We start from the raw sequence: 288,358 nt of genomic DNA, 5'->3' as shown, positions 1-288,358 counted from the left end.
GGAAAATAAATTTGAACAGCCAATCACACACAAACCACTTTCGCAAGACCTAAGGAAAAGGAAACCAGGAGAAAAAATTTACAAAAAAAGTAAGACACACTAAAGAATGCAGGAAGTAGGAGTTGCTGTGTCACTGCCCTCTGCCCAGACAGCACAGCGGTTACCCCTGGTACAGAGGGAGAGAATTCAACTCATACCTTCCACTTGAAGTCTAGAACAAGGCCTGCCACTGTTAAACTCAATCCAGCAGGCGCCAAAGCCTGTGCCTCTAGGCTGCATGGAAATCGCGTGTTTGCACCTTGTTCTGTCAAGTGGCCAAGGAATTGCACTTACCACTTTTCCTACATCAATAGCAGCAATCAATTAACTCTCCAGCTGCTGGGAATAGGATGAAAAGGTGGTTATAGGACTTTTTCTTGAAGTTTAGTGATGGACCCATCACAGTCCCAAGACTCGTTTGTGTCTCCGGTCAAAGCCTGCAGAGGTTCCTTCTGAACACAGTAACTGTTGATTGATAGCAAACTTGGACCGGGGGCACTCTCTCGTGCTCAAACAGTAAAAACACATGACTAGGACTCCGGACAGACATTGTCTAGGGGCATCACCTAGTGCTAAAACAGCAAAAATGCCCATAGGCAAACAACAACAACAGACCACTTAGAGTTTCAAAGACCAATAGGTACCAAAAATGCCGAATGAAGACCAGAAAATTTTCTGGATCGTTCAATGCACAAATCACAATATCAGACATTTAACCATCACGAATTTGAAGGGAACGTTACTAATCAGTAAAACTTAAATGTAATAACCCAATAAGAGAGCTAAAGATAAATGTGAATTCTTGGATGCAACCTTTGAAAGAAACATTTTCGGGAACCCCAGTGAGACTCTGGGAGACAAAGAGAAACAATTCATTACTCTAACAGAGAGACTTAGCAGGTAGATGGAAGTAACTTAAAAGATGAAACAGAAATCTTACTGAAATGTTCTTAACACAAATTTAAGATATAATAGGCATCAATACCAGAATATATAAAACATAAGAATCCTTGATCTTGAAGATAGATTGTTTAAGAATTTACCACCCGAGGCCAGGCACCAAGGCATAGCAAGTTAAGCCGCCTCCTGTGCAAATGGCATCCCACTTTGGTGCCAGGTGGTGTCCCGACTGCTCCACTTCTGATCCAGCTCCCTGCTTATGGTGAAGGCTGGCCCAAGTCCTTGGGCACCTGATCACACGTGGGAGACCCGGAAGAAGCTCCTGTATCCTGGCTTTGGATCGGCTCGGTTCCAGTAGTAGTTAAGGGATTTGGGTGTAAAAGAGTGGTTGGAACATCTGTCTCTCTGTCTTTGCTTTTCTCTGTGTAACTCTGCCTACACTGCCTTTCAAACAAACAAAAAAGTCTTACAAAAATAGACTACACAATAGAGAAAAAAATAAAAATTAGGGAAGAAGAATCAAGAAAGATATGTGAACTTTGGGGCAATCTTAAAGTAAATTATGTGAAATTACTGGGACTGAATAGAGACTTGAAAGACCAAAGGGTTGAAAGAATTTTCAGAGATAACTACATAAAAATTTCCCAACACAGAGTGAGAGACAACTATTCAGACATAGGAAAGGCAGAGTTCACCATCAGAATCAGCTCAACTATGTCTACCCCAAAACAGATTTAGTGAAACCTTCACAGATTAAGAAGACAGAATTCTCAAAATGAGAAGAAAATAAGTGAGTAACAAAAAGGGGGCCCCAATTCTTTAGACTACAAAAGTTAGCAAGAACCTTTAGAATGTTTGCGTGAGACTTGCATGGTATACAAAAAGAAAACAATGATAATAACTGCCCAGCCAGGACACTGTACCTAGCAGTTGTGTTTTAGATATAAAAGGAGAGGGGCATAAAGCTATGAATCTGCTAAAAGAAAGTCTGGTAGAAACACTCAAGGACATTAAAATGCATAGGACTTTAAAATAAGAACTGAAGAGCACAAAAATAAAAGCAAAACTAGATATATGGGATTCTATCCAATAAACGTGCCTGAACAACAAAGGAAACAATAAAAAAGTTAGAAATGCAATCTAGAGAATGCTAGAAAATACTTGCAGATGATACATCTGGCAAATGGCTAAATTAAACTAATCCAATGGCACAAGAACGAACAACTCAATTATAAAATGGGCAAGGAACAAGAATACACATTTCTCAAAGTGAGACACACAAATGACAGATACGTGAAAATAATAAATGGTCAGCATTGCCAAACATGAGGGAAAAATGACCATAAAAACTTTAAGATACCACCTCATTCCAAATGTAATGGCTATTACTCCAAGACAGTAAAGTAACAGGAACCAGCAAGGATGTGAAGAAAAGGGAACCCCAGCTGCCATTATAGTACAATAGATTAACCCAACAGGTGCAGTGTCATATATCATAACCGTTTCAAGTTCCTCCTGCCATTCTTCCTATCAACTATGTGCCAATTCCCTGCTGACAGTCAGGGCAAAGCAGCAGAATGTGGTCCAAGCCATTGGGTTCCTGCCAACCACATGGGAGTCTAGCGAATGAAGTTCCTGCATCCTGGCTTCTGCCCAGGACACTGCTTTCCATCTGAGCATGTGGGAGTGAGTCAGTAGATAGAAAAACCTCTCTGTCTCTTTTGCCTCTTTAACTATTTTTTAAAAGGAAAAAAAAGTAAAGGGAAGCTTTGCATTCTCTTGCAATGAGTGTAAATTAATACAGTCAGAGCTAAGAATGGCTTGTAGATTGTTTTTCAAATTAAAAATGGGGCTACCATATCATCCAGAAGTTCTAATGGGGTATTTCCCCAAGGGGATTCCAAACAATCTTTGGAAGGAATTCTGTATTTCCACATTTTATGCAGTACTATTTACAATATCGAAAAAGTGAAAACAATCTAAGTGTGTCCTTACTGATGAATGGATAAAGGACATAGAAAACATATACATAACAAAATGCTTCTCAGTCATAACACAAAATGAATGCCTGTTGTTTGAAGCAAGATGGGTTATTATATTAGGTGAAACCAGCCAAGCCAAGAAAAACAAATACTTCATAATCTCATTCATACGTGGACTCTGAAAATATTGATATCATGGAAGGCAGGAATAGAATGGTGGTTACCATGGACTTGGGAGAGCAGAGGAGGAAAGTGCGGAAAGAATTGATTCATAGGTACTTAGTTACAGTGAGAAAGAAGAAGGAATTTCAAGCGTTATGTTGCACAACGGGGTGACAGTAGATAATACAGACAGATGTACATGAATAGAAACCTAGAATAAATTACTCTGGGCATTTTCACCAAAGAATGTAACTGATTAAGGATATACTTATATCTACCCTACATTAAACTTATTGCAATGGATGTATGTATCAAGAGATCACATAACACTAGCAAATATGCACAACTTTTGTACTGGTGAAAGAAAATGTGAAAAGTCAAGACACGGTTTATAAAAGTAAATATAGAATTTTTACAACAAAATTAAAAACAGAATTTTTACAAAAAATACAAAAAGTTTTGTTCTATGAAAAACCTTGTGAGGAAAACAATATAAAGAAACGCTACGGGTGGGAGAAATTCTTTTCAAAAGATATAATTCACAAAGGTCTTGTAGGCCAACTCTGTAAAAATCTCTGAAATTAACTAGTAAAGACAGAAACAATTAAGAAATGGACAAAAGGCATGAAAGGGCTACTCAGCTAACAAATACCATTCGTAATCAAGGAAACACAAAGGAAAATCACAAGATGCTATCATGCAACTATCGGGACAGCTAAAATCAAAGAACAAAATGTCAACCTTAGTGCTAGCTGGGACATGTAAAAACAAATACCCTACACATCACCACTCAGAATGAAGAGTGGTACAGCCGCTCTGGAGAAAAAGAAAAAACCTGTGGTAGTTTCTAGTGAATTTAAACATGCAAATACCGTATCACTCAAGATATGTATCCTAGAGAAATAGAAATATATTTTCACACAAAAATCTGTATACAGTTTGTATCTTCATTATAAGTAAAGTCCCCCAATCTGAAAACAACCCAGGTGTCCTACAATAGTGAATAATTAGAAAAGTGGTAATATAACCATATCAAAGAGTATCACACTGAAATAATAATAACAATGACAAACCTTGGTGTGCTTTTAAAGGAATCAGATTGAAATGGAAAAAGCTAATAGAAAAAAATGTCATTTATAAGATGGTTCCACTTCATAACATTTTCAAAATTTCAAAATTATAGAGACGGAGAGCGGTTTCATGGACACCAGGTTTGAAGGGCGTTTCAGGGTTTGTAGCTGAAGGCAGTCTAGTCAATGCAGTGACACTGCTCTTCTTTCTAATCCCATACATTCCTTAACATTACACTCATATTTACGCCACATGTATGGGGATATTTCCCCACACACAAACTGAGTATCTGGGCACTGAACTCAATTCTGATGTTATCTAGGATTACACAAGTTCACGGGTCAGTCCCTTAAAATGGATTTCCAATACAGATGCCAATCCCAACCTGTGACTTCTGTTTCTAACTGACTGGCTAAAAACTGGGATTTAAGTAATTCGTTAGGGGCAGCAGACGAAACTCAGGGCAGTAGGCTACGCACAATTTTTTCATATATTGTGAAATGTGTTGGGAATGGCTCGATGGCCCAGGGGCTAAATCCTCGCCTTGCAAACACGGGATCCCATGTAGGTGCCAGTTCGTCATTCGTGTCCAGGCTGCCCCTCTTCCCATCCAGCTCCCTGCTTGTGGCCTGGGAAAGCAGTCGAGGATGGCCCAAAGCCTTGGGACCCTGCACCTGCGTGGGAGACCAAGATGAGGCTCCTGGCTTCAGATCAGATCAGCTCCAGCCATTACAGCCATTTAGAGAGCAAACCAGCAGATGGAAGCTAGTTCTGTCTCTCCTCTCTGTAAATCTGCCTTTCCAATAAAAATAAGTTAATTTTTTAAAATGTCTAAAAATATAGATAAAACAGCCGGGTAAAAGGGATGCATAGGGAAATGTGTGTGGGAAGGCCTCTCTGAGCGCCCCATCCTCCAGGTCTCTTTGGGTGTTCAGTAATTCACAAGCTCTCCAGACGGCGGCTCTATGAAGCCTGCAGGATGCAGGCATGATTTACCATATCACTGATCAATGGTGAAAAAAATCAACTTTCCGCAAGCAACCTCAACTTTTTCCATCCTCAAAGTTTGAAGATGAGATTAAAATTTCTTATGGGAGATTGCTCTGGCAACTAACTCAATCTTGAAACTATTTGAAAACTCTCAAGGAGTTGCCTGATTAGAACAAAACATGCTCTTCTTATCCAGAAAATTTCCAGGAGTTTATAAGCTTTTTATTAGATGTTTCAATCTTTGAGGCTTAGGCTCTCTGAAAGAACTGGAGTCAAAGAAAATGTATTAGGGAAAAACGGATTCTCCTAGCACCACTATGTGCAAGGATTTTAGGGGATCTGTTTCAGGAACAGGGGGAGAGACCAAGTACATATTTCACAACATCATATTTGTGGTACTACAACAGGTTTTATATTGTGTCTTCATGGTAGTTTCATGAGCCTACGCATGCAAAAAACACACACAAACACATGATTGCATGAATACTAATGAAATCTGATTAAGCTTCATCAATTATACCAACATCTGTAAATATATTAAGTTAAAGGATGAATAGAAACTCCTTGTATAAATTTTTCAAGCTTTCTGTGACTGTAAAATTATTTTGAAATAAAATATTTGAAAAAATAAGCCTGTTCCAAACAAAATTTTTCAATTCAATACAATTTGGGGAATCTTTTTTCAATGGGAATCTTTTTTCAATCTTTTTTCAAATGATTTTTTTCTGATTAAGAAAGACAGAAGCAATTGTAGCTAAACATACAGACATTTCAACATACACATTCTGGTAACTTCTTGGCTGCATTTTGACAACCCTTATTCTTCCCTCTTCCTAACCGTGCTCATTGTGCCTAAAGAAAGCACTGAGCAGAGGGGCAACGGGAAAAGTGGCAGGGGAAGCCCCCACGCCTATAGAACTATGTCATGAAAAACAAAAATAAAAGACAAAGAAAACGGAATAACAAGGAAATCTACCATGCCCCAGATCTGCAAGTGGCTCTCCTGTCTATGTGTAAATCAATAAGAATTTTCTATCACTCTGGATTCAGCGATTGGTTCAAACATTTCTGCGTGATTTACCATAACCCAGCAGAGGGAAGTTCTAAGTTAATTGGTTATCTATACACATTATTTTTTGTTCTGTATATGACTTTACTTCTTTGTTCTGTTTCAGCTTCTTGGTGGAAGTTGCCACCCCCATGAAGAACGTCATTCAGCACACAGTGGCCCTCGCAGGAGAGTTGCAGAACAAAGCAGCCCTGACCCCAAGGAACACCAAGCTGGTACAGACTTCAAAATCTTAGATAATAGAAACAGGAACATTTTCTTACTTTCTTCAGTTCAGATGAAATTCACATAGTCTATATTTAATCATCACATTGTACAATTCACTAATGTTCAGGATGTTCATAATATTGTAGGACATAATAGTTTCAAAAAGTTTTCAACATCATATTTGTTGGTTAATCTTAATGTTTCAGTTTGATTATACCACAATCCCTAGGTTTTTGGTCAAAAATCATTCTGGATAGTTTTGGGTGCTTTGGATGATATTAACATTAAATTTAGTAAAGCAGACTGTCCTTCACAATGTAGATAGATCTAAACCAATCTGCTGACATTCCAAATGGAACAAAACCTGATCTACCCAAACAAGGTCTTCCTGACCACAGAGCGTCTTTGGACTTGAGCAGGATGTTCAGATTTCACTGAATCTCAAGTCTGTTGATTCACCCTGCAGAATTTATTTTCTGGATATCACAATTGCATGAGCCAACGCCTTTAAAATAAATGTCCTTTTTCTGTGGATACACTCCTGATTTGTTCTGCTTCTGTGGGAAATACACCCCATAATAACACCCTAAACTCTTCAGGGAATCAATTTCTCTTCCAACCACTACTCCACACCCTGGCAAAAACTAATTTGTTCTCCAGCTCTGTAGATACCTCCTCTTTACAACCGATATAAAGGATTCATACAATAGGTGACTTTTTCCATTTGGATTCTTTTTTTTTTTTTTTTCAGTGCAATTTCTGAGATTCTTAAAAGGACACCAATGTAGACTTTCCAGCCCTGGGGACTGCAAGAAATACATTTCTGTTTTTTATATACCGAAGTTACTACCAAATAGATTAAGACAGCTTTGTTGATTAAATGTACCCTTCATTATTTTAGTTTTCCTATGTTTTTATAAGTGAAGTTGCTTCTTAACTCCCTTTTAGGTTTTTCTTCCTTCCAGATAAATAGAAACGCAAGATTTGTGTGTATGTGTTTACCCCTTGCAACTTTGCTGAATTCTTTTATTAGGTTTCATAGGTTTTCTCATGGCTGCTTTGGGATAGCATAGCTTCTATTAACAGCAATTATTTTACTTCTTGTTATCCAGTTTAGATGCCATTAATTTCCTTTTCTTTCTTATTGCACTACCCAGGGCTTCCAAGACACTGCTAAATAAAGTGGCAGGTGTGCACAACCCTATTCAGCTCTTAACCTAAGAGTGAGACCTTCTGGGTTTTCAGCATCAAATATAATACATTATCAGATTTTTCCAAAAAATGCCATTTTTCATGTACAGGAATTTACATTTTATTTCTTATTTTATTTTATTTTGGGGTCAAAAAAGATGCTGGATTTATCAAATGTTGCTCCTGTATCAGTGAGAAGGATTCTGTTACTACAATTTGTAAGTACTTTTATCTTTTATTTTCAGCCCTGTTTTTGTCAATTCATGTTACTTGTCAATTCATGTTACTTGTCTCAACAAGTAGCAAGTTTATTCCAATGAGTACTAAATTACAGTTAAGAAGTCATAAGAAATTACCTTATTAGATAACTCTGATTTTATTAGCTTTACTGTCATTACTGTGCAAGTCTTGATTTACAAAAAGTAGTGGAGCATTATGGCCTGAAACTATGAGAAAAAGTTTTGTCTTAACATTCAAGAATCACAATGATTAGAACTGAACTGACAAAAGGTATGCTTTTATCCTACTGTAATGTACTCCTTTGTTTTACAGTATTCTTTCAAGACATAATCCAGTTTGAGGTGAACTGTTTGAAAATGCCCCATTGTTTTCAAGTAAATTTTGTTCAAAGTCTGAGTCCTTCCAGTTCTATAATAATTTCCTGCAGTAATTTATTTTTCTGGAGGAAGATCTATTAGCCAGAAAGATTAAATGTCTAATGCAGTATAAATTAATGATAACAATGCGTATAAACACTGAGACCAGAGAAATAGTGACTTTTATTCCGCCCTCACATTTGGATTCGCTAAAACCATTCATTTCTTAGATATTTTGAGCCAAGGTTTAGAAGTTAGAGGGGGTGAGTGTGCATGCATGGCTCATAAATACTCCGTTCTGTCTAGTCAGTGTTTCCACGGTCTCCACGGCTCCTTCCGTCTTCTAATGTACTTACAGGCTCCTCAGACATTTTTAGAAAGGAAATGATTTCCAGAGAAACAGTTTGATATTTTTAGTGATGGATAAATTTTCCATAAATTTTGTTCTATTTCCCTTAAGTTTTCTTGTTTTCAATCTCTTCCCATTTCTCTTATTGAAAAGCATTTGTTTTATTCTGAATGTTCTCAGTAAAGGAGAAAAAGCATGACACAAGGAACTAAGTAAGGTTATTCCAAGTATCATTGGAAGTAAAAGGGATTTGCAAATGAGGATCACTTGCAGAGAGTCAAAGTGAAAAGAGATGAAATGCACCAAGGAACTAGGAAGTCTGCACACAGACTCTCAAGATTTCTTTCAGGGATATTTTGAGGACAAATCGAAAGTATTATCCTGCCCTCCACATCATAAACTATTTTATAATTATATATTCATCAAATTGGTAATTCTGTTAGGTTTGCAAGGTTCTTATGAACAAGAGAGTTATGATGATGGTTTGTTTAATTGATTCATCGAGACTCCTCCATTTATTTGGGAGTAGAGATGTTCACTGCAATGTACCATCACTTCTCGGTATGCTAATCTCCATCATGTACCCCATCTATGATAATTTATGTATATACGTGTTTAGCCATGTATCTTTTTATTTTGTATTTTGCATGAATGTTGCCTTTTATCAGAGAGAACATGATATTTGTCCTCTTGGCATTGGCTTATTACAGTGAGCATAATGGTCTCTAATTGGGATCATTTTGTTGCAAATGGTAGAATTTCAATCTTTTTAATGGCAAGTAGTATTCCGTGTGGTGGATATGCTACAGTTTCTTTTTTTTAAATTGCTTTTTGATGTAGTTTAATTGGCGCTGGGGTCTCCCTTCTCCCTCCCACAAGTTCCCTCCTCTCTTCTCTGTTCTCACCTCCAGGTTCGCCATGTGTGATTTTCGTAAATTTTTCCCAAGTCTGTCATGCTGCTGTTGGAGTGTCTCCCAGTGATGTGGATTGTACTGCAATGAACATTGAGGTGCATGTTGCTTTCCCATGTAGAACGTCTTTTGGATATATTCCTAGGAATGGTATTGCTAGGTTATATGGTATGTGGATTTTTAAATGCCTAAGTGTTCTCCATACTAACTTTCATGGTGTCTTTTTTTTTAAGATTCATTTATTTTTATTACAAAGTCAGATATACAGAGAGGAGGAGAGACAGAGAGGAAGATCTTCCTTCTGATGATTCACTCCCCAAGAGACAGCAACGGCCAGAGCTCCGCCAATCCAAAGCCAGGAGCCAGGAACTTCTTCCAGGTCTCCCACACAGGTGCAGGGTCCAAGGCTTTGGGCTGTCCTGGACTGCTTTCCAAGGCGAAAAGCAGGGAGCTAAATGTGAAGCAGGGTTGCCAGGATTAGAACCAGCACCCATATGGGATCTTGGCGCATTCAGGGAAAGGATTTTAGCCGTTAGGCCACCGCGCCAGGCCCTTCCATAATGTCTATCCATTCCTCTTTCAATTGTCATCTGGGTTGTTTCTGTGTCTTTGCTATTGTGGATTGTGCTGCTGTAAATAGAGGGTTGCAGGACACTTTTTCATATGCAGATTTCACTTCCTTTGGGTATATTCCTGGGAGTGGAATAGCTTGATCAGTCATGGGTATAGAACAATTTTTAATTGCCTCAGCACTCCCCCTACTTACTCTCATAGTGCTGCACTGGTCTACACTCCCATACAATTCAAAAAACAAATTCAGCAGCATAAACATCATATGTATGCTAATGTCTCATGTGGTTCTGGATCTTAGGGGCAGAGCCTCGCTAATTTCTGTGAGCCTCCGTCTTCACACAGCAGACCGTGCCTTCTGTAGCTGTTTTCAGTCCATCACCTGCATCCTCCCCTTAGAGGATTGCTCTGCCTGTGGACTCCCAATGTGAGCTGGGCCCATCATAGTCTCCATTTTCCTCTCTCAGGATTTTGATGTTTGGAAAAATGGTACCCCAAAATAGGGCACTGTTAGAGCTGAGTCCTTAGAAATAGTTCCTGTCCACATAAGGCCTTAGGCCCAAACACTGGAGTCTGAAGTAATGGCCTTCTTTATCTACATATTATTATTTCAGTTCCAGGAGATAGCATAAAATTATTTTTCTGAATCCCTTTACTTTTTAATTTTAGCTTGTGAAAACCTTTATTCTGTTTGTTTTTGCAGCCGCTGCCTCAGAATGAGTTTCATAATTACAATACCATTGTAAATTTGGGTGGAATTATATCTGAGATTCTGGACGACTTGGATAGGCAGAGTGTGTTCTCTCGATCATTAGTACTAACATGCCATAGTCACAAGTCTGATTTCAATCTTATCTCTGTCAGACATATGAATGCATGTATAAAAGGAACTTCACAGATGGTGCAAACCTCTGAGTCTTACACAATCTATATGTCAATTGTGATCACCTGGAGGGAAAAAACTGGATTCAAAATAAAACTTAATAAAATAATGTAAATGCTTCTTTACAACATGAAGAATATTTGTGCTGACAGCCACCTTGGCTGTTGAGCACTTGAAATATGGCTAATTCAAGTTGTTCTTCATACAAACTACACATAAAATTTGAAAGGTTTGTTAAGATACAACAAAAGTCAAAAATATTTTCACATTACTTTCATGCTGTAATCATACTTTGGATATGATGTTAAATAAAATATATTATTAAAATTAATTTCTCTATTTCCATTAGCTTTCTTAATGTAGCAACTAGAAAGTTTTAAACAGCACATGAAGCCTCCTTTCACTCAGTTGGGACAGGGCTGCCTGTAGTCTCTGTAGACTAACCCCACTACTTAAAGGGAACATGACAGTTTTTAGCGAGCCCCAGAAGGCTTGCCTGGCATGGTTATTAATCACAATTGTAAAAGGTTTTAAAGTCTAAACAAGCTAACCTCGCATACTAAATGCAAAACTCTGTCTAGTTTTCCTTCATTCTGAAGTAACCAATTCAGGAACAATCATGTCTCCAGTCCCAGGACTTCAGCCTCCTATTTATTACCTTATAATTTTACTCTGAAATTTTATAGCTCCTGGAAATAAAAGTTGGTAACATATCCCAAATAGTAATTTAGGTACTGTCAGAAACTTCATTTGACTGCTATTCCTGGATACAAAAAAAAAAAAAGTATACCTTTTCAAGTTTGGATTTTTGTTGCACCATAAGCAATCTTAAAAGCTGCATCAGAGCCTCTGGAAGAAGAGGGGGAAGCTGTTCCAGATCACATAACAGAACATTTCTATCTATTGGCTCAATCCCCAAGTGATGCAATAGCACTGACCAGGCCAAGGCTGATGCCAACAATGGGATTTCTCTCGGGGTCTTGATTTGCCAAAACTACTGTCAGCCAATTCCCCTGGGGACGCAGTATGCCTATGACCTCTCATACAGGCTAAGCAGGCAGAGATCCAGGGGCAAGCCACAGGTTTCAATCCAGGTCTTTCACTTTGGTGGCAAGAACTCAATCACTTCCACTATCAGCACTGTGTCCCAGGATCTTCATAGCCAGGTGAAGTCAGAAACTGGCACCGGGAATTGCACCCTGGGTGCAATTTCTAGACTTATCACCTGCTCCCCATATTATAATGTTGTTCTAGACTGAATACCAAATTCATTTTGAAATTACTGAAAAGATTGGTGCAGTGTTCAAGCTGCGACAAGGGACAAAGGAACCCCCTATGAGAGTGCTTGGGTTTAAGTTCCAATTCTACATCCAGCTGCAGCTTCTGTTAATGTACCCTCTGGGAGGGAGCAGTTGATGGCTTGAATTGTTGAGTTCCTGCTCTCCATCTAGTTAACCTGAACTTCAGATCTGGCCTCCTGCACTGGCCCTGGTCCAGAGCTGACCACTGTAGTCATTTAGAGAGTGAACCAGTCAATGGAAGATATCTCTCTCCTAACTCTTTCTTTCTTTTTCCTTTCAAACACCTAGAACAGATATATTTATTTCTTTTAACTCCTAAGAGCACATCAAGAACTAGAGCTTTCAAAAGTCTATGTTGGAGGACCTGTTCTTGAACACATGAAAATGAACTATTGAGGGCCTTTGGTTCCTTATTGGATAACTGGAAGTTATACTGCTGCAAGAATTTCTTAATTTAGTGATGTAGTGGACTATTTTTACATCCCTCTCAAATGCACCTGCTGAAAATCCAAGCCCCAATACAGCGGTGTCATCTGGTGTGAGGGCTTGAGGGATGTAATGGAGTCTCAGTAGGGAGGAAAACGAGGGCTCTAGGATGGGCTCAATATCCACATAAAAGGAAAAAGAGATGAGAGCTAGACACAGCTAGAAGAGGGGCTTCATAGAGAGCTCAGTCATGCCACCATTCTGCCAGAATCCCAGCCCTCCAAACTGCAAGAAATTAATGACTAACAAATAAATGTCACCCAGTCAATGGTAGCCTGTTACAGCAGCCTGAACTAAGAAGTGGCTATAAAAATCACAATTTGTTCATATCAATTAATCGCCATTAATAAAAAAGTATAAAGGTGGTATTAAAATGCTACTTGAAACATATGTCTAAATGCAAAGCAGTCCTTTCCTTTTGCATTGTAATGCTTGAAAACAGAAATGTGCCTAGCTCTTTTAACTTGCATGGAATGAACTGCCAAACTTCCTTTTATTTGTCAGCTAATGAACAAAACTTCTTAGATTTAGAAGCCTCCAGGTTATACTATGGTAGACTCAGGAAAAGAAGCCATAGTTAACAAATGCCTGAAGACAAGAGTAAGGTGGTAACTAACGCCAGGACATCTCTGGCACTGTCCCCATGCTCCTCATGTATCATCCTTGCATCCCTGAAAAGGCAGGGTGATGTTGACATATTAGCCTCATGATCGATACAAAGAGACTCAAAATTGCAAGTGATCTCGGACAACTTCACATCAAAAAGCTTGTTCCAGTTCTCTTGACAGTTATTTGGAGGAATAGAATTGGTCTGCTTTGGTTTGATTTGGTTTGGTTTTGAAGAGTGAATCACCGGGGACTGGTGCTCTGGCTCAACAAGCTAATCCCCAACTTGCATGCACCTTCATGCATTATGGGTACTGGTTCATGTCCCAGCTGCTCCGCTTCCCATCCAGTTCCTTGCTTATTGCCTGGGACAGCAGCAGAAAATGGCCCAGCTCCTCGGAATGCAGCATCCACATGGGAGACACAAAGAAAGCTTCTGGCTCTTGGCTTTCCTCAAATCAGTACCTGCCATTGCAGCCATTTGGAGAATGAAACAGCAGATGAAGACCTTTCTCTCTGTGACTCTGCCTTTCTAATAAAAATAAACAAATCTTTTTAAAAATGAGCCCCTGCTTGGTTGTCACCTAGTACCAACTTTCAGAGTCTGTCTTTGTATGTGCCCGAGTGACGCAGGGCTTCTCAGACTCCTGGTTTTACTCTTGCTTCTCTAGCTGCCTCTTCTAGTTTTCTTTATGGATTCTTGCTCCTCAGGACATCATGTTTTCCCATCTAACTTCAGATTATTCTCCCTCCAGGTCCTAGGTATATTCTCAAATGAGAAATCTTATCAACAGACTCCTCTCTGTTATGAACACCATCACCACCACTAGACTTAGCTCAGTAGCTTCCTAATAAGCTTCTGTAACTTCAGTTTCTTTGCAACCCACTTTCTGCACAACAGCAGAGGTAGTATTTAAAATATAGTCCTGTCAGTCAAACCAGTTAAGAGTTCCCCACTTCCTCAAGGATAAAATAATAACTCTTCATTTCTCAACTTTATGATTAAGCACTTGCTTAACTCCCAAGTTCCCAATCTCAACCAACCCAACTGCTGCCTATGTCTTCTACAATCAGCCAACTTTCTCTGTCCTGCTCTATTTATCCTTAGCTGGAAAATCCAATTAGTCCCTAGTAGCATTTTATGCATTTGATTGCTCAATAAGTTATTGGTAAGTAAATATGATGATGTATTTTACAAGAAAAGCTATTGTAAAACATTCCCCACTTAAGCTTAAATATCAAAGCTCTCAAGGAACATTAACATGATCATTCCACTGCTGTGTTTTAAACAGGCTTAAAAGATTATTTAAAAGCAGCTTTCAGATTGAATCTATTATTAGAAGAACATATAATTTACTTCCTATAAAACAAATTAGGTTTCAGATTAGCTTCTTGGTCCATTGTGTGTTGCTGTAATAGCATATCTCAGGCTCCTGCATCATGTACAAAGGAGAGAGGTTTATTTGACTAATGATTTTGGTGCTGGAAAGTCAGGTGTCAGGGCCCGACAAGAACCTTGCTCTGTCTACAACATGGCAGAAAGCATCAAATGTGAGCCACAGGGTGTGACAAGAGCGGAGAAGTTGCAGCAGGACCAGGATGGTCCTTCTTCTACTTCTGGTTCTCCTTTGCCTCTCTGCCTCCACTTTCTTTTCCTTCTGCTTTTCCTATTCTTCTTCTACTACTTCATTCTGAAAATAATAAGCTTCGAGAATTTTACTGAGAAAGTGTGCCTTGTGCAGTAACAACCTCAGCTTAAGGGCACTTGTATTCTGTGAAATCCAACACATGCTGGAGACCAACAGTGACCCCATTGCAAGACAGCCATGAACAATCTAGGCCCCTCTCAATAATATATCATTAGGGATCAATATTTCAAGTGAGTTTTGTTGGAGACAAGACATATTTAAGCCATAAGAATATCCAAAATATAACATATGTGGCAAAGATACTTATACAACTACACACTTGAGAGAATTCCTGGAAGCATAGCAAGAGAAAAAGGAGACACTGTATTATTTAAATCTACCTGCCTAGTCCTGAAACAAATTGTGTTCTCATGTCACAGTGTTATAGCATCCTAAAAGAAATTTGCAGATGAAGATAAAAGTTTTTTCTTTTTTTTTCTAGTCACAGTATCATTACAGAGCACTTAATAATCAGGCACAAGGATAATGAATTCTTGAGGAGCACAAACTAGTCTCACAATCACACAAGTGTCCTGTCCAAATTGTTAATAACAGTTCAATGGGAAATACTCAACCACCTCCTGCTTGCCTAACCAAGGATAACAATTTCAACTGCGTATTTAAATCCACAACATTTTCAGCACTAAGTCTATTACTGCAGAATTTTTTAATTCACATGTAAAATTCTTTCACTGCTACAGTATATGGTTAAGCAAATAAAATTTTATATGTGTATCCTGGTAAAAGGGTTTCCTTTCTTTCAAATACAATGAGCATAAAGACCATCTGATGAATGTATTCATGTAAATAAATATATCCTAAGGAAAAATTAAACACATGCTAAAATGAAACTGCAAGAATTTTTCATTGTGTATGGTTTATCAGAACAATTAGACATTTTGTATTCATTAATAATATACTAAATAAATAATTATGGCAAATGCAAAGTAGCCATTCAAAGGGTTACACAGTTCTATCCAGGCTGATATGGCACAATACCTGAAATGTATCATTTGTTATGAAAATAGACTATAAAGAGCATACATTTATAATGTGGTTATTATAAATGTCACTTAGAATTTAAAAATTATATCTGAGGGCCCGGCGCGATGGCCTAACGGCTAAAGTTCTTGCCTTGAACACGCTGGGATCCCATATGGGTGCTGGTTCTAATCCCAGCAGCTCCACTTCCCATTCAGCTCCCTGCTTGTGGCCTGGGAAAGCAGTCGAGGACAGCCCAAAGCTTTGGGACCCTGCACCCACATGGGAGACCTGGAAGAGGTTCCTGGTTCCCGGCTTTGGATCAGCGCAGCACCGGCCGTTGCAGCTCACTTGGGGAGTGAATCATTGGACGGAAGATCTTCCTGTCTCTCCTCCTCTCTGTATATCTGACTTTGTAGTAAAAATAAATAAATCTTAAAAAAAATTATATTTGAAACAAATGTAAATCCTGAAATGTGATTTGCTAAATAGTGTAGTCTTCATCACATTTCTTTGACAAAAATCTATTTTTGCATTTTTGATTGAGCCCAATTGCATCTGTAATTGAGTACATATCTGTGTTTGAATATATATTATAAACATTTTAAACTTCCATTATTTGTATTCTCTTTCTAGTGGAAATTCTGAAAAAATATGTTAAAGTGACCTTTACATGATTGATTAAGCAATGCTGACATTTTCATTCCGTTTTTAATATCAGCGGTATTTGGCCAGGCATTGTGACAACATAAGTGATGGTCACAATGGAATCATGGCGTAGGACATGACAATAAGCACAGAGCCACACAGCTTGCTTTCAACTATTCTTTCAACTATACCTACCAAAAATACTTTCTGTTTTCCAGTCCTACAAATCATTTTTCGCTCTTCTGATACTTTCTCAACTCTCCCAAACACAATTTTTCATGAAGTATTGGTTGATGCTATTGGCTGAAGACAACACCATTTCATGTAACATTAAGAAAAACAACAAAAAATTGACATCTAATTTGACACAATGATTTATCACTGGCAATGGTTATGCAAAGTGTTCTTTAGACTTAGCATAAACTTGTACATATTCTCAAAGTATAATAGAAAGCCCAGCAAGGTAGCCTAGCAGCTAAAGTTCTCTCTTTGCAAGCGCTGGGATCCCATATGGGTATTGGTTCTAATTCCGGAAGCCCCACTTCCCATCCAGCTTCCTGTTTATCACCTGGGAAAGTAGTCAAGGATGGCCCAAAGCCTGGGACCCCACACCAACTTGGGAGACCCAGAAGAGGCTCCAGGCTCCTGGCTTCGGATCAGTTCAGTTGTGGCTTTTGTGGCCACTTGAGGAGTGAATCAACGAACAGAAGATCTACCTCTCTGTCTCTCCTCCTCTCTGTATATATCTCTTTCCAATAAATATATCTTTATTTATAAAGACAAATCTTTAAAAATTGACTAACATTATTTTTCGATTATCTTCATAACTGACCTATCTCTTCTGAATCACTTTTCAACTCAGCATTGCAAACCTGCCTGCTTGCACACCGCAGACTCTCTCTGCGCCTTCAAAACCACAGGCATTGCCACACTTCACGAACGAAAGCTCTCAAGCTCCTCAAGAACTTCTGTTTCCTCAAAGTCTCTAGCACCCAGTTTGCAAGTTTGGACACTGGTGTTTCATTCAGATGAAAAGCTTTAGACAACAGCAGTGGTGCCTGTTTCCTCTTGAAATGGCTCTTCAGTTACTGATTAGATCAGTGACATGCTAGAATTGTCTCACCCTGATAGCAGAAGCTACATTTGTGCCCAGCTTTTTGTGTCACAAAATCTTCCTGATTTGATACAGTAAAGAGATGCCATGAATGGCAAGACACATTTCCATTAAACATTAAAATGCAGACAAACGGATTCCTTGGAATCAACAAAATGTGCTATTGCTAATATTTTATAGATAGGAACTTACGGCACATAAATGTCTTATCACCCATGAAATCACATGGCCACTAAGCGATCAGACCTGGGATCAAGTTTAGCTTTCATAAAATATCGTATTTCAGACTCCACATCTAGAAAACATAACTTTGGGATTAACCCTTTTCCTCCTTTTTTTAATTGGAAAGTCAGATATACAGAGAAGAGAGACGGAGAGGAAGATCTTCCATCTGATGATTCACTCCCCAAGTGGCTGCAACAGCCAGAGATGAGCCAATCCGAAGCCAGGAGCCAGGAGCTCTTCTGGGTCTCCCACACAGGTGCAGGGTCCAAGGCTTTGGGCCATCCTTGACTGATTTCCCAGGCCACAAGCACGGAGCTGGATGGGAAGTGGTGCCACTGGGATTATAACTGGCTCCCATATGGGCTCCTGGTGCGTGCAAAGCGAGGACTTTAGCCACTAGGCTACTGCACCAAATCCAGGATTAACCTTTTTAATCTTAAAAACTTTACCAATTCTGTGTGAATTATTGTGTTCTACTCCCTCTCCAATCAAACTAAGAGGTTATCTCTACTTTTTCCCCCAAAGAGATTCCTCTTTAGCATTTTTATTTCATGCATTCTACATCTTTCTGCTAGCTGGGTAAAATGTACACAATCATGTTTACAAGAGAGCAGCACTTTTAACTAGGTCAATACACGGGTTTCAACCTTTGGATGTGCTAGGATCCCATCTGGATGCCAGTTCATGTCCCAGCTGCTCCACTTCCCATCCAGTACTCTACCCGCAAAAGAAGTCGAGGATGGCCCAAAGCCTTGGGACCCTGCACCCATGTGGGATGCCCAGAAGAAGCTCCTGGCTCCTGGCTTTGGATCAGCTCAGCCAGGCCATTGCAGCAGATAGAAGATCTTTCTCTGTGTCTTTCCTTCTCCCTGTAAAATGTCTAATAAAAATTAATAAATTATAAAAGAGAGGTTTTCTTTAATTTTCATTTTTAGCTATTTTCCAGATGTCTTCAGATGCCAGATGTTCATTCTTTATATAGCTATACTAGCTTATGACTACGTTATTTTCTTTTATTTCTTACATACATTTAGGGTCCTACAATTTTTATACTCTCCCAGGTAGACCTTGAAAACAAATGATCATGGCCAAAGATTCAAACGAAATGTTTTAAATTCCTGTCTCAAAGGCAAAAGCACATTGCATGAAGTGGCAAGTACTGCTCTTTCGCTCTTTGATCCATAAAAGGAGATGAAACATGGGTGGTCTGGGTTTTCCCTTACGAGGATTTCTTTTAGGTCTGTGTTGGCCAGGAACTATGGCAAACTGTAGAATTTACCTTCACACTTTTTTTTTTACATATTTTAGTATGTGCTATTAAAATTTTCATCATTTGAACCATTCAGGATTTACTGGAAATAATCACTATTGCTATTTTGAGATATGTACCTTTTTAGTAATTTAATCAGCAAAGAACAGAAAAATTTCCCATAATCTATGACCCTAAACAAAATAGAATTACTGGCATCCAATTTCTTTCATAATTATTTATGTAACCAAAATGGATTATCACATATTACAGTTACAGTACTTTTGAATTGCCTGATTCTCAGTTTATTATATATTTTTTTCTCTTGATACATATATAGACAAATACATGTATATGTCACATACACACAGGGATGTCCTAAGCTATTAGAAAGTGAAGTACTCCTTTTTCCTTTGCCCTGGAGTTGCTTGTCATAGGATAGGATAAGATAAAGCTTGTCGTAACAGACTGTTACAGAAAGGTATTTATGATTCTCTCATACTGGAAAGGAACATTGTGAAGCAAAGATGGGGAAGACAGTTGCTCCACATTCAGGGTTGCCCAGATCTGTCTTACATGACAGAATCTTTTATATCCTATCCATTTAGTTCTGATGAAATGTTCCCAACTTTAGTCATTTTTCACACACTTCACTTACTCAGATACTTCCTCATTCTTCAACTATCTGTTGGTTGCTTCTGTTTTCCTGTTATTTTTTTCACTCTGAGTGCATAGCTCGATTACTGGTATGTGATCAAAGTTCTGTCCTTCCTTTCAGAAAGAAATGCTGGTGAGTTGAAACCTGTGCCTACTGCTAAGTTTCAGACTCTTATGTTTTGACAGAAGCCCGAGCGCATTATAATTTATGGATGGTGGCTCCTCTTACATACATGGATCTGACATGCTTGCTTGGACAATTAGCAGATTGGGCTTCCTGTTTCACAGTAAAACTGAAAACTCCAAGTCACTCTTTGAGAGATTCCTCTTCTCTGGAGAAAGCACAGGACAGCCTGCAAAGTCATTCAGCAAGCACAGTGTGGCTTCTTGGTCCTGGCACCGGGAGGAACACCTCCTCTTTACTTTCTGGGCATGTGTGTGTGTGCTCACCAACAGCTGCATACGGAATTAAAGAACAGCTTTTTCTGTGTGAGGATAGAAGTGGGATTAGCCTACTGCAACCTGGGGCGAGGGAAACTTACTCAGATATTGGGTTTTTTGTTTTAATTAGTATTTAAAGCATTGTTATCTTGAAATTCCTTGTGGCCATCTTGTTATGGGTTATTTTAACAAAACCCTTTCTTAGCTAACTCAGTCTCATAAATCTGGAAAATGAGGATTTTTTTTTTCAGGAATCTTTTAAACCTGCAGTGTGATAACATTATAAATTCATGATCTTCATCCCCCAGAGAAACTTCAAAATTGCAGGTATCTTGCATTAATAGACCATCGCTTGTCAGTTTTTCTACGGTACCTCTGACGTTTAGCGTATCCAGTATTCAGCCCACACCCCCAATGAAGTTGTCCTCATTCAGATGGCCATCAGATTTACACAACCGATTTGCTAAGTATAGATCAATTCTTACCTTTTCATTGTATGACATTGCTTTCTTTGTGTTCCCCCCATCTGCCTAACAACTGTTTACCGCTGACTACGCAGAGCACATCTTATCTGTCCCGTTTCTAACACTGTCCTCACAGGGCTCCTTCACTGTCTTCTTGCTAGGGTCTCTCTTCATAGTCCTTGTTTTTAACTATGGTTTCAACTACCTCCGAAATTATCTGTATCACCAGGTTTTTATATGAGTAGTGTTAACCAAGCAAACAGAATCTTTTCTTCCATCACAAATTCTCTTTCTACTTCCAAATCCATACTCCACACCTCCCACAAACACCGCTACTGGGTCTATCACTAGTGTTTGCAACTTGAGATGTTGAGCTTGAGCTTGTCATCATCACCATCAATCTTATCTGCTTCTGGATTCCATTTTTAGAATACAGTTCATAGTTTATCCAGCTGTCCAAGTGAAAACTCGTCTTCCTTCTTCCCTGATCCCTCTAGCAACTTGTCATTAAATTCTACCATCCCTCCTTCCTAACACATCTCTCCAACCTGCTCTCCGCCTTCCATTCACGTTCCATGTGTGAGGTCATCCTTGTCAGTTATTTTCTCTTCATTGAGAGTTCACTTTTCTGCCAAAGTGACACTCAAACTACGATAGGAAAACATCATTCCACTGTTTAAAATATTTTATGGCTATCATGGCTATCTTTCAACTTCAGGAGGGAAAAATGCATTGCACAAAATCTTTCAAAAATGTGATCTTATCTTTTGGCATTATTATCACTCTACACACTTCCAGTGCAACCTGTACCTCACTTACTCATGATCCTGTGGCATGCTCTTTGCTCAATCCACAGCTACTGGAGGGTCTTTCTTGCATAAATAGTATTCACGCATTTTTCATGGTCTACTTCTGAGCAGCTATTTTGCTACAATTATAAACTAGATGTATCTATAGTAGAGGATTTATTACATGTTTTCAAAATTTTTTTTCTCCCCTAACTCTCAAATTATCCAAAGTAAGAAATGTATTTTATTTCTGTGCCCTTCTACTTTACTTTTTAACATGTAATAAGAACTCAACAAATCTTGACTGCGTGTGTATCTCATTATAACCACTCGTAAGGTCATAAAAAAAATTTAGTCTGTCAATATATTCAGTAACTTTTTATCTGAAAATGTGCCTTAAAGAAACTTAGCTTTTGTTACCAATTCAAATGAGTTCAGAAGTTGGATAATAACAACTTAAGAGTAACAAAAAGGTTAAAGGAAAAATACAGAGAAATATCTACTGTTGTAATCCACCAGAATTGCAAGTTGAGAACATTTTTATTTACTCTGTAGAAAGATACTTTGAGTTATATTTGATTGGCCTCAGTTTTGTGGTACAGCAAGTTAAGCTGTCATGATATCAGAGTTCTGATTCTGTTCAGCTAACCAGCTTCTGGTCAGAAACTGGCCCAAGTATCAGTGTTCCTGGCAACCATGTGTCACACGGGGTGGCTCTCTCAGTGCCCGACTTCATCCTGGTCCAGACCTGCTTTGAAAAATTTGGAGACAGTAGATAAAAGATTTCTCTCTGTCTGTCTCCCACCCCCATGCTCACTGCCATCACTCTGCCTTTCAAACAAATAAATCAATGACTCTTTAGATGTATATGTATTATAAATATGCATATGATTGATGTATACTACTATCTCCTGTTGTAGAAGAATTCAAAATATTAAATATCTAAGATATGGTATGCTCAGAGCAACAGTAGGAAAAAAATGTAAAACTTTTCCATCCAGCTACTACTTCATGGTTTTTTCATTACAAAGGCTAGCATGGATTTTCAAAGCAAATCTCTAACCATCCAGAAACAGAAAGAAATAGAATGTATCTGAATTTCAGCATTTGTAATTTATAGTTCATCATCTACAAGTATCAACGAATAAAAAGGCCTGCAATTGTAACTATCTGTGATCTCCATACAACATCTCAGCAGTACTTAGAGCAACAATGAGAAATAACCAGTTTTTTTTTAAATACACATGGAAATTCACTCTCATATTTATTATGAAGATCACTTCAGGCAGGCGTTTGGCCCACTTTCCATGTAGGAATGTCAAGTTTCAGTCCTTGCTGCATTCTTGATTGTGGTACTCTACCAGTGTACACCCTAGGAGGCAACAGGCAACAGTGCAATTGAGTTCTGTCTCCCATGTGGGAGACCAGGATCGAGCTCCTTGGTGTGAGCTCCAGCACTTGGCCCTGAGCTGCTACAAGGATTTGGAGAGTGAACCAATGGATGCGAACCTTGTCTCTCTGCTTCACAAATAAACATGTAATATCTTTTAAAAAGATACATTTTTTAGGGTTTGTGCTAAGAATTGCGTAAATATGACAGTGATTCGAGAACAATTCCAGTTGAAGATGCTGTATGAGAAAAGTCAAGGAATGAGGATTCTATTGCTCCATTTTCTCATCAATTACCTTGCGTACCATTTTAATGTTTCAAATGAGATACAAATAGCCAAAACAAGCCCAATTTGTAATTATGAGCAAACTTCTGTGATAAATGGCTATTGACATATATTCTTTCAAATACAGAATAGCTCAAAGCTATTTCCATAGAGACAGAGATCATTAGAGTTCTAAGAATTAACATGCATAATTTCTTCCTTTTCAAGTGTGTATAGATAGCTAAAATAATTTTAATCAAATTATTCCTTATAGAGTGGAAAATGTAAAATGTCAAGCATTCTAAAGTGAAAAAATATGTAAGATGCAATAAATGATTATCAGAGAAGAGTCAAGAACCAAAAAAAAGATAATACAAAGCCAGAGAAATGATTGAAGCTTCATGAGAGTGACACAGAGTACAATAAATGAATTTATGATTTAAATAAAGCATCAGATCAGTAAACAGTTACTTTTCAACTGAATGAAACAAAGAACAGAATAATAAAAGCTGTTATTAGAAATCGTGAATATTTTTCTGAAGAAAAACTGATTTCAGTATATTGTCCTAAATTCTACATACTTTGAATACCAAAATCCACATCTAGGATTTCATGCTAGTTAAATTTTGTTTAAAATATGAAAATATGTTCTATTATAGTGATTAAATCTGAAATTAAGTTCCTGTACGATGGCTCAGTGGCTAAATCCTCACCTTGCAAGCAATGGGATCCCATGTGTTACCATTTCGTGTCCTGGCTGCTGTCCCTCCATTTCAGTCCCCTGCGTGTAGTCTGGGCAAATGTTCAAGGGTGGCCCAAAGCCTGGGGCCCATGCACCCACATGGGAGATGTGGAGGAAGCTCCTGGCTGCTGGCTCAGATTGGCTCTGCTCTAGCAATTGCATCCACTTGGAAAGTGAACCATCAGTTGGAGGATCTTTCTCTGTCATCTTTCTCTTTGTAAATTTGCCTTTCCAATAAAAATAGATAAGTGTAAATAAAAATAAATAAATCTAAAATCATTCTCAGTACCAACAATGGATTTACCACTGCACAACAACATATTATACTACATTTTACTACAACAGCATTTTATACTAAAATCAAAATATATTTGATATGTACATATGTTCTATATCGTATTTCACAATCTCATTCATTCATTCCTTGATGATCAAGGGAAAAAAGACATACTTCCGGGTGGAAATGTAGGTTAAAAATCAGTCTGTTTATTCTTACCACTTTTTCCCCATTTATATTTAGATACAGATAGTTATTTTGACAGCAATTCATACATACTATATATGTATAGGTGTATAATGCAAAAGATGGAAATATACTAACTTGCTAATGAGAGGTTTCAATTTTTAATTTTTTATTATTTTTTAATGATTTATTTATTTCGTTGGAAAGGCAGATTTACAGCGAGAAGCAGCTTCCTTCTGATGGTTCACTCCCCAAGTGGCTGCAATGGCTAAAGCTGAGCTGATCTGAGGCAGGAGCCAAGAGCATCTTCTTGGTCTCCCATGCAGGTGCAGGATCCCGAGGCTTTGGGCCGTCCTCTACTGCTTTCCCAGGCCACTAGCAAGGAGCGGATGGGAAGTGGAGCAGCCAGGACACAAACCAGTGGCAATGTGAGATTCCGGTGAGGGAGATTGCCTGTGGATCTCTGCCTGACACCTGGTGGGAATGATTCACCATCTCCCTGCCCATGACCTGAGGCACAGATTCCAGCCATGCATGCAACTCATGAATTACAACTTGGCTGGGGGATCCAGAGAGATAGACCTGCCTTCTAGCCAGTTATAGCGTCATTGTTTGGTGGTTGTACTTTAAGGAACCACCATTCTGCCTTCCCTTTTCTTAGTCTATAGAAGTTGTGCCCACGTTACAATAAACGAACTTGCTCCATCAGCCTATACCTGGTGATTCTTGCGGCTGAAGAACGCTGTCACCTCATCCATTCTGGGGGCCTGCTGGCAGGAAAAACCCCCAAGAATCTGGCATGTGAAAGGAGAGGGTTTAACTGAGCCGCTGTGCTCTTTAATTTTTTTTAATATTTTTTTTAAAGATTTATTTTTATTTTTTTTATTACAAAGTCAGATATACTGAGAGGAGGAGAGATAGAGAGGAAGTGGAGCTGCTGGGATTAGAACCAGCGGCCATATGGGATCAAGGCGAGGACCTTAGCCACTAGGCCACGCTGCCGAGCCCTTTTTTAATATTTTTTAAAACCACACCACTTATCTTTACTTTTCTTACCAGCATTACTTTTTGCTTATGATGAAACAATCAACATTTGAAAATTTAATAAATAGGAAATAGTCTATAGCTAAATTGAACTAGCTAAGGTGGCAGAAGCATGTGAAGTGAAAGGGAACAAAGAGATTTAGAATTGAATAACAGTGTATAATTGAAGGACATAAGGATTACGGGTTCTGTTGTTGTAGTAATCGGCAGCTGCAACAGTAAATAATTATCCATATTGAATCAGTGTTTCAACTATCTTAATGTCCTAAAGGTATTAAATCTAACATTCATGACAAACTCCCGGACAGGAACCACTGTTGCTACATTTCAAAGATAAAAGCACTAAGGCATGGAGAGTCTAAATGCACTCACAAAACCCATGAGATACTAAGGCAAGCTAGAAACACAACCTGACGCTGCAGACTGTGTGCCATGCTACTAGGCATCCTGGTTATCTGTAAACAAATATCGAATTTGGTAAGAAAAGCACAAGAGTAAAAAAACCATACAACTAGTCAAGAGTGGAGAGCAGGAACGAAAACAAGCTGTTGCATTGACATATATGAAGAAAACTTGGAAATTAACACAGTGCCATGTTTCAGAAGTTGAAAGGAGCTTTTGGACTTTATCAAAGCATAGACTCTAAGAATAATACAGATCATAAACACTTGGATGAGTTTCTGAAAATCAGTTTAAAAAAATGTTTTATTTTTTAAGAAGCAGTAGTGGATCAGCACATTGCACTTCTTCGTCCAGCACTGGCATCCTGGGAGAGCCTCAGTTTGGTGCACACCACAGAAGGCAGCAGTGTGGGCCTCAAGTGCTCCTGCAGCCGCACGGAGACTTGGACAGAATTCCAGGATCCTGGCTTCTGCTTGGCCCGATTCTGGCCATTGGGTTCATTTGGGGGAGTAAACCAATGGAAAAAAAGACCTCTCTCTCTCTCCTTTATATTCTCTCTGTAACCTCTCCTTTCAAATAAAAAAACAAATCTTTCAGCTATATATATATATTTTATTTTGTATTTTAATTTATTTACATCTACTTAAAAAGGCAGAGCCTGAAAGAGAAAAAGAGAGAGAAAGACTTATAGAAAGATCCTTCATCTGCTAGTTCACTCCAAATGCCCACAACAACTGCAACCGAGTCAGGTCAAAACCAGGAGCTAAGAACTCCATCTGGGTTTTCTGCATTGGTAGTAGGAACTCAAGCACTTGAGCCACGGTCTGTTGCCTACTGAATGTATACAGGAAGCTGTAATAGAGTCAGAGAACTTAGAATTCCAAGCATCACTATCATTTGCAATTGGAAAGTCCCTACTGGCAATTTAGCCCACTGCACCACAACATCTGTACACACACACACACACACACACGCACACACACAATTTGCAATGCATGGAATTCTTTCTTTGGCGTATTTTCCTACAGCTAGCCTGTTCTCTTGCATGTCTCCAATGATAAAATCAGTTCCACTTTACTGACTTTTCCATATCCAACTGTTCAGCTTCATCTCTCAGATGTTCTTCATTTTTCCATGTAACCGCTGCACGTTAAGCTGAGATGTGTCCAAAACAGAAACACATATTCTGCAGAATGTTTCCCATAGAATGATACAGAAATATTTGAGAACTATCCTTGACTTTCTTTTTAGTATAGTATTCACGCAAGAGTTTTTCATAAACATGAAGTTAAGCTAAAAAATCTGTTCTGTGCTACAGGTGCTAAAGAAAGAAATGCAGTAGGTTATTGCTTCTCCATAACCTGTATTCTGGAATAAAACAACATTTCACAGTAGATTGCTTTAGAACTATTCCTTAATGCTAGGCTGCATTGGAAAAAATGCTGAGTAAATATAATAACCAAGAGAACTTGGCCAAGAGCGTTTTTTAATAATGAAAACTGGGGGGAGGCAAGGATGTACTGTTTACATATGACTTACAATAGCTTCAGGTCAGAGGAGTGAGATAACACAAAGCAGGGTAGCTTTTGAGACAGAACGACAGTTCACAAGGAAAAGTGCTTGCTCCTTCTGTCTCTGTTAGGGTTATTGATCTAGAAGTTATATGTATGGGCAGGAAGTATGACTTGGGCTAGTGAGGGTCTTTAAACCAAGATTTCAGCACACACAGAGGAATGTGGAACCATCTTTTGCTTCAGTCCATAACTATGAACTTAGCAACTTTTCATCTCCAGCCTCCAACCTTTGTAATTAAAATGTAGGACATGTCAAAAGCTTACTCTCGTCTCCTGTAATGAAAATTTATTCTCTTTAGAGTGTCTCCTTATCAACCACCCTTGTTAGTAACAGTAACAATGAAGTATAAAATAAGGTCTTGCATCACATGCCTTGCTTAGCACACATGAGGCATAGGCTGGTTACTCTGCCTGTCTGGATCAGCTCACTAGGGTCTTCCTGCCTTGTGTGTTAAGACTCCATTACATTCTGATTTCTGGTTTAGCTCAGTGAATCAAGACATCAGTAGAAGGCAGGAATACAGGAGTCACAGAAGTCAAGGTTTCTATTTTCTAAGATCTGACTTTGAATGCACCATTTGGAAGACATTCTCCCTTCCCTAAGGCACCGCTGTTGCCTGGCCCCCGTACCGGGGGATGCAGCTTTCATCGGATTCCTGTAGTCGCTGTCTTTCCTTGTGCAAGAACTGCAATGGCTTTCCTTTCCTGGTGCTGTCCCTCTTTTTTTTTTCTTTGCCTGAATCTCCCAGTCAATTCTCTTTGGAAACAAAAACTATGCTTTGGGATATAGTCTCAAACCTGTGAAATGCATTGCCTCTTTTGGGATTCCACATCTGTTCCTTTAGTAAGCCATACAAATGTTAGTGCGGTATATTCAGTGTTAAATTTAACCGAAAACTCCAAATGCTTTATAACAACCTAATACGCAAATAAGCTTTAACATTTTCGTAACAAGTAGCTGAGTTTCGGTCAATCCCAAAAGGCCAATAGATCCACTAAGTTGAAATAAGACATATGGAAGCCATAACCCTTTAGGCTACCTCTATGCCTCACTCTGGCCATTCTATATGTCAAATCCTTCCCCGTAGTTATAAATATAATCTGTACATATAATGGGCAGCAGAATTGGGCTTTGGGAACTGAATGGCATTCACACTCATTTTCTGTTTCTGACTGCTGCCAGATCCTAGCATCATCAAAAAAATTGCATAACGAACTACAAGAATAAATGTGTTGCATTTTGCCCTTGAATAAATAACACATTAGAAAAAATAAAAATCTTTCAAGCGTCTAGGGTGATAATCCAAAAGCTCAGACCATTGTGCTTGTTGAATAATTTCAAACATTTCCTTCCTAGCACTTAGGATTTACATCAAAGAAATTTCTAGAAAGGTTTGAGAATGAATAAGAGCTTGAAGTTACCAAATGAATGGAAAGAAGCAAGAATTACTGTGGATCTTTTCTTTAGGAAGTATGAAGTAAAGTACTCCTTTCAATGGCAAGTTATACTTAGATGGTGGAAATTATTCTGTTTTGCTCAGGGAAGTTAAAACAGGGTATATTTAATCTTTCCTTTATAGTTGGAATAAAACTATTAGGATTAATCAAGGTTGGGCCTGTGCTATGACCTAGTAGCTAAAAGTCCTTGCCTTGAAAGCGCCGGGATTCCATACGGGCACCGGTTCTAATCCCGGCAGCCCAACTTCCCATCCAGCTCCCTGATAGTGGCCTGGGAAAGCAGTCAAGGACAGTCCAAAGCCTTAGGACCCTGCACCTGCATGGGAGACCTGGAAGAAGTTCCTGGCTTCTCGCTTTGGATCAGCGCAGCACTGGCCATTGTGGGCACTAGAGGAATGAATCATCGGATAGAAGATCTTCCTCTCTGTCTCTCCTCCTCTTTGTATATCTGACTTTCTAATAAAATAAAAATAAAAATAAAAGATTAATCAAGTGTTTTAGGAATGACAAAATCTACTGTAAAATCTCTATATTTACATCCTTTGGTGAGCATGCCACTTTCCCAGCCACATTTAATTCCCTCTTCCTGTTCAACCTATACTTCCTTTATCTAAGCTCAACATAAATGACTTGTAGTTGACAATGCTATTTTTGTTTTTTTTCCAAAACTATCCTTACAGAAAGAAATAACCCCTTAAAAGGCATTGTATTTTTTTTAACTAATTTATTGGAAAGATGAGTTAGAGAGAGGATCTTCCACTTGCTGATTCACTCTCCATATGACCACAGACGTCAGGAGCTTCCTCTGAATTTGCTGTGTGGGTTCAGGGGTCCAAGGCTTGGGCTTCTTTTCCAAGCCCTGAATTGGGAGCTGAATCAGAATTAAAGCACTGTACCCATAGAGGATGGTGGCAGTGCACACAGTGCCTTCACTCCACGCCACAAGGCCAGCCACTAAAAACATTGTCTTGATAATCATTAAGCATTGAAAGTTTTGTATCCATGGCTTATGAGTATATAAATATGTGTGTGTATATATATATGTATGTATTTACTTTTATTGAAAGCAGATTCATAGAGAGAGAAACAGAGAAAGATCTTCCACCTGCTGGCCGCAATGGCCAAAGCTGAGACAGTCCGAAACCCGGAGCTCTTCTGGGTGTCTCACACAGTTGCAGGGTTTCAAAGCTTTGGGCCATCCTCTACTGCCCTCAGAGACCACAAGCAGCGACCTGTATGGCAGGTACAGCAGCTGGGACACTAACCAGCATCCATATGGGATCCCTGTGCATGGAAGGCAAGGATTTACCCACTAGGCAATTGCTCTGGGCCCAAGAAATACTCATTTTTTTAAGAGAAAATTTGGGTGAGTGCACCAGAGACATGGTCTGATGCGGTAAAAAGCAGGGTGCGTAGTAGGCAATGTGACGCTCCCTGCGGAGAAAGCTTTCATCAAGCGCATTTTCTGGGTCAGAAGTAGAGCATTTTCATCTGGAAGTCCCCAAATTGGACTTAGTGCTTTAGAAACAGACAGATGCATTTGCCAGCATAATAGTCACTGCGATGATTTCTGAGGAAGCTTTCAGGTTGAGGACTCCATTATCCAGGTTTTATTCAGTCCTCAGGGGATACTGTGGTGAGGGACAGCAATGTGGAGGCCGAAACAGGAGAGGATTGGAGCTCACTCTGATTAAAGTCAGACCGACTGCCGAGATTTCAACCAATGGGCTAAGTGAACTTCCAGAGAGGTTAACTTATAAAAACTAAAGCAAAAAGATATGCGATTATACAAATGTGAACTTTTTTCATTGCCAACTCCCTAAATAGGCAACTTTATGGAAATATTTATATTCTCTTCAAAGATAGCTTCAGGAATACTTTAAACCAGAATTCATAGTGAAAACTAGGAATCAGTAACATTTTTCAGGTCCGGCACAGTGGCGTAAATGTTACTTATCTGCCTATGGAGTCAGGTTCCCATATAGGTACCTACCATTGCCAATCTTGCTTCCGCTTCCTATTCAACTCCTTAGTTATAGCCCAGGAAAACAGTAGAGGATGATTCAAGTCCTTAGCAACCTGCACCCACGCGGGAGAGCCAGAAGGTGCTCCTGACTCCTGGCTTGGATCTGCTCAGCTCCTGTCATTAAGGCCATTTGGGGAGTGAATCAACAGATGGAATCAATCTCTCACTCTCTCTCTCTCTCTCTCTCTCTCTCTCTCTCTCTCTCTCTCTCTCGGTTTCCTTCTGTATGTAAATCTACATTTAAAACTAAAAGTAAACAAATCTTTTTTAAAATTATGTTTCCATTACATCTCCACAGCCTCACAGCCTCCAAAATTACTGAATATGAGTTATTCCATGACATCAGCTGTTGGAGACACACAGAAAAAGAATGAGAAGCTAAGAAGAAAAATCGTTTACAAACATGTTATAATTAATACTGTTGAAATCACCATATAAGCATATGTGTATGTCTCCCTCTCTTTTTCTTCTCTGCAGTAAGCTGTCCTTCAAATGGTTGCCATGTGAACTCTGAGATGCACAGAAGTGTTGTCCTTGACATCCACAATGCTGTTGAGTTAACAATATGCTACACTCATTCAAACTGCAGCTGCCAACAGTCCTTGGAGCTGCTCTCCTTGAAGCCACTTGCTGTTGAAGCCTGCAAAAGCAAACCTGAAAAACTAATAGAATGAGACCATATGTCTGTAACTGTGATATAATGGTTAGAATATTTTTTTCAAAATTTGGCAGAATCATGATAAATCTATGACAGAATATTTAGTACAGATAATCAAAATAGGTTTGTGTGTATGTGTATATGCAAGTGTGTGTACATGTATATGTATATATGAGACACATTACAATATTTGGAATAAAGACAAAGAGTTATAGTGGTATATCACCAAGACATTGACATAATTTATCTTGACATGTAGATATTTGAGACTAATTTTACTCATTTGCTTAAGTTCCAGTTGTGAATTTTAATCAGTATCCTACTAAAGTCATTTACCAAAACATCTGTTTCTGAAGTAGAATCTACTATGTTTTCTCCTTTATTTTGATTAGATGGCTGCTGTGCAAGTTGTGTTTTCAAGAAATGAACAAGTGAAAAGTAATTTTGATTCTGGAAATGCCCTGTTGAAGAGATATAACACAGTGCCTTGTTCACCCAAGTCACACAAAGATTTATGAGTAAGTACAATGAATATACATGGATCATTTAATTAAAGTGTAGAAAGATCATCTATAATTAAAGATATCTAGAAACCTTTTAAGTGTATTTAACGTTATATGTAATTTTATAAGAAACATGAATAATAGAAATTTATTATGTGGCAAAGAAAGCATTTGGACTACTGTGATAATGAATCTCTTCAGAATAAAATTCTAGTCCTGGAGAACCTTAGTTCTTTGTTCAACTTTTCCAGTTTTTAGGTGAAGGCTGGCAAAAATGGTTTTAGGAACAAATGAAAGCTAGCAAATGACACAATCACGGACACCAGCACCATGCACTTGATTACGGCAAAGGTAATCTTTTCCTCTTCCATATGACATTTTTATTCTTCTGGAATGTAAACATTTATTCTGCAGGCATGCTTTTCCCCTGACTACACGGCAGGCACTGAGCAGGCTACGACTCAGCGATCACTACAGCAGGGCTCCTTGCCTTCAGAAACCAGTCGGTGGTGATGAACATACATGCAGGTGTTTTAGGGGTTCCTGCATAGTGATGTGTCAGAAAGAGAACCATAAGCCTAGAAGTGAGGAAGCAATGGTACATTGAGATGTTTATCACTGAGCAAATTGGAGAAAACATGAATTCTGAGATGACCCCCAGAGAAATCTTATCCAAGTCTCCAACATTTTCTGCATATAAATATTCAATAGTTGATGTGGTGCAGATAGGACTCTGAATATAAATTCATGCCCTTCATTTGCTTTGTGCTGTGGTAGTGCTCAGATGCTCTCAGCCGCTGCAAGCCCCTGGTCCCACTGCAGCAGCAGAGCCAGCTCTTCAGAAAGCCATGGCCCACCGAGAGATTCTGAAAAACTTAATGCTTCTTTCAGAGCCATGGCAACCACAACTGAAACAGAACATTCCATTTCTGAATTTTTTATAATTTCACAAAATAGTGTTCTGCACTGGTACATAAAAAAACGTTTAAAAATCCATTATGTTAAATGAATATACAACTTTATACTTTACATATAAGATACTGTGATTCTGAAGTGCCCTCTGTCAGAGACCCCAGAGTAATAGCTTGCATATGATATTTGCATATTTGTCATCTTAGAAGTATTTTCAAGGCTTTGCAAAAGAAAATATATCAATAGTACAGAGATTAAGTAATGCCAGTATTTTTTTCTATATTTTATCCTATACTTAAAGATGAGCTATGAATAAGATATATCATTGCGTTAAGGAATAGATTTTTATTTCACTAGAAAAAAACATTTAAACCTTTAAATTGATGATTTTTAAGAAACTCTTGCTCTTATAGATTATGGCTAAAGGTCTCATAATAACTTCCTAAACTGTTAAGTTTATACTTTCATGATTAATAATAATCAAAAAGATGGACTTCATTTTCCACAACTTTTTCTAGGTTTTAATATCATTATATTTATTAAATCATCGACCATCTTGTCATATTTATTCACATGTGAAAGAGAATCAGAGTAATTCTTAAACAGAATAAAAGCATGGGAAGAATCCATGTATCATTTTAACAAAAGCAACAGCATCTTACATGTTTGCTTGCACAAAGCTTCTTATCAACAGTCAAGTTAACTTCATAGTGGAACTGTGTATGTTTGGAGCACTAGATGCAAAGATTTTATTGCTACTTAAGATTTTGAAATCACAAACTCATTTTTACTACTGGAGAATCAACTGCTTAACGTAAGTTGAGAAAATGGAAATGTGCCTGGGGCTGCATCTAAACAAAATCTCTAACTGCCAGTGAAGCACGCATCATGACTTTTGAGTCAGTTTTATTTGGTCTTTTCTCCCACACACTAGGAAGATCAAATCCAGAAATAAGTAGAAGTTCTGCTTAGTACTATCAGACAGAAAAAAAATGGTAGAAAAAATCATGTTAAGTTACAACAAGGCAAGTATGCATGGTACAGAGTCTAGGATAATATATTAACTAAAAGGAAAAGCATATGTAACTGATAAGTTAATAGAAGGGATAATGGCATAAGAAAATATATTTGATTAATTTTTAAATGTAAAGAAAAAAAATTAAAATGGAACACTGAGTAAATTAAGTCAAGAAAAAACAGACAAGATTATAGATACAATTCTCCTAAATAATCAAAATCCACTAAACGTATATGGACAAAAGAAGACCAACTTTCACAGTGAGAAGCTCAGCCCTGAAACTGTGTAAAACATAATGTGTTAAGGTGATCTGCTGCTATCCAACTGCCTGAAGGAAAACATCTAAACTCCTTGGTTGAAGACAGTATCACTGAGCACTTCAAGTTGTTTTCCTTTTATTTAGTGGCTTTAATTAGTAAAAAGTAATCAAATATGCATATATTTTTGCTATATGGTCATATCTTTTGTTGTATGTGTATGACAAAATTTATATAATATGACATATGATATATGATATATGATATATGATATATGATATAAATACAGACTTAAATTCTTATCTTAAAAAAAATAAGTATAGGGCCTGGCATGGTAGCTTAGTGGCTAAATCCTCACCTTGAACATGCCAGGATCCCATGAAGGCACCGGTTCTAATCCCAGCAGTTCCACTTCCCATCCAGCTCCCTGCTTGTGGCCTGGGAAAGTAGTCGAGGATGACCCAAAGCCTTGGGACCCTGCACCCACATGGGGGACCTGGAAGAAGCCCCGGGCTGCTCACTTAAGATCAGCTCAACTCCGGCCATTGTGGTCACTTGGGGAGTGGGCCGACGAATGGAGGATCATTCTCTCTGTCTCTCCTTCTCCCTGTAAATCTTACTTTCCAATGAAAATAAATAAATTTTCAAAAAATAGCTAAATGTAGAAATATTGAGCTTCAGTCACAGTGAAAATTGGTCTCCTTTTTTTAACACTATTCATTTAAGGTCAAAATTGAAAATTTTATGTATTACTAGGATTCCTCTTTATACATTCTAAATCTACTTCTGTTTTTAATTATTCCAGATGTATACACTCATGGTGTGAAGTGTAATAACATTTTATATATATATACATATATTCAATGAGTGATGATCAAACCAGGATGCTTGCTATTTCTGTCTCCTTGAGCATTAGTTTAAATTTTTATTAGCACTCAATAATTGCATGTGACTACGGGTTACCACATGATACTGTAACAATGCACCCAGTGTACACCAAAGCAATCACTATTCCCCTCTGTCTTCTCACTGTGCTTGGATTATTCCAGATTCTCTCCTCTAACTGTTCGTAAAATACATAATGGGTATATCCAAATTATAATGACTCTATTATGCTATAGAACAGAAGAATAGTTCTTTAAAACCTATTTTGGTACCTATTTTTCAACCTTATTCTATCTCCCTTTCCCTTTCTACCAACTCAAATTCTAATAGTGATTATCCTGTATTGAGATTAACTGGTTTCTTACTTTTTACGTATGAGAGAGAACATGTGACATTCGTCTCTCAGAATCTAATTTACAACACTAATTATGGTATTCTTTAGTTCCATCCATCTTGTTGCAAATGAAAATATTATGTGCTTATTGTGACTGAATAATAGATAGTAAAAATAATAGAACATAAATATTTATACACATTATTTATTTACCTATTTATCTGCTGGTAGACAATTAGGTAAGTTGCATATCTGACAATGAAATACGGGAGAACCAATATTACTTTGACATGCTGATTTCATTTCCTTTAGATAGATCCCAGATGTGGAATTTTTTGATCAGACAGTGGATTCATCCATGTTTTTTGAGAAATCTTCATACTCTCCCCCACGATAGCTGTATTAGTTTACATCCACAGCAGAAGTTATGTGAGAATTCCCTGCTCTGCCCACCCACTTCAGCATTCAGTGACTATGTAGTTAACAGCAAACAACAGACGCTCTCAAGCTTTTCAATCCTGTGGTCTCTGATTCTTGATCAATTTAACTTTCTAACATCCACTTACGGTTTGAAAATACTTGAAGACAAAAGCATCATTTAGCATTTTGCTCATCTATCTGTGTGTGGGGAGGTATGTTTTCATTCTAGGATCCTAACCACTCAATCTCCAGTCTTCTTGGTAGCTCCCTGATGTCTTCAAATAAAGTTCTATGTCTGAGCCCATTTTTCTTTTCGTGACTTTTGGTGAAAAGTTTGATTTGACAAACAACCTTGCTACTGTCAGAACAGTAAGTATGTAATAAATAACTATTGACTATGAGAGGAAAGAGCAAAACGAGCCAAATGCTTAGGAGGATATTTCTGTGGCAGCTGAAATTTCTTCTTCTGTTAGAAAAGCAAAAAATAGTGCATGTTCTTAAACATGGTGTGTAATTATAAATTGACCTTAAAAAAGGAAGAATAAAAAGAGATATAAAGATGTAATGAAAAGTCAAAAGAAACCACACTGAGGTTAAAGGAAAATTCAAACATATTACAAATCATAATGAAAAGAAAATAAAATCATCTTTTAAGAATAAGAAACTACTAAGTCAACAAAGAAAACAGACTCTGTATCATGAGGGTAAACTAAAATATCTGGAAATGTGTTTTGCCAGTGTGGCAGGGAACCAGAGGTCCCCCTCCCCTCAAAGCAGGACAAAATTGGCCAAAGGGAAAAAACTACAGAGGCTTTTAAGTAGCGGTCTTTGGAAAGAGACAGGGGAGGGGTCCCTAAGAAACAGCACAAGTGCAACTCACTGATTTGAAGTCAAAGTCCCAGGCCAACTGTAGCAGCTAGGGTGAACACAGATTGGCAGTTGCATGGGCAGTGGCAATGCATCAAAATATTCGATCAAAGGATGTATAACTGGATACATCTATAAAACTTAAATATGCACTGGAGTATGTAAGGCAACCCCCGCTCAAACTGGTACCAGAATTTGGAGAAAGAAGTCTCCTCTGGGTCTGCAGGTATATAAGAATAAAGCCATTTTTCCTGTTAAGAGCCTTCGTGTGTCCAAGCTTTCTGTACTGCTACACCAAACACAGGTAGACTTGTGAGTAAAATTTTAATTATTTAAAAGATTTTAATGGATGATTGAACTTACAATTAAGAACTTCAAATCCACAGATGACAGAAATCAATTGAGAGCTGAACAACATTAAACATGAATTCTAACTGCTGCTCTTATGATGTTAACACTTTATTAGTCCTATAAACTAGGGGCTGAGTTTCAATGTCCACCTGAGACAAACAAGGACTCCGATCCTTTGCAAAACAGGAAATTGGAACTGAGAATTCCCCTACGAAGCATGAGCTACTCAGTAAAAGCACAGACTCTATAAAAATCCACTCCCTAGAGCAGAGAAAATGCAACAAAATTCATTTATTTCTTTTGGGTTTCCAAACAGGAAAACAAAAGTATCTTCGGAAATCGATGTCCTGATTTCGCTTGTTATGTGGTTTCAAAAACAGACTGGCATTACACTGACGTTCAGAGAGCATTAGGCCAAACAACTGGCATGATAGTTACCCCAGCTGCAGCTTGGGAACTCCCAAAAGAAACACTGCAAAATCAATCATGACAAATCTTTTCACATCAAAACGACAATGGACAACCAAAAGTAATCCTTTTAAAAATGAGCTACCATTGAAACCTTAAAAACACAGCAGAAAAACAATCTATCATGAGGGAGAATGAACAAATAAAGCAAGCAGTAGAGCTAAAGTCAAGGATTTCCTATAATATTTTTGAAGCTGGAAATGGCTGAAAAGTTGTCTACTTTGAGAGATTAAATATTTGTGTTAAAGGAAGAAACTGAAATGTTAAGAATAGTACCATCTTTGTGAAATAAAGAACAGATAAAAAAACTAAGCAAAATCTGTAATTAAAAAATATAACCTTGAAATAAATAATAACATCTGTTCACTACGATCAAATTGTTTGAAACAAAATAACAAATAAGGTGAACGCTGGAACTGTGCAAGGGAGAAAAGGGAGCTCCTTTAGACACAGAGAAATTGACTAGCAGTGTCAAGAGAGGAACTAAGCGAACCACAAACTGTAATCTTGGCTTCATGTCTACAAGGAATCCCCCTTTCATAGGGGGACCCCAGAAAGACTCCATCATAAGGAACATTAGATCTTGACAGCCTTAGCTATAGAAAGGCTCCGTAGTCATCATAGGCTTGGGTTCCAGCAAAACGTACTTTCATTTAGAGATAGAATTCACCTTCAGCATTGGGATGCCATCTTAAGAGCCATTGAGGGAGGTGCTCCTGGGCAGTGACCTAGAAGAGGCTAAAGTCCTCACCTTGAATGTGCCAGGATCCCATATGGGTGCCCGTTCTAATCCTGGCAGCCCCAATTTCCATCCAGCTCCCTGCTTGTGGCCTAGGAAGGCAATAGAGGATAGCCCAGAGCCTTGGGATCCTGCACCTGGAGCAGGTTCCTGACTCCTGGCTTTGGATCAGCGCAGCACTAGGCATTGTGGGATTCACTTGGGGAGCGAATCATCAGATGAAGCATCTTCCTCTCTGTCTCTCCTTCTCTCTGTATATCTGACTTTGCAATAAAAATAAAATAAATCTTTTTAAAAAATAAGAATCATTGGGCCCGGCGGCGTGGCCTAGCGGCTAAAGTCCTCGCCTTGAAAGCCTCGGGATCCCATATGGGCGCCGGTTCTAATCCTGGCAGCTCCACTTCACATCCAGCTCCCTGCTTGTGGCCTGGGAAAGCAGGAGAGGACAGCCCAAGGCTTTGGGACCCTGCACCCGCGTGGGAGACCCGGAAGAGGTTCCTGGTTCCTGGCATCGGATTGGCGTGTACCGGCCCGTTGCGGCTCACTTGGGGAGTGAAACATCGGATGGAAGATCTTCCTCTCTGTCTCTCCTTCTCTCTGTATATCCGGCTTTCCAATAATAATAAAATCTTTAAAAAAAAAAAAAAAAGAATCATTGAGGAAACCCAGACTTACCTAGGGGACATAGACACCTGCATGCCCCCATTCTTGGAACTCAACAGATATACCACCATAGTAGCAAAACACAGACTTGGCATCAGGTATTCAACTAAGCCAGCGGCAGTGACTCTCACCTTTGCACAAGCATTGGCCTGCATTACAGGAGGGAGGTAGCTCAGCATAGTTGAGAAAGGGAAAGAGCTGCTCCCTTGTCTCTGAAGATCTGCTGCACAACCACTCTCCAATCAGACCACTACATAGCCATTCTAGACTAGGTGTGCCCCTGTAACTTCCTTCCTGAGCTTGCTCTGGACTTGGTTATTGTGCTGAAACCCAGCCGTATGACCTCTCCCTTCCCAAACCCATCCTCATTTGGTGAACACTGGGAGCTGTGCATGCATAATCTTTCTGTGACCCTGGCCACCATCATGACCATTCAAATGCTGCTGATGGGACTGAGATGGGCTCCTTGTAGATCCACTTCTATTGTGACTGTTAGGAGTGGAACAAGAGATAGAGAAACTAAACAGTGTCTATTGGGAAATTACCAAAGTGGACTACTAGACACTCAAAAAGGAAAAAGCCTTTAATCTGTGAAAGCTGACATACAAAAATTACAGACAATTTGTCCACCAGAAGCACAAGTAACAATATAGGAATATGAGAAGCATGAAAAAACAAGGCAATATAACCTACAAGAAGAAACAACAGAGTATTGTAATATGCCCCTAAAGAAAGATCGACGATGCTCAATAAATAATTCAAAAGAATGGTCATAGCTCTTGAGAAAGAACAAAACAGAAATCACAGTAATAGAGAAATCAAGCCAAATAAAAATGCCATCAAAAGCCTACATTGTGAGGAAAGACGTCAGTAACAACATGTTGCACTTGTGACTGTTCATGAAGGACATCCATTGTAAAACTAGAGGGGATATCAATGGTGTGGGAGGACTTTGGGGGAAGCGAACAGGTAACTCCAGAGCCTATGGAACTCTATCATAAAACAAAATAAAATATTTTAAATATAAAAAAACCTTACCAACAGACTAGATCAAACATAAGAATATCTGAAAATGAACAATCTCTTTTAAAACAATCCAGTAGACAAATCAAAATGAATTAAAAAGAAAAAAGACAGTTGCAAAAGACTTTGAGATACTATTAAGCTAATATCCAAATTGCTGGAATTCCCGAGGGAGAGGAAAACAGATATAGAAAACCTACTCAATAAAACAATAATGAAAACTCAAGTCCATGCGACCCTGCTACCACATAGGAGACCCAGATGAGGCTCCCATCTCCCAACCTCGGATCCACTCAACTCCAGCTACTGTGTCCATTTAGGGAGTGAACTAGCAAGTGTAAGCTCTCTGCCTTTCAAATAAAAATAACTAAATCTTTTTTTTTTTTTTCAAAAAAAGAAATCTTAAAAATATAAGGCCAAAAAATATCCTTACCATGAGACAGAGTAAAATTCTCAGCAACACTGCACAAAGAGTATTTAAGCGTCTCAGAGAAATATGTCAAGTCATTCTTAATAGAAAACACATTAGAGTAACAACAGATTTTTCAACATAAACCTTAGAAGGCAGCAGGGAGTGGAGGTGGCACTTTTCCTACTCTTTGGATGAGTTCTAATGTCATCAACAGCATTTGAAATAAAAAAGTAAAGAAAGAAGGCCAATGTAGAATGTATTTTCAAAAAAAGTGCTTAGAATATTTCTGTTTCTGTATTATCAACTGTCAAGGGCTATATAATTTACAATATCAAATAATTAGAAGTCTTAGCTTTTGCAAGTCTTATTTTTAAGTGCCTATTGCGTCCCTGATTTTAAAAATCTATTGCATATCCCTATAAAACCTGAAAAGCCAAAATTGTCAGTGTGTGTGCAGCAACTTGTAATATTCTCTACCTGCTTCAAGGCTAGATCAAATAAAGGCTAAACACTTGACTAACAGAGGGGAAACAAAGAAAAACAGAAAAGGAGAGAAAGGGACGGGGGAGGAGAAGGAGTGAAAGAGAATACAGGAAACAACGGGAAGATCACGGAGAAGTGGCAGCGTAGAAGAAAGGAAAGAAAGAAATCCTTCATGGAATTGGTGGATACAAAAAGACTCCTATTTAAAGGAAGTTTTTTGGCACAACAATATTTCAAGGCTTCTCCCAAGCAGACAGATTTGCATATCCCTGCCAACAGCCACTCCAGTCTGAGACGAGAGCCAAGCAATTTGTAGCGCTTCACACTCCAATTCCTCAACAACAGAAACATGCCCACGCCTCAAAGATTTATTATTATCACTGCCAAAGTAAGGGACTCTGGTTGTTTCATTGCAATATATACACACCAGAAAAACAGGGTTTCAATTATTAATAGAAAATAACATCTGGAAAACACACAACTACAAAATAATAATGTGAACACTATTTTAAAATAATGGCTACTCAAATCTCTGGTATCCAAAACAATACACACAACATAATCCATGGGTAGATGTTAAAAATATGATTACCGTTCATTTATTTATTTGATGTCTTGAAAGCAAAATATCTTGCTTTATTAGTAGACAACAGGCCTGGCACTGCTAAGCTGCATACAGATGACTCAGTTAGCACTCAAGGCATTGATATCCTAGAGGAGAACTCAACAACAGCAAGGTCATAACCCTCTTCTGTGGGTGCAATGCACAGCAATTTATATGCACCTACATGTCTGCAGGTTTGGATTACAGTAAATGCCTTCAAAATGAATATTTGATACAAAATAAAGTGGATTAAAAGTAACAGTAATGGATCAGGCGCCATGGCCTAGCAGCAGCTAAAGTCCTCACCTTGAATGCTCAGGATCCCATATGGGCACCAGTTCTAATCCCGGTGGCCCCACTTCCCATCCAGCTCCCTGCTTGTGGCCTGGGAAAGCAGTAGAGGATGGCCAAAAGCCTTGGGACCCTGCACCCATGGAAGAGTTCCTGACTCTTGGCTTCGGATCAGTGCAGCACTGGCTGTTGCGGTCACTTGGGGAGTGAATCAGTGGATGGAAGATCTTCCTCCCTGTCTCTCCTCCTCTCTGTATAGCTGACTTTGCAATAAAGATAAATAAATCTTTATTTAAACAAGTAACAGTAATGACATAAACACAGGAAACAAGAAAAGAGCAGAGGTGACACTTTTCACATTCCTAGGATGAGTTCTAATGTCATTAACAACATTTGAAGTAAAAAAAGGAAATTGATTTATCAGCTATGACAAGAAGTAGGTCAATCCACAATGTATTTTCAAATACACTTTAGAGTATTTCCACTTCAGTATTATCAAATGTCAAAGAGTATACAATTTACAATACAAAACAATTAGAAGTCTTGGTTTTTGTCTTATTTTTAAGAGCCTATTGCATTCCCTTATAAAAAATCCACTGCATTTCCTCATGAAACCTGAAAATTTCTTACGAAATTATCCTTTGTCTTTGTTTGGAAGAGCTCAATTTGATATTCAAATGAAATCCCCTGGGAAATTTTGCAGTTCTCAGCAAGGTAACTAAAAATCCAAAAAAGAAGACAAAAAGCTGAGATTCACTGTGAAAATCTTTTAAGTGTTTCAAAAATGGAGCGCATGATCTGGGAACTCAACCAAAACTAACCTTTGGAACCCTCGACGACAGAAGAGCCAATTCAGTGCATCAGAGGAACACAGGCTGATGTCCCAAAACATGGACACACACCAAACAACCAGGAGAAACACTCAGAGCTCCCATTAAAATTTCTGAAGACGTCCATCTGTGTGACCAGATTTTCCCAAATGTGCAGGAATTGCTGATGTTTCTGTGTTTTCTTTCTGTGATGGAAGAGTGAAAACCTCTCTCATCTTGCTCGGGGAACGCATCCATAGTACAAAGGTCAGGTCAGCTTGACTTTGCTTTACTTAAATTTTAGTTTAAAACAAGCAACACAGTTTAGTGATCAACACATACATCCAACTCTGAAACTGACTCATGACATTGTAAGACAACAAACTATTAAGCTATCTTAGAGACACAAAATAGGCTTTTTCTCATACATGATGCATTTGGAAAAATGCTGTAAGTCTAATTAATGACCTACCTATATGCAGGTCATTTAATAAGTGAATATCCTTGCCTGTAGGTTCTGGTTGAATACCTTAGCCAATGGTAAAACACATTTTTCACTTCTGACACAGTTTCCTGTTAGTGATCTGGGAAAACATTCAAGGATGGGCCATGTGCTTGTGTCCCTGCACCCACCAGAGAAACCTGGAGGAAATTCCTGGCTGCTGTCGTCTGCCTGATGTAGCCCTGAGTGTTGAGGTCATTTGGAGATTGAAGCAGCACAAGGAAGAAGCTTCCATGTCACTGAAGCTTCACCAATTACCAGGTGAGAAGGGTATTTCTTGTCAGATAATGGGGAAACAATCAAAAAGCTGTAAGTACAGCTGGGTTAAGCTTAAAAAAGTATTCAAGAATTAAAAGACATTATTAAAAGGCCAAATATAAGAGCTATGGGAGTTGCAGAAGGCACAGAAAGAGAAACTGAGTTTTTAAAGTATTGAATAATGAAATAATGAAGGAAAATTTCAAAAAGTTTGGAGAAAGAGTTGGCAAACAGCATCCAGAAGGGGCACAGAACTCCCCCCCCAGGGTTGACCAAAAGTGATCTATACCACGACACATGATAAACAGGTTCTTTTCAGTCGAACATAAGGAAGAGATCCTTAAATGTGCTTGTGAAAAAAACCAATAGACATATAAAGGAACTGCAATTAGATTCAGAGCTGATCTCTCACAGGAAACTCAGAAGGCCAGAAGAGAATGGAACAACATAGTTCACATTCTAAAAGCAAAATTTGTTGGCCCAGAATAATGTACCCATTAAAGCTTTCCTTTGTCTTTGAAAATAAAATAAAAGTCTTCCACAGTAAAGAAAAGCTCAAAGAATATGGCTCTTCCAGACCTGCCCTATAAATGATACTTGAAGATGTTCTCTTGACAGAGAAAAGGAATAGCACCTACCAAAACGAAAGGCAAATGTGAAGAACATGCCAGTGAAATACCAAAAACTAAATCAATGGATAACTCATTGCTAAAAGTACAGGACCGAATTACCACTCATTCATATCAACCCTGAATGTAAATGGCTTAAGCTCATCAATCAAACGTCGAGTTCAATGTCATAGCATAGGCTGTATCAAATATACCAAAGGAGAAAGAGTATGAATATTTTAGAAGAAGGGTCTCTATGGGTAAGGTACAAGACAACTCATTTTGCTTGAACTCAGTCATGTGACCACATCAAACTGCAAGATACATTAGGACTGTGGAAAAATTAGTAGCCAAAAGGAAGACATAATTTAGTAACTAGCTAGCAAGTCTCTAATACAGTTCATTTTTCAAAATCTATTATTATTTAATTCTAGCAGCAACACATCTCACCCTTGGCATGGTTGGAGGTAATGTGTGTTTGTGTGTGAGTGTGTGTGTGTGTGTTTCCTCAGATGTCAGCTGAGATGGTGCTGCAAATAGGCATTCATAAATTCCCAGACCTTAGCAAAGATCCTTTTAACCTTTGAGTTCCTAATAAAAGTTGCCAAAATCCTCAACTTCTGGTCCATCAGAAGCATCTTCTCTAAAGCCAACTCCCATTTTAATGTATGCTGTTTTTTGATTTGGTAGTGAAGTGCGTATCTTTCACTGGTTTCTACCAATGTACTCTTAAATACTACATTTTTCTGAATAGGTGGTTTACTGCAGAGTTGAGACTAGAGGGAGTGCACATGATAACAGCAGAGGCAATTCCACAGCCTTAACTAGAAGCCTTCTGTGCTTTAGCACTAACTTCTGGAAAATTCCTCAAGTTCTTACCTTCATCTGGTTGCTTTTTCGCATCATAACATTGCCCCCTTTCTCCCTAAACTCTCGTCACTTGAGAAAAAAAAAAACAAAACCAAGCAGATCCTCCTAATTTTGTCACACATAACAATGTAACTACTTTTAGTTAGCTATTTCTTACTCCGTACTGTCACTTAGTATGATAAAGCAAGTCTTACAATTTATTTTCAAGATGTTTATATGAATCCTGAAAGAAATCTGCATGCTAGCTGTTAAGATAACATTTTCTCGTCATTTTACCTAGACAAAAGAACCTGAATTCTCACTGCAGAGTATATTGGCTGAGTTCTATCAGATCAGGTTTCCAAAAGTCTGTTCTGTTGTGTACATTGTTACGAGAGAATGTACAGATGTACCCCACAAAAAGTAAGTAAAGCTTTGAGACTGTGAATGCTATAGTCCCTCTGTAGAATGTAATGACGTGTATTAAGCACATTGAAAGTTGTTGGGAGTTCTATACCAAGAAATCTATTTCTTTATGATTGTAGCTAACTTACCTGATTGGATGCAGTTTGTAAAACGCTGAGCTAGACAATTCCCATCTCGCTGTGTTGTTCTGAAATGCTCTAACCCTTAAGTACTTAGTGACAGTGAGACAATCAGTCCCTGGCGTGGACAGGAGTTGTTGCTGTAACGGTCGTCTCAGACGACCACTGCTGAATTTCAATCAGTGTAGCTATTCTGTAAGGATGAAGCAGAGCCCTTGGGAACGCTCCACTTAAGCCACAATGAATGGCAGAAAGAGAAGTCAGGTTTCCTAGTCGGTACTGAAAACTCCATAAACCTGCAATTTCACCCTCGCGAACAATAGTGAGGCAGAAGTTTCCTATCGGCTTGACAGATGCCCCTGCCACCATTCCTGTTTGTGTTCATCCATTCTGAGATTGCTGTATTCTTTCAACATGAGCTGCTTCTACTACTCCCTTGTCATTCCCCAAACCCCCACGGCATTCAACTTTCCACGGATCCTCGTCAGCATGCCTTCTACTTCTGGTCAAATGTACACTTGGTCCTAACGAAACTTGGCAATAAATCAACAGTCTAGGCCATAGAAGACCTCTATCACCACTTTCAGCACTACGAAATAGTCTGTTCTTTGCTCTAGCATTGTAACAATTTGACTAGTGAATTTAATGGGAGAAAGGTTTTCAATGATAAATACTCTTGCACAGTACAGCGTATTTTTGAAAAATGTCATCACACTCTAGGTCTCTGCTATCATTCTCAAAGTGTCCCGAAAAACACAAGATACAATATAAATATGGCAAATAACTAAAATTTTCTGTCATTTTCCATAAGGAATTGTTCCTGTGATCTATTCGGGGATTTTGCATATTGGAATAAAGCTTGCTCAAGTCCAATTTCCTTCCCCATTGAGATAAATTCTCTTGCTACAACTTATTTTTTTTAAGAAAATGCAAGCTGTAGCATTTTGATTTGTGATTACTCCGTTTTACAAATTCCAATGTGATTTCCCAATCAACGCATGATAGAAAATAAGTCCCTCTTTATTGTAAGGTGCAGGGATCTCTTGGATTATGTGATAAAAGCGAACTCTCTCTGCACAGAGGAAAATTGCAATATGTCACCAAAGGCAGAATTTATTATAAAACCAGAAAACCAGACAAGTGACCAGAGCAAAGTGGGAGATACTTTTTTTCCTCACAGAGCTCAACAGTCCAGGGTAGATAAGAGTTTCACTTTGTTAACAGACCCGCCATTCTTGCCCTCTTCTGTTCCATCATCCGTAGTAAGATGGATGATTCCACACCTGAGTCTGTTTCAGACAGGAAATGGGGAGAATCAAGTGCCACGAGATTTGTCATTTGAATCAACACTTCACCCAGCGACTCTAGCGACATTCTACTGGCCAAAACCCATCATGTGGCGATTCCTGGCCTGCACAGGAGGCTCAGCAATGTGGATTCCAGCTGGAAACAATGTCTTACTCAAACATGATTCAATAATTTCCTCCACATAACCGTACACAAGATATGGAGCTCTTCTTCCAACTGCTGAATCAAAATCTCAGGAGATAGGCTCGTGAGACTCTATCTGCATGAGTGGTTCTAACACACATTAAAGTTAGAGAACTGTCAGTGTAAGTGCGAATGCCTGTGGAGACTCAGCAATATCATGAGTGTGTGCATACCCAGAACACACAGGACACAGCAGGGAATGAGGGACCTGCAGGACATACGCCCCAACCAGTGAACATAACATCGCCTATCGCTCTGCTTATGGTCATGACATGACTGGAAAAATGACTGCAAACCCTGAGCTTGAACAATTAATTCAAAATGAAAGATCAACCTCAGCATAAAACACAAAACTATAAGATTAAAAGAACGTAAGTTAAAACTGAATTGACTGTGCTGACATAGTGATGTGCCTGCAACACTGGCCTGCTGTCTGAGCACCTGTGTGAGTTCCAAGGGAGATGACATGCGAGCTCAGGCCCCTGCTTCCCATATGGGAGACCCTGAAGAGACTCCTGGCCCTGGCTTTAACCTTACAACCTGACTCAGCACCAACCTTAGCCATCGGGGAAGTGAACTGGCAAATGGAAAAGGAAGACATCACTTTCTGTCTCTCCCTCACTTCTTGTAGCTCTAACTTTCAAATAAACAAATCTTTAACAAAGATATGTAAGTGGGCAGAGAACAAAGCAGAAAATGTAAGCAACAGAATAGGCCCTGGAAGTTCTGAGTTCAGCATTGTTAAGGAGAAACAGCATTGGGAAATGAAGTTTTCAAGAGCAGGGGGTACTTACAGGGCTACATTAGGCCCATTCAAGTCCTGAATGTATGACTGCCAAGCCGCATTTAATCTCTGCAATATACAGACATCCCAGTGAAGTAATTACCCGAACTATAGAAAGTCTAACAATTTGGTTAACTGTCGTTTGCCACAGGAACAACTGGTCATTTTTTTCACACATTTGTCAGTACTATTGCTTGAAAAATTCCTTTCCCACTAAAATTCTTTAGTTTTTGTTGAAAAACAAATCTACCAACTTTAAATGGTAAGTAATACCCAATCTCTACCTGTTACATTGGCCTGTTTTTTCCATTTTATAAATGCAAATCATGTTAATTTCTGCTGCCTTATAGTATGTCAAGCTCTGTCAGTCTCCAATGTTGTATTTTCAAGATATTTTTGACTATCGTAGATTCCTGTATCTTAAAATGGATTTTACAATCATTTTGTCAATAATTACCAAAAAGCAAAAGCCTACTGCTATTTTAAATAGCTTTGTATTGAATGCCAAGTATTGAGAATCTACATTCTAAAGTATTAGGTGCTTCTAATTATTAATTTCTATTTCCTATAATTTATTGTGAAAATATCTTTCCACTACACTGTATAAATTTGTGCACACTTTTAATTTTATTTATACTATTCTATATGATCATAAAGCATGCTTTTTTATAATTTTTAGTTTTCAAATGTTTATGATTGATAGACACAGAAGCACTAGGGTTTGTACTGCTAATGCAAATTAATTTTTTATGTTTACCACATGAACAAAATCATTTCTAAAGATAACAACCAAAGTACAAAACATAATAAAATTCAATACACATAAACTGATTTTTCAGAATTTGTTTTCTATTATTGTTTGATTCTTCTTTTACCATGAATCTATTTAAGGTAATGAATAATCGAGACTAGAAATTAAAACTTTCAGGAATTTATTCAAATTTAGTGGAATTTGGGTTTGCTCTAGAAAGGCACCTAACTGATTAGCAAATCTGGTGTCTAGGATATAATAATTCTATACCAAATCTCAATAGCTTTCTTAATCTCTTTCAAATTCTATAACTATCTTTAGTGCCTTCTCAAGTAGCTGAAGTGGTGTTCCCGTGTGAATATACTTCAAAAAGTTCATGGAAATGGAATTAAAAGATAATTTTAATATTACAGAAATTTGAAACCTGTGCTTATATATTCATAATATATATTCTCTGTAAACTTCTAAAGACCACTTGTATTTACTCCTTTCCTCATAATATCTGTATATTCCTGAGTCTGTCTTCACAAACTTGTTTTTTATTTCTATTTTAAAAATAACTAGACTGGGTCTGTCGCTATGATGCAGCAAGTGAACCTATTGCCAACAGTGCCAGTAACCCATAGGAGCACCAATTCAAGTGCCACGTTGCCCGTCAGATCCAGCTCGCTGCTAATTTGCCTTGGGAAGCTACGGAGGATGGCTGAAGTCCTTGGGTCTCTGCATCCAGGTTAGAGACCCAGAAGGACTTCCTGGATCTTTGCTTTAACTATACGCATCTGAGGAGTTCATTAGCAAACTAGAGATTCTTTTTTTCTTCACTCTCTTTCCCTTCCCCCTCTTTCTTTCTCTCCCTAACTTTACCTGTGAAGTAAATGGATACTTTTTAAAATAAATTACCTAGACTTTATTTTCTAGAATAAGTCTTCCTTGGGGCACCTCCTCTAGATTCCACCTATTTCTGTTGGCTGTACTCTGTTGCAGGGACTAGAGATCCCAATTATCTTTAGTTCTTGTATGATTGGATGGATCTAGGAACCAAATTAATACAGTAACTGATTTGCAAGACAAAAGGCTACATGTCTTATTCATTTCATGTACCTGAGAATCTAAAGAAGTCTGAAGAAAAGAATCGAAGTGAAATATTGCTCTGTGTTTTAGACAAAGAATGGTAAGTCTTGGAGCAGTGACAAGATGGAGGAGGCCAGCTAAAGGCCAGCAAACCGGAATGGAATCCCGTGGCACCAGGTCTGTGTGCAGCTCCCTCTGAGGCTGGGCTCTGGGCTGATAAAGCTGTCTGCAGAAATGGAAAATTTACAGCCTGCTGTTCGGGAGCCAGATGAAAAGGACAGAAAGTCCTTCCGCATGCTAACTGCCCAATAATCCTCAGTACTGAAGGAAGACGTATTACCGTTTCCGTTAGCATCTTCATCATGATGTCAGTACTCACGTGGAATATATATATCTGAACAATCATTTTAACTGAATATGAATAGATAAGTTTGGCTTCTATTTTCCTAACGTACCCTAGACTCTGGAATGAACATTTCCAAAGCCAAACTCACTCACTGTTTTTGCATCTTAACTCCTTTTAATTTTGTTTTTCTGCCTGTGACTCTTGGCTCCTTGACATCTTCTATTGCTTAATCTCATTCTTTCAGCCTTGTCCAATTTCTCCCCTTTCCTTTACTCTCTTCATAATGATGTGCTAATGCCACTGATTCTTTATGAATTTATCCAATTGCCAGGTGAAAATTGCTCTCAGATACCAGATTGCTGGTAGTTCATACAACACCTCTATAAATGCAAAAAGAAAAGAAGAAAAGTGAATTAATAAATGAACTCATCCAGTACATACACAGATTGTGATCAGAAACTACCTTTGTGCAAATCTTGGTTTTACTCCAGTGCACAAACCCTGCTAAGAAGTCCAAGGAATGGCTCGTAGCTCCACTCCGAGCCAGGAGGCTAGTCCTTGATCTCCTGTAAATGGTTCCTGCAGACACCTAAGATCAGGTGAAATTATACCTAGCAAAATTCAAAATGTTGTCCCCCTATCCAAAATGTTCTGTTGTTTCAAATGCCAAGAGAGCATAATTTGTCAATGACCATACATTTCTAATGGATACTTAGCTTTGTAGCATTTCCATTCTCTCTCTTTTTTAAAGACCACCACATTAAGGCCAGTTCTACCATCAACAACTTCACTATTTCAGTGATCTTATATTGGCAATGCTTATCTCTTCAGTATCTCTTCAGTCCCTTTTCCTGGCTTTGTCTTGTTCTAGGAATAAAATCCCCCAAAATTCATAGGACTGTGTGACCTGGCTCCAACTCCCTTCCCTAAACTTTGAATCCTCTTTAAATTTTATAAATATGTACTTTCCCCTTCACAATCTCTCACCATTGTCATTAAACTATTTGCTCAAACAATGCATTTTTTTTATTTACCACCACCAGAATCACATTAAGTTATGAAACCAAGGTTTATATCATCTTATTGTCTCTCTAGGCTTAGAGATTAACACAGGGGTGAGAAATAACAGCTAATGCATATTTGTAAATAAATGCAAATACTACCAAATATTATTTTTTAAATAAAAAGATGTTTAAATATAGCCTTTATCAAAAAGACATAAATACTACAGTGCAAATTCTGGCATGAAAACAGAAGATGAAGTAAGCATTAATTATTCCCACAATGTGACAGAGGTCTGGTTTTCTTCTGCAATATCATCAATCATGGCTGTTGCTACAGACTTTTTATGTCAGGATCTCACAAGGAGAACACTCCCTAATAGCTACCATTTGACACTAACATTCTAACTTCTCACTTTATTATTGAGACACAAAACAGCTGGAGGGAGGGAGGAATAAGCTATTTAAAACAAATGATTTTTATTCAGATTTTTAACATTTTTACAGAAGATGTGGAAGCTAAGGGAAACACAAGTCTAAAACATTTGCAAATTTGACTATGTATGCCAATAGAAAGAAGTAAATTGGTGTTGGTTTATTTATGTATTGCTAAGTATAAGAAACAAAAACATTAGAGCTATAACTCCTATATCCCAGTGCTAATCAGACAGACCTCCACCATGTCCTTTCTTCTTCTTCTTTTAGTTAACAGAACCTAAAAGGTCAACTTCCTGAGTAAACACATGTATCTGTGCAATAGTTTCTTCATCACTAAAAGTGGAATAACATTAATACTGTACTTGCTGAACAGAATGATAACATGGCTTGGAAATGTTTATTCTGATAAAGAGGACACAGAATCAATCACAGACAACTGGTTACGCCATTCTCTAGGAATAGAAACTTGATCAACTCCCATATCATCAAGCTCAAGTACCAATAACCAATGCTATCCTAAGTTCTTTCTCTGGTTAAACCAGTTCTTATCTGCTACTACACGATACTGTCCCTTTGTTAAAATTCTTATTTGGTGAGTTACCCAAATACCTGGTCATTAACACTAATCTAAAATTTTAAGTTTGGTTTCATTGGATGGCTAATTTCAAGCCTTCCATATTCACAAAACTGATGTCTGCTAATCATCACTCAAAATTAAATAAAAACTCGATACATGTGGCTAAACAAGAAATTATCCTGTTCACTTATTTTGCTAACGATGCAAGTAATCAAGTTTCCAAGTAACTATTGGCTGTAAACTCCGTGCCAGCTGTTCTTGATCACAACACTCCCACCCCTGCTTCTTGAAGCATAGAAATAATAGGACCTTCAGCGTATACACTAGCACAGCTAGAAGCTAGTTCCAAAGAAATTACCCGAGATAGCATGAGACATGCCTTTCCTTCTGATGCATGCACATAACTTATTCAAACTGAAGGAGGAATTCTTCATCTCAGATCCTTGAGGATGCAATGTTAACTCCAAGTGCCCATTTCCATCACAATCGTCTACATGCCTCACGCCACACAACCTGGCATTCCAAAAGATGCAGCTATCAGTGAAGACAATGATCCTTAGACACACCAAGGACTTCTCCAGGACACAGTGTATTGGCACTGATAGAGGACAACAGTCTCCCAGAACTCACTTACTGTTAGCCAGAACAACATCTGTGGTTGATCAACTCAAATGGAAGTTCAGGGGAGCAGGAAGGTGTCCTTTCTAACAGGAGGCCAACCCCAAAGCCTGACAGCAACAATATGTAAAAATCCAGGTACATTTTTCCAGAATTTGGCCTGACTCTCTTTTGCTCTTATATTTTTGACTCCCAACCTTAGAAGACCTTGCATTAAAGTTCCATTTCAGACAATCTTCTGGCTGATTCCTCTGAAATCTTCAATTATGACCTAGTTTTTGTCTACACGTTTGAAATACTGCTGGTGGCAAGAATTGTTTGTGCCTTCTCATATTCTGGAAGTCACCTTAGCCTAAAATATCCTCCTAAACCAGAGGAATCAGATAGCATGCAAGCAGCCTCATTATGAGACTTGATTTTTATGACAAGGTGAACAGCCATGGAAATGAAATAACATTGGCATCCGCACAAGAATTAATCACGAAATGTCCATGTTACTGCTCTCAATAGCTAGACAGATATATAGACAGATAGAATTTTTTGTTTATAGCCTTTGGTTATACCCCTATACCCCTGTGGAACCTTTAAAGGAATAGAAGTGGGTTTGAGGGAGGGAGGGAGGCAAATATTATTATCTTCTTAGAACTGTACCCAGGGAAAACATGGAAACTTAATTTTCAAAACACTAAAAAGAAAGAACAAGCTGAAATAAGCAGCAAAAAAAAAAAAAAAGAAACAAAGTATGCTATAAAGGTAATAATAAAGGTTGGTGGAGGGGAACTGGTGAACGTGCAGCCTAGTGGTTAGAACACTGTTTTTTCATGATCAAGTTCCAAAGGCTCGGGGATTTCCCCTTCCAGCCGCCCATTCCTGCCCTGTCAACTGTTGTCCCCTGTATTATTACAATAGTTTAGTTCCTCAACAGCAGTCACAAGTCCATCATTCTTCTATTTAAGTGTGCCATGACATGGCCACACAGTAGAGTGCCAGGCCTCTGGGCCTAACTCCTGCTAATGAAGACACAGGAGGTCATGTTGACAGCTGAGTGAATGCCTGCTACCCATATGGAAGGTCTTAGGAGAGTTCCAGTGCCAGACTTGCTCACAGCTGAGGACCACTGTGGGCATTTGAGGAGGGAACCAAAGCATAGGGGTTCTTTCTGCCTATATAATTTTTCTCTTTCTCTGTCTCTCTAACTTGTCAACTAAATAACTTTAAATATTTTTAACACTCGAGGATAAAAATTAAAATTTTGTTTCTCCTTGAACCTTTTGAATTCCTCTTGTATTTTCTTACCTTGCTGAAATATGTGTTTCCACAGCTTTCCTAAGGCATTCTCAAGGAGTTGTATCGGAAACGTGGAGCCGGGATGAACCTGACACACTGACTTAAAATGTGAGAGTTTTAGCAGCAATGTAATCCATTGCACCACAGTGGATCAGTAGCAGCGTTAGACAAGGACGGTCACATGTGATTTCCCACAGTAAATGCATGGATGAGCCATTTTTTCTACCTCTATGGCTTTAACTATGCATTTTTCTACCTCATGTTTCTTACCTCATTAACCAGGGAAGAAGACTGTTGTTATCAATTAAATATCAGGTTTTCTAGAAGTTAATGCCTCTCTGCCCAACTGACATGAATTGCTATGTATTCCGCTCAGGGCACAATGCGTGGATACTCCAGCTGCCCTAGCTCACCTTTGTCTCAAGATCATTCGTTTTGCCTAAAGAAGTCTTCCCATTTCTTTGAGAGCCTCTAGACTTGATGCAGGTGGAAAGACCTGACCCAGAGACTTGTTCCAGGAGGCTGACTGGGATTTTGCTGCCTTCTAGTTGAGGAGCCTACAATTGGAGCCCGTGGCACCACCAAAGTCAATGCAGATCACGCCATGGCAGGGCCTACTGAGAAATGCCAGCTCAAAGACTATTTCCTTACACCCATAGGACTCCATCCTCCCCTATCAGACATTGTAAGGAAAATATCAAAAGAGAAAGTCTGCCCTGATACAACTTGCAAAAGCATATTGTATTATTAAATTTTTCTTAACTTAGGTTCTCATTCAAATGTCAGGCTCATTTATGAGAGAGACACAGAAAGTGTTAGTGAAAAAGGAAGTCAGACAGGGAGGGATGAGCCTGAGCTGAAGGTTAATCTCCGGGGCAACTGGAGGCTAGTGTCCCTAGAGAAGCTCAGAATCAGTGTAACACGCATGTCAGAGTTTTCCTGGTGGGTCAGGCACCTGAGGTATTTATACATATACTACAGTCAGAAAAGCGCTGAATGAAGCCTGTCAGTGGACAGACAGGATGGTGTTAATGTGCAAGCACTCTGAGCATGCCTCAGGCGATCCGAGGTCGACAAATTGGACCTTGCTAACAGGACAAAAGACTCTTAAAACCACCTATGCTAAAAGTTACAAGATTGGCTGGAATGCATGGAGGGACAAGAATAGAAGTAGGTCACTATCAACAAATGCTGCATTTACACTAACACTTTGCATTAAATGTCAGCTGTGTGTCACAACGACATTGTGAATTATATTAGTTTTGTGCTAAGATACAATAAAGTGACATAAAAACATTCATAGAAAATTAAAAGACAATTTTATTTAATCCTATCTTTTTCAAGATTCATACATAATTTTCTCATAAAATGCATTTCCATGAACTCTGTCAATATTCCTCCTTTAAACACAAGGTGGTTCTGCTAATATCCTTCGGTCTCAGTTGTAATGCATATATGCTTAATTTCCAGTTCCTTCACAAGATATTTACAATAAAGATAATATAAACTGCAATATATGAAAGATGCCTGGAGAAGGGGTCCCAGCAGGGTTCAGGTTGTCTGGCCTGGGTGCTTTGGCCTGTGTGGGGAGTCGTGCCAGAGACCCCGGAGAGGGCCAGGATTGCTGGCCTGGGTGCTTTGTTAATGACTTATGACGCTCATTAAGGACTATACTATTGTAAAACATGGGGGCAATCAGTGGGGAGAAAGGGATTTGTAGAGAGGGTAAAGGTAATGATAGAACCTATGGAATTGTATCATCATTCTGCTATTTAAGCGATCCTGATCTTGCAGGTCTAGACAATGCCACAGAGTCCAGCATCCTATCGTCCTATTGTCATGATGTATTTAACAGTTTCATCCGGTGTCCATCTTTGAATTGTAAGTAGAGATGCATACTGCATTGTATTTTCACATCTGGATATGATAGTCTCTATTATACAGTTAATATACATTCCCGTACATGAAAACCATAAAACAATAGCAAAACCCATGAGTTGCAGCAAAAACAGCATTGAAAGGTTTTTGGAGAAGGAGCTCCAGTTTTCTTCTCTTTTTATTTAATAAAGGCACTAACATCATCATGGAGCTCCCTCTCTAATGACCTCATCTCAATCTAAATTTCTCCCATTGGAGGTTAGATAGTCAACATGTGAATTTTAAACTACAACATTTGATACTAGCACTCTGTTAATAACTGGGAGATTAAGCCTTTTGTGAGTGATTCCTGGAGAGCCACTCTGACAAACCTTAGATGGTATACAAAAAGAGCCAATCCACAGAGGTTAATAAGCCATGCATATGCATTTTATAGATTCTGCCAAATATTTATAAAAGAAATAAAACAATTATTTGAAGAACATTACAGCTATCAGATGTTTTCTTACAGCATTAAAAAACAGCCACATAAAAGTGGAAAAGAGTATTTCTATTGCTAAAACTGGAGGTAGTTTATGGAAGACAGATTAATTTAGAATACTCAGTCTACTCAAGTCTCGAGTGCAGCTCATGTTCTTGGCTATAGAGCATGAGTTTTCCTGGGAAAAATGGTAGTTCATCCAACCAACAAGTAGTGCCCCCAAGGCATACACAAAATAAAAATTAGTATCTCACAGTTTTTAGCTTCATGGGGATGAAATGGAAATTAAAAGAGCGATCAACTAAAGAGGCAAGTACAATGCCTAGTAAATGTAAACTGCTGGGAATACATACTAGGGGTCATCCACTGCTAGCTCATTCTCTGGGATTCAGAGAAGGCTAGCACAGGGCCTTGGAAAACACGAGAGAGATTTGTTAAAAAATACATTGCAGCCAACGGCATTGAATCAACAGAAAATATAATACTTAAAGCGCTGAAAATAGTTCTGGTGAGCTGAAGTGCTTTGAGCAAAGACTACAGATGGCACACAGGGAACCGGAAAGGTAGGGGCCTTCCAATCCATGTTAGGTTTGAAATTTGTCTGAACACAACAATGTTTCATTAAAAGGGTTAAAAAAACACACACACACGCACACATAACCCTGGGCATGTTTGGGTGATCATTCTGGTATACTCTTCTTGGAAAACATACTGCATAAAAATCTGTAAGAATATTTGAGTAATAATTAAGATAAAAGATATGTGGCCTTAGAGAAATTAATATCAGCATGTATGGTAAGAAACAGTTGTATCTGAGAGATAATGAAGAAGTGGAATTGGCAGGCCCTGGGATTGGTTTGATAGCAATAATAAGAAAAGAGAATATAAACTTCTGGGCTAGATAGCTGAGACACGGCTATTTTATTTTCTCAAGACTGGAAACTAAGAAAAAGGAGCAGATTTTGTGGGAATAAGGCATCATTTGGAAATAAAAGTATTATTTATATGAAACATTCGTATAATTCTAAGTTAACTGAAGATCTGTTGCCTCAGTGTCAATCACGTGTAATGGACACTGTATAGGTGAAGAATTCAAGGCTCAGATTACTTCCGGAAGTTGTATCAGTCCTAAGTAAGGATACCAGGGCTGTGCCCAGGTCTTGCACATGTTGTACTTTTCCTTCCTCCAGGAGGAGCCACATTAGTCTGATGGGGAGTAGCATCTTCAGTAGTAATTTTGGTGGCTTCTTGAATGATGTTCTCACGACCTGAGAAAGAAGACGTTACCTTTCTAGCCATCTAATCCACTCATCCAGAAAGGCAATTTCATTCCCTGAGAGACTGCTATCTCTGCTGACATTTTTATTCTTCTAAAAAACAAACTTGATGTAGTTTCTGTGCCTTTTCCATTGGTAATTTAGAAATAGAAATCTGCTTCAAACAATCAAAAGAAGATAAGCTCTTTTCCTATAATTAAATTATCACAGTCTTGTGATATTTATATAACAAAAACATCAAGACCATATTTCTGAATTACTGGTAAACATTGGCTATGAAAATCTCCAATTTATTATTCTGTTCTCCATAGCTATTTTCCCTTCATGACTACCTCAATATCACAGAAGCTTTCTCAGATCAGTCGTAAACACTGTTCTTCTGATGTAAACCAAACAGAATCCTATTTCCTAGCATTTACAAAATAAAAGCTCAATCTTAGTTTTCTTCCACACATGTCTATTAAAATTAACTATCTGTTATAAGTTATCTACATCAAAATCTAATAATGATGAGCCTGGGAGGATGGTGGCAGCAACAAATCTTAGACCCCAAAATAAATCCACATGAACAACAACAACAAAAAATGTCTGAACCTGAAACTGCAGGCATGTTAGAAGACAAATAGACACCTGTCTTGATGGTCTTCAATTCTGTGACAGAAACACATGGGAAAGAAATAAGGGTTCTGATGGATTTAAGGTAATGAAAACTCCCAATGATCCAAAAGATTAATCACTGTAAAGCAGAGCAGACTTTTTGGGAAACAGGTGTTGAAAATTGGAACACATGGGCCTGGCATGGTAGCCTAGTGGCTAAATCCTCACCTTACATACTTAGGGATCACATATGGGCACCTGTTCATATTCACCTGCCCTGCTTCCTATCCAGTTCCTTGTTTGTGGTCTGGGAAAACAGTAGTGGGTTGCCTAAATCCTTAGGACCCTGTACCAACATGGGAGACCCAGAAGATGCTCCTGGCTTCAGATCAGCTCAGCTCTGGCCATTGTTGCTATTTGAGAAGTGAGTCAATGGAAGGAAGATATTTCTGCATCTCTTTCTCTCTGCATATATGTCTTTCAAGAAAAATAATAAAATAAATCTTTACAAAAATTAGAACTAATTTTTCCCAATTTGATACTAAAGATAATCATGAGGAAAGTTAAAATGTTTTTTTAGAAGTCTAGCTCTAGAGCATGTACGAACAGGAAATTGACTGCAGCTCCCTTTTCTAAAAAGGCCCACATACAGAATAAATTTCCCTTTCTGCTTCTCTGCCTTTCAAGTTGACGAAATAAATAAATAAAATACATTAACAGTAATCAGAAAAATTGAGGGTAGATGTGCGGACATTTGGGCACAGTGGTTACAACATGTGACCATATTGTACATCAACAAGCCTAAGATTGAGTGCTGACTCCACTCCTGTCTCTGGAGTCCTATGAATGCATTCCTGTGAGGCAGTGATGATATGCCAAGTATTGGATTGCTGCCACACATATGGGAGACCTGGAGTTCCTGGTTCAGTTTCATAATAGCCCAGGCTCAGCCATCGCAAACTTTGGAATGGTGAATCATGTGTACGAGTTTATACGAAATCTCTCTCTGTACCCGTCTGTCTTTCTAAATGAATAAATAGCATTGAAAGACGACAATGCTGAAAAATTCAGGCAGTTTCTATAAAACAGAGATGAGGAAAATATGATGTCCAAATGGAAGTGGGGAAAAGGAAGTCAGGAATTATGAAATGGTAGAAGGTAGGGAAAACACATTTTTTCAAAAAGTTTCACTATTCTTATTCAATATCATAGAGGTAATTGAATTAGTATCATTATTCTGAGAAAAATGTGTGTATCATTTGAGATAAGTAAATGGGAAATGTTCACCATCCCCTAAGCCTTTGAGAAGTAGGAAGTAAAAATAATAAAGATGAGATCGTTTGTAAACCTTATAATCATGAATTTTAATTGAAAATCTAAGTACAAAATTATGTGTTAGTTTGATGTTTACAAATATTTTATTAAAAGTCATTTTTTGTACCCTAAGGAACACAAAAGCAACTAATGACTTATTCAGTATCAATAAATTTTCCTTACACAAATATTATAGTTTTCAATTATTTCTACAAAGGAGATCAGAGATCACACAGATTTATCTGATTTCAGGCCTAGAACAGGAAACGTATGTGATAATCTTAGACATTTTGCCAAATTATGTAGTGAGGAACCTCTAAAATTTGCTTTATCGAGCAAACTTAGGACACAACTTGAAGATCGTCAGATACCAGTAGCCTATAACATCACAAATGAGAAATGAGACATTTATTGACAGCAGTAAACAGCTATCACACCAACTAGAGTCTTACCAAAGGTAACCTATCTGAATTAAAATGGGCCTCTGGTTTCAAATACCAACGTAGAAGTACAAAGATTCATAAAGAACTGATTAAGTGATTTCTCATAACAAAGTCTACAGTCTAGTCAATCCTAAAAGAAACTCTCAACCCAAAATACTGTATCCATAAAAGCTCTCACTTATTTTACAAAAAGATTTATTCATTTTCATTTTTATTTGAAAGGCCTGCTTGATAAGAATAGGTAAGGCAGAGAAAGCAAGAGCTTCTGTCTGCTAGTTCACTTCCCAAACAGCCACAACCACCAAAGCTGAGCTGATGATCTGAAGCCTGGAGCCAAGAGCAGATTGCAGGCCTCCCAGTTAGGGACCCAAGAACTTGAGCCATCCTCTGCTTGTTTCCCAGGTCATCATCATGGAGTTGAATTGGAAGTGGAGGAGCCAGGACATGAACCAGTGCTCATATGAGATGCTAACTTTGCTGGTGGAGCATGAATTAGCCTACTGGGTAACCACACTGTACCCAAAGCTGTCATTCATAAATAAAGGTAAAATAAAGACACTACAAAGCAAGCAGAAATTGAAAGCATGTCTCACCATAAAAAAAACACCGAAAGAAACAAAGAAATGCACGTTGTAATGATTAAGGGAATCAATTCAATAGGAAGATATGACTATAATAAATACATGTTCCCAATGACAGGACAACTGTCTATTTAAAATGAATATTAATGGATCAAAAGGGACATGCAGGCTCCAATACAATAATAATTGGACACTCCAACATCCTGCTTGCATCACTAGACAAAACAAACAAATTTATCAAGGAAACAATGGAACTAGCCTCCAATATGGACCAAATGGTCCTTATGAATATCAACAGAACACATCCTCCCACAATAGCAGAATGCAGTCTTTATATCCGCGCATGGAATTTTATCTAGGATAGATCATAGACAAGGGCAGAAAGCAAGTGTCATAATCTCATATCAATGCTAATTCAAGTCCAAGTTTCTCCACTTCTGATACAGCTCCCTACAAGTGCACCGGAAAAGAGAGTGGATTATGGTACAAATGCTTGGTACCCTACACATGTAGAAGAAGGAAGAAAGGAAGGAAGGAAGTAAGAAAGGAAGGAAGGAAGGAAGGAAGGAAGGAAAGAACTTGAAATCATACCTAATATCTTCAGAGCTAAAACCTAACAACTAAAGAAATGCCAGAAAATATGCAAATACATGGAAACTAAAAATATACTCCTGCAGAAACAATGGGTCATGAACAAAATCAGAAGGAACATCAAAAATGACTGAACATGAGTGAAAAGGTCAACACAATACACAAAAACCAATGTTAATCAGGAAGATCATGGCAATCAATGGCTATATCAAAAACTGGAAAAACCACGTAAATCTTCTAGCAAGGCAATCTCAAGGACCCAGAAAAAAACAAGAGTAAAATAAACACAAAATTAGTAGAAATAATTAAAATCATGGAGGAAATAAACAAAATTGAATAAAATATGTGAAAGAACACTGAAAGGAAGACCTGATTTTTAAAAAAATGAACAAAATTGATACAATTGGCCCAGTTAGCAACAAAAATGAGGCAGAAAATCAAATCAATAAAACTAAAATTAAAAAAAGAGATGTAACAATAGAGATCACAGAAACAAAAAGTATCAACAAGAATTTCTACAAACAGGTATATTCCAACAAATTAGAAAAAACTAGAAGAAATGGATGGATTTCTGGGCACCCACCTCTGCCAAAATTGAACCATGAAAACACAAATAACCTAAACAGACTGATCACCAAAATGGAGATTAAATCAGTATTAAAGGGTATCCCAGGACTGGATGCCTTCACTGCTGAAACCTACCAAATCTTTCAAGAACCAATTCCAACTATTCTCAAATGATTCAAAACAATTGATAGGGAGGAAATCCTCACAAAAGCCCATGTAAAATTATAGTATCACCTTAATTCCAAAACTAGAAAAAATACAGCAAAGAAACAGAATTAAAGAGCAACATCCCTGATGAACACAGATAGAAAAACCCTTAACAATATATTAGCTAATCAAATGCAGCAACCTATGAAAAAGATCATTCACCTGTACCAAGTGGAATGCACGTATAATTCAACATATACAGATTAATATATGTGCATTCTTTTTGGAAAATAAAGAACCTTAAGCAGGGGCTGATGATGTAGTATAGAAGATTAAGCTGCTATGTATAGTCGCAGTCCCATACAGGTGCTGATTCAAGTTCAAGCTTCTCACTTCTGATCCAGCTCCCTCTTAGTGCACCTGAGAAGGAAGGGGCTAATGGCATAAGTGCTTGGGACCCTGCATGTGGGAGACACATGGGAAGCTCAAAGCCCCTGACTTCAGTTTGGACAACTGTGGCTCTTGGCTCTTGTGGACTTTTGGGAAGTGAATCACTGAATGTAATAGCTCTATTTCTCTTCAACTCTAACTTTGCCTCTTAAATAATTTTTTTTTGCAAAATTCTTGAGCAATTTAAGCACAACAGGGATGTTCTTCAACACAATCAATATTATAGATGCTAAAACTACAATCAACATCAGATTGAATCTGAGGAGTGGGAAATTGTAAGCATTTCCACTAATGCATAGAAAGAGATGGGGAAGTCTACTTTCACCATTGCGATTTAACATTATTCTTGAAGCTTCAGTCATAGTCATTAGTCAAGAAAATTACAGGCAAGCACCACAACATAATAATAGCCTAAGCCTCTACCTGGGGCACACATCCCTTATCTGTGTAGGTTTGTGTCCCGAGTGTTCCACTTTCAATCCAGATCCCTGCTAAAGAGCTGGGAAATTATCTAAAGATGGTTCAAATCCTTGGGTTCCTATTCACATGTGGAGACCCACAGGAAGCTACTGGCCTCAGGTGGACACGTTGCTGCTATTGGGGGAGTGAAGTGGTGGGTGGAAAATGTTTCTTTCTTTCCTCTGCTCACTGCAACTCTGTCTTTCAAATAACAACAAAACTCATAAATAAATAAATAAATAAACAAACAAACAAAATGGAAAAGATAGAGTCAAATTATTCTGTTTACAGATAACATGATTCTAGATATAGGGCAATCAAAAGACTCCATTAAGGGAAGCCCAGATTCAATGTGATCACCATCAAAAGACTAACAACATTCTTCTTAGGTCCAAGGGGGAGAAAGCTGTATTAAAATTTACATAGAATCACAAAAAAAGCATGGAATAGCTAAAGCAATTTGAACAACAAAAACGATGCTATCTTGGTACTGGTATCGAAACAGAGCAGATCAATGGAGCAGAATAGAAACACCAGAAGAGAACCCACACATGTACAGCCTTCAATCTTCAACAACAGAACAGAAAACAACCCAGGGGAAAAAGCAGGTCTTCAACAAATGTTGTTGGGACAACTGGATAGTAACAAGTAAGACCTTTGCTTTCACCCACACAATGATCAAATATAAATGGATAAAGGATCTAAACCTACACCCAGAAACTGTCAAGCTTTTAGAAGAAAACGTAGGAAATACTCTACAGGTAATAGTCATAGGCAAATACTCCCTAGAAAAATCAAAACCAAAATAAACAAATTGGACTATATCAAACTAAAAAGATTCTGCATAGCAAAGGCAACAATCAACAAAGGAAAAAAAGCAACCAAGAGTGTGAGAAAATTTTCATACACTATACCACAAAAAGGGGGCTAATGTCCAAGATATACAAAGAACTCCAGAAACACAATAATGAAACAAACAAAATAAAAAAACAGTTAAGAAATGGGTGAAGGAAAAGAGTCGACATTTTTAAAAGGATCAAATCCAAATAGCTAGCAGATATATGAAAAGATGCTCAGGCTCCCTACCAATAGGGAAGATTCTAAAGTCCTCGCCTTGAATGCACTAGGATCCCATATGAGTGCCGGTTCTAATCCCGGCAGCCCAACTTCCCTTCCAGCTCCCTGCTTGTGGCCTGGGAAAGCAGTCGAGGATGGCCCAAAGACTTGGGACCCTGAACCCGTGTGAGAGACTTGGAGAAAGTTCCTGGCTCCTGGCTTCAGATTGGCGGAGCTCCAGCCTTTGTTGTCTCTTGGGGAGTGAATCATCGGATGGAAGATCTTACTCTCTGTCTCTCCTCCTCTATGTGTATCTGACTTTCCAATAAGATTAAATAAATCTTTAAAAAAAAACTGCACTGAGGTTCCAGTTAACCCCAGTGAGAATGGCCTACATAGAGAAAACTACCAAGAACACCTACTGGAACAGATGTGCAGAAAAGGTATCCTATTCCACTGCTGGTGGGATTGTAGACTGGGGCAGCCACTGTGGAAGTTCACATACAGAATACTCAGGCAACTGAAAATTCACCTACCAAATGAAGCAGCAATCCCACTCCTGGGAATATACCCAAAAGATCTGATGCATACACATGAGGAAGCAACCTTCATCCCTCTGTTCATTGCAGTACAATCAACAATTGCAAAAATAAAAAAATGTAAAAACTAGGTGTATATTGAAGGAAGACCGGATAAAGAAACTGTGGTACATCTGCTCTATGGAACACTATTCAGCCATTATAAAGAATCAACTTTTACCATTTGCAACCAAATGATCCAAATGAGACCATCATGCTCAGTGAAATGATCCATTCCCCAAAAGAACAAACACCATATGTTTGTTCTGATATAAGGCAGTATAATGTGTAACTGATTTAAACTGTTTTGTTCTGAAGAGGTGGTAGCTCTTTAATGAAGGCATTACTCATGTGTTCCAGAGACCCCTGTGAGTCTAGTTTTGAGATGACTCATTTTCCAACGTGTACAGATCATCTAAATGAACAACGGCTTCCCCACTGGGCATATGTGGGTTGGTATTCCCAGAGTCTGTCATTATAGTATTGCAACATGAACAGTTGTTTTTTCAGAACGTACAATTGTCCTGATGTTTAAATCATCTCAAAATAGGAACTTGTATATTGCCAGTATTCACAAAGGAAAACTACTCTGATATTGGTCAGCCTGCCATTCTTTGTAATATCATTATTAATCACTGTTAGTATGGAATCCTAATTATATGAGTAACAAATATGGGATTTGTTTTACTTTATGATCTCTCTTCAAGAGAAATATTTACTTTTGTTAATACTTTACAATATAATTTTTTAAAAGATAATAGGTAGACTCTGTTTTATAAACATTAAGTACATGACAATGGATATTTTAAAATTAAATTTTAGCTACTGAAAGAGTAGTGTTTATCCTGTTGGTGGGAATAAAATGGGTAAATACATATTATTTCTTCAAGCACACCTCTCTAGGAAATGAAATGAAAACAAGCAAAATGTTATCTCAAGCTTAAAAAATAATAATAATAGACTATTGCTATGTGTGTGCACTTTACTGTGAAATTAGACATCAGAAATTCCTGCTCCCATTTTACTGTAACTCGGTAGCTGTTCATCTTTTCTCCATCTCATTCCGCTCTGCTTTTTCAAGCCTCTGATAATAAGCTCTTTACTCTCAACTTCTATGAGATCTACTTTCTGAGATTCTATGAATGAGTGAGATTTTACAATCCTTATATTCTGATGCTTGATTAATCTTCCTTAATATAATGACTTTAAATCCCAGCATGTTAACACACAGGACAGTATTTCATCAATTTTTAATTGTTGCATAGCATCCCATTGTGTCTATGCACTACATTTTCTATATGCGTTAATCACTTGGTGAATGTATGTAATCTCCATTTCTTGGCTGTTGTATTACTACAACAGGCAAAGAAGTGCGGATTTGTTACTTCATCTTCTTTATCTATATGCACATTAACAGGATTGCTGAATAATACAACTATTGTATTTTTAATTTCTTGAAGACCCTCCATACTGTTTTGCTAGTTCATGTTACTGCCCAGATGTTCAAAGGTTCTCTTTTCTCCACTCCTCACCAGCACCTACCTCTTTTATAACAGCTATTTCAGCTAACGTCAGGTCATCTAACATGGATGTTTTGATTTATATTCCTCAAATTAGTACGATGCTGAGCAACTTTTGCATGTTTTAGGTCATTTATACATCTTCCTTGGAAGCAAATCTACACTTCACATTTATTATTTTATTTCATTTTTATTCTTTTAATTTTAGAGATAACAGCTTTTTATTTACATTGTAGTCAAACTCTGGTGCTCCAGTGCTCTAGAGTTAACAAGTGAAAAAAAAAACATAGTTCAACAGGAATATAGGCAAGGGCTGTATTTGCAGCTGTAGATCATTTCATTTCATCCTGGAATGCTAGTTTCCATTTTACTGTGCATCCATGAAAATGTCTGTACATTAATGTTTACCAGTATATCTGTTTAATTTGTATTTTGTAAGAATATTGCCTTACATCAGAGAAAATGTGTGATATTTGTGCTTTGGGGATTGGCTTATTTTGCTGAGCATAATTTTCTTCACCCAGGGCCATTTTGTTGAAAATGACAGAATTTCATTCTTTTTAATGGTTGAGTAGTGATCTATGGAATAGATTTATCACACTTTCTTTATCCAAACTCATTCCCTAGTCGTCTAGGTTGTTTACAGGTCCTTGCTATTGTAGAGTGCTGCTATAGAGTTGCAGGTCACCTTCTCATACCCAGATTTCACTTCCTTTGGGTGTATTCCCAGGATGGGTCAAGTTCAGATCAGTTTTCAGTTATCTTAGCACTCTCCATACTGACTTCCATAGTGGTTGCACTAGCCTACATCTCCACCAACAGTGAAGTACGGTAACTTCTCTCCAGATCCATGCCAGCAGGTGTTACTAGTAGATTTCTGGGTGTAAGCCATGCTCACTGGATTAGGTGCAAACTCCATGTGTTTGTCAATTGTATTTCCCTAAATGCTATACAATCTGAACATTATTTTATATGACTATTAGCTATTTGAATTTGTTCTTTTAAAAAATGTCTGGCGGGGCCCGGCAGCGTGGCCTAGTGGCTAAAGTCCTCACCTTGAACGCCCCGGGATCCCATATGGGCGCCGGTTCTAATCCCAGCAGCTCCACTTCCCATCCAGCTCCCTGCTTGTAGCCTGGGAAAGCAGTCGAGGACGGCCCAAAGCCTTGGGACCCTGCACTCACGTGAGAGACCTGGAAGAGGTTCCTGGTTCCTGGCTTTGGATCGGCGCAGCACTGGCCGTTGCGGCTCACTTGTGGAGTGAAACATCGGATGGAAGATCTTCCTCTCTATCTCTCCTCCTCTCTGCATATCCAACTTTCCAATAAAAATAAATAAATATTAAAAAAAAAGTCTGTCGGCCCAGATGTGATAGCCTAGTGGCTAAATCCCTCACCTTGCATGCACCAGGATCCCAAGTGGGCACCAGCTTGTGTCCTGGCTGCCTGGTTTCCCATCCAACTTTCTGCCTGGGGCCTAGCAAAGCTTGGGAGAATGGCCCAAAGCCCTGGGATCCTACACCTATGTGGGAGACCCAGAAGAATTTCCTGGATCCTGGTTTCGGATCAGCTGAGCTCTGGCCATTGCAGCCACTTGGGGAGTGAATCATTGTATGGAAGATCTTCCTCTGTCTCTTCTCCTCTCTGTATATCTGACTTTCCAGTAAAAACATAAATATTTTTTTAAAAAGAAAGAAAAGTTTCTATGACTTTAAATCTCAAAACTGTTAGTGGTGCCCATTGGGGATTCTGTTTTCCCCCTTCTTGCCAGAATATGCTGGCAATTATGTCAGGGGTCAACCTGGACCTATTTGGGGTGGAATCTATGGGATTCCCAACTCAGTATTATTTTTCTGGTGGGACCAATACAGTGCATTAAGTTGGAAGTGTAGTGCTTCTGCAGCTTGCTGTTGTCCCTCCCAGAGCCTTTGCCACCAAGCTTAAAATAATTCCCAGTGTGCTACAAGTAGGGTCTAGATTGTAAAATACATGTTTTTCCCACCCCTATCTGCTAGGGCTCTACCACTGTGCTTCTGCTCATATTCAGATTTTTTTTTTAAGATTTAGTTATTTTTATCACAAAGTCAGATATACAGAGAGAAGGAGAGACAGAGACAAAGATTTTCTGTCTGATGATTCACTCCCAACTGACCACAATGATCGGTATTGCGCTGATCTGATGCCGGGAGCCAGGAGCTCTTCCAGGTCTCCCACGCAGGTGCAGGGTCCCAAAGCTTTGGGCCATCTTCTCCTGCTTTCCCAGGCCACAAGTAGGGAGCTGGATGGGAAGCGAGGCTGCCTGGGTTAGAACCGGTGCCCATATGGGATCCTGGGGTGTTCAAGGCGAGGACTTCAGCTGTTTAGGCCACGCCGCCCGGCCCCATCTTCAGAATTTTAAATCTGCAGGACCTGCATTTCTTTGGCTCTATTTATCTACTGAGTTGCCATCAACCTGATCACTTCCTTTTCTGATGTCTTGGAATACAAAAGCATGTTTTATCACTAAGTTTTCTGCAAGCATATATACTGTTCTTACTTCATTTATATTTCCCAAAAAGCTTAGCAATACTATTTGTGGAACATGAAAGGTTATACAAAAGAATCTGCCAGTTAAGAAAGTGTCCTTGGTAATTTATGCTGGGGCTTCAGATTTGTTAATTACTGAATTAGTAAGGTCTCAATGAGGCATAATTTTATGTCTCACAAATGTCAATTAATATTTGGGTTCTTCTAAATAATGAACTTTCAACTTCACAACTCAAGACAAACTCACCTAAAGTTTGGAGCAAACAGAAAATCTGAGAAAGGTCATCATTTTTTGGATATGTTCCTGATGCTTGCAAGTCTGATTTTCAAAAACATACATGAAAACTTGCTTTCAGCATGTGAAGAAGCCAAATAGAATCTGAATCTATGGCTCAGTTCTAAGTAAAGGCTGGATTCACTCAAGCCATTTGTGGAATTTATTATGCTCTCATTCAAAACAACACGAAAACATATCCAATATCACATTGTCAATTCCAGCTTAATCCTATGTAGGGACTTACATTAACCCTGGAAGCCTTATTCATATAGCCTTGGGTCACTCTACATTAGAAAAGCTTGAGCTCCAAGTTTTCCAGAAACAAAATCTCAACAGTGGAATATCCAAGGGGAGAATACTTATTGATTTCTCTCTGGACAGACAGGAACCTGGGGTAGCTTGTCAGAGCCCAGCTTCTAAGTGGCAGGCTTTTGGATGAGGTAGCAGAGCGCTGTCCCTTGGGCTTTGGGACAAGGCACTAAGGAAGGAAGCCTAGAAAGACTATCTATGGACAAAGCCAACATTCTGGATATTTACGGAAGAAACTAGAATCATCAAAGCAGAACCAACACTTGACTAAGGGAAGGTAGAAGATATAATATCTCGTATTGGTGCAGCAAAATTTTTAATGAACCCTCAAAACAGGGGCTTTCAATTAGAGGTTTTGATTGCAATTTTTAACAAATATTTTGAGAAATTATTTTTCTTTTAATATTTCAATATTTTCAAAAGTAATTTTGTGTGTCTTTTAATCAAACACAATGAATATTTTCCTTTAAAAAAGTTTACAACAGCATTGAGATATTTTACTATCATGTAAAGTTATCACTAGCTTGACCTTTGGGACATATAGTCATTATCCAAACCAAGAATTACTGCGGATGATTTGCTGCTCATATTTCTTCAATGAGGAAAAAAATCAAGATTCTTAGCCTGTAAGTGGAATAAGTTCCATTTATAATTTTTAAAACTTATTCTGTTTTTTTTCCTGCATCAACATGTTTGTTGTCATTAATGGGGTCTCAATAAAAATATGTATTATTCTCCATTTGTGTTTTATTGACTCCACGATATCTTCACCAGATTACTAAAGAATAAATGACTTTTTAAATTATAAATGTGGTTTCATTCCCTTTTGTTATTTCAGATTATGATAGACCCTTGCTTCAAGCAGCACAATTTCTTCAACATAATGATCCTCTCTTTTGTAGCTAACCATAATGTATTTGAAAAGCACATTATTTATTGTAATCTGAAAACATTTATGGGATAAGCTAGAGTGCATTAATTTAGTTAACAATGCCTCAAGCAATGTGCAGATATTATTAAAATCAATGCTTCTTTTGCCAACACATATTATGACAAATGTAAAAGAATTATTCATTTTGGATATCAGTCACACTATGCTAGATTCCAACAACACTAAGATAAATGAAAATTGGATTTGAATGCAAAATGAAATTAATAGGAATAAAGAATAATGCTGAGGCACAAGAAATAAATACAGTTTTACCATCTTGTGGCAATTTTGAGGTAGTGTCATGTTAATGAAAAGACTATGAATCTTCTACTCAAGCAGCTATTTCTGTTGCACCACTATCGGTTTGAAAGATACAGCATATAATGATAACCCTCTCTGAGCCTTTATTCTTATGCACATAATGGAAAGGTAACCACAACCCCAAGGTCATTGGAAAGATTAAATTCAACAAGTAAATCAGATCTCTCATAGTGATTTACAGTAAAGAATATACAATAATTGATGTTGTTATTGAACCTGTCTTTCGAATGTGAAGCATTCAAAGTACTCTTACTTGACATAATCCACCCCCTCAGTCTCAGCCCTTGTATGTGATGATGGATTTTGTAGCCAGGCCTGCCTCATACACAATTCTTGGGTGCTGAAGCCTGGTCCAGGCTGGCCTTTTCCAAACCCCAGTTCCCATGAGTGCCAGTGAGTTCTTTGGCCACGCATAGCTTGACCCATCACCACCGCCAGCTCTTGAGCAAACCAGCAAGTATTATAATCCTACAGAGGTAAGGCCACATATCTCCAACAGAATCCACCCCATTACAAGCTGTCTCAGATGACAGTTAGTGCCATGGTCCAGCCAAATGTAATCCATCCCATTCAGACATTGGCAGGTCCTGTGATATAGCCCTGCAAAGTAGACCCCCCAGCCCTAGCTTTCATGTGTACTGCTAGGTGGTGGTCAATACCAATTAGCCCAGCTCAAGTCTCTCACGTGGCCAGGTGCATCTGTCTGACCTCAAAGGCCCTCCAATTTCCTTCCTCCAAGCCATCCAGTCTCAGCCCCCTTGTTTATCTGCAAGTGTTTATCTATAAGGGCCTGGGTAGTGGAAGTCCACCAGAAGTCACTCCTCACCTATACATTTCTTCATCAGTAGCCCTCCCTCCCACACATCCCAACATCTGCTTCCCTTTGCAATCCATGGCCCCCTCACCCACAAGTGTGCAGGTGCCTGAGTGCAGTCTTCCAGCAGTGTGGCACACTGGCCTGGGGCCTGCCCACCTGCCTTGGTCCCATGCACACTCATGTGTGGGTCCCCATCCACCAGCATGCTGGTGTCTGCCTACCCCCACATCTTTTTAAAAAAGTATAGAATAGGCAGTTATGCTAGCACACTGGTATAGTTAACACAAATTTGACATTAACCAGGCCAAGGATGCCCGCCAGCTATTGGCTGCTCTTCTCCCAGCAGTGTAACACTTGACTACATATAAGGCAACCTAGGAATCTGCCTACAGCTGGGGATGTTTAAATCCTTTCCATGACTTTTCATTACATTCTTCAACTTTTCCCTAGTAGTCCTTCAATGTCCATCCTTATATTAGTTCCTCAGATACCTCATGATTTCTAGCACTTCAAGAAATAAAATTATGAAAATACTTTACTTAATTTTCCTTTTGTAAATGTTGTTTATTCAGAAGGCGTAGTGATGTGGGGCTGAAGCAGTGGCATATCATACTAACCCTTTGTCTGCAGCACCAGCATTCCATATGGGTGCCAGTTCATATCCTAGTTGCTCTACCTCTAATCCCGATCCCTGCTTATGGCCTGGGAAAACAGTGGAAGGTGGCTCATGTCCTTGAGCCTTTGGATCTATGCTGGTGACCTAGAAGGAATTCCTGACTCCTGGCTTTGGATCAGCTCAGCTCTAGCCATCAAAGCCATTTGCAGAGTGAACAAGCGTTGTCAGATCTAACTCTCTCTCTCTGTGTCTTTTCAATAAAAATAAATATATTCAGTCATAGTGACAAACAGAAAGTGCAGTGGACAGAGAACCCACTCACTGGTTCACTCTCAAATGTCCATGATGGCAGGAGCTGGACTAAGGCAAAGCCAGAATGCTAGAACTCCCACATGCGTAACCTGGATCTCCCACATGTGTAACCTGGACACAAGTAGTTGGGCAATTATCTCCTGCCATCTCAGGTGCACCAGCAGGCAGCCAGGTGAGAAGCAGAATGACAAGTCTCTAACTGACACACAGGAATGGGATGCTGCCTCAGAGGCTGTGCCTAACATGCTACACCATAAACCAAACTCCTGTTTTAAACTTTCCTGACTGGTAATTCCTATGACTGATTTTTAAAGATGTATATTATATTCAACAATTATCTTTTTAGTATAGCAATTTGTCTGGATTCTTTTGGCTTTCATACTTGTGATCCTATGACCTACACCTCTTCCAATTTTTTTCCATAGCACTGAGGTAGGACCTCAGGTGATAAACAGTAATATGACTATAAAGGCATCTCTGTCTTATTCCCAGCAGACAATTCCCAAGGCCCCCTGATGTTTCCCAAGGTCTTTCAAGAATTGACTGACTGGGGCCCGGCGGCATGGCCTAGCGGCTAAAGTCCTCGCTTTGAACGCACCAGGATCCCATATGGGCGCTGGTTCTAATCCCCGGCAGCTCCACTTCCCATCCAGCTCCCTGCTTGTGGCCTGGGAAAGCAGTCGAGGATGGCCCAAAGCACTGGGACCCTGCAACTGCGTGGGAGACCTGGAAGAGGTTCCTGGTTCCCGGCTCTGGATCGGCGCGCATCGGCCCGTTGCAGCTCACTTGTGGAGTGAAACATCGGATGGAAGATCTTCCTCTCTGTCTCTCCTCCTCTCTGTATATCTGACTTTGTAATAAAAACAAATAAATTAAAAAAAAAAGAACTGACTGACCGTTTTAATCCTGGATTCTCTTTTCAGTATTATTTTTGTTGCAAGCAGCCTTGAAAGATAAAAGAAATGATCTCTTTCCCAAGGTAAAGGGCAGGTTTGCTTACAGCTTTGGAATAAAAGAAATAGTGTCTCCCTCCAGAATAAAGGGCAGCGATGCTTACTGCTCAGTGTAAACTATTTACCTTCCCTAAGCTCAGAGCTCTTCTCCGGGAGGCCAAGCCCTCTGTGTATTCAGCTGTTGCCTGCTCCTCTGCATATGGCACTTTTGGTATCTGGAGACAGAAAACTGCCAAAAAATAATATCCTTTTGTGTACTGCTGTTAAAGTCTTTCGTATGCTAAACAATTGAAGCTGAACATGAAATAATGCTTGCTTCCTCCCTTCAAATAAACCTGTGGATGAGAGTGTGGCATAGTGATGGGAGTCATGGTTTAGAGGTGGGTGTCGTGGTACAGAGGTAGGTGTCATTGTGTTGAGGTGGGTGTCATGGTACAGAGGTGGGTGTTGTGGTACAGTGGTAGGTGTCATGGTATAGAGGTGGGTGTTGTGGTACAGAGGTGGGTGTTGTGGTACAGTGGTGGGTGTTGTGGTACAGTGGTAGGTGTCATGGTATAGAGGTGGGTGTCATGGTACAGAGGTGGGTGTTGTGGTACGGTGGTGGGTATTGTGGTACAGTGGTGGGTGTTGTGGTATAGAGGTGGGTGTCATTGTGTAGAGGTGGGTGTTGTGGTACAGTGATGGGTGTTGTGGTACAGTGGTGGGTGTTGTGGTATAGAGGTGGGTGTTGTGGTACAGTGGTGGGTGTTGTGGTACAGTGGTGGGTGTTGTGGTACAGTGGTGGGTGTCATTGTGTAGAGGTGGGTGTTGTGGTATAGAGGTGGGTGTTGTGGTATAGAGGTGGGTGTTGTGGTACAGTGGTGGGTGTTGTGGTACAGTGGTGGGTGTTGTGGTACAGTGGTGGGTGTCATTGTGTAGAGGTGGGTGTTGTGGTATAGAGGTGGGTGTTGTGGTACAGTGGTGGGTGTTGTGGTACAGTGGTAGATGTCATGGTATAGAGGTGGGTGCTCTGGTCCATCAGGTTAAGCAGTCTGCTGCAATGCCTACGTCAGAGTACTTGGCATTGAGTCCCACTCCACTTCCAACCCAGCTTTTTGCAAATACACACTTTGGGCAGCAGCAGATGGTGCCTCAGTTCTTGGGTCACTGCTGCTTCTGATAGAGTCCAGGATGCAGTTTATCTAATGGAGGGCTAAGGCTATGATTGTGAAATTAGCTGAAAGGGTATCACTGTAAATATTTAAAAATAATAATATAAGAAGTACAGGCAGAGGCGAGGGTAGGGTGGGAAGTATTACTATGCTCATAAATCTGTACTGAGAGACAAGAGATTTGTTCACTTCATATGAATAAAGTAATAATAATAACAAAGCCTATAATAAAAAAGTTTAAAAGAAACAAATTGGATTAAGGATGAGGCAGGATAACAACTGGAAGGGACACAATGAAATTTCTGAAACTCTGGTAATGATTTTCTTTCTTTAAAAAATGATTCATCTATTGAAAAGACAGGTTCATAGAAAGAAGGAGAGACAGAAAGAAAGATCTTCCCCAAGTGGCCACCAATGGCCAGAACTGAGCCAACGTGAAGCCAGGAGCCAGGAGCCTCTTCCAGGTCTCCCATGCAGGTGCAGAATCCCAAAGCATTTTGGGCCGTCCTCAACTGCTTTCCCAGGTCACAAGCAGGGAGCTGGATAGGAAGCAGGGCTGCTGGGATCAGAACCAGCACCCATATGGGATCCCAGTGTGTTCAAGGTGAGGACTTTAGGCAATAGGCCACCGCACCAGGCCCTGGTTTTTTTTGTTTTGTTTTGTTTTGTTTTGTTTTAATAAGGCAACAGGTGAATGTCTTGCTTCTTATCTCTGCAGGCTGTCGTGCAATTATCCAGCACAATTTGTTGAAGAGACCAAACTTTTCCTTGGATTAGTTGGCTGTACATGTTAGATATGTCTCGTATCTGCTGATTCACTACCCAAATGTCCACAACAGCCAGAACTGGGCAGCAAAAGTTAGTTGTCAAAAACTCCCTCTGGATCTCACCTGTGGGTGCCAGGGACCTGAGTGCCTGGGTTGTCACTTGTTGCCTCCCAGGATACACACTAGCAGGAAGTTGCAAGTATAAACTGGACTCATACCCAGGCACCACATTGTGGGATGCAGGGGCCCCAAATGATGCCCCTACTGATTCCCCAAAGGACTACCTCTGGTCTTACTTATTTAATAAAAAACAAAATTGGGAGTTGAAAATCAAAATAGGGATAACATTAATTTTTGCACTAATAATTATTTTTTAAATATACTAGTCTCTTAAATCACGTAGAAAAAAAAAAAAACAAACTGAGAGTGGCCACTGTCCTGCTAGGCAAAAGGCCCAAGTTTTATTGTCACTACTGCTATACGTACTTCACCCATGACTCTCTGTGAGAAAGACACACTACAGTGGCAAGAATCAAAAAGAGAATGTGAAAGACTGCTATCAGAAATGGATGGAAGCGCAGGCTGGGAGCCTGATTCACAGAACAATGGCTGCGCTTCAACCAGGAGACACCTCCCACTCCACTTGCTGCTCCTCCTCCTGCTACAGGGGTGATGATCCCACCTCCCCACCAGCACCCCATACGGGTACCCTCCCACAGTGCCAATGATGGGCCCTCCTCCTGGGGTTAGGCCAGTAGGACCTGCACCTTGAATGAGGCCACCCATGGGAGCCATATTGCCAATGATGCCAGGGCCACCAGGGATGAGACATCCTGCCCGTCCCATGATGGTGCCCACACATCCAGGAATGGCGGCCAAGCAGGGAAGGACAGCGGGGAGGCCTCTTCATAGCAGGTGGCGTCACTTGTTCTGCTGCACCCGAGATCGTGGTGCTCTGACTCCGGGTGTTTGCTAACAGTGTTACAAACATGATTCACTCCCCTTTTCTGTAAGAATAGTTTTGGAAGGAAGTAGGGTTTTTTAAAGTGCAGTTTTCATTAGTGTTTCAAAATGTTCAAAACAAATCATCAAATTGTTTAAGAAAACTGCACCCTTTTCTCTCTCCCTATGTTCTTTCTGTATTGTAAAGAGATGAAACCTTTAAACAACACAAATAAACTATAGTTACAAACTCTTATTGTAGTCATTGCAGATTTTATAATTGCCACATGTTTACATCTAGGAAGAACTTTATACCAGAGGTTGGTATTGTGGTACAGTGGGCTAAGCCAACCCAACAACACCAGAATCCTATATTGAAGTACCAAGCCAGCCTCTCTTTCTCTCTCTCTCTTACTCTGCCTTTCAAGTATATAATATAAAATATTTCTATTAAAAAAAACTTTAGAGATCAGCATTCTGCGTAATGAATTAAGCCACCACCTGTGATGCCTTCATTCCATGTGGACATCAGTTCAAATCAAGCTGCTCCACTTCTGATCCACCTTCCTGTTACTGTTCCTGGTGTAACAGTGGATGGCAGCCCAAGTGTCTAGGCCTGAGCCCATGTGGCAAATGCAGCAGAAGCTACTGGCTCCTTGCTCTGCCTGGTCCGTCCCCAGCATCTGCAACCATTTGGAGAGTGGTCCAGGAGATAGCAACTCCCTCGCTCTCTCTTTCTCTCTCTCCCCCCCATCTTTCTCTCTCTGCCCCTCTTTCTCTCTTTCCCTCTTTCTCTTTCTTTCTTTCTGTAACTTGCATTTCAAATGAAATAAATCTTTAAAGCAAAACCTTATTTCTTCATGTGCCCTCACCTGTTAAGGTCCTCTTCACCTCATCCTGCAGGATCTCCTTGAACATTTCTTAGGGCATATCAAGTGTTTAAAAAAAATCATAAAGATAGTTTTCATCTAAGAATGTCCTAATTCCTCCCTCATTTTTCTAAGTAAAGTTTTTCTGTTTTAATTACCTGTTATTTTTGATCTTTTAGGCATTCTGAATATATGGACCCAGTTGCCTTCAGTCTTCCATAGCGTTTAATGAGAAATCTGCTAATAATCATACTGTTAATTCACTGTACATAAAGTCATTTCTTTCTTGCTACTTTCAAGCTTTCCTGCCTTTGATGGCTAAAACTGCAATTATAACTTTAAATTGCTTGAGCTTCTCAGATCCTTATGTTTATGCCTCCCATCAAACTTCAGAAATTCCCAGCCATTATCTCTTCCGCTGTTTTCTTCTCTTTTTCCTCTAAGAATCTCACAACGTGTATTCTGTTTGATGTTTCCTCAAAGAGTTCTTAGGCTATGTTCATTTTTCTTCAATCATTTTGTTGTATGTTCTTCAGACTCAACAGTTTTCTGTATTTTCAACTTTGCTGATTGTTCCCTTTAGTTCCTGTAGTGAATTTTTCATTAAACATGTTTTCCTTTTCAGCTCCAAAATTTTTTTGTAGATTTCTTTCTCTTTTATTTTTGTAAGTTGTTTATGCATCATGTCGTCTTTTGCCACATCTTCCTTTAATTATTTGAGCAACTTTAATAGGGTTGTTTTAAAGTTATTGTCAAATAGATCTGCCACCAAGGAATTTTTTTTACAGTTTGTATTGATTTATTTTCTCTGAATGGTCTTTTTTTTCATAAATTTGGTCTGACTTATAAACTATTGATAAAAATTGGAATTTAAATCTAATAATGTGGCTTCTTTAAGTCAGATCCTTCCTTGTTGCCAGAATTTGCAGTTATTTTATCCTTTTGGGTTTTTTTGGTTTTGTTTTTTGCTTTTTTGTTTTTGTTTTTTGTTTTTTTGGATTGTTGCATCCTATGTCTGTGCTACTGACAAACTGGCAGGCAAAGCCAAGGCCTTTTTAGGGTTTTCTGAGTTTTTTTTTTCCGCTGTTCATGCATGGTATTTTTTGGTTCTCCCTACATATGCAGTTCCTTTTGAATGTTCTACTCTATAATATTTGACTGTCCAAATAGGAAAAGAGCAAAATGAAGGTTGAAAGTTTTTAAAAAGGAATACTGGCCCTCTTAGTTACATAACAGTCACTTTGGCTGGGATGAAACCTATTACAGCGAGGTGAAATACAGCAGCAGTGACCATCACCTCTTTGTCTGCATCTCTGTGGTCAAAGCAGCAACTGGCAACCAGAGAGCAGATTCCCAGGGTTTGGAGGACAGAGTCCCTTTCTGGCCACCATGGTTCTCTAGCACGTTGTATATAAACTGCTCTAGGAACGTGTGCACACTGTCCACACCAGGCTTGAGGAAGGGGAGTGGATTGCTACTACTGTACAAAGAGGTTAAGTTTAACAAAACCAAATACAATTTATTTTATAAGCCTTCCAGTGGAAATTGCACACCTTCCATGAATATAGAGCTCTATCACAACTATTTTAGACAGATTCTTCCTGGGTGCTTGTTGTCTAGAGACAGAGTGTTGGTAGTTTTACCCACTTGGTCCTCTTCTGAGAATCCTCTACATCCATGTGCTTTTAGCCTATTAGAATGAGCAAAATTTTAACATTTTTCACAATGCTCAGTATCAGTGAGAATATGGGAATCATACACAGTCTGAATATATTTCAGTTTGTTTTATGTTGTTAGTATACCTTCTGGGTAGGTATACAATCAAATTTATCAAAATTTAAATCGACTGTGTGTTAGCAATATCAATAATGTTTAGAATTTACAAAAAGATATCTTGATATTTAAACAAGGACATTGAATAAATAGTATCTTTTAAAACAAAAGATTTGAAAAAATAAAGCATATGTCCATTAATGAAGAATTTAGTAACTTCTAGTTCATCCACATATGAAACGTAACAACCATAAGAAGAATGAAGTACCAATATTAAATGATCACCAAGAAAAGTTGATCTGTGAAATAAAAAAATATGCTGAAACAATGTATGTTTACATAATTACATATGTATACATCATGTATACATAATATACATGTGTATAGTTACATAATTACATATATATATTTTATTAATGTATACACATGAAACTGCTAGTAGTCCCAACCTTTGCAAAATGAGAACATGGTTTCATCTTGTACTTTCATCTTATCATGCCTTTAAAGTTATATTTAGCTAATTTCGAAATTTGACATAAAACCATTCATCTCAAGTCCCTTCTGGAACAAATCAAATTTAAAACACAGAATCTGTGTTATTCACTTTGTCTACATTTTTATCTGTAATTCTTCTAAGTCATTTTTCCTTATACACTGATACCTCCCCATAACTACACCCCCCCCAAAAAAAAGATTAGTTCATATTAGTCCCCAGGTCTACTATAGAACCTTCATCTTTTCTCTTCTCTTTTTTCAAGATTTGTTTATTTTTATTGGGAAGTCATAGTTACACAGAAAGAAGGAGAGAGAGAGAAAGAGGTCTTCCTCCCACTGTTTCACTCCCCAAATGGACAAAACAGCCAGAGCTGAAGCCAGTCCAAACCCAGGACCCAGGAGGGTACAGGGGCTTGAGGACTTGGGCCATGCTCTGGCTGCTTTCCTAGGTCGTAAGCACGGCTCTGGGTGGGAAGTGCTGTAGCTAGAGCATGAACCAGCATCCCTGTGAGATTCTGGTGCAGGCAGAAACTTGGTTGTCTACACCATGATTCAGCTACTTTCCCTTTCTTTTCCTCCATTGCACTCTCTTTTCTTTCCCTCTGTCTCCCTGTCCCCCATCAACCACTGTCTTTTAGAGCAGTTCCCATTATTGGGTAGAAATGAAACATTGATGATCACTACTGGTGGCTTTTGCTGTTCTAATTTGTGTAAGAAATGTGAAGAAAGCAGGGAGATAAGCACATCGCCACTTCATCTGTTACTTTTGCCTACCACAGAATTCAGAGCTTATGTTAGTATACTATCTCACTTCAGAGAAACCTACAAGTTTTGGGAATGAGTTACAGTAAAAACTCATTGCTATTTATTTTAATGTTTACTTCCATCTGATTGTCAACATTTGTTCAGAATTAGTATTACTACTCTGAAGATTGAGGAACTGAGTCAGTCATAAGCAGGAGGAAATGACTTATTGAAGGATACAAAGCAAGCCACAAGAAATGTGAGAGATCACATTCAGGTTGTTAGGATTCAGCCTCTCTACCACAGAGAAAAGAGCATTAATCCCACCTTTTAGCTCAGTAGGACCCTGGTTTCTAAGCACTTATCATAATTTTCTCTCATTACAGATTTTAAAAGTCCTTCATAAAATAACCTTTTTATTTGAAATGTGCCTAAAGCCCTGGAGTATTTCCCCCTTTACAACCCACACACAACTCTGCCCTCATGAGTAGATAACGAGTGAGCAAATAGAGGGAAATGAATTTAACTTTCACCTCAGTCACTGAATTGCGGTGTCATCTTAAACAAGTAATTTTGATAGCATGCTCTAATGCCTCGGTGGCAGAGTTTTGTAGAAAGACCCTGGGGAAGTAAGAGCCACTGAGGTAATCTCTGCAAAGCCTTTGAGCTCAGTGATGCTAAATGAAAGGACAGAGATTCATCTGCATCATTCTACTACTGATTCAAGATCTAAGGAAGGCATGTTCCTGAAACTGTATCTCATTGGAGAATCAAAATAGTGGAATAGGGTAAAAACACATTTAAACAGACAGAAATCATGAGCCAGGGTGAAGCAGAGGGAACACAATCCAGGAATTAGAAGAGGACCCTCCCATAGCAGAGGGGAATCTGGAGACCCGTGGACAAAAGGAAGCAACGGAGACAACGTCTGGTGTTGTAGTGACCAGATACCATAGTGGCAGTCAATAAGCAGTGATCTGAGCTCCACCAGCAGCCAGGTGGGAAGAAGAGTTTACCAGGAGCTCAGGAGGTGAAGCAAGGCAAAGAATTGTCCATCCTGTGGACTTGTTTGATCCAACTGGGAGCAGACAGAGCAGCAGACCCCAAGCAGGTAGTATAGCACAGGGTGGATTTCTCAGCCTAGACCCCACCAGAGCCATATCTTGCACCACTTTGTGTAGTGTGGCAAAGGCTGTGGGACAGAAAGAACAACAGTGAGCTGCACATGCACTAAGCTGGGAGCAAGCTCACCCGGCTCAGTGTGTTGTACTGGCACCACACATAAAACAGTACCAATGTGGCATTCTGCAGATTCTACCCAAAATACGTCCAGGTAGCCACAAGACCTAATTGCCAACAGATCCAGAACTGCACCAGTGCCACGTCAGTCACAGTTTTGAACAATGTGGCAAAAACTGTGAAACTGGAGGGACCGTGGTGAACTGTGAACATGCTACCTTGGGAGCAAACTCATTTCCAGCTCAGTGCATTGCACTGGTCCCACATCGAAAACAATGCTAAATTTGTCATCCTATGGATCCCACCTAAAATAGGTATTGGTGGCGCACAGACCTAACGACCAACAGGTTCTGGAAAGATCAGCACCAATAATAACCCAGATATTTAGAGCACCTGGGGTCTCCCTAATAATGGGAACTGCTCTAAAGGGAAGTGAGAAAAAGGTTTAGAGGCAAAGGTGTAGCAACAGCACAGGATCAAGGAGGTGGAGAGTGGTGAGCCAGGAGCTGGAACTACAGAGACTGTGTTGGAAGCCTAACACAAAATCCAAGGTCTGAAACTCAATAGAGGAAGTGGCAAAACTGACTACAAATGAAGAACTGGGTACCAAACACAATCAGCAAAAATTGAACTTCAGACCTGAGTGACACAGCTTAGAAACCTTTCCTAAGGACAAGAATCTACTAACCAGAACAGCAATGACTAAGAGCAAAAGAAGAGACAGAGACACGGTGAATACTACTGACGAATCCCCTGCAAAGGAGCAAAAGCCTTTGCCTACCTCAAAGCTAACTGAGGAATGTATCAATGAATTGGAGGATGCAGAATTCAGAAAACTCATTATAAAGCTTCTTATCGAGAATGAGAAGTACATACAGGAGTCCAAGGAATATGTCACACAGGAAATAAAATCAACCTGAATTATTGGAAATGAAAGACACAATGGATCAAATTTAAAACTCAGTGAAAAGTCTCAAAAATAGAATGAATGAGGCAAAAGCAAGCATCTCAGAATTGGAAGATATTTCTTGTCACAATGGGAAAACAAAAAGGTGGAAATAGAGCTGGCTCAAATAAAAAGAAGTATTCAACAATTAATAGACACTATTAAAAGGCCAAATATAATAGACATGGCAGTTCCAAAAGGCACAGAAAGAGAAGCTGTTTTTAAAAATGTATTCAATGAAATATTACATGAAAAATTACCTAATATAGAGAAAGAATTAGGAAAATGAGTATGGGAGGCCCATAGAATTCCCAATAGGATTGACCAAAAGCCATCTTCACCCACAGCACATGATAATCAAGCTTTCTTCAGTTGAACATAGGAAAAAAAAATCTTTAAATGTGCACGTGAAAAAAATCAATTAACATTTAGAGGAATGGCAATCATACTCACAGCTGATTTCTCAGAGGAATTCTATAGGCCAGAAGAGAACGGAATGAAATATTTCAGATTTTAAAGGAGAAAAATTATCAGCCCAGAATAACTTCCCCAGCAAAGCTTTCCTTTGGAAATGAAATACAATTCTTCCACAGTGAAGAAAATCTCAAGGAATACACCTCTTCTGGACCTGCCCTTCAAATGATATTTAAAAATGTTCTCTGTAAAAGGAATAACATCCACCAAAACCAAAGACAAATGTAGAGAACATCCCATTAAAATGATAACAGAAAGTAAATCAAACCATGAACAACATTGTTCTAAAATGACAGGATTGAATTATCATATATTCCTATTGACTCTGAATGTAAAAGGCTTAAACTCATCAATCAAAAGTCATAGATCAGTGGACTGGATCAAAAAAGCAAAACTCATCTATCTGTTGCCTACAGGTGACACATCTCACCAATAAAGAACAGCAGAAACTATACCTCAAGGATTTCAATGTTTTTATTTTTATTTCATCAAAACAGTTTTCTCATGTTAAATTCTTCACTGACTCACAGGTCATACAGTAGCAACATTTCCTTCAAGAAGATTTGTGATTATTTTTTCATTTCTTCATTAATACATTGTTCATTCAGTAGTATGGTTTACTTAACTTTACAGCATTGTAACTTTCTGTTTTTCTTCCCAATGTTGATTTTGTTTTATGGCTTTTCATTTAAGAGGATATTTAGTAACTGTATAATGGAGACTATCCAGAAGCAAGGAGGTGCCACTGGGAAGAGACTCAATGGAGGAGCTTGGGAAATTGGGAAATTCCTTCACTTGGATGCAGTCCAGGCAATGTGCCCATCCTGGAAGAGGACAAGGCTCTCAGGTTTCCACAGGCACATGGGGAAGCTGCTTCCCTACCACAAGTGATACTTCTGCAAACTCTGAAATGAGTAATTATCTTTAAAAATATGATTTAGGAATCCAGGCATTTTTGGTATTTAGAATAAATTTTGAACAATTTACAGATATAGAGCCTGAGATAGTTCTAAAAATGCTAAGAAAGGCTTCATTGGAAAGGAAACAATATCCCAAAACACCCTGATCAGGATCAATAATGTTAGGTGGTAAGGGATTGGGGAGCTTGAGGTGGTCACATAATCATCAAAGATCAAGATAACATTGATCATTCAAAATGAAGACAGAAATGATTTCCATAGAGGCTGTACCAGCCTGCAGCCCCACCAGCAGTGGAGTAGGGTTCCCTTTTCCCCGCAACCTCGCCAACAAGTGTTGTTGGTGCTTTTATTCATGTGGGCCAGTCTTACTGGCGTTAGGTGGTACCTCATTGATGTTTTATTTTGGATTTCCCTTATTGCCAGGGAACTTGAGCATTTTTTCATATGTTTATTTGCCATTTGGGTTTGTTCCTTTGTGAAATGTCTGCCCATTTCCCGTGCCCATTTCTTGAGTGGCTTGTTTGTTTTGACATTTTGGTTGTTTTGTAGCTCTTTGTATATTCTGGAGATTAGCCCTCTATCACCTATGTCGTGTGCGAAGATCTTCTCCTATTCTGTGGGTAATCAGTATGGAGAACATTCAAACAACTCAAAATCAACATACCGTATGATCCAGCAATAGCACTCCTAGGAATATATCCAGAACAAATGTTTTATGAGAAACCAACATGCACTCCTATGTTCATAGCAGCACAATCAGTAATTGCAAAAACATGGAAGCAACCAAAATGCCCATCAACAGAGGATTGGATAAGAAAGCTATGGTTCATCTACTCCATGGACTACTACTCAGCTATTAAAAAAAACAAAATGCAGTTCTTTGTGGCCAAATGGGCCAAACTGGAAACCATAATGCTAAGGGAAATGAGCCAATCCCAAAAGGTTAAATACCACATGTTTGCCTTAATTTAAGATGATATGATGTTATGTATAACATGTTATGTTAAGAATGTTATATGTTGTGTATAAACTAAAATTGAAATGTAAGTGAGGTGGTCACAGAAGGTGGCTAGGAACTCGCATTTACTTTTAACATATTGGTTACTCATTACTATGTCAATTAATTCCATAATGATGTAAATTTTTGCTGATGGTATGTTGGAGCTTTCAATTGACTGGGATGATACTCTGCTGGCTCTGTCTTCAGACCAGAAAGGGTATACCTAAGAAGCCGTTGAACTTGACTGGACAACAAGATGCTGGACTCTATGTTTGGTATACGCTTGCAATGGGGGAAACTCAACTGAACTTGAGCTGTGGTTATGCAACAAGGTGGAGGAATCCACCATGGAGGGAGGGTTTGGGGAGGGGTGGGGAGAACCCAAGTACCTATGAAACTGTGTCACATAATACAATGTAATTAATGAATTAAAAATAATTTTAAAAAAGTAAAAAAAAAATGAAGACAGAAACGGACTTGCTAGATACGAGAACAATTCTCACAGACACTTAAAAGATTTTCTGTCAGCTCCCTAATGAAAATGAATTAAAAATTAATATTGGTACTTCCTTGTATATGATTTATAGTGACAGTAATTAACTTAGGACATTGCTGCACCCTGAGATGCTGAAAGGATGACATTGTTTCAATGTGTAGTTCATGTGGACCTCATGGAAACAAGGTGTAGGGATTCCCTAAGTTGCTCAATTTGTTTTGCCTCAGAACTTCCTCATATGAAGCATTAAGCATTTATTTTATTGAATGTTGTGGGAAGAAAGGTGGTTTTCAAAGAGAAGAATTTAAGAAAGAAGACAGTATGATAAATTGCTAAACTGTAAGAGCCCAAGGTCAGGAATTATAATGCTGTGTTTATCACTAAAGAGCCTCTGATCTTTAGACAACCATATAAATGAATGAATGAATGAATGAATGATGCTGGTACATTTATGCTTAGTATGGCTGCATGTTTTTTATATTTTTGTTTTGTGGAATGAGTTTAGTCATTCCCAGTCTGTTGAATAGCTTCATACAAATCCATATTAAAATATGGTCCAGATGCAATATTACATGGCTTGGGAGAAATTGCATAAGATTATTAAGATCTGTTTCAGAATGAATCAAATTGAATGAGAAGTGACTATAAATAACAAGTCTTTCCTCTCTACCTGTTCTATAATTACAAATACACAAACACACCACCACCAATATTTTTGCATCTTATCTGCTGGAATAGATAAAAATAAATTAAGAATTTATCATTTGGGAAAACTTCAAAATGACTCCTATAAATGTCAAGGGCTGACTTTGGGTTGACAGCGTATTTATCAGGGGTCCAAAAGCTACCTTTAACTATCTACCTTTATCTAACTTGGATACTATAACTTAAACTATGCTTTTATTGACAGACAGTAAATATTAATATTTGAAAGGTAGAAGGAGATAAAGAAATGTCTTACATCTGCTGATTCGCTCCCCAAATGGATCCAGTTGTCAGAGCTGAGCTGATCCAAAGTTGAGAGCCAGGAGCACTCCCATGGTTTCCGAATCCCCCTCATGGGTGCAAGAATCCAAGGGCTTGAGCCATCTTCCACTGCTTCCCCAGACCATAAGCAGAGACCTGGATTCAAATTGGATCAGCCAGGGCAGAAACTGGCATGTTTATAAATGGCAGGCAAAGAATTAGCTTGCTATGACACTGCACCAGGGGTCCTCCAAATATTGAAAGTTTTGAACAAGACACTGAAAGAGAAGAAGAAATCACAGAATGGGAGTCCTCAATGATGTCAAATTTCTGTTATCATATAGTCATGAAATCTAGACTTTGTATGTTATATGTATATATGAAATGTTTCACTTGAGATTTGATGATATATTAAGTAAAAATCTTTAGCTGAGCCAGTTCTTTAAAATGCTCTCCTGCCATAGCACTGTGCATTTGGAGACAGAGAAGTCATGCAGCTGATATCTATAGTGTTTTTTTTATTTTCATAAAACAAGAGCAATTGTTTCTACTTGTAATTGTTTATGACTATCAATGTCCCCAACACTAGCATTATTATTTTATAACATTCAACCTGAATATGCTGTTGCCTGATCTTTGAGGACTCTCAGTTATGTTAAAAAATATTTAGGTGTAGTATAGACTTATGGAGAAAAAAATTGCCTGCTGACCTCTGCAAAATCTTAATTATATAAGGACTTCATAAACTACAAGCTTAATGAAATCACTGGCGTGTAATTCTCTAGAAATGTTTTAATAGTCTGTAATTTATTTCCATCAAAATTCTGTAATTTAGCATTCTAGGTTAACAGTCTTAAATGCCAGAGTACAGGACATGTGCAACACACAGAATGGTCAAGGAAGCACTGGGATAAAAAAGCAAGTCTTCACCTAAGTTGTTTTGGTGTAACTGCAGTGCCTATTTAAATCAATGTGACTATACTTGTGAGTGATTTGAAAAGAAATCAAAGTAATTGGAGATACTGAGCTCAGTTACGGATGGTCTTCTATAAATTTTTCTGGTTACTTAAAAGCCTTTATAGCCATTTCTCTTCTTTTTCTTTCTCTCTCTCTCCCTCTCTCTTTTTTTTTTTTCTGTTCAGAGAATATTTTAAGAAGAATTTTGGCTAAGGGACAGTTTTTAAATCTTCAAGAAACATTACTAATCTTCATAAATTTGTAAACACGATTTACAAACAAGTATATTTTATCATAGTTATATATGTATAATTCAGTATGATCCATTCTGTAAAACATACATACTTTGTATGTAAAAATTATAAAACATAATAAAATCATTTATAAAACATTATAAACATGTTTTATAAAATCTGTACACACTTAATGCATTATGTAGTTGATAATGCATTTATATAACACATTATTTTTTAAAAAAATTTTTAACTGGCGGCTGATGCAATGGCAGGTGAGCTTCCACCTGTGGTATCAGTATTCCATTTTGGCAATAGTTCAAGCATCAGCTGCCCCACTTTCAACGCAGCTCTGTGCTAATGGCCTGGGAAAGCAGTGGAGTTTAGGCCAAGTCCTTGGTCCTCTGCACCAGATGGGAGACCAAGAAGCAGCTCCGGATTCCTGGATCTGGGTCACCTCAGCTCTGGGCATTGCAGCCAAGTGTGGAGTAAACCAGCAGAGAGAAGACTGGTTTATCTCTGTCTCTCCTTCTCTACTGCTCTTCCTTTCCAATAAAGAGAAATAAATCTTTTTAAATTTTTGGAAAATAGAAAATAACATTTTTAAATGACACATTTCAAACACTTAGCCTAGGAAGGAAAATAGAAAACTTTATGGTTGTCAAAAATCCAATGCAAAAAGTTTCAAGAAGGGAGTCTTAAACTGGAGTTACATAAAACGAACAACTGTTCTTATTAAGAATGTAGAATCCGGAGCCAGCAGTGTGGTATACAAGATGACATCAATCGGATGCCTGGGAAAATAGCAGATGCCCAAATTGGGAGGCCTGGAAGAAGCTCCTGGCTCCTGTCTTAAGTCTGGCTCAGCCCTGTTGGTTATGGCCACTTGAAGAGAGAACTAGCAGGTGGAAATTCCCTCTGGATTAAGGTACCATCATTACAGGGCCCAGCATGGTGGCCTAGTGGTTAAAGTCCTTGCCTTGAAAGTGCTGGGATCCCATATGGGCGCCAGTCCTAATCCCAGCAGCTCCACTGCCCATCCAGCTCCCTGCTTGTGGCCTGGGAAAGCAGTCAAGGACAGCTCAAAGCCTTGGGACCCTGCGCCTGCATGGGAGATCTGGTTCCTGGTTCCTGGTTCCAGGCTGCAGATCTGCACAGCACCGGCCACTGTGGTCACTTGGGGAGTGAATCATCGGATGGAAGATCTTCCCCTCTGTCTCTCCTCCTCTCTGTATATCTGACTTTGCAATAAAAATAAAATAAAATTTAAAAGAAGGTACCGTCATTACAGAATAGGCAACAATTGTTTAGCACTCATTTGAAGGCTGTTAGTAGACTCACAAGGGGTAGGAGAAGGATTCCAACTTGACTTCAGACATGCCATTGCAGCATGGGCAACTGAGAATAAAAATTCTTACACTTTTTCTGGACTTTATTTTTCCTGTTTTATAATATCTTTGTGACCAGAGCATCACAGTGGTCAAATGTTGCTCTTCCCAAATTAATTCTGATAAACAGAAACAATGGTAAACATCTAAGTGGCAACATTCCCATGTGTGGAACGGAAATTATAGCAGCTCTTGCTGACAGTCACTGACTGCCTAGTGTGATGGAAACCCCAGGATTAAACCCCATGTGAATAATCTCCCTCCACCCGCCTAAGCACGGTAAGAAAGAGTAAGATCTATAAGAAGACAGAAAATGAGCTGTGCAGAATATCTAAAATGTTTGAAATTTTAAAAAGATCTGTTGAGTATTGCATTTTCTAATCAACCTTATTTTTTAAATGGGTTTACTCCTCAAACCCTTCTAACTGGCACAGTACTGGAAGGTGAATTCCTATCAGGATGGAAAGCTAGAGCAAAATGCTGATTGTTGCTTCTCACAGCTTTCCTTTCCATCTTCTAGATGAAGGGGAGAAAACACAAACCACACACAAAGATAAGCAAACCACCTACTGTGTTTAGTGAAGGGTGTGGTTAAGTGAGCCACCTACTGTGTTTAGTGAAGGGTGTGGTTAAGTGGGCCACCTACTGTGTTTAATGAAGGGTGTGGTTGGCAATGATTAATAGAATCATTTTCCACTTGAACAGCTTCAGGTTCAAAAACATAGCTTCACTTATTTCTAAAATGAATGGAATACTCTCAAATTCTATCACCACTTCCACTCACTGAGGTCATTACTATATCACCTTTGGAAATGTAGCCACGAGGTGTTGAGGCTAAGCCAAGGGGCAGTGATATCCTAACACATTCTGGGAAATGTAACCACTACAGTCAATTATGTCTTTGCAAAACTAACAGATCTGAGGATATAAGAATGTGCATCGGGCCTGGCGGCGTGGCCTAGCGGCTAAAGTCCTCGCCTTGAATGCCCAGGATCCCATATGGGCGCCGGTTCTAATCCCCGGCAGCTCCACTTCCCATCCAGCTCCCTGCTTGTGGCCTGGGAAAGCAGTCCAGGACGGCCCAAAGCTTTGGGACCCTGCACTCACATGGGAGACCTGGAAGAGGTTCCTGGTTCCCTGCTTCGGATCGGCGCAGCACCGGCCGTTGTGGCCACTTGGGGAGTGAATCATCAGATGGAAGATCTCCCTCTCTGTTTCTCCTCTCTGAATAACTGACTTTGTAATAAAAATAAATAAATCTTTTTTAAAAAAAAGAATGTACATCAATATGCTAATCAAAAAGTCTAATGTGTGTGTTTGCGCTGAGACCTCATATTATGTAACATGTGTCCTCTGAACTTAAGCTTCCCTAGAAATATTCTTTATTAAAATAATAATCTTCCTAATGAGTGTCAACAGCAGAAAGTTGCTGTAAATTAATGTCAGAAACTAATATGACTGCCCACATTTTTTGCATCATTTTGCTTACTGTAATGAGAACCTTAATAACATTCTCACATTGGAAAAAAAAAAGGAAAGAGAGGCAGAAATCTCCTAGATTCTCTGCGTGTGAATGGAATTGATAATATTCTTCCTCCATTGCATTGTGCAGCCGAGAAGTCTAGGTAAGAATAAAAACAGTGCTGTAGCTCCCCGGGTAACATAGACCTCCCCCAGGTGATATTTGTAATTCACATCAAGCCTGAGCAAGCACTGAGGCTAGCTTTCTAATGCCAACACCGAAGAGCGCCCTGCTTGCAGTGAAGCCAACTAATAACACTGAATTCCCCTCCCCTTTTCCCCCAGCCCCACCCCTGCTTCTCTCCTGCTGGAGCTGACTCCTCCTTCCTGCAGCTCGAGGCTCAGGATCGAGGCAGGCTGATTGAAGCACGCGGAGGTTTGGATGGGAGCCTGCATCCACTCACTCCTTCTCTCTGTGTCTCTCTCTTTCCCTCCCTCCTTCTCTGTCACTCTCTTTTGTATCTCTTTCCTTCTCTCTCTGGGATCATAACTGAAACACCTACCTGACAATCTCTCTGCCTTTGAATCCAGCTCTGGAACCAAACGCTTCATCCCAGTGCTTGCAAAAGTGAATAGAGAGTGATTACCTCAAGCTACAAAGCTGCTTTGCTCTGCGTGAAACCCCAAACGGACCCAACAGCCTTGTCTTCCAGTCTACCTGAGGAGTTTGCTTGTTGTCTGCAACTTGATGGTGGTAGAGTTTCTCATTTGTTCTTTTTAACTGGAATGTTGCAAAGTTTGTTCCTGATGCTTCCAATGGAACCCCTTTTTAAATATGGCTCGAGTCCCATCTGAAGGAAACTAACGTGCCAATTTCCTGCAGGACTGGCCGGGAGCAACCTCCAGAGGGTAACTTGGTAGGAGAAAGGAAATCTGATTTGAAACAGCTGTTTTGAGGAGGAAATAATCACCAGAGTTATTCAGAAGGGAAAATAAATATTGACCCAGGACAATGTCTTTATTTCTCAGTAACTTATTAACAAATGACTCCAGCCTGTGGAAAGAAAATCATAATTCTACGGACCTTTTAAATCCGCCGGGAGCTCTGAATATCTACCTGTTTTTTCTAACCTGTTTAATGACTCTTACAGCTCTTGCAGGCAGCATTTTTTCCCTCACTTCCTTGCTAAAAATGCAGAACCCAACTGTCGTGTCCATGCTTGTGGCTTCCTGGTCTGTGGATGATTTCCTGGGCGTCTTGGCAGTGACCATCTTCATGTTTTTGCAGTGGCCAAACGATATCCCTGGCTACTTCCAGGCTCTGTGCACCACCTCTGCCATAGTGTATTTATGCCAGGGCCTCTCCAGCAACTTGAAGGCGACTCTGTTAGTCTCCTACAACTTTTACACTTTGCGCAGGGCTGTGGGGAGCCACGCAGGCTCGGGGAGCTCTGGCCGGGCGCTAGGCGCGGCGCTGGCGGTGTGGGCAGCCAGCCTGGTGCTCTCGGCGCTCCCGCTGTGCGGCTGGGGCGCCTTCGTGCGCACATCCTGGGGCTGCCTGGCCGACTGCTCCAGCTCCTACGTGCTGCTCCTCTTCACGGTGTATGCTCTGGCCTTGACGCTGCTGGCCGGCTTCTCGCTGCCGCTCACCCCCCAGTTGCTGTGTTCCGAGGAGCCAGAGAGACTTCTTGGCAACTATCAGGCAATTTCCCGAGGGGCTTCCACCCCCGGAACCCCTCCCTCCGGGGGAAGAGCGCTTTCCCTGTCTCCAGACTGGGCTATACGGTGCGCTGCGGAAGGCTCCCCTAGCTCGGACAAAGTGTTCGGAGCGAGGCTGCCCGCTGCGGCTGGAGCCAGCAGGCGGGAGCACCGGGGGACTCTCTATGGCACCCGGAGCTACACCGTGAGCATCGCGCAGAAGCGCTTCGCCTTGATCCTAGCGCTGACCAAAGTCCTCCTTTGGCTACCTATGATGGTAAAAGTGCATAAGTGCATTTGTTCCGTGTGTGTGTGTGTGTGTGTGTGTGTGTATGCGCGGGCGCGTGCGCCAGGCGGCTTCGGTACAGTTAACGGCCACCAATGTGATTTGGGGGAGATGCCACTTCTGGGTGAGCCAAGAAGCTTAGACTGCTGAGCTGCTTGTGCAGAAACTGAGAATAAAAGGGAGCACTTTCAGTCGCGGGCGACATCCCCGGGGGTAGGGAATGTTCCCTAGATCTGTTGTGACAAAGGACAGCAAAATCTGGGTTCTCCTTTCTTGCCTGATGGGGACACCGCCCAATCTCTGCCGGAGGGACGGGCGATCTCAGTTCGGGAAGGAGAAAGGGCCCAGAAGAGTTTCTCCCTGCCCCCAGGGATGAGCCTGGGGAGATGTTGAGGGGAGACCTAGAGATGCTCCTCGCTCCTCTGTGACGTGCCTGGGCAGAGGTTAAGGACTGAAGAGAGGATAAAAGCCATCTGGAGTGCCTGTGGCAGGTCTCTTGAAAGCCTGACATCCCCCTCGTGAGTCCCCTATGTCCCAGCCTATGCTTTCCAGGCTTGAATTGACAGTGCGCACAGACCTACCCAGAGCAGGTATCCCCAAAATTCGGATCAGGCAAAGAGAGGCGCATCTCAGCACTTCCCTGGAGCTCACCCCGGCAGAGCTTCTGGCTCTCAGTCTTGAGACAGAAGCAGTGCCGTTGCAGGAAGGCAAAGCTTGGCAAGTGGAAAGTGGGCGTCTGGGTTGGAGCTCAAGTTCTTTCCCCCTTGCAGATCCACATGGTGGTCAAACACGTGGTGGAGTTTCAGAACCTTCCGTTGGAGATCCTCAGCTTCCTGCTAACCCTGCTGGCCGCCGCTCTAACCCCCGTGTTTGTCTTGTCCAAACGCTGGACCCATCTGCCCTGTGGCTGCATCATCAACTGCAAGCAGAACACAATCGCAGTGACATCTGACGGAGAGAAAAGTAAGTCCGGATGTTCTGACGATTGGAAGCAGTCTGTATGCAATGAAATACACAACAAAAGTGGTCTATTGACAAAGCTGCCCATGCAAGGGATGAGGAGGCCAAGGACAAATGTAAATGGTAAATAGAAAACAGTCACAGGAAACCATTCTTAGACAGCAGCTGCAGTAAGGTTCAAATAAGATAGGTTTTAAATAACCCCGTGAAGTGCTTACACATTATGTGATTATCTCGGATAAGAAAGGTAGAAAACAGTGTTGGTTCTGCACATGTTGGCATTGTCAAAACCCTGAGATGTTGATACCTGCCACAGCTCCCAGCCCGAAATAATTGCTGTAAGAAGGCTGTTTCTAAAAGACACCGTCAACTCTCTGAAAACAGTTTCAAACTCATTATGTTACAGCCGGGATGATTCAGTGAAACACAGAGAAAACCATTTTCATGATTTTGTTCCTTTTATCCTTATATTGGAGTTTCAGAAAATTTTAGGAATTAACTAATCTGAATGCCTAAAAACAATTCCAAAGCAAATTGTAAGTGTATTTCCTGCCATTACAAACACACTTGACAACAAAGGCCACCTTCTTTTGCAAGAAAACACAAGGTGTCAGCTTGTCTTTGGGTGTGTAATTATAAATCAAGCCAAGCTGGATGCTTTTTAATTTTTTTAAATTTATGTTCTAAACTGTACCAATAGGTAGGAATGGGAGGCATGGTCTATTACAAAACTCTTTGATATTATTGTTCCTCCAATCTAAGGGGGAAAAAATGAAGCAAGAGCTGTATGTTTGTATCCTGCCAGAAAGGAAAAGGATTGTTTCAGACAAAGACAGAATGTTCTACCATTTAATCAATCTAAGAATGTATGAGTATGTGTTGAACAAACAGTTCCATTAATTAGACTTTGCTGAGAATAAGCAAGTATATTATTCTGTGCAGAGAAGAAAGGTTTAAAAACAATCCGTCTCAAACTGTTTTATGGTTGTAAAATTTGCAGAATACCAAAGTACATTCTGTGTGCAGTCAACAACAGAGTTTTTATTATTATTATTTATTTTATTTAACCAGTTATTCATGCTTGGATGTATTCTATGCATTGATAAAATGTAACATTTAGAATTTTAAATGTCTAAAGATTTTTCAAAGATAGGAATTTTTATTGGTAATATCATAAAGTTTTACTGTTAATAGATGCCACAATTACCTTTGTGTTTAATCAAAGAAGTTGTTAAAGAACCAAAGAACAAATAATAATGATGTGTTCCTGGAAATTAATATCCACCGCAACAGACACAGAGAAAATAAACACACAAGTTATCACTTATAAACCTAAAGGTACAGTCTAACAATTGTTAATACTTGCCACTGAGTTAGTGAGTCAGTTCTGTCTCATATAAGATTATGAGGAGGAATCTTAGGCCAGAGAAAATGAAAAATCTTAGAGAAGGGGGTTAAAGAGGTCATTTTTAAGGGGAACGCCCACACCAGTGCTGACAACAAACCAATGCAACAGACGAACCATCGCAGATGGCTTAGGAGATTCTCTTCCGTCTTGCACCTGACATAAAAACCTACGGTAGGCTAGATGCTTCTAGATCAAATGGCTCCCATTCCAGGCTAGGCCACAGGGAGATTATCGAGGTCTGTAGAGCTCCCCCAAAGTTTCCTTCTACGAGGTTTGAAACCCCAAAGATGGCTGAGCCTCAGATAATCCAAGTGCTTGAAGAGATTCAGGACCTCATTTCTTTAGGACTATAGCTCTTGTTTTATGTTTAAACTTTTCCTCCTAACCAAACCAGGATCACCAACCTCCTGCCCTTTTAGGTTGCTCATCAGGGAACTCCAGAAGCAAGGAAACATGCATTTTTTTTCACAACCCGTGTTTATCAAGGGTGCAGATTTCAAATGTAAATACGTAAAATTCTACATCTCAGCTTTGGCGAAAAGGAGTTGAGAGGTGTGTAACCAAAAATTAATGTCATTACTAGAAAGTGATTTGTAAAAATAAGAATTATCTATTTCCATTAATAATCTGCACCACTGGTGCCTGAAATCGAAGTGTTCTGAGAAAATATATAAATATTTATTACAGGAAGCTCAGGTGGCAGGCACAGAAGATGGGTATGGCTTTCAGACTAATTTTGATTGAGTGACATAATGGTTTCTTTTTTAATTAAACAATCAATCAGATATTTTCTTTCAAGTTTGGAACAGACAGCCATTCCCAAATCGTGGCCCACTGCATTTTCCATTAAGGCCCATGTAACTGCTCTGTCCTCCAAAGTCAGACAGCACAAACAGTGCTCCTTGTTATAACTGTGTGGAGCTCAGCACCTGTTCCGGATAGCGAAAGGGAACTTTCCCATTAGCTGTAACACATGCCTTGCCTTTACTGATTACTAAAGTTATTTGACTGGTTCCTGTACATATTTGAGTTTTTAATTAATAAAAATGAATACAACAAACATGTTGTTTGCACTTAAAAGCAATGAATTTAACTCATATTCTAATATTTTCTTTAACACAGGCTTTATCATTAACCATGTAATTTTTTAATTGTCTTATGATAGAGTTTAGTAGGCACTGGGATCTCCCCTCCCCTTCCTGGTTTCTCTCCCCTTGCCTCTGTTCTCCCATCCATGCTTACAATGGGTGTCTTCATGAATTATCATACCTCACTGAGGTGTCTCCCAACAATGTAGTTATAACCAGTAATAACTTATTGTGAGTCCATCCTTGCAGTGCATGAAGGACAACTTACTTCTCTGTTTCCACCTAGGAACACATTTATTTCTGTTTCATTTCCATAATGTATCCCTTTGAGTACAGTCCACCACAGGGAGAAAAATAAATTAAAAATTAAAAAAAATAGAATAGTGAACCTTCATCCACATGAAAACAATGCACATATAACAAAGGTGTCAATGTGATGCTAGGGTGGTGAAAAAGAGTGTCCAGCATCTTCTTGAGGAAATAGACGCCAGAGTGTGTCCACGGCACTAACGAAGGTACGATGAGGACTAGATCCTAGTTACTTATGGGCAGTAGCAATAACAGTGGTAAAAGGGACATTAACAATCTCAGGTGACTGGGCCCGGCGGCGTGGCCTAGCGGCTAGAGTCCTCGTCTTGAAAGCGCCGGGATCCCATATGGGCGCCGGTTCTAATCCCGGCAGCTCCACTTCCCATCCAGCTCCATACTTGTGGCCTGGGAAAGCAGTCGAGGATGGCCCAAAGCTTTGGGACCCTGCACCCGCGTGGGAGACCCGGAAGAGGTTCCAGGTTCCCGGCATCGGATCGGCGCACACCGGCCATTGTGGCTCACTTGGGGAGTGAAACATCGGACGGAAGATCTTCCTCTCTGTCTCTCCTCCTCTCTGTATATCCGGCTTTCCAATAATAATAATAATAATAATAATAAAAATCTCAGGTGATTACAAGCAGTTTCTTATAGATGATTGATTAATGGTTTACATTGCAAGGTCTTATTACAAAGGTTATAAAAATATGAATTTAATAAAGTAGGATTCATAGATAAAATCTTTAGATTTTCATTGCAGTACAATCAACAATCACAAAAACATGGAAGCAATTTAAATACCTGTTAACAGAGGACTGGATAAAGAAACTTGCGTCGTCTACACTATGGAATACAACTCAGCTATTTAAAAAAAATGAAATACAATTATGGCTAAATGGGCCAAACTAGAGAGCATTATGTTAAGGGAAATGAGCCAATCCCAAAAGGTCAGATATCATATGTTTGCTCTAACTATGCTATTTTTACCATTTTTCCTAGAGGTTCCCCCCTCACAGCCAATCTCTACTCAATCATTGTAGTCTCTGTGACAATGGAATAACTTTTTATCTCCTTTAGTGCTCTCTGCAAGGACTGACCTATCATGTTAAGGAAAGCCATTAGCTAATGTCATTGGTCATATGTCATAATAGATGTACTTTCACTGACTTAGAAACAGAACATCTGGGTCATTCTGCTTCTTTGGCCATAGTTGTCTCATGAATCTGATTACAGTTAAAATAATTTCATATCAGTTAGTGTCTCTCATTTAAGAATAGCCAACTTTAAGTTCAAATCTTTTTCACTGAGTAATTTTAGATAACCCCTCTACCTCTATCAGTCTATTTTCTCAAGCTTAAAATAGGACCAGTAAACCTCCATTGTGTGGGATGCTGATGTGATACAATGATTTATGTGTATAACCTGGCTTGGAATTTTCTATCGCATCATGTCTCTTTCAAAGCCTGCTTTCTTCTCAGAGATTACCGCAGATTGCCACTTGTACCCTGTAACTTGGAGGCAATTTTCACTCATATACTAATGTACTCTTTAAAACTGTTTTTTTTAAATTTTCAGTTTATATCTTTCAAAGTAACTATACAAATTTAATGAAGTATTCAGTTATAGGCATCAATTTTAACAATGTTAATCATAACATTGAGATCTTGATAAATTATTATGGCATAAGTATTTGGAGAAAACTCACCAAAATTTAAAATATTCTTTTATTTCACTCACCTTGTAAGTTACAAATCCCAAATTAAATTTATTGCACCATATTATGAGAAAAAGTAAGTAGAACTATAAATGTGACAGTATATAAATTATGAACGTGCATTTATATCTTTCCATTTCTAACAGATTTTTTTTTCATTCTGGCTCAAACAAGAAATAGCTCATTCTGGCCATTTTCTGTCAGCAGTATTGATGTGTAAATCTTTGGTTCTGGGAACTTTTCAGTAATAGAATCAGCATGTGAATGACACCAATGTGTGTAATAAAATGAATAACATTTTTACCTATTATTTCCAGTAAGTCACCATACATACACGACAAGCACAGACTCACAACAAAATGACTGATTATGACTATATTGTTTTGGGCGACACCTCAGTGGCAGCATGATGGACTTACAGAAGTTCACGGGAGAACCCACTGTAAGACTGGAAGGAAAAACAGAAGGGAGGGAGAGAACTTGGGGAGGGGGAAGGGAGACCCAGTATCATAACTGTATCATAAAATAATAAAAAATTTAAGATTCCGGAAAGAAAGAAAAGCTGTGTGACAGCAGGTTTAATTGTAATGTATAAACTTATAGACATAGTGAAATTAACAGGTTTAAAAGAGACATATATGTTGGTGTCAACAGCAGAAAAATTCTTAAAATATCAAAGTTGCTTAATAATTTCTAACCAAATGAAATTCAAATATATCTTATTTCAAAATAGTGTACAAAACAGCTGATAGACTCAAAAGTGTAAAACTAAGTCTATTTCAGCATTTTCTAATTCATTTTACTTGATAAGATTGATATTTATGGATTTTTACTTGAAAGTCAAATTTACAGAAAGATGGAGGAAGAGACATAGATAGAGATCATCCGTCTGCTGGTTCACTACCCAAAATGATGCAACGGCCAGAGCTGAAAGTCAGGAGCTTCTTCTATGTCTCTGACTTGGGCACAGGGTTCTAAGCCCCTCATCTTTCATTGTCCTCTCAGGATGTTAGTGGAAAGCTGGATCAAAAGGGAGAAGTTGGTGTCCATATGCAATGCAGACACCCCAGGTGAAGGAGCCTAGCCCTTATTTTCTTTAAAAATTTATTTATTTATTTATTTGAAAAAGTTACGGAGAGATAGAAAAAAATGTTCCATCTACTTGTTCACCTTGCACATGTCCGCAATGGCTGGAGATGAGCCGATCCGAAGCCAGGAGCTTCTCCCAGGTCTCCCATATGGATGCAGGGTCCCAAAGACTTGGCCCATCCTCCATGGCTTTCCCAGGCCACAAGCAGAAAGCTGGATGGGAAGTGGGGCAGCAGGATTCCAACCAGTGCCCAGGGAACAGGTTGACCTGTACTGCCACAGAGTCAGCCTCAATAGTTTTCTAATTTACAATGAAATTTTTGTTATGTAAAACTGTGTTAAAGACAGAGAAGGTTTAAAAAATAGTATCTATTTTGAGTCCTTCAATGGTCAATTAAGGAAGATTAAGTGGAAACCGATGAGGATTTGAGTTTAAAGCAGAAGTGCTTTGCATAAGTGAAAAAGAACCAAAGATAGGTAGTTTTAACTCTTAAGCTGTAATTCCTACTTATATTCATAGTATGTAGCCAACTACTGTTTATATACCCTTTACTAACCATGGTTTTTTTGTCATTTTTTCTTAGCCAGGAGAAAAGGCTTTGAATTCAATCTATCATTCCAACAAAGTTATGGAATTTATAAAATAGCACATGAAGATTACTACGAGGATGATGAAAATTCCGTATCCTATCACAATTTGATGAACTATGATTGTGAAACTACAAAAGACTCTCAAAGAGGCAACTGTAATATCTTCAATACCATAAAAGTTGAAATCAGCACCACACCTTGTCTGGACAGCTCTGCACTAAAGGGCATTAACAAATGCACAAATACCGACGTCACAGAGGTCAAACAGGATTCGGACAAAGAAAGGAGTCTATTTTCTGACAAAAGTGAAAGTGTTATTAACTATGAAGAAACCGCCTTTTTTGACGCGCCAGAGAGAAGGCTATCTCATGAAGAGAATCAGAAACCAGATCTTTCAGATTGGGAGTGGTGTAGAAGTAAATCAGAAAGAACACCTCGTCAGGTACAGTAAAGGTTGTTCTTCCTGTAAAACTAAAAGTGACATTAAAATTATGAGACTAAAAAAATTATAACTTGTATATTTTTGTTCAGTCAAATCAAAGGTTAACCACTTGCCTCAGCTTCAATAATATTATTTCAAGTTGTAGTCTGAGGGACTTCTTAAATTTTAAAAAATAGTTTTACATTTGCATTTAAAATATAGACACATTTGGAATTACAAGTCAACTGAGATGTTTTGAGAAGGGTATGTATACATTTTAACTTCAATTCATCTTCTATTTAAATCTCTCAAAATTCTTGCTTGTGAGTTAGCTAACTAAGCTAAATGAATTGAATTGTAGATTTTCCCTCTCCTCTGTGCTAAAAGTATATCAGATATTCTGAAGAGATATGTTGCTCTTTATGTACAGGTAAATCGTTATGCAACTAGAAATGAAGGGTGTGGTCCTTTGAGCTATACTGTTAGCTTCCCTATCTGTTCTAAAAGAACCAGTTTCTCTCAGGAATCCAGCAAAGGAAAATAAGATTTATTTCAGAATATATCCTGGTGAGCCATTTCGAAATGTCTGGGTTTTATTCCCAGCTCCAGCTCCTAATTCCATCTTCCTGACAATGCAGAATCTGAAAAGTGATTTGTGACGGTTCAAGTAATTCTGTCACCATAATCCATATGGCAGTTCCCAATCCTGGGTTCACTTTGTCCAGCCCCAACCATTGTAGCATTTGGAGAGTAAACCAGAAGGAGGGGTCCTCTATTTTTTCTCATTTGATAATCCTTCTTTCCCTCTCCCCCTCACAGCCTCTGTCCTTCTCTTGTGTGTGTGTGTGTGTGTGTGTGTGTGTGGGCACATCTATCTACCTTTCAATTAAACAAATAAATACAAATTTTGAAAGTGAAAGTCTTGGTGATAGTTTAGGAAATACAGTTATCTATACATAAGGATGTGAAAATAGTGCACACTTAACACAAAACTCCACTGTCCTTTGAGAAGGATGAACTATGCTTCACCTACAATTTCCATTACATAAAAAAGTGCCACATGGAAAGTATTGAATATTGAGATATCTTTCTCCTATAAAGATCTACTTATTAAATATTAACACCTAACATATCTAATGAACAAATAATTCAAGAGACTTATACAAAATGATGGCCATGAAAAATGATGACTTAGGATAAATTAGAAAATACAGCATTCAGGAAATGCAAACCTTCCTATCTCCAAAGACCAACTGAAATTAACTGAAATACAACCATAAGTTTTCAAGCAATATTAGCAAATCCTGAAACTATATACTGATATTGGTATGAACTTCCTTTGGTCAGGCTATTTTATAGAATTTAAATAGCAACAAACTGCAATTAGGGCTCAAACATTTGTGAGAACTTTTGCTAAGACCCAAGACAGATTTTAAGTCCTACCCCACTCTGCAGTAGGAGTTCTTGGTGATTTATGGGACACTCTGATGTTACTGTTTCTTTTTTCCAACTGCTTTCTTTGCCTTGAGAACGATGTTAACATAGACATGTTAGATGGCGATACATTGAAAACTGGTAGATGCAGCCTGTACTCTTTGGAACTCTTCCTCATTTGATTTTTCTTTTTTTATGGCTATGGTTTCATTTAAGCCCAGTGAAAAATCTCATACCTACGCAGACCACCTTGAACCATGTGTTGCTTCTCAAGCTTTTGAAAAGAGTAGATTTCATTTCAGTTGTATTAAATTATAACTGTATAGGAATTTTTTAAAACTGTATTAAGCGAGCTGTCCATTATTTTTTTAAAATTACTTTGCTTCACTTCTTTATTGGAGCTATGTTATTAAATGTATTATCAGTTTATCCAACTGAAAGCTGTGATAAGAATAATAATGTAAAATCAAGGTTAAGATATCTACAAATGATAGTGGAGTAGTTTTAGTAGATTAAAATAATTCCATAAATTTCTGAGTTAAAGGTGTTTGTAGATTGAAATGTAATGTTACCTGGCCACACAAAATTGTTTTGTTTTTTTCTTGAACTCTAGCAGAATTCTAAGTGGCCTATAATTTAAAAATACACAAGGAATCATCAGAAATGTCTGTTTTTCAATTGGGAAGTTTTTAAGGTGGGCCACAGCATGACTATTTCTGAAGTGAGGCCATGATTTCCTAACCACCCCAGTTTTTCAACAATGAATAAAAATAACTGGACTTATAAAATAATTTAGTGATTTGCGGGTGAGCAGTCATACTATTTTCCTCTTTTACTACTTAGCTCATACAATTATTCAGTTTCTGTTTCCTTTTTGGAGTTCTAAAACCTGACTCGTTTATTAAAGTAAATAAGAAATGAAGACATGCTCTTCTCGTGGCAGCTAAATACACTCTGTTATCATGGCACTTAACAGATGACAGGTCCTTCTCTGTGCTAGTAAGATATAAGTTGAATCATTCTGTAGCAGTTCTTAAATGGGGCTCAAAAAAGGGTAGAGTCTGAATTTACTAGAGAATCACTTAGCTTAAAAGAGGGGGGGGCCTGAGAAGGAATCTTGGGTCTTTTTGAAGAAATTAAGAATAGCAGATGAGCAACAGCCAAGCATGCTATTTCAAAGCTAATGTTTGTAAAACATGTAAGATTGTATGTTACATATGCATTATGTATTTTGTGGCTTAAAAGTATTAGAATGAATATGTATGCAAACTTGTGGACATACATCAGCAATAGCGTCAAATCTGTGAGAAGCTAATTGACTCATATACCAGCTTTTATATGTTCAAGTAGTTTTATATGTTCAAGGAGTACGATATTAAATTCATGTAGATTGTAAAAGCTAAGTGTGTCAAAAGTAAAAGGAGGTGACTATAAATATAAGCGTGGAAAATAAAAATATAAAAGTAGACCAGAACTAATTTAAAACTCATCTGAAAATCAAAGAAAATGTAGACATTTTACCAAAAAAAATACTTTTCTGAATCAAAGACTGTTTCTTTCACTAACAGAGTTCATTAGCTTTTACAGTTGTTTTGAATGCTCTTAATTCTTTAATTTGCATAGACCTCAAATTTTAATGTGCATGCACATATAATGGCAGTTATATTAAAATATAATTTGTCAGTTGGTACAGGGGTACAGGGGAGGCCCAAGATTCTACATTGCTGATAGACTCCCAGTCGATTCCTATGCAAAACCAAAGTCCTGCCTCTGGTTAAATTCCCCAGTTGGTTAATATTTATATTAAAATAGAAGAAACACTTTTCTGACTATAGTCACTAGAGAATGGTTTTAATTTAAAGAGTAGAGCAAAACCTACCTCTAGTTAATATATGTCCCATAGAGAAAAAATAGGACTAGAATGTCCCAGCACATGCATTCTGTCCTTTTCCTAACAAAAAAAGAATGCATTCCCTTTTAAAACTATTCCAAAAGATGTTTGCGTCCCTGTGACATTGTTTAACTGCAGATGCCTAAACTTATCTCTGAGTAATTTTTGACATTTTGAATGGAAATGACCACAGTGGAAAAATCCACTCATCATCTCCTGTTTGGAGCCTCCAGTCATCCTCATACAAATGACTAGAGCACTGATATTTTATTTTTGACTACATCCATTTATTTGAAGTGGTTAGTTCATTACTCTCTATTCAGAAACCTAATTTTTTACACTACTTTCTTTTAAAAATGACAATATTTTCATGTTTATAAAAGCAATATACAATTATTATAGAAAATTTTCGAATGGACAATAAGCAAAGAAAGAAAACAGCAGATAACGGCAGCCACCTAGACTGAAACACTGCTTTCATTTTGTCATATCAAATGTTAGCTTGTATTATGAGATACATTTTCACTCCTAATGAAAATAGACCCTGCTGTACACATTGTTATGAAATCTTCTTTTTTTCCAATTAGCAGTGTGTTTTCAGATTATTTAAATTGTTGAAGGCCGTTCTGTCACTACCTGGTAGTTTAGAGTGGCTATTGAGTGTATGCTGAAAATTCATCCATAAATGCAAATTTCTTTTCAAATATTTGAAGTCTTAGAAGTTGAAGCTAAGAGTTTCATTCTAAACTAATGTGTAAACTTCATAATGCATTCTGTGACCCTCACAGAATGTGAGGATTATTTATTTTAGTGAGCTGACTGGTCTCTTTCTCTAAATCCATGGATATTAAGCATTATTCCATCAAATCATGTGTGGAATTCTGTAATGCATCCTCTTAGCTCAGAATTCTCTTAGCATTCATGGCTAATGTAGATATAAAAGGCTACACATTAAAACCCTATATGTATGGCTTGCATACCATCTGTATTCCCCTACTGACTAGTTACTGCTAGTTGAGTTCAAGTTACTAGAAACTCACTATATTTTTTAAATAATTTAAAGTGAATTAATTGTAGGCAAGCTATTCAGTTGCACAAATAGTACAGAGAATCCCAGTTCACACATGTCTTATCAGACTCTCCAATGATGTTAGCATAAAAATAAATCAGATTTGAGCAAATAAATCAATTACCCATAGACTTGGTTTTGCCGGTTGTCTTACTAGTGCTCTATTTCTGGTCCAGAATCCACCCCCTGAGCAAATATTACAGTTATTGTTACATTTCCTGAGGCATTTCCAGTATTACCAGAGCCTTAGCTCTTCTTTGCCTTAAATGACCGAGTCATTTTTGAGGACTACGGCCCAGGTTTGATTGTTTCTGTAGCTGGATTATCTTTCTATTGTCTGTTTATCACACTGAGGTTCTGCACTTTTAGAACACAAAATATGAGCTTTTGTCCTTTCTCGTGTGTCATTTCGAGAGTTGCCCGAGGTTTTTACATCCTGTAGTGATCATAAAAACTGTGATCACTCTGATAACTATGTGTATCTGGTGGGAATAAGTTTTAATATTATGCAAATGTTGCATCTCACACCAAAATCCTATCCATAAATTTCAGCCTTCCCTGTTGAATCTTGACTGCAAAAGTTTTACTTGATGAGAAAAAGGTTTTATGTGGTGTTAGCTTATTCTTTCCATTATTCCTTATATAATTATTGTTCCTATTATTGTATAAGGAAAAACTAGCTGTTCCTATCTCTTTAGTTATGTCAGCATGAACTTAGATTTATTGTCGTTTATAGGTTAAAAGCTATGCTGTCATTATTTGTTTTGTGGCTATGGTTGTCCTATTTTTTTTTTGTTTTGTTTTCTTTTTCATGCATTTCTTATTTTGTCCTTGCAAGTACATTTATGTTGCTTCCTGTTCCTATTCGATACGTAATCATTAGCATTTCCTTGAATTCTGCCAGCACAAGATTTTTGTTGAATTTTTTGTCATTCATCCAAACTGAACAAATTTTTTAGTGAACTTTGATCACTTTAATTGAAAATTAGTATTCAAAAACAAGAGACCAGCTGCTAGATGTGCTCATTGCTGCTGGAATGTCTTACCCCTAAACCCTATCTCTGAAGAGAGCTGGAAATTATACATAGGTATCTGCATGTATCCAGGTATATTTCTATGTCAATCTCTTCGTATAAATAATTTAAAGCCGTGTGTTGGTACTAATTACTACAATTGCAATTAACTACCACAGAGTTCACGTAAGCCTCTCTTTTCCTACTTGTGGTTTCTGTTTGCTGGCACATATTCAAAAGCCTGGTATTACACATTTTCCTATCATTTTCTGACAGTGTTACATATGAACAAGGATTTTAAATTCTAGTTTCCAGAATGGAATATTAAAGTTCAGACACATATATTGACTCATTGAGTCATGAACAAATTGAAAACAGAAGGCAAGACTCAATTTTCAGTCACTAAACCATATGTCATTTAAAAAGATATTAATTATGAGGAATATGCAGATGTGCTAACAAATGGACAGTCAACCTTGAGCCCAAGGATGCACAGACAGAGTTGTTTATGATTCTTATGTAGCTAGTTCAGCAACAGAAACTGGTGTTGGGAAACAATTGTTCCCAAGGACTGAAGCCCAGACATGAGCCTGGGTCCCGGAAGAACAGTTCATTTCAAAGAGTGTATTGAATTTTCTTCAAACAATTGCATGACACAGAGAATAACTGATTCTAAGAAAACATTGTGCGCTGGCCCTGATTGTAAAAGAAGGAAAAGAAAACTTGGGGTGTTTCACAAAGAAATATGCAGATTTTGTTAGATGAAGAACTCTCACCTTTTCCTGATGTTGCTGTAGGTGTGTATGCTATTATTTTGCCAGGAATAAGAAAAGTAGAGTAGCCCCCACTGTTATGCACAGAGAACACCCCATAGTTTCACTTAGGTGTGGCCAACTACAGTCCAAAATCATTAAGTGTATTATTCTACAAATACGCAATTCATGGCTTTAAAGTTGTGTACCATGTTTTTAAAGTACAGTGAAAAAGTGCATAGTTTTGTTTTGTTCTTCCCAGGATATGACTGAGCCCTTTCTCCAGCATCACTGCTCATTAGTCTATTGGTAACCCTGTATATCATCAGATCTGCTCTCTTGGAATTACATTTTATGTTCTATTTATCCTTATTTTGCATAATAATGGCACTCATGTACAAAAAATAGTGATGTTGGCAATTCAGACAGGCCTATAAGAAGCCACATATTACTTCCGTTAAGTAAAAAGGAGAGAGTTTTTAATTCAGTAAAGAATGGAAACCATGATATGCTAAGGTTGCCTATATCCATGGTAATAACTAATATTCTGTTCACAAAATTGCTTGTGTTGCTACTACACCTCAAATTGCAAACGATTCAGTGAGGATAAGAACTTAGTTAAGGTGGAAAAATATCAAATACTTACATGTTGGTATGTAGGAAACAGCACAGTGTATGTTTCAAATTTGGTACTTCTCTGGGGTTTCCGTTATCTAGTAGGGGGTCTTGGGAACTTACATTCTGTGAACAGTGGGGAGTACTGTGGTTAAAATGCTGTTTTCACTTTCATAAAACTTATTTCCTCTGAAGAGAGAAGGTTGTGTTTCTAGGGAGTGTGTATATGGGTGATGTTTCATGCATGACTTCATAATTAGCCACTTCCTTTACTGAGATCCAATAATACTAGTAAGATTTCTAATGAGTATTTTCTAAACAATGTTTGTAATTGTGTACTTAAAAAGAATTGCTGAAGTGCTTGCTGTGTAGGTTTGGAAGACTTGGGAGACCTCATCTTCTAAAGTAGTTTTAGAAGAAGCACTTTTCCATATGTTACATTCTATCGCCTTGTGATGAAAAGAACATTTAACAGAGGAAAGAATGATGCATTATTTTCATCCTCTTTCACTCTCAAAATTCTGCTTTGAATTTTTTTTCAAAAGAGAAGTGAGTTACATTTAGTTTTGTCTAAAAACAATCATCTTACTGCTTTATTAAAATAGCACATGGTTAGTATTCTGAAAACTCAAACAAGGTACAAAAGTATAAAAAAGAGACAAACTAACCTAAAATCATGTTAACTGGAAAGAATCATTGATCCCTATATACACTCAGAGAAAGAGGGCGACATGGAGACTTACTTTATGGCTTCAATTCCTAGAATAGGACCTTGTTTGTATTAGCAACTCAATTAAAAAATGCAGTGAATAAATTAATTGGGTTGTACTATTTTTCTGTACCTATACTGCCTAGATTAGAATGCAGCTCTACCACTTACTGTCTGTCTGACCTTGGGGAAAATACTTGGCATATCTCAGTTTCCTTATCTGTAAAATAAAAATAATAACAATGTGCACCTTCATCAGAAACTTTTTTAAGTGAAATTCTGGGTTTGATTTTTTTTTTGATAGTGTATACTGATGAAACATGCAATGGTTACTAATAAAAATTTGGTATGAATGTTTTGATGTAAAGTGCAAGTATTTTTATCCATTACTGTTTTTGGATGATCAGTGAAAATGTCAACCTAGTGAAAACAGCAAAGAAATTATCAGTTGTGACCTGAATTTCCTCCTCCATTCAATAGGTGTTCATATCAATCAAGGCTTGATCAGGGGAGCAAAAGCAATAAGAATGGTGCGGGTAATAGATTCTTTTTGCACTCGTGGAAAATCCAGGGACATGAATGTTTTGAAGAGGGGTTGAAGGATCAGAGATGGTGTCATCCATCACTCAGTTTGAGACGCTAGGGATGTGTATATGCCTAGTACCAAAGTAGGCCTATTAAGGGGAAATTTACAAAGTGGTCAATGGAAGCTTTCTATCTCTTAATCAATTCAAGCTCCGTGTGATCACAACCAAGCAAGTATCTCACAGCAGACCTGAGGCCACAGTCATCACTGCCCTGGGTCAAAAGGGACAGCTATCTTTGGAGCAGAAGGGAGTGACGACAGACTAGGAGCTCCAGGCACCTCTTTGTTGCTGTTTCTATCTTCCGGTAGTTATAAGCGATGCTGTGTTTTCACCTCCCTAATGCGGTACAAGTTCCTTACTTGACATGATCTAATCTAGCAGCAAACAGGAAGAACAACTGTGAAAATGTAATTGATTTCCAGTTAAGCTACACAGTGCACACATAAACCTTAACTTTATCGAATAATTTTGTAAATGAAATGTATCAAAGAATTTTCTAGGGAGTTTTACTTGCAGTTCAAGAAAAAATTTTTGAGAAAATTCCACTTCTTTACAAAATTAAAGGTTCAATATAAACTGTGTAGAGCTGAATCTTTTTACACAAAAATAAAAATCAACATCATAGCAACAAGGAAGTAATACTGTTTTTTATGACCTATTGAGGGATGCATTTACTTCAGATACTGTTTCTATCATAAAAGCTAAGCAGTGGTATATTATTTTATCATCAGATGTAACTATAAACTAAATTTTATTTGTTTACCTAAGCACACTCATGCAAATATGTCATACAGGACCTGGTACGGTAGCCTAGTGGCTAAAGTCATTGCCTTGCATGAGTTGAGATCGCATATGAATGCTGGTTCTAATCCTGGAGGCACTGCTTCCCATCTAGCTCCCTGCTTGTGTCCTGGGAAAACAGTCAAGCACGGCCCAAGGCCTTGGGACCCTGCACCCGCATGGGAGACCTGGAGAGGCTCCTGGCTCCTGGCTTCGGTTGAGCTAAACTCCAGCCATTGTAGCCATTTGGGGAGTGAATCAACGGACAGAAGATCTTCCTCTCTGTCTCTCCTCCTCTCTATATATCTAACTTTCCAATAAAAAAAATAAATCATTAAAAAATACACATCCTTGTATTTACCTATTTATGGAAGATTCCACATAGTCATACATTTGTATCATGTCAGTTAGTGTTCCCTACTGATGGAGGATCCAAGTAGTATTGCTTGAACATCTTAAACTTTCATGACAAGTACGTTCTAGACTCATAAAGGTTTATTAAACATGTAAAATTTGGGTTATAATTGGTTTCATTTGTTTTCTTGTTGTATTCTCACCATTGATATTTCCATTGTCGTGTGCATACTGGCTTAGGTTTCCAGTTTTTTGAAAGCATATTCCATCAGCAACAATGTTTTGTTGATAAATGAAAGGTATGTGAAGCATTTTATGTCCACAGTTTCCATTGGCAACTTTTAAAAGAATATTTTGTGCTTAAAATAAATTTGTCCAGGGAGCAACTGCTTCACACAATGGTTACATTGATGATTAGCATGCTCATATTGCATATCACAGTTTCTTTGTTTCTTTTTCTCTATCCTTTAGCATCTCGAAGACATTTTAATTAAGCAACTATTAATGTATTTATTTTCATTTTATTTGAAAGAGGCAGCGACAAAACAAAGATCCACTGGTGTACTCCCCAGATGCTCATGACAACCAGAGTTAGATCAGACCAGAGAAGGCAGCCAGAAACTCAGCCCAGGTCTGTCGCACGTTTTGCAGGCACCCAAGTGCCTGACCCATCGTCTACTGCCTCCCATCTATGGCATCAGCAGGAACTGGAAAAGGGCAGCTCAGCGCTGAGCCTCCCACTCCCAGTTTGAGCCAGGTATCCTAACACAGAACAGAAGCACTTTCACTTGCACCCATATTTTGTGACTTTTGATTCCTTTCAGTAAAGAATCCCTAGGTTTCATCAAAAAATAAAACTTCTTTGAGATGATTTTTGCCTAAATGGACAAATACTCTGAAGTTTACCTAACATGATATTTTTCATTAGGTATGAACCAAAAGTCCATAATGAGACCAGAATTTTCTCCAGGATCATACAGCCATTTAAACCAGAATAAGCACAGTATTTCAGAGTCTCTTGTATGTCACTGAAATGTTTCCTAAAAAAAAATTATTCAGGTGGGTGTTTGACGTAGCAGTGATACAACTTCCTAGGACAAATGCATTCCATATTCATGTCCTTGGGTTGAAGTCCCAGCCCCAATCTGAATTCCAGATTTCTGTCATCATATGCCATGGAAGGCAACAGGTGATAGTTCAGCTAGTTGGACACCTGCCACTCTGAGGCAGACTCGTAGTGAATTCCTAGCTGCCTCTGGTTTCAGCTCAGCCAGATTCTGCTCATTGCAGTCACTTAAGGGGTGACCCATAAAACCAGACTTCTCTCTCTCCCTGTTTCTTGCTCTCTCACTCTCTCTCCCTCTCCCTCCTTCACTAAAATAACAAGTAAATAAAATGTTTTCATTGTGGAAGAATATTTTGTATCTCATCCAATTCATCCATTTCAAGTGTGCAATTCCAGGAGTTCTAGTAAGTTCCCCATACCGCTAAAAAAAGTCCTAGAACATTTTCACCAAATCAACAGCATCCAATAAGCCCATTCTTTAAAAAAAAAAAAAAGATTTGTTTTATTTTTATTGGAAAGCCAGATATACAAAGAGGAGGAGAGACAGAAAGATAGCTCTTCCATCTACTGATTCACTCCCCAAGTGGCTGCAATGGCCGGAGCTTTGCCAATCCAAAGCCAAGAGCCCAGAGCCTCTTCTGGGTCTCCCACGAAGGTGCAGGGTCCCAAGGCTTTGAGCTGTCCTCTACTGCTTTCCCAGGCCACAAACAGGGAGCTGGATGAGAAGTGGGGCTGCCAGGATTAGAACCAACATCCATATGGGATCCTGGCACGTGCAAGGCAAGGATTTATTTGCTAGGCTACTGCACCGGGCCCAGTACACTTACTGTTAACCTCTATCTCCGTCACTGGCCCTGGGACAGTCCCACCATGAACATTCCCTAATCTAACACTTGTGCCTGCAGCTTTGTTTCTTCATTCTGGTGTTCTTTCTGCAGTATGATAAACAGATATTCTTCTATGTTTTCACCTTAGAGATTTAGATTAGAGTTTTAGTTTTTATTAGATATGGCAATGGAAAAAAACTATGTGATAATTCAATAGCAACAACACATTTAACTTAAAATTCTCACAGGGTTCCTGGTAACCTATGATGTTTGTGTTCATGAATTTAAACAGAACTGAAAAGTATGATTTTTAAAACATGAGAATGTTAATTTTCATAAATAAGTAATACTCCACTGAAATTAGACAGACCATATTTCTCCAGCTATAGATCTTTTTCATAGTAATTTTAGGTAGTACAGTTCATTTGCCTATTTATGTATCTTTGAGAACATTTTTGCCTGTTATCTGCAAAAGTATCTTGAGGCTATGAAGAGAATTACACTAAACTTATGTACAAACCTTGGAGAATCTAAGTCCATGAACAAAATTTGTCATTTTCGTTAATTAGGACTTTTATTATTTTTAGTAGTGTCATGTGATATCTAGTGTGTAAGTCTTGCATGTGTCAAACTTTTTGAGCAGTTACAAAGGGTGCTTCCTTTTCAATGTAGGTACACACATACTCATTATTAGCATACAGAAACTCAAATGATTTTATCTAACTTGCATTCTAAAACTTGATAAGACTATTCGTTACTTCTGAGACTCCCTTTTTGTTAAAGATTCCTCAAGATTTTTCTATGTAAGCCAACCATGACATCTGCATATTGACATCACTACTTCTTTGTTTCTGAACATAAGCCACTGTTGTTTCATTGTATTAACTTGTTACCCTATCTAGAACCTCCAGGAATGGGTTGAATCACAGTAGGGAGACATGACATTCTTTCATCATTCCTGATCAGACAAGGAAATTATTTCTCCATGAAATTGTTGGCTGTAGAATTTTTACAGATATCATGTACCAAAGTCAGAAAAAGTTTTATTCCTATTTTCCGCAGTTTCTTTTTCCCAGGAATAGATGCTGGATTTTGTCAAATACTTGCTCTGCATCAATTGCTATGCTGATTTGGGTTTTTTCCTTATTTAGTCATGTTAGTATGATACATGTTTCTAATCCATTGTTAATATTGAATCACCCTTGCATTTCAGGAAGAACGGGTAAATATTTACAATGAGTAATTAATGGTAAACCAGCATAGGCCTTTATTTCCTTGTCTGCTCTCTTGCTTTTGAGCAATTTTGTGTTTTACTTCAGTTTGCTAAACATGTATATGGAAATAACAGAATGACATAAGAAAACTTGGGTAGAAAATGTATGAAAATATGGATAGTAATTGTATAATATTGTAAAAAGGATAAAATTCCAAACTGTAACTTTTTAAAAGTGTACTTATCCTTTTCTCACAGTTCTTGCCTTCCTTTTCTCTCTTTCTCTCTCTAAGCCTCTATCCCTGCTCCTCCACATAATCCTAGATGGTTTACTTGACTTGAAGTCCTCAAGGTCTAAAAGTCACCAACATTACTTAAAGATCATCTACATCTGCTTTATTTGGTCCATCTCAGAGTATTCACAAGTTGGTGGTGCAGTTCCAGGTGTGAGGGGAGAAAACCCATGATCTACTTCTGGCTAAAGCAGATAACACAATACAGTGGGCAGAACTCTGAACCAGGCTATGAGACCTGAGTCTGGTGCCAATCGTAGTTCTACTGTCTACATGATGCTGGGCAAGTAGTTTAAGGCTCTCTGCCTGGCACTTCTCCCTTTATAAAATGAGAAATTATATCCCCATGGGTTTTGGTGCTTGTGCCCTACATGCTGCAATATTAACTTAATTTTAAGTTGCATGATCCAGATCATCAACAAACTACTGTAAACCTTGTTAGCAGAGAAATTTTGAGCAACTCTTTTTATATTACAATCGCTCCTTGAGTTCACCTAGAGGTTTACACAGAGCTAAAAAATATTCACTACTCTTAAGAGCACGGAGGCTAAGTCAATTATCAGAGCACGTTTGTGTGGCTATAATGTGTTTAGCTGACATGCTCTTTCCTTTTCAAGTATTTGTGAGGTTTAGAAACTGCCTCTTATTTCCGAATAAAAATCTCCCAACCACCCACACACAGGAATGCAATAATGGATTATTATGATTCCTGACAGCATATGCTAATTCACATTTTAAGTGAAAACAGAGTATGAAAAGAATAGCTTTGTTTTCTGAATGTACCAATCCTTATTATGTAATATACTTAATGTACATATATCCTGTATAGTCATAGGTTGTTTAGGAAAAGCATGACATTCCAATGTACTTAAAACTGTCTTTACCTTTATACAACTGTTACAGTAATATTTTATTTTTTTATTAATGTTTCATTTTATGACACAGTTTCACAGGCTCTGCGATTCCCCCAACTCCTACCCAAGACCTCCCCCCATATTGAATTCCTCCATATTGTTACAGTAGTACAGTTTATAACCTTCATTGCGGGCATGGACCAGGCACAGAGTCCAGCATCTTATTATCCAGATATATTCAACAGTTTCACTGGGAGACCATTCTTGATCTGAAAGCAGAGCTGGCAGAATATCATCCCCTTCAATGAAGGGCCACAACACAACTTCAACAGCAGGGAAAAACATGGAAATTTACAACATCATGAAGTTAACTGACATGGCACTGAGTGACCAATATGTTAGAAAATGCAAAATCTTAACCACATCCTGTGACTACTTCATTGACATCTCAATTTTAGATTATACACAACCAGCTGCTATAAACCTTAAAATGGTTATAGGGTACTATTCAGCTGTCTTGTGTCTATTTTCATTTTTATATTTATCAGATTATAGGATTCAAGCGTGATTTTTACTGAACTTCGTGAATTTTAGGATAGTCCAAACAGGCTTATAACTCTAACAAGCCATATGTTAACGATTAAAGAGTAGAATAGTTTTAGGAGGGGTGTGCAGAGAAATCTTCAGTACCTTAGTGAGGAGTAACTGATCTTTGTGTCCTACCTAGTAAGGTATATGGGAGTCCAAGCTGACTTTTTCCTGCCTGTTCTAAGCTTTCCTTATTGGTCTCTGTCTATCTGATCTAATTTTGGTGGGGAGGGTTCCCGTGCGACATTGATGGTTATTGCAAGAGAGGGTGGGAAGCCAAAGTTGGAACTAAGTAAGGACCAGAGAAAGCTCCACTCCACTCCCAAAGGAAGTTTACTGTTCTGTTTCTGAGGACCGCTCAGGGCTCCTGGCTGTTGTTCCGATGACATTATATCCTGTGAGGGTACAGTAATATTTTAAAGGGTGATACTATTTTGCTCTCTAAACAGTTAAAACATGGTCATATATTCATTTATGTTCACTTGACTTCATTCATTCAGAAAATATTTTTGACCACTTGTCATATGCTAAGCAGGGTTATAAATGACAGAGCAAAGAAAAATTACTGGGAAATGTTCCCACCTCTTAGGAAAATCATGTTCAAGACTCTAACCATACAAGCCCTAGTTTCCCCAAGATAATGTATATAGAACTTTGCTAAAAGCATTTATTTCTGAAGATACTTTTATGTCTTGTGGCATAAGACTTTGTGACATATTACTAGTTTCTCAGAGCCCTAAGAAATCTATAAAACAAATTTGCATTGTATTCTCCTTCCCATTTCTGAAACCAGAAATTTGAAATCAAGATGTCAGCAAGGGCCATCCTGCCTCTGAAGGATCGAGGGCAGGATGCTTTCTTGTTTCACTCATGGGTGCTGGCAATCCTTGGTCTCTGCCCAAAGACAACAGCTCCAATGACTGAATCTTCACATGACTATCTTGGATCTGTGCGTGTTTGTGTCTAGATTCCCCTTCCTATGTAAAGCCATCAATCACCCTAACCCAAAATGATTTCATTTTAGCTTGATATCATCTGCAGAAGCCCTAGTTCCACACAAAGACATTTTCACAGGTTAATATATATACATACATATATATATATGCATAGGTGGACTTAATTTTGGGGTATAACATTATTTGACCCAATATAAGTGTGAAAAATATTAATAGGTTTTGTGTTAACTCCTACTTCTCACTACTATTATTCATTTTCTGTGAAGATTTTTTTTAAATTTTGGTCTGTTTTTTAAATTATTCTCAAATTTTTAAAATGATTTTTAAACCTGCGGGATGCATTGTGGCTTTTGACATAGGTTGTATTCACTTCTCTGTTGTTTTCATGAGTCTCCTTATTTGAAGTCTGTTTTCCTTAGTAGTTGTTGAGCTCAAATATTTGAGTGTTTCCAGTAAAAATAGAATTTGTTCATCTTTTTTAAAAGAGATTTATTTATTTTGAAACAGTAAGAGAGACAAAGAAAGATCTGCCATATACCAGTTCACTTCCCCAGATAGCCTCAATGACCAAAGCTGAGCCAGGCAAAGTCATGAGTCAGGAACTTCTTGGTCTCCCACATGGCTGGCAGTATCCCAAACACTAGGGAGATTTTTCCAGGCCATTCACATAGAACTGGATCAAAATGCAACAAACCAGTGTGCATATGGTATGCTGGCATCATACCAGCATCTTTACTGTCTACATCACAATGCATTCCCCCAAAAGCTGTCCATTAGCAGACACTGGTCACTTCAGAGTACTAGAACACAAGTATACACATATTCCTTTTTGAAACTGAATTTTCATTTTTAAAATGTACACTAAAAGTGCAATTCTCAGTTACATAATTCCTTTTTTCCGAGGTGGCTTTATCTGCTTTGTCACAATGCTGGTCCATACAGTATAGTAATTTTCATTAAGGCAAAGGCTCTTCGAACCCTGTTTTGTACTGCAGTGTGCCTTTCCTATCAACAGTGTTCAGCAGACCCACTTCTTATATACATCCTCATCAACGTTCGGTGTTTTCTGGATCTCTGAGCACAGCCATCCTCAGAGACGTGAGAATCCCGCTACACTTGGGAGTTGCATCTTGCTAATGATTCTGCTGTGCTGCTTGTCCATGTGTGTATTTTCTTCTGAGAAATGTCTTTTGAAGGTTTAATCTGGTCGTTTTTGTTATTGTCTGTTTATACTTCAATGATTCTTAAAGAAGATTGCCATTTGAGCAAAAATACTTTGCAAAATGATTTTAACAGCTTGAGACTGTGTGCCTTTTCAAAAAAAAATGGGCTTTATACTTAGCCAAACCCTGGTAATATGCAATCCTCTAATGCCAATTTAAATGAGCTATCATTTGATAACTCAGTAAAACTTGTTTGCTCATTTTAAGGTAAGGTTAGTATAAGGGAGTGATTGAAATCTGCATTTATGTGGCTATTTAACCAGCAGTAAGACCATTCACTCGTGCTTTGGAATTATATGCTCATCAGAGATGCAAGTCGGTACACATAACAGCAGGCATTATTATACTGGAGGAGCACTAGCGAAGGTTCTTTGAAGAGACATGTCCAGATTGCTGGGGAACTAATACAGAAGTTTTTTCATTATACATTTACTTTAGGATAGTGTGCTCCACAACACTTTGCTCATATTCAATTTCAAAGAGAAGCAATGTTTTAAGTGCTTAGAGAATTTTTTTTCTTGTAACCACACCTACTGTAGGGAAGTTCCGTTTTTAGAATAATTAAACTAGCTCTCCAAATAAAGAAGGTTTAAATTTATAACTAATCATTAACATTACTCATATTTGACCTCCTAATATTTCAGCCAAAATTGTTTTAGAAATGAAATTGAGGTTATTGTTTCCAATAACAAAAATAGCTTCTCAGGAAAGTTTTTAGTGTATTCTTTTCCATTCTTGATGCCCTATTCCAGTTTGCCTGGGTCTGAAGATTTTTGGTATGAAAACATTCCAGTGTTAACACAAGGACTGTCCCAGGGAAGCCAGGAAGGCTGCTCATTCTAAACTGAAAAAACACAACTAGTGCCCATACCACGTCCCCTAATGGACAGACACACGCCGGTCCATCATTAGTAACTCCAGAATTTATGGGTGGTAAGCAGAAGTACAGAGTGTAGGTTAGATCCACATGATCCCTTCTTTCTCTGAAGAGCACTGGCAGTTCACGACCTGGATCTCAAGTCCATGGATCTGATGAGTTGAGTCACCCAGAGGTCCTGTGGAAGTACAAACTGCTGGAGCCCAGGTTTCTAATTCAGTAGGTCTGAATAACAGCTCAGAATCTCCATTTCTAACAAGTCACTAGGTAACACTGATGATGCTGTTTTGGAGGTTCAATTTTGTGAACCTCTGCTCTGAATGTTTGGCATCTTACTCTTTTCTGAGAATTCCATAAAATTCTAAAATAGTGAGTTCGAAGTATAAAGGGATGAATCAACAACATTCTTTTGTAAGAATGTTTTTTTCATTTCTTAATTGCCTCTTGGTGTTCAACACAGATACACCCCCACACAAAATATAAAAGACAAATTTTCCAGCAAGATTTTGCAAATATGTGAAGGAGTTCTCTTTGGATTGTGGAACAGTAAATACTTTGCATTACAGTACTACTGACATTTGGGTCCTCTCACACACATTCAAACCCAACAATGGAAATACCCTTGCTATTTTATGAGTGATTGCTTTCCAATTATCCTTCTCTTCTAAACAGAAAAGAAAATGGCATGTTAATCACACAGTGTGCATTTTCTTTTATCCTATGCAAATGTTCTAATATAACTGAATAATAACAGAGATATTAAAATAATGCCAGATTGCAAGCATGCATTCAATTTTATGTGCAAGTTTTGCCCTTGGAAACATCTATTGCATTTCATTAGTGCACAGATTTTTGCCTTTAGCTGTGGAGGGATGTTACTTCTCATCAAAGAAGGGTGACTGACCGCCCTCATTCAAATGCTGTATTGGACCTGGGAAAGACAGGCCTATTACGCTTTGCAGGCAAGATTTAAATGGCATTTCTGTGGAAGGTTTCCAGGAAAATGAAGCTGGAATAAAAAAACTTTCCCAGTGTGATAAACAAAATGACTCTAATACCCCAATCTAGAGACTAATGCTCAATAACAGTTTTGCTTCTGTCCCCAGCGTTCCGGCGGTGGGCTTGCCATTCCTTTGTGTGCATTCCAGGGGACTGTGTCTCTCCAGGCACCCACAGGGAAGACTCTGTCTCTTTCAACATACGAGGTAAGCGCAGAAGGGCAAAAAATAACCCCAGCTTCTAAGAAAATAGAAGTCTATCGATCCAAAAGTGTTGGCCATGAACCAAATTCAGAGGAGTCTCCCAACACATTGGCGGACACCAGTGTGAAAATACACTTGGAGGTTCTTGAAATTTGTGATAACGAAGAGGCGTTGGACACTGTGTCTATCATTAGCAACATCAGCCAGTCCTCCACCCAGGTCAGATCTCCATCCCTACGCTACTCACGAAGAGAAAACAGATTTGTTTCATGTGATTTAGGGGAAACAGCTTCATACTCTCTCTTTTTACCCACGAGTAATCCTGATGGTGATATCAACATCTCCATTCCAGACACTGTTGAAGCTCACAGGCAGAACAGTAAACAACAGCATCAAGAAAGGGATGGCTACCAGGAGGAAATCCAACTGTTAAATAAAGCTTACAGGAGGAGAGAGGAAGAAAGCAAGGGTGAATAGAGGTCCTTTGGTCTAACAAGAGCAAGAAGGCCCTGCAACCTCAAACTAGCACCTTTGTTCTGAGAACTGATGTCATTTGTTGGTCTGCCTAGGCTTTACTAACCTGTCAATTCTTTTTAGTGCAAACAGTTGGAACTAGTGGGTACACTTAAGCACATTTGATGTGTTACTTAAAGAGCACATACTGTGGTGGTTACAAGATTTTTGTTTCTTATTTGACTTTTAAAAAGCAACCTTTACAAAATAAATTCTTGGCCTAGTTAACTAACATTTTGGTGTATATTTGTCACCTTCTAAGTAAACATTAGAATTGTATACTCTACGGATATACTATTCCCACACAGTTCTCTTGCATGTAATGTAAGACTTTACTGCAAAGGAGGAAGAGAAATGTGGGGGGAAAAAGAAATGTAGTGAGCGTCCATATTGTATAAAAAGACTTGCCTAACAAGAGGCAAAACAAGCTTATTGAAGTTAGCACGTCAGCTTCCCACGGATGTCTAGGAAATGTATTCTTGTATAAAATGATCGATAAGCTGGGAGTCTAGAATACGCATATCCCTAATCTGTCTAATACGCGTCTTCTTCATTTCTATAAAATGCAAATTTGTATTGTCTTTTTCTTCTCTGTTATATGAAAAGTGTTTCCCTTTCTTTTCAGTGTGTCATTGCTGATGGCAAGGAAATAAGTATGCTGTGGGTTCCAGGGGGGAATTGAAAGTAGACTTTAACTCCAACATTATTGGAAAAAAGGTCGTAATTTTCTAGAATTGTTTTGTCTATTTGAAGGGAAAGTGTGGGGAAAACACAGCAGATTAAATCATTAGAGCATACCCAACTAGAGTAACAGGCTTATGGATAAAACAGAAGAAAATCCTTTGCTTAAAATGAAAATGTCTACTTCTAGAGCTGTAGATTAAACAGACTTAGTCACTCTTGAAGCACAGAAATACTCATTTCAAACTTCCCCTAAAGTTCAAGTTCAGATTGGTATGTTTTTCTTCACTTTCTTTAGTTTCTAATCCAGGGACAACCTGTGCGCTCTCATATGAAACAGCAATTCATATTATCAAAAGGATATCAATTCATATTATCATATATAGAGAGAGAATTAATTAAAATATAGAACACTGCAAGAATGCAAGACTCATAGTCAGAATATTAATATTTCAATTATGAAGTGCTTTACCCTGTTTTGTAAAAATTATGAAGTGCTTTCCCCTATTCTGTAAAATGTATACTAAATATATTATTTCAGTGTTTATTTTCCAAAGTTATTGAGTCTACATTTCACAAGGTCCTGACTTTGTACACTCCTACCTCATTTACAAATCTTTTATATTTGTTTTACAGATTGAATGAATTATGCTTTAGAATAACTTATTTTGGTTTCCATCTCACTAGATTGAAAGCAATTCTAAATTATTTGACATGGACTTAACATTTTATCTTCAGAGGGTTTCTTCTGCACCACAGAGAAAAGTCATTTTCAAAACGATTGCTCTCTCTCAGTAATTTGCTTCATCTCTCATTTAGTTTCTCAATATCTTATCTAAATTTCCAAAACAATGTCATGTTTGTAGAGCAAGCCTCAGAAATGTATAATATAAATTCAAATTCAAGTATGTTCTTATTAAAAATGTATTTTATTTTAACAGCCTTTGTATTGGTGAAATTGATTACTGGTATAACAATGAAAAATGGGAATATAAATATGATGTTATGTACCAGTTGTATTGTCTAAAAGAAATTCTATGAATATCAAATAATGGTTTTAAAACTATTTGATAGCTTAAATTTATATGTACAATTTTCCAAAGGATAAAGTTGATACTGCTTCTTTAAAATGAAATTTCTAATAACATTAGAAATAAGATTTTTAGAAATCTGAGAAAAACAGTAAATATTTGAATGCAACAAAAAATTCTTTCCACACACTTAACATTTAGGATTAGAATAATAATTGTATAGAGTTCAATATTTAAACAGCATGAAAAATTGGGATGGAATACAATCTGTTTTCCCTCCTAGTTCCCATTTTATTCTCACTGGATATGGACTTCAGCTGGGGAACCTAAGAAACCAAAACACCTAGGTATTCCTCCTCAATGACCCTGACTCATTGCACAATACAATGGATATACTAAAACCTCTGCAATATCGAATAACTGCCAGAATCACTTAGCCCAAAAAATCAAGTTATAGAGGGTAGTCAGCATCATATTACTAGCTAACTTGTCACATTTCAGACCCCAAGGCAATAGTACCTAAATCTAGAAGAAAATCTACAAGTGGCTAAACCTACAAGGCTTTTGCCTTAACAGGAATGGCTACTCCAAATTCTTACTAACAGGAGAAGGTTAAATGACACATCTCTTTAGAATGATACCGATTGTACAAGGTGTAGCTCTGGGATAGGAAATTCTAGTTCTTAAGCCATGTGCCATATCCAATGTATTACCCTTGTAGGATTACATCGTTCTTGTTATTAATAGGAAATACATGCTAACAGATTATTTTTCTCTAAAAACAGATGAGTTTGAAGTTGGAAATTATTTGCTACCTGTTAAAAATCACCACTCTGGTGGTGACTCCTATAAGCTGCAAAGACATAACCTGTGTAGCTCTTTAGTAGTGAAAATAAACAAAAAATATATAGTCAATATGATTTCCTATTTTTTTTAAGATTTCTTTATTTTTTTTTTTTATTACAAAATCAGATATACAGAGAGAAGGAGAGACAGACAGAAAGATCTTCCCTCCGATGATTCACTCCCCAAGTGAGCCGCAACCGGCCGGTGCTGTGTTGATCTGAAGCCAGGAACCTGGAACCTCTTCCGGGTCTCCCATGCGGGTACAGTGTCCCAATGCATTGGGCCATCCTCAACTGCTTTCCCAGGCCACAAGCAGGGAGCTGGATGGGAAGTGGAGCTACCTGGATTAGAACTGGTGCCCATAGGGATCCCGGCGCATTCAAGCGAGGATTTTATTGGGCCGTCCTTGACTGCTTTCCCAGGCCACAAGCAGGGAGCTGGATGGGAAGTGGAGCTACCTGGATTAGAACTGGTGCCCATAGGGATCCCGGCGCATTCAAGCGAGGATTTTATTGGGCCGTCCTTGACTGCTTTCCCAGGCCACAAGCAGGGAGCTGGATGGGAAGTGGAGCTACCTGGATTAGAACTGGTGCCCATAGGGATCCCGGTGCATTCAAGCGAGGATTTTAGCAACTAGGCCATGGCACCAGGCCCAATGATTTCCTGTTGTTAAAAACAGAGGCAACTTGGGCCCGGCAGTGTGGCCTAGCGGCTAAAGTCCTCACCTTGAACGCCCCGGGATCCCACATGGGCGCTGGTTCTAATCCTGGTAGCTACACTTCCCATCCAGCTCCCTGCTTGTGGCCTGGGAAAGCAGTTGAGGATGGCCCAATGCATTGGGACACTGTACCCGCATGGGAGACCCGGAAGAGGTTCCAGGTTCCTGGCTTCAGATCAACACAGCACCGGCCGGTTGCGGCTCACTTGGGTAGTGAATCATCGGATGGAAGATCTTCCTCTCTGTCTCTCCTCCTCTCTGTATATCTGACTTTGTAATAAAATAAATGAATCTTTAAAAAAAAAAAAACAGAGGCAACTCATTCTGAGGACAGTAAACATCAGAATATAACAGGTTCAACTTTGTTCTATAGTGCTTTCCCTAATCTCATTCTGTAGTGTTTAATTTTATAAATATTCTCTTAATTTTAATATTTTTGTTTCACATCTTTCTTGCAATATTTAATGAATGACTAATACATGATAGACGTTGTTCAAAATACTTGGGATTATACCTGTGAACAGAAAAAAACTAAACTATATGTAAAGATAGCTATACAATGAATTTGAACCAAGCACAAAGTTAAAGAGCACTGCCCCCTGCCAAAAAAAAAAAAAAAAAGCCTTCCCCTCTCCTGATACCAACTACAAGCTCAGAGTGTTTCCCAACCTATTGTAAATTTCACTGTTTTCTAAAGGCTTCACAGAATTCATGGAAAATCACATACCCCTGGCTCTAGTACTACAAGAGAAGGATGTGGATTAAATCAGGCAATAAACTGAGTTCAGTGAAAGCTACAAATATAGAACCTTTGTTGTATTTTCCTTGAGGAGTGATGGACAATATTTACCTTCCACCAATCAATAAAGTTCATCAGAATCCTGGTGTCCAGGGTCTTTATTTGCAACATCACAGTAGGAGCAGGAATGAGCACGGTTTATTGATCACACAAATGTCTTAGTTTCCAGCTCAACAGGAGGTCAAATTGAGACGCAAAGGCCACAGACCCTCACTACAAATCATACTATTACCATCTGGCTGGTCCAAGGCGCTCAAGACAATGTCATCCGTAGAAGGCATGAGGACAAAGGCCAGAGCTCTCTTTGTATAAGATTAAGTCCTTTACCATACATTTACAGGAATGGTTACCAGCTTACAATGGTTTGACTTATGAATTTTTGACTTTACAATAGTGTGGGAGGGCTATGCATTTAGTGGAAACCATACTTCAGACTTTGAATTGTGATCACTTCCCAGTCTAGTGGGATGAGACACAATGCTCTCTAAGGCTGCTGGGCAGCAAAGTGAGCTGCAGATAATGCCCTACAGGATGTTACATTGCTAAACTATGGTATTTGTTAGGTTATGTGAACTTCATGCATTGTTTAGTATGGCGTTTTTAAGCTATGTAGAGTTTATCAGGTTATACACCCACAGTAAGTCAAGGAACATGTGTGCATGTGCATTCACCCGCTAGGTAAACACACACACTCCCACACACACACACACTCCCACACACACACACACTCCCACACACACACCCACACACACACACACTCCCACACACACACACACTCCCACACACACACACTCCCACACACACACACACTCCCACACACACACACTCCCCCACACACACACACTCCCACACACACACACTCCCACACACACACACACTCCCACACACACACACTCCCACACACACACACACTCCCACACACACACACACACTCCCACACACACACACACTCCCACACACACACTCCCACACACACACACTCCCACACACACACACTCACACACACACACACTCACACACACACACACTCACACACACACACACTCACACACACACACTCCCACACACACACACACTCCCACACACACACACTCCCACACACACACACACTCCCACACACACACACTCCCACACACACACACACTCCCACACACACACACTCCCACACACACACACACTCCCACACACACACACTCCCACACACACACACACTCCCACACACACACACACACTCCCACACACACACACACTCCCACACACACACTCCCACACACACACACTCCCACACACACACACTCACACACACACACACTCACACACACACACACTCACACACACACACACTCACACACACACACTCCCACACACACACACACTCCCACACACACACACTCCCACACACACACACACTCCCACACACACACACTCCCACACACACACTCCCACACACACACTCCCACACACACACACACTCCCACACACACACTCCCACACACACACACTCCCACACACACACACTCCCACACACACTCTCCCACACACACACACTCCCACACACACACACACTCCCACACACACACACACTCCCACACACACACACACTCCCACACACACACACACTCCCACACACACACACTCCCACACACACACACTCCCACACACACACAGGCTCCTGACCATGCACATGACAGGCCTTCAAAAAGTAGAAAATGCGTATGATTTTAAATTCTATTTCCCATTAAGTTTTTAAAATATATATATATATATATGTTAGCGCTAAGGGAAAAATTTTTTTCAAAAAGGACAAAAACAGAAAACGTGCTTGTTATAAGAATCCGGTTGGGAAATATTGTACAAAACGGCACATTTTTCACAGAGCCAAAGTGCAGAGGCATACTGTGAGATTATACAGGAAAACCACAGCCAAGGGAACCATGAGTTTTAAGAAAGAGGAGTGTGTCTTCTACATGAAGTGGCAAGCCATTGGTGGATTCAAGGCAAACGAATGACACGATTTTGTTTCATGAATTATGGTTGTAAGTGGTAAAAGATGACTACATAAACAGCATTGAAGAAGCCAATTTAGTAGTCTGGGTTAGAGACAATGTTGCCTATGATGAGGGGAGAGGTAACAGAGATGATAACAGAATCCTACTGATTCCATAAAGGAAAATCCTTAGTAACATGCACTTACACATTCCTTCAATGTCTGTTCTATGGAATCTACGGCTAAGAGGAAAAATTATCCTTGGCATGTACTTTCTTCCCATCACCTGTAGAGTCCGTGTTCTAAACACATCCATGCACTTCAGAGGCCAGGATTCCAAAGCTTGTGTTTGCTAGTCTTTTCTAAGTGAAACTTAGGCTTCATAACTGCCATTCAGAGGCATTTTACAAGATTGGGGAAGCTGAGTGGAAGAGAAGCACAATTAAATGAACATTCTCATTGGTTGGGTCTCTCTTCTCTAGGATGTGGTTCAAGGATGCAGTCCCTTTAACTTGTACTCTCAGGAGATGCTTTTGAATATTATGTTCACCTGCAGTAAGCTGTCAGAAGGGTAGGGATGATTCTTTACTGGAGTTGTTAATGGGATAGGCCTGGAAAAAGTCACTGTTCATTCTGATTTACTGCATAGGACTGGATACAAAGTTAAACCTAAGGCCAAAGGCGGCCAGCAACTCTATCTGGCTGTGTGTACAACAACAAACCGGGCGTGAATGCTACATTACAGTGAATTAAGCCACTGATAGGGACAGCCACACTGCATCATTGTGCCCAGGACTGAGTCCTGCCTCTGCTCCAACCTAGCTTGCTGCTCGAGCAAACCTCAGGAGGCTGCAGATCCTAGGTGCCGGGTCCCTACCACACACACAGAGGCCTGGCGGAGTGACTGTAAGCATCCGGGTACTAAACCAGTGAATGAAAAATACCTCTCTGGTTTCTTTCTTCCTCTCCCTCTCTCTTTCAAATCAATAAAAGAAAAAGCAGCCCCCAAAATGGATACTTAACCAATCTCTATTACAGCTCCATGATTCACAACTAAGTAATCATACACAAAATCACAGCAGAATTTGAATATTATAAAATGCTGAGGCAGAGGAGGGACACACAAAAATTCAGCCATGAATGACACATCTTCCCAAGCTTGAAGTGCTCGGCTGTGACTGTGAATGTATGAAATCAACACCCAAGTCCACACTGTACTACTCTAAACATGTTCATTTTTTAAAATTATCTGTTAGGTCTGAATGTTAAATGTCCCACACCCCATAAAAGAGTTGTTTCTCAGAGTGTTGAGTTGGCAATGTGGGGCCTAGTGGGAAGTCCTTAGGTCACAGGCAGTGTGGCGGGGCCCAGCTGCTAAAAGGTAGTTCTCTGAAGAAGCTTGCTATCAAAGTGTAAGTGTAGGCTCAACCATGCTTTCTGCGTCCTGGCTCATGATGTCATCCTTCATTTATACTACTCCACCAGCCTCGATGTGCCGTCTTCCACGGATGCCTCATGACAGCCAATGCCGACATCATGCCATGTAGACTGAACTTCCAAAGTTGTGAGCTAAATAAACTTTTTCCCTTTGCTATTTGTCTCAGTATTCTAATATGGCAACAAAAAGCTAATACATGATCTCTTCTAGAAATCAAGATACAAGGAAGATCATATCTCATGTTTCTCCTATAGTCTCGGAGTCTGAATCTCAAATGCATGGGAAACACACATTCACAATCACCACACACACACACACACACACACACACGTCAGAAACACATTCAGACCCTGTGCAGTGGACTAGTGGCTGAAGTCCTCACCTTGCAATGGGCCGGGATCCCTTACAGGTGCTGATTTATATCCCGGCTGCTCCACTTCCTATCCAGCTCCCTGCTTGTGGCCTGGGAAAGCAGTCCAAGCTGGGCCAAAGCCTTGGGACCCTGCGCCTGCGTGGGAGTCCCAGAGGAGGTTCGTGGCTTTGGATTGGTTCAGCTCCAGCTATTGCTGCCACTTGAGGAGTGAACCAGCAGTCGGAAGATCATTCTGTCTCTCCTTCTCTCTGTAAATCTGCCTTTCTAATAAAAATAAATGAACCTTAAAAATGCATGAAAAATAAAAGAAACACATTCCTCTTGAGAAAAAGCTGCAATCTAGTATAGAAGGAAAGTTAAAAACCCAAATATATAACTACCATGATAACAATCATGTTCAATATTCTGTAGAATTAGTTAATTTCCTGGAAGTATTATTATCTTGAAATGTTTTGTTAGGGAAGTATCTTTGTTACGCTTTGATGAAACCATTTTACTGAGCAATTTTTCCAGAAAATAAAAAAGAAAGAAAACATCTCAAGCAGATTTTGTATGGCAAATAGCAAACATAAAACTCCCCAAAGCTTTGAAACATTGAGGTCTAGAAATATCACTTTAAATACAGCCTTAACCAGCCAGTTAAAGTGGTAAATCTACATACTGTGGACTAGCAGAAGCCTTCAGATCGACTTTTCATTTGCCTTTTTGATATTCAGAAAAAGCTTTACTACTAAAAATAATGTTTCTGCATAATCTTTTACAACATGTTTTTGTTAAGATTCGAGATGGCATGATTGAACTGGATGAGGAAAACCAACCAATTTAATGAGAATATGTAATTTTCAAAATAAACATTGTTACATTGTTACAGACTCTCAAGGTCTTTAATATGTATTCTGGGAAACTTTCTTTACCAAGACACGTTTTTTTCTTTTTTTTTTTTTTTTTTTTTTTTGCCTTTTCATAGGAAACAGATGGAATTAACACTGAGTCTATTGTTCACAGGAACAACTAATTCACCTGGAAAAGTATGATTTTGTGTTCCTATTGCAATAATTGACAGTGTCCTTGTTCACTGTTAAATATGGTCCAGTTTGAACAAAATATCACTGCCCTGCCTGCAGTTCACAGGCAATTGTTACACATCCACAAGCTCTCTTCCCGAAAACTTTGGATATTTACCATAAATTGAGGCTATATTATATCTCTAAACATCCTCATAAAAGTTACTCTTATTTTTCATGTTGCAAGTAATAAATAAATATCTACCCTGGGAAGCGATACTAAGAACAATGCAAGCTTCTCATGGCTTCAAGCACAAAACTTAAAAAGTTGCAAACCCTTCCCTTACATCCAGGACTATAACATGTCCCAAATTACAAAGTAAGCAACATCGCTTAGAATTAGTTCATATTCTGTCACTCAAATTCAAACAGGAAATGCAACCCAGATAATTCCTGATTTGACAAGAAATAAAGGTACATGGAAATTCTCTGATTTCTTCTTCTTTGTGGTGTGATGCTTACAATTCATTACAAGGCACAGCATGAGAAATTTTCCATTCCAGATCCAACCACTTTTCTCCTCTGTCCCACATCAGCAAACTTCACATGTTCTCTGCTTCTCTGAGTTCGATGGCGAGTGCCAGCCAAGGAACCAGAATGCAGGTCACAATAGCGTGTTTACTCCTCCAACACGTTCCCTGCAAGGTCACCTTGGAGTGAATCTGCTCCTTTAGCAACCCTCATTACCACCTGTAGGCAGCTGCCTCGACTTGGTTCATTCAGGATGCCTGCACTCACTCACTGCATTTATTTAGGTCAAGGGATAATGGCATCTCTGCTGCCACTACTTCTGTTTTACTGACATTTTTATGGTCTACTTACACTTGCAACTGAACACATGTACACATATATGTTCATATGTGTGTTTATAGAAAAATATAATTCAAGGAGGTTAATTATTGGCAGGGGGCTGGCGAGGTGGCCCTGGCATCCCATAAGGGCACTGGTTCCTGTCCCAACTCTTCAACTTTCAATCCAGCTCTCTGCTCAAGACCGGGGAAAATAGCAGAGGATAGTCCACGTCCTTGGGACCCTGCACCCATGTGGGAGATCCAAATGAAGCCCCCAGTTTCCAGCTTTGGATCAGCCCACCTGGACATTGTAGCCAGTTGGTGAGTGAACCAACAGACGGAAAATCTCTTCCTCTGTAAAACTTGCTTTTCAAATAAAAACAAATCTTTAAAATAAATTTGGAATCGCAAGCAGCAGCATAGCACACAGTAAGTATCACAACACTGGCCACCTCAATCTTTTCTTAAAGCATTCATAATTAAATGTTGAGTGGAACACACACACACACACGCACGCACAAATTTGGAGTTTATACAGTAGTGTCCATTTGTGGAAGAAACAAACACACTTAGTGGATGCCTGAAAATGTAGAGAGTACTTAATTATACAGCTCTCTCTCCCATACATTTATAATACAATATATTACCCACACAGCAAGATAATTTCAAAAGCACAATCATATTAATGAAACTTACTTACTGTTCTTTTTTCTCTGGATTTCTCATGGGACTTTATTCACTCTTCCCGGGATGTGAGATGATATAAGGACGTATGTGCTGAGAAGTACACCTCATGCTTCCTGGTCCAATGCCATCAGTCAGCGTTTGTCTCCCCTCAACGCACCTGTAGACAAAGGTGTGTCCCTTGCATCTGGAGGAAGAACAGATCCCAGCGGCTGTACTTCCGCACTTTAAAGTTCAACTGGGATGCAGTTAGTTTCAATTCCCTTCTCTGCTTCAGTTTCATGAACATGTAGGGTGTTCCTTTAGACTGTAGTAACTTCAGTACACGTTTTTCTTCTTCCCTTATTAGGAACTCTCACCTCTATCCACTTCAAAGTGTTTCACAGGCCCTCTGCACAGCTCAACTGCCAGAGGTCTGGCGCTTTGGGGCCATTATTGCACTTGAACATAACCACTGCAACGCTGTAGTCCAGCTGCTAATCCCGGATAATCAACTGATGCTAACAGACAGTTGGGACACGCTGGACAAAGGGATGATTCACACCCTGAGGGGAGCAGCATACAAGTTGAAACTCTCAAATTGTTTCTGGAATTTTCCAAACACCTGAGACCTCTGAAAGCCAAAGGCAGACAAGATGAGGTAGGGCTGCAGCACATGTCAACTCAACGAGCAGAGAGCAGGGCATCAGTGGGAAGAACGGCAGACTTCTGAGAGTCGTACAGGCACTGCAGACGGAAGCCAAGTATGGCAGTTTCGACTTTGTCCAGCTGCAGTGCTGACGTGTAGTCTGCGGTGAGTCTTTTCTGCTTTCCCTCCTAGACCTATGTGACAGACTCAGTTTCCCGAGTTTGGGGAGGCAGATTTTCAGAAACTCAAACACCATCTACCCCAAGTAAGTCTTAGGGCAGAACAGAATCCTGGCAGTCACGAAAATCAGTATCTCCTGTCTCACTGTATTGCAATTTATTCACACTGCAGGTCCAAGGAAGCTCACGGCACACTTCCTTGTCTTTTCTGGTCTGCTGGATCCGTCAGATGCATAAAGGAGCTAGGTATCCCTTGGTGAACGATTTGCTCACTGAAGAGGAGTTCCTACAAGACACCAGGTGGCTTGATTTAGTACACAGTACACTGGCTTCAACGAAACCCACACACTTGCATTGCTGAATGCGAGGAAACGGGCTGGTCTTATGCAAGTGGATAAAACAAGGGAGCTAGGAAAGCAGTTAATGTTTGAAAGAGCTCTCAGAAAGTGAGAAAAACTCATTTCTTCAGAGGCATTTTTTTAAGGGTCATTCCATTCCTCCACAGGTACTCTGGTTTCCACGTTTACTAAGTAGTCTATCTGGAAACCAACGTCGGACGTCACCACCAGGAATACAACATTAAACTAAAAAGCCCTGTTTCCACACGCCGACTCCCTGGACTCCCGGAAAAATTCGCAGACGCCCGGCTTCTTCCTCAGCTACAACGGCAAACACTTCGGCGACTCCACGGCGACCGCCCGCCTGTGACGTCGCCGGAAAAGGCGGGTCGCGGCAGGCGGCCCGCCCCCTTGCCCTGGACGCCGGAAGCATCGCGGAAGTGGACATGCGCACGCTTCCGGGCCTGGGCGCCATTTCCAGCGGCCCGGGTTTTTGCCTGGGTTGTAGCCCCCCGAGAACATGAGCTATGACTACCACCAGAACCGGGGCCGCGACGGGGGTCCCCGCAGCTCCGGCGGGGGGCATGGCGGGGGCCGCGGCGGCGGAGGAGGAGGCCGAGGCGGCCGGGGCCGGCATCCCGGGCACCTGAAGGGCCGCGAGATCGGCTTGTGGTACGCTAAGAAGCAGACGCAGAAGAACAAGGATGCCGAGCGGCAGGAGGTAACCCGAGCTGCGCCGCGGCGGGCGCACGTGCGGGGCGCACCCCGCTTCCCGTGGGCGCGAGGCCCCGCTGCCGCCGCGGGAGCCCCGGGGAGCGAGCCCTGTGCAGGGGCAGCTGCCCTTCCGAGCCCACCTCTGGGGTCGCCCCTTCCGTCCTGGCCGTTCCGATCGCGAGCCATTAGCACCGAACGGAGGCAGGCAGGCACCCCTCCGAGTGCACATCATTCTGCAAGAGTCCGCTCCTTCAATTACAGGCGTGCACAGTGTTAGTCACCAAGCCCAGGTTTTGAAGGGCAGGTGATGGAGTTGCTTCTGATGAGCAAGGAAACTTGGGCTCTGGAAAGCGGACAGAAATAATGGGAATGCTTTCGCTTGGAGTCTTTTGTTGTCAGTTTAGCTTGTAATTTGCAGATCAGCAGTGGAGGAAAGTAGCTGATTCCCCAAGTGGCTCATTCTGATATAAGTTTGATCACTGAACGAAATCTTTCTTATAAAGGTTAGAGCATCTTTTTAGTGATATCCTGAAAGCTCTCATATTAGAATACAATTCAGTACAATTAACCACCACTGAGGCTAACTTTTTAAACCATCGAATTCCTTTACTTTTGACTTAACCGTGTCATTTTCAGTGAAGTGTTTTTGGAATTCCTCCACAACTTTAGTCATTCTTCTCTTTAAAAAAAAAAAAAAAGAAACGTTGTGTAACAACCACGAATTAACTTATTCCTTCAGCAAACTGGTTTTTGAAAATCAGAGCAAACTCCTTTAAACCTCTGTGAAATTGGAAGATAGTTCAACTGTAACTTGGAAATGCATGCATGTGATTGACTTTCATTTTCCCTCTGTCTGGTTGTGCAGGCCGGCACAGAGACCAGGAGGAAATGTGCTCCAGGAACTTGCCATCTGGATTGGAAAATAAGACTTGCACAGATGAAATTCACTAAGTCAGCATTTTCACATTAAGGGTAGAACCATCGGTGTGTGGATTCCATGATTGGGAGTCAGTTTCAGCCCCTCACACCTCTGTTGTAGTTATTGTCATGACGCATTTTTGTAGGTTCTTAACTAGTCTTCCAGTTTGCACTCTTTGCGCCCGGTTTAATCTGTGCTTGCTGTAAGTCATCCATGGTGAGCTTTTAGAAGAAAAGACTAGATCCTTTCATTCTCTAGTTCCTCCTGGAGGTTTGAAACCATGCCCCTAGTCTCATTCTTTAAAAGTTGGAAGAGTAGAATCAACAAGTTTATTTTTCTGCAAAAATTTTCAAATCCATGCATGCATTACTTTTTCGTAGTATGCATTTGGATGAACTTTGGACGACTACGTGTCTACCTGAGTTTCAAACATTTGGGATGTGTTACAGGGGAGCGCAGTGGTTCAGCTGGCTATTTCTCCTCCAGCAGCCTGTGTGTCCTACAGGTGGCGCAGGTTCAAGGCCCACTGCTGCACTTCCCATGCAGTCCCATGAAGTGGTGCCCAGATGAAGTGCCGGTTTTGCAGGCAGTGCAATCCACTAAGCCAAAATGCTGTCCTAACAAGCATGTGAAAATAGGAAATGAGCCAAAAATTATGGGCTGTGGCATAAATATGCTTGCTTTGCCAATCTTGTGAAGCTGATTTTACAGGTAAATGATAGGAAAAGGTCTACAATCTTTGCAGAAATATGAACAGTTCAACCTGGACGTGGAAGTAGAGAACAAGGCAGGTGCACATTAACCTTAGGATTTTTATAAGCTTATTGTAAATGTGTTTTGATGATAAATTGGTTAGCAATAGGTTTTATTTGCCAAATACTTACGTGTTTCGTTGATAAGGATGCTTTTTTGTCTTTGCACAATATAGAGAGCTGTGGTACACATGGACGAACGCAGAGAAGAACAGATTGTTCAGCTGCTGAATTCTGTCCAAGCGAAGAATGATCCGGAATCGGAAGCGCAGATATCCTGGTTTGCTCCTGAGGATCATGGGTAAAACAAAAGCACTCAGTTTTTTTTCATAGCATTGGCTACACCAGAAATAATTCTTAAAAATTAAAAAGATCTTGAGTCCTGATTAGTTGAAGTTTGGTCTTGGATTTTTTTTTTTCCCCCTGAATATCATGCAGATTTGGAGAGAAGTATTTAGGTGTTGTATTCCCCACAGGAGAGCTGATGGTTGGAGCCAATAGTCTATCTGGCTATGAGAAGCATTAAGATATTCATTATTTTTCCTACGTTTATATTTACAAAAATTCTCCTGCCAAGGAAGTGTGCAGGAAGTTACATTGCGGTTAGCATAGACCCTGTCATGCAGAGGAACCACAAGGAAGAGTTGATACGCTGTAGGATCATAGGGTGAGGGGATGATGTTGTCAAATCAGATCATGACAAGAGCACTTACTAAGCAAATACAGTGGAGGAAGGACAGGGGGCTTTATTTTTTTAATACCATATAAATAATTTGGCCTAATTTAAAGGGAGAAAGTCTGAACTCATTGTGATAACCTTAAATCTTAATATATAACATAGAATAGCTTATTCTCCTAAAACAATAAATCCTTTTCATTTTAGTGGTTTTAAAATATTTGAACAACATGCTTAGTTTTATTCCAGCAATTAAATGGCTCATCTGACGTTTTTTATTGTTTATTTTGTCAAAATAGCTATGGGACTGAAATTTCTGCTGAGAACAAAGCAAGCTTGGAAAGGAGAGTAGACAACCAGGAAAAGAAATTGATAAACCAAGAAAAAAGGCCATTTAGAATCAGAGATAAATCATACATTGACCGAGATGCTGAGTATCTTTTGCAATCAAATGAACCTGATGCAAGCTTAGACCAAAAATTATTGGAAGATTTACAAAAGAAAAAAGCAGACCTTCGGTATATTGAAATGCAGGTAATGGAAATCAAGATGTGGAAAATATTCCTTTATTTGATTAACATTATTTATGAGTGGAGAGATAACTTTATGGTGCATACCAGGAATATTCCTCAACAAGACATCTGTATGCGAATCTTTTTTTTTTTTTTAGTGGCGGCAAAAAACATTGCAAATGAAAACTATATGTAATGGACAGTGTGAATGGTTAGAAGAAGTGTTTGAAAAATACTTTGACCAATGAGAAGTTTCTGCTTTTCTATGGCACTTTAATGAAATGCCGTGAGTCAGATTTCTTGCAAATCATTTAATCTACATCACCCTCCTCTGGCAGATGGCCAAGTTAAATTTTCCAAATGAACATGATACATTTATGTTCTGCCAACATTTTAAATATGTGGTTATGTGTTTAATGACTATACCAATTTTCTTGAATTATTCTTGAATTTTTTACTGTGCTATGCATGATTTTAAGATTCACTTAAACTGTGTGTGTAGACAGAGAAAATACTGAGGGAATTGTGCAGTTCATGGAAAAAAATGGACTAGAATTCAAAGCTGTTTATTTTGCCATAAACATTTTTTGAAATACGCTTTTCCCATTATACATATTTTACTTTTTTAATTTTTCAAAGATTTCCTCTGTATAAAGATAGAGGAGAGATTTAGAAAGAGATCTTCTGTCCACTGGCTCATTCCCCAAATGGCCACGGCAACCTGACTGGACTAGGCCAGGCCAGCGCCAGCAGCTTCATCTGGCTGCACAGGCCCACGGGCCTGGACCATCTCCTCTGCTTTCCGGGCACGTTAGCAGGGAGCCGGATCAGAACTGCACACTGGGACCCATAGGACACCCGTTCTCCAGAAAGAGAATTAGACTGCTCAGCCACTGTGCCGGCCCCACATAGTGATATTTTTGAAAAAGGCAGAAAGGCCACATTTCCTACAGGGAAGAAAGGATCAAATGTCTGCCACTGAAAATATGGGGATTTAATTATCAGAACACTTGACTTTTGTGAGTAAATTATGATTTGAGAATGAGGAGATAAGTTCATCCAGCTCTTACAAGTTAATTCATTCGAAAGAAGAGCTGCTCTTACGGCTTACCAGCAAGGACAGTTGGTTACTACATGACACAGATAACGAGTGGCAGTGACATATTTCAGACAAAGAAGGATTCTGGGAAGCTTAAGAACAGTGCAGCTTCCTGTTTTCAGGTAGTGCTGCAAATGCTGCACAGGGCCCTGCATGATTTCAACCCCCAGCTGCCTTCCAGTAGGTAATCCAGGTTCAGTATTCCCAGTCTGAAACTCTAGGTACCCGGGACAGTTCAGATTTCACATTTTTTTAGATTGGGGGTTACCTGCCAATACATAATGAGATAAATTTGGAAAGGGCACCCAAGTCTAAACAGGTTTATGTGTTTCCTGTATACACAGCCCACCTGTAATTTTATGTCAGAAATGTTGTAAATTATTCTCCCAAGATTTTGAAGCATTTCAGATGTTGAATTTGCCGGTTAGGGAGAGTCAACCTGTGTGTGTCTGTAACAGACGAGGAGAGACGCTCTCAGGTCCAGACCAGGCAGTGGCGCTAATAGCAACAAGTGCCTCGCATTACTGGGTCTTTGAATCCTTGTGCTGCCTTTTTTCAGTATTGTTACAATATAGCTAACATTAATGTTTTACTTGCTGAATGCCAGTTAATGTGGAGTGTTGAGGAACTGCCTGTACTCAGGTGCAGTCCTGTTACTGTGCGTCCTGATTATGAGCAGAAAAGACCAAGTGGGAAGTTTGACTGGTTTGTCAGACTTGGATCATGACTCTTTGTAGTGATATTAACATGCGTAGAACACGTGAGTTCATCTCAGTTTGAAACGCAGTAAGTTGGTTTATAGCTTAGCTGTTGAAGGACTTACCTGAATAACACCAAGAAGACTGTTGTCAAAGAAATTAGTAGCAGCAGTGTGGTGACAGTTTAGTTTTCAAAGTACTGCATGTTACTGTAGGCATCTTATTAGGACTGTTATTTTAATGTCACAGCAGGTCGTTTCACGTTACGTTATATGCCTGGTTGGTCATCGTAGTACTGCTCATTGTGTGTATGTAATATGGGTACAGTAGTCCATGAAAAGCTTACAAATCTAAAGTCCTTGTGTCATATATATAAACATAATTTTGGGAAGAATTTGTCCACTCCCTTTTTGGTGTTTGAGTTACAATTCAACAGATGTGTGAATTTCTCAGGTAGTTTGTTGTGTGTCAGAAATTATTGTTTATGCGTGTTTTCATTGAAATATCGTGACCAGCTTTTTCTGCCAAGTTTGAATTAGCTAAATTGACAGTACCGGATTTTGTGACTCCAGATATTCCATATGTTAGCTTTTTTCTTGATGCACAGAGGCAAGTGTCGTGAAGCAATACTTGAGTCTGCTGCAACATGTAAAGCATTAGTGAATGAGGCACTCGGGTTGGAAAACGGATGGGATCCACAGAGCAAACCCAATATGTATGAACGAGCTGAAAAATGGTCCCATTTCAAGATGGTTGAAAGTGCTATTAGAAGTTATGCTAGGTTTCGTTTTATTTCTACTATCAAGAATTTTTAAGTCTTAAAATGTCACACAAATAAGACACCAAAATAGTTTGTTATAGCATATTTATGGAAACACTGATTATCATTGGATTACATCTCTTTTTAGAAAATTAATTCTTTTTTTCATTTCAGCGTTTCAGGGAAAAGCTGCCTTCGTATAGAATGCAAAAGGTAAAATGCTTTACAGTGTTTGATTTACAAATATTTACACAATTTTCTGAAAAGCTGTGTGATAAAAAGAGATAAAAAGCAGTGAATCTTTTCCTAGAGCTTATTCTTACAGATTATAGGACAAAAAAATCATGAAACTGTTTTCCTGATACAGTGTCACTTATGTCTATAATTCTAAGTTTTATTTGAGTTTATAAAGCGGAATTTTCACATATAAATTACTTCAGCCAAGTTGCGTGTGCTTAATTCAAGACCAAACGCTTACTGAAATTGAGGCGCTACTACTAATACATTGCTTTAGTTAATTAATTACATGCCATTACATCACCCTTCAAAGAATAATAGCCCCCGTCCTTGTGTTCTGCTACCTTTTCTTACTTGCCTCTCGAAGTAGTTAGTAGCACCAGACGTCCGCCTTCCTGCTCCTAAGCTAATGGAAGTTGCCAGGGACAGGTCTGTTTTTTCGAACTCTCCACTGAAAGCAGTGTCCAGCATTTTGTAAATACCTACTTCTGAAGGAATGAATCAAATTCTGCTTTTCTGCATGTACCAGCTGCAGCGTCAGTGTTCAAACTTGAAACTTGTTTTGATAGATATAATATTGGGGAATAAATAGGACATTTTTGAAAAAGATTTATTTTATTGAAAAGGCAGATATACAGAGAGGAGATACAGAGAGAAAACTCTTCCCTCTACTGGTTCACTCCCCAAGCAACCGCAGTGGCTGGAGCTGAGCCGATCCGAAGCCAGGAGCCAGGAGCTTCTTGTAGGTCTCCCGCCTGGGTGCAGGGTCGCAAGCCAGGGAGCTGGGTGGGAAGTGGAGCAGCCGGCATGAGAACTGGCACCCATGTGGGATCCTGGCCCATAAATAGGGAATTTTTAAGCCAAAAGTTTTGAAGTTAAGTTGTTTTGTAAATGGAAGTCGTCATAATCCTGATTTGAAGTAGTAGAATCACTTTAATTCATTAACTATTAAGAAATTAGTGGATATCTAAGAAACACCCAAATACAAGCTTTTCTAGGTTTCTAAGGTTCATTAACTTAGGTAAAATTATAGACTCGTTTTTATTTTAACCTTTTGCAAGAAATATTCTCTTTAAAAAAAAAGAAAACATTTATTTTTATTGGAAAGGCAGATTCACAAAGAGAAAGATACTCCATCCACTGATTCAGTTCCCAGATGGCCACAGCACCCAGAGCTGAGCTGACCTGAAGCCAGGAGCCAGGAACCTCCTCTGCGTTTCCCACAGGGATGCAGGGTCCCAAGACTTTGGGTCATCTGCTGCTGCTTTCCCAGGCCACAAGCAGGGAGCTGGATGGGAAGTGGAGCCATTGGGACACGAACCACGTCCTATGGATGCAGTGCTAGGAGGTAGACGGTTAGCTAGTTGAGCCAATTTTTGTTCCTAAAACAGCGTACAAAATTTGTACTACTAACAAAGCTGGGGTTTGTTGCTGGACTCGGTTGCCTCAGATGTAACTGTTTTTTTGTTATTCATCCTGACAGTGTAATCGTGGAGCTTTCAGACTCCTCTTCTAGGCTTTTCTTTATAGTGCCTTGATTTTGTTCTTTGGAATTGGTACTGTTTTTATCTTGAAAGCATAGAAGCAAATATTAAAAGTGTTAATGTTGTATGTGAGAAAAATTTGAAAGTATTAATGTGTGTGAAAAATGGTTTGTAAGGATTTTGATTACAGGTTTTTGAATGTATAATGTCCTTTATATTTTTTCCCCCTTTTGAAATAGGAATTGATCAATTTAATTGATAGTCATCAGGTCACAGTGATAAGTGGTGAAACGGGCTGTGGGAAAACCACCCAGGTGACGCAGTTCATCCTGGATGACCACATTGAGCGAGGAAAGGGCTCGGCCTGCAGGATCGTGTGCACGCAGCCGCGCAGGATCAGCGCCATCTCCGTACGTAAGCACTCCCTTCTCCAGGCGCCTCTTGTCTTCCTCGTTTCTCAAGTCTTGCTCAGACTTACCGCTTCGAGGCTTTGCCTGACTCTTAATTAGGTCTTGGGTTGTTACTGTGAAAGCAGAACAAATACTGGAAGTTTGAGCTATTGCTCTTAACAGGTACATAGTAGATGTTTATGAATTCAGGGTAAGTTATAAATCAGAAAAATTTCAATGTAAATTCAAAACAATGGAAAATTGATAGCAGGCTTTAAAAGTCTTCATTTTAGCAGACTTTAAAATGTACAACTGCATTTATTCAGTATTTTTTTTTTAAAGATTGTATTGTTATTGGAAAGCCGGATATACAGAGAGGAGGAGAGACAGAGAGGAAGATCTTCCATCCGTTGTTTCACTCCCCAAGTGAGCCGCAATGGGCCAGTACGCGCCAATCCGATGCCGGGACCAGGAACCTCTTCCGGGTCTCCCACGCAGGTGCAGGGTCCCAAAGCTTTGGGCCGTCCTCGACTGCTTTCCTAGGCCACAAGCAGGGAGCTGGATGGGAAGTGGAGCTGCCGGGATTAGAACCGGCGCCCATATGGGATCCCGGGGCGTTCAAGGCAGAGGACTTTAGCTGCTAGGCCACGCCGCCGGGCCCTATTCAGTATTTTTAATTCTCTGTTTTTTCGATACATAACGAAACAGTTGTGAAAATGAGTTGTGTGTGTTTTTTGAATCTACTTTCTGCGTTGCTGATTTCGGATGTAGATGCTGAGGAGAAGAATAAGACACTGTGTTAGTGATCTAGGCTGACGGTTATACACCCACACTCACACAGAAAGGTGGTAAAGCACCTATTATTTCAAACTTGGGATTTTATTGGAACTTTTATTGTTGATTTTCACTAAGTAATGTGGTTAAATACATAAAATACATATTTCAAGATATATGGAGTTTTTTAAAGTTCAATGTATATAAGGAGTTTATTTCCATATCAGCTATTTCTGTAATAAACTCAATACTGTCTGCTTTTATGATAGTGTTGTTTGTCACATGTTTAAATCATTTAGTACAGAATCTCTGGTTAGGAACCAAATTGATAGTACTGAGTATAAAGCGTACATTTTAAGATATGATCTCTAAAAGAACTGTAAAAATAGAAGATATCTTTACCCTTTCTGGGGACTTTATGTTTGGGCATTATATAAGGAAACAGAGTGTTGGAAGACAAAATCACTATTCTCATAGCACAATTATATAACTAGACTTACTATAGTGATATATATTATTATATATATATATTATATATATATATTGTTTTTGCTATCACTATACCTGTTTTTACCTATTGTTCCAAGCTCTGCTGCAATTTAGACAGATTAATAACGTGGTCTTATGTTGTTGTGTACTGGGTATTAATTGGAAAATTTCGCTTCTGAATTTTTTGTAGAAATCAGTCTTATCATTTTGAAGGTTTATTTACTCTTACTGGAAGGGCAGATTTACAGAGAGGAGCAAGAAAGATCTTCCATGCATTGGTTCACTACCCAGCCACTTCAGTGGCCAGAGCTGAGCTAATCCAAAGCCAAGAGTTTTTTCCTGGTCTCCCAAATGAATGCATAGTCCCACTCCTTTGAGCAGTTCTCTGCTGCTTTCCCAGGCCCTAACCAGGAAGCTCATTGGGAAGTAGAGCAGGCAGGAATGAACCAGCACTCATATGGGATGCCGTGCTTGGAGGTGGAGGATTAGCCAATGGATCCATTACACTAGGCTTACACTTTATATATATATATTATAAAAAACATATATGCAGTAGGCTTTGTATAATGTATAATGTATATTATATATTATTTATATATAATATAGAGTATATTTATATATATATTTAGACATGTATATATAAAGATTCATTCAAGCTGTGTCATTTTTGCTTCGAACTTCATGCAAATATTTCAAAAAGCTCATAGAAAAAATTTTATGCAAAAACTTTTCAGAGGTGCAGTGTTTTCATAATACATACATTCACTGCATTTTTTTTAGAAGATCCTTGTGTGTTCACTGTTCTGCCAGAAGATAGGTTGTGCTGTTAGTTATGCAGATTTTAATTGGATGGATTCCGATAATGCTTCACCTGTCCAGAGCTTATCTTTAGCAGCCATAACTTTGGAAACATCCAGGAACTATGATCGAACAGTACTGATTCCTACCATAAACAAGCAAAAAGTATCCAAATATACTTGTGTGTGGTTTAGAGTTCTACAGAAACAATGAGAATACAAAAGATGATTTGGGAACTGTAGAAAGAAATCATTTGACCTTGAAGAATTTCTAAGTAATGAAGAACCTAAAACACTAGCAGTATGTAGCTATTACGGAAGGCACATACAATTTTGTATACTTTTAATTTTAATACTTTTTTAAAACATTTATCTGAAGATTTAAAGAATTGTTTTTCAACAGTTTCAACTTTTCGGGGATGTTCAGGATACTTGACATAAAGTGCAGTATATTTTCTTTGTAATTGCACTGTATTTGAATTAAAGGTGGCCGAGAGAGTGGCTGCGGAAAGAGCAGAATCCTGTGGTGGTGGTAATAGCACCGGATACCAAATTCGTCTCCAGAGGTAAAAAAAAAAAACTCACTTTTTTTTAATGACTTATTTTTTTGGAAAGGCAAATTTACAGGAAGAATATTAGATTAATTTTCCATCCTCTGGTTTGTGACCACAACAGCTAGTAAGTAGAAAGTAACCATGTTGTGCCTGTAAACAGTAACCCTCAGAGTGGCTGTGTTGCTCATACAGGTGACATTTTTTTTTTTACTCTGTCAATTACCACAGTTCAGGGAAGGCATGATATTTGTATTTGGTAGAGCCTGTTTCACTAAGTGTATTGATTTCCAGTTGCATCCATTGGTTTTATAAAACAGGATTCTGTTCTGATTCCGTATTTTAGCTGTAGTGAACATGGATATGCAGTTAACCCTGTTGTATGCTGATTTCCTTTTATTTGGGTAAATTCCCAGCAGTGTATGACCATGGATGACCAAGTCATTTGGTAGATACGTTTACGGAAATCTCAACAGTGTTCTCCATTGTACCAATTTACATTTCAAGATTCATTTTGTGGTTTGTTTGAAAGGCAGAGCTAGGAGAGACAGCAATCTTCCTCAGTTGATTGACTTCCCACAGGTGCAGTAGTTGACTCTGGACCAGGCTGATGCCAAGAGCCCGGTGCTGCTTCTGAGTGCCCCGCATGGGCGCCAGGGCCAAGTTCTTGGCCATCTTCTGCTGCTTTCTTGGGCTCGTTAGCACAGGGCTGGGTCAGGAGTAGGGCAGCTGGGTCTGGAGCTAGTGTCCATGTGAGATACTCATCTCGCAGAAGCTTAGCTGGCGTTGCCACCATGCCAGCCCCAAGGGTTTTCTTTTAAACTTTTCTGTTGCTTAGTAAAAAGGAAAATCATGAGAAAAAATGTCTTTGGTATTTTAAGATTGCAATAAGCTTGTAAATTGCTTTAAGTACGATGGGTATTTTGATGATATTAATGCTTTCAGTATATAGGAATTTGATTTTAACAGATAATTTTGTACTATGAATGTTTACTGTTAGTACCAGGTGTGAAATATGGCTTTTTGTTATTGTTATACTTTTGTTTTCAAAAGATTAATTTTTCTGGCCGAAAGTCTTAATTATTTTAGAGGTAATCTGTGACTACTTTGCCATGTGTGTTTTTCCTTTCTTCCTGCGTGTTCCATGAGGAAGATATTCTGACTTTGTAGATGATACATGCTTATGCTTTATTGTACAAGAAGTCTTAACGTTTTTCAAGCAAATAAAGGTGTTTAAAAAAAAAGGAAAATCAGAAATTAATAACTCATGCTTTTTTCTTTATCCTTCCACAGCCGCTTGCCAAGGCAGCAGGGTTCTATCTTGTACTGTACAACAGGAATCATTCTCCAGTGGCTCCAGTCAGACCCGTGAGTATGCTTCAATAGCAGAAATACGGTTACCGCCAAGTGATGTAACTATTAAATTGAATTTCTCTAGTTCTTAAAGGAAAAAATGGTTGTTTTTAAACTCTGTACTGAGCCCAGTGCTTCACACTTGTGCTTGTAGCCATTTATCCAGTGTTAGTCACATCGTGCTTGATGAAATCCATGAAAGAAATCTACAGTCCGATGTTCTGATGACGGTCGTGAAAGATATTCTGAATTTTCGGTCTGACCTGAAAGTGATTCTGATGAGTGCCACGTTGAATGCTGAGAAATTTTCAGAGTATTTTGGTGAGTAAAATTTGTGATTGGTACGGAAGATGTGAAGCTGCTGCATTTAGATTTGTTTAAGAAGTAATGCAGTGTTACATACAATGTAAAAAATAAATTACTATCTATATATTATACTACCCTTTCATGCAGAGTAAAGATGTATGGTTTCTAGATGCCATTGCTAGCAATATAGGATATTATTACCGTCAACCTATAGATGTGAATAAATTTGTAAAATTCTTTTGTTCTGCAACTCTGTGGCTTTGATGTGCCATCACAGGGTGGAGTGGCAGGTTGCTGTTTGATAACACTGGAGAGCACATGTAAGCCCCTTCAGTGCAGCAAGTAACAGGTTCAGCTCTGTTCATTATCACCTTCATATCACATTGCACGTAGATAACTGGCATTCCCTTTTCACAGAGGATACAGTAGCCTCAACAATTAGTAGCTTTCTCAAAGTTGCAAAATTAACAGGAGGATGAAAGACTCTCCTGCTAGATTTGATTAGCTGGAAAGTATATTCCTTGAATATTATGCCTGAATATTATGGTTTTTCTACCACTTCTAGGTGCTGGAAGCAAGGGAAAGGAAAAGAGTTAAAACATAAATATGTTTAGCACATGTTCCTTTTTCCAGCTTTTTGGAATTCCTTAAAATTTGTGTGCATCCTAGTTAATTTCAAGTACTAAATAATTTTTTTGATGAAATACCTAAGACGAACAATAATTTGATTTAATTCATGCAAATTAGTGGCAGAGGAGTGACGTCAGCTGAAATATTTTCCTCTGTTGTACTTTACAAACATTGTTGGTTTTTTTTTTTTAATAAGATTTAAATAGTACTGAAGTTTCTCTGGTTTTGTTTGTGTGTGTGTGTAGCTTTGTTTTTGTTTTTGTTTTTTCCTTAATTTGCGGTCCTTAAATACTAACAGTCTAGTGTTTGGTTCAGTCAGATGCTAGCCACTTTTGTCTACTTCTCCTAATTATGGGGGCCACCATGAGTAATACTTTTTAAAATCTAATTTCAGCTGGGATTTTGATATGGTCATTTTTGAAGAGAAAATTAGGCTTTTAATTAGTAGGTTTTGAATGCATCATAAAATAGTTTGTGATAATGTTATGTAACTATAAAAAGTGTATTTTAGTAAAGTTAAATAGAAAAGTCGTGAACAAAAGCTTAGGAATAAAATAGCTCATTTAGCATGAGAAGCACATGGGAAATTATTAGAGATTACTATGATAGTAATTAAGTAATATGTGATTGAATGAAGGCCAGACAGTTGCTTTTCATTAAAATACATAGGGAAAAATAAAAATGTAAAAACTACAGATCATTGCCTAAACTTAAGAATGTTAATAGTTTTGTTTGAAGTATATTGATTTATATTTTTTTCCTCTGCTGTAATAGGTAACTGTCCAATGATACATATACCTGGCTTTACTTTTCCGGTTACAGAGTATCTGTTGGAAGACATAATTGAAAAAATAAGGTAAGTAAACATCGTGATGTAAAAAAAGGCTTTTAAGTATTAATCTAATGCCTTTCTTATGTCAGAGTTAGAAACCTGGGCAACAAAGTTGGGGAAGCACTATCCAGTCTTTGAGCCTCTCTTCAGGCTTCTCTGCTGACTCTGCATTCTTTTCTGCTGACTTCCATTGCTCGTTCTTAAGCCTGACTTAATTCTGGGGTTCCCAGTCTTAGTTTTATGTAATCTTATGATTTGTTGTGATCCTCGTTGTTTATTTTCACAACTCTAGCACTTAAGCTTCAGGGCTGAAGCTCTTCGTGGACTCGTTTTTCACTCAGCAGTGTCTGAGTACCAAAAACATCTTGATCCTAACATGTTTTTGAGCCCAAAATCCTTATATTTTGTTTCTGTCATATTTCTTGGAGAACTTTATTGCCATGTGATTTATCTCATCATATTTGTCTCTTTCAAGCTTGTCAAGCTCAAAGGTTTTATCTTAACTCATCTTGGTGATTAGTGCATAGCACAGTGCTTGGCTTACAGCAAACATCTGAATGAATGAGTAGAAAGATGTAGAAATATGTCTGATGAGATTTTTCAAGACTACAACAGCTATGAACTGAGAAAGTCGGGATGTGATGGTGAAAGCAAAGAGCAAAGATTCCACAGGCTATTTTAATGCGGAAAAGTCTGCTGAGTTACTCTGTGCCTTACGCTGTTCCTGAGTTTGAAAGTTAAAACAAGTAAAAACTGTGTATACTGCCTATGAATTTAATGTGCAAAGATTCTTCAGAAACTTCATGAAACTAGAATTTTTAAAATATGTTAGAAGCATTTTTTGAAATACATGTCTTTTTTTTATAGTACACATTTTCTATAAATTGCTGTTTTTGAGTGACAGACATAATGATCAGTACTGGACCAACATGAAGTCAGAACAGGGAATAAAAGAAAGATGCCCACTGCAGTGGGAGGGACCTGTTGGAGTCTGTCACTGGGCCTCCACTGCAGTGTAGAGCTGGAGCTAGGACTGAGACTCAGACATTCTGACGGGACAGAGACATCCCAGCAACAGTCAAACACTATAGCTCCCTGAGCTTTGTGTAAAATGCTTTATGCCAAAATAAAACTAGTATTTTAAACTAGTTTTCATTGAATTTTTTGAAGTACCTTCATAAGCTAGAATGTAAGTCTGGAGGAAGTAGGAAGTGATTGAGAAATGTTATTATATATTAAGGACAGACTGGGCAAGTCAGGAAATCAATGAAAGTCAGAGGAAGTAGGAGGGTGGGTGAGTGTGTGTGTGTGAGAGAGATGGCGTGGTAAAATGTGAGTATGGATCGGTCTTTTCCTGAGGGGTGTGTGTGTGTGTTTGTGATGTGGCATGGTAAAATGTGAGAGAGTGTATTTTGGTCTTTTCCCGATGTTGTTATCTGGCGCTAAGTTTTCTTTATACTCCTTACTTATTTCACCTTTCTGCAACATGCTTCACTTTGTGTCATGAACTATTTTATTCTTTGAAATTGCTTTTCTGTGAGAATGATAGCAAGAGCTTGACAACAATGGACCAGTACTCTAAAATTACACAATAATGAATTGTTTTTGTAAGCTTTCTTGAAGGGTGAAGTGTACAAAGAGTTAAAGGTGTATTCTAAGGCAGATGGAGATATCTGTGCACTTGTCCCCCAAGAGCCCTAGAGGGAGAGTAGGCATTGATTCACGTCCTTGAACAGAAGCTCCTAACTCTTATTCCCAGAAGAGTGCACATAGGGAAGCGAAACAGATACAGTGTCCAAGTAAGAGTGGGGTGGAACCGTGATATATGGAGGGCTGAGATTGGGCACTGGGATCAGCGTGTGCTTGATTACCTCTGTGTTTGGAAGTACTGGGAAGGAAGCCACCCGTAGGTCCATCCTGCTGGGTGGGACCAATCTCTGTCTCAGGTTGCCGTACCTCATTTTGCTGCCTTTATATGTCTCCAAAATTTAGGGGAATCCTGGGTCACAGGCTGCTACACTTCCCATCCAGCTCCCTGTTTGTGGCCTGGGAAAGCAGTCGAGGGTAGCCCAAAGCCATGGGACCCTGCCCCGTGTGGGAGACCCAGATGAAGCTCCTGGCTCCTGCTTTGAATTGACTCAGCTCTGGCCATTGCGGCCACTTGACGGAAGATCTTCTTCTCTGTGTGTCCTCCTCTCTCTATTTCTGACTTTCCAATAAAAATAAATAAATCTTTTAAAATGGGTGTTTTTGTTTGTTTTGTTTTTTGAATAACAAACACATGAAAAATGGCCTAGATGGGTTAGAGAGTATCCAGCCCAGCATCTCTGTGAAGTCCACAAGACTTTTGTCTGGCCCATCGATTATGTTATCAGTATCCAAAAGTTTCTCCACCCCTGATTTAAAGGTTTATGCTTTCTATTAGAAAAGCATGGTTTTTATCCAAAATGTGAGATGTCACACATTAATAACTAACATTCTGTTTGAGGTATAGTAGAATTGTTCTTTAGAATCTTTTTTAAGTCATAGTTGTGAAATTTCAAAAGTATTTGGTGAAACCAAGGCGTATTAAACAAGTGAAGATACTTAAGAATGTCTTTATTTTAGATATGTTCCAGAACAAAAAGAACACAGATCCCAGTTTAAGAGGGGTTTTATGCACGGGCACGTAAACAGACAAGAAAAGGAAGAAAAGGAAGCAATCTATAAAGAACGGTGGCCAGATTACGTGAGGGCATTGCGGAGAAGGTAAGTGTGTTTTGTTGGAAGGTGAACACACAGTGACACAATGGCTGAAACAAAGACCCGGGCTTGTCTGCCTATGTTTTTGCATACTTAAGGGGAGCATTATAAATTAATATTCCAGGCAAATAGCATGATGATTTGAACTTTTCGACATAATTTCTTCTCTCTCCTAGCAATAGGATTGCAGAGTGAATCAATGATAAGCTTTTTTTGGCACATTCTGTTGAATTTTCGATAGGTATTCTGCAAGCACAGTAGATGTTTTGGAAATGATGGATGATGACAAAGTGGATTTGAATTTGATTGCTGCCCTCATCCGATACATTGTTTTGGAAGAAGAGGTAAGTTTTGTTTTGATTTTTCTTCAGTGCTTTTTGGGTTTGATGTTATAGTATAGCAAGAAAGACACTGCCTGAAACTCCGTTTGCCCTTTTGGGTGTCAGTTCTACCCTCCACTGTACCGGTGAGGGAGAGCCCACTGCAGCTCCTGGCTCTGGTTTCTGCTGGCCCAGCACTGCCATGGCTGCCATATGGGAATGAACCAGTGGGTGAAAGATCTCTGTGTCTCCCCCTCTGATTCTCTGTCACTCTGACTTCCAAATAAATAAATCTGGAGAAGATGGAGACTGAAATAAACCACTTTTTGCCATTGAAATAGGTCTTGAAATTGCAAAAAGTGTAGGTTTATTTTTAGAAAAGATCAAATAAAATCTAGGTTATGAATCTTATTTTTAAAAGGTCATTTTGTATTCTTAAAGTTTTTGTGTGCTAGTGGTATTCTGTTGAAGAGAAAATGCACAGAATCTTTGCATTTAGTGTCTGTCTGCTCCTGTGATCATTTATAGTGATTATTTCTGCTCCATATAGGATGGTGCAATACTGGTCTTTCTCCCAGGCTGGGACAACATCAGCACTTTACATGAACTCCTGATGTCGCAAGTCATGTTTAAATCAGGTATAACTACTGCTTGAGGCTTGCTAATCAGATGAAAGTAGTGGATATAAAGTGCAGTTCTTCCGAATTTGCCTAGTAAATTATCACTTGCTAAGTATTAAAATATTGGCATTGGAGGTTTGATTGGTTGGTTGGCTTTTCTTCTGGGTCTTCAATTTCATGGTGGGAATACAGTCAATAAACTCCTACTCATTTAATTAGAAAAATTTGATGAATTTGAGTCTTTTAAGTATTTGGGGGAGATAATTTCATCAGAATCAAAAAACCAGCTAAATAAAATGTAACCTGGAATTTTTACACTAACAAATAAGATTATAGAAGAATTAGCTTGCTTTGATTATAAATCGTGATGCAAATTGAAAGTGATGTGACGTGGTGTCTGAATTTGTTTTCATGAATGCTGGATCTTTTCTGCAGGTTTTTGTTGAAAACTTTTTTTTTTAATTTTCAGATAAGTTCATTATTATACCTCTACATTCACTGATGCCTACAGTTAATCAAACGCAGGTATTTTATTAACTTTTTCCTTCTCATTCAGACTGAAGCAAGCTTGGAGAACTGCTTATTGTGGGGTTTCTCTGTTCAGGAGCTTTTTCCAGTAGTGATCCATATAAGCCTAGCTGTAGAATCTAGAGTCACCTAGACTCAGGGAAAGTTTTGTGTATCAGAGTATAACTCACAAATCAGATTAGTTCAGTCAACATTAAAGAAAAGTTTAAAGAATTGGTTTCACCAGTAACCTATTTGGGTTTCCTGATAAAAAGGAAAAGATATGAGTACCATTAGACATAATTCAATAGAAATTATATTCTATATTATACTGCAACTTTGGTATTTGAGATTTGGCTTGATATTTCAGTCTTCCCAGGTATATGAGCGTTTGGCTCTGTTAGGTAGATTCCCTGGAATAAGTGCTATATTCACAGAATGACTGTTCTCGAGGCTGCACTGCTTTCAGTTCCCGAGAGAAATTAGTCCGTTTTCCTAGACTTGCCCTTTTACTGCTGTTTGTGTGAGCAAATGTCAGGACGTTGTAATACCCTTTTTGGCTTGACTCAGCTAGCTGGATAAGATGACCAGGTGCGTAAAAGGGAGAAGAAAACAAAACTTACTGCCAAAGGCTGGGCAGAAGGATCCCTGGGGGGAAGCACTTTTCTGCCTTGATACATCAACTTAGTAACTATATACTTACATAACATTTTCTCTGTTGCTCACCATTTTTATAAATGAAGGAATAAATTTAGGCCTTTTGAATTCTGCTTCATAGCCTGGCTTGTACTTTAGTGACATTGTCTTGGATGCTATGCCTGATGGAATGTAGCTTTTGAAAAAGTTACAAGGTTTGGGGTTGTTTTTTTTTCCCATAGCTGATTTTAAGCTGGTAATACGGTGACGTGGGCAGCCAACATTCATTCTATTTGGTTAGGCATTTGCTTAAGCCACTGTCCTCTATATTCTCCAGTATGTGTTAAAGATGTGCCATAAATTTTAAATGATTATGTTTTATTTCAAACCTTGTTTGTGGTAAGCTTTGTGACATCCATGGCAGATTTATTTTAGTTTACAAAAAGGATTTTGTAGTATTAAAAATTTTGTATTCTTTATAAATAGACCTGTATACAATTAAGACAGGTATGTCAGTGACTAAACAAAACACTAAGAATGAACAGTTCCTGAAGTGATTAATTACTCTTACAAAAACTACATCAGATATTACTCTTTCTTATGGAATTTTGATTGATTTATTCTTGCAGGTATTTAAAAAAACCCCTCCTGGTGTTCGAAAAATAGTCATTGCTACCAACATTGCGGAGACTAGGTAAAGACATTTGTAAATATCCACTACTAGATTGAGTTTTGAGCTCCATAAATTACTAACATACCTTAATTGTTTTTTCTGAGACACTTCATAATTTTTTTTAAATAAGTATTTTTGCTTGTTTCTGTGGTAATTTGTTCCTTTTTAGAATTAGCCTTTTCAGTAGCTTTTTTTAAAAGTTTTCCAAAGAAACGTGGAAGCTCAGATCCGTTCAGATCTCGTTTCTTGTTCAAGGTGGGACTATTTGGTAATGATGTGATTATCCAGCCTTTATCTCCTGTATTCCCTTGGAGGTATTAATTTACCATGCAGATTCTGTAACAGGTTGGAGAGCCTGATACTAAGCCATGTGACAGGGGGCTCACCAAACTAAACATGAACTAGAGCTTTAAGTTTGGCTGTCAGGAGTTAGGAATTCAGTGCGTGGTCTGCAGAGCTGGCACTGTGCTGTGCCTGTGACAGCTGGCACTGCTTGTCTCACTGCAAGGTTGGCATGTCCAGGAAGTGTGGTAGGAACCCAGAACCGCTGGTCACTAAGGAAAGCTGTGTTAACCTCGCCTGTAGGCCTGTTGTGGGCCGGTAGTGCTTTTGATGTATTTTTAATATTTTTTTCATATTTTCCAAACAGTATTACCATAGATGATGTCGTTTATGTGATAGATGGAGGAAAAATTAAAGAGACACACTTTGACACTCAGAATAACATCAGCACAATGGCTGCAGAGTGGGTGAGCAAAGCTAATGCCAAGCAGAGGAAAGGTCGAGCTGGAAGGTAAGATGGCAACTTTGCCTGAAGTCTTTGTTTCACACACACAAAAAAATTTTTTGCAGCAAAATCTGTTGCCAGCCTTTAACAAATAATTGTTAAAAGATAAACCTCACATTGGGTTCAACTGCAGTACATTTGTAAATGGGAAGGTTGTTTGTATTGACCTGCTCAGTCCTTACTGTGATGTGGGAAGCAGATTCTCTCCTGTGAGGAGTAAAGGAATGAAATAGTTTGAGTAAAATCATAAACTCACCCAGCTTTGTAAGTAGCAGAGCCACGGTTTGTTCTCCTAATCACTGAAGAGCAGTACTGACTTTTAGCACTCCTAACCAATGGGATGTGCTGTTTTTCCATGGATGTACTTGGAGCATAAGAAATCAATCTGTTTTAAGCATAGGGAAAATTATTTTCTTTGAGCTTTCATAAATATTATTTTTTGTTTCATTTTATAAATTGTATTTTTACGCTCTTTGTATAAATAAAAGAACTATGTCTGGAATTGCAAAATAAGTTTTTCTTTATCCTCTTATGGGCAGAACATGGATTCTCATTGTCTTCAAATACAGAGTTAAAAAGAACAGACAGGTGTAAGAAAACTAAACAGCATTTGCTTAGTCTTTTAAAGTTTTGCTGTAAAGTCTGACACTTGCTGCACAGATTATCCCAGTATAACATGATTTGTAAGCATTTTCTTAGATTATGCAGTTTATGCTGACAAGCAAAAAAATATAGTTAGTTCAAGACGAGTATAGTCTAATTGGTGATGGAGGGTAACTTGAGTGGACCTGGCGAAGACTGGAGTTTTCTGAAGCAGACCCGTCACCTCTGGGTACTGGTGAATGAGTTCTGGAACATGTCTGAACATAAATGTCAGCTTGAGGTTTGATCTCTGAAACCATTGTGGAAATCAGTGAGTGAATCATTACGTTTAAAGTAGTCGTCATCAGCACTGCTGTGGGTTAACAGTCGAACTGGTTTTATGCAAGAGGTAGTTTCTTTTCAGCTCTTTGTATATGAATTCTTTAGTAAAGTTTACATTGATAATGGTTTTGGAGGCCAGAAAAGTTACATGCCATGTGGTCCACAGCCGAGGTGCTCCTGCTGAAGAGTTGCACACTGTTTGGCGTTTTATGAAACAGGTGGGAAGAAGTGTATTACTCAGAAAAATCAAATTATATAATGACGTGAGTTGCTTTGTGATGAGACGTTTAAGAAATGTCTTTGTCTGCTTTTTTCTTGAGTCCTGAAGTTGTTCCTAACTCCTCTCAATCCTTGCTTCTAAGAGTTCAGCCTGGGCATTGTTACCATCTGTACAACGGGCTTCGAGCGAGTCTGCTAGATGACTATCAGCTGCCAGAAATTTTAAGAACTCCTTTGGAAGAACTATGTTTACAGATAAAGGTACGTTAGGGTGTAGAGTTCCGAAACCAAATGTCAGCAGCGCTCTCATTTGGAATATTGAACTTCCGGTGTTACCACCTTTTAGTCCTGTTCTGCTCTGGAGTGTGACTGCCTGTGCTTGAGTCCCATTTGCTCCATGTCAAGCTTATTTCCTGTTTTATAACGTAGATTATTTGACTTCATATAAAATTCTCAAAATAGAGTCTGATATACAGTAAGCATCCAGTGAATGCTAGGCATTTTGACTAACCTTAGTTTTTTTCAAGCAATCTACATATTGAGATTTCTTTGGCCTTTTATTAAAGGTTATTAGTAATCACTGAGGTGAAGCTTCAGGTACTTTCCTTCATAGAACTATTGAGGAAAGTAGTTATATATACTTTTGAAAAAATTTTATGGAATCACAAATGCATCTTAATTCATTACAGTTAACTAATAAGTTGTGTGTGACTGTAATAGCTCCCTGTGATTGATACAAGGCAGTGTTAAATGTGTCATGTCAGATCTAACGTACGTTTCATTTATTTCTCTGCAGATTTTAAAGCTAGGTGGAATTGCCTGTTTCCTGAGGAGGTTAATGGACCCGCCGTCAGATGAGGCAGTGTTGCTGTCCATCAGACACCTGATGCAACTGGTAATTCTGAGAGATTTTTATTTGGTATTAAAACATAAAAGTTAACCTAATGAAAGTTTTTTTCTCCTGGTTGCCACAGAGCCAGTCAATGCACATTCGATTGTCTGGCTGGCTGTCAGCATGGTGTGTGAAATATACATTAGGAAATAGTAAAACGATCCATTTGTCATAAGACTGGACTTCTGTATATTTTGCTTTCTTCAAATGTCCTTGTTAATTTAGGTGTCAAGATTATGCTAGTCTCAGAAAAATAGCTTGTGAGTATCAGGGCTTTTTCATTTGTAATTTTTCTTAGTGTTTTTGTGTATTTGTTTGACAGACAACATAGAGAGACAGGCAGAGAGATCTCCAGCAGCAGCCAGGTTGGGCCAGGCTGGAGTTCAGATCTGTCCAGTTCTCCCCACTGCTGCAGAGGCCCAGGCACTTGCCTGTTTCCTGCTGTTTGCCCGGGCACATTAGCAGGGAACTGGATCAGTTGAGCAGCCACACTCAAACTGGCACACTTACGGGATGCAGGCCCCACCGGTGATGGCTTTACCTGCTGTCCTACAACCCCAACTCCAGGATTTTCTTAAATATTTTCATAAAATTGAGTGTAATTTCTTTTCTGAGCACTCACTAGTAGGCATCCGGATTGGATTGGACACCTGCAGTGTCTGTTATTTCATGTTTCTTTTTGAATGCCTAGTTACTCTGTGTATTGGAAATTCTATTTGTAACATTCTTTTAGATAAATTTTTGAAGTCTGGGAGGATGATGATTTCTTTTAATAGGATTTATTTTTGTTGTTTGTTGTTTTTGAGATTTGTTTTTATTAAAACGTCAGATTTGCAGAGAGAAGCAGATACAAATAGATCTTCTGTCTGCCTGTTCACTCCCCAAGTGGCCACAGTGACCACAGCTGAGCCACTCCGAAGGCAGGACCTTCTTCCAGGCCTCCCACCCGGGTGCAGGGTCCCAAGGCTTTGGGCCGTCTTCCACTGCTTTCCCGGGCCACACTCGGGGAGCTGGGTGGGAAGTGGGGCCGCCAGGATTAGAACCAGCGCCCATATGGGATCCCAGCAGATGCCACGAGGCTTCGTTGCCGGGCCCCAAAAAAGGAGTTACACAACTGCATCGGGAAGAGTGACCCTGGTCTCTGGACTCATGTCCCTGAACATTTGTCCTTTGTCAAAATCGGTGTATAATTTTTTTTTTTTATGTTAACTGCTGAAGCTGTTTCTGTGGGTATCTCCAATGACGTCAGAACCAAATTACCTAAGGAATTGGAGCAGAGGTCATTCCTGTTTTTCAGAGTTCTGGGTAGGCCTTGGTGTCTTTAAACTATAGGAGATGAAACTTGCTATCCCAAGTGGAGTAGTGTTTATCCTTTGTTTTTCACACAGTTCTTAAATTGTGTAATTGCTTATTTATATTCAAGAGTGAAGGGAAGAGCTGTGTTCCTTTTGCTGGTTCACTTCCCAATTGTACAGAAGCCAGTGCTGGGCTAAGCCGGGGCCGAGACACCTGACCCGCCTCGGACCCCGTGTAGGGAAGCCGGGCTAAGCCGGGGCCGAGACACCTGACCCGCCTCGGACCCCGTGTAGGGAGGCTGGGCTAAGCCGGGCAGAGGCCCCTGACTCGCTTCAGACCCCGTGTAGGGAGGCTGGGCTAAGCCGGGCAGAGGCCCCTGACTCGCTTTGGTCCCCGTGTAGGGAGCCTTTTACGCTGCCTCCCAGAATGCACTGGCAGAAAGCTTTATCACAGCAGTGTCCTTGGGGTTCAGATGGGAACACTAGGATGGGAGGGGTTGGTTTTACTTTTGTTTCACTGCAGATCTCCTAATTGTTTCTGTAATTTGTCTCCTGACATTTACAGTAGAGCCAGGTTGCATATTAGTAAGTTTCTAGTCATTTAAGCATAAACTCTTTTTTTACAGAATGCGTTGGATAAACAAGAAGAGTTGACCCCTCTTGGAGTGCACTTAGCACGCTTACCAGTCGAGCCCCACATTGGAAAGATGATCCTTTTCGGAGCTCTCTTCTGCTGCCTCGACCCAGTGCTCACCATTGCTGCCAGTCTCAGCTTCAAAGATCCTTTTGTCATCCCATTGGTAAGACAGATACCAAGAAAAAACTAACAGTTTAAGGCACAGAAAGTAGATACTATTTTTTGTTAGCTTTTTATTAGAAAACCATTCTCTACTCTAGTGTCATTATATTGCCTTTGTTATTATTTAAGGGAAAAGAAAAAGTTGCAGATGCAAGAAGAAAAGAATTGGCTAAAGAAACTAGAAGTGACCACCTAACAGTTGTGAATGCATTTGAGGTAAAAAAAAAAAAAAGTGGTTTCATGGTGAAATGCCACTAATGGTACAGAAACATAGCTTTAACCTTGTAAAATCTGTTATAAGGAATAAGTGGTTGGGAATGCTTGTATTTAGGTTGACATTTGAAAAACATTAAATTTTTAATGACTTATTGCCCTTTTGGAACAAAAATATTTTTTTGATAAAAACACACAACTGAATAGTTTATTTTAGTATTTCATATTTGATAGTTTTCTCTCACAATTTTAAAGACATTTGTGACAGTATTCAGTACTAAATACATCTTCTGATTTAGTGTTTTGTTAGTGTACCATAACCATGTACACCATTCTGATTTAGGGCATATTTCTTTTTTCCCCAAAGCCAAATTTGCTCAAGGGTAGACATCATCTCTTTGCAAAATTCAAGTGTAACTTAATTTGCAACAATATGAAGTATCAGAAAATTATTGCTAAGTAAAGTCTGTTAAGTATCGCTTTGGGAACAATACAGATGAATTTCATTTCTTGGCTTCCTAGGGCTGGGAAGAAGCTAGACGACGTGGTTTCAGATATGAAAAGGACTATTGCTGGGAATATTTTCTGTCTTCAAACACACTGCAGGTAATGATGAGTGTGATAAAGTAGTTATAAATGCTGAATTAGAAGCTACATGTATCCATTTAGTACAGTTAACTTTGCAACAGAAAGTTAAATGTATAACTAATATGTATTTTCACTACATACCAAACAGTAGGGAAACTTACTGTTAAAACAACTGCTAGAAAGCAAGTAAAGCGGTGTAATACACAAGAAGAAAGAAAAGACTGATTCTGAAGAAGTGGAACAAAGTTCTAGAATCCAATAGCAATGTATAGTAAGGATGGTTTTACCTGTTCCTACCATCTAATTGCCATTTTAATTATTCAGCTTGAGAATTTTATTTTTATTACAAAGTCAGATATACAGAGAGGAGGAGAGACAGAGAGGAAGATCTTCCATTCGGTGATTCACTCCCCAAGTGACCACAACGGCCGGTGCTGCGCAATCCAAAGCCAGAAGCCAGGAACCTCCTCTGGGTCTCCCATGCGGGTGCAGGGTCCCAATCCTCTGGGCCGTCCTCGACTACTTTCCCAGGCCACAGGCAGGGAGCTGGATGGGAAGTGGAGCTGCCAGGATTAGAACTGGCGCCCATATGGGATCCCGGCGCGTTCAAGGCGAGGACTTTAGCCGTTAGGCCACGCCGCCGGGCCCGAGTGACAGGTTTTTAATCTACTGGTTCCCTTCCCAGATGGTCACATTGGCCTAGGCTGAGCCAGGCCAAACAAAGGTGGAGCTTATCTGAGTCCTTCATGTGGGTGCAGAGGCTTAGACACTTGAGTCAAGTCATCCTTCAGAACTTTCCCGGCTGATTTTCAAGGATCCAGATCAAAAATGGAAAAATCAGGTGCAAACTAAGAGATAAGTTGGGCCAGCATTGTGGCACAGCAGTAAGCTACCACCTGTGATGCCAACATCCCTTAGGGGCACTGGCTTCTGTCCCATCTGCTCCACTTCTGATCCAGAAGTGGACGGTTGGCCAAGGCCCCGCACCTGTGTGGGAGATCTGGCTGGAGGCTGGCTAAGCGCCTGGACCCCGCACCTGTGTGGGAGATCTGGCTGGAGGCTGGCCAAGCGCCTGGGCCCCGCACCTGTGTGGGAGATCTGGCTGGAGGCTGGCTAAGCGCCTGGGCCCCGCACCTGTGTGGGAGATCTGGCTGGAGGCTGGCTAAGCGCCTGGGCCCCGCACCTGTGTGGGAGATCTGGCTGGAGGTTGGCCAAGCGCTTGGGCCCCGCACCTGTGTAGGAGATCTGGATGGAGCTTCTGGCTGTCAGCGTTGGCTTGGTTTAGATCGGCTCTGGCCATAGCAGCAACGGGGGTGGTGAAACAACAAATGAAAGATGTCATCCTGTCTCTATCTCCCTCTGCCTGCCTTCCCCCTCCCTGCCTTCCTCCCTCTCCATTTCCAAAAAAATGAGTAAATCTTCCAAAAAGAACGTGAGTCGTAGTGAAGACTTGGAGAATAGACAGTGTGTGTCAGATCAAGTAGTATTGTGTGCTGAAATTGTTTGCATGTACAACTGATAGAAAATAGTATTGAAAGCTATACAAATAGACAATAAATATTATACTTAGTAAAATGTAAGAGAAATAAAAACCAGGAGGTGGTTAAGAGAATAACTATTAGGTACAGAAACTATTCACCTTTTATAAAAGGGATATGTATTTAATTATGACTGAACTTGTTTATAATTTTTTAAGATTAAATGAATTCTTCAGAAAATAATTTTTATGACTACAAAAATACAAGATTGATCTTCACATTCACTGTTGCTTTCTTCATATTTCAGCAAAGCTGATTGTAGCAGTTTTGTAAAAACTGATCTCATTGTTGGAATCATTTTTGTCTTAGTCTTCTGTACATATATATACATACTTAATACCTGTTCACTTAGTGATGATTTCTGAGGAATATTAAGGGAAATTTCTTCATTGATATTTGGCTGTATTACTTGAATTCTCTATGGTGAGCCATGCATCAGTTTTATTAAAGTAATAAGTCCTTTTTCCAGAACATCCTGGGGGCAATGGCTCAATGGCTCTATCCTTAATTTGCAAGCTCTGGGATCCCAGATGGGTGCCAGTTTGTGTCCCAGCTGTTCCATTTCCCATGCAGCTCTTGCTTGTGGCCTAGGAAAGCAGCCGGATATGGTCCAGAGCCTTGGGACCCTGCACCTGCATGTGGGAGACCTTGAGGTCCTGGCTCATGGCTTTGGAAGAGCTCAGCTCCAACCTTTGCAACCGCCTGGGGGGTGAAGCAGCAGATGGAACATCTGTCTCTCCTCTGTCAATCTGATCAGACTTTTCAGTAAAAATAGCTTTAAAAAAAAAAAAAAAAAGAAGCTTAATCAGAGGAGAGGCCTTCAGCTTATGTGCCAATAAGTTAACAGTAGTTAATTTGGGGGAATAGAAATTGGGTTGTTGGTTGTTTTTCGTGGTTGGTTTTTGTTATGTGGTGGAGATGAATGCTAATTGTTGATCTAGAATTGGAAGAATTGTTACCAGAGGTTGAGTGAAGTAAATCCGTAAGAGAGATGAAGAGAGATGGGTGGTGGTTTCAAAGTTAAAATGAAGAAGTTCTTTTACTTTGTTCACAGTAGTGTTGCCACAGATAAGGTCAGTGTGTATTATGTTCTACTTAAATGTTTTCAGTGTAGAGAAGGAAGTGATAAATACTTGAGGAGAATAGAGAGTGGCTTTATCCTGATTTGAACATTATGCAATGTATCAAAAATGCTAGAAGCGTATAAATATATGCATTTTATATGTCATTTTAAACATTTAAGGAAAAAGAACTTGCATTAGTCTTTGGCTGCACTGCATTTGTCTTCACACTACACAAACATTTTCTGAAGAAAAAAGATAATGCTTTAGGTTTGATGTTGCCGTATGCAGCGTTAGAGTCTTTTCGCGTGGAATTGCTGAGCAGCCTTAGAAAATATGGAGATGTGTATTGTGGCTGTGTTCCAATAAAACATAATGGTTTTCCATAAAATGTAGTACTAGCATAAACGGTTGTTTTGGGGTGTCTCAACCTGTCTGTTATGTTTTTGCAAGCATGTTCTGAAGGAGGGGAGCTGTGGCTGCATGCGTGGTTGCACGCTGTCCAGCCTCGGTGTGACAGCTGTTCTTACTGTCGCTCCTAGATGCTGCACAACATGAAAGGACAGTTTGCTGAGCATCTTCTGGGCGCTGGGTTTGTGGACAGCAGAAGTCCCAAAGATCCAAAGGCTAACATAAATTCAGGTAAGGAGAAACCACTTCACCTGCGCAAACAGGTACGAGCCGGCTGCTCTTGTCCGATGTATCACTGTTTTCCCTGCCTTCCCATCCCCCAGACAATGAGAAGATAATCAAAGCTGTCATCTGTGCTGGCCTGTACCCGAAAGTTGCTAAAATTCGAATAAATTTGGGTAAAAAAAGAAAAATGTAAGTGTTGAAAATAATTATAAGATTATTACAAGCATTGTAATTCTTTCAAACTTTCAAAATTATCTAATTTTATCAGAGCTTATATTATTTGGGCTGTACTGTTCTTTTCCTTTGGTCATTTGGAATAAGGTAAATAATTTAACTTAGCAATTCTTTCCTTCACATTCCTATGGTTACCTCTCTAATCACTCATTGTTTATAATGAATGCTTATAAAATGTGACACCAGTGTATAAATGTTAGAAAAGCTGGCCATCTACTATTAAAAATCAGTGCCCAGAGAGAACTTCCTCAAGGATGGCTTTTGTTTTGAATATTTTTCTTGTCTTAGAAACTGGGGAATTTTGAGAGTGCCTGTTTGAATAAAATTGTCATTTCACTATTTTGATGAAGCACAAAATACAGATGCCCTCGGCAGTAGCAGTAACAAGGAGGCATCGCTTCCTTTTACTCAATGAGGCCATTCCTAGTGAAGATTCAGAATAACTGAAAGTGACAGAGTTCTAGTGGTGTGTTAATTATTTCCACACTGTTGAAGGGCATTCCTAAAGTCACTGGCCAGTAGATTGATGCTGTTGGAGGAATATGTCCTAAGGAAGTAACTGCATCTGCTTTTAACAACTCTATTACAAACATGCAGCAGTGGGAAAATTAACATTTTGTATTATCCTATTGCCATTTCATTCATTGGGCATATGAAGGTCATTGTTTGGTAATGTGAATTCTTTGAATCTACCACTGTACAGTAGCATTAAGGTCGGCAGACCCTTTTGTCATCTACTGATTGGGATAGCTTTGTGGAAAAAAAAAGAAAAAAGTTCTCTTTGGATTGATACTGTTTCAGTTTAGATTGTAGATCAGTAAATTTTGGCCTGTGGGCTTTAAAAAGCATGCTTTTGTGACTTTGTACTGGAAAGGGCCCGCAAAGATTCAATACTGTTGACTCTGCTCTAGAGCTCTGGCAGCACTGCTGTGCGGCTGCTGCAGGATCTCAGGGGCGTGCTTAGTGCATTACAGAGTGGCAAAAAATAATTTCTAATTTTACACAAGTATTACAAATTCCTAGAACTTCAGTAAATGTTCTCCTTTTTAAAGAATGAATTAATTTGAAAATCAGAATAAGAGCTGGAGGAGGGGAGAAAGAGATGCTTGATTCACTTCCCAGGTGGCTGTAACGGCTACATCCGGGCCAGAACAAAGCCAAGAGCTTCTGGGTCTCCCACATGTGTGGCCGGGATCCAGGGACTTGGGCCTCAGCGTGCCGTTAGCAGGGCGCTGACTGAAGCGAGCAGCTCGGGTGCAAGCTGACGCCCATGCGGAGCACCAGCCTGGCAGGCGGTGGCTTTGCATGCTCTGCCACGGTGCCAGACCCAAAAAGGAAACTCTTGAGGACAAATAGGGTTCCTGTGTTAGTTTTCACACTGTCATCTGATGTAGGTAAATGTCGCTATTTAAGCCATCACCCTGAGTAGTAGTATTAAGGACTAAAAATCGAGATAAATTTTATGTGACTACTAAAGAAACTTTAGGAACTGAGAGACTAGAACTTTGTCAAAGAACATTAGTTCCATATATTCCCTTTGAAATTGAGGTGTTTAAGTAAATGTATGAGTATTATAGGGTTTTAAATAGATTGTTTGAAATAAGTTTTATTTTTTTAATGCTGCAGCTCCATAGGCTCTGGGGTTCCCCACTGCTGATTTCCCCTGGAGTATTACATTGGGTGGCCCTTCATGAACAGTCATTAGTCCGTCATTCCACTATTCAGTTGTTTCCGGACACCTTAGGCATGGACAGTGTCAGAGTCCAGCATCCTGCTGTTTCACTGGGAGTCCATCGTTGGTCTGGATGCAGGGACACCTGCTGCACTGTGTCTCCACATCCGGACATGTCAGTCTCTGCCACACTGCAGTATCACACATCTCCTTAAACACAGAGCCAGAAAACAATCCACAACAGGGCGAAAACAGAAAATTTACATCAGCATGAAGTTAAACAATATGCTACAGAATGACCTCACTAAGTGACGTCACTAAAGTAAAAAGAAAATGAAAAACCTTCTTGTAAAATTTGAGGGTACTGCATGACCCTGTGGCACTGAAGAAATGACAGTAAACACAAGAACATCAGTGCCTGTGAGATGAGCAAAACAGTGTTGGAAGGGGCATTTACAGCATGGCTGCTTGCAGTCAATCAGGATGTCTCTTACGGAATCACAAGGACTTACTGAAAAAGACAAATGCATAGAAGTGCAAAAACAAAATTCACAGTAAAAATAATTGGATTTGAAACCAAAAAACCTGCAAATTGAAACAACAAAGAACTATTCCCCAAGAAGATGGGCAAAACAACCCCCTCAGCCATATTAACAATGAGCATCACAAGAGAACAACCACCTAAAATGAGAGATGACAGACAAATGTTTCCAACTTTTTGCTCTTGTTGGCTGCTCTTGTTGGCATAGGCAGTAGTAAGGATTGTAATTTGGGGGCCCAACATGAAAGCCTAACTGCTAAAGTCCTCTCCTTGCATGCACCAAATCCCATATGGGCACCGGTTCTAATCCCAGAGTTCCTGCTTCCCATCCAGCTTCTTGCTTGTGTCCTGGGAAAGCAATTGAGGACGGCCCAAAGCCATGAGTCCCAGCACCCATGTGGGAGACCGGGAGGAAGCTCCTGGCTTCAGAACAGCATAGCTCTGGCCGTTGTGGCCACTTGAGGAGTGAACCACTGGAGAGAAGATCTTCCTCTCTGTCTCTCCTCCTGTCTGTATATCTGACTTTCCAATAAAAATAAATAAGTCTTTTAAAAAAAAACAAGAATTGTAATTTTTTGTTGCCTAGGTATATTTAGAAGTTTTATTGGGAGTTTCCTTTCCTTAGTATACTCTGGTCTCCGTCACATATTTTGCTTGTAAGGTTACATATGTGTGTTGATTCTCTTTTATTTTCTGTTTCGTATTTTCAATGGAAGTTGTGTTAGAGCAAACTTATGATATCTGTCATTTGGGGATTGGCTCATTTTCCGTAGCACAGTGGTCTCCGCTTAGGCCCATTTGGATGGCAGTGATAGAATTTCATTCTTTTTAATAGCTGAGTAGATGGAGCACAGTTTCTTTATCCGTTCCTCTTTAAATGAGCATCTAGGTTGTTTCTTGGTTTTGCAGTTGTTGCTTGTGCTGCAGTGAAGAACGGGGAGACAGGTTGCTTTCTCATGTGTCACATCCCTTGCTGGCTGTACCAGCCTGCAGTCCCACCAGCAATGGAGAAGGTTCCTTTTTCCCCACATCCTCGCTACAGCCTTGGAAGTTTTCAGCAGTTTTTCCTTTTCTGCATGGCACCTGCCTCCCACCAGTGGCCTCCAGGGAGTGCTGATCACCTCACCTGGCAGTTTTCCCTTCCCACTTGTCTGCGCCACCCTGTCCTATGTCAGAGCTCTCCACACATTCAGCTCCAGCTGCCCCCCTTCTTATCCTCTCTCCGTACCCTCATATCCTCTCTCCTTATCAAAATTACTTTTAAACACAGTTCTTGATTTATATGCATCTGAGTACCTACCCTGTCTGAAAATTAGGATTTTTTAAAAAGTCAGTATCATGATTGTTAAAGCAAATGTTTGGTACAATAAAATTACTTGATCATTTCAGATATTTCTTTGGTTCTTTATCCTTCAATTAAATAAATATACTGGCATATAATAAAGGAATATTCTGTTGTCTTTTCTAATGTGCATACCTGTAATAAGATTTAGTTATGCAATTTTAGAGTATATTTATTTAATTGGCATTAATAAAAATGGACTCATTTGTGACGTTTTTCTAGATTTGGACTTACGTTTTGAATAAGTGCTTTTAATTTTGGAGAAAACAAGTAAATCAGTTCCTCTAGAAGATTTGTAACAGATCTAACGAATTGTATTTTAACTTTTTTTGTTGTTCTTAAGGGTGAAAGTGTACACAAAAACTGATGGCTTGGTTGCTCTTCATCCCAAGTCTGTTAATGTGGAGCAGACAGACTTTCAGTACAACTGGCTTATCTATCACCTGAAGATGAGAACGAGCAGTGTGAGTCAACAGTGCAACTAACTGGGTCTGAACGGCAGGCTTTTTATGTTTTTATAGCTATATTTTATGTTCCCTCTATCTTGAAATCACTTTTTTTTTCTTAAAGAATGGCTATATTTTTAGAATGCGACTCTGTCTTAAGAAATATTTGTATTTTAGTTAATTCGGCAGTTGCTACACTTTATTTGCATACTTTTCTTCAGAGCCTGCTTTTAAGAAATGCTGGCATTTTTTGATGTATAGTTTGTTCTGTATGAAGGGTTTTATTGACCTGTCCTTATCAGAGTTATCAGAGTTTTGCAGAAGGCGAAATATGATTCGGTTTATAGTGTTCTCTGTAGAAAACTCAGGTAATTTGTCGACATTTAAGGTGCAGAATATTTTTTTTTTTTGGGGGGTGGGGGTTGTGCAGGGAAATCCTCAACACCATGGTGAGGAGTGACCAATCTTTGTGTCCCACCCAGCAAGGCATGAGCCAATCCATGCCAGCTTTTTCCTGTCAGATTTCAAGCTCTACTTTCTGTTGTTTGTCTATTTATTTTAGGTTTTTTTTAGTTTGTATGATTGTTTGTTTGCTATGAGGGGTTTTCGAAGCGATCCCGATGGTCATTGCGAGGGAGGGCGGGGGTCCAGAGGTGGAGCCAGGCTCGGACCAGAGAAAGCTCTCCTCCCTGGTCCTGAAGGACATTAATTGTTCTTCTGTTTCTGCGGACCGCTCAGGGTTTCTGGTTGTTGTTCCGATGACGTTGGTTTCTGCACGGTAGTGTTTGGACTTCTTCCATTCCCTGCGGAAGCTCCTGTTGGGGGTGGGTGACCTCAGAGTACTCGGCCTCCGAGGGCATCCAATTCCCTGTGGCCTCCTTGGCAGTTGGGGTATAGTCCTTGTTGCTCATATTAATAGTTTGTGGTGAAGGTCTGGGAGTCTTCATGGTTGGGATCCAAGCTTCCTCCTTACCACCTGCTCCACTCTGGAGTGCCCCCCTCTGCTCCACGCACATGACCTCCTGTTAAGAGGTTGTCAGGATCGCACCCGATTCCCCCTTCATGCATTGGTATAGTAGTTTTATTGTTGTTTAGTGCCGCATTGAGTCTGCTGTCTATGAAATACCAGATTTGACCTTGATAAGCTATATTGTACTTTTTTTTCTCTCACTCTTTTTATGGTCTTGAAAGATTTCCCTGCACTCCCTCCCCATTACCGGTTACCATAGCGTATTGAGGGTATAGTAGGTTTTACACTTTTGGATTATCCCCAAATCTCCCAAGATCAACAAAATTATACTTCAACACAACAAATGGCTAAATACTAAAATGAAATAGACATGAGACAGCTGAATGGTACCCTGTGGCCTTTTCGGGGTATATAGCAGCCGGTCCGGTCCTGTATATAAACTAAAATTGAGATGTCAATGAGCTAATCATAGGTTGTGGTTAGGACTTGTTTTTTTGTTATTTTGTTCTTTTTTTTTTTTTTTATTGTTTTTTTTTTTTTTTCTTTAACATACTGGTTACTCAAAACTATGTCCATTCCATAATATTGCAAATTGCTGTTGATGTTATATTGGGACTCTTAATTGACTGTGATGATATTATACCAGCTCTGACTTCAGACCAGAAATGGTCTCCCCAAGAAACTGTTCAACCCATCTGGACAATAAGTAGCTGGACTCTATGCTTGGTATATGTTTGCAAGGAAAGAATCTTGATGGAATTTGAACTGTAATACTGCATCAAGGTGGAGGAATCCACCAGGGGGGAGGGGAGGGGGAGGGGGATTCCCAAAGCCTATGAAACTGTCACATAATGCTAAATATTAATTAAAAATAATAAAAAAAAAATAAAAAAAAAGAAAACTCAGGTAATTTTGCAAACACTACATATAAAGATAAAAATAATTTTGTTTACATTAGTGTCTTGATCCTGTCATCCGGCAGCTATGTTGTTTGAGGAACTGTGTTACAGTTGACTTGAAGGTGTAAAAGCCTGTGCTTTCAGTGAGTTGGTGCTTTGTCGCCGCAGATATACTTGTATGACTGCACGGAAGTTTCCCCGTACTGTCTCTTGTTTTTCGGAGGCGATATCTCCATCCAGAAGGACAACGATCAGGAAACAATTGCTGTGGACGAATGGATTGTCTTCCAGTCTCCAGCAAGAATTGCCCATCTTGTTAAGGTGAAGAATGTTGCATGCTTTTCATATCTATATGCAAGTAGGCTCTTTTTTTTTTTCTTTGAGATGTTGGCACTGTTTATTTTCACTTTATTCAAAAGACAAGTGAAGATAAGGTTCGCTTCCCAAATGGCTGGACAGCCAGGGCAGCGCTGTGCTCAGTGCAGCGTTCCCAGCGCGTGCGTGCAAGGGTCGGGGTCGCAGGGCTGGGTCTGCTGCCTTCCAGAATCCACGTGCTCAGGAGTCTGGATCAGAGGCACACGAGCCAGAACTCACCAGGCACTCCCACCTGGAACGTGGGTTCCCTAGGCAGTGTCTGAGTGGCCCAAACACCCACCCGTGACTTCGGAGGTGGTGACACCCCGAATAGCCTAAATACCCAGGCTAATCGAGGTGTCAACTCGTGTTGTAGTAGTTTGTTAAACTCCCTGTGCAAGTCACTTCATTCCTTACATTTTACAGTGTATCTGCTGAACATGTGTAATTTTTCCAACTTTAGGAATTAAGAAAGGAACTAGATATCCTTCTGCAAGAGAAGATCGAAAGTCCTCATCCTGTGGACTGGAAGGACACGCAGTCCAGAGACTGTGCCGTGCTGTCAGCCATCACGGACCTGATCAAGACCCAGGAGAAGGCGGTCCCCAGGAACCTTCCTCCTCGGGGCCAGGATGGCTGCTGCAGCTGACGGCCCCTGCTGGGACTCTGACAGCCTGTTTCACACCCACTCTTCCATCAGAATTAATTTTTGGCTAGATGGCAAACTGGGGGACACATTGATTTTTGTGTGTAAGGTAGAAAAATCTGGAGTACTTGTAAAGACGTAATGTGCATGACTTAGTGGTGTTATCTGTAGCTATTATAAATATACCATTCAGCCAGTATGTTCTCCAATAATACGCCTTTTGGGAGTTATGTCCAAAATTTTGAGTGTTCTTATACAGGAGTATTGTACTTCATAAATTCCTTTGTTTTGTTATATAAAATTGATATGCCATAATTAAGGAGTTTAAAGCCAGTGAAACAGAATGGGTAATGAAAAGCCAGTGTCAAGTAAGAATTTGAATGCAGCTTCATTTTTAAGTGAGACCAAAACCAGAAGTAAGTTAATTTGTTGTAAGAAACCCCAATATTTAATAAAATGGACAATGTATAAATCAGCTAACTTCTTGACTTGGTTTCTACATCTCTATCACTTTATTTAATGTTTTTAATTTTTTTGAAGATAATATATATACCTCTGTGAGGCATAACGAGGCTGCTGAGCTTGATGCCTGATTTCCAAAACTCCAGTTTCCGCTTCTTTGGCTGCATGTCTTGAGCAAGTTCATTTTCTCTTTCTGTATTTCCTTAATCTGTAAAATACAGATGCAAAATATGAAGGTTCAATATATTAATGCCTGTGAAACACTAGCCTAGAGCTTGGCACATCATAGATGCATAGTATCTTGCTCATTTGTCCCTAATTTGGGGTCGAGGGAGTGAGTATAGCAACCCATTTTGTTTCTTTTTCACTGCTGCTTTATTAGCCAGTAAAAACTAGGGGGACCGCATGCACTGTATGCGTTTTCTGAGTGCTGGGGCCTGTGGTCTCCAGGGCTGTGCTGGAAGGTTCCCTCACCAGCCGACTCGGGCTGAAGCTCCGCTCCTTGTTCATACATTGTCATTTCTGAATCTGCTGTTAGGAATTGCTGCAGCCAGTCTGTGATGATAGCCTGCTACTCGGATGGAAGAATGGAACTTACCAGAACCCTCGATCATGCCGATGAGCTACGGCTAAAATTACAGAGCTGCCGTATTTATCAGCTTTGACAGAGCAAGCACAGCCTTTGTTTCTATGCTACTTGAGCAGGATATTTTGAATTTGGTAGTGTGTTTATTGAAATACATAGTGCCCATCACTGAATGTTATTTGCTGAGTCCTTTATGCCATTTATTTTGCAATATGACAGTTTTGACCATTACAACTGATTTTTTTTTTAATGTGACAGTGGTACTACTGGAAATAGTGCAAAAACAAAGCATTGGAAAAGCATTGATTTTGCTGCACCCAGAAGATGAAAATTTTACTGTGCCTTCCAGTAAATGTCAAGGAAACCAAAGGAGTGAAAGTATTGTGTGAGGACCAGAACGTGCGGAGTGCTGTGATGGTCTGAACACCAGGGCTTCTGCATCTCCACTTCTGAGGGTGCCGTCAGCCATCGCTGCGTCCAGGACAGCGGCGTGTGTGTCCTTCATGTGCTCTCTTGACTAAGCTCCCCAGAGCAGTCGGCCTCGGGCTGCGTTCTTACATTGATTCATCTCACAGTAGTTGGGCACACTAGCTTTGCCCTTAAAGCCAAGTCACTGTCGCTGCCGTTTGCTCTGGTAAATGATTATGTCTGCGCTTGTTTTTCCCATTTTGAATTGACACAGTTGGCCAAATGGTCTTGGGAGAAAAGATTTAAGGATTCTGTGAAAAAAGATGTATTAGTTGACTTAATATGCGCAAACCAATTATTAAACCCCAAATGAGTGGAAAAAGTATTCCAGAAGAATAAAAAGGTCAAGTATTCACAGCCATTAGTTACTTTAACTTGGAACAGTTAATCCAGGTTATGTTTTCTGTACTACCAGGGATCAAGATAGAAATCTTAAAGATGCTATTTATGTTCTGGTTATTGTTCATAAAGTATGGCATTACTCAGTGAAAAATGCATGTCAAAATCCATACTATTTCTTCAATGTTCTTTTAAGAACAAGATATTAAGGAGGAAAATATATTTAACTTATTACTAGTATGAGAAATACAGAGATTAACTCTTTGAGAAGAATGCCAGAGAATCTTCCACCCACTGGTTCATTCCCCAGAAGTCGGCAATGGCTGACCAATCACAAGCTGGCATCCAGGAGTTTCATTCCGGGTGTCTGACATGGGTGCAGGGGCCCAAGGACTTGGACCTTCTTCTGCTGTCTTCTCAAGTCACAAATACAGAGCTGGATCAGAACTGGAGCAGCTGGGAGTCGAACCAGTGCTCATATGGGATGCCAGTGGTGCAGGCAGATGAGCTTGTTACACCACCCTACTGGACCTGGGTTTCATCATTGCTAGCTGAGATTTCTTTTTTCTTCATTGTCACTTTTTATAGTTGTTACGTATTACATTTTAAAAGTCGGTCTTTATCTCCATGAGCAAAACAATCATTTTACCATCTTTATCTGCCAATTTTAGTATCTAGCATCCTGGTGTGTGTGTGTATGCTTTTTTCTTTTGGGGGGAGATATCAAAATCTATATTTCAAGTGTTTGGTGAACCTTGGTGATTACCTTTGTAAGTCACTGATGCTGCCAATACCCTCCAGAGATGTTTTTACTTCTGATTGGCTATAAATATGCTGAGGCTCAGAGAGCCTTTCAGGCTCATCCTCCTGCTGAGTCAGCCTCTTGGGAGCCCCATCTGTCACAGGGACCGCTGTGGCAGGCGGCAATGTGGGAGAAGGGGTGGAGCCAGGGGTCGCTCGTCCTGTCACTTCAAGATGGTGCTCCTCCCTGTCCCCACGCCCTTCTAGCTCCAGCTTCAGGAAAGATCCAGCAAAGACGACTGGTGTGTCCTAACAGACGCATCTGATTGGTGCTTGCTGCGTCATGGCTGTGCCTTCCCTGCAAGATACTGGGAAACTCGGATTGAAGGGTTTCATAGAGGATGCTGTAGCCGGAAGCCTAGATGTCTCCCACCATCTCCAGCCCTGATTATTTCATGTTGCTTGACAAAGGGATTTTGCAAAACTAATGAAGAGTACCAGATCAGTGAAATCTGAGTTGAAAAAGAGGAAGATTGTCCCACAAGGCTAAGCTACTTACAGCACTTCTTTTTTTATTTGCTTGTTTATTGTTTACTTGAAAGGTACAGCAACAAAGGCAGATTCAGACACAGGCATCTTCCATCTTGCTGGTTCACTACTTAAATGTCTGCAACAGCTCACGGCTGGGCCGAGGTGAAGCCAAGCCTGGAACTCAATCATCTCCCGTGTGGGTGGCTGGAACCAATGCACCCTGGGTCATCAGCCTCTGCCTCCCAGCAGGCCCGTTAGCAGGAAGCTGAGTCCGAAGCAGTGAGGACTCCCACCCAGACATTCTGATAGAGGCTTGCCTTCTCTAGTGCAACCCCACCTCTTGCCATCAGTGCCTGAACGAATCATGGAGATTCCACGTGTGTGGAGGTGCCACTGCTGTCTTGATGACGAAGCAGCCTGATGGCAGGAATGCTCTCTGGAAGCTGCGAGCAGCCCTGCTGAGCAGCAAGAGAAGAGGAACCTCAGGCCACCGGGATGGCCACCAAGCAAGAGTCCTCCCAACACCAGGAACGGGCCTGCAACCAGACACCAGGCTTCAGGTGGGACAGGACCTTGCCGACACTTCCGGTCAGTGATGCAAGGCTGCAAATACACATTCTATCCTGTGCCTCTCACTACGGAACTGTGACACAACACTTAGTGGTAAGCCTTGAAGCTTGGAGTAATGTGTCATGCAGCAAGGAAAACTAATAGAGACATCATTCTTCACCTTGCATCAAGAGGTGAAATTGTACAAGCAGATCCTGGGTGGCCAAAATATTAGAGAGGAGCCAGTCTGCAGGTCCACGGCTACTGGAGTTAAGAAACAGCACAGCCCGTCTTTTAAAACAAACTAGTCTAGGGCAGGTGACACCCACCTAAGAGGAAACACATTCCCCTCGATGTTAGGCACAAATGCCTTTGGAACGGAAGTCCGATTGGCCATAGAGGTAATTCAAGTATGTACGTAACTGAAAGTCTACAGTAAATAAAAACACACCAGCACAACAGGACGAATATATACAAAATCTTTATAAATTCACATATATTTCCAAAAGTGTACAATTTATCGGGACAAAAATGAACATCGTTTTCTTCCCAAGCAAGGTCCCTGTACAGTTCAGAATAGGTATTCGTAGAAACTGGACTAGGTTTGAAAAAACACTGTATCCTGTTCAAAACCATTCTCAGTTGAAATGAAACACTGCATGTGTTAAATCCCGGCTGTATTACAGCATTTTAAGAACGTGTTAAGCTACTTGCTAAATAAGGCTTTGATTTTATAAGATGTGTAACTTTCTAAATCGCTTAACATTTCTACTTATAAGTTAATTCACAGGGTTCACATGGTCGCTTTTTAGCTTCAGCTGGGTATTAGCAAAAACAATACAAAATGATCCCCTGCAAGCAACGAATTTAGCTTTCTTTAAAAAAAAAAAAAAGACATTAAATTACAACTTGTAGCCGATCCTCTAGAAAGTTGGTGACGTCACTGAAGAGGACCTTGTGGTGCTGTCAATCCCAAGCTGTCTGTTGTTACTGGTTTAGCACTACGAGGTCATTGACATAACTTGCTCCGACCACAAGAAACTTGGGGCCTGGAATGTCTTCTACAGCCACAATTGTACACAGGTAAAAACCAGCGTTCCAAAGGTGACAAGATCCTGGTGCCCCCACACCGGGCTTCTGTCACTAACTGTGCTGCTTGGCTATCGCCTAGAGGCTGGGACACGTCACAGAGAGCTGAGCGCTCCGGTGGCGTCCATGTTCTAGCTTTTGTCCCTCTGTCGAGGAGGACGGGGAGGGAACATAGCTGCCAGTAAGATCAGTTACCCCTCTCCATTGTACGCTCTCATGACCTCTCTTCACTCTCCTTGCAATAGCAGAAGGAAGAAAAAAACCCTCTGTGGAAACTCCCAGTGAGAGGAGACGTTGAGTCCAGCAAGCAGGGACGTTAGTGCAAACAGACCAGACTCCAACTAAGGTCCAAGTGTTTCAAGTAGCTACCGTGATGGCTTTCTGACACCATTTTCCCTTCTTCAGCCGTTGCTGAGTGTCCCAGCCAACTCCCTGTTTGGAAGCTGGAGCCGGAAAACCAAGTGTTCCTCAAGGCAAAGCAGCCTCAAGTCAGTGTTTCTGTTACCAACTTCTTTGAGGGTATTTCTAACAAGCAGGATCTAGTTCTATACTCAGGATCTCCTCACACATGTCAACCATCTACATTGCATATGATTTAAAGTAGCTTAGGTTTAAAAAGCTGTGCTTATCTAATACCAATATTGAGTGAAATGGAATTCTTGGCAAAATCCTAAAGTAAGGCTCCCACCTTCCCTTCTCACAAGGAAAAGGTGGCAATTCAAGTGTCAATTTCCCTTTCCTGGGAAGAAGTTGAGAAAAAGATGACAGCTCATCTTTTGAATGCTACCAGCTCCTTTTGAAATTAACATGTAAAAACTAAGAACCAGGAAAAAAATATTTACAAAGCAGAAAATTCCTTAAAGACAGAACATGTTGCTAACACTGGGAGAGTCACATAGAGGAGCTGCACAGACAGGGCCATTTCAGCGATGTGAGGACGCACATCAGGACACAGCGCCTGGGGCACAGGTCTGTGCCAGGACACAATGACACTGAAAGGTGCTGAGACAGTCTGTTCCCTGACGTGAACTTCTCGTGGACTAAGAAGTTCGCAAGGGGTGGTTATGTAAGAACTGAGCTATATGATTGGCTGCATCCAATATCTGTTTTTCCAAGAGAGCAGAACAACCTGGCAAGCTTGAAGGCAAGTGTTTCCATCCTTTTAATTAAATAGATTGTGATGAAATGAAGAATGACACCAACACAGCCCATCAACATGTCGTGCAAATCTCGCAGAAACAAGGTCATGGCAGTGAGAGGCTACACGTTGGTCTCCAGGCCTAGCAGACGGCCCATTCTCTCCACGTTCTTGTCAATGGTAGCCTGGCACGTGATCTCCTTGGCGCACTCCATTGGAAACCAGCCCCTTTCTCCATCTCGAAGTCGCTCCCCCTCGTACCAGCCTGCAAGGAGGAACAGGGTCCACATGGAGCAACAGGAACATTCGGCAGTCCTTGCGGGGGCCAGGCTCCGAGGAGCACCCAAGAACCTCCCTCGCCAATGTGGATGCCATGGAAAATGGCGGGTGAGAAGTTAGAGGTGGGACAGAGGACAGAGGCCCCGGGGCAATGAATGGGCCCTGAGGAGAGAAGGCTGAGAGGGTGTCTGAGTTTGGACCCAGCTGTGACAGAGCTTCTGAAGGTGAGGGCAGAGGAAAGACGATCTGGTTTTGGAAGAAATGAAGAACCTTTGGAGCTGACAGTAGGTTACCAGGGGACTGCAAAGGCAGGAAAACACTCCTGGTTCTCTTTCAGTAGCAAATCCTGCAGCTGCATTCTTATTCAAAACAGAAACACAGACAAATTCAAGTGCAGACAGACGTACGTGAAGAGAGCGAGCAAAAGGCATGCCGGGAGGCTGTCGGGACAGCAGTTTCAAATGTGTCCAAGTGCTTGGAATCTCTGAGAAGCCCAACACAGCAAGTGGCATCTTGGAGGAGGAAAAGGGATAAGGACAGAGAAGATGCAAAATTGACCTTGGAGACAGAAGGCAGGACATGGACTAGGCACTGGTGTCCGAGCGAGGCTGCGCAGCTCACAGCACGCCGAGGGCCAGAAGGACGGCACTCACCGTCACTGACGCGCTGGTAGATGAGGACGACGTCTGCCACCTGCAGCGAGAGCTCGTCCGGCTGCTTGGCAGTGAAGGACCTGATGATTTCAACCTGGGTCAGGGCTGTGGGGAGAAGAGGCCACACTGAACATACCCACCACTCCTGTGCCCGAGGCCCTGCGCGGGCAGCAGCAACCGGGAGTCCTACCAAGAAGCAGGCAGGCTTTCTCGGCAATTCGCTGACTTGCCTATAGATCTCTAAAAGCTCAGATGCAGGAGCTATGTGATGGCACATGAACCCCTTGGTGCCAGTGTCGATTGGCCACGTCACAATGCAGCAGAAAGCCACCGCTGAGCACTGGGGAAACTGAGGCAAGAGCAGTGGGTGATGCAGCAAAGCCAGCCATCTGATGACACAACAGCACTGCTTCCTGGTCTCTGGCTCGTCTCAGGTGCTTCCCACACCTGGCCAGAAGCAGAGCACACGAGACGGCCAAACGCAGAAGCTCTGAGTCAGGATTTCAACTTCTTTTTGTACCAAAATCTTTCAACTTTATTTCACACGAACTTTTTACAAAAGGAGCTCTGCGGGCCGGCACGATAGCTCAATTGGCTAATCCTTCACCTGCAAATATACCAGACTTGAGGGAACTCCGGAGGAAACTGGCGGTATAATTGGTTAATAACCCAGCATCCAGCAGGGGGCAGGGCATCTCTGTGTTCTAGATAGAGCAGGCTGAACTTACAGGTGCGGTCAGGAGGCTGCTTGCCACTGCTGTGTCCCAGGGCCGTTATCCAGCGGGCTCGCTCGCTCCTAAACACAGAGGACAGAGACAGCTGAGAATCAAGATAAAAAAGTAAGATCATTCTAGAAAGCAAGCAGCGCTTTCTAGAAGGCCAAAGTTATACCCAGAAAACTATGGGGAGAGTTTCAGAGGCGTTTAAGGCTGCCCTTCTGAAGGGCGAGTTATGTCAAAATGAAAATCTAGGTAATAAAAACATAAATAGAAAAAGTACTGTCGAAATATTCTGAATGAATCCAGTTACTGGTTAAATGCAATGTCTCTAATGACTGTATAACATGTAATAAAGGGGTGATACTGTGGCATAACGGGTAATGCCACCTACTGGGACCTAGCACTCCATATGCACATCCTGGACTCTGTGCTGTTCCACTTCCGATGTGCCTGGGAAGGCAGCCAAGGATGGTCCAGGAGGGCCCGGCGGCGTGGCCTGGCGGCTCAAGTCCTCATCTTGAATGCCCCGGGATCCCATGTGGGCGCCGGTTCTGGTCCCGGCAGCTCCACTTCCCATCCAGCTCCCTGCTTGTGGCCTGGGAAGGCAGTTGAGGACGGCCCAATGCATTGGGACCCTGCACCCGTGTGGGAGACCCGGAGGAGGCTCCTGGTTCCCGGCTTCGGATAGGCGCGCGTTGGCCCGTTGTGGCTCACTTGGGGAGTGGATCATCGGACGGAAGATCTTCCTCTCTGTCTCTCCTCCTCTGTGTGTATCTGGTTGTAATAAAATGAATTAAAAAAAAAAAAAAGGATGGTCCCGGAGCTTCAGCTCCTCACCCTCGTGCTTAGCTGGGTCTTCTGAAAGCAGCTCCTGGCTCTTGGCGTCAGCCCAGCCCATCTCCAGCCATGTGGCCATCTGGGGAGTGAGCCAGGGCATGGGAGATCTCTCTGTAAGTTTTCAACTAAATAAATAAATTAAAAAAACATTCTCTGCCACCCTCCCTGTTACATCTGTCCCTGTCACGCCTGTGTCCCATCACCTCTGGGTGAGCTCGCGTGTTACGGTGCGAGTGCAGGCAAGTGTGGAAACTATTTTGATAAACATTTGTCAATAAATATCCGTCCCCAACTTTTCCTTAAAGCAGCAGAGATTTAGATATTTTATAATGTTTTCTATCATTTAAAAATAAATAGCTTGCCATATCGCTATTTTCATAACTATGATGTTACAAATTTTTTAAAAGAATGAGTTCTGTCCTAAAATTCTGAATGTTTTGACCTTTTACAAATTTTAACTTTGTCTTAAATAATTTATAAATACGGAGCTTGACATAGATTTGCCAATGAATTTTCCAGTCAGCATAAAAAAAGAAACAGCAGCATAAATGAACAAATTATAATTACAGAAAGATACTTAACACACCATAACCTGCTATTTGGTATGTTAAGCTATAAAGTTGATTTCATTTTTTTTCAATCCCTCGTGCAGCCGTTTTTTGGCCAGTCCTTCCCTCTCCACACCAGCTACCTCGGGGCAGACGGCGGGGTGCTGGGCCTTTCAGTGCTGAGTTGTCCCACCCCTTGCCGGACATGAGTGCACCTGTACCGAGACACACTCCTCGACCTTTTCAAAAATGTTCTGAAGTTCTTAACATGGTTGAATAAACACAGCACAAAAGAATCATTATTACATAGACCCATAATTACATGAAATAGATTATTTGATTAAATGAACAAAATATTCAGATCAATAAGCACCATTTCTCCGAGTGTTTTATACTGAACATCAAGCATGAGAGTTGCGATTCAATAACACACGCGATTTTAAGCCTCTTAAGAAGTATTCATTAAACCCACTGCGCATGTCAGACACCAACCACTTTGCAGGACCCTCTGCAAATCCATCTGCGGGATGCCGGGATTGATGGGGTTCCAAGGCAAGGGGCAGAGCCAACAGCAGTTCTCACTCCGCTGCTCTACCTTCCTCAGGGAGACCTTCATGTTCTGGAAAGTTTTCCTCTCACCATAACCTGTACCGAAGGACGCTTGTCTCTTCATCCTTAGCCCCGGATGTAGCTCCCTCCGTGCCAGGCAGAGCTGATGACTTAGGGCACTGCACAGTGCGTGCCCTTCCACGGCCTTCCCCAAGCCCTTCTCACAAACACACACTTCCTTCCGTGCTTGCCCAGTGACGACCACTCATTACTGCTTTTTAAAGCTCTCTCCGTATCTTACACAAAATCATCAAACGCCGGTTAGATGTGACGACAACTCTAGCAGTGTGTACAAACGTATACCCGTGTACACCTGCTGCCCGATCAAGGCCGCTCAGTTTCCAGGCCTCTCTCCAATCAAGAACCCCAGCACAGAACCAACTGCTGCTCCGACTGCTGTCCCCATAGACTACCTTCACCTGCTTTGTACTTCAGAAAATGAAATAGTACATGTTCTTCAATTTGGCTTGGTAAAAACGATTTATTTGTTTCTGCTGGAAAGGCAGAGTTACAGAGAGAAATGGGGAGAGATCTTCCATCTGCTGGTTCACCCCTCCCTCCAAATAACTGCAAGGGCTAGAGCTGGGCTGTTTGGAAGCCAGGAGCTTTCTTTAAGGTCTCCCAGGTGGGTGCAAGGGCCCAAGGACTTGGGCCATCTTCTGCTACCTACTCAGGCTACAAGCAGGGAGCTGGACTGGAAAGGAAGCAGCTGGAACACGAACTAGCTCCCACACAGCATGCTGGAGCTGCAGGTGAGACAGCGTGCTGTGCCACTGTGCTGGCCCCCATTGTTGGAATTTTTTTCAAGAGGCAGAGAGAAGAGGCACGTAGGGAAAGAGCTCACACCCACTGATTCACTGCCTAAATGCTGCTACGGCCAAGACCGGGCGAGGCTGAGGCTGGGAGTTGGGAACTCAATCCAGATTTCCTGGGAGTATACACATGAGTGCAAGGACCCAGCTCTCTGAGCCATCACCACCGCCTATTAACGTCTCCATCAGCAGGTACCTAGAGTTGGAGCCTGGAACTGAAGCCAGGCACTTGGATTTGAAACATAAGCATCTTAACCACTATACTAAGCGCCCGCCCCCGTGTTCAGCTACCTGTGCTTATCATGTCCACTCAGATTGAACACACGAGCCTTGTCTCTCCCGGGTCGCCTCCTCTGATGGGTGAACCCATACTTGTATCCCACACTCCAGAGCACCCTTCGGCATGACCCAGTCACAGTAAGTGGTCAACAGCAAGCCTCCTGAGGGCAGGATTCTCACCTGTATGCTACTTTATCTCCAGAATGCTTCCCAGCATCTAACAGGGGCTCAGTCACCACTTGCTAACATGAAGGATGGCGACCACTGCCTACTACTGTACCTGATCGTTTATCGACTTGCCTACTTCTCTCAGAGGCCATTAACTCAGGGGCAGGAATCAGTGTTGTTCTAACAAATATCATGAAATACTCACAAGGTAAGGTGTTAAGGAACTAGCTGATAACACCTAATCTTTACAACATTGCAAAGCAGGTATTACCACTATAATTTACACTTTTTGAGAGAATGAAGTAAATCTGGAATGTTCCATGCCTGCTCCCAGATAGTCTATAATAAAAGATGTGGTGACTCTTAGCAGGGGCTTAACAAGTCTTGCTTCGGGATGGGGAATGGTGTTAAGTGGGTTAAGCCACCTTCTGTGAGGCTGCATGATCTTTGCTTCCCACTTCTGATCCAGTTCCCTGCTAACTGTGCTTGGGAATAGCAGCCAAAGTCTATAGGCCTCCACACCAAGGTGGGAGACCTGGAAGAATCTCCCAGCTCCTGGCTTTGGATTGGCTCAGTCCTGGCCACTGTGGCCATTTGTGGAGTGAACCAGTGGATGTAAGTTTAACCTGTCTGGGCCCGGCAGCGTGGCCTAGCGGCTAAAGTCCTCACCTTGAACGCGCCGGGATCCCATATGGACGTCGGTTATAATCCCGGCAGCTCCACTTCCCATCCAGCTCCCTGTTTGTGACCTGGGAAAGCAGTCGAGGACGGCCCAAAGCTTTGGGACCCTGCACCCGCGTGGGAGATCCGGAAGAGGTTCCAGGTTCCTGGCTTCAGATTAGCTCAGCTCTGGCTGTTACAGTCACTTGGGGAGTGAATCATAGGATGGAAGATCTTTCTCTCTGTCTCTCCTCCTCTCTGTATATCTGACTTTGTAATAAAATAAATAAATCTTAAATATATATATATATTAAAAATTTTTTTTTAAAAGTTTAACCTGTCTTTCTGAAAGTCAGTCTGTTTGTAAACACTGCTTTTCAAATAAGTAAATAAATAAATCTATTAAGAATAAAGGTCATGGGGGAAGGCAGGGTGGGTGGAAACTGTGGTATGCTGCCAGACAAACCTGCTGCTGGAAGTATAGTGAGAGGGAGCCCAGGACAGGCTGACGTGTCAAGGAGTAAAACGCACAGCGTAAACAGAAAATGATGGCCCCGCCTTCCTGTTACAAACACTGCCACTCCTTCACAGAAGGCAAAGGTTTACAGTGATTTTATGAGGAACAAGCAAGGCACAACTTCCTTTAAAATGCCCTCCTAGGAAACACTGAAATTCCTGAGATCATCTCCACTAGCGTAAGATCTACATTTCACTTAGGCTCAACTGGACTTTTCAAAGTATTAAGCCATGTGAACACCAAGTTATCTCAGGCAGAGAGTACAAGTGACCCACTGTTCTCTGTGGCATATCCGGAGGAGTTAGCCCTATCCTGGAATTCACCTGTGCCTCTACCCGGCCCGTTCAGCCGCGTTCCCGGAGCACGGAGCATGGGGCCAGCCGAGCAGATCTTGTGCATCGGATTTTTCAGGCAAGCCTTGTCTGCGGCCCTGAGTGGCCCTGGGCTTCAGCAGTGGCTTCACGCTGCCGCCAGCCGCCAGCCGCCAGCAGACTGGAGGAAACCCTTCCCTGCCATGGCATGCTGCCTGGATGCTAATGGCATCCCTTAGCCACGCTGGCTGCTCAGAGGGACTCAGAGGGCAGAACAAGACAGCCCTTGTTCCCTCCCTGAAAGGAGCCGCGCAGTTTCGGTGCAGTGCGTCCCACCCCCTCTTAGATACTGTTGAAAGCGCATGGCCTCCGCCTGGGGGTTCCGCGGGCCGTGCCAAGCGCAGCATTTCAGGGAGGACACTGTGTGTTTCAAGGAATACTACCGACACACCCAGCGTCAGGAAGTTCAGGGCTCACTCACGGGCATCCATTATCTCCAGGGACAATAGAAAATGGTCAAGCTCAACTCACAATGTATCCCGCACCAGTGCAAACTTGTCCCTGTGCCCAAGGAACAGAACAAGAATGGCTGTAGTTGGTGTGTGCTCTGTATTAACGTCCAAGACTTGGGGGACCTTTGCGTCCTTCAACACACACCCACTAGGCACCTGCCGTGGCCCAGGCCCTGTGCTGGATTGGAGGCGCGAGCTGCATAAGACAGGGTCCCTCCGCAGCGTGCAGAAGCACAGAGAAGCAAACACACACACAGACCTTGGAAGTATCCTGTGCTGACACAAGCAGTTCCCTGGGAGCATGTCTGCCGCTGTGAGAGGAAGAACCAGGCCTGGGCGCGATGACGCAATTAGCTGATCCTCACCTTGCAAGCTCTGGGATCCCAGATGGGCACTAGTTCGTGTCCCATCCAGCTCCCTGCTTGTGGCCTGGGAAAGCAGTGGAGGACGGCCCAAAGCCTCGGGACCCTGCACCCACATGGGAGACCTGGAAGAGGCTCCTGGCTTCCGCTGCCAGTGCCACTTCCCAGACCCATCTGTTCCTTCCTCGTAGCCTACAAATTCAGCTGCGATTCCTTCACAGAATTCTATCACTGTGACTTCTGAACAGGGAGAGAAGCCCTGAGAGCCTCTTCAAGCAGTAGCACTGCAAAGTCAGTGGCTTTCCTTCATTCCCTCACACATTCAGTTCAACTGCACAAGATGAGCAAAGAATGAAAGGAAACCCACAAGGTCAAAATTTGTCCCTGCAAATATTTTAAGATAAAACCTCATAAAACTGGGAATCAACAAATATCCCTAATGTGCTAAAAAGAGTTAAGTAGTTAATTACTTCTTTTTTGTCAAAACATGTAACTGATGAGAGCCAAAGTCTAGGCTGTAATTCCTAATTAACCTGAATCAGGTCAATTGTCTGTTTTCTCACTGACCAAAGGCCCACACCGCTCCTTTCTGTCCATCAACCCAATGGAAGTCGATGATAAGGACGACGAAAAACGAGTACCCTAGGAGACACCAGAGAAATGTGAACAATCCTCACATTCAGATTCCAGACTCAGCAACGAAATACAAACACTGTGACCTGAAATAAACACATTTCTCCACAAGAGGCTCCCTATAGTGTGACTCTTGTCAAAGGATGGAAGTATATGATTATATCAGAGATACCATTTCTAATTTCATTCCGCCCCATTTACTTCCTGTTGCTAATTAAATCATTAACTGGACAGGAAGACTGCAGAGACTTCCTGCAAACAATGCCCCTTTATCAGGAGCCCAGAACTGGCTGTCCGGATGGCTGACAGCGCCAGCCATGTTCATTAGGATTTTAGCTGTGTGACAATCAGATCTTTGACGATGGTCTATGATCATATCCTATAGTTTATATGATATAGAGAAAACTTGCATTCATCCATGAACACATCTAACACGCTGTTTTTCACTGTCCACACTGGACCTGAATGACACCCAAATTCCGCTGTGAATACAGAGCCCCAAGGATGCGCTCGCCCTGTGGTCTGTGCCAGCAGCTGCTGTCTGCCCTGCATTCCAGCCACGCAGACAATGCGGCTCCCTGGCTCCCACACTGCTCTGGAAAGGCCCGGAGGGAAAAGACATGACAGTGGTAAAACATTCTCCTTTTGAGCTTCTGTGAAGGGTAAGCTTTTGTAGTTTTCACAGACTATTGTCTCATTAGCAACACAATGACTCAAGATTTATAACCGGCAGAGACACACAAAGCAGTAAACATGGCTTGGATGCATACTCTAAAAAAAGCTGCACCACATTCTTAAGAGCAAAAGTTGAGAACATAAATGGAATTTGGGGAAAGCTGACTCCAACCAAAGAGCAGCGAACAGAGACTGACAGGAAGCAGTACTTCCCTCAGGAGTATTCTACCTTGTCCTGGTCATAGCAAAGCTCATTTTATCAATTTGAAGTCTTCCCAAAAATACTTTCTGGGAAGCTGCGTTGTACAAAGCAACAGCAGGAAGGAATGCCCCGAGACTGGGCCAGCGCAGGACTGATGGGAGAGGAGAATTGTAGGACCCTCCCAGGGGCGCAAACGGGGTGTGGTGCGGCTACTCCTGAGGAGCTCGTGGAGCGGATATGGGGGAAGATACGACAGACTTGGGCACAGGTAGCGCGGGCATCAACAGTGATACCAGGTCTCCACGCTGGAGAACTTGAAAGGCTTTCACAGTTCTGCTTCCACAGTCCTGCGTGTTAGGACGCGGCGAAGACTGGATCCAGCCTGGATGGAAGACATGGTCACAGTCGCAGGCAAACCAGGGAGCAAAGCAGAGATGCCGAGAAAGGTAACTCGAGGCAGAGGTGGTATCGCCAACCGCTGGGCAGCCTCTCAGGACCATTAACCATGGCTCCAAGAGTGTTCCCTGTCAGGGAGCTCCAGCTCCAGTTGCGGACACGACTCCCTGCGTGATTTTAAGCCAATAACCTTGTCTCTCTCTGTAAGTCTTAGTTCCCATCAGAGAAATAATGAGGGAACTGGGCTATATATGTATAATCATACATATGTATATTTTATAACATTCGTATTATCAAAATTGTACATCAGCATGCCATTAGGGTCAGCATATATTTGATGGTTTGAACACTTCTGAGGATTGAAAATGGTGTTGCTCATAATTTTTCCAGAAAATACATAAACTTGAGTGATTGATCCTTGAAAGCCAGGGTGCATGGGTCACCTCACCCGTCCACTTCCCTAAGTGCTGAACATCCTTCCTTCCCTGGAAGTACCCTGGCTTCCTTCTTCACGCTGTGCAGCCAGCTCAGAGCCTGGTACACTCCAGAAACTCACCCAGTATCTGCCCCGCGTCCTCTGGGTAAGCATGTCTGCATTCCTTCTGAAACCAAGGCCACTGATCTGCTCTTCCACAATTTCACTCTTAGGAAGCTGAACTCTCCTTGTGCCAAACAGCTGAACTTCTCCTAGGATTCACTTTATATTTGGTATATTCCCAGGAATACACTTAACTGACAACATGTTCTCAAAGAAAGTAAACATTTAGGTGTGAACCCCATTCTTTTTCAGGTCAAGGAATAAGCGTCCAAAGGCGATACACACACACACACACACACACACACATCATCATCATATACACACATATGTAAATCTACACACATATGACGGTTTACAGCTCTGCACTTCCGTCAGTACACAGTGGCAGTGAAAACCTTGTTTTCTCAACTAGATTAATGATGGACCATATCAGCCCCCCAACAATCACCAAGAATCATAAATGAGAGCTCAAAGCACATATATTCATCCATGCATTTCACAGGTCTCAGCAGGAGAATGTACTGAACACAAAGCAAAACCTTGATGGTTCAATACCTGGTGACCCACAGCTGACCTTCAGGTGTCCAAGTGCGGCAAATAGCTATCTGCTAGGCTTTTAAAGAGAAGGATTATTTTTTCAAGGAAATTGCCTCTTTGGTTGCAATGTAGTGTATTTCAACAGCAATGCTGTTTCATGTTGCATAAGCATTGATCATTTATTTGCTTCTCAGCTGTAACTAAAGGCCAGAGAGGATGAGCAAAGAGAATGAGATTCACTCCTTTTGTACCCACAGGGACCTTCGCGCTCCTGGCCCTTCTGGAATGTTCTCTTGCTATTACAGAACTACAAATATGAGTCATGCCATGGTTTTACTGTGATATGACTGAATACTCTGAGAACATGGTTGGTTGAGGAAATGTACAGTCAGTTAGTCCACAGTAAGAACCAAATGCAAAGGGGTGGAACAATTTTAACTACACAGTACCCAGGGGAGGGAGACTCTGGAGTAGAAAGACATGCAACTTCACTCCTTGGAAGAGTCTAAAACATACGTAGCCAACATTACATCAGTAACAAGGAAACAGGCAAGTTCTGATGTGTTGGTAAGGCCTCAAAGAAGAATACACAATTCTTGAAAATGATCAGCAAAGGAAGACACACTGTCACCACTAACGTGGTTTCTGAGAATTCTCGATGGTTTCTAGACAAGGGCTAATCTCCCAAGTGTTGAAGATTGTCTCAAGCTCTGAGCCCAGCACAGTAGCCTAGTGGCTAAATCCTCACCTTGCATGTGCCAATATCCCATGTGGGTGACAATTCATGTCCTGGATGCTCCACTTCCATTCCATTTCCCTGTGGCCTGGGAGAGGACAGCCCAAAGCCTTGGGACCCTGCATTTGCATGGGAGATCCGGAAGAAGTTCCTGGCTCCTGGCTTCAGATCGACTCAGCCCCAGTTGCTGTGGCTGCTTGGGGAGTGAATCATGGGATGGAAGATCTTTCTGTCTCTCCTCTCTGTAAATCTGACTTTCTAACAATAATAAAAAATAAGTCTCTATTTTGAAAGATTTTCCCAAGTTCACATAAAATCCAAATTTTAGACATAGCAAGTTCTGTTTTTGAAAGATTTATTTATTTTAAATATGGAGCAAAAAAGAATGAAACAGAGCTTCTGAGATCTTTCGTCTGCTGGTTCGTTCCTCAAAGGGCTGTACCAGCCAGGTCTGGGCCAGGCCAAAGCCAGTGGCCTGCATCAGCACCCTGACTTTCCACATTGGGGCAGTGGGCCAAGTTCTTGGCCATCATCTGCTTCCTCCTCAGGTGCGTTAGCAGGAAGCGGGATCGGAAGTAGAACATCCAGGACTTAACCCAGCACTCTGATGCCGAATGCCGGTGCCAGACGCGGCAGCGTAACCCACTGCACCACAATGCTGGTCCCATCAATTCCATTTTGAAGGCAACTTTCCCCAAACAAAAGAAGTTTAGGTCTGTTTTCACTGCCCAGATGTTAAAGCCAGTTTCCTTTTTTATTTAAATTAACTTTAAAGACTTATTTATTTTTATTGGAAAGACAGACCTACAGAGAGAAGGAGAGACAGAAAGATCTTCCATCCACTGGTTCACTCCCCAAGTGGCTGCAATGGCCAGAGCTGAGCTGATCCGAAGTCAGGAGCCAGCAGCTTCCTCTAGCTCTCCCAAGTTGGTGGAGTCTTAAGTCCCTGGGCCACTCTCTACTGCCTTCCTAGGTCACAGGCAGGGAGATGAAAGGGAAGTGGAACAGCCAGGGCGTGAACTGGTGCCCACATGGATCCTGGGGCATGCAAGGTGAGGACCCTACCCACTAGACTATCGCACCGGGCCCTTAAGCTACTTTCTGAGTTGAAGACATGCCTTTACTCAGCCCTGGCCTTGGATGTACCCCAGCTCACAAACATGCAGAGACTCAAGGAGCAAGCAAAGGTAACAAGGAATAGGGGGGTTACACTTTCCTCCCACTGCTGCACCTCCTCACGACACTCAACAACACCTGGCCATCATGTCAGTTCCAAACAGACTGAGTCCCTAAGGTGGGCCTGGAGATCGCCCCGCTGCCGCTCATTCAGTGAGGGATCTGTCTGCACAGCAGTTGCTGGTGAAGCTTCAAGCGCACGTAGGATGCCTGGTTTGCCTTTGCTTAAACTCTAGATTGGAGAGAGTTCATCAGTCCGTTCCCTTAAACCGAGTATCCTGTGGCAGAAATCACTAGGGTTTCCGTTTCTGGTTGAAAGCAGGCGACTGAGGGATCGCTTCTGATGAGTCGAACGGCTGCCTGAGTCACATCCCTTAAGGCTGTGGGTTGCATTTTTTGTTGATCATAAAAAGAACATGATTCTTAACTCACTTTACAAACCACACCACCTAAATCACCTCTTATGCAGTGACAGAAATAACAATACCCATTTTTTGTGTAACAAAATGATGTGCACAACATCTGGTTAAACCATCCACACATTTTGCTTGGTGTGTAGCAGGTACCTGACAACAACAAACAGCAGCTACTGTGTTGTGGGAGTCTGCGCATCGGGCCAATGAGGCGAAGGAGACAGACCTTCCCTGGAGGTACTTACTGTGTCTCAGCCCCAAGCAGCATCTCCACCTTCTCGTTGGCATGGTTGCTAAGCACTGTGAGAGTGAACAGGTGACTCGTGGAGCTCTGTCTTGAGTACAGCATGGTGGAACTGCTCTTCCCTGGAGAAGAATTAGGCTCTTCATTGTCACAGGATTCCACCAACAGCTGATCTCTTAGGGAGTAATCGTTGACGTTGTAACTTTCTTCGCTATTCAGGAAGGGGAAAGAACACGTTAGTCGTTCAGTAGAGAGGATTTCAGTTTTTGTGGGGGAGAAAGTGGCAGCGGCTAGAAAAGGAGCACAGAACAACTTTAAAATATAGATTGGAATCTGTTGGTTATGAGTTAATCTAACCTCCATCGATTAAACCTGTTCATTGCTATTTTCATTTATTTAGCATAGTAGAACTGCACTGCAGGTACAAAAGCAATTTCAAAGAGTGGGAAACCATCTGTTTCATGAGGGATCATCTTGGAACTGTTGTTACAAGTGAGATGAGCATGCATCCTGACAGTGTCTACATGGGTAGACACACCTGAACCCCACCGCTGCTCTGGGCTTGAGGGCCTCCCCCATCCCTGAAGGACCACGCAGAAGAGGAAAGAACACACCACTCCCTAAGCTACACCAAGTCTTTTCAAATCACCTCCTGTAAAACCCAGCCCTAACAACCGTTAAGCAAGCTAGTTCCTAACAAGTCATTGATCTTATCTTTTCCCCCATCTTTATCATGTCTTCTGGTTCACACATATCTCATTACCTGGCTCAGATTTTTGTATGCTTAATTATAACCATTTCCTACATACATGTTCATCTTTTTGGTTGTACCTGGCAAATCCCAGACCTGGTTAGATGCAGCTCTCTCTCCTTGTAGCTTGTAGCTATGCATGGAAGAGCTCTATAAGTAACTTTAAATAAATGAATAAATATGTGACAAAATTTTAATGTATTTTGGAAACTTCAGATACCTTGTTTTAAACCTTATTTAACAATAAATTCAAATGTATGGGTTCAGGGGAGCTAAGAGGACAGAAAAATCCTAATCCCAGTCATACACAAGTAGGAATTTCAGAACCAGCTACCTTGTTCAAGATTTTGTGTTACTTGTTTTATCCCATGTTGCAAACCTGCCCCTGCCACTCTTTGTAACTCTTATTTCCAAAATTTGATTTCCCAAGGTTCTACCATTACAAAACGCAAACAGCTATCAATAAACAGCAAACCATTACCTTCGCTTGTTACCAGGATAATAAACTGTATTATTGGAAAATTAATAGAACAAAAAATTTCCAAACCTCTCCTAAGACTATGTAACATCCACACCCAGGGTATAAATTGCTTTTCATACACAAAGTGAAATTTATTAAAGCACACATGGTATTTATACAAGGAGGAAGCAGAGTAATACACTTCATAAACAAATACGGTTATGTCTTTAAGAGACCATGTTTACTAGAAACAAAGAGGTCATTTTTTTAGCAGAGTATAAAAAGGTTGATAATGTGTAGACAACTCAGAAATGCACTTAATAACACAGAACTCAGAAGGAAAACAAACATTTTTAAAACTAAGTATCAAAACAACATAAAAAACAAACATTTTAAAAACTAAGTATCAAAACAACAGAAAAAGATGATTCAGGATTTTTTCTTACTGTCCTCTCTCAGTACCTTCCAATTATTCTCTTTCTTTCTCTCTCTCTGTAGGATTTATTTTTATTGGAAAGTCAGATTTACAGAGGGAAGGAGAGGCAGAAACATCTTCCTTTTGCTGGTTCACTCCCCAAGTGGCTGCAGCAGGCTAGAGCTGAGCTGATCCCAAGCCAGGAGCCCAGAGCCTCTCCCAGGTCTCTCATGTGGATGCAGGATCCCAAGGCTTTGGACTGTCCTCAATTGCTGTTGTAGGCCACAAGCAGGGAGCTGGATGGGAAGTGGAGCAGTTGGGACACGAACCGGCGCCCATATGATCCTTGGTGCGTCCAAGGTGAGGAATTAGCCATTGAACCATCGCACCACGCCCAGTTACTCTTCTTTTTGTTTGTTTAAAAAAAAAAAAAACTATCTATTTCACTTGGAAAGTCAGAGTTATAGAGAGTGAGACAGAGAGGTCTTCCTTCTGTTGCTTCACTGTCCTAAAGGCAGCAGTGACCAGAGCTGAGCTGGTCTGAACTCAGGAGCCAGGAGCTTCTTCCCAGTCTCCAACACGGGGCCAGGGTCCCAAGGACTTGGGCCCCTGTCTGCTTTTCCAGGCTATAGGTATGGAATAGGACTGGGAAGTGGAACAGCCAGTACACAAACTGGCACAAGGACGCTGGCAGAAGGAGAAATCAAAGAGATCTAACATTTTAAACACGGGGTTCATGCAGGTCTCTAAATAATGTTTAGATACCACAGGTATTTCCAAAGACATGCATACGCTACGTCATAGTCTAATGATTCCAGTTCCTAGGAGTCTTCTGCATAACGCAGCTTCCCCCATTCTATCATCCCTGACAGAATTCAAGAAAAGCATTCATAAGAACCTGAATAAATTAGTGTAAATAAGCTATGTAAGTTCTTCCCCACTCATTCTCTTAATTTTCAGGGTTTACATTTCCCTGAGTGCTTGCTTCAATACAACTTAAGGTAGCCAGTATGTTTCATTAAGGCAGTATGTCTTTTAGAAGCAACCAGAAAGGATAGTTCGTTAGCCATTTTCTTAAGCAACACCAGCTGCGATGCTCTTGACGAGGGCGCAGGTGGCCGCTGGCCCCAGTCGGTGGCCGCTGGCCCCGGTCGGTGGCCGCTGGCCCCGGTCGGTGGCCGCTGCTCTTTCCCAGGTCCAGCTCAGGCGATCACCCGTGGCCGTCTTGCTCCCGCGCGTCCCCCCTGTGTATCCATTCCCACACATCTATGAAGCCTCTTCATTTCATCAGGAAACGTTCCCACATCCCAAGCTTCCGCTTCCGAAACAGGGCAGTCATTATTTTCTCTAAGCCAGTACACTTCTGCACCACAAAATGAATCATATGGTTGTTTACATTCCATTCCCGTCGCTTTTAGTGACTCCGTTGAGCAGTAGTGAGGTAAATTGATGATTTATTGCTGTCAGCTCCCATTCAAACCCAAAGGAATAAAAACTGCAGATTATCTCACTCTGGGGCCCGTGCCTCCCCCTCCCAAATACACCCTCAAACAGACTATCTCATGATAATCATGAATGCTTTCCCACAGGAATCTTTTGGAAGCTAAATGAGACTCGTTCTTCCCATGTCTGGCCATCTCTCTCATCCTGACCTGGAAGCCTAACACGGTATTAAAATACGTGCTGGAGGAGGAGGAGGGAGAGGACGGCTCAGGGAGCGACTCACGACCCGTTCGCCTTGGCCCTGCTCCCCGACACCCAGCGAGGACAGGCTAACCTGGCGGGGAACTCGCCTCCTTCCTGATAGGAATCAGACTTCCCCGTGTTTGTCTCCATCACTTAATAAACACATGGCTTACATAGTCTCTGGAACAATTTGGATCGTGGAATTAGGAAGTTAAATTGCTCAGAAAAGGGCAAATGGGAAAACCACCTTTCTTTGCGTGGAGAAGTTTACACGGAGACTTCCTTTAATTGTGTTATATGTGCTCCAAGTTTCCCAGCTGCGCATCAGGGCGGCCTGCTTCGCGCGAGCAGCAGCTCCTGTCAGACGCAGCAATCCAGCCAAATCTAAAGAAGCCTGCTCCCTAAGTGAGAACGACTGTGGGTCTCCCTGAAGAAGCCCACTTCGAGTCCTGGTAACCTTTGTTGTGACATATTTTTGTTCTTTTCTCACATAAGGAAAATGTTTCAGTAAAGAACAGGATGTGAAGGGAAACACGTATCCCAAGCATTTTCCCCCTCTGGAAGACATTATTTAACATTACGCAGCTCAGGGCTGACGTGGTGGCACAACAGGCCAATCCTTTGCCTGCCCTATTGACGCTGGCATCTCATATGGGCTGGTCCGTGTTCCAGCTGCCATTTCTAATCCAGCTCTCTGCTTATGGCCTGAAAGTGGGGCACTACAAGAAGTCTTTGGGACCCTGAAACCACATGGGAGACACAGAAGCAGCTCCTCGCTGCTGGCTGCAGATCAGCTCAGCTCCGGCTGTTGCAGCCATTTGGGGAGCGAAGCAACGATGGAAACATCTTTCTCTCTCCAATAAAAACAAATGTCTTTAAAAATATGTTAAGCAGCTCTATTAATGATCAGTTCTATTATGTGCAAGATAAGCCAGGGGCAGAAAAACTGTTGCATGGTCAACAGTGGCTTAAAACATTACTACGGAGTACTTTCACTTTCTATCCCATAATTCCTATAAAAGTTGGAACTTCTCATACTAGACATATATTTATTGCTTTCACAGAAGGAAAACAGTTAAGAACTGCATGTGATCTCCATCTATTTTTAAAAGACCAGTACTGCACATATTCATATGCAAGAGTAGTAAGCATAGGAAAAACGGGCTGCCCAGCCCAGGGGTCACCCTGGGAGGGGGACGAAGATAATCTGTAATATTTTCAACGATCCTTTGTTTCTCACAAGGGGAGAAATGCAGGCATGGATGGTTCGGCCTGGAGGAAGACACCAGTCAAGGGTCCCTTGACTCACACCATGGCGTGCTTGCCTTCGGTACCTGGCTCGAGCTCCAGGCTCCAGCTTCCTGATAACGCACGCCCAGAAGCAGCAGGGATGCCTCCACTGATCAGGTTCCTGACACCTGTGTGGGAGACCTGGCCTGAATCCCAGTTCCCGGCATCAGCCTCAACCAGGGGGCGACTGTGGACACTGGGAGAGCGAACTGGTGGAAGGGAACTCTCCTTTAAAAGTTTGTATTTGTGGGCCCAGCGCATTAGCCTAGTGCCTGAAGTCTCCACCTTGAATGCACCAAGATCATATATGGGTGCAGTGGTTCTAATCCCAGTGGCCCCACTTCCCATCCAGCTCCCTGCTTGTGGCCTGGAAAAGCGGTCAGGGATGGCCCAAAGCCTTGGGACCCTGCACCCACGTGGGAGACCCGGAAGAAGCTCCTGGCTCCTGGCTTTGGATTGGCTCAGCTTTAGCTGTTGCGGTCACTTGGGGAGTGAATCAGCAGACAGAAGATCTTCCTCTCTGTCTCTCCTCATCTCTGTATATCGAATTTCCGATAAAAATAAATAAATATTTAAAGAGAGAGAGAGAGAGTGATAGGCTAGATCCTTTTGTTGGGCATAAACCCACAGGGCCTACCTCTGTGAAGGAGGTGCTTTGAAACCTGCATAAACCTTGGCGAATCGCCACCTTCCCACCTTAACCTTTGGGAGCAGTCTCCTTGGGTGCTTAATAAAGAACAGAGCTGGGACACAGAGGAGCCGATCGGGTGGAGCCTACAGAGTGGCAAGTGAAGTGGTGAGAGAGGGCCACAGGAAGAGAGGATGTTTCCCACAGCCCACTGCCCTCAGCCCTAACACCTGCATCATGCTGATCCCTCTTACACAGCCCAAAGTTGACACAAAGTGGGGGCTGGCCGCATGGCTCAACCGGCTAATCCTAACTGGATACAAACCAACCCAAGCAACACTTGCAATTCTCCCCTTTGTAAAAGAGTTAAAAGTAAAGAGAAGATGCTATTAACATTTATCCACAGCAAAACACTACATACATTGGAAACAGATTCTCACGACAGTGACATTTGTTTCGCATCCGTTCAGTATCTCCCCTTGCAAAGGCTTCAAGAATATCTACATGGCCTTCCTATCTTGAGAGGACCTGTATTAGAACCTGTTGTGCCAAGACAAATGTCTCCCGAGTGAGCAGCTGCCTGTCTTTTCTCAGACCGTGTGTTTCCAGGCCACTGAAATGGGTCCCAAGGTCACCACAGCCTGCCAGAAGCCACCAAATCCGACAGCTTCACCGTTCTCACTGGACAGAATCCGGCCATGTAGAGCGATTGGTGATATCCTGAAACTCCATCTTCGTCATCCCCAGCCTTCTCTGAAACGTGTAAGTCCTGCTTCTTTGAGGTCATTCTCTCAGACCTCACTTTTCTCTTAGGGGCAGCTGGGGAGGGGGGTATGGCTCTGGCGTTCTCCCAGGAGTGCTGATCCACGGGTTTGTATGAGATCAAAGGACATTCTTGTTATTTTCTGCTGAAACGTGCATGATTTCAACTCGTTTCCCTTCCCCTCCTAAAACATAATTTCTAAATCTATGCTGGATTGTGTGCTTAACTGGAATAAAAACACATACAACGTCAGGATACACTTAAATAGCAGAACGACTGACATATGACTGATTATGAAGGAATACACTATTGTAAGGACACAGGGGAAGCCAGGTGGAGAGGTGGGGGACTGCGCGCGGGGGAGCAGGGACATTCCAGAGCCTACGGAACTGTCCCATAAAATAATAAAATAAATAATTCAGTGTACTGAGAAATACACACTAGTGAGGCACCGCTGGGATGGAGGCGTTGGGCTTTGCTGAAGTTCATTTCAAGAGGATGAAATTCTTGCCCTGATTGAGGTTGGAGTCAGTTTTAAACCGTGGTGTTAGAATTATACCAACAAGTCCTAAGTGGAGCGAGTCCTAATTTTAAAGTAGTGAAGACAGCATAGCAGGTCAGAGTGCGCGGTGTGGGCGGAATGTCTGTCACTCACACCAACCTATGCTTCATGAACTGAGCAGCTTCACATTTCTCACCTGTATAATGAGGATAATAGCACCGAACCCCTGGGGTTACTGTGAGGATTAAACAAGATAACACACTCATTATCTCTTTGTGTATAAAGCTCTTATACTCATGCCCACATTACTGTAAATACCCAGTAAATGTTAGCTATTATTTTTTGTTTTCATAACAGAACACCATACTTTTATATTGCCTAACATTTTGTTAGAGTTGGTAATTATCTGTGCTTTGCAAATGGGCAAGTAGACCAAGCACAATTAAAGCTAACCATGTCAAGAAATCCATAAGCTGCCAAGAGCACAGACCAGCCAAAGGAAGCACAGCATCTGTAAAGAAACTGATTTCAAACACTCATGTTCAATCCCGCAAAAATCATTCAGAGGCTTAACCAACACGTCACACGCTTCTGACCTGATTGTGAAGCGCAGAACAAAGATTAAAGGCACAGACCACACGTGTAAGAGAGACCTGCTGTGTTCACGGACACCAGGACAAGAAAACTCCCATCCCTGACTCCAGCAATGAACAAATTCCACAGTCCAGCATCTTTTGGGATGCCCGTGGGAGTACCAGATCCATTATCCTTGAAACAAGAGGAAGTGGGCCGCACGAGGCCTGCAGTACCTCGCTGAGCTTGCTGCCTGGGACAACCTGGACGTACACAGTTGTACAAAGCAAGCAGGCAACTTTTTTTTTTTTATTGGAAAATCAGATATACAGAAAGGAGGAGAGACAGAGAGGAAGATCTTCTATTCACTGATTCACTCCCCAAGCGGCCACAACGGCCAAAGCTGAGCCAATCCAAAGCCAGGAGCCTCTTCCAGGTCTCCCATGTGGATACAAGGTCCCAAGACCTTGGGCCATCCTCCACTGCTTTTCCAGGCCACAAGCAGGGAGCTGGATGGGAAGCAGGACTGCCGGGATTAGAACCAGTGCCCATATGGGATCTCAACATAAGCAAGGTGAGAATTTTAGCTGCTAGACTACTGTGCCAGGCCCAAGCAGGCAAATTCTCAACAAGCGGAACACCAAATTACAGGAGCATCTCCACAGCTCAGTTCAGGATCACCAACCAATTCCTCCAATAAAAAGGCAAAAGCAAAACAAAACAAAACAAAACAAAAAGACCCTCACTCCACTCTGTTTTCTTTTTTCAAAAAAGATTTATTTATTTATATTGGAAAGACAGATATACAGAGACAAGGAGAGAAGAGAAAAAGATATTCCACTGGTTCATTCCCCAAGTGGCACAATAGCTGGAGCTGAACCAATCCAAGGGCAGGAGTCAGGAGCCGGGAGTTTCTGCCAGGTTTCCCACACAGGTGCAGGACCACAAGGCTTTGGGCTGCCCTCGACTGCTTTCCTAGGCCATAAGTAGGGAGCTAGATGGGAAGTGGAGCAATGGGAACATGAACTGGTGCCCATACGGGATCCTGGCACAGGCAAGGTAAGGCAAGGATTTAGCCACTAGGCTACTGAACTGGGCCCGCTCCACTCTTCAACTGCGATGTTACAGTCCTTCCTAATCAGTGGTGAAGGATATTTCAAGAATATCTTGGCTGCAATAATGTACACATGATTCCCACCAATTTATAAAAGAACAGACATAGAGCAATAGTTATCCTCCATCACTCCTTTGATGTCTGACATGTTGGTTAAGGAAGGAATAGCACAGCAGTAACAAGTTTAGCCTCAAGCTCGCCTTGTTTCAGGGGCCCTAGCTCTAGCTTGGTCTTCAGAATAGGCCACAGCCTTCAGGTTTGTGGAAAGGGCATCAAGGTTTTGAACCAGGAATGGGCATCGTGGTCTAGTGGGTTAAATTGCCACTTACCACCAGCATACAATATGGGCACCAGTTGAAACTGTAGTTTCCTGCTGACGCTCCATGAAAAGCAATGGCATATGGTCCAAATGCTTGTGCCCCTGCAGCCAAGCAGGGAGAGCAGGATGGAGTTACAGGCGCCTGAACGCTACCTGGCCCAGCCCCAGCTACCGAGGCCATGTAGGGAATGAACCAGCAGACGGAAGCTCTTCCTCCTCTCCTTCCTCTGCCCCCGCCCTACTCTCTTCCCCGTGTCTCTTTCTTCCTTCTGGTCAACTCTGATTTTCAAATAAATAAATATATCATTTTAAAAAAAGTTTGAGCCAATTTTAAAACAATAAAATAACCGAGAAGTAGATTTGATGTAAAGCAAGATCTTTAGAGAAACACAATGTAACAATGGTAGTGATGACAGCGTAGCAGTCAGCCAGCAGAGCTCCTCGCTGTGGATTAACTGAATGTTCACCAGCACTCCTGGTGTCAAGGACATTATCACTGCCCCTCTACCAACAAGAAGTCTCAGCACCTCCGGGATCAGGAAGAACACGCACAAGGCCGAGCGACCAAGACTTGCGCTCAGTCCTGTCTGACCCAGGTATCTAGGCTGCGCCTCTCAGCACTGACACCTTTGGCTCTGCCAGGCATCACCAATCCTCCATCGGAAGAATCGAGGGCGCAGGGACCAGCAGAAGAAAACCAAAGCCCAGCTCTCTGCTCTTCTGCCCAAGCTCACCACTTTGAACTTGCGCCACAATGGCCAGACAAAACGAAGTTTTACATTCTGAGACTGAAACATCCTTGAAGCAGAATCTTAATTTCTTCCCTTTGCCTAAGATACTTTTTTTAAACATATCTTATTTTGTTTTATGTTATAGTTCCATAGGTTCTGGGGTTGCCCGGGCCCTTCCCCAAGGTCCCTCCTCCCCTCCCACCACCTCGACATTGATTTCCTTTCTAGTTTTACGACGGATGCTCTTCATGGACAGTCACAAGTCCATCGTGGTGTTGTTGAAGTGCTTCCTGACAATGTAGGCATGGCCATTGTGAGGGGTCCATGCTCTGACTGTTAGGACAGTTTGGGTTCTTTCACTGGGAGTCTATCTCTGGCCTGTGTACATAGAGATCTACGGCACTTTGTCTTCATATGTGAACATATCAGTCTGTGCTACACTTCCATTATCCATCTGCTAACCTACAGAATCAGGGCGTACAGTCCACATCGGGGTAAAAATAGTAAGTTTCCATCAATGTGAAGTTAACAACCATGCTACTAAAATAAAAATGCATCACAAGAGAGGTAAAAACAGGAATCAAAAACCTTCTTGTAGGAATAGATGCCAGTGAGTGACTCTGGTGGTGCTGGAGGAATTCCAGTCAGTCTACGGCCATACCGCCCTGAATGCACCCGATCTCGTGTAAGATATCAATTCCCAAGGAAGGAGTTTACTCTGCAGATAAAGCACATGTCAGGTAACTGCAGCTATCTTAAAATGAGCCCAAGGTAGGCCATGACCCTTTGAGGAGAGTTGCACGGCCTGAAGCAACTGGGCATTCAGACTACTTGGAAAATGCAAGTTCTAAGACAATGACCTCATGTTCATGACGTCAGAGTACAGACAATCATATATATACATATATATATAAAATCTAACTTTTAATGAGTCTAACGTGTCACAGAGCAAAGTTATGTAAATATATACAATATTTATGGAACCAGGCATTAGGAAGTGGAAATGTACTGCCTTAATGTCTTTAGGGAGGAAATGTTATGAGAGGGAAACTCTTCCCCAGACTCTGAGGCTAGACTAGCTGAAGTCACAGAAAACTTGCAAAAACAGCATGGTACTGGCTATAATGTTCTCTTACCTCCAAGCCAAGCTAGATAAATACCCCACAAAAACTTTCTCAAATTAAAAAGATGTGCCTTTCTAGACCACTTTGCCTCATATTTTAAGGTGAGGGTAAAGGTAAAAACATTCTAAAAAACTTCAGAAGGAAAGAAGACAAGAAACCGGGCCTTAGGAATCAGACACAGAACCCGGCTTGGTGCGACCTTGAGACGTTATCTCTGCAGCAGCATCTTTGTCTGTAAAATGGAAAGCCTGCATGTGAAGTGACAGGATTCAGCAATAGCAACTTGTGAGCGCTTGGCCCTCTGCAGTTGTTCGGTGCCGCAGGTTCTGACCGCTACTGCCACTGTTAGCACCGCCGAGCTGACTACAGGGAGTATCTACAGAAATCACTCCTGGATGATCCGAGGGCAGAGGACGGGGGAGGAGGATGAAAAACCAAAGGAGGACATGACTTCATTCACTGTCTCAGAGAACAAAGCTAGACCAGGTTACAGCAACGGCAGGTATCAAGCCCAAGGTCCACAGTAGGCCTCACTCCCTGCACACTGTAACCGTGCGAAGAGTACGCCAGGCCTGGAGGGAGGACCACGGCTCCCCAGGGACACTCCTGGATTCGCAGCCATGTCACTACCACTGCCTCCCATCACCTGGCTTGCCTTTTAAGTTAATATCTCTACCCCTTTTATCCTGAAGGCAAGGTGCTGGCTGACAGTTTCCTATGGCTTTTCCTGTTTTCAAACCACTCACATGTGTTAACATGTGTGCTGCGGAGCACAGCGTTAGCACTTAGAGCTCCAACTACCCATTATCTCACAGACTGCCCTCCTCTCCGCCTTCCCTAGCCCTCAAGCACCCACGTGTTGAGCCCCAAGGAAGCATCTGGGCCAAACAAAACACTCAGTTCTTGCATTTCTCCTTGCCAACTGCTCACTCTCCCAGTTTTCCTTACCGTAAGAAGTCTTCCATCCAAGAATGAACAAGAAGATGAAGTGAAAGAAGTCTTGTGGGAACTGTCTGGGAAAGGTTTTCCTCTGCCCATACAACGGGAAAGCCAGCTGGGGGAAGCCCTCCGTGGCAGCCTCTTTTCCCAGCCCATGTCTCCCTCCAGTGTCTGTGAAGGTGAAGGCCCAAACCCGGAGGTGCCATCTGTAAAACAAGACCTCAGACCTGGGCATGAGAGCTGAGGCCAGAATCCAGTGAGCCTGCAGAAGAGGGAATGGCTGGTCATGAGTGACTCTGGCGCCAGGACGCCCACCGTATCTTCAGGTGTCAGGACAGAAGTAAACATCTTTGTTGTCTGAGCGGCTCTGATTTGGGAATTTCGTTACTTGCAACCAAAAGCTTGCCCTGGAAATCCAACAATGGATCTCCCTAGAGGGAGCAGAGTATGAAGCAGAGCTACCCAAAATCAGCTGATGCTTTGGTTTTTATTTTGAGGATTAATGTGTGTGTGGCTGTTGTTGGCGGGCGGGGGGGGGGGGGGGTGAAGAGGCAGAAAAAATTCATCATTCTTAACTTTCCAGTAGGTTTAACTTTTGTATGAGTACACTTATTCACAGCTAAAAACATCAGTTAATACAATAATACAAAACAAAAAGGGAATATAATGCCAAAATGATATGTACTTTAAATATAAGCAAGAATGAAACAGATTTTAGCCTGCAGGTAGAAAGTGAGGAAGTCTGCCCACCGAGTATTCTTTCAAATGGTCTATAGTCAGTCACTCCCATGATTAGCCCACGTTAATACCAACATTTTAAAAACGATCTAGTGTGAGTTGGGAATGTGGCCATGTGCTGAAAACACCAAGATATCCAGACAGGCATGGACACTGAGCCCCGCAGGCCACAGAAGGAAGGTCGGGGCCCTGGGACCGTACAGAGGAGGTACCGACCCCTTCGCGAGAACCAGATATCCCTCAATGGATGTGGGAATTCAGCCCTGCCCAAAGGATGAGATGGATGTTGCTGAGAAATGTTGATACTGCTCACTCTGTGACAACTGGATATAGCAGCTGCAGAGAGGAAAACTTTACTTTAGCTTCAGAAAAACAGAGGAAGATAATTGTTAACCTATGTAGGCCTTAAGTGCAGTTTTTGCATTTCAAAACAAAGAGGCGATAATATTTACACCATAAGTCTGTATATGTAGCTGCATTCTATAATTAGGTAATTATAGTAAGGTAATGGGCACAAATTGGTTATTCATGTGTCTTTGAGTGCAACCTGACAATTACTTTTATAATATTATTATTATTACTGAATGAGATCTGCTAAGATCGACACACATCTTCATGTTCTGCAGCAGAGCTGGTCTTGTATGTCATCGCTCGAGTACGGTGGTTCCTATCTGCGGGTGATTTACCCCACGGTCACTAGGCAATGTCTGCGGACATCCCTGGTTGTCACCACGGAGAGAGGCATCACTAGGAAACAGTGGGTAGAGGCTAGAAATACTGCAGAAACATCTGACCATGCACAAGAAATTCCACGTCCACCCCCAGCAAAGAATCTACAGCCCCAAACACTAAGGCTCTGAAATCTCGCTCATGCGCAGCTAACATCCAGGCAAAGCTGCAAAAACCCAAGAAATTGCCTTCTCATCCAGAGCAACAGAAAGAAACTCACATCCTTTTGAAATCTGGTGGAACAGACTACTAACAAAATGACTCGCAAGCTGGGTCCGGCGCAGCAGTTTAGTGGCTAAAATCCTTGCCTTGCCCATGCTGGGATCCCATACAGATGCCGGTTCTAATCCCAGCAGCTCCACTTCCCATCCAGCTCCCTGCTTGTGGCCTGGGAAAGCAGTTGAGGACGGCCCAAAGCCTTGGATCCCTGCACCCGCATGGGAGACCCAGAAGAGGCTCCAGGCTCCCTGGCTCAGATTTGGCTGTTGTGGCCACTTGGGGAGTGAATCATGGGATGGAAAATCTTCCTTTCTGTCTCTCCTCTCTGTATATCTGACATTCCAATAAAAAATATATATGCATATATATATACATTTTTTAAAATGACTCACAAGCTGCCTCACTAATGAAATTTTTAAGCTTTTAATATTCTTAAAAAATAAGGAAAAAATTATTGCGTTCAAAAACTGTCCAACCCCCCCTTGGAAAACATGAGCATAATAATACATACACCACAAAGTTAGGGAGGCCAGACTTCCTAACATCCCAGGCCACACGCTAAGCCTGAACTAGCTGGCAGCCGGAACGGGAGGAGGATGGCCGGTCCTCCCCAGCTACCTCTCCCAGTGGCCAGGGAGCGTCCCTGAAGCTGAGGATCCCTGGACCGTCAACAGCTAAGCTCCTTGAGCAAATCAAGGCATTGCAATTAGGCAGAAGGTGTTGGCAGAGTCCCGGGGAGCTGGCTCGGGTCACTCTTTATCTCTACCTTGCAGTCAAGCCAAATCACTGCCTTGCACACAGCTTCTCAATCAGCTCGCAGCTGCCTCAGGCAAGCGAGGCATTTGCAGTTGCCTCCTGGAAGCCCTTGTCATGTAAACAGGGCGAGCACACTGTGGCTATTTACCGCAGCCTGTTTACCGAGCCTCTGTGGTCTGCCGTCACCCTCCCGGTGTACTGAGGTTACAAACACAATTGCTGGCTTCCAGAACTGTCCCTCAGTTATGGCGCCCTAGAGATAGGACAAACCCTTGGGCAAAGTCAGCAGCTTGCCCCTGGAGCTGTCTATCTCGGGCTTTCTTGTATTAGTATGAGCTCAGATATATCCAAGCAAGCACATGTTGCCTAGTTAGGAGAACAACATTAACTCTAATGGCACAGCCACCAGTGAAGGAAGCAGCAGAGACCCCAATGCCAACTGTCAAGTCTCTCCTTATGGAGTAGTTCTCGGCAAGTTCAAGAATAAACGTTGCACTATATTGACTTAAACGCCCAACATTTTCATCAAGTTATCAAAACCATTTGACTCAACACAAGATTTATGTTTAAAATTGGCTTGGTACTGTCAATGTATATTTTATCATATAAATCAAAAGTGTAGTTAAACCCTTTGTTCCATCAAGACAGAACAAATATTTCAACAGCTGGAAAATGTTAAAAGTCAAGGGATCTGGTATCTAAAGAGGCAAATAAAATCACTCTTTCCCGAAAACAAAGTATCTTAAAGAAAGCCAAGGAAATATGCTTATTGGAAACTTCCAAAACATAAAAATCCAAAAATTACAATTCATCTTTGATCTTTATTTGTAAAATACACTTACCTACTGGAGCTGCTTGAACTACCTTAGGTAAGAGAAATACCTTCTCCTTGGAGCTATGAAAACACTATTTGCTAAGCATGAAAAACAATTATCAGCATCTTTACATATTTATTATAGTCAGAGTATGGCTTTTCAGGGTAGATTTACACAGTTGCCATTCAGCTAGACAGCCAAGCACCTGAAATATGTCCTACTATGATCACGTTAAAAGCAGTAAAACAAAGTTCAATCTCTATGTCAATTCAGTTTAAATCATGAAGCCACAAAATCATCGACTCAAGGAACCATTTAAACAAGTATTTCATAAGAAACTGTGGCATTTATTCTGTATTTTCATAGGGTCTGTGCTTTTTCACCTTGACTAGACTGTACCCCATGACCTACCCCTATTCTTCCTCTATGCTACAAATTCAGCCCATGACTGTTTCCACTATGTGTGGAATTACACACCACAGATTCATGTGTCACTCGGACATATTGGAGGAAAAATGGAATATATTTGTAGGACCAACAGGAACATGTTTTATAATCCTGCACAAACTGGATAGATTTAACGAAGAACGCTCCTTTGCAGAAAGGCAGCGCTGAAGGGTGGGTGTGTGTGAGTGTGTGTGTGTGTTCGCGTGCACGTACGCATGCATGTGAGCACATGCACACACATGCATTTGTGCAAGAGAACAGATACTGCAAAGCAAAGGCCTCTGCAATATTCCTCCTGGATGTCTTTCAGAGCTGGTCATAGCAAACCCCTTTCCAGTTACAGGGGAATTTTTCAGACTAACAATAATTTAGGAGCCATGAATTTTAGGCTCAATTACAAGGAGCACTGCGGTTGCCCCAGAGCCGGTTCTCAACTGCACCTGTTTCACAGAGAGGTTCTAGGACACAAGACTGAACAACAGTGAAGAGAAGAGTACTGCTGCTCCACAGATGTCATGAGAATGGAATGATGCAGAGGCGCAAGATGCCTCCAATAGTGTCCCTGCACACGGGGACAGCTCAACAGAGGCGGGCTCGAATTACGATGCTGCTAGTGCGTCAAGTCTTAACTGCATGTGTCATGAAAAGAAAATGAAGCACCGATGTAACTATTATTCACTGAGCGGAAACTACACATCCGCTATTTCCAGCTCCTGAAGGCTGCACAGCCTAGCACGCACCGAATCACCGCACCGACAGAGCCAGGACATACTGCCAGCTGTGCAATACACGGGCTTACCTCTTCTTCTTGGTGATGATGAGCACGTCGTTAAAGAGGAAGAAGTAGACCTGCTGTCTGGATGTCCTCTTGGAGAAGAGCACCGTGTCCTCCACATAGGCTGTCAACTCGCCGCGCTTCACCAACCACCGGGAAGAGGAGACTAAAGGAAAAGGCTGAGAAAGAAAAGACAGAGAGAAAAACTCGGTGCCCAAAGCCCAATTAAAGACTCTTTAAAAGCGAGTGATGTATACATGATGGCATGCGCCACTACTTCACAGATGAAAATTGCAAAATATAATTAGAACTGTACAGATCGCCCTCCAAGACAAAACGAAATGGAACGACTGATTCTACAGGTGAAAATGTTAACTTGCCAACACAAAGTTAAAATCCAATGAGGAACTATTATTGGATCAATCAAAAAGTATGAGCTTCCATTAGCTGTCAGCTGGAAAGGAAGATTGAAACAGAACGGCCCCATAGTGAAATCTGTCTGTGCTAAGTGCAATGGTTTTTAATATTTCAAATCAGAATCAATGAATACAGGAAAAATGCTTCAGTTAACAAGAAACTTAAAATCTACATTCTCTTTATGAACTAAGAAGTTCATTTTCAAGAGACAAACATGCTCCACAGGCTTATGTTTTGTCTAATAACTATCTACTTATTTTTCAGAACACCTGTTCCTCTGTTCATGAAAGCTTTCCTTGTGTAAACAAGATAGCATCCTCTCTAAAAACATATCACTTTCTGACCACCAGAGCTCTTCTACAGTAACCTGCCATCATCTTGCAGAAAAGTCTGTATCCAAGGAATCATATACTACCTTTTTCTTCTTCTGTCTTACACAGGCCAACTGGAAATCTCTCAAAACCACTGAATAATCCGTACCCTTCAGAGCTTTTTCTTTGAAATTTACCAGAAGTAGTTACTGCCAAAAAAAAATTTAATTTAAAAACAATCTCCATAAAATAGAAAAAGTTCTTGGATGCACAAAACAGTGAATGTAGTAATGTGGCACACTCAAATGTCATCATTTTCAGGGAAGAGTGATTAAAAATAGCTGAAGGAAATTGAAGATATTAGCAAGGAAATGAAAAAAGTTAGGAAAGGATTTCATTTAAAAAAAAAACACTTTGTATGAAGCTTGCACATCATTTATGTACTATTATCCTGAAGATACAAAATGTAAGACAAATAATGAGGGCTACTTCCAAACTTTTAATCACTGGCTATTACAGCAGATCACGGAGTTTCCAGTCCCCTAAAAGTCAAATTAGCTAGCCCACAGCGACAGCCGAGGCCCAAAGGGTCCCATCCAATGACCAGCGGATAATCACGCGACCATCAGCACAAAGGAGACCACCACAGTCCATGTGTCAGCTTTAGTCTCCCAAGGGGCTGTAATGACCTGGACCCCAGGGCAATCTTGCTATTCTGAACGGCCCTACAGGACAAAGCAAGGGTGGCCTCATGGTTCTATTCCAGTGGACAACCTATACTACGTTTTTAGGAGATGAAAAATAAGAGCTTTATTTTATTTTGTTGTTTTGAAAAGACATTAACTCTGTGAACTCCTCATACTCCCCCAGACAAAACGAAATTTTGACACAAACCCTTCACATTGGCAGTGTCTTTCATTTTCTTTGCTTCTCTTGTAAACAAAAATTTGATGGGATCGATGGTTTCTATTTCAGAATTCGTTAGAGAATTTAACTAATTCAGACCGATTTTCTTAAAGAAGAGCCCATTAAAAATAAGCAAGTGAAAAGAACTTAGAACAACTGTCTAGTTGTTCACTCCTCCGGTAATGAAATGCTAAGCCAGATGTGAACCCAAAATTAGAAAGGAAACCCCAGCATCTTAACAGTACTAACATAATGTGTATGGGGCCAGCACTGTGGCACGAAGACACTGCTTGTGATGGTGACATCCCACTCGGGGGTACTAGCTTGGTCCTGGCTGCTGTTTCTAGGTTAGTTTCTAAACAGCAGAAGATGGTTGAGGTGTTTGTGTCCTTGCCGCCCATGTGGGAGATCAAGATGGACCTGCTTGCCTCCAATTCTGGCCTAGCCCATTTGGAGAGAGAACCAGGGGACAGAAGATCTTCTGCCTTCCTATTTTTTTTTCTATTGTTCTACCTTTCAAATAAATACATCAATCTTTTAAAAACATAACAATGTCTACTTTTCTTCTGTTATTGTAATCCTGTACAATTAGCCACCTCAGCATAAAATATAACCAATTTTATGGAACAGCAAACAAGGAAGACCTGATAAACAGAAAATGATCTTTTTAATAAATTGACATAAAATATCCATAGTAAGGGGTTCATTGTTTCACCACTTCCAAGTGCATCTATAATTCAAGGTTTTAATTACATTCACAATGATGTACCAGCAATCACTAACTCTAGAATACTTTCATTAACTCCCTACTTCTCTTCCACGCACCTGCCAAAGAGTAATCTGCTTCCTAACATGGTGGATTTGCCTATAATGGACATTTCACAAACGTGGATTAAACACTGTGATCGCAGGGTCTACTTTCTTTCACTCATTGTAACATTTCCAACATTCAACTACATTGCAGCACAAAACAGAATGTTCTCCTTTTCATAGCCACATATTATTTCACTGTCAATGGATTCTCCACACTTTGCTTATCAATTCATTCAATGATTTATTTCTCAGTTTTTGTTGTTGTCGTTTCTTTTTGGCTGTTAGGAACAACACTGCCTTGAAGATTCTTGTAAGAAGTTTGTTTGAACATCTCTTTACAGTTCTCTTGGGTAAATACCTAAAAGTGGAACTGCTAGTTATATGGAAATTCTGCGTTTAACTTTTTGAAAAACTGCCAAACTGTACTCTACAGCATTTAAAATGTGTAACACATTAGAGTTCTTTTGCTTGTTACATGTCGGATGTCTATTCCACGAGATCCCAGATCATTAGCCAGTGAGTACATTCACCAACAACAGCTCACTTTTCAATGCATCAAGGACTAATTTTAGAACCTTCAACTTCTCCGCAAGGCCAAACATTCCATTTTAAGACAAGAGCTAGGGCCTGATATTGTAGCACATCATGTTAAACCTCTGCCTAGCTATGATGCTGGCATCCCATAATGGTGTCAGTTCAAGTCCCAGCGGCTTCACTTCCAATTAAGCTCTCTGCTAATTAGCCTGGGAAAGCAATGAGTGTTTGGGCCTCTGTGCACACAGTGGGAGAAACAGATGGGATCCTATGCTCCTGGCTCCAGGGTGGTCCAGCCGGCTGTTGCGGCCATTTAGGGGAATAAACCAACGGATGAAAGATTTCTTTCTATCTCTCCCTCTCTGTATAACTCCACCTTTCAAACAAATAAATATATAAATATTTTTTTAAAAGACAAAAATAGTCCTTCCCAATTCTATTAACGAAACTTCTAGAAAAAGAAGGCTGGGCTCCTGGGATAAACTGGTCTCTGGTTTCTGATCTCTGCACAGTGATCGGCTGGTTCTCTTGGACCCTTGCTTCTTTCCTCCCATCTCAGGTGATGAGCATGGCTCCAGCTAACACCCGATTCCATGCTTCCACCCCAGTGTTCTTGTTCTTTCTCCTGCTCCCCTTTCTGCAACCTACAGAATGTTCTAAAGACCATTCACTAAAAATGATCTCTCAGTTTAGTGCCTCTCCCACTTGCTATCACTGGCCTGTCCGGTTTCTAGTTACCTCCTGAAAGAAAAGTCTGACGTTCTTAAACATTTTCACGCCTTACTCACTCTTCAACAGGCATGCACGCCATTCCCTGAAACTCTTACAATGTCTCTGAACCTTGCCATTGCTTGCTTACTATGATCAGGTCAGTCCTGTATCTTTAACATCTCTTAATTGAATCATCACAATAACCTCATAAGGGCAAGTATTCTTGTCAGATCCATTTTGCAGTCCAGAAAACCAAGACATGCATATTTAGGTAATGCCCCTGATTGTACCGACACTCCATGTGGCAGTTACTCCTGCAAATCAGGCAGCCAACTCCAGGTCCATGACGATTTCCCAAGAACCACTGTCTGAGACACATCCCTGCCTCACTTTCATTAATGCTGTTCAGCGCATGTCCCCCACAGTTAATGACTGCTACAAAGAGAGACAGACAGACACTTTCCAAATGTCTCTAACAGTCATAGCTGAGCTAGGAGCCAGGAGCTGGGAACTCTTCATGGGTCTCCCACATGGGTGAAAGGGCCCCTTCCACTAAGTCATCACTTTGTATCCACATCGGCAAAACTGAGAATTGTTCCCACAGTTGGGATTCGGTCCCGGAGACTCGATTGTGGGATGTGGGAGTCCCGTATTGAACACCAAGGCCAAGTGCCCTTCCCAGCATTTTTTCTTTTCATGACTTCTGAATTTGTAACACATTAGAAAAGCCTTTCTTTCCTACAGTGCTGAAGCTAGCATTACTAAATGCACATCTAACTTGTCCCTTTCATGCTTAGAACTCTGCGATGTCCCAAATGATCTTGCCCAGCTCTTCCTTTCGGTAGGTCCATGGAGCCTCTGTAGGAAAAGAGCTGCATTTTCCAGCGAATGTTTATGGTTACCACAGCATCATAAAGTTGAAACGCCGGAAGTCAATCATTGTTCACCCAGGAACCATCTGCACTGTAACAGCTACAGGCTTTCAAGCTCTTTGATGTTCTGTCTGGCAGACAGTAAGCTCCCCGAGAGCAGCACTCTTGTCTCTGTTTCCCTACTATCTTCCACAAACAAAGTTGTTGTTGGGTGTATATACCTGGACAAATCAGCTAACCTGTGTTTAAAACTCTAGCTTTTCATCTTAAAAATCAATTGAACAAAAGTGCCCCCTGTTATCCAAAAAGTTATATAAGGTCCTAAGATTTTATGAGCATTTCTATTTAGTACTAGTTAGTGCTTCCATGCAGTATGAATTAGGTGGGCCACGGTAAATCCGTGCTTAGAATACTTTCCTTCAGGCTTGTAAATATTTTAATCACTGAAGCAAAAGAGAATAGACAGAATTCAGAAACGAAGAACTGATGTTGATCACTTATTTTTAGGATCCTTTAGGGTAATTTTTCAGTTAAAAATTAATTTGGGTTTCCAGAGAACAGACTTTTTAAAGAAATCTTAAATGATTGATGTTCAATGAAAGAGGAAAAAATCCATTAGAGACTTATCAAATTTAAAAAGGAAAATAGGATTTTTTTTCTCATTTTGAAAAGATCTATTTATTTGGAAACTGGACTTGCAGGAAGAAAGGGACAGGATGAGAGGAAGAGAACATCCGTTGGTCCATTTGCTGTCGACCACAGTGGCAGGGCTGGGCCAGGCAGGGTGCAGCACCCAGGGGCTTCAGCTGGTCTCCCACACGGGTGAGGGCCCCAGGACTTAGGCCAGTAGCAAGGAGCGGGACAGGAAGTGGAACAGCTGAGACTTGAACTCAGTGAGATGGAGATGTCACAGTTAGAGACTTTACCCACTACATCACAATGTCAGCCCCGGAAATCATTCATTTCTTATTTTAAAAAGAGTAGATAAAAACGAATTTTGTTATCAGAATTCTGAAGTTTCTAAATTTCTAAATTCAGAACATAGAAAGCACCACATGATGCTTTCTAAAGTATTGGAAATGAATGAGAAACAGGAATGTACTTCTTTGTAACAGTCAAGAGAAAGCTGTGCTTTAAAACGGCTATAGATGTCCATTGAGGGCACTAGAACTATAAAATGAGTGCATGTGAGCACACACATGTATATTGCTTTCAGGACTAACCATCATCTTTCATGTTGTGGATCAAGTCTATGAATCTCAATTATTATTATATGCAGGATGCTGAGACAGAAGTTTGTGCTGACATTTAAGCAAGGGCACCTGGGTCTGACCTTATTGTCACTGCATGAGTGACTCTCTGGGTCTCCCTTCTGTTACTTATAAGATGCAACAGGGTAGCAATTCTGTATCTGTTGCCCTCAAACTAGGCGACATAGCAGAAAGCCCGTTCTCCGCAGAATGCCATGCCATGATGATGACTAAGCCCCACTGCATGAGTTAGAAACACTTTTAATCAGAAAAAAAGAAATGAGGGCCAGTCACCTTCAGTGTTCCATTGCATTTCCATGTCACCAGGTGAAACAGGGTCAGTCATGAACACGCACATCCGTTAAGATCTCAGCAGCGAGCCATGACTCAGATGTTCTGTAATTGTAATTTTTCTTTTCATCCTGTCATCTGCTGAGGAACAGCGCCAGGCATACAGTGACAGGCAACACACATTCAAAAGGTAGCTATGGGAGAAACACACACTTGGAAGGAATCTTCCCACTGGAGCCAGGGGTGCATCTCATGCGAGCGCCAGCTGCACTGCTCTCTGCTCCGCTTCAGATCCAGCTCCCTGCCATGGTGCCTGGGAAAAGCAGCAGCAAGTGGCTCAAACAGCCGGGGCCTGCCTCCCACTAGAGAGAGCAGGAGAGCTCTGGGCTGCTGGCTCTGGCAGGCACAGCTTTGGATTTGCAGCTCCGTGCAGAGAGAATCAGCCAATAGAAGTTCTCTGTGTCTCTGTTTTTCTCTCTGTCTCTCCATCTCTTTCTGTAACTCTGCCTTTCAAAAAACAAATAATTCTTTTAAAAAATATGTCATTTAATAATCTATATTCGTTAACAAACAAACAAAAAAGAACACCCCAGACCAGCTCACAGAGTATCACTTCCATGGGACATTCTGGAAGTAGTGAGGAAATCTTTCAACTACAAAAACAGTTTATCTTTTTTCCCCATGTTTGGTGTTTTAGAGGAGAGACATGTCTATCTAAGTTAACACCCAACTTCTTGGCCTGGAGAAAAGTCACTTGGAATGACCTCCGGCATATGCTATTCCCTCTGCCAGCTTCCGAATGCATGGCCCTTCCTTACACAGCTCCCCACTCTCTTCTTCTAAGAGTTTGTAACAACAATGAGCATAGACATAAGGGTACCTTAATTTTGAATTCCAGCTGGGAGTTAATTGTGTACATCATCTCGGTCCTTTCCATCTTCCGGGCGCCTTCATTGCACAGTCGGACCAACTGGGAATAGAGAATGATCGGGAAGGTTAAGAGACCATGCTCAAATGCAGCTCTCCACAGGAAATAATTAGCCCCGGGAGGCCCCACTTCTGACAGTTAAAGAGCTCACAGTTTACCCAGTTGGAGCATTGTACTCGGAAGTGTAGTGGTTGAGATGTGAAGACAAAGGGTAGGAAAGGACCTGGACGTTTTTACAAACACATCCTCTGTGGGCTCTTACCGCGACACACATGAATAGCCGCCTGCACAGTACATGCGTGGCGTCTCTGTCCACACCTACTCCTTGCCTCTGCCTCCTGCACAGTACGTGTGCGGCGGCTCTGTCCACCCCTACTCCTTGCCTCTGCCCTTCTTGCCTTTACCCAAGGAAGAACTCACCTAACCTCAGGACAGGACACACCACTCTGCTTGCACCCAGATCAGAGCAGCCGGAGGCGGACTACCACATGCCAATTCTAAGCAGGGCATTATGTGCACAATATGGCAATAGGGAACAGAAAAGCCTCCTGGCAGAAACCCAAGGGCCCAGCCCCCAATTCTTCAGAATGGCCAAGCTAAGGGACACTCAGATACATGAAAGCCAATGCAGTCATGCACTTGTAATAAGTACCTAGTACACACTTGGTTCATCAATTGAATCAGAGCAAATGTTCTAGCTCCAGTTTCTTGTGCACTGGAGGATCTGGCGGGGAAAAAGTCTGTTGAAGGGTCACTCACCATAAAGACAACTGCAACTGTGAAAAATGACTGGAAATTTGTTTTTAATGGCCCATGTGGTGAGTCAGGAAGCAGGGAAGTAAAGATCACCTCCGCTCTGGCAGTGTGGCCTCTCCTTACACAGCTATGGGGATGAGATCGTAAGGGCCTCACCCCAGAAATGTCACTGGATCGGATCATTTCCCAAGAGTCCCTCACAGACACCATAAATGGATAGTTTTGTCCTTAAACATTAACTTCTTACATTCATCCATTAACCATTAACATAAGGCCTTGAGAAAAAATGCCATTAATACAGGGGATATTGGAGACATTCAAACTAATTTCCAAACCATGGCAATCATTTACTTGGCCCTCAACAGATCTCTGCCCCTGATTGGCACCATAAAACCAAACAGTTGGAAACTCCATAATTCTGTGGCTTTCCTCCCTTTTTCTCCAGCTCCTCTGTCTCTCCTAAACTCAGGCTCAGATCACTTCCCTACCTGGATTACTGGCTTCTGAATTTTTTCCATCACCACTACCTTGCTTATGTATCCTAAAGAGTAACTCGCCCTAAAGAATGAGTTCAGATCTCATTGCCAAAACTCCTCAGCTAAAAACCTGAGAAGGCTTGCACAATCAAGTCTTGGCAAGAACTTTGCAACTGGATCCCGAACCTCCCACTGTGCCAACTTGCACCCTATCTGGCCCAGTGCGTGGTCCAGTGTGGCCTTTGCACTTCTGCATGTCTGTGTGCCTCAGCTTGCCGGCATCTGCCTCTGATCTATCCCACTGACTTCTTCATATCTGGATATCTATTTCCTATTTTCACTTTCAGGACTCGATTTTGTCATTGCTTCGCTAAGACTGGAGAGTAGAAACTGAAATGTTCAAACTTTTAAAACCCAGGGCCCACACAACACCTAACGTAATGAAACACCTAAAACCTGGAAACATGTTCAGAACAAGTCACTTTTAGATTAAGTCCCTCCAAACAAGAATGATTTCTTAATAGTTACCACTCTCCTATTACAAGGGAAAGGTGAACTTATAAAGTTTAGGATATTGTCTGATTCCTTCAGCTTGTAAATTTCAAATCTACTCAGAGAAGATGGTAGCATGCAGCCACGAGGTTAATCCTGACCAAACTGAAGGTGCTAGAGAGAGTGGGCTGGCAAGACAGTTTCCAAAATGTCTGGAGCAATGATTCCATCAATGGAGTCGGTTTTAATGGCAATTGTGAAGGAACCGGCACTAATCTGGTATTCGTGTTCTGTTTTCATGAACCTCAGCCTCAGCGTATGAAACTCAGGGCTTCCTTCAGCATTTCCGGAAGCTGCATTGAACTCTGCTCACCCAACTGGACATTTTACCTGAACAGAAAGACACACTCAATGCCACAGTACACAGTCATAAATTAAAGCAAGAATAAAATATTTTTGGTCTATTGAATTCACAGACATTACTAGTGCACCTGATTCTGGGAAATACATAGCAAGATAGGCACCATCAAAAACTGGTGGTGCATGTGGGGGGAGGCACGAATGTAATCCTTCTCTAAGGTACTTTGGCCTTTAAAATTTTCCCACGCCATGCTTCCGGGAAACCAATCAAACAAGCATAGTCACTTCTATATGGCGATGTCCAATGCAGTACTACTCAGAATTCAGAGCACTAAATCAAACAGGTCCCACACACACCTACTTTCCAGGCACTAACACAGAGACAGAAGCTACAAGGACACTTAGTGCAATGACAATAGATCCCTTTGAGTGATAAAAATGATGGATGCATTTTATTTTCTGCTTCATTTAAACTTTCTTTCGTGCACATTTGTCATGTTAGTCACTTAAATATATCTATGTAAATCTAAAGTATCATTGCTATAGCTAGAGTAAAACCTCCCTCCCGAGCTACTCTCCCTAGACCACAGCTAACCATGGCCGCAGCGTAAAATGTAGTATTCCTACTACTGTTTCCATGGAGCAGTAGCATGCACATGAACACAGGCACGCTTTCACTCTTCCCATTAGCTCAGTGTAAGGTATCTCTTGCTTAACCCACTGTGACCAGTTTGTTCCCTCACTGGGCTCCCAGTTGGTTCCATTCCCATTGTCAGCCTGGTGACTTTCGTTCCATTTCATTTTAGAATAAATTCCCCAGTTCCCTAACAAGGATAATAAGGTCCCACACAATGGGCTTCCCACTATTCTCTCTTACATTGGGTTCAAGTCATGTGAAAACCTGTGCCTGGCTCTCTACACATGCTGAGACATTCTCTTTCCCCGGTTCTTGTTTCCAGCCGAAGCTTAAGTCTCACTCTGGACTTCCCAGTCATGTCACTCACCATGCTTTACTGCACTTTAACACCTGCCTTCTCTGTTGGACTGCACATTCCACGTGTGTGATAACCACATACGTCTTATTCATCACTCTGGTTCCAGGGGCTGGCATTGTGCCTGGCACAGCAGCTGACAATGCCCAACAAATATTTGTTGAAGGAAAACATATAAAAACAGCTATTCAGATACCAAAAGCAAATGAGACATCTTTAGGCCCTTAAAAAAACTGTGTAGAAGAGTGAACACTACTAACTCCTTCTCAGCATAGTTTTTCAGCTAGCTAAAGAATGCTGTGCAAATGACCACGAGAATCTACAAATGCAGACACACTCTCCTCGAGTTGCGACACGTGTCCCGTATGACAAGCTGCTCCACGGTTACCTTGCTCACTGCCTTCAAAGCCCTTTTGCACACTTCATACTTGGGAGAATCCTTCGATGTCTTCTGACAGATAGTCTGTAAGAAAGTAAAATCACACAAATTACTTTTTTTGTCTGTAGTGATGCAAAAGCAAACGAAATTGACTCATGAAAAATAAAGTCAATGTCAAACCGGAGGTTGAGACTGAAATTCTGTTTAAATACTAGGAAATGATCCTTACACACAAGAAATACAAATGAATCGAGAGATTGATCAAGTGACAGCACAGTCTTCAGAGGCAGGGGAAGCTGTCTTGAAATCCAAGGTCTGCTGCTTGCTAGCTGTTTAAGCTCGTGCAAGCCATCGATCCTGCTGTCTTTGTGAGACTCAGTTTCCTCACTTGTACAATCAGCGTAATGTCAACAGCATCACAAAGAGCGTGCAAGGTGCAAAAAATCAAGAGAAAGTCTTTACAAGTGCTTGGCATGGCGCTGACGCTGTAGCAAGCTGACTAATCCTCCACCTGTAGTGTTGGCAGCTGATATAGGCACTAACTTGTGCCCTGGCTGCTCCACTTCCCATCCAGTTCCCTGCTTATGACCTTGGAAAGCAGTGGAAAATGGCTCAAGTCCTTGGGACCCTGCGCTCATGTGGGAGACCTGGAATGAGATCCTGGCTCTTGGCTTCAGATCGGCTCAGCTCCAGCCCACGTGGACATTTGGGGATTGAATTAGCCAATGGAACATTTGCCTATTTCTCTTTTTCTCTCTACATTTGCCTTTCAAATATAAATAAAATCTTTTTTTTTTCTTTTAAAAGGAGTACATAGCTACAGCAGGTCTTCAGTGAACAGAGGTTACTTTAATTATCACTAGAGTCATTATTTAAATTAGCTAGTTTTTAGACAACAGGTTATTGATAAAATGATCAAGAGGAAAAGGCTGCTGGTTTTCTTTGGATATATTCATGCTGAGAAACTTTATCTTTAATTATAAAATCGAATTCAGTATAACTTTCGAAACTATTCAAAGCCTAGAGACCACTGGAACTGTTACAAACATTCACCTCAATTGAAAAGATTAGTGAAATGTCTAAATGAAGTCAAACTGAAAATGCAGTATTTTTTAGTACATTTAGATTGTTTTAGCTGCCCAGATGCTCAAGTACACATGAGGTGATGGTGGAAGGCAAGGCCACTGGCCTTCCATGCAATGAGCAAGGGCTGATAAGCAGCAGTCAGGCGTCCAGACTGTAATGTCATATTCGGAAGCAGTACCATCTCTACACAAAAGATTCTCAAACTATGCTGACTGCGACATACCAGAACAAAACACATGCACACATAGGAAACGACACACACATACACTATCTACTGTCTTTAGATCATGAGGAGGCTATTTGGTCCACTAGCCACGTGGGATTTGTGTCAGACCACTCTGTTGTTCTCCCATAGGTGTCCTGTTCCACAGCCGCTGCAGGTCCAGCATACCAGGTGGTAGGACTGCTAGTCCTGAGCTGCAGGCCTTCCGAGCTGTGCAGCCCATACCAAGCTGTCCCTGTTCATTTCTCCAACCAGGACCTGCCAGTATGCTAAATCGAAACTGGTTTTCCTGGTCTATCCTACCACAAGGAGGCTGTGTGTCCCAAACCCACTCTGCACGAAGCACAGCATGCACAACGCCGTCTTGCAGCGTTGAGGACAGTCTCACGCTAAAATGAAAGAGGCAGAGCATCACCCCAGATGAAGGAGGCTGAGGGATCTGAGGAAACTGAGGCCCAAACAGAGTGGCTTGCCCACAGGCACCTGTTCACTGCCTGGTCCAGTACAGAGCCCAGGACGTCTGACAGCAAGAAGCTAGTATTTTTCCCATTTCAAAAAAGAAAAAAATGCTGAGTAGCTGTGTAATGTCATCAAATTTTTTTCAGAGTGACCACATAAGCCTAAATTAAAGATAATTTCTGGAGACATCAAAATTTTCCAACCAAATAGCTCTTTTCCACTTATTTAGGGAACTTTACAGAAGAGGTACACAGCAATTTAAGTGGAATGAGAAGAATCTGGCTAATGAGGTTTCGAGCAGCACAGAGGGCCAAGGCGGCCGAGCAGCTCTCACATCCATGAGCAGGGGAAGGCGGGTGACCCTCTGCATGGGCAGGATCAGGAAGGAGATCATGGGCAGGTTCCTGCAGTCCTCGTGGGCCTCGATCCTGGACAACACCTCCTTAAAGGCGGGGTTGGTGGCTCTGCAGGAAAACAAAACAAAAGGAATCTTCAACACAGCTCCAAGTGGATCACAAACACTGATATGTTCAGATTTAGCAATGATTTTTAAATCTATGAAAATAAAAAATAACAAACACAGTTACACAGGCAAACAGATGGCTTGTTTTTTTCTGAGGATGATCCAAAAAAGTTCATGGAAAGCAGAACTCAGAGAATCTTTGGTGCCAAAAATGTTTGAAATGCATGTACATTTTTTTTTCATAATATGAATTTCCATGAAATTTCTGAAGATCTCTTATACATTCAAGGGTAACTTTAAAGTGTGTACTTCATAGAACAACACCAACAGATAAAAATCTGAGTTAGAAATTTCTAGATGTAAATAGCAGACAAATGAAGAGGCAATTTTATCATAACGGTGAATAAAGCAATTATGAATTTGTTACATACAAGATCTCCTATCTAATCATCCGTAAACATACTCCATTAACTAACATTCTGGAACCTTCTCTGTAGACCTAAACAATGACCTAAGAAAGAAATGTCAGACTGAACTGAACCCTGAGGCTCTGGCCTTTGTTATAGGTTCTCATTCTGAGGCAGAAAACCTTTTCCAAAATGTTTCTTGCCCTCTCCTACTGATGTGACAACAGCGATAATACTGACATGTTTAGCTACTGTAATGAAGTGCCTCAACCTATATTCTTTCATAAAGAATACCAATGTAACTTTTAAGGAAGGTTCAGCTGGGGATTCCAGTAAGAAAAAAAACTTAAAAAGGGCTTTAACTTGCCACATAATACTGAGAGGAAAACTTCCATAAAGATCTAGCTCACTTATACAACGTAAGGTCCCATAAAGATCTGGGGATGAAGTCGCTTCATTCCAACACTGCTGGCTGGCGTCTCCCTGCTCACTTCCTCCGGGAACCCCACACAATTCCACTGGCTCTGTCCATGGGGAGAAATGGTCCAAGAGAGACTGAAGAGCAAACTCCCACAGGTTGGAGGAAAAAAGCAGGGAGCAGGGCAGTAACAGTAACTATCACTTGTAAAGTAACCTATTTGGAAAAGATGTTCTGGTTTGAGGCTGCTCCAAATCCACTGTCACTGCCATGAATGGCAAAGTTTGGGGGAGGGGCGGAGAGCCAGCGCTAGCTGCTGGTTCCTTCTAAATGCTCAAGGACCGAACCAGGGCCATCCCGCACAGCGCTGAGGCACCCTGAGGGTACGTGATGCAGTGGTTCAAGCCTCAGCCCCAGACCCTATATTCCAGCTTCTTGTAAATTCACACTTTGAGAAGTAGCAGGTTCAAGTACTTGGAATCTGGTCACCAATAATTTTATAACAGCTTTGGTGACAAAATTTCAAAAGGTAATTTTCCTTCCCTAACTCAAACACATGAACTCTAAATGTAATCCTCTTCAGCACTGCTACCCTGGAAACAGCCCACAAGGGCACATTTTCTGAATACGGTTTACGAAATCAATTCATTTCAATCAACGTGGCCTAATTAAAACTGGGTTAGACTATTAAAGCCGTAGCATCGAACGCTGCTTACAGCAACTTCTGCAGAGTTCGCTGCTGGTACACTTCATTTGTGCAGTATTTCACGTATGGGTCGAACGTGGAAGCTGTGTGTCTTTCCACAATGTCGCTGATGTCATCTATGAAGATATTATTCTGATGTCTTGCTTCCAACTCTGTGAAGAATCTGAAAAAGAACACACACACACACAAAAATAAAGGAATGGTAAGAATTTGCACGTTTTCCCTATCTTCAATACACAATAGCTTATCCTCACGTCATGGTGTTAGCCAGGACCCACAGCATCAACAGCACACAGGAGCAGCTCCAGAAGAGCCGAAGAGACAGGCACCTAGGTGAGCGGCTAAGCCGTGGGGCACCGGGAGCCCTGTGTTCCGTATCAGAGCACTTGGAGTGTGAACAAGTACCAGCCCTGTTCCCGCTCCTGGCTGCCTGCTGGTACGCGGCTGAAAAACAGTGCCAATGGCTCAAGTGCAGGACCCCCGCCACAGGGCACTGCTTGGAGGACAGGCTTGGGTCTGGTCGGCGTGGGGCACTACAGGCCACTGGGAAGTCAACCAGGAGACCAGGTCGCTCTCCATCTACCTCCTGTCTCCCTCAAATACATTTATTTATTAATTGAGATATTTACTTATCTACATATTTATGAAAACTTTAAATTTTAATTTACCATATCAACACCATAACTTCTTCAAGTGTTTGGCTTAAGATGATATTAACACTGGACTTTTTTCTGCTTTAAAGTACATTTTTAGAATATACAAATATCACTGTTTTTCTGAAAGCCCCTAGGTATATTTTACTGTATTTTATGTATTTTATTGTATTGAAAAGCACATGAGCAAAACATTTAAACAAACATTTACAAAACAAATCAGATTCGTTTTGTACCTAATTCTGTGTGTCCTTTCTCTCAAAACAGAAACACAGCACTTTAAATGTATTAATCTGCATTCTATCTATAAGTCTTCCCAATTTATTTTAGATTGCAATTTTGGGTTAGCACAATTAGTGTATATATGAATGGTCAGTTGAGTTGTCATTGGAAGACATGGGCTCCAGGACAACTTAGAGTTAGTCGATTAGTGTTGTGTACATATCTGTTCACATACACACGTGTGTGTATTACATGTATGTATGTATAGCATCACATGCAAATTATGGTATATAAAAGGCCTTCCAAAGTGCATGAAAATGAATAGCACAAAAAACTGCAGGGATTTCAAGCTTTTTCACCAAAATAAACGTGAAAATTTCATTTTTCCACGGACTATTTGAAGATCTTTCCTATATGTATATGTATGTGTGTGTATGAGTGTGTATGTGTGTATGTGTGTGTATGTGTGTATGCATGTGTATGTGTGTATGTATGTATGTGTATATGTATGTGTATATGTATGTGTGTATGTGTGTATGTATGTATGTGTGTGCATGTATGTATGTGTGTACATGTGTGTATGTGTGTATGTGTGTGCGTGTATGTGCGTATGTGTGTATGTGTGTATGTATGTGTGTGTGTATGTTGCATGTGTGTATGTATGTGTATGTATGTGTGCATGTATGTGTGTGTATGTGTGTGGATGGATGGATACACACACACAGAGTGCCACTGTTCAAGCACTGCCCCATTCCTCTGGTGACGGCCACTTTGATAGCTTCCATTTTCTGGTCACTGTGAATCATGCTGCACTGAACACTCACATAGAAGTACTGGAGTTTCTGCTTCCAAGTCTTTGCAGCATACACGTAGAGGTGGACTCCATCCCAACAGAAACGAAAGCACAGTACCAAGAACCAGCAAGAGAAGCCAAGCGAACTGTCAGAGAGGCCACTAGTTCAGCAGAGCCAAGGTGACTAAGGAACAGCCCCTTCCCTGTCCCCAGTCATAGCTGCAGGACCAGCTGAGCGGTCCGGGGAAGGCGAGGGGCCGGTCACAACACAGCACCTGTAAGAGAGCCGGGGAGGAGCACAAACCAAGTCTTCAAGACTTCATCGCTGGTCCCTGAACGCAGCTCCCAAGGCCCTGGAACTCCAGAGTGATAACACGGCTTTTTCTTTCTTTCTTTTTACTTCTTAAAGATCTATTTATTTTTTTTTTACTGGAAAGGCAGATATATAGAAGAGGAGAGGCAGAGAGGAAGATCTTCTGTGCGCTGACTCACTCCCCAAGTGGCTGCCACAGTCAAAGCTGCGCAGATCCAAAGCCAGGAGCCAGGAGCTACCCCCAGGTCTCCACACAGGTGCAGGGTCCCAAGGCTTTGTACCATCCTCAACTGCTTTCCCAGGCCACAAGCAGGGAGCTGGGTGGGAAGCAGGGCTGCTGGGATTAGAACTGGTGCCCATGTTGGATCCCAATGAATGCAAGGCGAAGACTTTAACCACTAGGCTACTGCACTAGGCCCAAGACAGTTTTTTCTTAGGCTAAGAAGATAAGCAGTGACTGGCAGCCCTGGTGGATTCAACAGAAGGGTGGGTCAGTGGAAAGCTCAGGCCATGGTTACTGTTCCATGTTTCAGCTCCTGACCTGCCACCCCCAGGGAGGGAAGAGGGTTGTGAATTGTGCTCAGTCACCAAGGGCCAGTCCTTTCATAAATGAAACCTCTGGATGCAGAGAGGCTTGGGGAACAGTGAGGTGCTGGGACAGCAGTCCCGGAGCCAGCGCCAAGGTTCCGCGTCCTCCTGTCCTCACTGGCCTCTCTGCTATGGACAGGCGTTTACAGTTGTCCATTACCAGGCTGCATCCTTTAGTATAAGCAAGTAACACGATGCTGTAAGGTATTTTAGCAGAAATCTGTGAACCTACAGGGTGGCATGTCGAAACTCCCTGATTTGGCAGCCAAGGAAGAGAGACATGTGGGTGACTTGGAAACCTTACTGCTTGCAACTAGCATCTGAAATAAGGTAGGATTGTGAAATTAAGTCCTTACAACTTTTGGAGTCCGGGCCCAGTGCAGTAGCCTAACTGCTAAAGTCCTCGCCTTGTAAGCATCGGGATCCAACATGAGCGTTGGTTCTAATCCTGGCAGCCCAGCTTCCCATCCAGCTCCCTGCTTGTGTCCTGGGAAAGCAGTCGAGGATGGTACAAAGCCTGGGGACCCTGTACCCATATGGGAGATCTGGAGGAGTCTCCTGGCTCCTGGCTTTAGATCAGCGCAGCTTCGGCCATTGAGGCCACTTGGGGAGTGAGTCAGCACACAGAAGATCTTCCTCTCTGCCTCTCCTCCTCTCTGTATATCTGCCATTCCAATAAAAGGAAATAAATCTTACAAAAAAATGAAAACCTTTTTGGAGTCCAATGCTAAATACTGGTAGGTTGTGTCAGTACATAACTGAATTGTGGGACCCTCAGTCACCATCCATAGAGCTCAAAAATTTGTGAAGCAAAAACCCTGCACCTACAGTGCCAGCAGTCTGCTAAGTAAAAACAACGGAGGGAGTGAGTCAGGACACTGCAGAGGGCGTGCCAGTCACGGGGGGGTTAAGCACAGGCTGGGTCATCAGGCCATCAGCGAGGCACCATGTGACACAGGCAGCAGAACCAGCAGCGTGGGCACAGGATAGCTGGCAGGGTTTAGTGAGGGCACAGGAGAACAGGGGCAGACAACGAAGACTGGACAGTGGGTTGCAGCCAGATTGCCAAGGTCTCACTGTGTGTTGGGGAACTTGGCCTTCACCTCTAACAATGGAAACCCATCAGAGGTGTGGACACCAAAGCCTGTCTCTGTTAGGGCAGAGGAAGGATGGACGGCAAGCCGAACAGGCAGATGGCAAACAGGCCAGTCCCAAGGCTCACGTGGGCAGGTGACACCAAAGCCTGGCAGAAGCAAGTCAACAAGACAGGTTACACATTAGGGTAACAACAGGAGGTAACAATGAGGAGGCTCAAGAAATTCACTAGACACAAAGTCAAGGGAAATGCGGGGCTTTCCAGGCGGTGTGTCCACCTGGGCAACAGATGGGTTATGAAACCATTACTGAGGACCATGAATTCAGAGCGGAGAGAGGAGCAGGGAGGAAGCAGCCTAACGCTGCCTTGGACGTGTCTAATGGAAGTTGAAAACACCCATCTGTGAGAATTCAGAGGAACTAGAAGTGCAGCTGTTATTCAAACAAAGTCACGGTGAGTTCATAGCTAACTTGTTTTCATTTAATGCTGAATGTCTTTTTTATATCACAAATTTTAAACATCTGATAGCAAATCAACTTTTTTCTGGAAAGGACACCTGTCTCTTGCTTTAAAAAGTACGGAATGCTACAGGGATTTGCATGAGACCCTCGCAAGGGGTCCCACCGATCTTCTCTGCATCGCTGCACTCTCAGCATCCAAACCACAAAGGTGGGCTCAGCAGTAAATGTCTCAGGCAGATCCTTCTTAGTTTCTTGTCTTTAGCTAACTGTTAACAACCTGCAGGAAGGCCACTACATAGCCAAAAACAACAGTAACTTGGCTTTTGGTAATGAAAAGGAAAAATTTCACTTACGACCGTGGTAAGTTTGCCAAATGGCAAGAAAAAAAGCAAAACACTGATGGATTTGTTCATTATTGCTACTTTAATACAACATAGATCAAGCCACTGTCATTGGGACACGGCATAACCACGACATAACCTACAGCTTTCTAGGTTACATTAGCGATCGGCTCTTTTGGCCAATTACTCACTAAAGGAGTAGAGCTTTGAAAATCTCAAGAAAGAATTTCTGAAGAAAGAGATATTATTTTAGGAACCAAGAATGCTGGTGATTCAAACCAAATCTGAAGCAAAAGTAAAAGCATGGTGGTTCCCTGGATGAAATTTAAGTGAGTTTTCTGGCAGAAAACTTTTTCATGGAAATATGTATTTCAGCTCTTCAATTTTCCCCCAGAATAACAGCCTCCTGATTTCCTCTTTGTAGCATTACCAAGACAGTAACATTTTATGACCAATCATGCCACAAACCCCTTTTCTCTCTCTCTCTCTCTACCAAAATTCCAATCTTGCTCCTGCAATTTACATTTGTACAGACTTCATGCAGATAAGGCCACTCAGAAACAATTCCTCCCACCCAGCATGGCTAGGCAGCCCTGTTGAGTGTTTGCTCTCCCCACGGCCTGCGCAATCACGCCCATCCTTCAAAGGAGTGTTTCACAGGAGTGCATCCCAGCCAAGCGGGCCCTCGGTCCACAGGGAGCGCTCTGATTAGCTGGAACAGAGACAGCCTAGTGGAGGCAAGTCTCACGGGTTGGGACTTGAAAACGGCTCATCTGGATTTGTCCAGGTTGAAGGAGCCTGAGACACAGCCTGCCCTTGGCCTCTAAGCTTTCCCCTGATGCTTCCGACAACTGCAGAGATTACATATTTCGGAGGATTTGCAACTGCTTTAACTGAACATGGGCACTCCATTTCTGACAGTGAAACAAAACCGACAATGAGGCAGCTGCTTCTAAGACGCTTCTGTACTCCCAGCTTCATTTTTGCCCTTGTTTAACAGAAGACTTACAAAGAAATCAAAGCACCTACATTATTATTGACAACCTTCTCAGAATTCAATCGGGAATGGAATTTGCAAGGTAGGTATTCCTGATAGTGCAGGAATAGTGTGTGCGGAAATCCTGTCAGCCAACAGAGAAGATGGAGACCCACTGAGCGCAGGTGAGTTCATCAGCCGTACAGCATCCACATGCCCAGCACAGGAACGCAGATTATGGCAGACGCTCAGGCGCAAACAACTGTTCAGCATAAGTGACGATCACTGAGCCCGGTTCAGAGTCACCTGTTTCTTTACACGGCCTCATTTCACGTGGTCCTCAAGCCTGCTTTATGAGATGGCCATTGCACCCACTTTACAGACAAGAAAACCAAGGCTAAGAACACTTAGCAAAACTCACCTAAGCCGGAACCTGTGCCCACATCACTATAGCCGCAGCTTCTGCTCTCAGGTGTGAGCTCTCTATCCGTTAGGGCTGGCCAACCCTCAACTGGACATCCAGCCGTGCACCAGGGAACAGTCAGCAGCCGTGCTGGCCGCAGCCTCTGGCAAGTCCGCAGGTGGCTCGCAGCCTGCCACAGTGCTCGTGAGCACACTCCCAGCATGGCATTCATTTGGGGCCTCCCTGTCCCTTCTCCTGCTGCCTTCCTCTTTGCCTAATGAACCCCCACTCACTGTTCAAGTTTTAGATAACTTCACCTCCTCCAGGGAGCTTTCTTTGACCTTCTGGGATAGGTTAAGCTCTCTTGTTTTAAGTCTCTGCAAATGCCTTCAGCCACCGACTATGAGCACAACTAATGATTTCCCAATTGATGGCATTGCTGTTTCCCTTTGCATGGTCTGGAAAACAGGCCATGCCCACTGTGTACCCAGCACCTTGCCGTAATGCCTGGAACACGGGAAACAAACAAATAATTAATTAATAAGTGAATGATTAAATACCTTGTTGTTTTAAATGAAGAAATGGTAAAGAGGTCATCTATTCAAGGAATTCTGTTCTTTTACCAGGAACGTAGCATCCACAAATTGGTCAGTGTCTACCTTGCTCTTCTGACTAGTAAATCGAGCTAGTGTCTGTTGCTCCTTAGCTGGGCTCCCAGAGCCTTGCCGAGCACAGTGAGAGCCACCAACCAAGACAGCACTCCCAGCACACACCCGCCCGCTTTTACAGTCTTGGTAAGCAGGGTCTCGAACAGGAGACTCAGTCCAGGCAGTTTCTTCAATACCAGCTGCACTTACTGAAAAACGTGCTAGACCAGCCCCAGTCCAGACAGAATTCTGGTAAAGCAAAGAAGCTCAGTGTTCACGCTCTGAGAGCACCCAGAGAGGTGCTCTGGCTCTGCTCAGTCTGTCCTGAGCCCTCCTGGGCATGGCATCATCACAGGGCATTCTTCCTCCATTAACAGCCATCGCCCTAAAGCCAAACCATTCCTGGACTTCCTCCACGCTTGAACCAGTCATCTCTCAGCCTAAGTGGCTGGAGGATTCCTCCAGAGGGGGTCATGTTCACTTAAGCTGGAGAGATGTTAACATACCAGGCAGGTTGCACAGTCTAAGTTGCTGTTATATAATAAAATATCTGCACTAGACAAAGAAATATTCCAGATAAGTGGCAGCAAAGTATGTGCTGCTGGAAATATTTTCCTAACAGAGCACCAAGAGAACATTCTGTGCTCTAAAAAAGAACTTGCATTCTGCTGCGGCTCAGCGGGGCGTGGGGCCTGCGCACTGTGGCAGTCACCCGACGCTGGCGGTGAGCATCCAATCGCACTCACGTGGGTAGCAAACGCACGCACGTGTGCTACGCTTCATGACAGCAAGCATCACTGTCTACGCACTTGGTGCAGACGCAGAATTTGACTCCATGCAGCCATTCTCAATCAACCTAAATGGATGGGGAGCAAAGATTTACGAATCCTCCCCCCAACTAACATGTATCTATTGGCTCTTGTGGCTCTTGCTTCTTCATCAGAACATCCTGCACCAGAGATCCGGGAAGGGTTGCCTCCTCAGTAGACTGCATCTCCTCACATTCTTTTTTAGCCCTTTCTTTTGAAACTTTATCTCTGGATTGATCATCAAAGAGATAAGGGTTAGCATTAAAAGCAGTTTGGAATGTAAGACAAAAGTTCTAAACCAAACTACCCAATGGCTCTTCTGCCCACATGTTGGCTCCTTTTTTCCTCCTTGTATTCTCTGGGTTACGTTTTCTTTCTTAAAAGTTCTTATCACGCTTTCCAAAGTTGTAGGGTCGACACAGATGTGAGGCCGACGTGACTGGGGTGATAAGGTGATCTCCAGGAGTCTGAGACAAAGCGGTGCCCTTTCCTTTAATCCCACACAACCCAGAGTTTAAGTCCAGCTGCACACCGGCACCACAGTGCAAGGCACCCAGCCCACCCAAGGGAGGTGCTGGGGAGGCAGGGCGGGAGCCGGGAAGGGAGGGCCGAAGACTGGAGGCTGTCAGACAGGGCTCTGCCTTCCTTCATTCTTCTCCTCACTGATAATGGACTTGCTAAAAGAAATGTACACAGGGCCGTTCCGAAGAGAATGGTTTTGAAATGTCCTTGAAGCTTACCAGCAGACTGCATGCTAACTTAAAAGTGGGAATTCAAAGTATTTACCGTCTCATCCTCAGTCACAAAGACAGAGCGGAGGGAAAGGCTTGTGCTGCCAGGAACCTCTCCTGCTTCTTCAGTTGTGTTTCATTTCCTCCTGGAAATGAGAGCCAGCTTCCAGAGACGGACAGACACCTTGTACTGGCACTCTTTCTCACTCAGCCTCAGAGGAGAGGAAAAGTCTGTGTTTTCACAGGCTGGGTTATCATGAATGGTTTTACAGGTTTGGATTATGTCTAATCATTCGTACCTAATGGGATTCCCTCCTTCCGATTAAAATATGACTAAGATGACCAAGACCAAGGACTACTGGGTCACTGGTGTGTCCCCAACGGCCCAACAAGGAAGAAACACTCAATTTCTGCACTGAATGAGTCACAGCTAGTGGCAGTATGTCTCCTTCCTCCACTGGTCACGTGCTGCCCGTGAGTGTGTCAGACACGGCTGCAAAACCACGTCGAATGATCTGGGCCCTCCCAGCAGAGGTGGGCCACAGGAAGGCAGCATCAGATGGCTCTGCCGAATGGCAACCTTCTCAGCTGTTGGGACTCCCCTGGCAATGCTCACGGTGGACGCTCACGCTGCATCACAGCATCAGGGAAGGGCTTCCAGCCTACAGAAGGGGTTAGCTAACCCTTTGTCTGGCAAAAATTCACTGAAAGCACAGAATCTGGAACAGGTTAACTGTTTCCTTGTAGTGGAGGAGGAATACAGAAGCAATCCCCTGACCCCTTCTTGCCTTGGCTGCCGAGAAGGGTGGCATGCACCCTTCCTCGCAGCGGCTGGGCCAGGAGCCCTGGGCACACACTTTCTTCACCTCTGCTTCTGTCTTGTTTTCCCTTCCCATGTCAGCAGCCTTACTGTGTACATTCCCTTGGTGGAAGCTGCCTGGAGCCGTCTAACGAAGCAGCTGGGAGCTATGGGATGAATGACAAACCAGTAAGCTGAAGAGATGTGACTTGTTAACTGTTGCCTGGAAACGGCACCAAGAATGAATGAACACAACAGTGGGACAAAGTCAAAATACACAAAACAGCCTTGGCATGCCAAAGCCCCCTCTCCTATTATGGACTGGTCATGCTGGGAGAATGATGAGGATTGGACGGAACACGTGTTTCTTCAGGCCCTATCTCCAGGCCTTTTCTGGGAATACCATGATTCTCAAATCAGAATTCAGTGAAGAGGTAAAAATATTATTTGAAGTGAGTCCCAAATCTTGGCTCACACAACTTTTCTTTAAATACACCCCTAAAAGTGAGACAGATGCTTTCTGAGGCTTTCATTGGCTTCTATTGCTTCTCCTTCCTTCCTTCCTTCCTCTATCTTTCTTTCTTTCTTTCTAAAAGGAAATGGGACACACAATTTTCACAAATTCTATAGATCAATTTTCCAAGACATAATATTTCAAGAACAACAGTGAGGGTCAGCAGGAGGTGAACAGATTTTCACACTTTCTCACATTTTTTCAACCTGCTCCAGCTTACAGAGCAGTCCCATTCAGTGGCCTCCTCACCCTCACTGTTATGAAGGCCTTTGCAATTACCTCCTTTCAGACAGTTCTCACTCAGTGTTGCGGAGCAGAGCATTCAGAGAATAGAATCTATGGGATTCCTGTCCTCATTTGAAGTGGATCCGAGAATAATGATCGATTTGCATTTTTTCACTGATGAAAACAGAGCAATGCAAGAAAGACGACGAAGTTTGCCTTCAGTCCAGCCAAGGGCAGGAACCACCTCAGGAGAACCAGACAACCAAATGAGGAGGGACCCCACCAGGAAGCCGAGGGAGGCGTCAGCAGGAGCGCGCAGACATGGCAACAGCACCGCCTCTCGGCCACCTCTTCCACCAAGGCCTCCGCCCGCTCTCTTTCCCACTCTGCAGCTTTTTCTTTCCCTCTGACATCAGTGGCATGGGGTCTCTCATCTCACAAACAGACGCTACAATGATGCAGTTTCAGTTTTCAATGACACACTACAGCGAGACCAGCAGTTCTGGCAGGGTGTAATACCTTAAGAGAATGTGACCAGGCACTGCTCTGGAGCCAAACCTCCCAAACTCCAAAACTCCAGCCCTCTCTAACCAGCCATGGCACTTTGGGCAGCATACTGAACATATTCATGCATTTAATTTCTCAGCAGCCAAATGAGAATAATAATGCTAAGACCTCAGAAGCGTCTCATGATGAATACATTAATTAAAACATGATACAACAGTAACATGACCTGGCACATGGCACATGCTCATTAATATTGACTGATCACATGAAATGCATCAAGTGCTTTCCCTCCTGCAGGAATTCACAGAATCCACATGTCCTTCAAACAATGCCAGGAGGCTGTCTTCCACTGCCAGTGCACTGAGTTCAAGCACAGTAACCCAAGGTCCTCGACGTCCATCAATGAATCTGGGCAGGCAGGTGCAACATCATCCTGCCATATACCAGATTCTTTTAAAAAAATGACAAGCATACATATCCACCTGTAGAAACGCAATGGGCGTCACAGTAACACAATGAGAGGAGGATGCAGCCAGAGGTTTCCGGGTAGTGTGTGTTGCCACCTCCTCACACTCACAGTTGTCCATCCCCTAGAAGCAGTAGAACATGTCCTTATGCTTTCAGGGCATTGGACTCGTAATCACTGCGAAGAAGCCATGGCAAAACTAGGAGGCCATGCAGTCAGGCTTGGCAGGCACACAAAGGATACCATGTTTATTTCTGGAGCCCCTGTGGCAAGCTAAATCATGAATTCCAACGATGTCCATGAACTTACTTATGCGGTAAACATTAGGATGGTCAGAACAGAGGAGAGGCCAAGGTTTTTGAAAAGGGAAGGGTTCCGAGTCAAGAACACAGGTGATCTCTAGAAGCTGGGCCAAGAAAATGCTCTCCCTGCAGCCTCCACAAGGAAGCAACCCTTGGGAATCCCTGGGAGTCGGTGAGGCTGCCTTCAGACTTCAGAAGCAGCCTGTGCACACAATATGGAAATAATAGTCTTACCACTTCCCTATAGCCCTCGAACCTTTTTACCGTAATTAACTATGTAAAGATTGTCAGAACCTTTTTACCGTAATTAACTATGTAAAGATTGTCAAAAATATAATAAAAAAAAGAAGCCTGTGCTACTGTGTACAACAGCAACAGGAAACAAATGCATCCCTATAATCTATTTTAGAAACTCTCTCTGGTAACTCCCCACTCTTTCCACAATAGCCAGTGTGTAATATCCGCGTGAAGGTTCCTGGCTTATTCCCAGCCTCTGACATACAGCTTCCTCATCTGAACCTGGAGCTTTCAGGCTCAGCTCCCTTCTCCACTCGTTCACTGTTTACTGAACACTTACTATGTGCCCAAAACACACAGCCTGTGGAATTTCCAACAAAAGCTTCTGCCCTCAAGGTGCTGACAATCCAGCTCCTGGAAAGCCAAGAATTCTGTTTCAAGCAGGGCTATGCTGGAGGGCATACACACATATCCACCTGAGACATCAATGCTGAAAATGGGCTCCAACGCTTTCCCTGCCCGTTCTCAGAAAGACAGCCCTGAAGGCAAGTGTCTGCCAGGAACTAGGAAGGGCATGAGGAAGGCGAAGGAATGGCCTGAACAAAGATGAGAACACACAGACTGTGTCCTGGGAATGTGACGGTGGACTCAAGGCTTCTTGATGGACTACAGAGAAATCGCAACCCTGAGCTTGCATGCTGGGCTGTTGTATCAGCAAATTATCCAAGCACTTTTCTTTTTCTAAAGCAAGACATGTATAGTCTTTGGAAGTCTATGAAGAAACATTGATTTGTGTAACAGTTCTTACTAAGTGGTACACAAAAAACTGGGAGATGACAGGAAGATGGGTTGAGACTAAAGACAGCCTTGTCCACAGTGGTTTGCCCTGACTTCTTAAGTGGAGCCATGGAGGCTTCCGGTATTTCAGGAAGGGAACCCTGGATCTAACAGGGGAAGGGTAGGAGGAAGGCTGGGGCAAGGATGCACTGTGAGGAAGAACAGGTGTCCAGCCATGGGGCCATATGTCTCAGAAAATGCTAGGCCAAGTTATTCATATTACCCAACAACTCCACTCAAGTGCATACACAAGAGAAACGAAAATTTCAATACAAAAGCGTGTGCACTAATATTTACAGCAGAATAATCTACAATAGCAACAACAACAACAAAAATAATAGGACTCTCCATACCACAGAATACTATCCCGCAATGAGAGGACACTAAGCGGTGACACACATTGTACCTTGAGGTCACTTTCTAGACGTTCCACGAAGTACAAGAAGCTGGTCACACAGGGCAGAGTGTGGATGACGTCACTGATATGGAACACAGAGGACACTGAGACAGAAACAGGAAGTAGACAGGTGGTTTGCCTAGAGCTGAGGAAGGGTTTGGAGGAGATGGGGGATCAGGAAAAAGTGGAGCAATGCTTCATCCAGACGACAAGAACATGGGACTGTGGTGAGGGCTGCACTACACACTTTCAATAGGTCCTCTGTGTGACAAGTGCGTTATTATCTCAATACAGCCTTTTAATAAACAGGGCAGCCGCCGTCTCTGTTCTGTATGAAGTGCTCTTTTGCCTGCTTCCTGGGGTAGTGGATTCTCTCAGGGTTTTAGTTTTTCCCAGCGACTCTTTTGAAACATCCCAGGGATTCAACACTGGAAGAGAGCTGCGTCGCTTGAGGCAGGGTCAGGAGGCCCAGGGCCTGCCGCTTGTTTGGCTTCTCCCTAACACCCAAACTGGCTGACCCCAGAGTGCCTCCAGGGAATTCCGGCATTTGGGGAGCAAAACCTGCAACTACACCACCAATCCAGGCGGCTGAGCAATGTGCGGGTGCCAAGCCTCTTGCGAGGTCAGTGGGAGAGAAATTAGCCCAAGCCCTTGAAGTCAGTGTTCCCAAACACCGCACGCCCACCACAGCCAGCCCTGTTCAGCTGCCAGCATTAACCCACGTTGCAAACACTGCCCTTCTGGTAGCATGTAAGGTACCTAGTAAGAAAGAGCAACCCCTGGGAAATGCTTATTTTTACACCTTCTCATAGGGTTTTCTGAGCAGTCCAGTGGAAAGGTGAAAATGCTTGGAAAATCTCTTTCATATGCCGAAATCTAACCTAGCATTTGACCCTAACCAAAGTCACAGCAGCCTTTAACTTTCTTCAACAATGGTAAGTTCAGCATTTTAAAATACTTCATCTAAACGTGTAATATGTATATTCATCTAGATGAGCCGCACACTGGAGACTAGCGTATCGAGACGTGAGGATACACTGCAGTATGGATCCCTACTCCCTAATGAAACTGTAACATACATCTTGACAACAGGAAGCCGGATTTTCTGCCATTGTCTGTACGTCCAATGTCATGACACGCTCACACAGCACAATGTCACCACAATAACATAGGGGAAAACAGTGGAGGAAGGGCATGAGCCTATGGAAACACATGAAAAAGAAGAATCAAAACATAAAAAAACAAATCAAAGACATACTTAAAAAACATATGATCTCTTCTTGTAAAGCAATTTCTATAGTATGTCCACTCCTACATGTCTGTTTCTGATTGCTGGTCAGTCATGTATAAGCCAGAAACAGTCACAGCTCACAAGTGTTTGTGCTCTGTTTTATCTACGCATGTTTTCCTGCTCCTACTTCTCTCCCCAAACCCTGGCCCCCAAACACATGGATTCTGCAATGGGCTCTCCATGGTATTGCACTGTCCCACTTTTTCCTGCCTTAACCTTCTTTAAAAAGCAAAAAACCAAAAAACAAAACCACCACCATTACCGCCCCGTCGCACAAATCCTTCTCTGACCCCATCTTCCTCTTTCTCTGAAACATGGAAGAGACCCAGCTTTTTAACCAACTTTCTAACTACAGACCTGCTTTTTAGTAAAGACGCCTCTGGGCCGCTCAGCTGTGTGACACGGGCCTGGCCTGTGTCCTGAAGCACAATGCCACTGGGGGGGTCTTCTCTTACGGTCTGCTAAGATGTTGACGCAGATCATACGTTGAGTGTACGCTGCCTAGGACACATAGTACCCAACGAATGCATCACCTAGACCCCAGAATCCCATATGAATACTACTTGTTCTGTTTGCCATTCATGCCTGGCCCCTGCCCTGCACCCCAGCTGAGGAAGCAGCAGATGTCCCAAATGCTGGGGTCGCTGTCATTCATGTGCAGCACCTGGATGGAGGACCAGGTCCGGTACTTTGACCTGGCCCATCTCTGTTGTAGCAACTGTTTGAGGAATGGACGACAAGATGGAAGATCTTTCTCTCTTGCTCCTCCTCTGTGATTCTGACTTTCAAACAAATGCACAAATTTATAAAATAAAATTGATACCTTAATGGTTGCCAAAGAATCAAGAAGAAGGTAACGTGTTGGATGTATCTTGACAGCAGGATGCTGGATTGTCTGCCATTGTCTGCACTGGCAATGTCAGGACACACTTAGATAGCAGAATGATGGACTTATGACTGCTAAGGAAGGACTCAACTATTGCAATAATAAGAGGGAAATCAGTTGCGGGGAGGGAGGTAAGGAAAATCTCAGAGCCTATGGAATTGTATCATAAAAGTAAAAATGGGGCCCAGCGCGATAGCGTAGTGGTTAAAGTCCTCGTCTTGCACGGGCCAGGATCCCATATGGACGCCGGTTCTAATCCCTGTGGCCCTGCTTCCCTTCCAGCTCCCTGCTTGTGGCCTGGGAAAGCAGTCGAGGACGGCCCAAAGACTTGGGACCCTGCACCTGCGTGGCAGACCCGGAGGAGCTCCTGGCTTCAGATTGGCGCAGCACCGGCTGTTGCAGTCACTTGGGGAGTGAATCATCGGACGGAAGATCTTCATCTCTGTCTCTCCTCCTCTCTGTATATCCACCTTTTCAATAAAAATAAATAAGTCTTTTTTAAAAAATGAAATAGAAGGGAAAAAATGAAATGTAAAAAAGAAAAAAAAAGAAACTTATTGTACAGTATTGCGTGGTAAGCATAGTTTATCAGCACATTGATGGCTGTTTACAAAAAAAACAATTAAAAGTGATTTTGAAGTTTGGACAATAAAAAAAGCTGATATGGATTCTGCCTACATACGTGCACACCTGCATTGGGTCATTTCCCCACCAATGGGCAGCTTCCAGCCATGCCCTCCAACCTGGCTGCCGGCCACAGAGGCAGAGCTGGCCTGCAGCTGGCCACAGGAATGGCAGATTGACTCAGGGGAGCGCTACACCGTGGCTGTCTCTCCAGGCGATGGTCTCCCGTGTACTCGTTAGGGAGGGGAGCACAGCCGTGGACAGACCGGGAGAGCTGATGGGCAGCTGGACAGGGCACTCAGGCTGGGCAGGAACACATGACCTCTGAGGTTCTCAATAGCCTCTCCAGCTTTTGCCAACTGTCTTATCCTGGCACCTGTGCGAACAAAGCCAGCACGGACGCCAAGCACAGGATGACCGTGACTTCTCCTGAGAGCTTGTCTCTAACTTGTACAAGGCTTTACTGCTTCCAATTAGTTTTATGTGGCTCTCCGTTAAACATTACTACTATTTCCAAACTCTTTGCACAGATCTTATTATATCTAAGCAAAATAAACACCCACTGACTGCATTTAAAAACATAATGAAGGGCTCGGCAGCGTGGCCTAGTGGCTAAGGTCCTCGCCTTGATCCCATATGGCTGCTGGTTCTAATCCCGGCAGCTCAACTTCCTCTCCTCCTCTCAGTATATCTCTCCTCCTCTCAGTATATCTGACTTTGTAATAAAAATAAAATAAATCTTAAAAAAAAAAAAAAACATAATGAAACATGAGTGTAAATAATTTTCTTCGTTGGGCAGTGGGGGCAGGAACTAAAAATACTCCAATCTGCCTACTGAGAATTGCTCCATGAAAAGTAGACTTTAAAACAAAAAACTCATTTGCAGGTTCCATACTAATAAATCAGGGGCCGTTAACCTTCTAAAAAAATAAATTATCAATAGAAATGTATAAAGACCAAAAAATTTCTGAAAAATGTGCCATTGTAAAAGTTCACTTTTTTTACACATTTGGGTTTTGGCTTATCAATTCTCTATATTTTCTTTTTTCAAGGCTAACTTGAAGACTTAAAAGTAGAAAAAGAACAGGGCGGCAACACACTTGTTTAGGGAGTTAGTAAACACGCCAAGATCTACGTAAACGCACAGTCCAATGTCTGCCTCCCTGCGCCGCGATGGAAAGAGGCCGCCACACGCAGCTTCCACGCTGCGAACGATCCCCGCGGAGAAAGGCAGGCACCACCACTCAGGTGCACGTGTAGCTGCAGGAACAGGAACATAGGTCAAAATCGAAGCACGATCATTTGTAGACACCTCTAAGCAAGAGCAAAGGGTTCTCATCACTACTTCTTAGATTTTCGAAACTTGAACTTCATCCTCTACTGTGAGACACTGAGTGGTAAGTTGGATTTTTTGGAAAGCTGAGGCTAGAACCATTGCATGTGTGAGCTGCGACTTGCACGCGGAGGGCTTGTTCCGCTCAGCCAGGCCCTCCGGAGCCTCCCCATCGGAGTGTCCCTCACTGCGGTTCTTCTCGCAGCTTTGGAGGGCAGGAGTGAGAACGTGTGTTTTCATAAACCTGCAGACTGTCCAACTGTGACGGACAACCAATCACTGCAATCCGAATCAAATTTCGACAAATCTGTGGCTGTAAAATGTTTGCCATTCATTAGATTGAAGAAAAAAAGTATGTCCAGGTATTTCTTCAGAATCATAACAATCCTAGTGAATTGTAATCAAGAGAAAAATCTTGTCAACTCATATTCATGATCTGGGCCAGAATAAACCATATCAGAAGCTGAGTCCAATTATTTATACATTACTGGAGAAAATCCAAGGCAGTAACATAATGGAGTTTTAGCAGGACTGGGCTGGCGGCAGAAGTGTGCAAAAAGATCCATGGAAACCTTGCCAATAAATTCTCTTGCATTAGCACGTTTAAGATTATGTAACGGCATTAATCATGCCTGGCCAAAGACACTATATTCTAATGATAAACAAAACGTGCTATTAACTTTAATAATTTCTCAGACATCAATTTTGGCTATTACATAAGTGAAAATTGGTATAGACAGTTAAATTATGATCTTCCTAAACATTCACTTCAAGCTTAAATTATAAGATGAAGATATGATTTATGCAGCTAATAGGCCTATAAAGCTAATGTATTTGCAAATTAATACTCCATAAATGCCCCAAAATTGTTTTTTTAAAAGATGTGTTTAATTTTTATTGGAAAGGCAAAGAGTAAGAGCTTCCATCGGCTGATTCACTCCCCAAGTGGCCACAACAGCAGGAGCTGAGCTGTTCCAAAGCCAGGAGCTTCTTCTGGGTCTCCTATATGGGTGCAGGTCCCAAGGCTTTGGGCCATCCTTGACTGCTTTCCCAGGTCCAGCTGGATGAGAAATGGAGAGGCTGGGATACGAACCATCACCCATATGATCTTTGGCACGTGCGAAGCAAGGGTTTTAGCCACTAGGCTACCTTGCAGGCCCCCAAAAAACTTTTTTGTGGTTCATTTTGCAACAGGAAAACAGTCAGGGAAGGGAAATAACTCCCCTCAGTATGCATCTGCACTTTGGGTCAAAGTTCACGGGACGGACATGAAGAGTGACTGTGCATGTCAACTACTGCTTTCGTGTGATGATGATGGGCTAATGTGGGTTTACAGTGATAACAAATGGGCCACTCTGGTAAATGATGTGGACAGGGGGACAGGCTTGTGAGCACAGGGGCTGAAGGAGGACATCAAGGACTACATGAGATTTCTACACTTTAAAAAAAAAAAAGATTTATTTCTTCTTATTGGAAAGGCAGAATTACAGAGACAAGGAGAGACAGACAGAAAGATTATCCATCCACTGATTCACTCCCAAGTGGCTTCAATTGAGCCACTCAGAAGGCAGGAGCCAGGAGCTTCTTCTGGGTCCGCCACATGGGTGCAAGTTCCTAAGGCTTCGGCTGTTCTCTACTGCTTCCCCAGGCTGCAAGCAGGGAGCTGGATGGAAACTGGGCCAGCTGGGACACAAACCAGTGCCCATATGGGATCTCAGCGCATGTAGGGCAAGGACTTCAGCCACTAGGCTACTACACAGGCCCTTTCACGTGCATATGTAAAGATCTTTTCTTTATGTTAACTAAAGAGAGCTTGATTATCATGTATCATGTAAAGGTCGCTTTTTGTCTACCTTATTTGGAGTTCTGTGACTTTCCTATATGTTGTTTCCCAATTCTTTCTCCAGATTAGGAAAATTTTCCTTTATTATATCATTGAATAGAACTTTAAACTCAGCTTCTCTTTCTGTCCCTTCTGGAACTCCCATAATTCTTCTATTTGGTCTTTAATAGTGTCTCTTGATTCTCGAATACTTTTTTTCTTTTTTTGCCTTGATTCAGGTCCAGCCCTAGCTTTTTGATTGCTTCCCCCTTGTGGCAAAAAATAACTACCACTTCTGGTATCTTTTCTTTTGCATCATTCATTCTACTATTGAGGCTTTCCACTGAATGTTTTATTTGCTCCATTGTGTCCTTCAATTGTAACAGTTCAGCTTGATCTTGTTTCATTGTATCTATTTACTGTGACCTATTCCTTAAATTGCTTTAACAAGAAGTTGCTGTCAAGAAGCTTTATAATAGGTTTCCAAAATTTTTTATCCCCCATTTCCTCAACACCTTCCTCAGTTAACTCTGTTACTAATCATTTTTCATTAGTCTTTAGGATGCTGTCCCGTGTTTGTTTCTTCATGAACTGCTGGAGTTGAGCGCATTACAGCAGTGACCTGGCTCTAGTGTCGTTGCAACAAAGGAAGTAGGTCTTTATGGATGTTGATTCTCCTCAGGAGCTTAGAATTAAGCTTCAGCGAGAAGGGAAAAAGATGTAGTATATTTAGTCAGTGTGCTATTGTTGCAAGTGGGACCACAGCATTCATTTACATTTCCCTATGTGTACATACAGGCACGCTGGAAGGAGAGACAAGGCTCCTAGCACGTTAGCAGAAGGGGCAGAGATCATTCCAACACCCTGCTCAGAATAGAAGGGGTCTTCGAAAGTTCTCAGAAAATGGGTACATGGAAAACAGTATGCATAGATTCTAAAAATTACTTGCGCCAAAATAAACTTATCTTCCAACCCAATTTTTCCACAAACTTATTAAAGTACCTTTGTATAAGCACATGCCATGTGGCAGCATTTGGATTTTTAAACTGTAAACTCTTACTTGCACAAGCACAGTGAATTACCCAATTTCCTATAAAATAACAGGTCAGAAGTCCTGACCTTGACTCTAATTCTCATTGGCCTTGAGTCCAGGGGCTTCTGCCTGTAAATTATACAATGGTATCTAAGCCCCCTCTCAAAACCAAATTCCATGGGAATACTTTATTAATCACAAAATAGTAAAGAATAAGATGAGCTCAGGTGCACTAAGCAGTTACTATGAGAACTAAATTAACAATAGGTGAGCCCTATCTTAGTCACACTAACAAACTCACAGTCACATGGCTGACAGGCTTCACAATTTCTATTTCCTATTTCAAGTAAGCTACCAAGGGGTTTTAAAAATACAACTGGAGGGCCCGGCAGCGTGGCCTAGCGGCTAAAGTCCTCACCTTGAACACACCGGGATCCCATATGGGCACCGGTTCTAATCCTGGCAGCTCCACTTCCCATCTAGCTCCCTGCTTGTGGCCTGGGAAAGCAGTCGAGGACGGCCCAAAGCTTTGGGACCCTGCACCCGCGTGGGAGACCCGAAGAGGGTCCTGGTTCCTGGCTTCGGATCGGCACAGCACCAGCCATTGAGCTCACTTGGGGAGTGAATCATCGGACAGAAGATCTTCCTCTCTGTCTCTCCTCTCTGTATATCTGACTTTGTAACAAAAATAAATAAATCTTTTTTAAAAATACAACTGGAGTCATGGGTTACAGAAATCTTAATAATATAAAACATTACCTGAGGGCATAATATAAAACTTTCTACTGAACTTGAAGCATAAATTAGGTAATTTTTCCTAACAATACCTTCACGGATAGCATCCACGTTTCTAGATACATATTCATCTAAAGGGAGGAAAACTGAATTACGCACTCAAACCAAAAGTATGTTCACTATTTTGAACTATGACATAATCTAAGTTTCTATTTATCTTTAAATAAAGATCTTCATATTGTGGTTCAATGATCAATTTAATTGGTCTGCTAAGCTCTGTTCCATATACCTCACCCATTTCATGAAGTTACTTGCAAATATAAAATAATTCTCATGTCATTAATAGACTATTTCTACAGTTAAGAGAGTAGAACGCATTATATGTGGATTAAAGTACCTATTCAAAACCACTAATCTTATTGAATGTATCTTATTAAGGAGAAAAAGAAAAAAAAAAAGTTACGAGACAAGAAAGGCTACGTAGAGGATTGCCCACCCCAGGAAACACCTGAGCCTGAGCATCCTGCTCCTCAGTACTTGCTCCGAGTGTATCCAGCAGAGCACAAGGATGGATTTGGCGTCACAGTACACGGTCTCCGTTACACTTTCAGTGCTCCCCTGCACCCAGCACTCAGCAGGTGCTCGGTAAATGATGATTAAACACTCAATCTAGAATGTTTCATCAGACAACAAAATGTGGTGCTCAATAAAGATTCCATATTTACAACCATGGCTATTTCTTCCAGAAAATAAATTCTGTAACACATGAGGAGTTATTCATTTACAGTTATCACTAGAGAAAACTGGATGGACAAAGCTTTGACTTGTTTGGCGAGTACAGGAAGAGAAAAAAAAAATCAATGTGATTTGTTATTCTTCACTTACTACTGGCTATTGGGCAGACCAGAACAACAGTAAACAGGTGTGATGCATGGTAAAGGGAATGGTGAGCCTTTGGTTTGTCAGCACACTGATCTTCCTCACAGGGCCAAGGAAGGATGAGTTACCAGCAAGAGAAAAACACCGTACTCACATAGACTGAGACAATGTGTGCTTCTGGGAATGATACCCCAATGTCCCAGGAAGCCTGCCCTCAATGCATACCTTTTGGTAGAATCTAAATTTTCACCACGCGCAATGACTCTGTTGGATGGTGGTCGGTGAACATTTCAATCACCGTGTCTCTGATTAAAGCAGAAAGGCCTCTTGCAGGTGCAGACAGAGCACGGCCACTGCAAACGAGGCTGCACGCAGCTCAATGCGAAAAGGACCAGTCCAAATCCTTATCGTGGCAAACTCTGCCTCCAACTCAATTCCAACTCTTCTCTAAAACACACATTCAGTAAAATGATAAAACTACTATTCCACGTTGGCCCCAAGGAAAATACAAAGAGAAGGCAGCTCTGCTTGGACAGCCCTTTGTAACTTCTGCTTCTCAGGGCCTAGGTGTTCAACCTGCAGAAAATCACTTTCACACATTCTCTTCCTCTTATCAAGTTGTTCACATCCCTGCTTCCTCCAGCCGGTCTCTGCCAGATGGAAGACACAGCAGCAAGTGGCACAGCTACGTTCGTTCATGCGGTCCTCAAGAGACTTTCCCCAGGCCCTACAGCAAGTCAGAATTCTGAGCCTGAGGGAAGTCCAGCAAAGCCCAGCCTCAGTGAGCCTGACGTCTCCAAACCCCACTCAGCAGCGGGAGAACTCACAACTGGTGGAAACAGGTAATTCTGCAGAGTGCACCCAGAGGCAGCTGACTTACAGCAAGCGGGGTTCCAAACACCCTGCTTTTAAATTATTTAATTATTCCAATAAGCATGATCGCTGCACAACGGAAAACTTATTAAGCAACTGACACGAAAACAGATGAAGTGTTCAGCCTAAGAATGAGAGTAAAAGTCCACGCTCCAACCTCAGCAAAGAGAAACGTGACCAGTACAAACTACAGGCAAAGGTGTGGCTTCGCAGTGAAGACACCCGCAGCGCATATGGGAGTGCCTGGGTCAAGTCTAGTGCCTGATGCCAGCTCCTGCTAACGCAGACCCTGGGAGCTGGGAGCGAGTGGCAACGTGCAAGGAGGCGGATCAGCCACCCAACGGGGAGAGCCACTGGGTTCCCAGCCCGCAGCTGCTGCAGGGGGTTCTCAGCCCGCAGCTGCTGCAGGCATTCGGAGCGGGAACGCAGATGGGAGCTCCCTTTGTATCTTTCAAATGCCTGAAATTAAAAAAAGAAATAAAAACTCCTCTCTTCAAATTTGGCAATTAGTTCACATTGAGAAAGTCTGAAATAAAACAGGCAAAGGCAAGCAAAAGCTTTTCCAGTTTGAACATTTCCACTTTCAAACACAGGGTGTCTTGAAGGAGTCCAGATAAATGGGTTTTACTGAAAAGCATTCGGGGCAAGTGTTCAAGGCTTCTTCCTTCTCCAGGTATAAAAGATGCTTTTCAAACAGCAGAAAGCCACCATGTGCATATCTCTCAGAAATATTAATAAAATGATATCCTGGTTTTTTAAATTAAAATGATACCCTAATACTCTAAAGTAGTGATGTTATAATGTGTCCACAAAAGCAGTTGTATGGGAGTAAAGCAGTATTGGCCAGAAATCCTGAGTAAGCAGGGAAGAGGCGAGAGGTCCCACGGGAGGCCTTCAGTACAGCGACACCGACACCAAGGGGACGCGAAACAGCAGGAGGCAAACAGACGCCCGTCCCAGGCTTCAGTTTTTGTTTTTAAAGCTCATACAACATGACTTGCTCAGCTGTTACAAAAATTACAGTAATGTAGTTAAATTCATTTTACAGATTTTCTTTTTTTTTTTTTTTTTTAATCCATTTTATTGTATTGTTGTTGACAATCTTTACATAGTTAACTATAGTTGAAGGAAAAACAAGAAAAAGAAAAAAAAAGGTTCAGGGGGATAGGGAGGTGGGCAATGCTATTATGTCCATATTGTTTCCATCATGTATCTGAGGTAAAGGGGGATATTGAGGGAGAAGCCCCACCTGGTTTCCCGCCCACCCCAAGTCCCGGATGTGGGGCATGCTCTGAGATATGTGCTCAAGTGGAGTTAATAGTTCTCCAGTTATGAGTCACTGCCAGTTTCGCTCGATGAGGTGGTCCACTGATTGATATGGTCCATCATGAAGTCTCCATTTGTCCCATATTTCGCTGCCAACATGTAGCTGAGATGAATGATTGTCCTATTCTGTCTTCTGTCTTTTCTTGGTTAGAATTCTGAGTCCAGCAGTTCAAGTGGGGAGATCTCCAAAGATACTTTGAGGTATTCCCAGATTAGTTTCTTGTGTGTTCTAGCAAGCACAGGGCCCGGCACAGTCCATCACCCTGATCAGCTGGTGGTTGCAATTGCTGTGTTGGTTCTGTTTTCAGTCCCGAGTTGCACTGGAACCAATGGGTGTTGTAGTCCAGTCTGGTTCGGCCCTTGCATCAACCAGTGGGAGCTGCAGCCTAGTTGGGGCGACCCACAATAACCCCCACCAGACCGCCCCCTACCCTGGTTTGCCAGTATGTGTAGCAGAAGACCAATCTGTCCCCCATCCCATTTGGCTCTGGTACTTGTCAATGGGTATTAAAGCTTAGTTTTATCTAACCAACTCAACCATCTAGCCCTCACAGATATTGTTGAGTACCTCTCTATCTAGCCATCCCAGCCCCCGTCCTAGTTTTCATGCCCTCCCACGGGAATAGTGACCCAAGAAGGGGGAACCCACTTTTTCCCTCCCAGGTCTCTCTGTCCTGGTTTATGCACTCTTTAGGTGGTCCTGTGATTTGACTCGACAGAATTAGTCCCCAGTGCCAGCTTCTGCCAGCTGAAGCTGTGGCCCTGATCTAGTCCACATGCAGCGCACAGGTGTTGTAGCCTTGCTTAGTCGTATCTGTCTCTATCCCAGCCCACGCTCTCCAGTGGGAGTGGCTGTCCAGCGAGGGGGCCAGCCCCTTAACCCCCCCGCCAGCTTTGCCCCTCCCTTCCTGGATCTCACGTGTGCTGGATGGGTGCTGCATTCATATCCAGTACAGGCAACCACGCCCTGGCGTTCCATAATGTGTACTGGTTTTGTCGCAACCGAACCCGGCCCATTTCACACTCTGTTCTGGTGATCGGATTTGCCAGAGGATGACATGAACTGATTCAGCCTGGTCTGCTCCTGACCCATGCCGAATGCATGCCAGTGGGAAACTTTCCATGGCCTATTCTGGGCTGTTTCCAATCATGCTTCTCGCGCTTACCTGCAGGGACTGTGTCCTGCCAGAGGAGTTGCCCAGGCTCCTCCATCAGAACCCCTCCCAATGCCAGATTTTGCGCTTGCCAGGGGGTTCTTGAGCCAACCCTACTCAGTTCACCTCCTGTCCTAGCAGGAACAGTGGCTTTTCCTGGCTGGCTTTCACCCCATTCTGACTCTTGTTGTTGGATGTTTCAGCCCAGCCATGGCTCGTCCATACCCACATACAGCTCACACATGGCTCAGAAGGGGATTGAGACCCAGCCTAGTCAGTCCCACATCTACCCTGTTTCTCCATAACACCAGATGGTGCTGGGATCTGAACCGGCCTGGTGCATCCAATCCCAGCCCACACTAGTGCCTCGGGTGACTGCAACTGTTTTCTAGATAGAACACAGCCCCCATTCCAGCACATACACCCCTTGGTGGGAACCTCATCCCAGCTGTGGCATCCCAGATTGGGACCGTTCCTAGCCGTAAATCACGCACCTGCACGTGGTTGCTCCAAGGACCATTAGGTGCCAGCCTGCTAGACAAGCCAGAGCTTATCTTTTACTTGATAGGTGTTCAAAGCTCAGCATTATTAAGGGATTGGAAGTTCTTCAAAGGAAGAGTTGCTGGTATTGGGAATCTTTAGGATTGACTCAGATCCCAGAAACAGTGGGGTCACTCTAGAGCTATCTCAGCAGCGATTCAGACGTCCAATACCCCAGAGCTCCCCGGCCGGGCGGCCAGCAGGCTCAGCCTGGCGCCAAATGGCGCACTGGCCTCCCGGGCCCAGCCCGCCATGAGCCATGGGCACATGGCGGACTGGGTTCGGGATCCGAGCTAGACGTCCTCTCCCACAGCCCTCGGCTCGCCTCTGGCAGCTGGAGGTGTAATCCTGCAGGCCCGAGGTTGCACCCCTCCCCAATCCCGTTCACCACCCAATGAGGGTGGCGGGTGGGCCCTGGACATGCCCAGTCACGGAGGCCTCCCCCCTCGGCGTACTCACCCCAGAAGGAAGCAGGCCCCGCACCCAGGCATGTCCGGGCCCAGCCCGCCATGAGCCATGGGCACATGGCGGACTGGGTTCGGGATCCGAGCTAGACGTCCTCTCCCACAGCCCTCGGCTCGCCTCTGGCAGCCGGAGGTGTAATCCTGCAGGCCCGAGGTTGCGCCCCTCCCCAATCCCGTTCACCACCCAATGAGGGTGGCGGGTGGGCCCTGGACATGCCCAGTCACGGAGGCCTCCCCCCTCGGCGTACTCACCCCAGAAGGAAGCAGGCCCCGCACCCAGGCATGTCCGGGCCCAGCCCGCCATGAGCCATGGGCACATGGCGGACTGGGTTCGGGATCCGAGCTAGACGTCCTCTCCCACAGCCCTCGGCTCGCCTCTGGCAGCCGGAGGTGTAATCCTGCAGGCCCGAGGTTGCGCCCCTCCCCAATCCCGTTCACCACCCAATGAGGGTGGCGGGTGGGCCCTGGACATGCCCAGTCACGGAGGCCTCCCCCCTCGGCGTACTCACCCCAGAAGGAAGCAGGCCCCGCACCCAGGCATGTCCGGGCCCAGCCTGCCATGAGCCATGGGCACATGGCGGACTGGGTTCGGGATCCGAGCTAGACGTCCTCTCCCACAGCCCTCGGCTCGCCTCTGGCAGCTGGAGGTGTAATCCTGCAGGCCCGAGGTTGCGCCCCTCCCCAATCCCGTTCACCACCCAATGAGGGTGGCGGGTGGGCCCTGGACATGCCCAGTCACGGAGGCCTCCCCCCTCGGCGTACTCACCCCAGAAGGAAGCAGGCCCCGCACCCAGGCATGTCCGGGCCCAGCCTGCCATGAGCCATGGGCACATGGCGGACTGGGTTCGGGATCCGAGCTAGACGTCCTCTCCCACAGCCCTCGGCTCGCCTCTGGCAGCTGGAGGTGTAATCCTGCAGGCCCGAGGTTGCGCCCCTCCCCAATCCCGTTCACCACCCAATGAGGGTGGCGGGTGGGCCCTGGACATGCCCAGTCACGGAGGCCTCCCCCCTCGGCGTACTCACCCCAGAAGGAAGCAGGCCCCGCACCCAGGCATGTCCGGGCCCAGCCTGCCATGAGCCGTGGGCACATGGCGGACTGGGTTCGGGATCCGAGCTAGACGTCCTCTCCCACAGCCCTCGGCTCGCCTCTGGCAGCTGGAGGTGTAATCCTGCAGGCCCGAGGTTGCACCCCTCCCCAATCCCGTTCACCACCCAATGAGGGTGGCGGGTGGGCCCTGGACATGCCCAGTCACGGAGGCCTCCCCCCTCGGCGTACTCACCCCAGAAGGAAGCAGGCCCCGCACCCAGGCATGTCCGGGCCCAGCCCGCCATGAGCCATGGGCACATGGCGGACTGGGTTCGGGATCCGAGCTAGACGTCCTCTCCCACAGCCCTCGGCTCGCCTCTGGCAGCCGGAGGTGTCCATTTTACAGATTTTCAAACCACAATTTTCTTAAAGATGTTTAACAACGATACAAGGCAATAATGGAAAAATTTCATGACCTGATTTCTCTTATTCAAGAAAATGAATCACAGTAAAACCTCCACTTGTGAAACCGAGGTCTCTGGGATCTCCTGGGGAACAGCCAAGGTCATATACCCACAAACAGCCAAGGTCATCTACCCACATACCCACAGAACACATCCCTAAATATGTACACTCAAGTGGTATGCATCAGACATGACATGCAAGGGGATAGAAAGATAAGAACTACGTAAGAGACCAACACAACACTGCCATTGTGCCCTGTTCTGCGTGTCCCTATCATCCTGCTCGGTTAGACAAGAAATTCCAATGAACTCCCGATCCAGAGACGGTTTCTCTGGCTACAAAGGGACCTTTGTTTGAAACCTCCACAAGTGACAAGGCCAATTTTGGCCAATCTTGACATTTTCATGGACCCCTTCCACTACATTTTTGTCCTAGTCCAAATCATTTCCCGAAACCTTTCTGAAATCCAAAGAAAATAGGGCCCAGATAAAGTATCTGTTAAATGCTTCAAGAAATACCATCTACCATACACATATGTTCCTCAGAGTATTTTTCTATAAATTACTTTTAAAAGCAAAACACAAGATTTGCATGACTTAATCCACATCTTTAAAAAATTTTTAACAGAATAGCAACAATACGCTGAATTAATATTTTAACTCATACCCACCTGCCTTAGTAAATAGAAAGTGATTTCAAAATTTTTAAAGAAAAGCTTATTTATGCAGCTTTTATGCAAAACTGACATTTAAATAAAACTAAAACATTTGCTATAAGACAATTCAGGATTTGCTTTTTATATCTTGAGACAAAGAATTCTTTCACTTAAATCGTAAGAAAAGCTTGCAAAACCATTTTCTATAAACTTTACTTTGAGGATGTTCGATTATTTTTTCAGATCAAGCAGCATCATTTTACAAAGCATGCGCTCTCTGCCACTGCCACTCTCCAGGTCACTGGACAGTACATGAAGGAGTTTGGCGTTACTGGGATGACTTCTTAATTTGATGATATCGAAACCACAAGGACACTTTTATGATCAACCAGCCTCTTTCTAGTGCAGACTGCAGGACAGCGGGCAAGTAAACACATTCGGGACTGCTCGCATTACAGACACCGGCCAAGGCCCCTCATGTGGGAACAACGCCCACAGGGAAACAAGGATGCTGGAGCTAAGCCTCAGGAAACGAGATGCTCTGGTTCACTTCTAAGATGCCACATGCTAAGACGAGAAGCAAAGATCTGAAGAGGAGCTCACGTCTACAGCCATGGGCGCTGGATACCACCAGGAGCCCATCTGAGGCACCTGCCCATGGAGAATCCCTCCAACTGGAAGCTGGCTGCTCAGAGGGAATCCTTCCTGTCACTGCTCTACGTGTCCTAACAAAGTGGCCTGGATCACTGCACCCTGAAGACACACAAAGCTCACCAGCTTCAATCCTGTCCAAGTGGATGATTCTAAACAAACTCACAAAATTAGTCTGGGCCTCAGTCTCTTTACCTGCAAATGGGAAACAGTGGCATTTCACAGACTTTACAGGAGATGAAATCAGTCGACATGTGAAAAGTGTTGGAAAAGCATAATATTTGCAGCCAGGTGGCAATAATTAACATACAGCAACGAGGGACAACATCTCATGACAAACAAGCAGCTAAGAAACAGAAAAGTTTTTGCTTTTGAAACATAATTATCCATCTTCCTTATGCTTAGGCCATGTACTAGGCTTAACTTGGCAGAAATCATAAAGTTTACATTAAAATCTTTTCCATCAGCCAGAACAACTGTGTGGTCCTGCTTATTTGACTCACAACTGGCAGAGCCAAAAATCCATGTAATGGTTCAAAATCCACAGCTGTAAGTGCAATACAGATGAAATATACCAGCTCAACCCCAGGCACTGTTTCTTTTTCCATGAAGTCTAACCACCCTACTTTAAGATTGATAACAGCTAATGACTAAGTGTGCTAACACTTTACTCTGTCCCCTAGCCAGGATCATTATCCAAGTTTAAATCTCCATGTGAAAGCTCAGAATCCACAGAATCTTGGAGCCTGAAAAAGCAACAACAACAAAAACTTTAAAAAAAAAAATGCAGTAGTCCCCAAATGTGTGCAAAACATGGCCAGGCAAATGGTCTAATTGGGAGCTGGAGCATGCCAGGGCCTGTTCTGAGCATGGCTCAACGATCTACTCACAAGAAAACACCAGGCAAGTAAGATGCATATGGCTCATGTTTAACCTTAGTCTAAGTGGAAACTAACACCTAGACTATTCTGATTTTGGAAGAATCCATTAACTTCGCTTCATACTATGTCAAAATAAAGATGACTGCCAAAATACCTCAACCATCTTTACAAAATCATGAGAACTGATGCGCCACTTCCGCATTAAATAAAACTCATTCCTGCCTTTATATTCAAGGACCTATTTGGAACTTATTTCTATATTTTATTTTTAATACAAAGCTGCACCAGTGTAATTTACTGTCTTTTTTTTTTCAAAAATTGAATCACAATGCAACTGTTTCAGTAAATCGAAATATTTTCCTTCCAATCTTTGTCAATGCAAAAATAATTTTAAAAGTGAGTATCATCTAAAATACTTTTTGCTTGTTTTTCAATTAAGAATATTTAATGTTTGATGCTGTATTGCTAGAGTTTTTAATTGGCATGTAATAGTCATAGGCTTTCATGGAGTGCTAGTGTAGTTTTTCAATACATTTCTGTAGTATAAAGCAGCGAAAACAGAGCTAGTATTTTCATTTCCTTCTCTTTTTTGCCTTTGGAATCCATGAGCTCGACTCTTCTTGTTCTTCTTACACTAATAACTGCTTAGCATGGATTCTATGTGATTCCTCTGTGCTGTGGCACCTGATGTTAGCATGGATTCTATGTGATTCCTCTGTGCTGTGGCACCTGATGTTCCATCTACCTCTCTTCCCATCTCTTCCCCTCTCTTCCAAACCTCTAGTAATCACCACTGTAAGTTCAAACTGACTTCATAAAATGTCTACATGAGGGAGAACATTGCCATATTTGTCTTTCTGTGCCGGGCTTGTCTCAACCTAATAATCTCCAGCTCCAACATTTTGTTGCAAATGTCAGGATTAGGGTTTGTTGTTTGTTTAATGACAGAATATTTTGTTTATTGCTGAATGAAGACCTGTCCCTGGGACTATAGCACGATAGTCCTCTGCCTGCAGTGCCACCAGGCCATATAGATGCTGGTTCAAATTCCAGCTTGTCCACTTCCAGTCCAGCTCTGAGCTAATGCATCAGTGGGGGATGTCTCAAGGCCTTGGGACCATGCATCCAAGTGTGAGACTTGGAAGAGGATCCTGCCTCCCAGTTCCAAACTTGTCCAGTTCTGGCCATTGTGGGATTTGGGCAGTGAACAATCAGACGGAAGATCTCTCTCTTTCGCTGTCTCTCCCTCTCTGTATCCCTGACTTCTAGTAAAATGAAGAAATTATTAAAGAAAATAAAATAGAAGACCTGTTCTTAAACCAAATCATAGATCCCGACAGAGGCAAATATAAAAAGAACATACCTAAAAAGTAGATAAATTCAAATCTAGACATGTTTCAGAAGATCAGACAGAAATGATAAAATCATAGTAATACATCAACAAAATAATTGCTATTTGGTGGTACACAGTGCACCAGGTTAAGCTATTACTTAAGATTCTTACCTCTACTTTTGTTTTTTTTTTTTTTTCTTTTAAGATTGGAAAGGCAAATTTTTATTGGAAAGGCAAATTTTACAAAGGAGATACAAAAGATCTTCCATCCATTGGTTCACTTTCAAGTGGCCACACTGGTTGGAGCTGAGTTGATCCAAAGCTAGGAGCTTCTTCCAGATCCCCCATGTGGGTGCAAGGACGCTTTGGCTCGTCCTCGACTGCTTTCCTGGGCATCAAGCAGGGAGCTGGATGGGAAGTGGAGCAGCCAGGACACGCAATAGTGCCAATATGGGATCCTGGGCACATAGACAGCGAGGATTTAGCCCTCTTACCTTTACTTTCAATGTAGCCCCCTGCTAATGTGAACACAGGAAAGGAATGTGAGTGTGTGTGTGTGTGTGTGTGTGTGTGGTGGTGGTGGCAACAGGTGATCGTTCAAGTGTTTGAGTTACTGCCACCCATATGGGAGACACAGATGGAGTCCTTGGGTACTGCTTTGTCCTGGTCTAGCCCTGGCTAAATGTAGACATCTGGAGAGAGAACCAGCAGATATATCTGTTCATCTTCCTCTCTGTTGTTCTGCCTTTCAGATAACTTTTACAAATATAAAATATTTTAAAACTTTCCTGTTGAGAGCTACCTTGAGAACTGAGCACTTACCCCCGTGAGGTTAGATATACTACCACTCCCATTTGATGAAGGGAGAAACAAAGCAGGTGCCTAAGCCACAACTAAGATGAATATATTAAAAACAGTGTATTTATTGCCTCCCGCAATACTTAACATAGAAAATGATGATGATGTGCCTGCTAACATAAATATCACTAGTAAAAACTGTAAAATGCTACTTAACCTGCACTGTGTCAATCACCATGTGACAATAAGGAACAAAGGTAACAGGCATACTTGGCTGTGAGTTTTACAAAGAGTAGGGGCTGGGCGGGGGTGGGGCTGCAAAATGCTTCAGGTACAAGTTAGCAAGAACGGCTGAACAGCCAGAACAAAAAAACATCATCAATGGTCATTACCTCAAGGGTAACAAAATGGAGAAGATGCTATGGCTTTAGGCTCCTTGCACTAGCTTATTTTCCTCTGCAGAAACTGAAGACAAGCATGCTTGTAGTTTCCAGTGGTTTCCCAGAGAAAGCCAAGCGTTTTAACTTTGTATTGGAAACAGAAACAAGCACCTTGCAATGTTGTTCAGCAACTCACTTTGTAGGATGTAAATAAGAGCGCACTGTGGCAACTGGCAAAACACTAAATGAACATTTAGTTCTCAGAAGTAAGGACGGAAGCACATTGCATAAAATATCAAAGCAAAGATTCTTCTAATTTTCATTTTATAGAAAATTTTCTAACACAAAAGACAGACCTTCTTTAGACTCTAAAATAGGATTTCTAAAAATACAGTATGCATTTCAAGACACATAAAAATCTCATTTAAATAATGCGCGAAGAGTATGGGCAGAATACATGAATACAAGTAACGCAGTACAATACGCTAAGAACACATTTTTCTTAAGGGAGATACATAGTTTGAGTATAACTTTCATTGAAGTAATTACATCTCAGAAACATGGCTCCCCTCTGTCGTTTCCCGCCTCAATCTAGTTTTAAGTCTCTGTTATTATTACTTATTATTATTTACACTAGAAATGTTAAAGATTTTCTCAGCATTCTCTTAAGGAGACAGACAAGATAGAAACAGTAAAAAAATCAAAACAAAACCCCACAGCACTCCGACTTCCACATACTAAGGACTGAATGAAAGCCTACCTGGTAAATTTAAGAACAGGTTTTTCATCCAGCACTTGCAACACACCACTATCAAAAACAAGAAAAGTTTTTCATTTTCGGTATGAACACTAGCCAGAAATCGAGATAGACACAAAATTTTGGGAATCTCTAATAAGCATTTTTCCCATCCGTTAAACTTTTTGAAAGACTAGTTTAAGGCCGTAAGGCGCACTCAGACGGCACGTTCCCTGCGTGCCCTGGGCTCCCAAGCGTTTAGTTCCATGCAGAGTTGAAATTCACCTGTGTTACTATTTTTGGGAGCGGTGGACTTCCTTCCTCCTGTATCACTGAAACACTTTAGTTTACAGAATGGCAAGCATCTATAAATTACTCTAAGTGCAACTGTCTCAGGCTGCACGTTTTGCTACCTCCCTTGAAGGCACACACCACCTTGTACCCTTTACTGTCACCACCTTCTCCCACTTCCCAGTGTTCCACAATTCCCCATTAGCAACCGTGAAATTCCTCAGGACACAGTGACAACTCCCCAGGGCACACGGAGGCTTTCACCATCTGCTCTCATTTCCGTTTTTGCTTTGTTCTTCTCTTTCCCTTAATTAAAAAAAATTAACAGGTTTTAACATTTTCTCATATTCATTCCATCTGCAGTTATTAAATATACGGATGTATTTATTCTTGAAAACAGGGATATTAATACTACAAAGTGAGGGCTTCATGACAACGATCATAATCTAGGAAAATAAGATTAAAATTCAGTGAAGCAATATTTTTAACTCTACACCAAATGATATGACATCCACCCAATTTTTACACTCTCCACAAATTGTACAAATAACTGAAAACACGGTTTCTCAATTCTTTTCTGGTTCTGGCTTATTGCCTATAACCTAGTGATGTCTACTTCCACCCATTTTGCTAAAAATGTTAGATTTTCACTGACTTAAAAAAAAAAGATTCATTTATCTTTATTTCAAAGTCTAACTTACAGAAAAGGAAAGACACAGCAATCACCTCCCAAATGGCCCCATGGCCAGAGGTGATCTAATCTGAAGCCAGAACCTTGGAGCTTCTTCTGGGTCTCCCACGCGGGTGCAGGGTGCAGGGCCTTGGGCCATCCTCCGCTGCTTTCCCATGCTATAAGCAGGGAGCTGGATGGGAAGTGTAGCAGCTGGGATTTGAACTGGAGCCGCAGAGTGGAGCTTGCTGTGCTACTGTGCAGGCCCCAGATTTCATTAACTTTCAAGGCTTAGTAATAGTTCATCCTGTACATACACATTTTCTTAACCCAATCACCAGTTGATGGACACCGGGTTGATTCCATATCTTAGCTACTATGACCTGAACTGCTATAATCATGAGGCCAAAGCTAAATCTTTAATTCCTTGGATACATTCCCAGCAGTGGGATAGGTAGATCAAAGCAGGGAATTATTTTCAGATTTCTGAGGAATCTGTAAACTGTCTTCCCACCAACACTCAATTTGGGTACTTTCAAAAAAAAATTGGGGGATGGTAGTCATTCTATGTTGGGTGAAGTGAAACCTCATTACGGGTTTTTATTTTCATTTCTCTAGTAACTAATGATCCTCCATATTTTCTCATTTATATTTCTTCCAATTATGGATTTACCAGCCATTCACTTATCTAACGTCTTCCTCTGTTCTATTTTTGGCTGACAATTGATTTTCCTTTCCAGTGTTTCCTTCTCTGGCTATATAAACATGCTTTACTGTATAAGCTGAAAGCACAAAACAATGTCAAGATAGAAAAAGGAAGAACTCATATCTTCCAAAGTTTTTGATAAATTGCCCCCTAAAAACAACTTAATTCTACACTTGGGTCGTGCTTTGTAATCTGAGCATAATACGAAAAACTGCCAATGTTGGCAAATACCTTCTTAATCCTTTTATCGGTTGCATAATTTAAACATAAACATCATTAAGTTAAATACATACTAAAGTGCATTCCCCATTCTTCTAAAATCTTCTAGTTTCAGTTTTTCTGATCTGATGAATTGATGAGACTTTTGTTTTTTGAAAGGCAGTGTTATACAATGAGGAAGAGAGACTGACAGAGAGACCTTCCATCTGCTGGTTCACTTTCCAAATGGGCACAACTTTTGGAGCTGAGCTGACTTGAAGCCAGGAGAAAGGAGCTTCCTCTGGGTCTCCCACATGCGTGCAAGGTCCTAAGGACTTAGGTCATTCTCCACTGCCTTCCCAAGCCATAAAACAGACAGCGGATCAGCACAGGCACCGACACCTACATAAGACGCCAGCATCTCAGGCGGAGCATAGTGGCCTGAAGTGTTAGGTCTTACCTGACTAGTCAACACAAAGTCCAGTCACACGTTTCAGTCAATGACAAGAGATACACACAACAATGGTCCCAAAATCTCACAATGGAGATGAAAAATTGCTATCAACTAGTGAATTAGCTTTTGTCATATGACATGTATGTTGGTGGCAAATCTGGTGCAAACAAACCTACGACAGGACTAGCTGAACAAAAACACAGTGCAATTATGTACCACATATTTAATAATGATAGCAAACAGCCATGTTGCTGGTTTATCTATTTAGTATTGACCCTCTTCCTACAGAAACCGGTGACTGTAAAGCAGTCCATGTTGCTCAGCACACTGCGTGTGGCCTTACCCACATCATGTGTCCTGTGACGCTGCATCACCTTCCCTTGTGTCTGACTTAACCTCTCACTTCACTTACCATGGCACTACGAGCAGAGGCGCTCTAGCCCAGGTGTGTAAGAGACTATACCATCAGCTGGGTGTAACTGCCCTGATGTGTTGTCACGATGACAGAGTTGTCTAATGACACATTTCTTAGAGATAAGCAATGCGTAGAGTGTACGTTCACGCCTCTGGGATTCAGGTTGAGGCATCAAGATCATTTACTTAAATGGAATTAATTCTGCTGAAAAGGCTATAACACAATGCTTGGTATCACTGGTAAGTATTCCATACAACATAAATAATACAGTGAATCACAAATGAATGCATATTTCTGTCCAGCTTTTGGGGAAAAGTCCTAGATTTTAACAATTTGGAATTTGATGAACTCAGTTGCCTTTAGCACTTCTACTGGTGATTTAATTTGATCAACTTTTCACATAACTGCTGAAACACTTCTGCTGAGTGGCTAAAGTCCTCACCTTGAACATGCCCGGGATCCCATATGGGCGCTAGTTCATGTCCAAGGCACTCCACTTTCCATCCAACACCCCACCTGTGGCCTGGGAAAACAGTCCAGGATGGCCCAAGGCCTTGGAACCCTGCACCCGCATGGGAGACCTGGAAGAAGCTCCAGGGTCCTGGCTTTGGATCAGTGCAGCTCTGGCTGTTACAACCACTTGGGGAGTGAATCATTGAATGGAAGAGCTTCCTCTCTGTCTCTCTTCCTCTCTGTAAATCTGACTGTTAAATAAAAATAAATCATCTTTTTTAAAAAATGCTAGTTTTTTCCTCTACTGGTTAAGCAATCTGCTTTGATTAGCTAAGTTGAATTTCCACATTAACATTGTTTATCTAGTGATAACAAGTCTAAGAAAACTTTTTGTTTCCCCTGCTTTTATCTGATGTCAATTTAGTCTTTATCTAAAATTTTAATTCCTGTATTGTAGGAAATAACAGCACTCACGTAATATTTACTAAGAGATATTTCAGATGACTTGCCTCTATATGGAAGTTTTTAAGATAAACGTTAACTGAACTGCGTAGATAATTCTTCTCGCCCATTAGGTGGAAATAGAGCTAAAGCTCCGTGACACCTTTGCCAGACCTGCCGGGAGAGCAGGCAGGTCACTCTCCGACAGACTATAAAGCCCAACGACTTTTTTGAAAGGGAATTTGGCAATATCTTCCATAATCTACGTGTGTTTACCCTTTGATCCAGCCATCCTTCTTCTAGGAAAGATGCAGTGGTTAAAACAGAATGGCAAGAAAGCAGCACTCCTTTGTAGTAGTGAGACCGAAAATAGCCCTAATGCCCCTAGATGGAGGCTGATGGATAAACCGTGACTCAGCTCCTCGATGGAAAAAAGGAATAAGGCTTCTCTCCATAAACTGCCATGGCGCAGTCTCTAATATACACAGTTCAGTAAATTAGCAGAGGTTGAGAAAAGTCAGTAGGCAGAATATGTCTTCATTTGCCTAAGGCAGAGAGATACACACATATATTTGCATATGCTTACTTTGAAAAACAAAGAAAAACTACAAGGCAGTCTACACCCATACAAGGAGGGCAAGGGGTAGGGGGAATGGGTTAGAATCCAGGCTTCCTCTATGAAGAACCATCGAAGCCCTGTGGCGGAGCCAGTGATAGAACACTGTGCACATTGAAGGTATACCAGCTGATGAATCTGGGGTGCCTGTAGGCTAGCCTGAAAACACCTGGCTTTACAGAATTGATTTTGGATTTTTTTTTCTGGCTATCTTCTGAAGCAGCCTGAAATCGCCAGCAGTGAGCAGCCCTGCCACTCACACTGAGATCTTTCACATCAAAAGACTCCAGGGCCCTCTGGGGAAACGGCTCATTTCAGGCCTGCAGCATGGATTAAGAAAACCTAATCCTTTAAGATCTTAACATGGAAATGACCAAAGATCAGTAAAACTAAAGATGAGAAAATTTGAGCATCAACCAGCAAAATCACTTGAGCTTAATCACTGTGTACATCAATAGGTACACATTTCCCTTTATAAAAATATCCCAGCTAATAAATGAATAATGAATGATTAATTAGAATAACACTATTTTACAATCCTTAATGAATTAATGAAGCTGGCATTGTATCACCCGCCACACATTATGTGACTCCTGGAAAATGCTACAGAACAAATGATACAGTCTTTTTAATGAATAATATGCAAGGAAAGAGTGCAAAAAATGAAAGAGAAAACTTTTAATAACAGACAAATAACATGCACATATGTAATACTGTTGTGGAAGACGGAGCTGAAAAATTCATCTGGCAGAAGAGCGTTTACACTATGAGACCACTTAAGTAAAAACAAGGAAAACATACCATTAAGTTTTCTTGTACAATGCAACTACATCTAACAAATATACAAGAAAGAAAATCTTGAGATTGTTGACATCCGCTGATCAGGAAATAATATAGAAGAGCAATTTTTTCTACAGAACTCTTGTATCTTTGGAATTATAAAATATGAACTTAATACTTGCACATAAAAGATAAATACAACAGCAGCACAATGAAACAGTAGGCATGACCACAGCATTATGATTATATGAGAAAATGTCTTTTATATTTATAAGTAAAGCACTATTTCTATATACCTAGAAATATTTAAGGTCAAAGAAGAGTCAACAAATATGGAAAAATATTAGCAATGATTCCACATAAGTTTTGAGGGTAAGAAAATTTATTACACAATTTAAGATACTTCTCGTGACAAAAAGTAAAACAGAAAACCTCATAAGGATAATTAAAATAAACTGTTACTGCATTCCACTGCTTCAGGGACACCAAAGCAGGCCTACTCTTCCGTTACCACAGCAGGCGGACAGCGAACCCCAGCAGGAAGAGAGCAGACGTGGGAGACGGTGGGGATGAAAACGCGTCAGCAGCTGTCTGCCTTGACACCCAATTACAAACCTGCTTCTAATCATCAACCTGAAATTTACCTTAAACTTTATTTTAAGGAACAAAGATGAAAGCAAAGCTATTTGAATGGAAGGGAAGCTGTAACCCTAAATTCCTTCCTTTGAACATTTTTTTTTAGTAAACAACATCTTGAAATTACCAAGAGCAAACGGAAGCGCACTCACTTTTTGCTGGCCTCACACACGTCCGTGATGTTGGAGAAAAGATGGTGCCTTTCGGTTTGGGTCATGGTATCACTCAGTTCTTTAGAATTCTTAAACATCCGTATCAAGATCTCCAAGCTGAGCAAATAGGAGTGCTCAGAGGATATGACTTCAAATATAGCCTATAAGAAAGGAAGAGAAATGATTAGTACATCTTTAAATTTAAGCACTAAATATGGCTCTCAAAAACTTGCTTTGGTAGTGCTATAACGCCTTGAAAAGTACAAAAATACAAGCATTACGAAAGCTGTCTCATCAAACTTGCTTTACTTGTAACAGACACGTGGAACCATAAGCGAAGAAGCAGTCACCGTCCACAGCATAAATACGGGAAGGAGAAAGGAGCGGGTGACTCAGAATTGCGACCTGAGGTCACGCTGCGGCCCAGGGGTGGAATCCATGGAAGGAAACCGGGCATGCCATGAATTAACCTCTGAGTTCATCTCCTCCCTCCCTGTGCCTTCAAAGCTAGCTGCTTCCGGGACAGCAGGGATTTATGGTTATCAGGAGACAGCGAGAATGTCTCATCAATAACTCCCTCCTTCCTCTAATCTAACTAATTTGCAGTCAGTGACAGCACATTTTCTGGCACAATATGTACTTATCTCCGAGAGGTTCTTAACAGGTGCAGCAAATGTTTTACATAAACTCACACACTGAGTTCAATCAGCCACCTTCTCCACCCTCCTCAGAGTGGCCACAAGGAACACAGCAGTTTTCCTGATGAATGGTGAGGATGAAATGCCAACCCACAGACACAAACAGCCAGTGGAAGGAATCCATCTGGCGTCTTAAGGCCAAATCCAGTATTCCCTAGGAATGGCAATGCAGGGAACAGACCTGCTCAGGAGCAGGTGGCGCACAGCCTTGCCGGCCTGACGGCTCACTAATAACACTGCTTTCAGCTCTGGGTCTCCAGGGTTCCTGTCCTTCAACCACTGGCCCAAGCAGTACAGAGACCCCAGGCCAGGTGGAAGCAGGACTGCGGGACCCCCAGCTGCTGGCATGTTGGCCTGAGGTGCTAATCTCAGTGTTCCCCTGGCTTTCCAGCATCCCTGAGGTTTCATAGACACTGATGTTTTGCTTCAGGGGAGTAAGCAGTAGTTGAAGATGCTGAATGTAACATGGTTGAAATCTGCTCTGATCGAGGCATCCACTGAGAGCGCATCAAGTTAGATCTGCTACAAATAGTTATATTCTAAAGGAAGCAACTGTTAACTTACATTTGGGGATGCTACTAATTCTCTATACCACAAATGTAACTATTTCAGAATATAAATGTACCACCTAGTGTCCATAATTAGAAAAATGAATACAAAAATTAAAATTGGAAAAAAATTAAAACTGGTATGTACAGAATAGAACATTATGTAGTGGTTATAGTGGATGATTTCAATTAACATGCACTCTCATGATAACTCTCAAAAGCAAGGAGTGTGAAAAGAATCCTATCATTTATATTAATATATGATATTAATACGGATGCACAAATATGCATGTGTATGTAACACAGGACTAAAAAGCAAAAACTGAAACACACCTCCAGACTGTACTGTCTAGGAGGAGATGAAGAGAGTGTGGCCTGTCAGCAGAATATCAGACTTGTACTGTACCCGAAATTTCCAAAAGATCACCAGAACACACAGGAGGCAGAAAAGCCCAAAAAGGGAAGATCACACACAGAGACACACACACAGAGACACACACCACACACACACACCACACACACACACCACATACCACACACACACCACACCACACAGATATACACACACCACATACCACACACACACCACACACAGATATCACACACCACATACCACACACAGAGATATACACACACCACATACCACACACACAGATACACCACACACACCACACTACACAGACACCACACCACACACACACCACACACACACCACACCACACACAGATACACTACACACACACCAGACACCACACACATACCATACCACACACACCACACACACACACATACCACACCACACATACACACCACACCACACACACACAGACACACACACCACACACACACACCACACACACAGATACACCACACACACCACACTACACAGACACCATACCACACACACACCACACCACACACACACCACACCACACACACACCACACCACACACACACCACACCACACACACACACAGATACACTACACACACACCACAGACACCACACACATACCACACCACACACACCACACACACACACACACATACCACACCACACCACACACACACCACACACACACACACACACACACACCCCTGTGAATGTCATGGCCACTGAATAGAAACATACATACCTCCTGTCTCTTTCTCTCCTCCTGGCTTACATTCTGAGATAACCCGTTTCTTTTTACCTAGAGGAAAAAGTAACAGACGTGAGCTGGTAGACCTCAGCAGTTTCTTAACATGTAAGGCATAAGGCGGATCTCCACACCTTTCCAAAGTGAATGAAATTAGGCAAAGTGCTGAATTTATCATATGTTAATGTTTTGTTCTCAAAACTCTCAAATAATGCTTAATCCCAGTAGTAAACTAGCATAGTTCAATAATAACTAAGACCTTTCTAAGACAAACCCTTATTGGGTGAAGTTTTTATATTCTAGTCTTTTATTATTATTATTATTATTATTCTAGTCCTAGTTGTGGATATTCTGAAAATGCATATCGTATTCATCTACCAGATCATAAAAGAAGAAATCCAGTAATAAAGAGAATGAACCAACGGCTCTGGACTTTCTTTTCTCTAGGATCATGCGTTTACAGCCATATTAGCACTGTCTCCCAAAATGTTTCCATGGAATACCGATGCTCTTCATAAAAACCTAATTATGCAACAAATCAAAGCACCCATGCTGCCCAAATTTCAGTCTTTTCAATAGGTGTAGATTTGACCCAAAAAAAAAAAAAAATAGCTTAGCATTCTTTTCAGAAACAACAGTTCCTGCGACAGCCATGAACACAACACAGTAACACGTTGATTACTGCTATCTCCACTACTACACATTTCTGTTTGATGGGTGTGTTTTCCATCATAACCCAGTTTCTGAACCAAAAACTGGATGACATAAATTTCCGGAAGGCAACCTGCCTCCTTTGCTACACAAGACATTGAGTTTGGCATGTGAAGAAATGGAGTTTTCCCGTCAAAGATTGAATCAGAGAAAAAAGTAAGGCCTGTGAGAAACACAACCTATTCAGTCTCTTGCTAAACAGAAAGAGCAGGGTCCCGTGCAGTTGCGTACCAGGCTGATAATCCTCTGCTTGTCAAGTCGGCATCCTATATTGGCACCAGCTCATGTTCTGGTTGCTCCACTGTGGTCCAACTCCCTGCTTGTGGCCTGGGAAGGCAGCAAAGGATGGGTCAAGGCCCAGGGTCCCTGAAGCCCCATAGGAGAGCCAGAACAAGTTCCTGTGTCCTGGCTTTAGACTGGCTCAGCCCTGGCCTTTGAAGCCATTGCGGAAGGAACCAACAGATGGAAGATTTCTCTCTAACTCACCTTCTCTCTGTATAATTCTGCCTTTCAAATGAAAATATATTTATATTTAAAAAAACATAGAAAGAACAGCAGGCAAGAAGAGCGCTCTCTCGTCACGTCAGAAAGTAATAGCAACTAATCTTTAAAACTTTTTGGCTATCATACTTCCCCACCAATTCAAAATTCATGTTCCCCTAAAATCATTTTAAGTTGATATCTAATATTTATCATCACAGCAGCTTTAAAGATATAAGAAATTCATTTTCATGCTAATTGTAAATGTAAAAATCTTAAAATGTGTTACTCTGCTCCTTTTAATGTATCAGGTAGAATACAAAAACATAGTAATTTGACTCCCAACATCACTTATGTAAAAATAAAAGTGAGGGTAGGCGTTGGTACGGTGGGTTAAGAGCCTACGTAGCAGGTAAACAGCCCATGTCAGAGCTCGTGCGATCAAAGTTCTGCTTCTGCTTCCAATCCTGCTTCCTGCTAACGCACCTGGTAGGCACAGTTGATGCTCCAGGTGCTTGAGTGCCAGCCAATCACAGAAGAGATGGTCCATGGAGTTCCCAGCTCTCGGCTCCCACCTGGCTACCGTGGGCATCCGGGGAATGAATGGGTAGCTGAAATAGCTCGCTCCCTCTTTTTCTTGCTCTTTCTCTATCTGCAACTCTTTCCAGTAAATCTGGTTTTTTTTAAAGTGTTCCCCAACAGTCAGAGCTTGTTGATGATTCTTCTTCTTTCTTGAAATCATATTCATACAGCAATTTCTCCCCAAAATTTCCTGATCATAACCATAATGTTATGTATGAGGAACTGTTAATACTCACTTCTCAGCATTCTTGACTACAAAATTTTCAAATTTACTTTTCGAAATGTCCTATGATAGGGAGCTTTAATTATAAAATATTCTACTGGGCTATACAATAACCATATGTATTAATGCTCTGTGACAAACACAAAAGGCCACATCATACTGGGCTGGCATGGTGGCGTAGGAGGCTAATCCTCCTAAGGTGCCAGTATCCCATATGCCTACTGACTCGTGTCCCAGCTGCTCCACTTCCCGTCCAGCTCCCTGTTTATGGCCTGGGAAAGCGGCAGAGGATTGCCCAAACTCTTAGGCACTTGTACCTACGTGGGAGACCCAGAAGCTGCTCCTGACTCCTGGTTTCAGATCTGCTCAGCTATGGCCATTGTAGCCATCTGGGGAGTAAACCAGTGGTTGAAAGGTCTGTCCCTCTCTCTAACTCTGACTTTTCAAGCAAAATAAATAATTTTTTATTTTCAAGCAAAATAAATAATTTTTTTCTTTCCTTAAAGTAAAATTCTATGAATATATCTTCCTGAAATGAGGGTTTATGGGTGCTTTAATAAAGAAGGCTTTGCTGAAATCAGTACTGCACTCTGTGTTCAGGTGGGCTTTACACCTGGAGCAAGGCCCCACAGTGAGACCCCAGGCAACTAACAGGCATGTGTCTCTACTAAGATGGCGAGAGGGCTACTGTGAAGAAGAGGTGGGCAAGACGACAAGGCTCAACATTTCAACTGCAGATGAGGTCTTAGTGTCAAAGACCAGGACCCAAATGCTGAGCATCCGGGAAGCGCTACCTTTAAACCTGTCCTAGCCCAAGCTTGCGATGTCTTCATCAATCCCTGGGGCAATGATATACAACCCAGGATGAAGACCGTGGTGCGCACTTGGAAATATCACTTGCTATTGTTTTTGTTCTTTTGAACAAACTAGAAAGCAGTACAGTAAGCAGAAGGAGTCCTAAATTAAGAGTAAAATCTTTACTCTTTACTGAATATTTACTGTGTACTGGGAAATGTGGTAAGCACATTACATCCCTTTTGCCTTTGAGCACTGAAAAACTCTAGAAGGTGGAGCCTTTTCTTGTTCCCACTTCACAGATGGGGATAACAAGGCTGAGAAACCAAGAGCACACAGCCAGCATGAGGCAAAGCCAGGATCTGCATTCATGCCTGCTTCACACCAGGGCACCTTCTTGGAGGGGCAGAGATGGAGACAGGGAGCGCTCCCATCCACTGCCGCATTGCCCGGATGCCAATGACAGCCTGGGCCAGGCCAGTGTGAAGCCCAGAGCTGTGGATTCTACCCAAGTCTCCCCCTCAGCACGTGGGAACCAACTTCTTGAGCCTTCCCCTGCTTCCTTTCAGGGTGCACATCTGCAGGAAACTGAAACACAGCATGGGGTCCAGAATCAAACTCCGGCACTCCACTGCAGGCTCTGAGGGTCACCAATGCCAGCACTCAAGGCTTACATTTTTAATCACATTAGAAATTGCAGAATCTCCTGGTTCATCTGTATTCTGGAATGTTCTTAGTCTCACACACCACGCTGACCCAGGGTTAGTCTGTCTGTAAGAATGCATGGCTGAAAAGGCGTCTTCCCACGTGATCCCAAGGGAGGAGCCTGCTCGAATGGAACCTTTCAGAGCTGCTCCCTTCAGTGAAGCCCGGGCAGGAATTTCACAGGATTTCCTGCCTGACACAGAGTCCTGCAGCTGGCGATGCAGGCAGCATGCCCACACGCTCCGCAGGTGAGCTCACCAGTGAGCCTCCCCACGCCTCTGTGTTCAGACGGAGTTGAGGCTCAGAAGGCTGGGGGGCACGAGTCTGAAGACTGGGGAAATCCATGTAGACAGACTGAGTTGGCCTACTAGGAGAGCAAGAGGACTGAGGCCCTCTTGAGGGGGTCAGGGAGGTTGTTTCGAAACAGTTAAGTATGAATGCATGCAATTATCATCTTTCCCTAACAACAAAAATGGTAACATACTCCTTTCATCAAAAAGTCATCCATAAGAAATCAGCAGACCATATAAAACCCACTGCGCTAGGAAAAAAAAATATTCCAGGAAGTGCTCTTAAATTGTGATTCGCTACATTGGGGAAACAGTTTTCTCTGAAGAGATATGATCAGGCAGCTCCCTGGGGCTGGCTGCCAAGGCCTGCTCGGGGCACAGCACAGCCACAGGTCACGTCCACCCTCCAGCGCTCAGCGTGGGCCAGGTTCCCAGGTTCCCTGTTCCCAGGCAATAGGAGTCAGCTTGTCCACCTGAGACCTCCTTTCAACTCCAAACTGCACAGCACGTGTGAGCAGATGCCAGAAGGCGGAAGTTCAGGAACAGCCCCGATGACTCCAGACACTGAGGATGTGGAGAGAGAAACCAAAGGGGGAGGAAAAGGGATCCCAAACGGGACCCTACAAAGACTTGCAGAGGTTAAAGATAAAACCAGAGAAGAACAAACACATCTGGGCACAGCAGCAAGTCACAATCCCTAAGAAAGAAGAGGAAGAAGTGAGAGAGAAAACAAAAAAGGAAAAAGGATGGGAAGAAGCACAAAATTCTTAATGGGAAATATTCTGGAAATTTCTTATTCAAAAACAGTGACCTTATCAATAACCTGAAAATGTCCAAATCTTCTTAGCATTAAAAAATTGTGTAAAATATAGTCACAGTTTTCAAATGTATCTTTTGCTTGTATATTTTTTTACTAAAATAAAATTGAAAGTATCGCTGAGTATCTCATGTCTTTTAAGTGAGCCTTTTTCTCCAGTTGTGGAAAAGAGAAGATAATACATGAATTTCTAGAACCTATGAGTATTGTTTTGATATTTGAAATGAAAGGGATTGAAAATTGTACACAAGGTGAGTGTTTGGCCTGGTGGTTAAAGTCTCATTAAGGGCCTGGCACAGCAGCCTAGCGCCTAAAGGCCTTGCCTTGCATGCTGGGATGCCATATAGGCACTGGTTCGTGTCCCAGCTGCTCCACTTCCCATCCAGCTCCCTGTTGGTGGCCTGGGGAAGCAACAGAGGATGGCCCAAAGCCTTGGGATCCTTCACCCATATGGGAGACCTGGAAGACTCCTTGCTCCTGGCTTCAGACTGGCTCAGATCCAGCCATGAGGCTGCTTGGGGGAGTTAACCAGAGGATGGAAGATCTTGCTCTCTGTCTTTCTCTTTGCAAAATTTGCCTTTCCAATAAAAATAAATAAATCTTTAAAATGCTCATTAAGATGGCTGTGTCTTATATCAGAGAGCTTTGCTTCGGTTTGTAAGCCATGCTACTCCAGCGTCCTACAAATGCAGATGCTGGGAGGCACAGTGGTCAGGGGCCTGCAACCCGTGTGGGAGATGCGGATTCCACTCGCAACTCTCAGCCTTGTCCTCCAGCCAAGCCCAGCCAGCTAGGGGAGCGCACCAGGGTATGAGAGGGCTTTACCTCTCCGATAAATAAATATATAAATGAATGAATAAATAAATAAATAAAATTGGTACAGGCTCCCTTTTATGTGTTTCCTTTTTTATTTTTTTGAGGTTTTATTTATTGTTGGCATCGCTATTTGGATAACCATGCTTAGACTTCCTGTTTGTTCTTCAAACTGCATGTTGAACAACTGACTGCAGACAAGTTCTGAACTTGTCAGGCAAGCTTCCCACAGCCTTTTCAATGGCAAAATATACATTTCCTATTAGCTCCAGCTTAGTAAAACTGAGAACACATAAACACACACAGTCAAAACAGCTTTGCTTGAATTTTTATGAAAATGCTGCCCAGGCCAGAAGTTGTATTCTGCATAAGCCGCCCCCCTAAGATCTGCCCAGCCCCACCTCATCCACAACCAAAGGTTTGGAGACAACCCTTTACCAAGTTGTGGCTGCCACAGAACATGAACTTCAAAGGGTTCAGGATCTTATATAACCGAAGACCACACAAATGAAGCCAGGATACAAACAGTGTCACACGGCTGGGGAGTGGTGGGTTAGCGCAGAACACACCAAGTTTCTTTTTCAAAGGAGATGTGGAAATACCGCATGTTCTCGCTCCCTCGTTGAAATTCAAAAAGTCTATCAGTGTGGCATGGCGATTACCTGAAGCTTGGAATGGCAGGGAAGGTGTGATGGACCACGGCCAGAGAATGGGAAACAAGGCAAAACTGGACAGATGGAAGCTCTTCCGGTGCCCCACAGCACTGTGGGCTGACTAGTTTCCCAAAGCTGGAAGAGTGTTGCTGGTAAGCTTAAAGCATAAAGAGAAGAGTCTGACAATGCTACTGAGTTGATCAGTCTAAACTTGTGTTGAAATGCCACACTGAGCCCTGCGTGCAAGCACTGATGTGAATCTGAAACAGTGACGGGCTGGTACTATGGCTCAATAGTCTAATCCTCCACCTCCAAGCACAAGCATCCCATATGGCCGCCGATTCTAATCCCGGCTGCTCCACTTCCCATCCAGCTCCCTGCTTATAGCCTGGAAAAGCAGCAGAAGATGGCCTAAATCCTTGGGACACTGTACCCAGATGGGAAATGCAAATAACATTCCTGGCTCCAGATCAGCTCAGCTCCAGCCGTTGAGGTCACTTGTGGAGTGAACCAGTGGGTACAAGATATTTCCCACTACATCTCTCCTTCTTTCTGTAAATCTGCATTTCAAATAAAAATAAATAAATCTTCAATAAAACCAATTAGCAAGGCAGATAATAAAGGCTCATTTAAAAATTGCTTAATTTTAAAATATGTCAAGAACCTGTCACTGGTATTCCAATTCCTTTATTTACACAGCTGATCTCTCTGATCTACTGTTAAGGAGAACTGCATAATCCTTGGCAACAGTCTTGCATCTTGCGAAAAACCGCACGGCCCACAAGGGCCAACCAAATAAAGCAGCCAGGCCTTGAGGCTTATGCTCCTCCACAAGAGAATTCCCGAATGAACTCAAGTTATTTTACTACAAACCACAAACAGGTAACCAAACAACTGCACAGGAATACACTCATGTGCTTTGTAAGAAACTGAAGAGTTCATTGTGCATCTCTTCATCTGCAGCCAGCCTCACTAGCTGCTACTACCCACACCTAGCCAATTAGGGAGTGAGATGTTCTTAAGTGATTGCTTCAATCACTGTACTATCAAATGCCTGCCCTGCAGCAGGTGCTGTTCTTCCCATGCATCAAAGCCATGTAACATCTCTTCAGGAAAGTTGATATTACCCCTGGCATACAAACACCAAATACACAAAAGAGTGGTGAAACCATGAATGTGGAACCATGCTCACCACTACGACCATGGCACACACCTTTCTGACAAGCTTCTGAGTTGTGATGTGTAGTTGCTCTTAGCCTAAATTAAGGTCCTTCCCTTGGGATCCCCAGAAACCACCTTCCTGTGTCCCTCTCTAACGAGGCAGGGGAAGCTCAGCTGTCAGTCACAGGGCTCCCTGCTCATTTCACTTCTTGACTAGTCTGATGTTTGCCCCACTAAACAAGTTCTTTTCCTCCCCTCATGGCTGTCTCCAGCCTACATTCCCCAGTGTAGACTACTGACCCTGGATCAAATTTATCCATTCTCTACACCCAAATGAGAGAGAGGGATGCTTTTCTCCCATTTTCATCAGCAATTGGAAGAGAAAATGATGTTAGTAAACCCTGAGACCTAATAACATGGAAATAGAAAGAGGATGATTTTAGGACAAAAGGACAATACTTCCAAATTGTCTAATGTCTTCATAACATATGAGCTGGGGACCACACTAATAACGATTAATAGCTGAGGATTTCTGGGTGGTGGTAGAACCCAAAAGTACTTTGCAATCTTCACTGGTATGTTGAACTTTTATGAGAATGTATTTGCATCATCACTTCTCTACTCAAAAAAAAACATTATTTCAAGGAACCTAACTTTAAACTTTAAATGCAAATAGGAAAATCAGTTAAAAGACTTCAATTTCCACTTAGTGCATTAACAATGCACAGGCTTTAAGAAGGTGTGAAAGAAACTTTAAGAACAAAGGAAATAATGTATAATGTGGTCAAAAGAAAAAAAAAAAAGAAACAGGTTACAAACAGCAAATTTAATGATACAAAAAGATATGTACAATACTGCCAATAAAAGAAAAAAGCCAGATGGCAACAATACCACTGCACCATCGAATTTTTACTTAAAAGACTACATACATAATCCTGTGTCCAGCATGATGACTCATTGGCTAAATCCTGCCTTGGAAACCCCAAGGATTATATGAGCACCAGTTCATGTCCTGGCTGCTCCACGTCCCACTCAGTTCCCTATTTGTGACCAAAGCCTTAGGACCTGGCATCCATGTGGGAGACTCAGAAGAGGCTCTGGCTTTGGATCAGTTCCTCTCCAGCCATTGCTGCCCCTGGGGGAGTGAACCAGTAGATGGAAGATCTTCCTCTCAATCTCTCCTCCTCTCTGGATATCTGCCTCTCCAAGAAAAATTTTTAAAAAGATTGTCTACACGGTCTTAAAAAAATATTCTTACATATTTTATTAGACAGGCAGTGAGACAAAAGCTTTTTCATTGCTTTGCTGGCTCTGCAGATGCCTACAGCAGCAAGGCAGAGCCAGGCCAAGCCCAGGAAACACAGCTCCAGCTGGGCCTCCCATATGGGGGACACGGACCCAAGAACTCAATATATGACCTGCTGTCTGATGGGGGTGTGTATTAAAAAGGAGCTGAAATTGGGAACAAAGCCAGAACTCAAGCACTCCGGTACAGGATGCAGGGATTCCAAGTAGGATTTAGCCGCCAGGTCAAACACCCACACCTCTATAAGCACATTTTTTTTAAAAGGATCTGATATGAAAAGTAGATACCAAAATGTCAATAGTGATTAGATTCAGTGAAAGGATTCCAGCTAAATTTTTCTTTTGTATCTACTGATATTTTCTTATTATTCCATAAGGAAAGTGCCTTGACTTTGTAAATAGTTTTGTTTTCAGTAACAAAAACCAACATTTGTTTCAACGCCCTTTTTCAATAAAGAAAAGAAAATAAGTAGGGCAGATACCAATTACTTAAGGAAGCCTGTAGTATCTGTATTTCTCTGTTTTTGTCCCAAAGGAAAGCTGGAGAATGAGAGGTGACCTACAGTAAGGATGAATAAAGAAGCTGAGGTACAAGGAGGCACTAAGAAAGAAAAGATTTTAGCCAAGCCGAAACCAACATCTGATGAGGTTGTGTTGAAAATGAGTGATGACAGGCCAACCGGCCAGTGTGCGAGACAGAGACGAGACGGGCCAGAATCAGTTCAGGATGACGACACTTGTGCATAGCGCAGGTGTAAGAATGGGCTGACTCCGAGGCAGGGCTGTTCAGAGGTACTTCTCAGGCAGCTGGGATCACCTGTTCGTAAAGGTGGTACCAGCATTCTAGGTGTTAGTTTATTTTTGTTTATGATTTTTATGCAATGGCAGATGGATAAAGACAAACTCTAAAACAAAACCTTACTTAGAGCAACACTGTGAAGTGAATTTCCTGGATTTGCCGTCAAGCATGCAGAGTGAAGTGCATGTTAGAAACAACAAGGAGGGCCCGGCAGCGTGGCCTAGCGGCTAGAGTCCTCGCCTTGAAAGCCCCGGGATCCCATATGGGCGCCGGTTCTAATCCCGGCAGCTCCACTTCCCATCCAGCTCCCTGCTTGTGGCCTGGGAAAGCAGTTGAGGACGGCCCAATGCATTGGGACACTGCACCCGCGTGGGAGACCCGGAAGAGGTTCCAGGTTCCCAGCTTCGGATCGGCGCGCACCGGCCCGTTGCGGCTCACTTGGGGAGTGAATCATCGGACGGAAGATCTTCCTCTCTGTCTCTCCTCTGTGTATATCTGGCTGTAATAAAATGAATAAATCTTTAAAAAAAAAAAAAGAAAGAAACAACAAGGAATAAAGGATGTTTTCCATGAGGGGTAAAAACCACATAGCAGTTTCAGTGGAATTATCCTACTACCTGGACATCTATGGTTACAGATTGACCAACTCATCGCTTCTCGGCCTTTGGCTAAGATTAAGTGCAGATTGACCAACTCTGCTTCCAACTAATCATGTATCAAATCTTCCTCATGCCATTTGTTTTGGTGTCTCTTGTAATCCCAGTCTTGCCTTGTCTAGCCCCGTTGTGCAGGTAGTTCTCTCTACCACCAGTGCACGCTATGTGTCATTTCCCTTGCCATTCTGCCCTACATTCTGCCACAAACCTCAGTTGGGACTTCATTTCCATTGTCTTCCAAATGAGGTTTCAAGCCCCTAGAGTGGAATCTTGATTTTAGGCTTATTTAATTTGTCCCACCTACTACAGTCCAGTGGGATAAAAAGTCATTTAGGTGGCATATTTCAAACAGTATCTTACAACTTCTCAGTGAATGGTAAAGCAGAAGGTCCCTTTTCGGGTCAGAGCTGTGTCCGAGCAGATAAAGCCACCGGCTATGATGACACATTATCATATGCAGGTGCTGGTTTGAATCCCAACTGCTCTACTTCCAATCCAGTTCCCCGATAGGGGCCTTGGAAAAGCAATGGAAGATGACCCACATACTTGGACCCCTGCTACCCACATGGGAAACCTGGATGAAGCTCCTGCTTCGGTCCGGCCCAGTCCAGCCATTGCAGCCATCATGACAGTGTGTGAGCAGACAGAAGTCCCTCTCTCTCTTAATCTCCCTCTCTGTCTCTGTGTGTGTGTGATTCTTCCAACTACACATTGTAATTTTCTCAAATAAATACATCATTTTAATAAAACATAGTCTTTTTTATGGGTCATCCGCTTTTTAAATGTAATGAAAGAGAAGGGCTGGAACAGAAAATCCAGTAGAGTAGAGCAAGTGTCAAGGGTGACTTTCTGCCTTGCACAACTTCTTTGATGCACACAGAAACAAACACAAACTAAGTGACAAGGTCAAAGATATTTCTCGTGACGACAAGTCATTATAGACCATAGTCAGAACAGCCTATCCATGATGTCTAAATCAGCCATGTCTTAAACATCACCACAGAACACACAGAAAAGCTGTGCTGTCCTCCGAGCTTCCTGTGAAGAAGCAGCCCAAGGTAGCTCTGGTCTGCACTGCAACAGATCATAGAGTCAACATTCATGGGGAGAGAGCTGGCCAGGCACATGGCCAAGTGGCAATGCATTTTTAAGTAACCTATTAAGTAGGGGACTAGCATCTCATCCAATTGGTTGGTGCCTCTCAAAAAACTCAACTGCGTGAAAACTGAAAGGACTTTGTGAGAGCTGACCAGAGCCATGCCAGGTATCTCAAGTTGAAGCTGTAAGAGCTCACACAGTCTGAGCATGCAGGAGCCAGCAGGCTGAGTCATGGAGTCAACACTGCTCATAGAGCACCACAGGGAAGAAGAGTTCCAGCTCTTCCAGAACCCTGGGCACATGCGGTCATTATCTGAAGACACTTCAGACACTGTTCAGGAACCTTCCCTTTCAGCTACAGGCTCAGTAACATCACAGAGTCTTGGCCACTGAGGTGGAAAATGGAGAACTAGTACTTTCCCTCATGGTGTCATCATAAGGACATCACAAGCTGTGCGTGAATTCACCTAGCACAAGCCCTGGCACATCATAAACTCCCTGCAAACAGCTAGTAAATAATTGAACTGTGTGTTAGCTGATCAAGGTTGCAATGACCTATGAAAAACTGCAGAGTTTCAGCTGTTCTGCAAGACAGCAAATGCACTGCTTGCTCATATTGAGACTTTGGACCCACCGAAATGCCAGGCTCCCTGTTGCTCAGGTGGGTAGGCCACAGCCACGCTCTTTTGCACACCACTACCAAAGCCAGGGTTTCTCGTTACCCAAAGTACAAGCTGCACTGTGTTTATATATTATTGCAGGTGATTCAGTGGCAGCATTTACTTCCTACATTAAAACAGGAAGTAGTCTGGAATTTTGTTGTGCTGCACACAAAACTTCCTTTGCAGAATCTCCATGAACTTCATTGTCCTATCTTTTCAAATATTAGGAATGCAAGCTGGAACTGCCCTAGAAATTTTAACAGATGAGTGCACACACACACACATAATCTGGAAAAAAATCAAGACTCTGGAAAATCTGAATAAATCGACAAATTTAACAACAACCTTTAAAGACTAGTCCTATAGTTACAGAATCAATAGCATTTTTTTAAAAAAATTTTTTTTTCTGGAAAGGCAGATTGACAGAAAGAAGGACAGACAGAGAGAAAAATCTTCCATCCACTGGTTCACTCCCCAAATGGCTACAACAGCCAGAGCAGAGCTGATCCAAAGCTTGGAACTGGGAGCTGGGCGCTTCTTCTGGGTCTCAAACGTGGGTGCAGGGTTCCAAGGACTTGCTGCTTCCCCTGGCCACTGGCAGGGAGCCAAATCAGAAGTAAAGCAGCTGGGACACGAAGCAGTGTCACAGAGTGAGGATTAACCTTGTGCATCACCACACTGGTCCCTCAACAGGAATTTTGACGATGATGCGACTCTCCGACCACATGGAGATGGAACCCTGTGTGGAAACGGCCCTGAAGAAACAGTCCTATCTCTCAATTGAGACAGAAGACCCCACAAAAGGTCACCTTCAGGTCAAGTAAATACAAATGAACACACAATCCAAATTTCAATGCGACAGAGCCTTGCTCCACAAATATTCAGAACCCCTGACACTTCTACTAATACACTATGCTCCTACAGAATATAGAGTATGCTATTGAACTAGACATATCTATCCACTTTTCCAAATATCTCATTGAGAAAGATGCTGTGATTTAATTTGACTTCACAGTAAGCAAGTGCTGGAAAGTCCGAAGTGTATGGTGTATTTGAAGGCACAAGAATGATGGCATTTACATGAGAGTAGAGGTCAGAGAAGGGGTCCGCACACCGAGCAGAGGGACTGCCAGCACTCAGACCAGACGAGCAAGGAAGCCCCAGCCGGGATGGCTGTGTGCTGCAACAAGTCAGTCACCAACTGGGGTGGAGAGCCGGAACCCCACACTAGAGTGCCTGGCTCGAGTCTGAGTCCGATTACTCCACTTCCTACCTAGCTTCCTGTTAAAGTGCAGTTTGGGAAGCAGCTGGGACCTCTCACCTACACAGGATTCCTGCATTTCTGGCTTCTGGTCTGGCGGCTGTGGGCATCTGGGGAGTGAACCAGGGTCAAGATAATCACTCTGTATCTCTCTCTTCCTTTCAATCAAACTTAGAATGAATGACTTTTCATAAGAGGAAAAGCCCAAGGTGTGCTGGCTGTATTTCAAGTCCCTTCACCCACCGACGAGAGTCCGTGGACACAATGTTCTCTTAGCCTGTGGCCCTCCAACGTCCCCCGCTCTCCACACTTGCTCAGCCAGTGGTCTGGACAGACCGCAGCCCACGTCACTTCATCTGATACCTTCCTCCAACAGACAGCACCTTGCCCAAACAGGCGTTCTTCCCCACGGGACCTCGCACAAGCAACCACGCAACCTGCATAGCTTTACCTGTGTTGTAACGCTGCAGTCATGCCTGATGTGATTTGATAGTTGATGTCTGTCACCCCACTCAGGGTGTGGGTGAGGGCGTGAATGCAGCACAGAGTCTGTGTGAGGGGAGCAGGCCTAGATAAAAGACTCGACGAGTGAAAAATCATTCACCAAAGTCTGTCACTGATTTTTCTACCCAGTGAAAGAATGCCCTCTCTGTCTGAGTCCCAGACCTAGGCTTCTGATGGAAACATCTCTTTTCATAGCTATCATCACAATTAAATCATCCTATTCATCTCCCTCCCACTGTTGGAGGAGCACCTGTCTCTTCTGGTCTCTGCCTCTCCCGGGGAAACGGCACACACACACACACACACACACACACACACACCCTGCTCCCACATCCATTGTTCTCCCAGAAGCTGAGCACTTCAGGGCAGGTGGGTGGTGTGCCAGTGCTTATGTTACAGCTTCCCCCACAGTCCACCCACAGTCCTTCCTCTCTCCATCTCTGTAGAAAGATCTAACACTGCTGTAACCTGGATAAAGAGAAATTTCTTCAAGTTTTTTATTGAGCTAAAAGGCAAAGAGGCAGAGAAAGTGCAAACTTAAGAGATCTCCCAACTACTGCTTTCTCACAAGGTACAACAGCAGGGCTACAAGTTCCAGAAAGTCGCTCCTGAAGGGAAACGTTGTGTGCCTTGAGAGCTGAGCCCAGATTCTAGCTTTCCCACTGCACTATTTAGTCCCAACAAGCACAGGACAGCACATACCTTGATGAAAATATAAAAACCAGTGCCTGGTTAGAGTTCAGTATTTTTTACCCAAATGCAGAAGCACATGGTGATTTTAGATCCCTGATAAGGCACACACCAGCCAGCACATGCAAGAGAATGCGGGAGGATGACTATATTAGGTGTGGAAAACTACACCAGTGGACCTCTGGGTCTGCCTCTGGAGCCTGGACTCCCTTTTCAAAGGTACCTGACATGGCAAGGTGATAGAAATTACACAAACACACCCCATGGCAAACAAACGGGGTCAGAGCACGGCCAGCGAGGGTGGCTGTGGTGCTGTCGCCGCACTTAACAAACACCGATTTCGCAACAGTCATTTCTCAGTGCATGCACCGTGTGTGATCTCGGAAGGAGGTGGGAACCTAAAAGGTGCTGAGATCTAAAAGAACAGTAAATACTTCCAGGACCGTACTAAACAAAGAGCCTTAGCAAAGCCCTGCGGCTGGCGTTGCAACCAAAACTCAGCCGGTTACACATCTGGCTGTAAGCCTAACAAGTACCCAGTGTTCTGTCCCTGACTAATACAATCAACGTTTTTCTTGAAACACACAGGCTTTTCCTGGAGACCCAAGAACTGCTGGCTTAGTGCTCGCTCTGCTGCGTGAGGTGAGTCTCTGTGTCACTTGCTCGTTTGTGTGGCAGGTTTCTTGTCTCTGGGCACACTTTTCCAGATAACCAGATTGAGAGATCAAATTGATTATTTCAAGTTCCAAACCTCAAATTCCTATAACTAACCAAAAACTGGATAACCGCATACATTTATTTCAGATACATCTGTGTTCTCAAAGTCATGAAGAGGGGAGAAATGCGGAGTCCCTGTCGTGAGAAAGCCTGCTCTTGCAGTAACGAACACCCCTGTTTGGACTATCAAATCCACGCAGTACAAGCCTGTCTGTGTCTCACATGATCACACAGTTTCACCTGCATTTCTGACCACAATAAAATGTGCCTCTTCTGTTTAGACGATGAGTCAGCCCCGCCACCACTGCTAAATAAATTCACCACTAATTCACTTTCATCCCACGACGGGAGCTGTGGCAGCCACAGCGTTCATTATTCTTCTGAGGCCTGGTGAAGTGCCTCTTGCCCACAGACCTAATGGTCCCCTATTCCTAGATGACGTACTACAGTTAAACCTGTCCCAGTGCTGTAAACGGTGACCACCTGTGCGGCTGAGCACTACCTACTCACACTGTCCAATGAAACTGAAGGGTACACAAGATCGCACACACACACAGATAAAGACGTTACGGAACAACTGTAAATGACCACACACCGCTACACTTTCTGTAGAGTCCGCAGTGCGCTGAATCCTTCTCATTGTTAACTAACAAGGAGAGCTTCATCACGCAGGCAGGTGTTTGTCACAAAGATAAAAGACTTCTAAAGAATAATCAACAAATGCTAGTGTGCATACACACACACACACACACACGCACTTACAAGCTCCCCTCATAAGCAGAAAGAGAAGGTATATGCCAAACGGAGACTCAACCGTCCACTGCCACAAAACCACATGTCCTACTCTCTGGGACCAGGCCTCACTCTGGAAAAGGGCTTAAGTGACACTTAAAGATCAGACGGCAGCCACTCTACTAACTCGGTTTATTAAAATGGCAAGCAGAAAAACTGATGAGAAAAACCAAAAGGAGAATTATTTTAAGAATTGTCCCAAATTCTGCAGTTCCCCCACAAGGAGGGTTCACGCTCAAGTTCAGACAGAGAAACGGAGGCACTGATGTCTTGGGAGACCTATCCTGACAGTGCTAATGATTCACGCAGTCCCCTCTCCTTGGGGCCAGACTGCCACCCTGACATTTACTGATGGGTAGTCTTCTCGAATGGCAATAGTTCTGGATGTTAAAAACATGTGCTTTCCTAAGAACTCTGAGCTAGCTGAATCTTTTCCAATGGATATAAAATCCCTATGGGAAGTGCAGAATGGTCTCTGAATAGTGAGTACTTCCGGCAAAGCAAAGAAGCACAAAAGGACCAGAGCAGGAGCGGTGGCCAAATCCGTCCATGAAAACGGAGTGATGCACATATGTTAAAATGTTAACATTTGGGCCAGTAGCTGGGTGCAGTGCTTAAACATCACTCAGGACACTGCATAACACATTGGAACCCCCATGTACAAGTCCCAGCTCTATTTCTAATCCCAGTTTCCTGCTAACGCACCTCTGGGGGCACGTGATGGTCCAAACTGTCTTACCCATGTAAGACACCCAGACTGAGTTCTGGAATGCGTGTCCGCAGTCTGGCCACATTCCAACAATTACGGGCACTTGTGGAGCGAACCAGCAGTTAGAAAATGTGTCTAACTCTCAAATAAAATGAAAATAACATTTGTAAGAAAAGAATGGAAAAAAATTTTAACATTATTAACGTAGCTGAAAAGGATGCATGCCCACAAGGGCCTCCGATTAGGGTGAGGAGGGTCAAGCTATGGAGGAAGGTGGGTGGGACAAATGGTTCAAATTTTTTCTTTCGGTGTCCTCAGGGAGGTGAATGGAGGTGGCCACATCAACACCTGGTGATGGACGACAGCCTTTTGATGTTGCCTTAGCGACCCCGAAATGAAGAAGAGTGTTCCGGGGGTGTTACTCGAGTGGTTTTGATAGTTCTGAGAAATCATTGGCTTCGTTGCACTGGGTTGAGAAAATCTTTCCAAGGTGTATTGGCTGACCAAGTCCACCTCAGTGCATCCACAGGCACCGGGACACGTTGTAAAGCTTGGTTAGGAGAACGGGCTAGCCTGATCTGCTTTCCATCCTCTGCAAGGCACTTGGCATCCTCTGCTGGTCCAGATGAGCTGGTAGTCATGGCCCCCGTGTGCACCCGGGCGTACTGACCACTGCACAGGCATCAGCACCTGAGGAGGCCCAGTCCTGACACATGCACTCCAAGGTTGGACCACATACATTGCGATTTCCCCTGTGGCCGGGGTTTGAGTCCAGTGATTTAGTTTAGGAGTCTTCAAGAAACCTCATCTAGTGTGACCTAAACTTGACTCCGGTGCGCCAGCCAGTGCAGGGTCAGGTTCAGTGTGACACCTGTACCAGCCAATGCACATACTGGTGGACAGAGCTGCCTGGTCGGTTCTGCTCCCAGAGCCATTTCTCATGAAAACTGACAGGCAGTGCAGCCCAGCCCAGCCCAGGCTGCCGAAGTCTCAGTCTTTAAGCTCAAAAGCAGTTGTTCCAGCCTAGTCAAGGCAACCCCCATGACCCCTAACAGGCTCACCCCATCCCGCATCCTATCTGGCTCTCATGTACACCCATGGATGGTGCAACTCAGTGCAGCCCAAACTGCAATCTGCCCCAGCCCACGCACACGCTGATGGATGCTGCTGCCTTGCCCACCCGGGTTTGCCACCAGTCCTAGCTCCTGTGCTCACCAGCAGGAGCTAGAGCCCTGCAGAACAGTTTTGCATAGTTTCCCCCAACAGGCACACTCCCAGCCCTGGATCTTGTGCCTGTTGGGGACACTTTGGTCCAGCCTGACATGACATGTGCTTAGTCCTGGAGCTTGCCAGTGGAAGCTCCAGCCTAGCTTGGCTGGCCCACACCCATCCTGGCTCTCGTGTGCGCCATTAGGTATGGCAACCTAGCCTGCCAGGCCCTCATACTGCCCCACACCATTCCAGCCCTTATGTGTACCAGTGGAAACGGTGTCCTAGCAAGGAAGTCCCTGAAGTTCCTCTATCAGGCCCGCTTCTAGCCCCAGATCTTATGTGCCAGTGGGTGCTGTGGTACAACCTGAGATGACCCACCCCCAGTCTCAGCATTCATAGCAGGTGCAACAGCCTGACTCAGTGCCCCAGCTCCCAGTCCCAGTTCTTGCTGGTGGATGCAGCAGCCTAGAATAGCCTAGGCCACCCCCAACACTCATGTGAATTGATGGGTCTGCGGCCTAGCCCAACTGGCCCAAGCCCATTCCAGCTCTCATCATTGGGTGCTATAGCCTAGCACAGCCTGGTCCACCCCTAGAACCAGCTTCCATGTGAGCTGGCGAACGAAATGGTCTAGCGTGGCTACTCCCATACCCATTCTGGCTCACAACAGTGCCAGTGGGTGCTGGAACCTGGCCCAGTCTGGACTGCCCCAAACCCAGCCTATATGCATGTGACCACTCTGCAGGCTTGCCCAGCCCAGTCTGCCCCCAGTGCTGGCTCTCACACTCACCAGTGAGATCTGAAGTCCAGCAGACTCCCCAGAGTTCTATCTGGCTCATTCGGGCACCAGATCTTGTGTGTCTGGTGGGTGTTTCAACCCTGCTGGCATGGCCCACCCACAGTTTCAGCTATCGCTGGCGGGTGCTGCAGCCTAGCCCAGCCAGTCACAGTCCACACCTTGTCTTGGCCGTCGTGCGTGCCAGCAGGTGCTGCAACCATCCTGCCTCGAGATCTGGCCCACACAAATGCTGAGGAGTCCTGAACCTCACCTGACCTGGCAGCCTCAGGTCCAGCTATTATACTCCCCAGCAAGAGTGGAGGCCTGGCAGCGGAGTTCCCCAAGTTCACGCATCAGGTCCAGGATCTCACATGCACTGACAGGTCCTGCGGCCCTGCTTGGCAATGGTCTGCCCTCAGTTCTGGCCCTTGCATGTGCCAGCGGGTGCTGCAGCCTGGCCCAGCCCAGCTGCCTCACAGCAATGGCTGCCACGAGTGTCAGGTGGGTTCCTGTCAGGTCTAGGACACTTCCATGGTCCAGCCTGGCTCAGACTGTCACCAGTCCCAGTTTTCCACACAAATAGGCAGCTGCTAAAGGAGAGCCCCCAGTGCCCTACAGGATCTGCCCCCAGACCTCATTCTCTGTGTTCTGGTGAGTGCAGCAGCCAAGCCTGACGTGGCTTAACCTCTGTTTTCACACCTATGGGGCAAGTGCTGAGTTCTAGCCCAGCCAGGCATGTCCTCCCCAAACCCCAGCTTTTGAGTGGCAGGTGATACAATTTAGCCCAGCCAAGGTCATCCACATGGGCTGGTGCCTTGACCTGACCCAGACATATCCTGTGGTTCTCCCTTCCAAGCTACTCCATCTCGGCAACCTTGCCTACCTGCAAGTACAGTGACTGGATCCATGGAAGACTCCAGAAGTCATGACTCCCCTATCAAACATGGCCTCAGCCATTCCCACTCCAATCTGTTCCCAGGCCCCTCTCTCTGGGCAATCTGAAGGTCTCCTGTCTTGGGGACTGGGGTGGCTTGACCCAGCCCAGCGTTCCCTGCCTTTCCACATATCTTTAGAAACAAACAAATAAACAAAACAATAGAAGAGGCAAACTCTTTTAGCACACTGGTTTAGTTAAGACACATTTGGCATAACTAGGCTCAGGATGCCCGCCAGCCTCGGCTGCCTTTCTCCCAGCTGTGTAACACTTGACTAGCTACGAGGCAACCTAGGCAGTTGCCTACCATTAAGGAAAAATGAAACTGTTAACATTTAAGCAAAAATCAGGTACAAAACACCAAGAAAATGTAAGACAGGGCCTATATAATGCTAAATGGCAAAGTCCAATCATGCTGCTTTGATTAAATATAATTGCCAAGCAACACAATAAATACACACAAGCCTTCCGGGCACACTCAAATCCAAGATAACACGCACTGCAGCTGGAATTCACTTTACAGCTTTACATTTTATTATAAGACAGTCCTTTCACATCAAGCCTGTTATCCAAAGACCTGCCAATACAACTGTGTTTTTGCCAAATCAAATGTGAGCCCGTAGCTGAGGCTGCCCCGGAGGACGCGCTGCTATGCAAGGACATTGCATTTGTTCTCTCAAAGGAAGCCGAACTCCAGGAGGCATGACTATGGCAGCCTGCTTTCCAGTGCTAAAGCTGAGTTACGTCTACATTTCTGCTGAGTGTTCAGACACCAACAGGGGGACTTACGCCTGTGCTAATAGATGCAGCTGCTAGCACAGAGAAAACGAAAACATCCACAGCCGCCTTCTCCCAGGTCCTCTAGCGAACGAGTCATTTCAACAATTGAATCGCCACAATGCCAGTCTTGTAGTGCTGGCTGCCCTAGCCCTCGGTGCCAGTTCTTGCATCTATTTTTGGCACATGTATATCATGAGACCATGAGATCTGGACCATGCACAACAATCATACAAACATCACAGAAGCTGCAAACCGTTAGTACAGGGACCAAGTGGGGCCCAAACACTTTGTTGGATTCGCACAACCTTGTGTTGAAGTGCGAGTTACAACAATGCTCCTCAAAGTCTCTAAGTTTTCTTTGCCAATTATCAGAGATCCTGGCAGCACTGAACCCACCAGGTCTGAGTTAAGCAGCAGCTGCTCCATGTATATAAGGTTGGGGTGCCACACTTCTCCCCACTCCTGGTGCTCGTCCCGCACTGGCATCTGTGGCAGGGCACTCGGAGTACCACGCCATGGAGGCACTTGCAAATTCATAGATTCTCCCTAGATCAAAACTAGGGAGAGGGAGGGAAGCTGAACCTGGTTTCCAAAACTTTACCTGGAGGGGAGGTAGATCCCAAATGGAAAGCCACCCTGAGCACCAACACACACACGTGTCTGTGATCCTGACTGTACAGTGCCAACACATACAACTCCTTGACTGACACTGGTGGGTTCGCAAGACACCTGAGATTCCTGACTCTGAACAGCACCCACTGTGGCTGAAGAGGGAACCAGCTCTGCTCTGCTAGTACTTAAGGACTTCTAGAGGTGCACCGCCTTGATTTTGATGCCATGAACCACCATTCAAGTCAGCCACGGGAATTCCTCTCAACTCGCTCAGGCATCAGATGGCCAGACATTCTGTGCTCAGACTCTTATCACGAAAACTGAATACCACTCTGCAATATTTTGGAAGCTGGATGGAAAGGAAATTATGGCTAGAAAAAGAAAAGAGACTTCAAGTAGAGAGGAGAAATTACCAATACAGAAAGCAGCAGGCAGAGAAAGGACGCAGACGGTGATGGAATAGACTATCATGCGTCCATCAGCTTCAGGAAACAAGGAACGGGCGGGAACAAGCAGCTCGTGTGCACGGATGCACGTGGATACAGTCACAAAAGCAGACAGGAGGGACAGAGTCGTTCATTCAAGACACCACTATGTAAAAACACACAGTTGAGCGTGCGTCAGAAACTTCGTGGAAAAATGGAATAGCTCAGCTTATTTCAGTGAAGCCTCCTCATATGTGTATTTAGCCGATTTATGATCCGGTAGCTGTAACATTATCACCACAAAATTCCCTGTTCTTTTTAAAATAAACAAAGAATGAAAATACAGTAAGTGTTTCCAGAGTCCACGATATATACACCTCCAAACGGAATCTGCCTGAGCAGAGCCGCCCAAGTTCATGGGCTCAGGAGTGCCTGAAGAGTTTTGAGTGACAATTCACAATCTAAAATGGAAGAGTATTCTTCTGCGGGGTTACAAGACTCCTAGCAGAGAACGCAGAAGCCATGTTCACGGTGAGTTGCCCAAAGCTGGGCGTTACCCTCCCGCGAGCACTCACCGCGGAGAGCTGGCTCCACGTGGACCGCAGCGGCTTGTGCTGGACGACGATTTTCTCATCCGACTTGGGCTCTTTGGGCTCCGACTCTTCATCAGAGTCAATGTCAAGGGCTTTTTCTTTGTAGTTTTGATACAGGACGGCATTTTCTGAAAGAAAGCAAGCCCAGGCTGTCGTTAAGTGCCTTCAATCACAATACAACTTTTGATGAACAGCCTCCATACTTACACAATGCTTTGCCCCCAGCTTAATAAACTTTGGGCAAAGACATAAATGGATTTTGTCACTGCAAAGTAATTGCAGAAAAGTGACTTTTTCACTCACCTAGTTCCTTCCAAGCCACATGTGCAGGGCCGGGGGAAGCACCACATATGACATGCCCACTGAACCAACATTTATGTCGCCAGCAGCCAAGCAGGAAGCAGAATCAGGTCTCTTAAACCAATGATATGTAGATGATACTGGATTTATACCTCACCTTTACTTAAAGGCCCATCCCCATCCAGTGACCCAAAGTTAACAAATATCTAATCTATACCCAGAATGTGTCAGGTTCTACTTACAAAGCATAAAACAGAGGGCTTGGGCCCAGTGCAGTAGCCTAGTGGCCAAAATCCTTGCCTTGCATCTGCCAGGATCCCATATGGGTGCCTGATCATATCTCGAATGCTCCACTTCCCATCCGGCTCCCTGCCTGTGGCCTGGGAAAGCAGTTGAGGACAGCCCAAAGCCTTAGGATCCTGTACCCACATGGGAGACCTGCAAGTTGCTGGCTCCTGGCTTTCAGTTTAGCCCAGCTCCAGCCATTGCAGCCACTTGGGGAGTGAACCAGTGGAAGGAAGATCTTTCTCTTTATTTGCTTATCTCTGCATATCTGACTTTCCAATTAAAAAAAAAAAGAAATCTTGAAGAATGGCAGCTCTCCTGCTTTCGTGAGCTAAGAATGTGATGAGAAAAAGTCAAATTCGTTCCTGCATGCACTCACTGCTTCAGCTGATATCTAGTAAATGTCTCCCACAACCCAGGCACTGGGAACACACACACAAAAAGATAAAAATCTCACTTTTCATGGAACCAACATGGAAGTGAGAAACTAGCCAAAATAAATAAATAAATTTTGTATACGTAGGATATCAGTAAGTGTCATTAAAAGAAAGAAACAGAGAAAGAGGAAGGGAAGGATTAGAAAGAAGACACAAAGATATTAAACAGCTGTGGGGAGCGGGGTGCTGCAGCCACTCCGGGTTTGATAGGGGCCATTGCAAAATGGCGGCTGACCCAGGGCCAGGAGGCGGGGCTGGTCTCGCCAGCAGGTAAACAGGATAGGCTAGTTCCCCCGCGGTGATTACTGGCCTATCATGTAGCGCCAAGTGGACTCACAGAGAGAAGTGATTGGTGGAGAACTATATAAAAGTGGCGGGTAAAAGCTGGGGGACAGATGGAACAGACGACGACGACGACTACAAAGAAAGACCGGGGGCGATGAGGAGAAAGACTGGGGGGGCGACGAGGAGAAAGACTGGGGGGCGACGAGGAGAAAGACTGAGGGGCGATGAGGAGAAAGACTGGGGGCGACGAGGAGAAAGACTGAGGGGCGACGAGGAGAAAGACTGGGGGGCGACGAGGAGAAAGACTGGGGGGCGACGAGGAGAAAGACTGAGGGGCGATGAGGAGAAAGACTGGGGGGCGACGAGGAGAAAGACTGGGGGGCGACGAGGAGAAAGACTGGGGGGCGATGAGGAGAAAGACTGGGGGTAGGCGACGAGGAGAAAGACTGGGGGGCGATGAGGAGAAAGACTGGGGGCGACGAGGAGAAAGACTGGGGGTAGGTGACGAGGAGAAAGACTGGGGGGGCGACGAGGAGAAAGACTGGGGGGGCGACGAGGAGAAAGACCGGGGGCGACGAGGAGAAAGACTGGGGGGCGACGAGGAGAAAGACTGGGGGCGACGAGGAGAAAGACTGGGGGGCGACGAGGAGAAAGACTGGGGGCGACGAGGAGAAAGACTGGGGGGCGACGAGGAGAATGACTGGGGGGGCGACGAGGAGAAAGACTGGGGGTGATGAGGAGAAACACTGGGGGGCGACGAGGAGAAAGACTGGGGGGCGAAGAGGAGAAAGACTGGGGGGGCGACGAGGAGAAAGACTGTGGGGCGACGAGGAGAAAGACTGGGGGGCGACGAGGAGAAAGACTGGGGGGCGACGAGGAGAAAGACTGGGGGGCGACGAGGAGAAAGACTGGGGGGGCGACGAGGAGAAAGACTGGGGGGCGACGAGGAGAAAGACCGGGGGCGACGAGGAGAAAGACTGGGGGGCGACGAGGAGAAAGACCGGGGGTGACGAGGAGAAAGACTGTGGGGCAACGAGGAGAAAGACAGGGGGCGACGAGGAGAAAGACTGGGGGCAACGAGGAGAAAGACTGGGGGCAACGAGGAGAAAGACTGGGGGCGATGAGGAGAAAGACTGTGGGGAATGAAGCAGAGAGTACAGGAAGAAATGTGGAAAGAAGGGGGCGGAAGAAGCGGGTAGGAAAGCTTAGACCAATGGGTATAGCCGCAGGGGACAGAAGGTTTTAAACGCAGCTGCTTTTGGCAGTGAGGGGTCCAGTTCCGGCTTTTCCCGGACCCTCAAGAGTTGGCCGTGTTGTTTTAGTGTTGCCGCTGCTGGACGGCGGCGACAAACAGCAGTTCAGGAAAGCAGAGCCAAGGTAGCACTGAACTAACAACACGAGAGGTCAGAAACACATATCCCCACATGCGCAGCGAGGTTAAAAAGCATCTCATCAATGGGAAGCGCTGGTTCAAATGCCCTAGGGTAGGAGACTGCTTGGTTTGAGTACGCCAATAAGGTGTACCCAGGTCATGTGGAGTTCCACAAAGACCGGACAAAGATCTGTGAGAATACCTCGAAAGTTAATGGGGAAAACATGGAAACCAAAGGTCAATATCTTTAGGTCAAAAGTCAGTATCTTTAGGCGCAAACAGGTACGTAACTTACATAGAAGTGTTCTGAGAACAGACTGTCAGCAAGGTGTTATCTTGTCTAGGAGTCAGGGAAGTGTCAATGATGAAATCTAAGATCTGAAGGTTAAGGAGTTACAGAGGTAAAGGAAAAAAGTTTTTGCTCAAGGCCCGAGGCGAGGGGAAAGCTCACAGCGTGCTAAGGATTAAGGAAGGTCAGAGTGGCTTCAGCTGCTCACGGGCTCTCCAGCAAGGAGGGTCAAACACTCCAAGTCTTAGGGCACGTTGAGGACTGGATTTTACTCTGGATTTACAGCAGGCAGTCTCGTTCACACTGTAATGATTACATTTCATCCTAAGAGCAATGAGAATTCACTGAAAAAGAAAGGTTTCCTTAGACTCTCATTATGTGGAGACAGATGAGGATGCTATCGGGGTTACCAAAGACAATGGGTTCCTGGGCCACAAGAGTTAGAATGGACTCCTGCACACAGGGACAGAGAGAAGGAAGGGCAGGAATGAGGGGGAGAAGGAAGGGTGCTTTCTCAGCTTCAGGTGCCACCTGAAAGCAGGAGACAGGAACACAAGAGGAAATTCAGCCTTAGTGAGAACCATTATCAGTTTGGTTTGGGAAACACTCTTTGAAATGCCTTTCCTATCTACTAAGGCAAACATTTGCCTCTTGCCTAGCCAACCAGAGATAGTTCAGTACACACCCCAGTTAACCCGCAGTCCAGGCAAGATTTGACTGACCTCCCAGTGCTCTGCATATGCATGTAAAACAGAGCAGGAAAACCAAGTTTTCCACGGTCTTTAAACCGCTTCATGTTTGGCACCAGAATGGGCATAACATTGTTAGAATTTTTGGTTGGCTCTCACAACAAGGTAGGTCACAGTACTCGTAGCCTCATGTCACACAGAATAAAACTGGGGCTCGGTGAGTGCAGGCTGTTGCTCAATGTGACAGGAAGCCAGGTGTGCGAGGCTTTAGGATCACAGACTTTGCCAACTCATCCCCACTGCTTCCCCTGAGTCACTGCTGTGACTTGTATATCAGCTTGGATGACCTCCGAAGACTGATACTGTAAAGGCTTGGTCCCCAAGGTTTGATCTTAATGGTTATGGATTATTACTAACAGTTAACTGATTAGGGGTGGAAACTTATAACGGTGTCTGAAGGTAGGACCTTTAGTTTTAAGTTTTGTTTACTTGAAAAGCAGAGAGAGAGTGAGATCGTCAGAGAGATATCCCATTCACTGGTTCTTCCTCCAAATGGAGGCCAGAACATCATTCAGGTCTCCCATATCGGGGGTACGGGCCCAGCTATTTAAACCGCCACCTGCTGTACACTGGGAAGAAATCGCAACAGGCAGCAGGTGTGAGCCCCAAGCCCAGGTATGGGATGCAGGCACCTAAGGGAAGTTGGACCGACTGGGACAAACACCCACCTTAAAGTACGGTCTTTAGAAGATGTTCCATATGTAAAGATTGTCAACAACAACACAATAAAATAGATTAAAAAAAAAAAAGAAGAAGAAGATGTTCCAGAGATGAGCCCCGTGAACGGTGGCTTGTCCAGGAGAGGCCACACTTGAACTCCTAGTATTTCTGTTCCACAGCACCTGCTCTTCCTCTCTCATCCTCCAGCCCCGCCAAACCAGTGAAGCCCACCTGATCGTGGATTGTGACCCACTGAGCCCCTCCTTCCTCCCTGAGCATGATCTGTAAGGTCCCTATGACAGTGACCCAAAAAAGCTAACTCATACAGGTCCACTTCTGTTAGTCACCGAATGTTAAGAACCCTGCATTCCTGATGTGTGTTTAGATTCCAGTGTCGACACATTTGAGAAAAGAGAAGAAACAATACATAGAAAGGTACTTATAAGAAGAAATCACACTAGTTTGAATGAAGGTCTGCCCTCTGACTTTTAATGCTCTCAAGGAAAGACTGGACAGAGGCAACACCAAATTACAGGAGGTGGGACGCAGCCCCTAAGAAGGCTTTAGGTTGACGCTGTCTTCGCTGGCCATTCAGACTGGAACAAAACAAAGCAGATGCAAGCAAGAGAAGGATCTCTGATCCAGGACTACGTGTCCAGCTGTGCGGCACGGAACGAGTTACTAAACTTCTCTGCTGTGTTCCTCCATTATCAAACCAGGGCAATGAACTTATCCCAACCTGTTAAAAACATCTAGGTTTCTTCTTCACTGCTAATGGTTTCCTGATTAGTTCAATGATAACCCAATGCTCTGGCTCTGGGAAGTTTTATTTATAGAGAAACACATACTTCATAGTTTTTGGAAAGTTGGAACACCTTCGCATCAGCAAAGCAATGACAGAAAGCAACTAAACTCATTGTCACCGGAGCCTTGAGCCCTCAAAGGATGCAGCTGTGAGGGCCGCCACCTCTTTCTTGGCTGACACTTGACCCATCTATTTACAGAAGGTCTACTAATGTGATTAAGGTCTGAACACCTGGTAAAAGCTGCTTTTGTTTTTGAGATCCTTAACAAAAATACTATACAGGTTACAAACCCTTAAGAATATGTTCTGTCAGCCAGGAAAGTTATAGTTCGCCAAAGGAAATATAAACCAGAAAAGGTAATCAAATGTGGAACGGTGGGGAAAAGCATCTCCAAGACAACAGAAACTGAGGATGTGACTTAAGATCTAAACAACAAACTCAAGCCTTTTAGCTTAACATCCAGGGCCTACTCCTTCTGCTCTTTTTGAGACAAGATGGGGATAGGGCCAAGGCAGAGAAGAATTAAAAACACTAGAACACTGACAAGCTACCTGCATCTAGAAAGGGGCGTGGGTTTTAGCCACTCTCGGTATTATCAGATGACAGCTGAGCTTTCTGCAGAATCTTGCCCAGTATAATTTGCTAAGACCTTGAACTTCTGTCTCATTTTAAGGGTTTTTGTTACTGCCATTGGATTTCAACTTATAATTGATATTCCACATTGAAACAGCAATAATAAAAGTCTGGAAAATTTCATGCTTACCTTCCCCATCGAATGTTCCTTGTCCTTTCAGCATTTTTTTCTAAGAGACAAGCAAACACATGTTTTTTTAAAAGGAGGAAAAAGCAAAGCATCTATGTTTGAATGAGCCAAATAGAAAATACAGCAATTTTCAGGAAAAGCACTTTCTGTATTGTTCCATTCATGACAGTTCTGAAAGCAAAACCCATTAGATGATCCCACAACAGCTCCCTGATGGGGTGAAATAAAACCGACAGTCCCAAACACCCCATCAAAACAGGCTGCAAATCCTTCAATGATCGGTGGCTCAGTTCATTCCATTACTTCTGATTCCCCAGTCCTGTACCACTGAACTTTGCTCTACTTACAGCTGGAAAATTAAAAAAAAAGACACATAAAATGTTATATAATGTCTTTTCTTTAAGCCCACACTCTCTAAAGTAAAACAGGCTTGCTTGTGTCTTACATATGTGACATTTATATAGTCTGGTTCCAGTTCTCTGATTAATCAAGAAAAAATGTGCCTGCCAAAAGGCATCCCGGCTCTACTGCTGAGCTGCGCCTTGTTTCCGGAGGAGGCGATACAACCCCCACAATAGCCTTTGCTGCATTTCTGCTCTTCTGTAGCTCTTATCCGACAGTACTTCAGAGAGCACAGCTCCTGCGTGTGCACCAGGCACCAGTTCCTCACAGGTGACTCTATCCGAAAAGTTTGCTCTAGCAATTTGTCAAATGCACCAGATGACAAGTAGGTATAAAAATGGAAATGAAAGACGCCCTAGTAACGGAAATAAGCAACAATACAGACGACAAACTCTCGTATTCTGAGATCCTGACGACTGATTAGAAAATCATCAAGTTGTCTGACAGTCATCAAGTGTGTGACCACCATTGAAAAGGCGATTCTGCAATGAAAGTGCAAAGTCACTAACAGATTCAAGAGGGAACAGCACGGTCCCAGACCATCAGCTGTGGTACAGCCACCTGCTACTGACCCACTTAACACAGGCCAGGCTGACCACAGGCGGAGTGCAGACCCGGCTGCCGGCACCTGCAGTGAGAGTGCTCAACACTGGCTCAGCCAGAACGCGTGTCGCCTCCTGCAAATTTAGCCTGAACTTGGAAAGCTCAAAGTGACACGAGTTTCACTTCCTCCCACAGGGCCGTGGTGAGCCACAGAAAGGCCAGGAGACAGAGCTGCTCCCTGTGTCAACACTCCAAGCAGAATCCAGGACCTCACCAGGCTCCTCCTGTCTCAGCGCGGGGCCTGCCAGCCGCCTGCCCACGCTTACCTTGATCCTGCCCAGGCTGGAGAACTTCTCCTTGTCTTCCATCACTGCCTTCAGAACAGGCTGGGACATTCTGTTCTTCTTCTTGGACGTAATAGGGCTGTCAAAATCGCAGCCACTGACCACGGCCCTGCGGTAGGAGGTGGACCGCAGGCCCCTGCGCAGAGACCCTGGGCTGTCCAGGTCGTTCTCCACCTCGCCCTCCTCCCCGGCGGGGCCCAGGGGTGCCGCGAGCCCCTCCACCATGCTGCGCACCTTCAGGAGCCTCTTGTGCGGCTCCACGTTCTGACTGTTGGATTTACTGAGTTTAATTTCCGAGGCCAGGCTCTTGGGGATGATCTGCTGCTTGCCCACTTTGAGGGCGGCAGGGCTGTGGGTGCTCAGAATCACCGTGGGCTTCTCGGAGAAGTCGTTCTCCCTGGAGGGCAGCCTCTGCAGGGGCAGTTTCTGTTCCGAAGCCATATTCTGGGGCGCAGGAGAGAACCTCGAGGGCCCTCGCTCCGAGTCCTCAGCCATCTGACGGAGCTGCGCACCCGACGTCCCAGGAGAGTCCTTATTAGGCGCCAGGCCATTTGCGGTGGGCGAAGGCACGGGGCTGGCAGAGGCGGCCGGCATCTCCGGCGGGCTGCAGGGGGCGGGCGCGTGGGGAGTCCGCGGGGAGCGCGGCGCAAGCGCGGCCGGGACCACCGGGCCGTCGGCGGGGGACTTGGCCAGGGCGAGCACCTGGGGCGACTCGGGCCGCCGGAGCCGAGGAGAGGTCGCCCTGTGTTCCGGGCTGAGCGTCCTGCCGTTGGGCACAGCCCTCTGCTGGACGCACCAGCGCAGCGGGCTCCTCGAGGCGGTGGGCAGCGCGGCGGGAGTGTGCGCTGCGGCGGGAAGGGTCCCCAGGTCCTCAACGGGGAAATCGGTAATGAGCAAGCCGCTGGGGCTCTGGTAGGACTGGGGCCTCGGCTTGCTCCGGCCCAGCAGCTGGAGCTGGGGGGTCGACCGCCTCCGCCACAAAGGGGTTATGCTGTTGCTAGAAAAATCCACTTCGCTCTCGCCTTCCATGGCTGGGAACCTCCGGGTTAGCCCCCAAAAGGAAGCAGCGCTCACCAAGAGCGGCCCGACGAGGAAATCAGTTGCCTGCTGTCGCCTCCAGACGACCTGGCACGCCTCGCAGCCGCGCGCGCGCCGAGCTTGGCGGTCACCCCGCGGCGGCGCGGGACCCGACTCCCGGCACTTCCACGCCAGTCCTCCTCGGGCACAAACTGCCCCCACGACGCCGTATGAGCCCACACAGGAATCGGGGCAGTCGCTCAGCAAGATTAATCCAATCGCCTCCGCGTCCCTCTCGGACCCGGAGACCACCCGCACGGATCCAGCCCGCCACCAAGTTGCGGGCGCAAGCCACAAGCAGCCCGAGACGAGTTCAGCGTTCCTGAGAAACTTGCCGCGGAACGCTCCCCTCCGCCTCCGTCCAGCCGCTCGCCCCCATCTGGGCCCCGGGCGCTCGAGCTGCCGGGGGCCCGGGCAGATTTACCTTCGGCGGTTTGCACAGCCCGGGGGTTGCTGAGAGGCGCCCACCAGCCCGTGGGTGGCCCGCCTTTCCCGACCCAAACGCCGCCGCCGCCACAGCTCGGGGAGAGCCTGGCGGCCGAGGCGCAGACGCCGGTCCCCGCCCCGGCTGCCCACGCCCCCGGCTTGGCCACGCCCCGAGCAGGCCCCGCCTCTGTCCCCGCTCCCTGACCGCCCCCACGTGCCGCGAGCCAGTCCGAGCGGAGGAGCGCACCTGAGCCCAGCCAGCTGCGGGGCGTCGCGCGGGCTTCCGGGACGCGCGCTGCGGACGCGCGGGCACTGCGCGCGGGAAGGAGCCAGGGCGCCCTGCTGTGATACGGAGCTCCCGTGCTCAGATCCTGCAAACGCCTTATTCTGGAGACAGGGACTTTTTTTTTGTAGCTGGAGCATTTCCAAACGGATATTCACTAGCAACTGTGGGGAGAAATGGGTGGCGAAGAACCAAGAGATTCATTTGTTTTAAGTGTTGATTTCATTATTTATGACCTCTGAACCTTAAAAAAAAAAAAGAAAAAGAAAACAAACAAACAAACAAAAAAAAAAAACACCTGTAGGTGTCTGCAAAAATAAAGTTTAAAATCTGCACTATGGAAAGCCTACCCTTGAAATCCGCACTCTCACTCTTTGGCCACAGGCGCCAAAGCCTGGACAGCCTCAGAACCTTCACTTCCGTTCCGTCTTGACCTTCTGACTTCTCATCTTCAGATTTCCTGAATTAGATCCCTGCTTTGCTTGTTTACTCTGTCAGCCACCTGTTCTCTTTGCCACACTTTCTGTTGTGTGCTCGTATTTATGTTTATTATCTGTTCTGCCCACACTTGGAACAAGTGCGGAGGCCATCTTTGAGTCCTCTTTTTGTCTCAAGTTCATGGTGAACACTGGACTGAACGAGTGAGAGGAAGCAAGTCAGAACAGTGCCGCAAGTTGATCAGGTGCCAGATGGAAAGTTGGTTTTGTTGTTGCAAGGCTCCTGCAGCGGGAGGCTTGAGGAGACTGGAAGGCGAGTGCACCTGCTGTAGGTACCTGCGGGGCCTCATCTAGCAGAAACACCTTCCTGGGAAACATTGAGCAACACAGTCATGCTGCTTGACTTTGCCTTGTATTGAGCGCAGTGACCAAAAACGTTAGGCCATCTCTGAGTGGTGAGTTTAAGGATGTTTTTCACGCTTCTTTATACATTTCTATTTACCAAAATAGTTTACATGAACATATGTTTATTTTATTTAAGATTTTTTTAAACTCTAGGAGAAGAAGAAATAGTATCCAAAATATGACTACGGGAAAAAAAATGTGTGAAATAAGTTTGCCCATTATTTTAGTTGAAAAAAACGGCCATTTACACATTTATCACTGCTACTTATAATGTACGGCATTTGCTGTACCAATACAATACCTGTTGCTGGAAAAAAATACGTAACAGATTGAGTTTCCAAGGTACTTAAGTAGAGACAAATTGTTTTCCTAACTGAGCATGCCGCCTGTGATGACGTATGCTGTGAATCTGAAAGGTGAGAAGCTGGCTTCTTGTCAGGTTTCGTGAGTTCTAGAAACAAGGGCAACTCATATTTGTGGAGGAATTCCAGGATCGGCCTGCAGCAGCACCTGCAGAGCGCCAGCTTCTGTTCGCTCACAGAGCCCACAGACCAAGCGCCTACTTCCGCCTACAGTCAATTGATGTTATAGACTCAAGATGTTTTTAAAAGTCAATTTCTACCAAACTGGAAAAAAAAAGAAAAGAAAAGAACTATTAAACAACAGGGCCTCTCACAAGATGTTTACATTGTGACTTGCTTTTAGACTTTTCATACATAGGTTCTTCAATAGAATGCTACGAGAAAAATAGGAATAAAATAGTGGCTACTGTTAGGCTCAGCCTGGTGGAGGTGACCCAGGTGGGAATGTCCAGGTGCTGCCCAAGGCTCTGGTTCCGATTCCACCTTCCTGCTGGTGCACAGCCTCTAAGCATTCCGTTGGTAAACGGTAGAGACCACACCAACTCAATAACTTGATCCTCCATCCTACTCCAGAGCCCGTGAGCTAAAAACATGCAGCAAACTAAGCTTCCCAGGGCAGAGAATGTGCCTCTAAAAAGTGGTGGAAACTCAATTTGGCCAGATAAGCTGATACTAGAATGCGATGGACAGTGTAGATGAGGGGTCTGGATTGTACCTGGACGCAGCTGACAATTCCTGAAAGAATTTAAAATCTGCTCTCCCTTGAGAAATAATCTCCTAATACCAGTTTCAGAAACAAAAAGGCCAAGATGGACAGATTTGACCATTTTAAAAGTAACCTTTGTGAATTGAGAAAAGAGAAACCCATAAAATTAGAAATGTTTTAGAGGGAAATTAAGAAAAATATATAAATTCATGTATACAAAGTGTTAGTATTTATATCATGTATAAATCATTAGGAAAAAGTAAACAGTACACTAAACGGTAGCCTAGTGGCTAAATCCTCACCTTGTATGCGCCTGGATCCCATATAGGTGCCAGTTCAAGTCCCGGGTGCTCCACTTCCCATCCACTCCCTGCTTGGGCCTGGGAAAGCAGTTGAGGATGTCCCAAAGCATAGGGACCCTGCACCTAGAAGAAGTCCCTGGCTCCTGGCTTCAGATAGGCTCAACTTAGGTGCCTGACTGGCTTGCCCCCAGTGCTGACCCTGCCAGGTAGTGGTGATGGCTCCAATAGCCCACATTCCTGTCGTCCACTTGGGAGACCTGGCTCATGCTTGCAGCTCCTGAGTCTGGCACCCTGAAGGCATTTGGGGAGTGGTCAGCCGACAGGAGTGCACAGCAGCTGCGTGTTCTCTCTCTCTTTCTGTCTCTCCCTCCGGCCCTCCCTCCCTCTTTCTGTTTATATCTTTACCTCGCAAAAAAAGTAAATCTGGGTGAATGGAGATTCTAAGGTCAACTATGTCAGCCAGTGGACATTGGAAGAATTTCTTAATCCTTGCATTGGTGAGATCCACAGCATTTCAGAACTAACAAAATCACCTGGCAGAACCCTCTGAGCGTGTGCCACGTTGAAACCTTGGGTTGATATAGAGAGGCCGAGCGCCATCCCTTGGTGCTGGGAGGCTAGGTAAGGCTCCTCTCCTTATCTCCCCCTTCCCCCCCCCCAACAGCAAGAATGGAAAAATTGGAAACAATGACCACACCCATTTTTCCTTAACCCTTGATCCTTCCCACCGTGATCAACTATGTAAACATCATCCAAAATAAAAATTAGGAATTTTAAAAAAGAATATCCATATGCAGAAATCAACCCTGAGGCAACAATACTTGGTAGGTGCAAAAAAATGTATGCTCAACAATGCTCATTAAACCATTTCCTTTAAAAATTTTCATTGTTAAAGATTGATTTACTGAGTAAGGGCAGAAGGCGGGGTGGCCGTGCCAGGTGGGGCTCTGTGTCCTCTGGGTTGTTGCCACGCTGGGCTGCTGCCATGGAGCCGAGTGCCCACTACCTTCAGGAGAAGCTGCAGCAGTCTTGGAAGCAGAGCACACAGAGGAGTAGGACACTACTCCCAAACTGGGCGCTACCAAGTTCAATAGGAAGCCACTGCTACAGCAACACTGGCTGGTGAGCAAATGCCTATCGGAAGAGCTCCCAAATAGGGGACCAGGACCTGCAAAGCTCCATTAAAGGAT

At 42.2% G+C, this 288,358-nt stretch overlaps 3 protein-coding genes across 4 annotated transcripts; 2 read left to right on the top strand and 1 right to left on the bottom strand.

The window, feature by feature from the left end:
* The first annotated feature begins 90,536 nt into the window (after positions 1-90,536).
* Positions 90,537-118,160, top strand: GPR149 (G protein-coupled receptor 149). 2 transcript variants are annotated; one of them, XM_058661165.1, is made up of 5 exons: positions 90,537-91,551; positions 92,331-92,523; positions 98,710-99,158; positions 117,345-117,443; positions 117,793-118,160. In XM_058661165.1, the coding sequence occupies exons 1-5, from the start codon at positions 90,589-90,591 to the stop codon at positions 117,871-117,873; spliced, it is 1,785 nt and encodes a 594-aa protein (XP_058517148.1). In that variant the 5' UTR covers positions 90,537-90,588; the 3' UTR covers positions 117,874-118,160. The 2 variants fall into 2 exon arrangements, with proteins under 2 accessions (XP_058517148.1, XP_004598143.2); XM_004598086.2 differs by having other exon boundaries at positions 90,538-91,551; positions 117,345-118,159.
* Positions 118,161-129,915: 11,755 nt separating this feature from the next.
* On the top strand, positions 129,916-165,375 carry DHX36 (DEAH-box helicase 36). Its single transcript, XM_058661465.1, has 25 exons — positions 129,916-130,231; positions 132,072-132,196; positions 132,871-133,105; positions 135,815-135,853; positions 137,601-137,771; positions 140,297-140,376; positions 141,655-141,729; positions 141,869-142,035; positions 143,425-143,506; positions 146,090-146,230; positions 146,466-146,568; positions 147,095-147,182; positions 147,634-147,689; positions 148,937-149,001; positions 149,630-149,773; positions 151,054-151,171; positions 151,707-151,805; positions 153,724-153,897; positions 154,026-154,112; positions 154,632-154,715; positions 157,839-157,938; positions 158,031-158,121; positions 162,065-162,185; positions 164,205-164,357; positions 164,854-165,375. Exons 1-25 carry the CDS (start codon positions 130,031-130,033, stop codon positions 165,037-165,039), a joined length of 2,985 nt encoding a protein of 994 aa, XP_058517448.1. The 5' UTR covers positions 129,916-130,030; the 3' UTR covers positions 165,040-165,375.
* A 5,613-nt stretch (positions 165,376-170,988) lies between these two features.
* Positions 170,989-284,817, bottom strand: ARHGEF26 (Rho guanine nucleotide exchange factor 26). Its single transcript, XM_004598087.3, has 14 exons — positions 283,153-284,817; positions 281,882-281,921; positions 275,918-276,063; positions 254,176-254,232; positions 251,795-251,955; positions 213,790-213,942; positions 212,120-212,249; positions 210,027-210,101; positions 206,515-206,604; positions 199,554-199,708; positions 183,757-183,966; positions 172,600-172,667; positions 171,872-171,976; positions 170,989-171,204 (listed from the first exon to the last, which is right to left on the bottom strand). The coding sequence occupies exons 1-14, from the start codon at positions 284,197-284,199 to the stop codon at positions 171,062-171,064; spliced, it is 2,580 nt and encodes an 859-aa protein (XP_004598144.2). The 5' UTR covers positions 284,200-284,817; the 3' UTR covers positions 170,989-171,061.
* Positions 284,818-288,358: the final 3,541 nt, after the last annotated feature.

Source organism: Ochotona princeps, chromosome 3 (genome assembly GCF_030435755.1).
Source record: "Ochotona princeps isolate mOchPri1 chromosome 3, mOchPri1.hap1, whole genome shotgun sequence".
Taxonomy (NCBI): domain Eukaryota; kingdom Metazoa; phylum Chordata; class Mammalia; order Lagomorpha; family Ochotonidae; genus Ochotona; species Ochotona princeps.
The sequence above is the reverse complement of the archived record's forward strand: the minus strand, read 5'-3'. Positions and strand labels throughout refer to the sequence as shown.

What these genes read in the sequence shown, in the direction of transcription:
- GPR149 (XM_004598086.2), top strand. Translation starts at nt 90,589, where the DNA reads ATGTCTTTATTTCTCAGTAACTTATTAACAAATGACTCCAGCCTGTGG. An exon ending in TCCTTTGGCTACCTATGATG is followed by an intron (nt 91,552 to 92,330) that starts GTAAAAGTGCAT and finishes TCCCCCTTGCAG; the next exon opens with ATCCACATGGTGGTCAAACA. An exon ending in GACATCTGACGGAGAGAAAA is followed by an intron (nt 92,524 to 98,709) that starts GTAAGTCCGGAT and finishes ATTTTTTCTTAG; the next exon opens with CCAGGAGAAAAGGCTTTGAA.
- DHX36 (XM_058661465.1), top strand. Translation starts at nt 130,031, where the DNA reads ATGAGCTATGACTACCACCAGAACCGGGGCCGCGACGGGGGTCCCCGC. An exon ending in CTACAGTTAATCAAACGCAG is followed by an intron (nt 147,690 to 148,936) that starts GTATTTTATTAA and finishes TTATTCTTGCAG; the next exon opens with GTATTTAAAAAAACCCCTCC. An exon ending in ATCCTTTTGTCATCCCATTG is followed by an intron (nt 153,898 to 154,025) that starts GTAAGACAGATA and finishes TTATTATTTAAG; the next exon opens with GGAAAAGAAAAAGTTGCAGA.
- ARHGEF26 (XM_004598087.3), bottom strand. Translation starts at nt 284,199, where the DNA reads ATGGAAGGCGAGAGCGAAGTGGATTTTTCTAGCAACAGCATAACCCCT. An exon ending in GTGTGTGAGGCCAGCAAAAA is followed by an intron (nt 213,943 to 251,794) that starts GTGAGTGCGCTT and finishes GTTCTTTTTCAG; the next exon opens with ATTCTTCACAGAGTTGGAAG. An exon ending in GCCTTCCCCTGCTCATGGAT is followed by an intron (nt 210,102 to 212,119) that starts GTGAGAGCTGCT and finishes ACTTTCTTACAG; the next exon opens with ACTATCTGTCAGAAGACATC.